This window comes from Balearica regulorum, chromosome 1 (genome assembly GCF_011004875.1).
Source record: "Balearica regulorum gibbericeps isolate bBalReg1 chromosome 1, bBalReg1.pri, whole genome shotgun sequence".
Lineage (NCBI taxonomy): Eukaryota > Metazoa > Chordata > Aves > Gruiformes > Gruidae > Balearica > Balearica regulorum.
In genome coordinates this window covers 39,628,128-39,853,964 of record NC_046184.1, presented here as the reverse complement: position 1 = coordinate 39,853,964, position 225,837 = coordinate 39,628,128, and the positions used below count along the sequence as shown (strand labels likewise).

The 225,837-nt window shown below is 40.7% G+C and overlaps 7 protein-coding genes and 2 long non-coding RNA genes across 17 annotated transcripts; 3 read left to right on the top strand and 6 right to left on the bottom strand.

Moving 5' to 3' along the window:
* The first annotated feature begins 7,295 nt into the window (after positions 1-7,295).
* Positions 7,296-29,683, top strand: BEST3 (bestrophin 3). 2 transcript variants are annotated; one of them, XM_075742855.1, is made up of 10 exons: positions 7,296-7,432; positions 11,214-11,383; positions 13,074-13,168; positions 13,726-13,959; positions 19,293-19,447; positions 20,145-20,222; positions 20,628-20,780; positions 24,333-24,413; positions 25,761-25,912; positions 28,258-29,683. In XM_075742855.1, exons 2-10 carry the CDS (start codon positions 11,232-11,234, stop codon positions 29,162-29,164), a joined length of 2,007 nt encoding a protein of 668 aa, XP_075598970.1. In that variant the 5' UTR covers positions 7,296-7,432; positions 11,214-11,231; the 3' UTR covers positions 29,165-29,683. The 2 variants fall into 2 exon arrangements, with proteins under 2 accessions (XP_075598970.1, XP_075598971.1); XM_075742856.1 differs by having other exon boundaries at positions 24,333-24,445; positions 25,760-25,912.
* A 3,380-nt stretch (positions 29,684-33,063) lies between these two features.
* Positions 33,064-42,979, bottom strand: LOC104636840 (cathepsin E). Its single transcript, XM_010304127.2, has 9 exons — positions 42,917-42,979; positions 42,567-42,744; positions 40,411-40,528; positions 39,787-39,905; positions 39,245-39,444; positions 38,462-38,584; positions 38,010-38,154; positions 35,203-35,301; positions 33,064-35,110 (listed from the first exon to the last, which is right to left on the bottom strand). Exons 1-9 carry the CDS (start codon positions 42,970-42,972, stop codon positions 34,931-34,933), a joined length of 1,218 nt encoding a protein of 405 aa, XP_010302429.2. The 5' UTR covers positions 42,973-42,979; the 3' UTR covers positions 33,064-34,930.
* Positions 42,980-47,655: 4,676 nt separating this feature from the next.
* Positions 47,656-48,492, top strand: LRRC10 (leucine rich repeat containing 10). The gene has a single exon (XM_010304126.2). It carries the CDS (start codon positions 47,656-47,658, stop codon positions 48,490-48,492), a length of 837 nt encoding a protein of 278 aa, XP_010302428.2.
* A 3,084-nt stretch (positions 48,493-51,576) lies between these two features.
* CCT2 (chaperonin containing TCP1 subunit 2) lies at positions 51,577-63,462 on the bottom strand. Of its 2 annotated transcripts, none has more exons than XM_075746419.1 (16): positions 63,353-63,462; positions 62,028-62,102; positions 61,497-61,562; positions 61,289-61,400; positions 60,324-60,400; positions 59,176-59,288; positions 58,426-58,628; positions 58,127-58,227; positions 57,913-58,040; positions 55,897-56,000; positions 54,842-54,961; positions 54,139-54,267; positions 53,948-54,051; positions 52,809-52,908; positions 52,027-52,168; positions 51,577-51,887 (listed from the first exon to the last, which is right to left on the bottom strand). In XM_075746419.1, exons 1-16 carry the CDS (start codon positions 63,353-63,355, stop codon positions 51,857-51,859), a joined length of 1,608 nt encoding a protein of 535 aa, XP_075602534.1. In that variant the 5' UTR covers positions 63,356-63,462; the 3' UTR covers positions 51,577-51,856. The 2 variants fall into 2 exon arrangements, with proteins under 2 accessions (XP_075602534.1, XP_075602527.1); XM_075746412.1 differs by lacking the exon at positions 63,353-63,462 and adding an exon at positions 62,710-63,193.
* A 3,240-nt stretch (positions 63,463-66,702) lies between these two features.
* Positions 66,703-128,917, bottom strand: FRS2 (fibroblast growth factor receptor substrate 2). Of its 3 annotated transcripts, XM_075746505.1 has the most exons (8): positions 128,756-128,917; positions 115,352-115,422; positions 86,082-86,188; positions 83,396-83,487; positions 81,591-81,777; positions 78,246-78,404; positions 77,186-77,349; positions 66,703-74,281 (listed from the first exon to the last, which is right to left on the bottom strand). In XM_075746505.1, the coding sequence occupies exons 4-8, from the start codon at positions 83,459-83,461 to the stop codon at positions 73,331-73,333; spliced, it is 1,527 nt and encodes a 508-aa protein (XP_075602620.1). In that variant the 5' UTR covers positions 83,462-83,487; positions 86,082-86,188; positions 115,352-115,422; positions 128,756-128,917; the 3' UTR covers positions 66,703-73,330. The 3 variants fall into 3 exon arrangements, with proteins under 3 accessions (XP_075602620.1, XP_075602610.1, XP_075602629.1); XM_075746495.1 differs by lacking the exon at positions 115,352-115,422; XM_075746514.1 differs by lacking the exons at positions 115,352-115,422; positions 128,756-128,917 and adding an exon at positions 103,208-103,264.
* A 22,059-nt stretch (positions 128,918-150,976) lies between these two features.
* Positions 150,977-157,459, bottom strand: YEATS4 (YEATS domain containing 4). Its single transcript, XM_010305192.2, has 7 exons — positions 157,264-157,459; positions 156,989-157,108; positions 156,425-156,491; positions 156,229-156,323; positions 153,537-153,629; positions 153,373-153,460; positions 150,977-151,768 (listed from the first exon to the last, which is right to left on the bottom strand). The coding sequence occupies exons 1-7, from the start codon at positions 157,312-157,314 to the stop codon at positions 151,599-151,601; spliced, it is 684 nt and encodes a 227-aa protein (XP_010303494.2). The 5' UTR covers positions 157,315-157,459; the 3' UTR covers positions 150,977-151,598.
* Positions 157,460-163,628: 6,169 nt separating this feature from the next.
* Positions 163,629-167,966, bottom strand: LOC142600607 (uncharacterized). The gene is made up of 2 exons (XR_012834186.1): positions 167,370-167,966; positions 163,629-167,194 (listed from the first exon to the last, which is right to left on the bottom strand). It is a non-coding gene; the product is annotated as an uncharacterized LOC142600607 (long non-coding RNA).
* A 1,682-nt stretch (positions 167,967-169,648) lies between these two features.
* Positions 169,649-201,109, bottom strand: CPSF6 (cleavage and polyadenylation specific factor 6). 4 transcript variants are annotated; one of them, XM_075746445.1, is made up of 11 exons: positions 200,948-201,109; positions 192,526-192,735; positions 189,922-190,025; positions 188,888-189,033; positions 187,969-188,142; positions 186,349-186,853; positions 185,044-185,136; positions 183,923-184,038; positions 183,429-183,582; positions 182,219-182,413; positions 169,649-174,530 (listed from the first exon to the last, which is right to left on the bottom strand). In XM_075746445.1, exons 1-10 carry the CDS (start codon positions 201,005-201,007, stop codon positions 182,224-182,226), a joined length of 1,752 nt encoding a protein of 583 aa, XP_075602560.1. In that variant the 5' UTR covers positions 201,008-201,109; the 3' UTR covers positions 169,649-174,530; positions 182,219-182,223. The 4 variants fall into 4 exon arrangements, with proteins under 4 accessions (XP_075602560.1, XP_075602571.1, XP_075602583.1 ...); XM_075746456.1 differs by having other exon boundaries at positions 182,219-182,410; XM_075746468.1 differs by lacking the exon at positions 185,044-185,136.
* Positions 201,110-201,392: 283 nt separating this feature from the next.
* On the top strand, positions 201,393-208,440 carry LOC142600613 (uncharacterized). Of its 2 annotated transcripts, XR_012834204.1 has the most exons (4): positions 201,393-202,382; positions 202,684-202,796; positions 205,261-205,403; positions 208,036-208,440. It is a non-coding gene; the product is annotated as an uncharacterized LOC142600613 (long non-coding RNA). The 2 variants fall into 2 exon arrangements; XR_012834195.1 differs by lacking the exon at positions 201,393-202,382 and having other exon boundaries at positions 202,392-202,796.
* Positions 208,441-225,837: the final 17,397 nt, after the last annotated feature.

Here is a 225,837-nt window from a genome sequence, read left to right as displayed (position 1 = left end):
CAAGCACCAGTGCAGGTTAGGGGTTGACCTGCTGGGAAGCAGCTCTGCAGAGAAGGACCTGGGAGTCCTGATGGACAACAACCTCTCCATGAACCAGCAATGTGCCCTTGTGGCCAAGGCGGCCAATGGTATCCTGGGGTGCATTAAGAAGACCATGGCCAGCAGATCGAAGGAGGTTATCCTCCCCCACTACTCTGCCCTGGTGAGGCCACATCTGGAGTTCTGTGTCCAGTTCTGGGCCTCCCAGTTGAAGAAAGACAAGGAACTACTGGAGAGAGTCCCGTGGAGGGCTACGAGGATGATGAGGGGACTGGAGCATCTCTCGTATGAGGAAAGGCTGAGAGAGCTGGGTCTGTTTAGCCTGAAGAAGAGAAGACTGAGAAGGGATCTCATCAATGCTTATGAACAAAAGTGGGAGTCAAGAGGATGGGGCCAGACTCTTCTCAATGGTGCTCAGTGACAGGACAAGGGGCAACAGGCACAAACTGGAACACAGAAAGTTCCACCTGAATATGAGGAAAAACTTCTCTACTCTGAGTGTGACCAAGCACTGGAACAGATTGCCCAGAGAGATTGTGGACTCTCCTTCTCTGGAGATATTCAAAACGCACCTGGACGTGATCCTGTGCAACCTGCTCTAGGTGATCCTGCTTTAGCAGAGGGGTTGGACTAGATGATCTCCAGAGGTCCCTTCCAACCCCTACTGTTCTGTGATTCTGTGGTCAGCCATCCTGATGTAATCCTTTTTTATGCACAAATACCAATAATCCTATTCTCGTAAATACAGGAACAACAACCATTCCAAGTCCTTTCCAGACAATATCTAACTCAAAAGAACTTGCCTTTTCTAAACATTTTTCCCTGCGAATGCTTTTCTGTTTGTTCGTAGTCTCCATCTTGTTCTCCGAATCTCTTCTGTCTCATCTTTCCCTTTCTCTCTCATACGGATAATCCCACAAATTCTTCTGTCCAAGACACAACTCAAGAAAATCCTCCATCCTTACAGTCCCAATTGCATTCAGTGGTAACATGGCTCTAGATTTTGATTTGAAGCCCCCTTTAATTTGAATACAGATAATGAAGGGTATAGTTTCTGCTGTCAGCATGGTTTAATCATGCCTCTAACCCCATTGTGTATGGTATTTGCACCAGAGCTTTGCATCAATCATTACTGCACAGTGTTATTCTCTTAAAGTCGTGTACTAATCCGGATCACCATTCTTACAGGTGGTTTTTCATATACACAAATCAAAATACATTTGTAAAGAGAATTTCTTCAAAGAATAGTCAAAGTTGTCCTCGTTAATTATTAAATGGGAGAAACAGAATGGTTCAGTTGTACTGTTATGTGTATTGTCCATTGTTATGTGTTATTGTTATTGTTGTTGATATTGTTATTATTATATTTCTATGCAGGGAACAAGAATTATCATTTGCTACTGTCAGAGATGTAACGCCACTCACTAAAAGTGTAGCCCCTTAAGCCATAAAGCACATGAGTTTATGATGCTTCCAGTGATACCTCAAAAATCTTGACTAGAGCACAAACATGCCTGTGTTACAAAAAGATGCACTGTTAACTCTAATACAAATAAACACTTCCGGTATTCTTACAAAAGAAACATTCAGATGTGAGAAAAGATCTCTCTTTCTCAAATCTAACTCCCTAAGAAGTGCAGGAGACATTACAAATACATTATAAAACACAGACTATTTATCAATCATCAATATTCTTCAATGTCCACAACAATACAAAATTCTGCTAACAGAACTTCTTCATTAAAAAAGAAATTACAGTTTTTCAGCATCCTGCATGTACAAAAGTATGATTATGCAAATGGCTGTGCAATCAGCTATATTTTTAGGCAAGCAAGGAAATAATCTAATATCGAATGCTTGACATTGTGCAAGAAGTTTTGAAACTCTGGTCATCTTGCGAAGCAGAATGACACTGACTTCAGAAGATCCAGTTTATAGAGCAGAACCAAGCACCTCTCCTCCGGCAATTGCCCTGTTCACCATTTAGCTTTCACTTAAGCTGAAGGTACATTAGCATATATTAACTAACCCACCCGGCCTGTTGCAGATGAACGAGATAAGTAGGTAGCACTTTGGAGAGGTAGGTCTTAAGTCAAGAGAAAGCTCTCCCAGTCAATCCAGGCATTGACTTTTGAGCCCAGTTCCTGGACATCCTATTCCTGGTTGTTTTGTTGATCCCATCTTCCATCTGACAAGTCCTGCGCTATGACATTGGTTTGATTTTGTGTGTCTGGGCCTTCCAGTAATAGAAAGATTGTCACAGTGATAATAATATTTCTAATACCAAACTTAGCAGTACCGCATAACAAATTATGTTTATTTCATTACAAGGAAGTTGCAAAGCAACTGTTTCTGAATGCAGTTTTACAGTACTCAGAGAATTAATCTGTCGGGGCAGCAGGCTTTATCCTGCAGACAAATTCATTTGTAATCCTCTGAAGTATTCTGCCATGTGACTTCCAGAGATAAAAGAGCTTCCTTTAAAGTATATTTCCACAACCCACACTGAGTGATGCTAAGTACGATGGTATCTCTCCCACTAGATTAACTTTTAATTATTGCAATTTCTCTCATGAAAGAGACTGTAAGATATCACAGCAGCTCTCTACATGTTCATTCTATGGGCCGAGGACATTTTATGTTAATTTACTCATTTGTTTAAGACAGGAATTCCAGCAGCAAGTGACAGTAAGTAGGAAAATAAAGCAAAGCTCAATATATTCTCGTCTGAGAAAAATCTGTCAGCAGCTTCTTTAATACTGCCCTCTTCTTAACACTTTAATTATTCACTTCTTTTCAATAAGAAAATTCTTTCATGTTGTTCAGACCACATTTTAGCCTAGTTATTATGGCATTTCTTTGGATATCAGCGTTACGCATTGTCGTTACAGATACTGACATGTTTGCTTGAAGCTTCACTAACACACAATATGAATTAGCGTCTCTTCCAAAAATCTTCCAGTATAAATGGGCACAAAAATCAAGAGGAAAGAGGAGCAGGAAGCACAAATAAATGAAATAACTTGTATTTGACGGATTTCTACCATCTGTTGCACTGTGCTGTCTTGTTAAACACTCATGGATGATATTAGCAGAAACCTATCTACTTACATAATGCTAAAATGGTTTTGTCTCTGTGTGATTTATATGTGTCCAAAGCACATCAAGAGAACATGAATGCAAAATGCACCATTAGCAGTGATCATTAGTAGAGCTGCATATACAGAGGAACTTCTGAAAACTATTTTTGTAGATGAGACCTCTCAAATCCTTGTCTACCATTGACACCTGTAGAACAAAAGAACCTCTTTTGCTCCTATTTCATGATGATAAAACAACATTTGCTAAGGATGTCCATCAGGAAAGGTCAGAAAAAGGACAAGATGTGATAAAATGAAACTATTCATTGCAAAAGTGAAATACTATTTTACACACTTCACAAATCCATCCTTTTTTGGTAACCTTTTAGGAACATAGTGTTTCCAAACAGAATTTCTGCATGTTATCTGCAATATGACACCTGTTAAAGATAATTGCATGTGATAGCAAAGGTGTTAATACTTAACAAATACTTAACAAAGTATTACTTATTTATCATGGCTTGAAGAGAGCTTCATTTGGATTAATAGTCCGTAATAAGACTCCATATAGATTTTAAATGATCTCCAAGATCTGCAAAATACAAAGGTGAAAAAAATTAGTGGTTTATAGTATATAGAGCACTGGAATTATAGGAACAGTTTGGAGGTCCTTGCTCATTGTTATGAAATTTTAAGAATTTGCTATAAAACTTCATTTGCTGCGGTGGACTCAGTGGACTAATAAGTGGTCATGAGCACCCATACATCTTATGGTAGAAACAGTCACATAGCAGAGGGGAGACAATAAAAATATGAATCCTTATGGAAGTTTTTTCTTCTTTTTTCCTTCAAAAATATATATATATTTATTTTCTCTATATGTTGTATACTTCAGCTGCCTGTTAGCCAGTTAATCAGTTGGCACCCTGTTTGAATGTGCTTCTTCACTAAATAATGTATTAAAGTGCTAGGAGATCACTCAGATTGCCCAAGTGGCTCTTTGTAGCATAGATGTACTCATTCAACAAATTTGGCAGAAAGACAGGGTTATGAGAAAATAGGAGAGATGAGTTCCAGTTCCTAATAGCAGGTCACAGACTGCAGGGCTTTCTGTCCTTCAGAATCTGTTCCCAAACTCAGTGTTTGATGGAATACTCTTTACCGTACCAGCTTGGCAGAAATCATCAGAATTATTTTTAAAAAATTCTTTCTCTTGAATCTCTGGGAACTAGTCCAGGCTCATTCCTTGATAACTCCAGGCAGAAATGCTCCAGAAAACCCGTGTCCCCTTTCCTGTCAAATTGCCCAAGGCTACCTTGCCCAGCTAATGCCTGCTGGCCCAACTCTATCCCAACCTTGTTGGAAGCCCATCAGTTATGAGCAGCATGCAGCAACGGGGATTTATTGGTAGGCAAGTTGGGGGGAGGCTGCATGAAAGAGCCCTGCTCTGGAGGGTGATTTGCCATAAAGGAACAACCCTGCCCAACCTCAACTGGTCTCTGCTGCTACCCAGGAGGAGGCCAGGACATCAGCAGTGTCCATAAAACTGCTCCCTTTGTCCCTCTGTCTGCCAGTTCCATCTCTTCTCCCCAAAGAGGCCGTTGGGCACCTTGCTTCCACTGCCACTGCAGCCATGTTGTCTCTGGCCACTGGTATATGGTGGCCGATATTTAATGTGAGGAGGCGGGAGAAGGAAGAGAAGATGGGACAGTTCTCTCCATCCCCAGTGCTGTCACACCCCTGTGAGGCTGCAGCCCAATGGCGGAGGGGCAGAAGAACAGATGCCACAGGTCTCCCTTTGCCCCGATGCCGCCCTACAGCTCTGCTTAGCTGTGTGCTCACTGCGGCAATGGCCTGCGCACGGCTTCCTTGCCGTCAGCCCTCTCAAAGCTCCAGCAGGCATTTCTTACACAGCAGGACTGTCACGGCCGTGTCAACATCACCCAGAAGCAAAGGAGCGTGACTGTCATTAACCAATATTTTCTCAGTCCTTAGCCTTAGCTGACACTTTTATCAGAGACTGGGAAAAGCATTCACTGCTGTTTTCTTCCTCCCGAGTCCCCATCTTTATCCTCTGCCTCTAAAGCAGAAGGCAGCTTCTAATGTCTTGGGAAAAAAAAAAAACGGATTTTTGCAGACATCTGTAGCTAGTCCTTACTGAACCACAGACATTATTGTGATGGTTTTCACGGCCCTTCTGTAATAAATGAGCTTTTGGAGCCCACCACCAATGCATTTTTAATGTGGATTCAAAATTTCGATATAAAGCTAAACTGAAGAACTGAATCAAAATGTAAAACTGCCTTAAAATTTACAGCAAAGGTATCCACTCACTCATGCTAACACAGACATTGATGTCAGCTAGAAAAGGCAGTAAATTCATTAACCGGGGACGTTGCAGTAGCAATGACAAGTTACCACTCTCTCCCCCCTCTTCCTCCCACCTTCAGATGGACCAAGGCAACCTATGGGGGTGGACAGCTTAGAATGGGAGGACCATTAGCTGGGAAAGGATGTGCCCAGCCAAGTCAGAGGGCACAGTAAAGCCACGCAGCAGCCTCTCTTAGCGAGGGCTCTACACCAATCAAGTCTGCTTCTCTTGGGGAGGGGGGAATTGGGGAAGGAGAGAGAAAAACATCACCTGTCTTTGGGAAAAATCCAGCAAGGATTTAGGAGCACCTTGGTGATAAAAAGAGGAGTATTTCCTACAGAACCAGTCACAATGGAGCCACATGGCTAGAAACCTGTATTTATTTCCACCTCTGAACACATAGGAGCTCTAAATCTTGTGTCTTCTGCAAAACAGCTCAGAGCCAGTGGAGCAATCTCAGCTGCTCCAATCTGCAGGAAGACCAAAGAGCTGCCAGAAAAACCACCTGATACCCACTGACACACAGAGGTGCTATTATTTACTGCTCAGTGAGACCAGCAAACGATTATACTCAGCAGAGAAAAATGTTTTAGGTCTAAGTAACTATTTTACCAGTGACCTTAAAATATCCCTGTTGTTAGGAGTTTTCCTTGCAGAGGGCAGTCACTGTAATAGGATCAGGCAGTATGTTTCTTCATGCCAAGTCACTGAATGCTAAAATGATTTGTCATCTTTCACCACAGGCCACTGCCTCACACACACATGCCACAGTCTAATGTCTTGCCTGCTTTGACATCAAAGTGTCTTCCTTCTGCCATTGCCAACAAGAAGAAAGACAAACAGTGGCAGCAACTGATTTTCTTTGCAAGAGCGTTTTAATTAAATAAGTGGTCTCAAATAGTCTAATGGGACTAAGGCGGGGGAAAATACCTTTCGTTGTAAAATGTATTAAATCTATAAATCTTGCTTACTTTCTCCCCCTGCAATTTTTTTTTATTTACTTCACAGTTGCATTATTTCATTCTCCATAGAGATTTATGGCAACATTATGTGATATCTCCTGGGCTTTCACAGTCTATCACCTTTTACGACTCCCTCTTAATGCCATGGGTCATAAAAGACAGAGTTCATCTCATTTTACAAAGGGAAATGGGACAAGAAGTCCTGTGCAGATCCTCCAGTCGCAGAAAGGCTTTCACATGCTGCGATGTACCATCTTGAATAGGTTCAATGACTTTGATGGGACTTTTGGTAACAGTGACTCTGCCTGTTTTGAGGGATGGGTGATTTCTACCCCAGGGACCTGATTTCCCAATCGGAATCAGCAGTGCAGCGAGGGAGCAAAGGTATGCTCCAGGGTGAGATCGAGATGCAGCTGGGGCACAGTCCCAAGTTTGGTGGGGTTGTCTCTGCACTTCCCATTTAGATGTAGTCAGTGCTATTCACTGATGTGTCTTCGCAGGGCTGGCTCAGAGAGATCACGCTTTTCAAGAGAAGTCTCAGAGAAAAATGCTCCCTTCTTATCCATCCCCCTTTGGGGACAAGAAATAAAATGTAGAAAATTGGAGGTGCCAGCCAAACTGTCGCAAGATTCTTCATTCAAATGAAAGGGGTCCTTCCGATGGCAAGTGGCGTTATAATTATAGACTAGAAAAGAGCAAGATCAGCAGCTGCTGCTGCTGCTGCTTGCGTTTGTTCCCTCCGTAACTGACAGGACAGAGTACTTGGCAAAAACAGACTTCCAGAAGTGGAAAGACATTTTAACCCCTGTTCTTGTCAGTCCACTCCTCCTGGGGCTCGGCAGCAGCAACCCCTTGCTTCAGGTTAAGGGAAGAGCAAGGTGACTATTGTGGACTTAAAGGGGACTTTGTTTGGGACATCTGAGAAAGAGGAAGGGTCCAGGATTTGCCTTTGGGCTTGGATCGCCGAATCTAAATAGCAGGTCAGTAGATACAGCGTGCGCTTACTGTGCTTTTGTAGTTGTCTTAACTCTAACCTCTCTCACTCACTTTCTCTACTATGCCAGAAACCAAGAAATAAGGTGATACAATGACAAGGGGTAGGTCTGTGCAGAGGCACTATTTATTTATACATTCTGTAACGTGCCTTTCATAGTCAGTTAGGAAACACTGATGGCTGTTATTTTTTACTGTGGTTTCTCTCTGAATCCTAATGCATCCTGAAATTCTCAGCCAGGCAAAAATCACATTTACAATTGGGCTCAATATTAGTAGGGGGAAAAAAGTCTTTTATTTTTAGGTGTTTATGCCTAAAGGCTTCTGATGATCTTAGCAAAAGTAGAATAATATATAACTCACATTTCAGCCTGTGCTTGAGAAAGTTTGTGCTTGAGAAAGAGGGAACAAACACTGAACAAAAGGAAAAGCAGTGTCACAGCTATGAGCCAAAGTCTCTGCAGGCATAAAATGGGTATAACTTGTGTTATGTCCTCAAAACTCGCAAATCCATAGTAGCAGATAGCCTAGCCCTATATCTGCTAATGAAGTTGAGGGCACCACAATTAATAGGAAAATCTTTCATGACACCAGTTCTTGTGGTATCTAATAGTACGCTCTCTGTCCTTCTGTGGCCCGGACCAAAACAGCGCTCAGGCAGGAATGTGCTGGGGGGCATCGTTATGCTTTGCTCTTCCTGTCTGTCTCAGTTTTAGCTTTTTAATTTCCTGTGACCGTAAGCAATGTTGGAAAGACTCTGGGTCAACATGCCGCCCGTGAACCAAAGGCTTGGGACCACTGTGCAAGAACCAGACCCAGTGCAAGGCTTTACACCAAAACTTCCCATTGGTGGGGGGCTATACGCAAGTGGTTCTGGTTGTTTCCGGCGGAAAAAACACAAGGGAGCGTTTAAATCTGTGTTTGCTATGGTGTGAAATCTAATCAGACGCTTAGCTGTCTTTCATAATTTCATGTAGTCTAAAGGGTTCTTAGATCACCTTAATCTGACCTACTGTATATTTTAGGACATTACACTATATTACTCTGAAATCTGTATATGAACCCAATGATAAATGTTCGATAAAGCATTTGCTTAGCAGCAAGCTAAAACACAGTGCCTCGCAGGTAAGGCAAGGCAAGGAAACCAAGGCACCAAAGCCTGAAATTGCTGTAACAGTCCCACTTTTATTTGCCCCATTTCAGAGGCAGAAAGAAAAAGCTGCGGGCGTCCAGTGCCTCCCAAGATAATTCAAAGAGTGTCTATTCAGAGTCAAGGGCATCGAGTAAAGTGCTAAGAGAGATGGCTGGAATCCGATTAGGTGAAATATAGTTGCTCGTATCAATCAGGCAAATTGCACTTCCTGGAGAAAACTCTCCTATCCCAGTCTAATGTTGGGGAAAACATTCTTAATCCTGAATCCTATTATCATTACAGCTCTGCAATTGTGGTCAAACCCCATCCACTAGGCCTTGCAAGACAGGATTTGCTGCAGCTCTATAGAGAAGGTGGACCCATTTTGTCCAGGTCCGCTAGTGGCCAGTTTCTGGCACCATTCAGTCACTGATGCCTGGGAGGATGACTCCTTCCTGAACCTCATGTGCAGAAACTGAGAGCTGTGGATTTGACACTACTCACTGCCTACCTGCAGAGCTGCAGATGCCATGAGGTGCTGCAGGCAATCTTGCTTCCTCTGTAGCCCAGGACAGAAGGGACTGAACAGAAAGTTTCAGAGATGCCCAGATACCTGGGGACACCACCAGAGCCACTCAGCCCCAGCCCTGTATGTCCCAGCTTTGTGAATTCTTCCTGAAGGTCCTCTTTTGTCACACTATATGCTCTCATCTTAAAGATCCTAAACCACAGGGCATCTATCCAGTCCCCTGTTTCCATATGTGGTTGCCCCCACAGATAGCGATTTATGTTTTACTTTGGACTGCATTTGTCTAACTTCATCTTCTAATCGTTGCACCATGTTACGCTGGGGGTCTGGGTTCCTGCCAGGCTATAAGCCCTCACATTATCAGGTATCTTTGCTGGATCTAAGTCCTCACTTAGATCTAAGTCCTCACTCACAGGCAGTCCCACTGGAGGTTGCCATTGCAAATTGGATATTAGTGATAGAGATGATAGAGAGACACTTCTTGATGATATGGCTTGAACACACATACTCCCTAGCATTAATGGGCAAGGACTAAAGCTGTTTACAGTGATCCCAGGAAACTCAGTGTATGGTTAAGAGTATTTTTGTACCCCATTCCTCCTCTATAGCCTAGCCACAGGTTTCTCCCATTGTTTATAAAGCCCCATATCTGCTGGAGAATGGAAATCTCTGCTTCCATCTTCTTAAACATTGCATCCTGACCACAGGCTTTTTAGCAGACAGGACTGCATTTCTGCATGCCAGTCAGCCAGTTTGGCTCCTGAATTGAACTTTCTGGAGTTCAACAACAAGAACAAAAAATTTAAAGGCATGTGCCAAGTCTCAGAAACAGGAAAACTATCATTTGGATGCTAAAGAATAAAACCCATGCATCTTATTTTAAAAAAACAAACACACCAAAAAAATCTTCAAGCCCACGCTGGCAAATCTCGAGCAGCCGTTCTGCAGACGAGAAGAGACAGTCTGTCAGCAATAGAAGGCTTATGGTGTCTTTTCCCTGCTGAGTCCCTTGGTGACTAAAAGAAAAAGTGACACTTTTACAGCTGAATTTTAATGGCTTACTTTATGCTCTGCATCAGAGACACAGCCAAGTTGCATAAAATACTATCAAGCCATCTATTAACTATGAGTTCACTTTTTTTTTCTGAGAGTAAATGACCTACACTGGCATCAAGAAAATACAGGCAAGAATCATATTTGTGATATACAATAACTACCCTGAGGCTTTGTGCTTGCCTTAGTTACTCCCTTTCATGCATGCCGTACAAAACTGCTTTCACCCCCATTTGGAGTTAGGTTTTTTTTAGTGAGCACATAAAAGTTCCTCTAGCATCCCCCTACACTGGGTAAGCAAGTAACAAAACCTGTGTAAAATATTTACTTGTATACTTTTAGTACTGTTTTAATTACACAGTGTGGCACGTTGCCTACCTGAGCAACCCTGGGGCTTTTTGTGCATGGCCATGCAATGCTGAGCTATTGATGAGTACGTCTAGCTGCCAAGACGAGAAATAACAGGGTTCCCCAGCTGATCTCAGCTGCTGTCGTAACTGTTAATGAAAGAGGCAGTCTCCAAACCTCATTTGGGTTTAGATGAATATAATTACCAAAGCCAGCTAAAAATACTGGCTGGGGAGGAAAGTGCATTTGTGAAATTTAGCTTTACTTCTGTTGCTGGAGTGCTGACAAAGTTTTGAAAAAAAATCCAAGTAAATTTACTTCCTTTTCTTTGCTCATGCTGGACTGGAGCAAACTGGGAGTAAGCAGAGGCTTCAGAGGTGTAACGTGTCCCTGCCGCTGCCACCCAGGCAGGTGGCCACATTCAGTGCTAGCTGTTGCTTTTGGGTGGCCTTTGAGGTAAAGCCTGAATACAGCCTTGCATCAATCAATCTGCAGGTCTCAACGGGGCTTGTAACTGCAAGATTTTTTTATTTTTCTCTGTATATGTATATAAACGCACACAGCATGTATTTATGTATACAAATACTAATACATGTGAATATGTGCGTGTATATGTGTATGTATCTATCTATACAAGGGTGCATTCAGGTTAGGATACACTGTCTAAAATGATGTTGGTTTCCTGCTTCTCTTCTACCGTTTCTAGGCGCAGCCTGCCAAGACGATGACAGTCACTTATTCCAGCAAAGTAGCAAATGCCACTTTCTTTGGATTTCACAGATTACTCCTAAAGTGGAAAGGCAGCATCTACAAATTGCTGTACAGAGAATTTATTGTTTTTGCTACTCTTTACACAGCGATAAGTGTATTATACAGGTACACTCTTTCCAATTCACTTCTCATTAAATGTTATACTGAAGTTTCACACTTCATAATGTTAGGCTGATGAATGAGAGTTGGGGTGGGAGGCTACTACACAGTTATTGTCTTTTCCTTGGACCTTTTCTAATGTCCTTTCCCTTCCACATTTACTTTAACGTTCCAGAGAAAGCACATAGGGTATAAATAAAATACTGTCTATTGTATTCAGCTGATTCTACTTTCAGCCCAGCTTTAAGCAACCGTCCTACTGAAGTTAGGCTAAATAAACACCCATAGCTAGCCTATGTTCTATAGATGTTATCGTTCCGATGTCGAGTCAGCGGCGCCGAGCGTGCCTCTCTGCTTTAAATGATAAGTATAGACCTTTTGTTTTACTTGCAGAATTGTGTCTTCAGTTGCTCAGCAGTAATTTCTTTAACAACCCTGAAAGGTAATAATTTGAAAGCCAGGTTATATAGTCAGGAAAAGCAAAGTTTTGCTTAAAGCTAGGATGGCATGGCAAATTTTATTTTTGAGCTTGCAGAGGGCCAAGCTTGCATGGAAATCAGCCGTGGTTATTACCTGTGTGTCACCCAGCACCTGGGATGGTCACATTAGAAGGAGTTGCTTCTTCCACCAAGGTGTGAATTAAATACCTATATGACAGATGCAATGCATCAATTAGTACAGTGAAACTTTTAACTGATGAAGTACACTACACAGAGGTATCAAAATCATGATTCAGCTCTTACCTTGATCTGTAATTAGACCTCAGTGGTTGCTTTTTATGTGCAGCAAGGAGAAAATGAGCTTCAGTTTGTCTGTGATTAATCACTAATTTTCCAAAATGTTCAGTAATCTATATCTGTAAACTCAGAAGGAAGATTATGGCATTAATATGTAGAGAAACATCAGAGTCACACATTTATTTAAATTAATCTAGTTTTACTGAAATATTAGGCAATTAAAGACCATGGTAAATACACCATGGAAAGCTTTCTATATGCACTGCAGTTTTTACTGTACAATTGTAAGCAAAACCCACCAAATATTTGTCATCTATTCCTTTTATATGAAATCAAAGAAAAACTGTAATAGTCACCTATACAAATAAAATAATTGTTTATATTTAACTTGTTGTATTTTATTAGATACCTTTCTCCATGGGCAGAAGCTGCCATGCTCCACTCATTTTCTATCATTTGGTGAATATTTTCCTCACTGTCGTCGTGTTTTTAATCTTGTGGAAAAGAGAAATTTCATAGGAGTAAAACTGCTGCACCAATGTAGCATTTTCAAATAAGAGCAATTAGAGATTGGTAACCTTTTGCAATTCAGGCAGACCTGAGCATTTTTATTATGTAGCCCTCCGAAAGACAAGAGCAAGCTCTACCTACAGACTTACGGCTTACTGTTGTCTTTGGTCTGTAGGAGATAGCAAGCTCATTCTCCAGGTGTATTGATCCTAATTAGTAGTGCCAGTCAAATTAGTCATGAGAAAACTGCGAAGACCAGGGAATAATATTGTCTTCTCCTCCGGCTTCTTTATTACATGCCAAAAGTGTTCAGTGCTTTAAGAATTCACTTGAAGACATTAGACAGGGCTGCTCCCAATTGCACATACCTGATTATTTATACATATTTGCACTTTGTAGTTAGTGCCAGAGTATTATGAAAGGACAGATATATTTTATTTTTGCTGCAGATTTTTTCTTACAGGTAGCCAAAAACGGTTCTTTGAGAAATTATCAATTTACTGTGACAAATATGCTGAACAAATCCCGGTAACTTTTGTGCTTGGTAAGTACCAGTTACATGTGAAATTATTTTCCAGTGCTCTCTCTTTTTAGGCATTTTGTGAATGTCCGTGCATGGAAGCATTTCAGAGCTGAGGGGCATATGGGAGGTTAGAGGCTCACAATAAAATCATCAGCTTCCAACAGGTCTCCTTAAATTCAAGTCTCTTTTGGCATTTATGGTCGTGTTCTTAATATACCAACAAAAGAGTAAAGTTTCCATACATATATGTGTGTGTGTATATATATATAGGGCCCACAAACACTTATACATTGTGCCTGATCTTTGAAAGCACTAAGTCCACTCAAGGTTTACTACAGAAGAGGAAATTTGGAAGTTCATGAGTATGAGATACGCAGCTGTAACGGGCCATTAAGTTGCAGTGTCTATTAAATAATTAGCATTGCGTGCATCCTGGGTTTTGACGTGACTTACTTCATTTATGCTGGGAAACAGAGCAGCTTAGTGGTATGGATAACACTCTGCAAACTAAATCAAAGTAACCTAAACAGAAATCCTGATAGGCTCTAGACTTTTTTTTTTTTCCTTCTAACCCCCAGGTTTCTATGTTACTTTGGTGGTGAATCGCTGGTGGAACCAGTTTGTGAACTTGCCGTGGCCAGATCGTCTGATGTTCCTCATCTCTAGCTGTGTCCAGGGCAGAGATGAATATGGGCGCTTGTTAAGGAGGACTCTCATGCGTTACGTGAATTTGACATCTCTGCTGATCTTTCGATCCGTGAGCACAGCCGTGTACAAAAGGTTCCCCACCATGGACCACGTGGTAGGAGCAGGTACTGGAGTCCTCCCCCCCCAAAATTTCTGTCCTTTCCCTCAGTGGTGGGGGCACAGGAAGGGAAGGAGCCAGGATCATTTTTTCTTTCCTCTTTGGCCCCATGTGTGCCTCATACTAACCCACGTCAAAGCTACCACGTTTTTGTCAGTCGCTTAAATGACGTGCCCTTAAGTATGCATCTTTAACGCTCTTGAAGTCTTCATCTAGAGACACTGTAGAAATCAAATGAGCTTGAGACTCTTGAGTGATCTGCTTTCAGACATCATGGAGGCAATAGGCCTGTCCCAAACACCCAGGTATATGGAGCAGGCACAACGTTCTCCAAAGCGTGAAAAATAATGTAGTTGTGATATAGTATGATGCAGTAGGAATGGTGACTTGTTATATGGCATTACCTTGATGTCTGGGATATAACTTTGTCTCGTGCATCAGAGACTGATCTCTGCAGGCACTTCCCAAGTACAGATTCATCTGAATTTAAGTAGATTGCACATTTTAAGTGTTGTGATAATCTTAAAAAACCCCAACCCCAAGGATTTTTTCTTCAAATTTACAACCTCACCTTAAGCTTAGTTCTTCAGGGATAAATATACTCAGTATTAAGCGTGTCTTTATTTTCTGTTTGTTTTGATAACACAGTGCGTGTGATGATGGGGAAGAGAGTTCAATCATGTAAGACTTTCCCTGTCTATGAAGGACCGACCAATGAGTATTTAAAGGCAAGGTGTGATGACTAGCGTGGTCAGTGTCAGGGGTAGGACACCAGCACAGAGATGTGGGGATCTGTTCCAAACGGGAGAAGTCATACATTCTTTACTGAACGTCTTGCATTTATTAAAATTATTCCCTTGGCAGACATTAGTAAGCAAAGTTGTAGCAAGTTAAAATATGCAGCGTGTATATACATATACGCATTTCAAATATGTGTGAGAAGCTTTGGCTATTAAAAAAAAAAAAAAAAACAGTCAAAATACAGAATGCACTGGTCTTACAGAAAAAAAATCATTTATGTTGGATTCAGTTGGATTTTGAAATTGTCTTCCTTGTGCTGTGCCACAAAACTGTTTACCTGAGCCTGTGAGAGGTCAAGGAAGCTTCTGTCACTCTCCCCAGCAATCTGCTTCTCGTATGCACTGGAAAATTACAACATTTCCAGCAGGCTAATCCAGCTCTGCCTCCCTATTGCTAAAGACAATCTGTTCCAAAAGAGACAAAATGTCGCAGCGTTGTACAAAAATCGTAGACTGGAAAACAAGTTTTGGTCATTTGGGTGTTTTTAACAGTGGAAAATATTCTCCTAGAAACTGTGTAACTAAGTATTGATAGTGTAGTCAGCTCTGTGGATTTCAGTACTTATTCTGTAGGTTTTAATGCATATTGTGCCACAGAATTTTTGTTGATGCAGTACTGAGCATTTGGGGGTATATTTTGCTCCTATTAACATCCAGTGATTAAGATAGTGCTCTGCAATTATCCCCTCCCTAGCTCCCTATGGCATTACATATCGGACTGCATGGGAGTGCAGCATTTAATATGAATGCGAGTGGCTGAATCTGATACTTAAAGCACAGTCATCATTGAAACAACTTGTGCTGATTTTGCATTTCGCTATCAAACGGAGAACTGCCGCAGCGTAACTATTGCTACGCGTTTCTCTTTTCAGCAAATGAACTGCTTAAATTCACAGATTTTAAATCTGAGAGCAGTATCATGATAATCTAGTCTGAGTCATCCATAACACAAGGCATAAAAAGCTTACTCACAACATCCTTTATCATGTTGCAATAACTGAGCTATAATAGCTTCTAGGAATATAAGCAGCCCTGATTTAAATTCAGCTGAGGATAATGGCGACTACACCGCATCCTAGGTGAACTGACATTCACAATGGTGAACTCGCTGTTGAAATGTGAAATTTTATTCTCAGTCTGAACTTGCATAGAGTCATCTTCTAGTCAATGTATTTTGTAATTGGTTTGGGCTGTTCTTTTTCTAATTAGATGAAAACACCATTTTCTCTCAAATAGCAGAGCACGTAACGGCTTGAGTAAACTTAGGAGCTTCACCTTCTGTAGTGTCTCCCTACAAGGGATGGTCTTCAGTGCTGGATCTTCCTCCTAACTGCTTTCTAATCTCTTTCATTTTTTAGCATTCTTTATAGAGTTGTAGGCAGTAGGTGCATGTAGATTCATGACATTACGATGCTGAGTACTGCGGTACTTATGCTGTAAGCATCAAATGCCTAGCAGCAGTCCTGAGTGTACCAATCCTGTTGGCTGCAAGGTGCAAGAGGGAAGTTGGATGCTCAAGAACACGAGTCTCAAAACACATGAGTAATGAGTCAGCAGCTGGGCAGAGAGCAGCCCAAAACAGCTGATAGAAAATGAGGAAGAGAAACTTGAGGTGTCAGCCCAGCTACATGAATACCTAGGAATGGCTGAAGGTTGCAGTCCCAAACCCTCCACTGGAAGGAAGTACCTAAATTTCTTTCCGAAAGACGCAGAAAGTGAAACTTTTATCTGCTTGGCCATAGTTAGCGCACTCTGGAGATAAGATGACCACTGCTCAGTTCCTTCTTTTTCAACCACTAGTCTTCAGAGTATTTAATGTGTGTGCCCTGAACCAGTTTTGTCTCAAACCATTCAGTTTTGATGGGAGAACTGAATACTCCTTGACTCACTTGAGGGAGACCACGAGTGACTTTATCCAGCCAGGCTTGTGTTCTCATCAATAATTTTCCCATAAGATCACTGTGGGTGATACAGTTCACATTAGTGTCCTTTAATTCTTACTGATTGTATCCCATGACAAGCTTTTCATGCTTTCACAAGGATTCAGTGCCCTGTCATTCCTTAGATCATCCTTTTCAAGATCTTGGCACAGTATTTGCAAATATTTTCAGTTTTCTGGAGCTGCTCCAGTCTTCCAGTGCTTGTCAAAACCAGAGTTCTTGTTCAGAGAGTTCCTCAGTTAATGCTTTGAATACTCTTGAATAAAAATAGTATGATCATATTTAGAAACCATTTAATTTTAATAACTGAGATTTGATATCCTCCCCTGTATTTGATGGAATATAAAGTGTTTCTTTACTGCTGCAATAATAGCAGGAGGTTCTGAACTGCATATTGTTTGCACTGCCATAACCTTCACCAGCAGTAAGAGCAATCCAGACTTGTTCAATATTGTCTGTGAGAAAAATACTAGGCATTATTAATATCTATCAAGGAGAATATTTAATTAATAGAAACATAACCACCTTAACTTTATTATTATTTTAAAATAACGGCAATTTGAATGTTATTGTTAAAAGAACAAGGCTTTGTTGTGCTTTTCTGAACGAAAAGGTATCCAGGTTCAATGGAGAGCTGAACTGATCCTTGGGACACCCTCAGATAATGACTTCCCAGAGCCTCTCAAGTGTCTTGCATCCAGTGTTTACTCCAGACTGTCAGTTTTCTGGTATTCTGTCTGCCTGTTTCAGCCTGATAGAAACATCTTTTCCTGTCCCGTAATGAGCAGGCTGGCCAGCCAAAAATCAAAGGCAGCCTGAAAGACTGACTTTAGGAGTCTGGACTCATGACAAGCAGGTCAGTTTGTCTGGTTGCCTGATTATTTCTGTGCAGTAGATGATGAGAGCTGGCTGCAAACTGCCCAGGGACCTTTTAAAAGCTGTATCTTACTCTGTTCTCAGATTCGAGGGTACTGCAGGAGTACTGTGTCTTGCTGCTGAACTTTTCCTCTTCCACAGAATTTTCTGCCCTGTCCTTGTGTTCCTTCTCAGTAGTTACAGTATTTCATACCTCATGTGTTCACTTGTTGCAACTGTACAACAGTGACATTTTCCCCAATGTCGTAATATTTAAGAAGGTCGCCATGTTTAACAAATCTACTTTTACCTTATTCACATTTTTATACAAAACACAACTGAGTTTGTGTATATTTATTCTTTTTCTGCTTCATGTATCATTAGCAATGTTAATAACAATGGCCTAATTCTTAGTTACTAGTTGGAGACTAGAAAAAAATTCCTGTCTATTCTCAGTTCCCTTACTGAATTTTCAGCACTCAAACTTGTAATAAATTGGCTGAGCCCCTTATTTTGGGGCAGCTATGTTATTAACTTTGTCCTGTTTTGGAGCTAATGTCGACACAACAAAAGAAGCTTTATACCCACCCTGGCAGCTGACACACACACCTGAACAAAAATCTAAGATCCCCCTGACCTGAAGATTGCTCCAATCCCAGAAAAATCCAGGATTTGGACTAAGGAAAATGTGAAGTTCCCCCTCATGAATTTTCTGAGGTTGGTCGTCTCAATAGCTGGGTGGAAGGAGGACAGCAGAGCAGAGCTTTGTTACCCACGAAGCCCAAGGGGTTGGAGGTGCTGCTCCAAAAACCAGCTGCTCCCGTGCCAGTCCCAGGCAGCGAGCTGCTCTGCTGCAGGTTTGTCCCGCACAGCCCTGGCTCCCCTGCGATCTAACCTTGGACTTGCTTGCAGCAGGGGGAAGCAGGGCTTCACAAAGCCAGGAGAACTCTGCAGGTAACTCAATACCTTCCCAGCACCCCGGTGAGGCAAATCGGCAAGCAGAGAGCAGCTTCAGCCTGCAGCCCCGCAGCATGTCATCTGGCCCGGCGTCCCGCTAGCAGCGGGATTTCTGTGCACAATTCCTTTTCCATCTCTTTGCACGCCTTCCTAACCCCAAAGAAAACATGAAACGCAATCTGGCAGGGAAGTATTTTGCTGGCAGAAGGCACGCTCTCTGTTTTCATGCGCGCACTTGTATCCTCTGTTGCTTGCTCGCTGCTTTGCAGATTTACCAAAAAATTATCAGAATCAGAAGGTCATGTAACTGCCCTTATAACATATGTTGAGATGCTGCTAAAAGCCATCATTGCTGAAAAGTGATAGTTTCTTAACTGATACCTCCCGTTCCTTGTTTTTCTGAAAGCAGAATATGAAACTAGATGGTAATCTGTACAATTCTTGGTATTATATGTATCTACAATATGTCAGCAGTTAGATACGAGAACACAGTTAATAGCAAATTATTGCATATATTGATCAAGAGGGATTTTGCGAAGGAAGTTATTGCAAAAAGAAGTTGTTTCAAGCAAGATCTATCCTGGCAAAAAGGCTAAAAAAAAAAAACCAAACCCCCAAAAAAAGAAAAGAAGAAGGAGGCAGCTACTAGTTAGAATCATAAAATAGTGTTTTGCATAGTTCTATGCAAATATCACATAAACAGATTCAAACATATTCAAAATTTATAACTCCAGTTGCGATGACTGACTGCACAGAATAAATGAAGTTTTTTTATTTTGTGTAAATAGGTTTTATGACAAGATATGAAAGAAAAATTTTTGATGACCTTAAGTCTCCCCACCTTAAATACTGGGTTCCATTTGTCTGGTTTGGAAATTTGGCATCGAAGGCACGAAAAGAGGGAAGAATTCGAGACAGTGTAGATCTGCAGACACTGATGAACGTAAGTAGAAAAAGTAAATCTACAGAAAACTAATTTGAAATTGCTATGTGGTAGCTTTTTACTTGTATAATTTGATTTAGTGCACAGAACTCTCCACTGTCATCTAAATGATATTACTCAAGATTTATACCACTATTCTCTGTGTACCGATGTACGCTCAAGCACATACAGCAGCAGGTCACTGGGATTGTATTTATATGGCTAAGAAGATATTAACTGAAGCAACAAATTGAGGAGTAAAAAATTACTGTAACATCACTGTAAATTCATACTTCTTCCATTGCTGCAGGGAAAAAAATGAGAATAATTTGACGTTTGGAAGATTTTCATATCAGTTTCAGGGAAGATAATCTCCCTGAATATTTCATTAAATGGTCAAACATCTTTTTGTGATATAATATATTCTCTTTCGTGTATCACTAGACTGTAGATAAGATAGAAACAAAAGATAATTTGTGAATAAATACATACTATACTAAGCATTCCAACTCCATAAACTAAATGATTATTCAAACATGACAATGGGGTGCTGGATATAATTGTGATATCAATTTATATATACTATGCTTTCTTATCTCCCTGTCTTTTTACATGTGCAAAAATGAATTGTAACAAAATGTTTACCATTTAGAATTGAACTTCATGTAATTATACTTTGTTGGGGGTTGTTCTTTTTTTTTTTTTTCCCCCCTTGTAGGAGATGAATAAGTACCGGTCTTGGTGTAGTCTTTTGTTTGGTTATGACTGGGTTGGAATTCCACTGGTCTATACCCAGGTACTGAGACATTACCCTTTACAAAATTTGATAAAAATGTCCATATAAGGGGAATTTGGTGCACAACATCCATAGATTTGACCAGAGTCTCTAAGCTGTTGAGCACTCATTCACCCCTACAGGACTATGGACGCCTGGCTAACTATTTAAGTCATATTTAATGCAGAGATGTTTTGAAGGCCTTGCATAATTTGGGAGAGGGGAGGGAAGCACTGAAATGTTTTTATGTTTCCTGGGTCGTCTTCCTGGCTATAATTATTCCTGTGGCCTCTCTATTTGTAATACCTCCCTACAGATTCATAAATTATATGGCAAAAGGCAGTCAGAGGCCTTTGGGTATGTGTTGCCTTATGCATGAGATGATTGTACGATTGCACAATTTCAAAGAAGTTTTGTTCTTTGCAGGTTGTTACTCTCGCAGTCTATACTTTTTTCTTTGCCTGCCTGATAGGGCGCCAATTTTTGGATACTGACCAAGGGTATCAGGGACATGACTTAGATCTTTACATTCCAATCTTCACACTGTTACAGTTCTTCTTCTACGCAGGATGGCTCAAGGTAAACTAGCTTTCTGGAAAGGTCATGGGGGAACCCTCCCTAGGGGAGCTGGTGAAGGTGTCAGAGCTGATTTGTGGCACACTGTAAAATCACCAAAGATTAATGGAGTTATAGCAAAGCCAAATTGAGCCCAAAGTGTCCTGTGGTCATAAATAAACATAATCCAATAAATTTTTAATTCTACCTGCCAGATCTCACAGTAAGAAATGGTCAGGAACCTGAAAGAGCCCGTCATAGTAAGACCAGTGCAGCCACAACTCCCCAAGGAAGTATTACTCCAGCAAAACTGGGTCCCAGGACTTAGACTGTAAAATGACAGATGAAAGATTAAAAAAAAAAAACCCCTCCACTGTGTGATGGGGAAATATTGCTGCAGACCTGGCATGGGCTTAAAGAGACTGAATCATACTTTCTTCTTATGATCAAAGCCAGCCTTTAGTATCTGCTGTTAACTTAATCAGATGCAGGCAATTAAAGGTCTCCAGTTCCAGAGGGCTATCAAACAGCGACAGCCAATATTGGCTACAACCCCACCGCGTAAAAACATTCATTAAAAAAGAAGACTTATAGAAGGAATTGGATGCTACCCATCAGCCCATTGATGCCTGGTCAGTTAACATAACGCCATCGATCTGATAGTTGAGTAATTAAGCCACATACCTCACGGCGGATCTCTCCTCTGCAGTGAGTATCAAGGTAGACTAACTGAAAGAACGTTTCAAATAAAAAGCAAATTGGTACATTAGGGTCTATGTGCATTAAGAGTTCCTTTTGGGATTATTAATCATGGCTGGAAACTTAGAGCTAAGTTTTCTGTTAGAATATAAATTGCACAAAATTGGGGAAATTTAGAGCCCCCTTCCCACAGCCAACTCCAAACGGCAGAGTAGAGAAGGCAGCACACTGAGCTGGCGGATTGCGGGGGGAAGTAAAGTGCATGCAGGGCAAGCTGCTCTAGCCCTGTGTCCTAGGAAATCAAGGGAAAAGGGGTTTGCAGCGTAGGGACCAGCCTGGAGGGGAGTGGGAGAGAGAAGGAGAGGAGAGGAGAGGAGAGGAGAGGAGAGGAGAGGAGAGGAGAGGAGAGGAGAGGAGAGGAGAGGAGAGGAGAGGAGAGGAGAGGAGAGGAGAGGAGAGGAGAGGAGAGGAGAGGAGAGGAGAGGAGAGGAGAGGAGAGGAGAGGAGAGGAGAGGAGAGGAGAGGAGAGGAGAGGAGAGAGGACGGGAAGCTTGCACGGCAGGGAGAGTGCACTGCTCCTGCAGAAATGTGAGGCTTTATCTCTGGGCAATGTCTTCCAAGCGGCTTGCAAAACTGTAAACTGTTCCTCTTGACCACCCTGCCAGTGCTCCCAAAGCGGGGAATGGTTTCCCTTTCATTGGCACCCAAGGCTGTCAGTAGCACCTCTTCCAGTTACGCTCGGCTTCCAGCCAACTCCTGGCTATGGCAGGTACAAGATGCCATTGTAACTGAAAAACCTTCTGCATAAGGAAATGAAAGGGAGGAGAAGCAGTTTTGAAAAGCAAATTTAATATCGGCAGTGCTCCCTCAGAGCGGAGACTTGCCTGAACCTGCAGTGCCCTCCAGTCAGGATATTTCTGTCTTGAAGGTTACAACCGGTTTCCTGCTGAGTGCATTGTGCTTTGGCTGCCAGGCTGCAGAAAGGCCCCTGAGATATTGACTTCCAGTAATTTGGCAATTCCTCAGAAATGATGGCTAAACTGAGCTCATTCCTTGGCCTCGGGCCTGGTTTGTTATACCTACAATACAGGGGCAAAGTTTCCTACCATGTGAGACACTTCTAAATCCCCATTTTCATTACGGGGATAGATGGACTCTCCAAATACAGGGCTTAGTTGTCCAGCATTACATGCCTTTCTGGAGAATAAAGGCATATCTCACATGCCAGGACCAGGTCAGCCAAGCAAAAGGCCACCGCTGCTGTTCCCTCTGTCCCAGCCCTGCTCACTTTTTTTAGCTCATGTGACAGGTTTTACAATGGATTTTTTGGGCGGTGATCCCTGGGTTTACACTGAGCTGATCCAGTGTCTTCCCTGGAGAGCCACAATGCAGTCTGTGTTCTGGCTCATTCCTATCGCAGCACTTCCATAGCTATGCCCAAAATTTAATGCCACAGGGCAGGCCAACAAGTGTGAGCAGAGGTGTCCCCTGTCTCTTTTTTGTTCCTCCTGCTTTACAGGTGTTTTTGTTGTGTTAGTCTGCTCAGCACTTCATTTGTTGTCTTCCACCACTGGCCTGGGAGAGTCAGCAAGTGCTTACCCACTGGTACAACCTAGAGGCACGTAGGAATAAATAGCCAGAGAGTGACTGCCTTACTTATAATAGTTATTTAGATCATAGCCATCCATAGCAAGGTTCATGAGCAGGACTGTTTAATCATACAGTCGCTTCACCCATATCCACATTAAACCGAGGACCTGGCCACTGCTCCTGTGCGTGGCCCTGGTGACCACCAGGAAGGCTTGGGAGGGTCAGCAAGAACACGATCAGCTTCAAAACTGAGGCTTAAAAAGACAAGCAGAAAGAGAAAAGCATGAAGGGGGGAGGATATTTAACCTCAGTGTACCAAGGAATTGAGAAATAGAGAAGCAGTCTGAATTTCCTAAAACTTTTAAAAAAAAATTTCCTATTTTATCTTTTTTTTTTTTGTTCCCCAGCAGCTATGAGTTTTCTCCCCACAATGTACTTTGCTGATCATGGGGATGGGGGGGCAGTCTCTGGTTGTTTTTCCATTTATTTGTTCCTTTGGTGGAGGCAGGACTGGATAAGGCTGTGGGCAGCTAGAGAGATTTCCTTTCCCAGCCTAGTTCCCTGAGTAAGGTGCCTCACCACGAAGGTGCCTGAGCTCACTGGTCAGTTGTCTCCTCCACAGGACGGGCTTCTCCCCTGCAGTTTTAATCACTTCATGTACAGAAATCCAAACCAGCAGGCTGAATTAAAGAGCAAACTCAGATCCTGTCTCTTGGCTTTGGCTAGCATGATGCATGGCATCCACTCAGGTCAAGTCTTGGTGGGCTGCATTTCCCGCAAAGCTTCAGAGGGATGCCATCAGCATCACCCCCGATAAAGAAGCAGGGGCTGTGGGCTGAGCTAAAGAGATGAGCTGTATTCCCTCTGGCAGACTCCAGCTGCAGGGCTGGGGAATACTGACCCAATAGGCTGGTAGAGTATCGAAGACCATAATGCAATAACAGAGCTTCTGGCTGCTAACCCATTCATTTAAATCAGCCCAAGACAACAGTAAGGAAAGGTAATTGCTATCTTATGTGACAATTACCGTGGCCCAGACATGTCTCAATTCCCAGTAGTCCAGTGCCGACAATCATGATTGACAGCACCAATGAGGCACGGAGGTATGAATCTATAGGGAAAGCAAGCTGTTCCTTCGCTAGGCTGGCAAAACCATCATACGGGAGCTCATGCTATGATTGCAAGTGACAGGCAGGGAGAGAGAGACAAATCAGATCCTATTTTCTCTGCAGCAGCAATCCTGACACGGCATGCCAGCCTCTATTCACTGTCTCATTTTCCTTTTAGGTTGCTGAACAACTTATTAATCCATTTGGAGAAGATGATGATGATTTTGAAACTAACTGGTGCATCGATAGAAATTTACAGGTTGCTGTTGTTATTTCTTCTTGCAGCTTTACCATACCATAGACTATCATTACATTTAATCCTATTTCTTATGTCGAGGTACAAATTAAGGGCAACAAGTGTCATTAAAACAAATTCTTTCCCTGAAGGAGTACCTATGGCTGTGATCCTCAGATTTTATTTTTACAAGCTAATGCATCCTGATTTTGATATTTGGCATTTCTTGATGCCTGACTAAACATGCAAACAGCTGACCTCAAACTATAAGCTCACTTTACGCTTGGAAAAACATGTAATGTAGGTCAATCCTGCAAAATCCAAAAGCCATCTATTCCCACAGAGATAAGAACACATTTTGCTAATTTGAATGTCTACAGATTACAATATCGTATGTGAATCTTCCTTTAAAAAAAAAAAAATTGCAGTGAAGATACCAACAGGACCAAGTAGGTCCCTGAACTAATAAGCAGGGCCCATACCATGATTCATGGTGTGATGCTGTGGTCAGCAGAGAAGCGTCTGTGGGCAGCACAGGATCCAGTGTCCTCAGTGGCAGGAGCTGTGAGATGGCCGGGGTAAGCATTTATCACAGTTACTCCTGATTCCCAAACAGCCCCGGTCTGTCGTGCCATGAAGAAGCCCAAAGGCACGAGGAGGTCCCATGGCACCCGCTGCTCCCCTTGCAGGTAGCGCCAAGCATAGGGCTGGGCTGCTGTCGGACCCCCCGTGTGCTGGGGACCACAGAAGCTGTGAGGCAGAGCCGAGGTGTTAGAGGGAGGGAGAGCAAACCAGCATATTAAGCAAAGCATGCAATGCAGGTAGGTGCAGGAGTGGGAAAGGTCTTCACGCCGCCAAAGATGCTCTCTGGCTTAACACCACTTCGGGGTACTCATGCAACAGAGCTGCAGAGCCCTTTGTATAAAGTATATTGGAAGGGCCTAGAACAGGATGGTCACATATTTGGTTCTGCGTGTGTTAAAATGTGGACAAAACCTATCAGAAAGCTTCTTGGCTTCTGGACATTTTAAGGAGCACAACTAAAACTCTGCATAGACTTCCTATAGCACATGGAGGATCATATGTCCATTTAACCACATCATGGGTGAGGAAAGGACTTCAGTTTGACACAAATACCTTTGCAGCATAGAAGATGCAAGTTGCAATAAAATTTATGCTCTCGTGAGTATAGGAGGGTATAGGGGGTATATTTTATACTGCTGAGTCTCTTCCCAATGCCCAGGCTAGCACATGCAGCTTACTTCAAAGGGTTTCTGAAAGAGATGTTGACCCAGGGAGTACAAAGCAGATTATATTTCATATACTGTACTATATTGAAAGTGACATGATTTGTACAAAAAAAAATCTAAGGTCTCACTTCTGGCGGTGGATGAGATGCACATGAACTTACCAAGGATGGAGAAAGATATTTACTGGAACGATTCCTCTGCCCGGCCACCCTACACAAAAGCAGCTGCTGATTACTGTATTCCTTCGTTCCTTGGATCAACTATTGAAATGGGGTGAGTGACTAAAGGTCCTTAATGCCATCAGAAAGATCGCCACCCGTACAGCCCACGTTGACTGACGGACAGTCAGCGCAGGGATGCGGGCTGTGACAATACTGCGAGCGGGGAAGATGGGGATGGGAAATGATGTTAGGAGGGAGTGGGCAGGCTGGTGTTGGTGGGATGATGTCTCCAGTGGTCCATGTGCTCATACCAATTGTGCACCCATAGCTTAAATAGTATAATTAATAAATAGAGTGTGTTTGCAGGGAGGGTTTGTTGCTAGGCTCTGAGCACAGGATGGCACCTGAAGACAGTGACTTCTCTTAATATTTCTGTATTTACTGCACCTTCTTCACACATCCCCGAGTTCACAAAATAGCTATTCCTTTGCTTGTTTAGTTAGCAGATGCTGGCTAAAATCGGTCCAGGTTTCTGTGAAGATAAACAAGAAATGATCTTAAACATTGTATGACTTCTTTTCATTGACTAATAATCTAGGCATGGAAGTTGGAGTGGTCAGATTTTGTGAAGGTATAAAGAAGAGGAGTTATTTGCAGAGATCAACACAGGAACCGTCGTTATAAAGAAATATATACAGGATATAGGATTGCCCCGTGTTGTCAGGATCTATATGAGAAATCAGTGATAGGCCAGTTAGCTTAGAAGCTGCTGAGTTGCAACACTTGTGACATGCTGTAATACGGAACAGGTTAATAAGTGTAAATACTACCATGCCTGAACAAATACAAGGGCAAGTAGACGTTTTTATCTGAAAATCTTTTTTAAAACTTTATAGTAGCCATTTTTTTAACTTTAAAACTTATCTCAAGAAGTTTTCAATTTCTCAGAAGTTTTCCAGCCTTTATCAACATAAAAACATGCTTAATTTTTTGCTTCATTTGGCCCGGAAATTGGTGTTTTCTCATTTTTATTCCTCTTATTTTTCCATTTTTGCATGCATTCTACTACAAAGAACAATGATTTATATGCATTCCTTTTATCACACACAGCCTTTCTAGAATTTATTTCTTTCCGGAAAAAAACTATAAAATGGCCAAAAAGAAGAAAGTAAAAAAGTAAAGAAGAAAAACTCATAGAATATAATTTATTTTACTGCAATTTGTAGGGGGAAAATGGCAAAGAGAAAACATTATTAAGTCTGCAAACAGTTTTTTAATAAGAAGCATTTCACACAAAAAATGAAGGGGGAAGTGAATGAAAAACAGCTCCACCTTAGCCCCTGTGAAATGCAAACAGCTCTGATGTGTTGACTTTTTTATTAATTATTTTCTCCTCTGAACTGTCTCTCTGTTCATCTCTCAAAAAACTGGGCAGTTCTGATGCAGACTTCAAAAACAAGGTCTAAAGATTCATCCCAGTCCAAAGCAAATACATAAAACTTGAGCCCAAATCCAAAGTCTTCTCCAGTCCCCTCAAGCCAGCATCTGTAACAGGTTGCCCAGAGAGATGGTAGATGCCCCATCCCTGGAAACATTCAAGGCTGGGTTGGACGGGGCTCTGAGCGACCTGCTCTAGTGGAAGATGTCCCTGCTCATTGCAGGGGGGGTTGGACTAGATGACATTTAAAGGCCCCTCTTCCAGCCCAAATTATTCTATGATTCCATGATCTTCACAAATGTTGGATGAAGTTCCTCTGTCCCTCTGGGTTGGCATTGCCTCCCTGTGCTCCTCGCCTCAGATTTGGCCTGAGTCCCTTTGCTGTCCTTGCCCTTAGGACAGGTAACTGGGCCAGTTTGGCTTGTCTTATGGGTCAGTAATGTGTACTGAATTGCCTGGCAGACGCAGCAATAGTTGTTCTCATGAGCCACCAAGGCTGGGCAGGAGAAGAGTACCAGGTACAGGTGGGTCTTTCAGACACACTGTTGTGCCCCAGAAGTAAGTGTGATTTGGCCATTTGAGTAATTCCAGCATTTTTTGAAACCATCACACTCAGCTTCCAGGAGTAGCTTTTCCCTCTTGTTATTTTTGCCTAACAGATTGTCCTGAAAAAGTATCTACAGCACCAAGCAGGGTTTCTATCTCCCCTTTCCTTCACCCTAAGTACAAGCCTAACCATGTGGAGCTGCCACAGAGGGCTGCAGCCCAAATATGAAATGGTGCCAGATGCCTGGCTGATTGCCCTCCCAGCCTGCGTGTGGAGAGCTTTCTGTGTGATCTGGCAGGTCCAAAAGCAGAGGCACTATTTCCTGGCACCCTCACCCCTTTCATGCCCTTCCCTGGGGACACACGAGAACCTTGGTTCCCATGTCTTCCTGCTGAGACAGCAGGACATATGTGCATGCAGACCACACGTTTCCCATATGTAAGTGACACCTATTTGTGTCTTTATTTGGCAGGCTGGCTGATACTGAATTCCTCTACGGGGAAGAGTGGCCCTGGGAAGAGGAGAAACACCGACGACAGCACTCAGTGCTGAGAAGAGTCAAGAGATTTCTCAGCGTCCATGAGGGCCCTTCGTCCCCGGCTCACCGGCGCTACAGTCGGCAGACAAGTGAGAATTCGGTGTTTTTCCCAGCAGATGAAAAGGGCCACATCAGACGGTTGCAGGAAATGCACACAAGAGGGAGACACTCTACCTCCAGCTTCAAGAAGAAACATGAAGGAGTTGACAGAAGTAACAGACTTCATAGTAGCAGAGATCTAGGACCCATAACTGAAACCTCAAGGAATGAGGCACAGTTTGATGACAGTGACACCTCATCTGAGACAAACAAGCCAGTTCCTGAGGTCATTGTCTCTGAAGCCGAGGAGAAAGCACTGCCTGTGCTGGGCAAACCAGATCTGCAAACAGAGCACACTGCAAGCGTGCCAGAAGAAAAGCTCCAAAGGAGACTAACTGAGGCAAATGTGACTCTTCTGGACCATCCTTTTTTCCCCCCAGAAATGACTACATACCTCACAGGCTCTGAGGTGCATCAGTCACTTCCTACTGTGATAGGGGAGCCCAAACATGAACCCCATAGTAGTAACATAGCTGGTTTCATAACAGATCATGAGAGAAACCTTCAGCGATGGAGTTTACCGAGCTTCCATAGTCATGCCACAGTGTCAAATGCCGACGCTGCACCGCCTTTAACAGATTCTGGGACAACTTCACAACAAAGGACCTTTAGTGATGGAAAAAATGTTACTTCTGCTGCTGCTCCAGAGACGTTTGAGATGCAGCACTTATGGGAAAACCTGGATAGTAAAGAAACAGCCATAGTAGAATTTTCTAATGAGAAAAGTGAAAGAAAACTTTGACCGTGCTTCCCTTACATTTGATGGAACTTTTCATCTTCTCTTGAAAATGGTTCTCACACAGATTTGCTGAAAGTGCAGAAGGGCAGACACAATGCTCAGACAAGTCCTGAGCAAGATCCAACAGAGGATTTGGGCACCTAAATAGGTGGCATTGTGGTGACACGCTTTAAATCTGAAATTGGCTTGAAATCTGTGACCCTATCGGGAAAACATTTATGGGAGGAACTGGGAGTCTCAGGAGTGGATGCAAACCAGCCAGCGCACATGGCAGTGAGCTGTGTAGGCTCACCTAGAGGAAACACTAATGTTTTCAGAAGAACGGAGGTGCCTCTGTCCACTTTGGATCCACCCTGAACACTGCTACCTTCAGATTAAGGTCCATGACATTCTTGTAAGACCTACCAACAGTTTTGGTTTCTACCCAAGTGGCTAGAAGGGGAGGTGTGGGCTCAATTCCCTCCTCAGCCTGGAGAGATTCATCCCACCATCTCTCACTGACCAGCAGATCGCTTGAAAAATCAGGCTTCTCATTTGTATGGGGCAAGAGCCTGCCCCACTCCTGCTGAAGCTATGCCACTACAGAGTGGAAAAATAAAAGGATTAAATGCTTAACTTCATGAAGAAAAATGGAAGAGGCAAAACTTCTGATGACCTGGGCATGGGAGGTCTGATCCTTGGTCTCTGCTCCTTGGAGCATGTATGTGGTGTACCTAGTGGCCGTTTATTCTAAAACACCATTTCCAGGTGGCCTCCCTAGTGATGACAGGGCTGTGGCACTCTGTCAAGTGGTGATGGAGCTGTAGGGGCAACTGAGCTTAGGGCTCCGCTCTTGCAGAGATCTTCAGCTGGAAGCACACAAGCTGCAGTCATCCCAGGGAGACAACCAAATGGCTGAGGGCTGCTAGCAAACATTGCTCTCCACTTCCTCCCCCCTCCCTTGTTCCCATGCTGCCCAGATGTACCACACACGTTCTCCATTAACCCAAACCCAAGCCATCATTGAGTGGCTCCTGCTGCTCCAGGGGTGGCCAAGTCATCTCCCTAAATGTCCTGGTAGCAACCTGGCCTTTCAGCTACTGCTCCTGCAAGAAGTCTCAAACCTGAAAGCATCAGCAGCTCTGCATTTTTAGCTCTCAGCCACATCTACACAAACACAGTCCAGAGCGTGATGCCAGCATTCCCCCACAAGTGAGTATCCCAGTAGGTGGTGTCCCTAGACAAGGGAGACACCAGGTAGCTCAGGGGCTGGGAAGAAAAGAGAAAGTGGGAGAAGCAGAACATTATGGGGTCTGCAACAGCCAGCAAGCAGTGTGGACTGTATGGACAGCAAGTCCAGACAGCTCTCTTGCTCAGAAGGTTGTACTTCAGACAACAAACCAGCATGTCTACCAGACTAGCTGGTAGCACCAGTGGCTGCTGGAAGTCTTCAGGACCTCCTGAAGCTGGGAAGGGAATGAATGGACCTGCCTGCTCCTGCTCCTCTGGCCAACAGCTTAGACGAGGAGCCCTTCCAGTAGGCTATCACATACAGCAGGACTCTGCTATCTCATCTGGGTAGGCTTGGGGAAAAAAAAAATCAACTGCCCTCTCCAATTCTACTTCTTCCAGCTTTGTTTCCATCTGGGAAATGGCTCCTGTTGGTGTGCATTAGACATGGTCTGAGCAGTGCCACCCTTTCAAATCCTTCTTCAAAGACACTAGACAAAAGCACATGCATCCTCACCAGTTTAGGAGGCAGAGGACACTTAGCCCAAAGAAGAGCTGTTTAAACTCATATTACAGGAAAAATATGAGTTTAAACAAATTTATGCAGAAAAGCCAAGCACAGATTTCCCAGGCACTTACGGAGGCACTTCTTCACACCATGAGATGAGGTGATGCCGGTGTCTGACAGCAGCTGAGGTTTGATCACAGTTTCAGAGTAAGGCGTTTTGGTGCAACCTCACCCTTGCCACTCCGCAAGAAGTCCTCAGGCAAATCAAGTTGCTATGTTCAGCTTTGACCAACAAAATGAGAACCTCAGTAAAGTGAAATTATACTGAACTAAACAGCACCTTAGCCTAGCAGTCCTATTTTCTGGATGGCCCTTACTAGGCAATATCCAGCTTCTGGCAGCATCCTCCAGCTCTTCAGTCATCAGAGCCCCAGACTGCTGACTCTCCTTGGGGAAGAGGACTCTATTGGTCTGTGACATTGGTGGAAACGCATAGTTTTCCCTTCCCTACATCAGCAGAGAAGAAAAGATTTTCCTCCAGCATTCCCTCTTTCTTCCCTATTCCCTATTTCTTCCTTTAGTTGAAGCCACACTTTTCAATTCAATATTTTCTCAATTTAATTGCATCTGCAACTGTCAAGGAGCTCCATTTACCAACAAGCTTAACATTAACAAATGGTAAATTTTAAGTATAAACAATACATTTTAAGGATACCCAGACAGCTCACACAGTTAGACAGAAAGTTAAAGGAAGTGCTGTTCTCCTTGGGAGCCTGAAACGCTCCTCTATAGCACTTTGTTAGAGTCAGGAGAGCAATACATGTTTCGGGAGAGTTTGGCCATACTCCTCCCAGCCATCCACGTATAGGAAGGGTTTTCAGTGGGTGTGGAGAAAGTCTGGCCTATTATCTAGCTCTCTCCTCACAGTACATAAGCTTGAGGGACTGTGCTTCTCTCTGTATGGGAATTTAAGCCAGAAATTAGATATTCCTGTAAAGTGGCCACCACCAATCTGCACTGAGGGTCCAGTCCCACCACACCTCCTCACTCTCCTCCTTCACACAGCTTTCGCCAGGGCTTAAGGTGTTGGACCAAAGTGCTCATCCTCCTCAACACAGACATCAGCACATTTCATCCCGGCACTGCTAAGCCTGAAGAAGCCTTCCCAGCTTCTCATCAGCCAGCTCTGCTCATCTTCCATCATCTTCTCAGCCTGGCCCCTACCTAGGACGCACACTGCGGCTTTCCACCAGGACATTATGCATCTCATGAGCAGTGATTTTGCTGCCTCTCCTGCTTACTCTGCCAGCACTCCCTGGCCCAGCAACTGTGTTCGTTCTTCGGTGGAGGCTAAGGCTGGCCACGCAGCTTCAGTCAGATAAAAGCTTCAGTTAAGTCCCACAGAGGTGTCTATTAGGCATGGAGACACATGTTAAATTAGGAATGACAGCTCTGAAATCCCACAATGTAATCTGCAATACACAAATAGCATTTCACACAGCGGGCCGGCTCCTGGTTAGCTATAATATTCTGTCCATGGCTTGTAAAGAAGCTAGTGCTGGGATGAGTTACCAGAAAAATTTCCTCCTCTCATTTAGTCTGTTATCTCACTTTTGTAAACATCTGCGGGCTCTGATTTGTATTAAATTATCTTTTGGGATTATGTGCTCTCTTAGGCACTTCTCTCAGTAAACTATTTGCCTTAGCATGGTAAATGGACTATTTTAGCAAACCCAAAAATTTACAATTCGTGTTCACCTGGATAAACAATGTCAAATTATTGCATGAATAAAGGCACTTTGAGATACACAGTTGTCTTGACTGTATTGAACTGTCAAGAAGCACTGCTGGCAAAGGTTTGACCTACCACGCAAGTCAACTTGATGTCTACCAGGAACAGCGAGGCAGACCTACAGAAGTTGGCAAAGCTGGAAAAGACTGAGGAGAGAATAGGGCCAGGATAGACAAATAGGTCAGAGCAGCAGCTTGCTCCCATCAAATGGTGTTAATCTTGAGCAGGATGAGATACGTCAGAACAAAGAGAGGACCGGTCCCTGCACGTGCTGCCTGACTTTCCACCGATTTCTAGGATGTGTTCACACTCTGCGCTGGAATTTATAGAGCTGAGATGTCAGTGCAGGGACCGACCGGCTGCAGGGACATATCCCACCACCCTTAAAATCCTCCGTCATAAATAACAGATCTCTTTACTCTGAGTGGAAGCTCATGTTTGAGGAATATACACATTTTAGAAATAATGGAAATGTACCAGAGTGTTAAGTCTGCTGCAATAGTAGAGAAAACAAAAATACCCTGCTGCTGTTAAATGAGTGATAGGGTTTTATAGATGTTTGTTTGTCTTGGTTTACGACCAAACAAATGACATTTTTTAGACAAATAAGTTAGTTCATGGTCACTCTGTTCTTGAAGACTGATAGGGACAAAGGGGAAACAAGGCAAGATTGGCCTGAAATACACAGTAACTTCATACGGCTCAATTTTGTGTGCAAAAAGAGACAACCGGCAGCACAGTCCCCGTTGCTATAAGTTGATAGCCTGGGTGCCGAATGTGTAAGACAACGTGGCTGCAGATAGAGACCTGTGAAAACATGCACCGAAAAGACAAGTATTTTGTACTGGAAGGCAAGATCAGTGTATCAGAGATACCTACAGGCAAACTGTCTTGCTTTAGTAAAACTTACTGAGTCTTACAACCGGCCGGTCTCCAGCTCCCCCAGCCCTGCCCTGCCTGGGAGGTGCCGGGTGCCTGGGGCTAAGGCTGCAGACATTTTTCGGCTTTAGGGGGAGATGAGCAGCCCCAACACCCCAACACATCCCATCTCTCCCCTCCAGGCCACAGAGTAACCTGGAGTTTCAATCGCTGTTGCACCCTCTCCTCCCCCTCCTCTCTGGCCTCACCGCACAGAAACTGCTGTAAGAAAACATAAAATGAAACTGAAAGAGCACTAAGTCCAAAGTAGATTTTCCTCAGTTAAGTTTTATTCACGTGCGCGGGGGCAGTGTCAGTTTTAGCGATCCAAACAAATACTCCAATGGGTCTAATTTAGGTGACTCTTCTTTTGTCGAATCAGAGCAGCTACCTGTGGCTGTTTCACACCTCTGCCAGCACTGAAGCTGCTGCCGCTGCTGACCGCGAGCGCCTGAGCAAGGGGCAGGAGGTGTTTAGTGCTGGTGTGTTGGTCTCGTAACTCGTCTGAGGTGGAGGGACGCCGCGGTATCCCTTTGCAGCTCCCTTTGCAAAGGTTGCGGTCCGGGTTTTGTAATCTGACTAGATGCTGCTCCCCGCTACCCGCACAGCCAAGGGGCAGAGGTGTCAGGCACCAAAAGCAGCATCTGACCTAAGACACTGACATGAAACACCGAGACCCAAAAGAGGAAAAAAGCGTCAAGCGAGAACGAACCCAAGGGAAAAAGCAGGTTTGAGAGATGGCATAAGGAGCAGGATATTGTGTGCAAGGAACAGTAGTGGAAATTAGTGGTCACACGGGCATCAGTCAAACTCCTCTTTATGTAAGCTGGCTGGAGCAAGCACATATAAAAAGAATTTACGTGGCACTAAGGAAATGAGATTGGACAGAACCCTAACCGTGGAAAATAATGAGGAAAAGGAAAGCAATAGGAGATGAGATGGAAACTACCACACAAGAAGAAAAAAGGATACCCAGACCAGACCAGACTGGGATTAGTTTCCCCCACTTGTAACTGCTATCTTGTCAGCCTGGCACTGTTCAGCATTTTTATCCTTCCTGCTCTTTTGCAAATCTGAGTGCTGGGTTGTTTTCACTTCATCCTGACAGCTGTGATGTCCATCAGTTTTTGAGGAAAATTTGTTTCTCAGTTGTATATATAGAGATTGAACCAAGCTATATAATTTGGGACAAGGATCACCCCCAAATCCCTTAAACCCTGGGGAGGGGGGTGACACACAACTGCATTTAGGTCCAGAGTTTCAGTTAAAGCCCTTCTTCACATATGTGTTGAAGATCCCTACGTTAACATTCGGGTTAAGGCAGAATAAATGCCATTACGACTCAGTAGTAATCCTTCCTATGAACAGCTTTAGCAAATCCCACTCTGTCATTCCCACGGTCAAAAATGCAGTAAAATGCAGACATAAAGACATCTCCTAAAATCCAGAGTGGGCCGGCACGAGTGGTGATGTCAAGAGACTGAAAGCCGCTCATGCAGAAGGTTTGGTCTTCAATAGACTCCTGCAAGAGAAAGCACGTGTCCTTGCGGCCGCCTGCTCCAGCCTCAGCTCGGGGAGCGGGGACAGGGGACAGGGGAGCCCACAGATACACACCTTTATGACGTATTGCTCTGCTGTCAGCTTGTACTCATGGTGTCCGATGGTGAAGCTTATGTGAGGCAAGCTGGACAGTCTTCTGCAGTCTACGAGAAACTGTATGCGATGCATTGACTGAGACGGGATCGGTTTGCCTTTTTTTAAGTAGTGCCCTTTGAATTCAAGATTTTTGCAGCAGGTAATAGTGAATTTACTACAGAGAAACAGCATCAGGCTGACTTACGGCCCAACACTGCCCTCCGGCTTCCCAGCTCCTGCACTGGGTCAAACCAGCCTAGCAGCCCAGACCACTACACCAAAGCCCCTAGGGACCCAGAGCTGAAGAAAATCCTCACCAGCCCCTAAAGGGACAAGGTGAAGGGGGACTCTAATGTCACCTCCGTAGAACTTGGAAGCAAAAGCCCTGGCGAACCCGTATTAGCAAGGTCCGCTGAGTAAAAGTCCCCCAGTGCTCTGATTCGGACTGGGTGGAGGGAGCTGCCTCCAACCCACGCAGGGAGCACCCTATGGCTGCAGCTCACCCCGCTCCCTCCCGTAACATCATTGTTTTAGGAAAAAAAAGCCAGTAAGGAATATGGCACTTTATACTTATACTTTGCCCTGAAGTGGGATCTAAAGAGCAGAAGAAAGACTAAACTTTGGCATGGCCATTAATTTCCATAAATAATACATTCACTTACAGTAACACAGAAGATCATTTCCTGGCCTTTCTAGTCATTTCATGAAACAACTGGCGTGTTAAATGGCACTACAGAATGCTCCAAGCCCCAGAGGGATCTTTGCTGTAAACCATAGTGTTTAAAGTCATTGTTTTAGAGGCTTCCTATAAGGAAGAATCTACAATTTTTGTTGTTGTTAAATCTGCTTTATGAAAACATAGCTCTAAATCTTGTGTATACTTATCAGATGTCATACCATTAGAACAAAATAAACCGTGGGATATGCAGGACAAGGGTAAAAGAAGCCAGTATAATGCTTAGTAGGATACAAGAAGCAAGACATAATTCATTTACATAGCTACTACGTCCAGAACAAATTAATCCTTGCTGGAAAGAGATAAAGGTTCTGGTAAAATCACTTATATTGGAATAAACTTGAGCCAATAGACTCAGGCTGTCTGTGGGTGCTACAAAAACAGTCATAGAAAGTCTTATTTTCAGGATGCTTTTTTGCAGAATCTGAGATGCTGTCTGAGTGCTTTTACACCAGAACTGGAGTACATAAACTTATTCTGCAATGACTTGTTTCTTGTTTATATTACACTAATATAAGGCATTGGAAATATATATTTTTATCTATATCCATTAGTATGTACCATTATAAAACCAATCTGTTATTTAAGCGTACTGTTCGACACGTATGTGAAAATTCGAATAAAAATTAAATTTAAGGTTTAATTGAGATAGAATCAGAAGCCTCATGAGTTACACAGATGCAACTCCAAGTCCTGCTCGTACAAAAGGAGGCAGATTAAAAGTCCACTTTTCTCTTTGATCATTACCCAGTGCACTGGGTAACCATAACATTCTTAATTTTCTTCCAAGTGTAGTTTTGCATCAGGAACAACACAATTAAAAGTTAACAGTAACCATACGTGGCAGCTTTACTTGGGGCACTGGAGCTGTAGCAATGTGGTAATTACCTGTGGGATTCAGCCCAGGGCCAGCAATAAGGCACAGTAAAAAGCATAGAATCACAGAACGGTTTGGGTTGGAAGGGACCTCAAAGATCATCTAGTTCCAACCCCCCTGCCATGGGCAGGGACACCCTCCACTAGACCAGGTTGCCCAAAGTCCCATCCAACCTGGCCTTGAACACTTCCAGGGATGGGGCATCCACAGCTTCTCTGGGCAACCTGTTCCACTGCCTCACCACCCTCACAGCGAAGAAGCTGCTCTCTCCCTGGAGGCAGGTGGGTTTAGCCTTCTCAGGCTTGTTATCTCACTGCTTTAGATATTACAAGGGTTCGGTCATGCCATCTGAAAATTGCCAGTGGGGAGATGCGAAGAGCAGCAGAGAGACATCTCAGCCTGACCCACAGGCAAGGTGGTGGGAATGCCTAACCTACCTTGAGCAGCCTTGGAGGTGGAGGTGCTCCTCAGAGGGCAGGCAGGGATGGGGAGGAGCAATGGGGAGCATCAACAAGGGGGATGCAGGAAAGAGCAGCAGGGAAGAGAAGAAAACCAGCGAGGAGACAGAGGAATAAGGTTCAGGAGGGAGGATAAGACAGTGAGGTCTGTCCTGCACCCTGTGGCTCATCTGCTAGGAATCAGCGTTGTGAGCATCACAGCTGCGCATCCCTCCTGGGAGCCCTGGCATGACACCACCTGCTCTGCTGCAAGCTGACAGTGAGAGGTCCTGTCAGTGGAGCCTTTGTGGGGCTGTAAGTACCCCCATTTGATGCTGACGGGGCTGGCTAACAGCACCGAACCCCTCCTGGCTCCAGCAAACCGATGGCTATAGCCAGGGACTTTGAAAAGAAGTGCTCCTCTGATTTTCCATAAGAAAATTCTCTCTGATGTAGAGTATGGATCAATTCCTCAAACTGACACCCCCATTATTTCCTTACACACTAGTACTGATGAGTACAGGAGAGGACGTGGACATTTGGGAGGAGGGCTGGGGCAGCAAGGCAGATGGGTCAAAACCAGCACGGCTCTGAGTTCAGTGCTCTCCTGGAAACAAGGCTTTCCCTGAGACCTTTCTGAACAACTCTTTTGGTTATTCTCCCACTCTATAAGCTCTTTGCACCAAATACCAGTTTCTCTTCCTCTCTGGTGGTTTTTTGGCCGTATAGTTTTTACCTCTCCAGTATGTGACGGACTTGCCCCAATATACTCCTGTAATCGCCTGATTTGTGAAGAGGGGCCGGTGATAAGAGAAGTGCCTGAGTCAACGATGGCTTCGCAGCCGTGGGAGCAAAATGCCACCCGGCCCTGGATCTTTATGCTGTGAGTGAAAAACAAAGCATCTTTAAGCAAGTGGTATATACACTGTGACATTATTGCTAGCAAAAGTAGCAGAGTACAGTCTGAAGTTAAAACTAGCTGCCGAGTTTTCCTAGTCTTAAAAGACAAGAACGTCTTTAAAAGACAAGAAAGCAGTAACGGGAAACTGCATGAGGATGACTTCTCTTTTGTGGACCCACTTTTCTCTCTCAGGACTCCTACAGCCCTAATCATTTGCCTCCTGCTGATGAATTTGTCCTCACCCGCAGGTGTCTATTTCATGCATACATACATACATACATACATACTTGTTCAGGTGGATTTGCCAGTAGCTTTTCTCGGTGACTGGGACCCAGTGGATTGAACCTTTGTAGAGAGAATGGTCTATCCCCCCCAGAATCAACTCACCACCATTCTCAGTGTCATCTCCTCTGAAAGCAGAAGACAGGTTAACACAGACATGGGAGTGTGCCAGCACACACTGATGAGATTACACTTAAAAAGCAAAAGACAATGCACAGTCCTTTCTAAATTCAGATATAGATGGCTGAAAAGAATAATTTCTAAACTATAGCTGCATACGTCCCAACTCAGAGCTTCCAAACAACTTCTGAGAAAAATTGGTGTAGGCTGACAAGGGCTAAGACAGGCATTGGGAGCAGGGTGAGCCAGTTGCTGCTCTCACCTCAGAATAAACACTAGATAAATTGGTGGAGTTACAGCTGGGTCCAGATAAGGTAACAACATTTCTTTTCTGAAAAGTGGCTACTTGGGTGCAGCACGGCTTTTCTCTTCATCTCCACTGGCCAGAAGGAAACCTCTGGCAACTCAGACATGGTGAGTCTGAGCCGGGAGCTTTTCTTTTGTTTATGACCAGCTCCAACAAGAATAACTGTCCATCCAAAAATTCGAGGTCCTCCCCAGCACATTTTTCCTTTTCACTCCATATTTTTCAGTGTCAAATTGAAAAAAAAAAAGAAAGAAATGAGGAAAATTACTTTCTAGAATTGAAGACTTACACAGATGCATGATTGTGTCAACAATTAAAATAGATTTGCTTCTTTTTTGACAGTGTCACTTTAAAGACTGACCTTTTCAGATAGAAAGAGAAGACTGGCTCCTCTACCAGCTGCTGGTTCATGATGCTGTCAAACACAGGCAGAGCACTGCCCACTGCTAAGGAGGGGTAGCCCAAGCCGAGCACGCCATCAAAGTGGGCAAGGGCAAAGGTTGTTCCTGGCTCAAACACCGACTCGCCAAAGTCCTGTCCCTTGATGGAAATGTTACTGATCTGTTCGGTACAAAAAAAAAAAAAAATCCCAAGAACTGAAAGCAAAGACACCATCTATTACAAGAAATTAGCCACTTTTAATGCTTTAATTCTGTGCCTGTTTCTTCATAAACCCAGGATAAGACCCAAGGAGACAAGCAGAAATGCAAAATAAAATCTTAGGGATTTGTCTGGGCAGCCCAAAGCTGGAGCAGCACCCATACCTCTCAGCACCCAGCTTGGTGGGACCTCACCCTGCCCTTGCTTAAACCAGACAAGGTCTTCCAGAGTAAGGCCGGTATCTGAACTTCCCTGAAAATGGTTGACCTGGAAGCTGACAACCCATTTTAGGTGGAGGCTCACCTGCAGCGTGTCTTTGCCAGCAATGCCCAGAAGCTGTCCTGTGCCATACTGCAAGGAGAAGGCTTCCCCTCCGTGCTCATACGAATCCGACAGAAAGGACTTAAATTTCTGGTGCACCCCTACACAAAACAAATGACACTTCTGCACCGAGGGGAGGTCCCGGCAATGTGCCCGCTCCCCCATGCACAGCCAGCTAAGATGCAGGCGAGGCAGATTTTTGCTTGTCTTACAAGGAAGAAGGCATCAATGGAGGTGCCCACTCCTCCACAAGCACACCAGTTTTTCTGTACCTCTGAGGTTATTTTGGGGTTTAAAGGCAAATCAAAACAAAAATGGGCATTTCCACCACTATTTGTAGCTCTCCCAGATTTATTTCCATGCTTTTTACATCAGGCACCTCGTGGTGCAGAGGGATGTTTGGCAGCTGCAGCTGGTGCCTGCCTTGGCTGTGGGGCGGCACAGAGGGGCAAAGATGGAGGAGGAAGCTGGGGAGAGGAAAGCAGCCCTTGGGGGTGCTCCAAATCCTTCCTCCCAAATCTCTGCTGTAGGCGACCTCCATGGGAAAGAAGAAATGGCCAAGGTACCTGAGATACAAAGAGCGTAAGGCAGGGTAAATTTTCTTACTGCACGCTTCGCTGATGCAATAAGCGGAAGGGACCCAAAAATTGGAGGAGCCAGTGTCAAACACAACGGTGAACCTCTGCGGTGGCGTGCCAACGCTCACAACTCCGTAGTACTGCGCCTGGGGGAGGAACAACCCGGTCAGCCCCAGCCTGCCACCCAGTGAGCTATTCCTGAGGAAAAGGCAGACTTGGGAGCATCACGCAACGCTTGCTCAGGGGGTTCGGTGCAATTTCATCTGAACACAAATGCACGCTACAGGGATGCATGCCTGGCTCCACGAGTGGCTGCAGGCAGCAGATTTCACTCCAGCTGAGTGCATAACAGTGCAGCATTGTTAAAGCCTTTTAAGCAAACGCTCCGTCGGGTTCCCCATGAAGTCAACAAGCCCTCTTGCACCGACTTCAGTGGTGCAAGGTCAGCCCCAAGATGAAGCTCCCGCACAACCATGTGGGCTTTCAGGCAGCTCCCTACTGATGTCAGTAAGAAATCTGTGATGCAAAGACAGCATGACCTGCCTCTGCCTGTGTCAGAGGGCTCTGACCGGCAGCACAATTGCTGTCATAGGTAGCTGGGCTTTTTCCTTTGTAATTAGCAGCTATTAGCAAGTTAAAAAATGAATTCTCTTGCAGAGACTGTATCTGTTGTACTGAACAAAGTTCATCCAGTGGATAAAGAAACCACTGACCGTCCTTGGATACCAATTGAAGCTAGAGATAATCTGTGAACACGTGAATGCTGGAGTGAAGAGCTTATCCACATCCTGAATGCAAGTGTCCAAGTGCCCCTATCTGGAAGAGCACTTCAGCATTAAGAGACCTATTTTTAGGAAGAGGCATTTCTGGAATTCAAACGCAGATAGAAAAGCAATACCCAGTGCCAAGCCTTTTGTAGCAATACAAATATTTGAATAAGTATCTTCAAGTGCATACTTGTTAATTAATACACTGAATATAGTTTCTGACCCTGGAGTTTATGGTCTGAATGAGATAATTATGAAAAGGCAAGCAAGTACACCATTTAACAGAATATCCAGCTATACAGCAGGATTTTATTCCTTACTGTATTAAACAAACCTTTATTGATTAATCTGTAAATTGAGACATGTTGATCCAAAAAAACCCAAACCCAAAAACCTCACAAACACACCACACTGAAACCTCCACAAAACTGTTCCTGGTGCTAGCTGGATATGCTTGCTATGTGAGGTTTGTTTTCTTATTTTGACATTTATCCCTCTTTGTTAAGCTTTAGAGCACGCGGAAATGTTTCAGTCTCCTTTGTTCTTCTTCATACACATCTCTAGCTCATCTTGACATATTCCTTTACGGCCCTCAAGTGTCGGGAAGTTCTTGCTGAATTAATTTGGCTTTCCCTTCCCTGTTCAGATGCAATCTCCACAAAATTTCTGCAACTTAGCTTTCCTTTAGATAAGCGTAACAGAAGAACCGAATACAATAGAAAATGAAGACCAACCAAATGGGCAAAAAGCTAAATGCAGGAAAGACAGTTTACAAAATGGTTGACCTGCTGACTTGCCTGTCTGAGATCCAATGAAACTCATATTTTTCCTGTTTCAGTTTAGATGGTAAATACAGCCAGGTTAGTGTGAGACCCAGGTCAGTCTCAGATATGTAACAGACATGAAGCTCAGGAGATAAAAGAAGAAGAATAAAAACTCTAACTTGGGTCTTTTTTATCACTGAGTTATGACTCCACGTGATCAAATAAATGAGATTTGGGGGATTTTTTATTACATGCAAACATCTGATAATTAGAATATAGCTAACTGAAGTAATCAGATTCTGCTACTAAAAACCCAATCCTGAACCAAGATTGATACAGGCAAACCTCCCACATTTGTTGGAAATCCAACCAAGTCCAATACACACCTATACAAAAATAAAACTTGTCACAGGACTACCACTGCTAGATTACATCAGCTTTCTACCCAAGTCCCATGCTAACCTAGATCTATACTTTATTTTGCAGACTGGTAAACTAATTTTTGATGATCCTAGTATTTATAGCGTAGAGCAACAAGCCATCTCAAGCCCTATAATTTCATTGTGAGACTAGGTTTCAAATGCGCTGGGAAAAAAATCTGCCTTCAAGAGAACAACGAGTCCTTATGATTGCATTACCAAAACTGTACTTACATTCATGTAATCATACAGCCTTTCTGAAGCGGTTCCTACCGATAAAGCAATATCTGCAGGGAAGCAATGCAGGTACCTCCGGGCAAAAATGTCGGGGTGGTGATTCCTCCAAAATTCCTCAAATTCTCCCTTTTCCTTCAGCTGTTTCTTGATTGATTTGAATCTAACGAGGGGAATTCTATGCAAATAAAATAAACACACAAACATTAACTGTTTCTTCTTTCTAGAGTTCTCATATACTCTTTGTTTTTAATTTGTTTCTTTTTTGAGACCTGGGGTAGCAACAAGCACAGGTCACCCCAGGAAGCCAGCTGAGACATGCACCAGTGATGCCAGATGTGTTTTCTTACCGTTCCACGGCCACGGTGAATGGGATGTAAACCACAGCCAACAGTATCACCTTCATGGCTCCAGGTGATTTGGGGTCTAAGGACTTTACTCCGAAGTTCCTTTTTTATACCCCGTTGTCAGCAGAGGGCTGTTCATTCGCCAGGTCAATCAATCACAGGAGGTCAGTGCTTTGGCAGAAAACCAATTAATTTGCTCTCAGAGTAACCACTGGATTGTGCAAATAGTGGTGTCCAGTGAAGCTACTAGGGCACAGATAACCAGGGCACAGCCTAGACCAAATGGACATTTTACTAACAATCCTTAGTGTCTTTTACATAAATATAATAAACAGAGTGAGCTTGGCTGCCATTAGCATGGGAAAGAGGAGGCGATCCAAGGACTTGCCTGGTTCCCTCCGAGCAAACTTGTTTTCAAGCTCGCTTTAGTGACAAGTGGCCCAGAAGTGTCTAAAGCAGAGAAAGAGGATATAATATATAACCGTTCTCCTTTTACATGGAGACATTTCAGCAGGGCTGAGCAGACGGACATTTGATAGGGTTGTGACAAGTGATCCCCTAACCACTGAAGATTAATTTCCTATTTATGGGAGAGCTCTGGTCCAAACATAAATGTGATTGCCATCCCAAAAAAATAGGGTCTTAAAAAGATGACAGCCTGTGACATAGAGTAATAAATAGCTAGTGGTTTTGTACACATTTCAGCAAGACATTTGGAAGCGCTCACGGGGATTTATTTTCCCATGAGTTTCCTGAGGTTAGCAGTTCCCACCCCTGCCTGACACTTGGGTTCAAGTCAAGCTGGCAGAAAAATAATGGTGTCAAAAAGAGACTCTGATCTGACAGAGAGTAGCCCCAAACCCATTAGCTGCCTGGGAGGAAGCTCAGAACTGAGTCTGCAATTTACTTCTGAGACTTTTTGAAGCTTTCCCTTGCACGAGAAAGTGTGGTGAGCAATTACATAGTGTAGCCCAGCATACATTAAGGCTGAATTTGAATAATCAGCCATTTTTGTTCAAAAGACCCAACTAGGATGCAGGGAAAAGAGCAATAATGATTATTCCCCTGCAATATATCACTTATTTGAAATAGACTGCTCACCACGTGAAGGTGAACTGGAACTCAGTAACCCCTCCAAAACAGAGCAGACATGCGTAGCAAAGAATGAATGTCAAGAACATGGAGGAGGAGTCATCATTCGCTCTAGCAACAATGCCCTAGTCAAGAAAAAACAACAGAAAAAACCCCAAACACACAGCATTTGTAAGTGAAGAAGGGGTCTAAACACCTGTCACAGCCTTTAAATAAATGTAAAGCAAATCATTATGAGCACATACTAAAGACATTCTTAAAAACTATTCCTTTAAGCCTCTTTCCTTGTTATGTCAGGCTGATTGAGTAGGGGCACGAGAGGCTTAAAATAATTATTTTAGAGCTCTCTTCATTAGTCACCTGGATTTTGAAATGGTTTGTTTTTTTCAAACTTACCTCCAAAATTGTGAGGGCTACACTAACTGCTCTCAGCAAAGGCTGAGCCTGGTGTCAGCACACAGCTGTCTGCAGAGCTTCGAATCTGAAAAAACACCAGTATGTCTGGTTTTATTTGTTTTACTTAAAAAAAAACCCCTCAAAAAATTCTCAAAAAATCTCAAAATAACGCAGGAATAATAACACACAGCTTTTATATTGATTTCCATTTTATTGTGTTGTGGTTTGTTGGGTTTTTTTTAATTCTCTAGCCCTGAGCAGTGTTCCCCATTCCTTCTGGACTCAGAGGTTTTACACATGTTCTCAGCAAGCAACCACATTTTCTATCCCGCAGCCGTCCCAGCCACTGAGCTGCAGAAGCTGGGTGCTGGAAATGAGAACAGTGAGCAATAGCTGTGGTCCTTTGTGAACTTTGAGAAGGCAAAGACATTTCTCAAGGAGCCTACACGCGCCACCTGACGCGCAGCAGAGCAGATGTCATGGCCTCTGGTAGGGCAGTGTCGCTTTGACGAGAGCAAGACGATGTCTGTGCTGAAGCACCTTTATCGCTTGAACTTTTCCTCAAATGCCACAAATGCTTCTGGGAAGTCATTAATGCTCATGTTGGAAGGCATCAGGATAACTCTGAAGACGTGAAGTGGCTTTCAGAACACCGCCCTGGGTCTAATGAGGGGACTGCTTTTGCCTTAGAGCCTTCACTGAGTCGCTAATTCTCAGAAGGATCAACACTGTTCATTTTATTGCAAATGTAGCCCTTTATTATCCCACCATGTGAAGGTTATTTTTTCCCAAATACTCTGATCTCACAGTGTGTTCCAAGCAGACATTCATTTAGCCAACAGAGGTACAAAATGCAGCAACAAAAGGTCATTGTGACTTTTTTTGATAAGCTGGAATAATGATTAAACTACAATGCAGAGGATCCTAAGAAATAGTTGTCTGCAGCTTAAAAGTTTCATTAAGTAGAAATAATTCAAGTAGAAAAAATATATACGTATCTGTGTCCATAGACATAAGGTATATTGCAAAGTTATTTCTCTCCATATGGATTATTAAAAAAAATATGCCTGAACTATATTATTAATATACTCTTACCTAGGCTTTATGTTGTTCTTATCAGCAGGATATCTGAAGAGATTTGTCTAAGGGACATATCTTTGCCATGGATGTAAATTCATTATTATTTTTTGCAAACGCATTTGGTTTTCCACACCTGTAGCCTACAGTACCTTAATGGGGTGGGGAGCCCTTTAGAAGTCTAAAGAAAAGGAAACAAATATAAAAACCTGCTGAGGGCCATGGCAATATTTTCTTAAAAGTCAGATCACGTTCCAGGGTGACTGCTTGGAAAAGGATGCCCTGTGAAATCCAGGAATGCCATGTTCCCCACAGTGGTCCTCTGACAGGACACGTAGTGTTAAACCAGTAAAGAAGTGGCTACTCTGAGATGCTCATTCAGCGCGAACCGTCTCTTGCTGCTGGGATGCTATGCTCAGCACGTCCCACCTTCCATCATGAGAGAGTATTTTCAGCACCTCTCTTCCACAGCATGGCCACAGATGACTGCGATGTATCTTTGTTCTCTAGGCTTGATACTCTGCCCAGCTTCTCCATCCAAAACCTATTTTATGGCACTCAGGTCACAGCACTCGCTGTTCTCTGTCCTGCTGCAATACTGGTCCCCAGATGCCCTCTCTGTTCTCCTCCCCCAGGAAACCCTCCATACATCCTTTATACCATCACTGCTGCGTGGCACAGCCACTCATCTTGCAGGGAAAAGACCAGTAAACTTCCTATAGCCTATACTCAGTTGATAGCTAAGAGCTGCTTTACATTTGAAGGCAAGTGACAGTAGAGAGCTCTCTGTTACCAGATTTGACCGGAAATCCAGAGGCCACCTTAAATGTTTGATATCGCCTTTTTCTCAATCTTCTATTTGCTCTGCCTTTTGTTTTTCTAAGAATACGTGGCTCCCAGCAATCACGTATTTTGGTTGTGTAGCACCTAATGGCCAGAACCTGACTGCAGATTGTTTGAAGAAAGTATCCTCCCTAAATTACAGTAAGTGTGGAAAAAGACAGCAATGAGCTGCAGATATCAAAGTAGACAGCCAGAAAGGCTCTTTCACCTTAAAACACTCTGCCAGCTTTCAAACCCAAAGATCATGGTAGAACCATGGCCAACACACAGGTGGGACAACCCCCAGGAAAGCTTAAAACAGCAGGAGCTCAAGAAGCCAATGTATGCAGAGGTGCCTACTCAAGGGAAGGCTCCTCCTGGAAATCAGAGGTGCTCCTGACCTGAATAGCAATGGGTCTTGCTGAGAGAACGAGGGGAAGAGTTTACACTGTCACATCTAAACTTTTAACATATTTATCTCATTCGTAACAAGTGAGAATCTTGATGGCATTAAATCCATGGCAGTTTCTTGCCATGTTTTGGTACGGCCACGGGAACTGCAGTAGCACGGTCAGAAGGCAGACGGAGAGCAGCCTTGGCAGGTTGTGATAGTGAGCATATTAAATGTGGATTCACACAAGAAGCAAAACATAATGTAATGAAAAAGGCCCTACACAGTCAAGAGTGCCAGAAGCTATAATAAACACCGTTAAATTAGCAACATAAATAGTAGAACAGCTCAAGATAGCAGTTTGCCAAGTATTTGTGTTAAAGGTTTAAGATAAGTACTGGGTGGCAAGTTACACTCTGAAATTATGTACTTGGCACCTTGAAAAGTAAATCCCTAAAAGTGCCATTCGTCTGGGAAGTCAGTCAAGTCTTGACACGTATTTTAAACAACAATTCAATTACATCCGACATTTTGCTGAAAGTTTCATGAAAGCTAAACGTTAAAAATTTGGTCTTCTGTGGTGTTTACTTTCCTAAGCCAGCACTGGCTGCACAGCCAGAGCAAGAGGTGAGGGGCTGAGGCATCCGGGTGACGGTTTGGGGCAAAATCGGAGAACATTTGCAGTATGCAGGAAGAGGCCAGAAGGAATGTTTTTGGAGGGGGTGGGGCGTGTGGGTGGAAGAAGGAGACCTGTGCTATAAGTCGTCCTGTCTGTAATCCCCGTCACCAAACACTCATTCGGTTATCAGAAACATTTCAGAGCCCTTGAGATTAATGACTGGTGCCGTGTAAACAGAGCCTTATATTGGGAAGACGGAGTTGCCAGCAGGTCAGTGCACAGCAGGAGAAGACCAAGGCGAGCCCCTGTCCCTTGCAGTCCCAGCGATCCCCAAAGAAAGAAAGTATGGGTAACAGTCTGAAAGCCATAGTTGCTTTTGTGCCCTCCAACAAGTGCCAGAAGTACCTCCTGGAAGACCTAGAAGAGATGCCAGTGGATAAAATGGTGGATCTGAGCGGCAGGCAGCTGAGGCGGCTGCCTCTGCACATTTGCTCTTTTAGAGAACTGGTCAAGCTGTACCTGAGCGACAACAACCTGAACCATCTGCCCCCTGAGCTGGAGCAGTTGCAAAACCTGCAGATCTTGGCGCTGGACTTCAACAACTTCAAAGCGCTGCCCCTGGTTGTCTGCACGCTGAAGCAGCTGTGCATCCTCTACCTGGGCAACAACAAGCTCTGCAGCCTGCCCCTTGAGCTCCGGCTCCTGCAGAACCTCAAGACCCTCTGGATCGAGTCCAACTGTCTGCAGTGCCTGCCCGAGGTGGTGTGCGAGCTCAGCCTGCTCAAGACGCTGCACGCCGGCTCCAACGCGCTGCGCACGCTCCCTGCCCAGCTGCGGTGCCTGCAGGAGCTGCGCACCATCTGGCTGTCGGGCAACCTGCTGTCCGAGTTTCCCCCTGTGCTCCTGGATATGCCTTTTCTGGAGGTGATCGACGTGGATCGCAACTCCATCCGGTTCTTCCCCAGCCTGGCTCACCTCCCCGGCCTGAAGCTGGTGATCTATGACCACAACCCCTGCAGGAATGCACCCAAAGTGGCCAAAGGAGTGCGCAGGGTGGGGAGATGGTCGGAGGAGACCCCTGAACCCCGCAAGCGGTCCGGGGCAGTGATAGAAATCACGCTCGATGAGAAACCATCACCACCTCCTGCCACCAAGCCCGAGCCAGAAGCCGAGCCCTGCTGATGCTCAGCTGCCCACTCTGTCTCCAGGGAGCACCATGCCACCTGACTAGTCTTCAGGAGTAGGTGCACCGGCTCAGGGCTAGGTGACAACAAAACTCGCTTGTACAGACACCCCCTTTCGCACAGCACCCAGCACTCTCGCTAGAGCAAAGACTTCCTCCCTTTCCCCCTCCTCCCATGCGGGGACCACTTAGAGCCTGCAGTAGAGATGAAGACACTGTTTAGATGTTTTCCATGGGTGGACTGTACGTACAGAGCATGTACGGACTCGCAGCTCTTCACCCATAGGGCTCGCTCTTCTCACCTCCACCTTGCTGAGGCATCCAAGCCTCAACTCTCCGGTGGGAGTCACAGCTCTGAAGTAACCCATGACATTTGTCTCAGATGAATTACCTGAAACGCAGCAGCAGCAGCAGCTTGAAGGTTTCCCTGCCTGCCACGTGGGAAGCAGTAGTGGAGCCCTGGCTGCACTATCAAGGAAACGGCGCGTATGTACCAGCGAGCTCCCCTCTTCCCGCTGCTGCCTTCTTCCTGGAAAATTAGCGGCCACTCTTACTTTGTTATTGCCAAGCAGCATTTTAAATGATGCTGAGGAAAGCCAGAGGCTTTGCTGTTCGTTTTTATGTTACCGACAACACTGCCCGAAAAGCAGCAACACACCAAGTTTTCATGCAGTAGCAAAGAAGAAAATCAAAGCCTGACTAAAATGGGAAAAACACGAGTGGCAAAGGTGTCCTGGTTTCGGCAGGGATGGAGTTAATTTTCTTCCTAGCCGTGGGTATAGTGCTGCGGTTTGGATTTAGGATGAGAATAACGTTGATAACACACTGATGTTTTAGTTGTTGCCAAGCAGTCAAAGACTGTTCAGCTTCTCATACTGCCCTGCCAACGAGAAAGCAGGGGGTGCACAAGGAGTTGGGAGGGGACACAGCCAGGACAGCTGACCCAAACTGGCCAGAAGGATATTTCATACCATATGATGTCATGCTCAGTATATAACCGGGGGTTGGTCGGGAGGCAGTGTGGCTCAGGAACCAGCTGAGCATCAGCTCCGGGTGGTGAGCAACTGTGCTGTGCATCACTTGTTTTGTATATTCTTTTATCATGGTCATTATTCTCTCCCTTTTCTGTCCTATTAAACTGTCTTTATCTCAATCCACACATTTTATTGTTTTTTTTCAATTCTTTCCCCCATCCCACTGAGCAGGGGGAGTGAGTGAATGGCTGTGTGGTTGGTGTAGCTGCCAGCCAGGTTAAACCACAACAAAAGATAAACTTGCGTGAACAAAACCCAGGGCTGGGAGCCCGCTGCTACAGGCCTGCACAGAATTTGAAGCAGAGGCAAACTTTACTCAGTTGACTTCAGCTGGGTATTTCTCCAGCTTGCAACTCAGGCCAGTTCAGATCTCCTTCAAAATGCAGTGAAGCCTTTTTTTTAAGTATGCTTTCCTTTAATTGTGTAACACACAAAGAAATCTGGCTCAAAATGACATTTTTAGCTTTTGTTTCCATGGGATGGATCATTGAGTTTGGTAAAAGAGGTTTTATTTAAAAAGGGCGGGGAACCCTTGGTGGCACGGATCAGCCTCTTCCCTCTCCGTCTCACTTGTCAAGTGGAACTGTCTCACCAGCACAGCCTGCAGAAGCGATGGTTGACTTCCCAGAAAAGGTTTGATCCAATGCCAGTTCGTGACTGCTTAACGTCATTTACATGCTTGAAAAATTATCTGGAAATATACAGACTGTGCTAGCGCTCGCCGTCTTGTTAAATGAAGCCTGGATGTGGATCTGGCTAGCACCCGTGTAGGGTGCTTACTATTCATTAAATAAAATGTACTAGTGTCTCACAAGAGTTAAACCATCCTTCTGAAGAATTAACTGAATTCTCCTTTTCCAAATTCTTTATCTAACCTTTTCCAACAAACTATCTCTTCCTACAAAAGAAAATTACTCAGCAGGACAAGAGTTTGGGGCTTTTTTAACATCCCCATTCAATGGTTTATTTCCGATGGAAGTGATTTGGTAATTTATTTATCCAAGGGGGTGGGGAAGAAGGTGCTTTCACCTGCTTGCCAACAGTTTGTATTTAACACAGCGCTCTATGCAGTATTGTCACTTTTGGAGAACATGAGTCTTTGGAGGAGAAACCAAAAAACCGTTCAGAAAACCTAAGGGAAAAAACTGTTTACAGATACTTTCTTGATTTCCAGTGAATCTTCCTGCTTTGGCAGACCTCCCCCGGCGTTTGCCAAGGTGCTGCGTTATACTTGCAAGGGCCGGAAAGGTCCCAACACCCAGGCGGCGCCTCTCGTTGGGCTCCCACGCAGACGGGACCCCTCCGCTCTTCTCTGCTGACAGTCATCAAGAATCTGAGAAAGACTGGTGCAGGCATCACAGACTGCCTTACAACCTGAGCGTAACGGAACTGGTCCAACCGAGAAACACGCTGCCTTTGCAGCAACTACTGGAATAGGAAAGAGTGGAAAGGTAGGCCACAGGACATGAAATGGGGAAAAAGAAGAGGAAAAAAGGGAATGCAATGCGGCCTGGCCATTTTCCCACTAACTGCCCTCTCTTGCAATAAATAATAGGTGTTTGTAAAGTCAGCCGGAATCCAGTACCTCACAGTCAAACACACAGACTGTTTGGTATCTCTCTCTCCCAAACTGCATCTTCCTCTCACTCCTCCCTCAGAAGAACTCCTATCTGCATAACATTTGTGGTGTAAAAAGCTGCAAAACCCCTTAAGTTCTAGTTCTGGGTGTTGACCGAGGTTCCTCTTCAAGCTTTTTCTCTTCCTTTCGCCATCAAAGAATGAATATACTCCAGTATCGCTAGAAAAGGGTAACATTTAACTTTAAAGCCTATTTCTAGAACCTAAACTCAAAACCTATACAGCCAGGACAAGAATAAACCGCTCACACTAGATGCACCATGTCAACCCAAACTCTCAAGCCTTTGTAGCTCGCCGGGATATCCTCAGTGCTGACTGCCTAGGCACCACTTCCTGTCTGAGGATGAGCACCGCTGCTTTTCTAATGAAACTGCCCTTCTTGGTTCTACACAAAGAAAAATACAACTTTGATGGATTTGATTTTTTTTTTTATTTCTGTGTATTTTAAGTGGAACCTGGAGAGGAACAGAAGGAATAGGGTTGTATAAAACCCTTGTTTTACTTGCAAGTGAATCTTCCCCACAACATATAAACTGAAATAAGTTAAAACCAACTGAAGGCAGTTATTTCATGCCATTGATGGAGATCTGCTTTGTCTCAAGCTTCTGTTCCATAACCTCACGAAAACTAGATCATTAAAAAAATTACTAGGTGAGATCTGGTCCACATATCCTCAGGTACTGAAGAATATTTAACATGGGCGGTGGTCTGGTACGCGTTTTCTGCGGAGAAAAAGAAAAATCAGAAAATTCCTCCCCAAACTGATGTCCACCAGCCTTCCCACCCACCTTCATATTTAATTTTTAGTTGTTATTTTGTGTTCAGTGCTAGCTTTATCCAGTGTAGATACTCAGATCGTACCTTGGTGCTGCTTTAATAATGTCATCTACACGAAGAATCATTTCTGCTGCTTCAGCTGCGCTCAGCAAAACTTGTCTCTTGACTTGGAAACTTTCCGTTACTCCCAAGACTGCCATGTCTCCAATGATACCCTCTTTCATATCTGGAAGAAGGGACACATTAAGAGGTTGGGGTTTTTTTTAACTTGAGGGGTTTTTTTTAAGGAAATTACAAGCAGCTGACAGTATGGCAACTTACCTGCTCAAATGAACTATACTGATAGTAAGGGAAGTATTAAAGTCTTTCACTTCAAGGCTCCTGATTGAAGCCTAACATGTTGCAATTGCATCAAAAAAATTAATGATGAAAACTTTATACACTGGGAAGAGGAGACAAGATCCCAACAGAGCTCTCAACGCTATTTCCTTAGGTATAGCAACTTCAGAATTCTTCTCCACATTTTTTAAGTTTTGAGGTATTTGGTTGTTTTTTTATTTATTTTTTTAAAAAATCAATGCCTTTCTTTTTAAGCTTCATATAACTAGACTCAATGTAAGTAAGGAAAGTGGTTTTCACAGGTGGAAACCATACCCTTCAAAACCAAGGCTTTTCACTCCATTGTGAAGAGCCCAGTAGAATGATAAAAGAATATAACACTCTCTATGTTCTATGCAAAGCAAACACAAATCAACATACTCAGTTCTTCCAGCTGAACATACCAGTGACAAACAGATGTGACCAAGTTTGATAATTCCCCTCCCCAACAGCAATCCCAAGAGCAGAAGTATTATCAAGCCCCTCACCGAGTCCGTAAGTAGTCTTCCCTTCACTGTGAGCAGCTCTCAGCTGAGCAACCAAATCTGCACTGTCATAGCCAGCATTATCAGCTATTATTGTTGGGATCTAAGGAGAGAAACACAGGTTGGTTTTAGTTAACGCAGGGACTGATCCCTAGTAAACATGAAACATACTGTGATGTTACTAGTTTATTAATCAGTTTCAAGAAGAGGAAGTTTCAAGAACATGGCAGATGATCTGTTACAGTGATCAGAAGATAGGGAAAAAGAAAAAAGTCAAACTACCTCTCAGGATTTTGTTTAAGACCTTGTTAAGACAGTAGCTGAGAGGACAGAAGCATGTTAGCAGATCTGTCAGTTAATTTTACATGGACAGAAAGAAATCTGTCTCTTTCTTACTATTTCAGACTACAACTGCAGAAACGGTTTCATTTTAAGAACATGAGTTCGCTGGTAAGCATTAACCACGAGATCATTCTGTTTGCCGTTTAAATGACAGCAGTGCAAATGGCACCCGCTGACTGAAAGGGTAATGCCAAGCCTTACCATGCTCTTTAATTTTCTTGGCAGAAGTGCTTTCCTATGGTCTTTCATTTCCTAAGAAAGGTTTTCCCTAATTTAAAATATAGGAAGACAACTTTTCCTCAAATTGACAGTCTGTTAGCACAATAATAGTCCATGAACGTTTCTTGCGATACTCTTTTTTTCCTACTAAAATGCAGTCTCCAATGCAAGTCTAGAAGTTTCTGTAGTACTAGAGCATGAATACAAACAAATAGCACTAGAGTATCAATAGAACCGACGGGTTGCTCTTTTCTAAATCAGCTGTCAACTGAATTAGCAGAGATTTTATGTGCTATTTCTGTTGCACTTTCAACCTTGCAGGTATCATATCAACACTGCGGGTATCTTATCAACATTCAGATTTTTATAACATGTAGAATTATTAAAACACCAGTACTCTTTTTCTAAGAGAAAAAACAGTAACTTTTTCCCCTTTGTTCATCCAAGAGATGTTGCTAAATTTTACTTTACTTTTAGAAAATAAAAACTTTGCAAGAGAAGCAACCATCTGATCTCAGAAGTTAGTAAACTTAGTGAAACTTTATGTCTATTAATCCAGCAATCTGATTAAACAAACTTACCATTCGTAAAGCCTTAGCAAAGGACTCCATTGCAACAGACTCTTTGCCAGGTGTTCTGATGGCAAGTTCTGCGACAGCATTCGCCATCAGCATCTCTGAACAACCTATTCATTGAAGGCACACAGATGTTTTATATCAGACTTGAACAATAATACAAAACGTATACCACGTACAAAGAATCTAATATTCACCTCCACCATACACAGTTCTAGTGTCCTTCACGGTCTGGGCAAGAACACAGAGAGCATCATGCAAAGACCTCTCTGCTTCATCTAGAATCTGCTGTGTTGCTCCACGCAAAACTATGGTGCAAGCTTCACCTAAAAAGTGCAAATGTGAAATGATGAAAAAAAAAAAAGACACAGAAAGAGGCTATCACAAAACATTTGTAATGGTTTTGCTATCACTGCAGTCAAGTTTTACATAAATCAATTTTAGGTGGAAAAGCATGACAACAATTCACAGGTAGAATGAAACGATGTAGACTAACCTACTGCTTTCATCAATTAACTGTTCCGTGACATCTTACTGAATTGAATAGAAAATGAATGTTATCTTAAAGCAACCCCTCAGAAACTTACAGTATTGGCATTTACTAGAACAAGCTCTCAAGTTCTTGAGGTATGACAAATTACTACTTTTCTTGTCAATTCAGTCTCCCAAAGCAGAAATTTTGGTTCCCATCCTTACAAATGCTTATGTGTATGTTTAAGGTTAGATGAACAATTTCAAACCTGAACATACATCTTTGCAGGATTTGTATTGAAGAGCAAGGCTTTAATAAAAAAGGTTATGTGAATCATTACAAGATGCCTATGCTGCCCTGGTAACTGAAAAGCGTTAGCAGAGGGTTGACACAAATGTTACAACCTGTCATTAGTGGTAAACGCTCACCCATTGCCACTCCAGAGAAATGAATGAGTTTATCTTCTCCAATCATGACTTCTTCAATAAGCTTGCAGCTTCCTAGTTTTACTAGCTCAGGGTGATCAAAGGTTGATGCAATTTCACCACCTACAAATGTAAGATCATACAAAAGTTAAAGAGCTCACAATGAAAACATCCATTCATGCAAGGTCTAACTAGGGGCAGGGGGGAGGAGAGGAAGAGATCATCTTCATAATTGCCCCAAAATAAATTTAAATTAACAATAATGATAAGCCAAATTTTTCCAGTGTCAGCATATGGCAACAGAAACTTTCTCCTGATGTTGAGAAGTCCTTAAAACACCAGTATTTTGTTTCATATCACAAGAACTACAATAGCTGTAATACTTTTGAGTTCTGTCTGGATTAAAGACGAAATGTTGGTATTTGCCAGTAGTAAAACGTCAATCTGTTTAAAAGGTTTAGTAGTATTTACTGATGAAGTATTTATAAAACACTAAATCGTTTGTTACATTTTTTAAACTTGAGCTTCTGCCAGCATTCATTTTGCCTGCCTGAAAATGGCTGAGAACCACTGGCCACCACCCTCCTGGATCTATTTTTTTTTATTATTTTAAATATGAAAGAAAATTACTAACTGGCACTAACTGGCTAAATTGTATTCCACAGTTAGCATTATGATCCTTTATTCACAGTTGCTAGAGGAAAAAAAAAGTATGTTTAAATTATTACACAGGGAGGATTCAGAATCAAAACAATTTACATGTGAAGTGTAACATACTAAAGACAGAAACTGAGTTACCTGCTTCTGAAAAAACACTGACAGTTATATAGCAGTTGATAAATCAACAAAGTAATTTCAAAGTTACTTATGGCCAATTTTGTAGGGTCCTTCACATACGTTTGTATTTAAGTACTGCAAAATAAAGCTTATTTGGAATACTTTCCACATTCACAAATCCACTTAATGGTAAAAAGTATAAACTAGGCAATAAAGCATTAACATTTACTAAAGATCAAATGATGTGACCCTCCAAGTTTCATACAAGGTACTCCACACACCTGTAACAAGAGCCAGTCGTTCTACACCAGCAAAGTCTGCATGTTCAATAGCCATGACGCCAGCAGCTCCAAAGAGCTGTTCAGGGTAGTTGTAGATCAACTGCCTACAATTAAAACACAGGCACATCTTCCCATTATGCATGGAACAAACCTTTTAAAATACCAGAGTAACAAAGGACACCCGATTCTCAGTAGCATGGATGTGCAAGAGGTTTCTGAAAGCTACAAAAGCAGTCAATACGTGAGGCACCTGCTACACATGGAATATTACACCACACAGAAGCAAATGCAGTGACAGGAAAACATACAAAGCTAAAAGAAGAAAAAAAAAATTCAAACTATTACAAAAGATGACACACATTCACACTAAGCACAGGGACCAATATGCTTTAAATTCTAAGTTTTTTGATCCTAAGTGCCTGCTGGGCACTTAACTGCCTATTCTAGCTGGGCACAGTAGAACAACATGTTAAGTAACGTCTTTAATTCCTTAACCAACACAAAATCCAAACAGTATACAACGCTATGGAACAATAAATGGCCAGTCTTGTAATGTATACAAATAGCAGACCACAGAGAAGAGTATATGCTCTCCTATTAATATGTATCTCACTCTCTCTAGAATGAAGTAGTCATCTAAAGCTGAATGGTCAATGACAGATGCCAAATTACTTTTCCCTTCCAAATTAGAGACTGAGTATTGTAGACATTGAGCAGGAGCTGGGAGATGCCATCTCCATCAAAAAAGACATTTCTAATCTATCTTCAAACAGACAACTGGCGCTGCTGGGTACACCCAGGAAAGTTTCTTCCTACTCTGGATCCATACAGCCTTGACCTTTTGTAAGCATCTCCTCAGCAGTATTTGACTGGCTAACACAGTACCAGATGTGAAGTGGATCTGCAGTATGCCTATAAACAGAAGTCAATTTTATCAGGGAATAAATCTGCAAGTCAAGAATCAAGCTAACTGGAGTATCGCTAGCCTGGCTACAGTGACTAACTGCTACCTGAGCTTCCTTAGGGCAACTACCTGCATTACAAGCATACAGGGTAGTAGCGATGGAGTTAAGGATTAAGGAGTTAAGGATTTTTTTTTGTATACTTGAAAGGATTCTTCCATCAATTTGCCAACAGGACTCCTGACTCTAGGACTCTATATTTGTACCATGTCCACTGGACAGTACTCATTTTGCCTCCACTAGAATGCAGTGTGTATGAAACATGACATATATAGAGGGGCTATGAGATTCATCAGTCTGTCAGTGCTTCTTACAGATGTTTGACACAAATTTTGAAGGTGAGTTATACGATGCACAATGTCCTGAAAGAGTGAATCTTTGCTACTGTGGAAAAGAGTGCTACTCTTACAACTCCTAACCTTTGGTGCAGTACTAGCTAATCAGCTTCCTAGCAGACTACGTGATGTGCTGAACCACCAGGTAGATGTCAAGTTGCTATTAAGTATGGCAGTTCCACTCAAATAAGAATTACTGAAAAGCAAAAGCATTTTTCATCATTAAAAAACTGAATGATTTTTTTGCACTGTGACAGTTTAAGAGAGAAGCACACTGCTAACAAAAATAAGCAACCTGGATTGTGACATTTCTTAAATGAAAATGGTTATCTTTCATACTTTCAAAGATGTCCATAAAAAAAAAAGCTCATGACAGGGAGCAGAGAGGCCTCTCAAACACTGTTGAATTTGGAGCAGTACTCCAGCACCAGCATTTTCATGCAGGAAAAAGCACAGCTGGTCAATCTGAACTAAATGCATTCAGCAGCACAGACTCTTTCAGCACCAATTTCCCCCCAAAGAGAGGCACGTGGATATGGACATTGCTGCTGGTATTCATAACTAAATAAATCTGTTAGTATAAAAGCATAGTGACATTGCTTCAACTGGACTTAAACATGGATCCCTGATTAAATAACATCAGTTCTTCCTCTTTAAAATAAACATTATTAAAATCTTGCTACTTTGTAACTCTCCCCTTTTTCCAAGAAAATACATACCTGTTAATAAAGCAGTTTATTCCATGCTTAAGGATACGGTCTACCTTCTCTTTCATTTTTTCTTTTTCTGCCTGTTCTATTTCTGCTACTTTTGCTGTAGAGTCCACTCTAACACGAGAGCCAAAAATCTACATCAAAGAAAACAGAGATTTCAGTCTAAAAATTAATTCCGTTTACAAAAACATTGTTTCACAACAGTAGTTCAGCCACATACCTTAATCTTGTCTGTATCCATACCAGTATTTGCAATTAGAATCTTTGCATTTTCAATTCTTTTTGGCTGATTTACACCAATTTTCTTGTCAAGTAAAAAGCCTGCGGTAACAGAAAGGTCTTGTAAGACTTCAGATAAAAAAGGAAAACAATTCATTTAAATTATAACAAAATTCCCTCATATTTATTATTCAATTTAGTAGTAACATAGCAATGTTTCCTAAAACAAATTTGTAGACGTGTAACTTTCAACAGCTTCATTTCTCAAGTTCACTTACAGCCAACAATACAAAGACTTACCTTCATCTAAGTAGGAATCAGCCAAACTTCCACCAAGTTTCTTAATGACATGGATAGCCTCCAAATTACCAGAACCTTTCAACCTAAGAACAGCTTCCACAGCTAGCTTGACAAAGTGATCTTTATGATGAGTAAGCAATTTTGACGAAAGAGTTGTTCCTGCAATGTTCATCAAGTCTTCACGGAACTTGACTTCATCGTCACTAAAATAAAAGTCAGTAGAGTTAAAGCAGAAAGTCTAAAAGCCTTAAATATCATTAACCTACCACTGTGAGTCTCTCCCCACTTCTTCTAGCCTATATCTACGTGTACCATGTTCCATTTTGAGGAACACTACAAAGAAACCTTCCAGTGTTCCGGAACACAACCTTCTATTTGAAATAGAAGTTCAATTAGAACCTCTGCATTCAGCTTTAGAAAGTCTGTGTTCTCAAAGTGTCAGGTAAAGAAAACAGTCACATCTGAAGTCTGAACATTGTATGTGAAGTAACAGCTCAGATTTTTCTTCTAGGGAGAAAACTGTTGCTTGTGTTTTGTTTCTGCACATCCTAAGTAATTTCAAATAATTTCATAAAGTTTCCGTACTGCATCTAAAAAAAGCAGTCTTTTTTTTCCTTAACTGTTAAAATTAAAAAATTCAGCCTTTACACTACTTAAAAGAGAGTGAAGAATTTCCCAATGGCATATAATTGTCACTAATGTTTTAATCTTGACTGCTTTATAAAGTTACAGCAAATGTACATAACTAACCCATGATCCACAGCTGCTTTCAAAAGTGCCTCTCTTGAAGCTTTTGTGGCTGCTCTCCAGCCTGCAATGATGGTCTGAGGATGAATCTTCTTTGAAATCAGTAATTCTGCCTCCTATTTAAATGAAATTAAGAATTAGGTTTTTCCCCCCGAGGTATATTTACACTAACTAGGAGAGACACTTCCAAGTAATCAGAAAATTCTGAATAGCAGTAAAAGCCAGAGAGCTGTAACAATGAAATTAAAGTCACAGTCACCCTACCAGCAGGTTTTTTTTACATTCTAGGTAAATATGATCTGCCCTTGGAATATCATCAAGAAATTTTGATGGCGGAAAAAAAAAATGCTAACTCCAATATGAATTGCAACCAGACATATACTTCAAAATAGCAATCTTTCACTTCATGTTCGAGATCAGTTTTCTGTTCACTTACAGGTGCAGCTTGAAGTGTAGTTGGAAAAAAACCCACCCCATATTCAAACTCCCCGTTTGTGAGGAACTTGGCAAGCTGATGGATCATTTCTCAGATGCTCTTCATCAGTTCCTGGTTCTGAGAGGATTAGATTTACTGGCACAGCTCTGCTAACAAGAATTCCTCACTTCTGAAGTCTCTTTCACAGTAATTTCAGATTTGGAGTTTAGCAGTGTAAACTTTTACATAAACATAAAAAACATGCAGAGCTTAAAGGAACAGTATGAATTCAGGTCTTGTGCACACAAGAACAGAATTCAACATGCCTTTTTTTTTCCTCACTAATATGATAGAAAAGGATTTCAGAGGACAGAACCTCACCACTAAGCAGTGCTGCATGCTGCCCAGTGCAACATCCAGGAAGTGACCTGTGAGAGGGATACTTCTCTGTTTTACTCGCATAAGAAAATTAATTTTCTCTTATTTCATAAAATGTACCAAAGTAAAATACTTGTGAATTTATAAATAATAAGGAATATAGTCTACAATAAAACAAATAAAAAGATGAAGTAATACCTAAGGGTTGGGTTTTTTTTCCTATCAATTTCAATGGCAATGGAGCAAGATATTTCTATACTTTGGGAGCTCTCTTCATAAACATCAAATAACACACCTCCTACTGATATCGCAGAACATTGCCAAATAGAAACACATCTGAAAAACTGTAATACGTCACCCTCAGTAATTCAGCTGCCAGCACTGTGACAGATGTAGTTCCATCACCAACTTCATCATCTTGCACCTTTGACATATCTAAAGGAGGAAAACACTGTATTAATGTTTTGATTCAAAATACCATGCTCAGCAGTACCAGGTTCACATAGAATTATTTTTATCTCACATTAGTTTGGAGAAGAAAAAAGATCTTGCTCTTCGATAGTTTAAGGAAGTCACTCTAAGTCACAGGAATTTGATTTGCATCTCAGGTTTTTATCATTCTTCAAATTCCTGCTCTTCATTTGCAACCTAGACACCAGTTCCAGCCTGGCGATGGTCAAGAGCTACTCCCCTCTCTCCCCATTCCTAAAGATGGTCATCAAAAGGAAGTAGGGCTGGACAGAAGCTCTAAGGTATACATACAGGATCAGAGAACATAATAAACAAGGATGCCACATGAGCTGCTGATAAACAAGGACCCAGCAAACAAGAAATCATTAAGAGATATGACACTGAATTGTTCAGGGTCCTGTTTGTCACTAGAACCGGCACACTAGGACAGTTGATCACGAAGGTAAATTCTGTACAACGCTGAGTAAGTGTTAAAAAGAGATTTAGATCAGGGAGAATCAGAGAGAACCTCTGTACCACAGTAGATTTCTGATCTAAATTTTCCCAGTGAAAAAAGAGGGGCACACAGCTGTCTTTTGTTCCTTCTGACTTCTGGGACAAACCAGGGTTGAGGGAAAACAAGGAGACACCAGAACAGTTTTACAAGAGCAACATACACCTCAATTTTACTTTTGCAGAGTTCCACAACTCTTGCAACACCTTGGCCTCCTTACTTCAGGAATTCTGCTCTCCTTCCCTTAGATTTGTCACATTATTTGAATAATACTTTTCTAAGAACAAATAAAAACTACACAACAGAGTTACAAATGAAGAAATGCCAAGTACTGCAATGACAAGCTGTTAAAAACTCACCAACTAAAACCTTGGCAGCTGGGTTGTCAACTCCAATAGCTTTCAGAATGGTTGCACCATCATTGGTCACTGTTACTGTGCTATCTCTCCCAGTACTTAAAAGAATCTTGTCCTACAAGATGCAAGATTTAGAATACTTCTTGAAAACCTACTGTAACTATTAAAACTAAGTTAACAAGTCTGAACCACTAGGAACTTGTTGTCTTACCATGCCTTTAGGCCCCAGAGTGCTCTTGACCAGGTCACCAATAGCAATGGCACCAACGAAGGACGACTGAAATGAAAGCAAAACATACCTTGTAGAGCGATTTATTTCTACTTTAACAGAAGAATTATACACTAGCCCATAACTTCCAAGAGGATATCTTAACCCAACCCTTCCACAGCCACAATTCTTTCAGCAGAGTCTGGGTCCAAGTTTCTTAACTGCTACATTTTGATAACCAGATCAAGTATACTTCTCACAGAAACCATAAAAGCATGTCTCATGACCAAAAGAAATGCCTTCCAATGAACACCAATCTTCTGAGTTAAGGTACATAGTTACTTAGTTTTTGAACAATTATGAGGAGTTGCTCTAATTGTTAGCATAAACACTCCTCTTCCTTCTGTTCACAGACACACAACAAGAAAAAACAGTGAGAGACAGATGAAGTTCCACATCACCATAAACTGAAAGTACATTTAACAGTAGAAAAGACAAAATTTAATCACCAGTTTCTTAGAGAATTAAACTTACCAACCGAGCTGTTTCTGCCTTTTCTTCATCTGCACCTGCCTTGAAAATGTTCACAGGAGCAAGGGAAATGGATGCCTAAAACAGAATTAACATAAGAATATTCCTTTAGCTTTAATAACGCTATGCATTTTAAAAACAAACCCCTGACACTAACAGCCTAAACAAAAGTTTATTAAAATAATTTATTTCTATACCCCATTTGGTTTTGATAAAAGATAGATTTTTTTAAGAAAGAGTCAAGGTGAATTTATCTTGTAATCTCGTAATCACGTGAAGAGATCACTAGACCAATTGCAATCTACTCCGAGAGACCACATACCATATTCTCTGATAAGATATATGAGCCTGAAAGGCCGTTACCAGAACCCTACTCCATGGCAACGCCTGTGCTGCTGTTCTGCGTGGCTAACCATCAGATCCAAACAACCCAACATCAGTACAATTAGCAGAACCCCCCAAAAAAATCTAGTTACTGAGCACATCGGGTCTTTAATATATTGATATTTGTGTCAAACCCCCTCTTTTTTTTTTTGCATTTCCATGCAAATTAACTATAGCAGCAACGAATATATGCCTTTGAAGACTAATATTGCAAAGAACTCAAGGCCTTAAATGAATTAGGATCAAATCCAAGCTCTGTAGCTTTTCACTTTGCTGCGTGATCAGCACATGATTTGTCTACCAGTTTCGTGTCCATTCCATCATTAGTTTGACACGAAAAATCAGAAGGGTGCGGTAGGAGACGCCAGGCAGCGCGAGGACAGCTCTCGGCACGCCATCGCGAGCGGCCTGTCACGCTCGGGGACGCGGTGCCGCCTCTCCAGACCTCGGAGACAAGAGAGGGGAAGACCCGGCCTCCCGCCTGCCTCCATCGCGTCAGCCGTGCCGCGGGCGCGCGGCACGGGCGGGCCGAGACAGCCCCTCCCGAGGGGCGGGGGGGGGGGGGGGGCGCTTACCGCGGGACCGGGAGCCGCCCAGGGTCTCCCCGCTCCGGGCTGGGCTGGGCTCGGCCCGGCCGCGCCCTGACAGACCCTCCCCGCGCGCGCTCTAGAACCTTCCAGGCCCAACACGCCGCCGCCGCCGCCGCCTCCTCCTCCTCCTCCTCCTCCGCGCCCCGGCCGCCCGCCGGGCAGAGCGCGAGGCCACCCCCGCGCTAGCGCTGCAACCGCACCGGACAAAGCGTGGGGGAGGGGCGCGACCGCCAGGCCCTCGCACGCGTGTCTACGGGGAGCGCGGCGGCGGCCGCCGCCACGCCCTGGCGTGCTGTGCCGCTCCGCACCCACCGCCCCCCTCCTCCCGGGAAAAAGCGCCGCCACGCCGCTCACCATGATGCCGGTACCGCCGGGAGCCCACCAACCGCCACCTCCACCAGAGAACCACCGCGCGGCTCCACAGCCCCCCCACGAGCTCCTTCGGAAGTTGCGTCAGAAGAGCCGCCGCTTCCGGCGGCGCGCAGCACTGTGGGAGCCGTAGTTTGTCCCTGAGGAGGTGGCGGCGGCGGCGCTCCGCCCCGGAGCACGGGATGGGGCGCAGCTGTTACCACAGCGGGCTCGGGCGCTGCTTTGCTCCCGGCCCGGCTTCCTCACCGGCTGTGCGCGGCAAGCACAGCCCTGCCGCAGGACTTTCTTTTCTTTTTAATGAGTTACGTGACTTGGAGGCCTCTTGGCTCTTCCCCCGTTCTGTGCAACGTCGGCCTCTTGTACGGCAGCACCTGACTTGGGTTTGCCTGGCAGTGCACCACAGCACACCAACCTTTCTCCAAAGAGCTGCCGTCTAGGTACTTACTTTCCACTGTATTTCTATAGCAAGTTATTCCTGCCTCAGCAAAGGAGTTAGCAGTTTCCCCAGTTTGATTTCATCATATTCCAGAAGCTCAGTTCTCAAACCACTCAAAAGCATTTTAAATTGCTGCTCCAGGCCTCCAGTGCACCTGCCAGACCATTCCAGCTATCTGCTACGTCATCCGCATCACCAATTAAAAGCAGCGAACAGGAGATAACCTGGCACAATCCCACTCAATACACTCTTCATTTCAATATTAAAAATTGGTAACTATTCTTTTGGCAGCTTTTCAGATGTGTGAGATCATATCCAAGCCTTGTTCTGTTGCTGCTTTTCCTCCACACAAAAAACCTGCTAGTTACCTAGTCACATTAAAAAAAGTTAACTAGTTTGTACGACTTATTCCTCAAGATTTAGTTCCAGTTGCTATTCCTCTTCTTCCTGCCAGATACAAATCTCTTGGGATATATATGCAAAGCTGTTCTAGATTCAAACTGGCCAAAGACAGGTATCTATCCCAGTGGAAACAGCAAGAAAGAACATAATTAACTCTGCCAACTTTCACATTTCTGTCTGGATTTTAGTATATCAATACCCGGTTAGTATTTTTCTTGAGTTCACTGGACTTTTTGCTTTGTTTTCTTCAGAGAGTTAGATATGTTATCTCCCCTAACCTTGTTCTGAAAACTAGAGTACTAAATTAACATTTTCAGTTTCCCTCGTGGTTACATAGAAAAGTATCTTAAGTTTTGGCTAGGCTAATAACTAAAACAGCGTTAACTTTTTATCTCAGAATTAGAGTATTCATAAAAATTTGCACTGAACTAATATTTTGTTGTAATTCACAATTGCTGCTACTGTGGTGTGAGCTGGGGGGCAAAAAGATTTTAAAGCGCCACGGACGATTAACTGAGTATGCCTTTGGAAGACCAAATGCCCATAGAAAAACTTAGTACGGCAAATTTGTAAGTTTGGTTTAAGGGGCTTTTGACTATTGCTAAGCTATGATTTATAATGTGTAACAGTAGTGACACCCAAATAGGAAGAGCCCAGCAGCAGCACTAGTTCTGGGTTCCTGCCTCTCGCTTCCAACTGCGCAGTCCCCTCACCTCTGTTGTGCCCATGGTGATTTTTAAGGTCACACTGTGTATAAGTGAAGGAAAAATGAAAAAGTGCCTCATTTTAATATATTTATAAAATAAAACATTTTCATAGTTTGTAAATCACCTCATCTCTTTCAAGTTTAAGAAACGGAGCGTGTTTCAGCCCCAAAGACCATTCAACACATGGGACAGCTCAGCGAAGCACAGACTTGGTTGCTCAGGGATGAGTTCTCTGTCAGACCTCAATGTGCCTCACTATCTACTGATAGCACTTTAATTCAGATCAAGACTTTCTGCTTACAGCCGAGGTATTAATGCTGTAGGAATAACAGAGCAGCAACTGTTCCCTGGTTTCTCCAGGACCACTAATGCAGTCACCCATCACAGCATCTAGTTTGAGGTTTAACTGCAATCAAACCAGTCACTTAAGCCTCTGAGCAGATAGGAATGGAAGGAAGGAACGGAAGGAAACCACAGACTCTTCCAAAAATCCAACTCTTCAGGTGGTCCCAACTGAAAATTAACAGATGTATTATTGTGATTTATGTACAGCAATTTTACCAAAGCCAGTTTATATAATTACTGGAAATCCTAGTACTAGGCACATCTGGCTGGGGGTCAGCTCTCTAATGCTTGGCTGCTTAATACCACCTACTTTGAGCCAGCTTCAAAATTTTATTTCAGAACAAAGCATCATTGGGTCAAGAATGCGAGGCATATGCATATTTTAATTGGAATCAGTTATATCAGTTGGATGTTTTATACTATTGCTAGCACTTAATTCTCTAACTGCATATATTTTACCTACTGTCACATCAGAACTAGTACACTCAAGCATTTTTGAAAACATTACTGGAAAGATGCCTATTTGAAATGAAGGTACAAAGAACCAAAGTTTCCACAGAACTCCGTATCATGTTAGCATGGAAACGTGAAGCATGATGGACTGCCAAGCAGCCATTCCCGTCAGGAGAGCTGCAAAGCTGTTGGCCAGAGATATGAACACATTCCTGAGAACTGAGTGTTCAGACATCCGAGTTACCTGACCAACACGCTGCAAGGACCACTTAATGTTGTTTCTTAAGGGGTTCTGAAGACAAAATATCTGACATTTTTAGGGGTTTGGTTCCTTTGTTGGCTAGAAACATCTTTATTGAAATTATGCCTTACAAACAGTGACTTGGGAGAGAGAAAAGAGGAAACACTGGATCTTGATAAATCATCACCTTATTTTGTAGTCTCCAGAAGAAAGCAAAAAGGCCATCTGGACAGGACTTCCATCTTGTATTTTCTTATTACTTCCTTTCTGAATTTATCAGTACTTGCTAACAAAGTCCATTTGGGCTCTGTGAAATCTCAGCCATTTAATACCTGAGAAAGGAGCACATTCAAACTGCTGCCATGCGATTCACTAGCCAGTAGTCAATAGCAACAGTACTACCACAACAAAAAAAAAAGCAGCTCTGTCTACATACAGGAGAAAGATGTGACGGAACACTAGTAGAAATGAAACAAAAACTTGGGAGAAAAAATTTACAATTTACAGACTCCAGGTCATCATGTTCTGGTTTGGGTTTTGGGTTTTTTTGTGGTTATTTGGAGTTTTTTGGGGGGTTGTTTGTTTCTTTACCATTACTAAAACTATGAGTGGAATACAAGGGCCGGGGGCGGGGGAGGGGAGCTGGGAAGAAGCAGATGGGTACCTAAAGCAATGATTTAAAGAAAAGCAAAGCAATTTTTACTAATGAAATACAAGACAGTGACACTAACACTGTGAAATATTGAAGTAACCCACGGACGATTTTCAATGTAAAATCAATAGTTTATTGCCATGCTACAATTATTTTATTTTTTCCAAATGAAGTTGGCACTGGTAAAGGGGAAAAATGTTGTCATAACACATAATACATTTTTTAAAAATGCACATTTGGTAAGCTTTCCCAATAATGACAGCTTAGAATAAGTGAAATTATTTTTTTTTTTAAGATTAATGTGGAATGGCATAAAAATACACTCTTTCTGCATAGTATAATATCACTTTTTTCATAAAAGAATGTTTGTAAAAAAACCCAGACGGAATGTTTGTAAAAACAAATGCACTGAACAGGGCAAATTAATTGTAATTTTATAAACAATTTGGCAATGGTACTCCCACTGTTTAGACTTTTTTATATAAAAGAAATAAAAATCTAGAAAGCTACCTTTATACAAAGTTGCTATATTTATGCCTTTAAGTAGGAAAAAACATTTTATAATGCAAATTAGGACATACAATAATCTTACAATATCATACAATGTAATGACAAGAAAGGAACATACAACATAAGATTTTGGCCTTTGTAGAAATGTCTATTTCTGCATTTAATAAATGCATTTGTGGCACACTGGTGACTATTGTATTCTTACTACTACCAGTCAGCTTTCATGCTAGCACGGTATTCAGCTGTACTGTCATGGCAGGTCTGCAGTTTAGTTAAAAAAATCACAGACTTTTTCAGGAGACGAAAGGTGATGCTGCAACGAAGCGAGATGTGAAAAAGGCAATGTGCCTGCTGGTGGAGACATCTGTATTGTGGGACATCATACAACACTCTTCCCTTTCATACCAAAGTATTTCTTATACATTCAGTTATTAAGTACCAAAGTCTTACAAGTGAGAACATCTGTGTTTGAGATTTGGCAAAATTTCAGGGAAAATACAAAGTTAGTACCAAATATATAATATATTATATATAAAATGTGGTTGTATGATATACACACATATTCTAATGCAAAAAAAATGCATTAATACGGAGTTAAATTTGCTGACATCCATTCCTAAATAACATAACTGTTAAAAAACAGGTGTAATCCTGATCTTTCACACACTTTAGAATCACTTCCTCTTTCATACATAATAGTTAAAGCAATATATATGCAAGTATGACTAATCAAAATTCACATAGGAATCTGAACTCTGACCACAACAAATAGGATTTTTTTTTCAGTACATGTAATTAAATATATTTATATTTTTACAGTATTTTTAGACCATTCCTGAAGAACTTGACCAACCAGGTCCTCAGGTGTAACAGAGCTGTTACGTCAGCAGAACTCGATCTTGCAGGAACACATCCAGTGACCCTTGAAGTCAACACAAATCATTTGTTTGGCTTCAAAGGACGCTGCGCGAGGCCCGAACAAGCTCTGGAAGGATCGTCCTGCTAACAAGGAAGATTCCTCTGATGACATCAAAGCTCCTACCACAGACTCCCTTTCTTACTGCCAAAGCGAAGGACTGGAGCAAACGAACGCACGGACTCTGGGCTCTCCGGGTTGGTGGCAGGTGGCATTGGGAATGGCCACGCAGAGCACAGCCCCACCACCAGGGAGTGGCAAGGTGAGCTTCACGGCACCTTTTCTACTAAGGCTTCTCGTGGAGAGCAGAGGAGCTGCTCCTCCACGCTCATCACTTGGAAATTTGGACACCATGGGTCTCAGACGTGAGCTGTGGCTGGGCCCCCAAGGCATTAAGTACTTTGCAGACACAGAGGAAGATGGTCCCTGTTCTGAAGGGTTCGAGCCTATTTCTTATTCATATTTTTTACATAATCTCCTTTGTATATACACGTATTTGCTACATAAAATAGAATTACACCAAAGTAATGGATATAGCAGAAAATGTTGTCACAATATATGTATATTACCACACTAAATAATTACTAAAACTGCAAGAAAAATTCAAAATGCCCTTTGTAATATATAAAAATATAGAAATGTCCAACACTTGTTTTATCAACTTTAAAGGTAACTTTATCTCTCATATTCTATCTGTACACCTACATATTTCCAAACAAAATACTGCGTTAATCTGGAGTAAACACTGTGTTAGGATAATATCCTCATAAGACATTTTACAGACTTAGTCACATACCTTACAGCACAGTATCACAAGAAATAATGTATACATGGTCAGAGTTACAGCTGCTAAGTTGTTTGGGTTTTTTCTTATTCACTTATCTTGTCCAAAAGAGGAAGTAATTCCTAAATATTGCAAAAGAACCATACAAACTCCTGTCTCTTTTACGTATGCTCTGAAAGAAGGACATCAGCAACCCTGACTCCATCTTAACGCAGTTTTTTGTGGTGGAATTGCTCCTGAATTTTCTTTTGGAGTGTATATGAATTTAAAATAAAGATATCATAAATGAACTCATGTTTATATTAAGTAAATACTGTCAAATATAAATGCCTGAATTGCTACCTCAAGGAAAAGATGGGAAAGATCTTACAATTAAATTCCAAAAATACCTAATTCTATCTATCAAACCAAAGGACCAAACTTCTTTAGGGGAAATAGGAGAATTTCAGGTTTCAGTCCACTATTAGGTCCTACTAAATCAGTTTCATCATCTTTGCAGCCATTAAATAAATTAGTACAGTGCAGAAATGGAATTTCACCATTGATCCCACCTTACACAAAGAGAATACTGCTTAGAAATAGAGGTCCAAATCAGATACATCATTATATGCTCAAAGTAGTAACTGACATTAATCAGAACTTGCATTTTTACTTCACCGACAGTGAATAAAGACAATCTGCTCTCTCATAACTCTGTCTCATTGAGAAGTGGTTAAATATAAAACAAAACCAAGGATACGCAGATTTGGAGCCAATACATGCTGTTAAAAAACCAGCAAAATCAACTGCTGGTCTGTCACCTGCAAAAGACCAGCCCTGTTTTGACATTGGTTTGGCCTTTGTACAACTTACACCTTTCTGTGGCCCTTTTTACACCCAAGCCCTAGTCAGAGGTGTAAACATACATGCACAACTATCCAAACATCTAGGGGGGAAACGCAACAGTTTATGATATCAAATGTCATTTGAATACTTAAGATTTCTGTAAAAGTTCTGTAGACTTTAATAGGAACAGAAATAGTGCTTCAACACACACCATTACATTCAACCCCTGTCACATGCAAAACATTTACCAGGGGAAACAAAAAATGTTCTCATGAGACTTAAGGTTTTCAGAATAGTCTTTATATTGTTTTATGGAGTCACCAAGAAACACCACAAAATTAAAACAAATGCCCCTCCTCTTGAAATCAATTTGAGAAAAATTATATTTTCCTGATATAACCAATGGATTAAATTCTCACCAACTGTATTTCTAGTACCATCTTCATTATGTACTTTTGGTCGCTGTTTCATCTTTTCTATCAACTCAGTGCCCTTGTTTAAAAGATACACTAATGTATGTCTTTCCCACTGCATTAAGGAATACCTATAGTTAAAGGCTTTCCCTTGTCAAATGTGCTTGAAGGGTAGCAGCCAATTATGTGTTATGCACGAAAGTTAGAAGTGATAGAGATGCTGCGATTTTTGCAGGACCTAGTTTATGTAAACTTCACGTCTCAGTTACTACAGAAAATGGTTAAATATTGGTAGTTTCTCGCTTTATACACTTCTGGGCCCAAAATAAATATGATCTAAATGCTGTGGAGAGATTTCAGCTGAAAACTGAATCCTACATTACAGATGCTAAACCTAACATCCCAGCCTTTAAGGAGACTGAATTAAAAAATATTTACCAAGTCTTAAAGGGTAAAGTGCATTGCAACTACATCTACTTCAAGGGGCAGAAAATAAGGAATGCTAAAAATGAGTAGCACAGGTAACGGGGATTACCCAGTATCTTTGCAGTGTACACAAAACGAGAAAGCATTATCCCACCTGTAAAATGTAAGAGGGTAAAAAAATAAACGTGGAAAATACGTCGTCAGACTTCTTACTATAATTAAGGCTACAGAAAGTTGAAATTTCAGTATGTTCTCAAATCTGGGGACCAGAGCTAAGAAAACACCCCCTATGAAGTACTGTGAAACTTGCAGCAACATAAAAAAAGTATTACTCAGATCATCCCTCATATCTGAAGCTATTAGGACAGTGCCCCAGAACTAAGGAGGGATATGGCTGGTTGGTGTCATTTCGGCAAGTCACTTAAGATCTACCTGAAGCCTCTGTTTCTCTATTTGTCAATTCAGATTATTACTTCCCTGCCTCACAGGTGTGTTTTAAGGGTCCAATTAATTAGTATTTCTGAAACACCCATACTATACAGATGAGGACCAAGTATTTCTAGGCAGCTAGCTAGATCAAACACATTTGCCTCAAAACACATGCTGAAGCATTAGTTTGGCTCACAAACTTAAGTGAGCTATAAGCTAAGAACAAGAACCACACCAGTATCACGAACCTAGTAAGTATTTTTGCAATACCTGGCAATTTCTCTTCAGTACAGACCAAGACTGGTCCATAGCGTAAGGTGAGGCAATGGCAAAGATGTGAAGGAGCACTAACACTGCAGACCTGTAAAATGTCTAGCTCTAGGTAGTCATTACCTTCTTGAGTACCAAGATCTCCCCACAAGTCAATGGGTCCATCACAAGAGTAAACATAGGTTGACCGTGAAATCATTAATAAGGGGTTTTTTTAAATCTAAGTTCCTCATAATGGTCTCAATGACTCCCATCTTTTTCTTTTACTTCTGCAAATTTTGTTCTTTGTGCATCTGGTATTTTAGTACCATACAGTCTGTAAAGAATAATGAAGGTCAGAGCAAAGGTTGCCCGATATCCCTTGATGGTGCGTGGCAAGACACATGTATTTCAGGTGCTACCACTGCTGCCGCTACTAAACTGAGAGAAGACCAAAGAAAAAGATACGAAAGGAACAGGAATACACTCTGATTTAAAAGACTGAAAATAATTGTAGCTTGTTTTTTATAAAACTTCAAATATTGCATGAAGACCCTTAATTCTTTTTCAGATCTCCAAATGGCTTTTCTTGCATGTTTTTCCTAACTCACAGTTCAAGGGTTATTTTACATCACACCAGTTCAGACAAATGTCAGTTCCTTTGCAATCACAGGCTCAAGAGTAACCTCTTCTGCTGCTAGTACCAAGGTGCACCTGCAATACTGCCAGAATTCTAAAATTATTCAGAGTATTAAAAAAAAAAAACAAAACAAACCCAACCAACCAACCCCAAAACTTCTGCTAAGGGTGCATTTGGCATATTCAACAAACAACATTCTACCTGGATGTGGATGTACCTGTAACACTGAGCAGCCATCATTGTAACCAAGTTCACCAACTGCAAAAGGAAAAGAAGTATGCTCGTAGATAATACTACCTTCAGAAAATTTACTACCTATCTTCCTAAATTGAAGTATACTATCAACTATGGATGCACATTGCTAGAATGTACTATTTTCTGTAAAGAACTATCAAGTCCAGTACCCTGCCTCCCGTGTAACCTGTGTCTGATGCTTTAGAGGAAGACAATAACTGCATAATAAACCTTTCCAGTTGTGCAATAATGCATGCTGCTGGAGAGCTGGGATATTTCTGTCAGGCATAAAAAAGTAGAACACTGGACAAAGACAACCATTTGACCTTCCAGAGTCTGTCTTTGTCAAATGCAGAGAGACAAACACATAAATGACCCTGAACAATAATTAAAGCTATGTACAAAATTTTGACTTTTAAACCAAGACATTATGGAACAGATAAAAAACACACAAATGCAAAGAAAGGAAGGCACACTGAACTGAGAAATGACAAGAGAGCCTTAATTCATACAGCTATCCTGTGAATTCCTTCACAAAAAAAAATCCCAAAACTCTAATGAGATTAAAATTCTGTCAGATTTCACAAGGAACTTGATACACCACTCGGAATTCTCTTCTAGCGTAAGGAGCTTAAGGCTGGGTTTAGTTGCGTTTATAGCTCTGGTCAATGAACTTTGATGTGACCTCTCAAATATCACACATGTTAAAAAAAACTATGCAGAATTAGAGGCCTTCTTGCCCGTGTCTTGCCCAGGTCTTAAAAAAAAAAAAAAAAGACAAAAAAGGTGTGGTGTTTATATCCCTTGAGATGAACCAATACATCTTGTGTACATCAAACTGAGTGAATTAATGCATTACATACATTTCATTCTGGAGGAGCCACTTCAATGAGGAATGAACATAAGATAGGTATCTTGAAAGATTAGGTTTACCTGCTAATAATGCACATATCAAGAGGCTTTAAAAAGTGTTATAAATGTCATTAACGAGTATAGGCACCAGATCAGAATATTTATAAATTCAAAACTGGCATGTCACTCAGACTCTAATCAATTTAAAGAGGCACTGTGAAAGGTGGTGATGCTGCTATGCAGTAATTACTACTACTGTAGAATGAAATAGTGTTACTTAAATGAATACTTGCTCTACATTAATTCCCTTTAGTTAGACAAGTACATGAAGTATGCAGAAAAAGTTCTATTAGTCTATAAAAGGCGTTAGTGTTAAGAAATGCAATGTATTTGCATCTTCAATTTTATAAACTTCACAAAAGGTGCAAACGATTTAATGCTTCCCAGGCTCACATAGGCAGGTCAGTACTGTTATGTCTAGTTTTCCTAGAAGTACCATCATCTCGGGGCAGTGCTTTTTGCAAGCTTGACATAGCAGCAGTTCTTTCAATGTCTATCACAGCATACAGCTCTGTGCGCCTGGTTGGAGTTTGCGGAAGTGGAGTGGTGGGGGTTTTTGGAGTCTGAGGGTTGTCGGAGTCACTACCACCTTCCAAGTCAACCTGTATGTAGTTGAGCTGCCTGTGTTCTAAACTTGGACGCCTAATGTCAAAGTTAAAGACTGTTGGGGTACAGTCCCGACGTCGTGTAAATTCTACTTTATGAGCACTTGCTGGTACTGTTACATTCTCTGTATTGACATAATTATGCATTGGATCTAGGTTATTGTGGTAGCCATTCAGAGATGGGGTCTTTGGTCCTAAACTGTCATCTTCATCTCTACTCAGCTTGCGGGCTTCCCAAACAGGAGGCAAGGATGGCAAGTTCTCATAGTTCAACAGCGCAGTTCTCCTCTGAGCAGAGTTGTTAATGTTCTGGGTGTCTGAGGTACTGGTTGATGTCAAACGACCTCTCCTGACCCCTGAGGCACTAGGGATTGATAACCTATTTATATTTTCATACACCAATTTATTACCAGATGGCGTTTCTCTACGTTCATCACTGTCATACCCAGTGTCCCATTCAGTGTTGTTTGTGCTGCTGCCACTAACTTGGTCTCTCCCAAGTTGCTCCAGTTTCTCTCTTTCCATTAACTGCCTTTGAACAGGTGTTGGTCCTAAAACAAACTTGACTCCTTCAGGCTCCAGGAGAACCTGAGCATCCCTGTCATCAGTACACATCTGATCTTCTTTCACTTTAGTTGTTTCAGTGTTTGAAAGCTTTGATTCCAGTGGCGCATGCACACTTGATCGATTTTTTCTTTCTTCTTGTACCCCAGTAGTGTTGACATAAGTGTGCACCTAAAACGGGAAGGAAAAAAAAAAAAAAGGAAATTCAAATGCTATTTGTGCCTTTTTCCCCCCCTCAAAATTTCTTTCCTTCTTAACTCCCCACTTTTCTAATCAAAAAACCTGAAAACCAAATGTCATGATAGCAGCTGTTTAAGAGCAACGGTCATCTCTTTCACATTTTGCTGAGCTGTCCTCAGGTTTTTTCCCCTGAAATTTTGTTGTTGATTTTGTTACTGTGAGTCTAACAAAAGAACAGAATTTACATCCTACATTAATAATTCTTTTGATTTGCTATTTTATCTCAGTTGTGCTCTAGTTACAGCTTTTCAGGTTCTATTCCACCAGGGCTGCTCTAACTTCATCATGTTCACTTGGACAAATCAGTGAAGCTGAGCTCTGCTTTGTTGTCCCTCACCATGACAGTGACCAACAACTCAATAATTCCTTCGGCTAAATTTATCTTTGTAATTCCCACACTGCAAGGGAAATTCACTGCCCATTAAAAAAACCAACCAAACAAAGAAAGACCTAAAACGCCCCAGGATCTCCCCTTGTGTACTACTCAAGCAATGAGAAGAGAGGTTGACTCTACTGGAAGAACAGTCCATTTTTTATTCAAGAGCCAAAAGCCTCCTAATACCAGAAACTGAAGTAGAAAAATATACAATTCCATATGAACTGTTGCAGTCAGAATTAAAAACGAGCAGGAGTTAGCATCAGATGCCACTAGGAAAGGCAGGAATATACCACTAGTTTATCCCTTCAAGTTCCCACAATAGATCAACACAAGGCTGAATGGGTGTTGTGGTTTAACCCAGCAGGCAGCTAAAACAACCATACAGCTGCTCATTCACTACCTCCTCCCCCAAGCAGGATGTAGGAAAGAATTGAAAAGGGGAAAAAAAAAGAAGAAAAAAAAAAAGGGAGGTAAAACTTGTGGGTGGAGATAAAGACAGAAAAGGAAGAGAATAATAATAAATAAATAAATAAATATACAAAACAAGTGATGAACAGCACAATTGCTTACCACCCAAAGCTAATACTCAGCTAGTTCCTGAGCCTCGCTGCTTCCTGGCCAACCTCCAGTTATATATGGAGCATAACCTCAATATGGTATGGAATATCCCTTTGGCCAGTTTGGGTCAGCTGCCCTGACTGTGTCCCCTCCCAGCTTCTTGGGCACCCCTCACCTTCTGGTGTGAGTATGATCAGTATGAGAAGCTGAACAGTCCTTGACCACTTGGCAACAACTAAAATATCAGCGTGTTATCAACATTATTCTCATCCTAAATCCAAACCACAGCACTATACCGGCTGCTAGGAAGAAAACTAACTCCACCTCTGCCGAAACCAGGACAACAGAAAAGTAATGGATTAAAAAAGTAATGGATTCCTCCTCTAAATTTTAATTCTGTCTGGATACCCAAATGGCAAAAGTAGTATTTTACAGCAGCAGGCATCTAACCTTCCCAACTTCTGTCAAGCTCTACAACCTGAAGTGTTATTTACAGCTCACTTGACTCCTACACTGATTCTTTAATTTCATTTACTCTTCAATAACTCCCAAAAATAACACTTGGACTCTTCTGTGAGGGCTCCTAACAAATCCCTTCCCTCAAGACAGTTCACTGCACTTTGTTCTGGTTACCAACGCTTTCTTGTCGCACACGAGTCTTCCAAAACCACATTACATTTTATTAAACTTGACTAACATTTTCATCAGCAACCTGAATGATGAGGTAGAACACACCCTCTGAAAGTTTTCAGTCTATCCCAGACTGGTACGGTTTCCGCTGAGAGAGTTCTCAGCAGCTTGGAGAACTGACATCATAGAAACCTCGTGAAGTTCAACAACAGCAAATGCAAAGTCCAGTGCCTGGTATGGAACACCACCAACAGTAGAGGCTAGGCACCCACTGATTTGAAAAAAGCCTTGCAGAAAAGCACCAGGGGTCCAGGTGGATGGTAAGTTGAATGTGAGCCAGCAGCGTACCCTTGCAGCAATGAAAATCAAATGTGCACTGGATTTTGTTAGCAAAAGCACAGCCAGTAGGTTAAGGAAAGTGGTTATTACTGTCAGTTCAGCACTTGTGAAACTGAAGTACATGACCAGTATCACCATACTGGAGCAAGTCCAGTGGAGGGCCATGATTAGAGGGGCTGCAGCATGTGACATACAAGGAGAAGCTGAGAGCCATCCTTGTTCAGTCTTAAGAGAGGGCCAGGAAACCACCTAATAGCTGTTTTCAACTACCTAATGGATAAAGAAAAAACAGAGCCAGACCCTTTTTGGAGATGTTCAGCGAAAGGCTAAGGGGCAATGGACACCAGCTGTAACAGGAAAAAACCTGATTACATACCAGGGAGAAATGCTTTGACAATGAAGCAAACACTGGAACACGTGGTTCCGAGACACCATGGAATCCCCTTGTTTGGAGTATTCAAAGCATGACAGGACAAGAGACTGTGCATCTTTTACTTTAAAATTTGACCTAGAGGACTATAAAGGTCCTTTCTAACCAAAATTATTCCATGATTTCTATTCGCCAAATAGACAACTTACATGTAAAAAATATTTTTGACCAGGATCTCTCATTATAAAGTATCATTTATGTGTTTAAAAATAATTACTGAAATTTTTGAAAAGAGTATATGCAAATACATACTTTCTATATCTTTATTTGTATATAAATATGAAGAGTAACTTAAAATAGTTATTCTTCCTCAGCAAGCTATCCTACAAAGTATCATTTTAAAGAGGCAAAGCAAACACTTTTCTGACTCAGTTAACATACAGTAGTAATACATTACACCTGATACTGAGAAACACAAATGAAAGCCTACAGAACAAGCATTAGAAAAATTTGAACTAATGTAGAACCTAAATTACATGAGGGAAAAAAAAATACCCACTTGCTCCTCTGCTACAAGTAAAGGATGTGTTGATTCTTCACCGACGGAGGGGAGGCGTGCACTTCCGACAGAAGGATGTCTGCTGGAAGGATGTGATGAAGCATCTCCAAAAGATGGATATCTGGGATAGCCATTAGGTAAACTTTGTGCAATGAACCCAGGAGCTGATTCAATTAGAAAACAAGCAAAACCATATTAAAATAGAACATTTTACTGTATATGAGTAAGATGCTTTATAGCTTCATTTTTGATGAAGAAATTAAAATATGGAAAACAGATTTAAATATTCACAAGACTCAATTTTGCTAGGGGGAAGGAAAGGGAAAGCAAATTGCAGAGTATGGCATCCCAGTACTTACTGGGAAACATGTCTGAAACAATCACTGAAATCTAGGTGTATTGCGCATCACAGCCCTCCCAGTAAACTCCCTATTCAACTTCTCTTTCTACCATTAACAACATGTCTCCCTAACAAACAAGGACTTATTTACTTAGGCTTCTGTTTTTCTGAACTAATCAATAACCTGGAATTCCTAGTTTCAAATATCAAGCCATCTGCCTGGGATTACATTAAAATCCACCAGTATTTTTGAAAGGATTTCACCCTAGCCAGCCATCTACCCACAGCAAAAGAAAGATTCCAAACCCACTTATTGATGTGATATTACTACTACTTTTTTTCCTAATAAAAAGGTTGGAGCATTGCCCAACATTAACATTTCTCAGAAATGCTAAAGGTAAAAAACATGATGATATATTATAAAGCCATTAAATAGGTATATACTGAAGCAGTGTTCTTATGCAACAACTAAGTTCCCAAAGCTTATTTCTTAAAGCAGTGGAACTTGACCATAGCACAGTTTTGCTCCCAAGACTTAAGATTCTCGAAAGAGAATCCTCAGCAAGTACCTCAAGAGAATGCATTACTGGTAATTAGTCTCTTAGCTGAAAATAGCATTTAATTTGCATTAAATCTTTAAGTAATTAAAAAGAAAACTAATTTAAAGCTAAGTACCACATTACATTCAGGTATCTCATCTGACAGTATAACCATACTTACTGGTAGGCGTTCGAGGAGTTCTTGGAGCTTCCAACTCAGTCTGATGATTATTCCTTTCTACTACTGGTTCTTCTACCACATTTATGCTATTATTCTGCATTATCTCTTGCAACATATTAAATAGTTCTTCTGCACGGGCACATTTAAAGGCAAAGATTCCTATAAATGCACAAGAAAAAAATCAAAATCCTTTAACAAAAGCGACATGCCTTACAATGTATATAACTTTCAAACATTAAAACTGGAATCCATGTAATGAATACCTGTTAAATAAGCAAAAGTGTTAAGAAATTTTTATTGCACTAAAACTCACAAAATTATTGTGAGAACCTTTAAAGTGTTTATCTAATAGAAGACTAAGATTCCCATGCACCAAAAGTAAAATTAGAACAGAAAACTGATTCAGTTAAAAACAAAACAAAGTTTTGAGTGCTAAATGAGGGGTTAAAAAAAAACCAACCACAAAACAAGGCAAGATTTTTTTTCTTTTTTTTAAGCTGATAAAAAGAATACCTGTTAAATAAATACAAAAAAAAAACCCCCAAACACTAAATTAAACTACTGTGGTGCTACAAGGTCATATTTTTAAAACCAGATTTCTATTAAATTACCATGAAAATAAGATACCTGCACAAAAGGAAAGAAGGATTTAAACACTGGGTAAAAGCTTTGTTTCTTTAAGATTAAAATGAAAAGCTAGTAAGACAAACTGTGTGAAACAGACAGTAACAAACCAATTGCTTTAGGCTAAAGGATAGACACAGAACACAAAGTTAGCAGCAATACCATGTATTTTGCGTGTGTATTGTGCCACTTTGCCTTTAAACAGCAGGGAGCGCCCCAACTTACCCTCACCAGCAAAGTCGCAGCTTTGGATTATTCTTCCATTGAAAGCATGAAGTTAAAGTTGACACGCTTGTTAAACGTGGGTGCAGGTGCTCATTTTTTTAAACTGAGTATTACAATCTTAAAACACTCTTTACTAAAAACTACCTACCTATATAGCTTGTTCTGTAAGTGCAATTATGTTAATGTGCTGGCAATTACTATCATAATGTATTTATTTAAGGACGCAGAACTGTAACAGATCAGAACCACCAGAAATGCTCCATATGGCAGAAGTTCATAAAAGCCCCACTGGGAATATACCAAATGGGCTAAGAGGAATGATGCTCAACAATTACTATTCAGCTGGTGCAGTGAATAAGCTTCACGCTTGCAACACAGCAGCTGTAGAGCTTCTTCTACTACTACGCTTCCCCAACCCATGGTCCAGCTCAAGTACAATAGTCCATGTTTAATTTTTTGTCTATTTCTGAAAATTCCCACTGGATACTTAAATCTTAATGGACAAAAAAGAAAAAAAAAAATCTAGGTTCACAAGCTTTAAAAAGCTCCCAGTATGTTTCTGAGAAATTCGGCTGCCCTTACTCCTTTGTTTAAAAAAAAAAAAGTGCTTTCAAATTGCTGATTCCTTAAAATATGAGGTGAAACAAATTGGCACTGAAACTGCGAGCAAAAACAACTTGATGAAACCTTTATTTTTATTAAATATATTCACATTAAATACAATGTGATCTGTCACTTACACAATATGGTGACAAACCAGCTCCTCCAAGTAAGTTTTCTATCCTGATTTATCTATTAGCTGTGCTCCCAAAAAATGTCTTCAAGGTTTTTAAAATACCTAGCACAAACTCAATGTTTCACTATCAGTACATTCTGACAACTTATCAATAGATATAATTTGAGATTAAATGGAAAACACAAACAAAAATACTAACTAATGCAATCAGTAAAAGCTGCTGGGCAGTATTCAGGGTATTCTCAAATGAAACTTCCCAGTCATCTCACCAAGTGAAGATGAAGTTTTGCAACTGTGCCCACAAAACCCAGTGTAGGTCTCAGGAACAATGCTCCATTGCAAAATGGCAGAGACAACATTTTCTGCTAGATTTTTTTTTTCCTCAATATTTGCAGTATTTTAACATTACGTAAGGAAGCCAAGAAACAAAAGAGGGAGGAAAGGGTTGCTGCTCACACAGACTGCTTAATCTTCTCTACTTAAAAAAAAAAAAAAAAAAATTAGGAGGGAAGCAGAGAAAGCAATTAGACTTGGTAGAAAATTTTGCAGACATCCTAATAGGCCATAAAAAAGAACCTTCAAAACAGCATTTTCAATTTAATTTTATTTATATCTATTTTATATGTTTAGAAGAAGCAGTAAATTAAATCTCCAGAATCAATTAAAGTGATTTTCTTCAAAACAAACTTTATTACTTTCTTCTTAGAAGTCTGAAAATTTACTTTAGTATGGAGTATACCAAAACATTGGAAAACATCTCTTTCTCATTAGGAGATGAACTGAGAATGCCTTCTACACTTTTATCAAAAAACAACTGTCTGCCCTTACCTCGGCTTGGACAATGAGAAGATTGTCCAGCTTACTATATGACCAAGTCCTTTCATCTTCCTGATTTTTTTTACAGTGAAGTTAAAAAAAAAAAAGCAATTGCTAAATGTTGTTATTGATAAAAACACTAGTAAATGCTAAAAATCTATAATAAAAATAAGAATGCAACTTAATTTCACAACGTATGAATACATAAGAATTCCAGCTACACACAGCTACATCACAGTAGAAAGATGCAAAATAAGGCTGAGACCCCACCCAAAGCAGCTATTCCTTCAGGGACTGCTGCAGTGAAGAGAGAGAGAAAAGCCTAAATCTTCTCACCGGGAGCCAAGGCAGGCATGATCTGGGAATGGGAAAGGTAACCATCTTTTTTCAATTAAAGCCACACAGAAAATAACTGAGCATAGCTGGAGTTTACACACTGTGAGGACGAAAGTGGTATTTGCTTTAGGAAGAGGATGACACGCAAGTGTGTTACTGAAGACAGTAACAGGATAGAGATATCCAGTTCATACCAGTGCTCCAGTCTTTTAAAAATCTAAAAATAGAGAATTCTTTGAATTCTGAGGAGACTTCTCCACAATTCCAGGTTTCACTGCCCCTCCCTGAAAGTCAAGTCAACCTCTGAGGTAGGAGGACTTCCCTGTCAAAACCAACTCCAAAGCTGACCAGAAGTATCCACACACACAAAAACGAAGTGCTCCAGACCTACAATGCCAAAAACTATGTGCAACTCAAATCCTCATTTTACTATAAGACCATTCTTCGTAAGGTAACTTACTTGTTTTCCAGAAACCCCATTCACATATAGAACTATAGCCTTTATAACCCTTGCCAAAGGACAGGCAAACATACTTTTATAAAAACAAAATTGCCTTCCAAAATCAAATAAATCTCCAAGAAGCTTTACATACAAAAATTCCACATACCTTGTCCAGTTTGACACCTTCGGCCACTTTCAAAAGAGAAAAGATTTGAGTCATAGCCATAGCGACGGAGACAGAGGTAGTGCCATTTTACAGAGTCCCTTTTACGGGTGTACAAAATTAATTCTGTGTCTGTAAGTTCCATTATGCCAGAACCCAGTTCATTACCGTCATCATCCACATTAATAACCTATAAAAAGGAAGTTAAATAGCATTAAGTACTCTTTTGAGCACCAATACCACTACTAAAAATGTTTCACTGATGCACTCCATCTACTCAGTCATATAAGTTACGATCCTTAAGGTAAAAGTTTGGCAAAAAACCCTCACCAAACCAGTTGCTTTGCTCCCCCAACCCAGAATTAAAATAATACATATTTAAAAGCAATATGAATGAGACTGCATAACATTATTATAAAATTTGAGGAGAAATTTAAAACAGAATAGATTCTTAAGTTTATTTTTTTTTAACTGGCTTTATGTACGTATTCTAGTATTTCCACACAGATAAGGCATACCTCAGCTAATGGGATCTTTCAGAACCCCGTTTCTACAAAAAAAAAAAAATAAAAATTGCTTTGTCATAACCCCCACTTACAGTAGGGGAAAGGAATGACAAAGGACAAGGGGCTCCAAGATAAAGCTTCTTTCACATACCTGTACAGCCTCGCACTGTGCTGCATCACCAGATTGTTTTAGATTATTTATTTCTGCCTCTTTACAGCCAACAAATAATTCAAATACCCTATGGTTATCTTGTGTGAAAACATGTGTATAAAGCTTAAACTCTTATTCTTTCTTCTTTTAAAGAGTTGGAGGTCATCTGCATCCTTTATGGAATTCAGACAATGTATATTTTCCTCTGCATGTATTTCATCTCACAATACTGCTTTTAGTGGGGTTTTTTCTTACTCGGTTAAAAGGCTACTAAAAATCTTCCCTATGGTATCAATTAATGTTACTCCTTAAAGAGACATCTTCAACTTGAAATCTAGTCAATTAAAAAGAATTAGGAATAGTTTCATCTGCCACTGAGGCTTATGCCAACTTTCTTAATTTTGCAAATTACATTCTTTCATCTTTTCTCCCCTGCTGCTAAATCAGCGACCCACACAAACAATAGAGAAATTCTACAAGGAGAAAAATAGGAACTAGCTACACAAAGTGATGTTAAATGCATAAAAACCAAAAAAACAGAAAAATATTTTATCCTTCAGCTTTTTGTACAGATAATATTAAACATTTCCAGAAATTCCCATGGCTTTAAAGCTCATTTCAGTGTTGCCCTCAGGCAACGCATGAATCATTTTGCACTATGGAAGCATTACATTCCTTTGCCAACTCACGGAGACAGTTTGTAGCACAGAAGCAAATCTGACTTGTGTGACTATGCAAAGGTATGTTTATTTAAAGTCATTGACTTCAGCAGCTTCATGTTAAGCATGTTAAGCACATGAGCAAGTGTTCACAAGCTTATAAATTCCAGGGATATAAGGAACAGAAGCACGTTTATAAATAAAATTTCTTCAAGGACAAAAGTTTTCAAAATGGTATAATGAGTCATGAACTTCAAACATAATCAGCAGTCCTAAAATTTTCCATTGCTGACCCCACATCCAGGTTCATAATCACACTTCTCCAACAGCTCTTCCCTTATGGTACTCCCTTATGGAACTCCCTTCCTAACTTCCATAATGTCCCAGAGGTAACAACGCTTACTGGGGCCCTACCAACTGAAACGGAGATGGACCAAGAGCTCTGCAAGAAAGCAACAAAATAATTCACAGCATACCATATCAGTAGCTTACCTTAAACTTGTTTCGATGGTTATCTGGGACAGTTTCTTTATCTGGACAGCTACAACAGCTACCCATGACTTCTTTAGAAGACCATGTGATCTCTAAAGGGGAAAAAAAAACCAATCCAAAACCCAACCCCAAATGCCAAATGATCATTTAGTTGAAGTAAAAATAGAGTACCAACAACAAAACAACCCAACAGAAATTTCTCTCTGAAATTACAATTTCTCATGATGAATTTTGCAGTCATAAGTAATAAAAAAAAATCAACATAAATATTACAAATATTTTTACAAAGGTAAGTTAGATTGGCATTAAGGAGTAGCAACACCAGGCCGTTAAAGTCCCACCAATAATTCAACTTGAGGTTACTACCAAACAGACCCATTTGATTTATCACCTTGATTGCCATGGTAGCAGCTTGTGGGAAAACAAAAACCAAGAACTTACTGGGGGCGATTCTCATCTCCTAAACCAGTGCCTTCACACAAGGCAACTACCTGGGTTCCAGTTCTGTCTAAACGAGCGCTCCTTGGCTTAGACTGCTGAGCACAGCCCTAGTGACGCCCATACAAGCCCTGGGCTGTAGGAGGTTACCAAGCACAGGCAACACAGAGAGCCCACATGGCAATCCTGAAAGGCTGCTCTGGCTTCTGCAGCTCCAGGGCTGGCTCGCAACAGAAGGTGGAGGCGTTCCAGGCCTGGAGGCAGCAGCCCTGTGCTGGCCACTGTGCAGTGAGGCTCCATGCTTCTACTTCTAAATACTTCCCGTATAGCAATGTACATAAAACTACGTATATCGAAGTCAAGGGAAGGAAAAAACCCCCACATTCAACACAAATATTTTAAAATGTGGTGGTTTTTATTTCTATTAAGTACCGTTTGGATTAAATTGTGTTACACAGTCTACTTCATTTGCTGTAAACCAGTAAAATACTCAACTAACATGGAACAATATGTCTAAATTAAGGAAACCAAAACAAATATTTGATATTTTTGATATTTTCATTGAAAGATTTTTGTATTTATGGTCAAACTTTCATAAAACAGTATGATAAAATGTTCATAGAACCAAGTCTCAAAACTTGCTTCTCCTCCCTCTACCACCTTGCAGAGGTTGGTAAGTCTTGTATTTCTTAAATACAAGAAAGTCAGACTAAAGAAAACTTAACCCATTTACATGACCTTTATATTGGATAAGAACTAAAATTTCCACTACACAAACGAAAAGTGGGGCAAAATCCTGGAAGAGAGCTAGTAAGGCAACAAGAGATATGACATTAGGAATCAAGAACAAAGACAGACAGAACTGGTAGATAACTTTTCCTGACTCAAGGGGAAATAAATCAGCTGCAACCTTAAGAAAACCAGGACTTGCTTTCTAGACAGGCATCTGTATTAGCATGCAGCAGTAGTATCCAAGTAGCACTTCAGTCTGCTGAGAAATAAGGTGCAAGGAATACAATGAAGAGCAGCTAACTCATCCCCTCTTCTTGACCAGAAAAGTCACTCAAAACAGATACTGCTACCCTAGAGACTGGATAAATTTGTATAAATCTGCCACCAAATCCCTGCAGAGGTGAAATGGAGAACTTAACAAAAAGGGTAACAACATGGCTTGGATTAATCCAGTAACAAAGAAGGAGAAGCACCAGACACGGATTCTCAAAATCATGGATTCTCTAATGTCACATTTCTGGCCATAACATGAAGACGTGCATTCATTTGATGAAGCTTTTTTCCCCCAACACAACATGGAACTGGAAAGGTTGGTTGTTTGCTTATACTGTTGCAGAGAGAAACTATGCTATACACAACTGGGGTTTTTTTGCATAGTGAAGTCTTGAATTTTATTAATCAGTCCAATCAGTCTCTCAATTATAGACTACTTTTAATAGTCTTCACACATACATCCCATTGCTATTTTAGCTATTCCATTTTTTTGCCTATGAATCCTATCTGGTTTATTTAGAAAGGAAGATACAGGTAATAACACCTGTATACTAATTACTAATTTCCTACCCTGGCACCCCGCAATGCCTTACTACAGTAACGTTCAGATGTTGATCATCTTAGCCTACTGATGCTACCCTGAGAATTCACTGCTAAAAAGAACAACACGTGACAAAAGCCGCAGTGCAGATCAACAATGAATATATAAATTTGCAGCATAAGTTTTCAAGCTCTGGTCCACACAGCATAGTTGCAGACGCTTCTAGCAGCCTTCAGGCACAGATGCTTGCACTTAATAAAGCTCAGTCTTAAACCTCCTCAAACATTTTGACAAAGTGGAAACAAAACTAGATAGCAGCATGCTGTTATAGTGTCATAACTTTCTTTGCATTCAGCATAAAATAACTGATCAAATCTGTTGGAGGCAGGTGCCAGCAAAATCAAGGGGTTTTTTTAATTGTTTTTTAACTGCAAAGTAGTTTGGGAAAAATCACTAGGGTTACAAGTAGAAAGCTGTAATATATGAAGATGTATGAAGTATAGCCACTATATTTCAAGAATGACAAAGAAAGGGTACATAATCAATAATCATACGAGCTCCTTATTTTGTCTTTGATATATTCTTACATTAATACTTCAGAAAACTAAGAACTGCAATGCTGCTTCAAAGGAGAGATGTGAACCAAGGCTATGAGGAAGAAATGAAACAGCTAGGGAACTGGCAGAATTAAAAATCACTCACCTAGATTTGGCCATTAATATTCCCAGCCTCTGCTGCAGCATCAGGGCTTCTGTCATACTTCAAAGTGTCATGCTGTCTTGTCACAGAACTAATCATTTGACCTAGAACTAGAAGAGTACATAAAAAAAGTAATTTTTCTTGTTCTTAAGATGCCAGTTAGTAAACTAACAAAAATGCATATAGTTTTTTTTGGGGGGGAAAGTATTATGTCAAGTGACATGTTCATGGCTAGGATGCATCTTAAGTGGTATTTTAGACAAGAGACTGATCTCTTAGACCTTCCCCAGCATTTCAGTGCCAAGCTGGGTCTTGGAAAAAAATAATCTGGTGTCCCTTTCAGCAGTGTATCCTATCACACTGGGGACCCCACTCATTCTCCACTCACTCCTTACGCAGTTTAGTGTGTGGAAATGACAGATGTGAAGCTCCTGTTATGCTTAGCACATACCAACCAAACCACAGCAGAAACAGAACATGTACAACTTACTCTGCTTAATTCTCTCTTGCTTATCTTACTGAACATAGCCATACAACTCAGCATTTGTGTAACACGTCACTCTGCTTCCCTCATGAATCTTGTTCCATCACGTTAACCATAAATTGCCTCCTTTCACTTCCCTCTCCCACCCCCCAGATTACTCTCATACTAGCTATCCACTCACATTTAACACCAAAAACTCAGCTGCTGCTTCTATCAGGCTAACAGTTGGCAGCCTCCATTCTGTTTGAAAATTGCCAAACGAGCACTTGATGTTTCCTTTGATGCTGCTTCTTGAACTCAAGAGAAGGCTAAATTCTCAGAAAACTGCTTTATTATTAGCCTTTCTTATCAGCCTTTTACAATATCTATGCAAACTCATTTGAGACCATTGCAGCTCTGCTTATCAATACTGCCGTAGCCACAATTCTTTGTATTCATCTGCTGTCCTCCGCCTTGCACCTGGATTAAAAGCATTCTGGGAACCCAAAGCACTTCTTTATTTTGCATAGCATCAGGAGTAATGATAACAGTTGCAGAACGCTCTTACTGTGGAGGGATTGTGCAAGAGAACAGCAGAAATTCAATACTGGTAAATGCAAAATAACACACCTAGCAAAGGAGCTCTATCTGTTAGGAAAGATCACTCAGGGAGTCATGCAGTTCAATGAAAACACTAGCTCAATAGCTATCATAAAGCAAATGAAACAGAATTGTTTGGAAGGAAGAGCCCCCCCAAAAATACAGTTCTATTGTATGAATCCACAGTGCACCCACAGATGTAGTAATGTATGCAATTGTGTCTCCTCCTGCCAAAAAAGATACAGTAAACCTAGAAATATGCTACTAGGATTGCTCAGCCTGGAAAAAGGGACCATGTGGGACAGAAAAGATAAGTATAGAATTCTAAGTGACACAGAGAAGATACATAACTATTTTCCAAATGCAAGTATTAGGGAGCTGGTTCAAAAAATACACAAAAGTACTTTTTGCACATAGTATGTATGTTAAAACTGTCATCCACAACATCTTGTGGGAATGAGTTCCAAAAATTTAAAGATTCAGAAAGTAATTGGACAAACGCAAAGCTCCATGAAGAGCTTTTAAACTCAAGGATGTCACATCTGGCTCAAAAAGTCTCTAAGCTGCAGATACTTAGAAGGATATTAAGGAACGATCATAAAACGTTCTTTCTTACTATTCCCTTCCCGATGTATTTACTATCGAAATTTACTGTTTACTGTCAGAAACAGAATACTGGACAAACCGATACTTTGTGACCCAATAAAGCCATTCCAGTTAACATAAAAGGATGATCCAGACTCAGCGTACATTTTTGAGTGCACTGTCATAAGACATTAAAAAAAAGAAATAATTAAGCAGTGGCATTTAACTTGAAACTCAAACCTAGATGTCACAAAGGTACAGAAGGATAAACTTATTGAACTGCTTGACAGATTTTTTGCATACACATACTTAAAGATTCTCTGTTGTGCATAAGTGGTATTTAGTATCAGGAACTTGCAGCAAGTCACATACCCTTCATATTGCCCTTTAGCCATAAGCTTTCTTATCTTGGACAAAATTGTACACAGTTGTATTCAAGACCTATCCCTCTGCAACATGCACAGGCTCTGGTTCTGTGATGGCCCTACCCAATCTAGCTGGTATTATCTAACTATATTATTCAATCAGGCTAGACTTTTGTTGGCTTAGCACACCAAACCAGTTCAACAGAGAGCCTAGCAAGTGCCAGAGCCAGCTGGGGACGGAATCACAGCCTTAGCCACCTCTGCCCAGTCTTTAGAAAACCTAGCCCCTTCACTAATTACTTGGGTTTACTTCATTTACCAAATTCCCTGCTAAAACCTTCATGATAGGAGAAAGGAAAGAGGGAGCAAAAGGCCTGATCCACCCACTCTGGTGCAAATCTTACAGGTACTCATTAGAAAAATAATGAAGTAAAATCTCACAGGCAAGCTACACTAATGCAGGTGTGTTTGCACTGGTATTTATCCTGATATTTTTCTAGCAAAGTTTTAAAGCCTTCAGATGGTTTGGCTACCTAAAGTAGACTAGCCTGTTTCAGTCACCTAAGAATAATTCTGAGATGATCTAAACAGATTTTTTAAATGGGTAAAAGAAAGCACACAAATTTACAGCACCTAACTTCTTTTAAATGTAAAGCAATAACAAAATTTTCCAACCATTTGTTTCCAATTACAAGTTGGCTATTTACTCTGTTTGGGATTTTCTTAAACCTTCCCAGATTGCAAAATATTTACCCAAATTTACACATGCAAGAAGAAGTAGACATTTTCACAGTCACAACCCTAAAGTTAATCTTTTCAGTTATGTCTACAATGTCAAATTTAGGAGCTGTAATTTCCCGTTCATGAAGCATCAGTGGTGGTTGGAGTCATGCAGTCATGAAAGGAGGGGAAAGGGGATGGAGAGTATTTTCTGCTTCTCCTTAATACACCCATTACTGCACTGGCAGGGCAGAAATGCCAGGCAAGACAAAGCGGGGACAGCACTTACCTAAACCTTGTTAACAGGAATTAAAGTTAAGAACTGCCATATCTTCAGTAAGACTCATTACTTGGCTTTGTAAAGTAAAACATATCTTCCGCATAGACTAAGCGGTGGCAACAAATTATGCTAATCTCTCAAAAGTCAAGGAAGACAAGGCATCAGTGTAAACACAGCAGATTATGACATTAAAAAAAAAGTCACAATCAAAAGCCTGTAGAAATTCTAACATTTGCAATTCTGCAGTCTCCCCAGGTTGAGAATGGTCTGAACAACACGTGCATTCCCCTTGTATAAGAAAGGCCATATGGGCAAGCTGCAATCATACTCCTCCTTTCACTCACGATAACTGGTCGCCCCATTAAAGTCAGCTCACTGTTGCAAAGCTGATCTAAAAACTGGCATTAACTTAGTTCTTCATGCTCTCATTGCAGCATCAATCATGAACTTTGGGGGATATTTTCTGTATGCATTAATTCCTAGCACACACCTTTTAAAAGCCAGGGAAGGAAAGACTCCAAACCATAGCATGCCGAATAAGAGGTAGGGAGAAGCAAAGGTGCCTCGTCTGGTTTTTGCATGTATTCTTTTCAACTGAAAAAGTGGCCTTTCAAACCACTAGCTGCCACAGCACTAGATCCTCTGTATGTCTTGCTCTCAGAGCTACAAGTAGCAGAAAACATAACTAAAGTACATTAACATGATTTTAAGGCATTTTATACCACAAAATTGTAGTTTAAAAGAAAAAAAACAACACAAACAATAGATGACTAGGGCTTTCTCCTCATTCAGAAATTTTATATCTAGAAACCCCAATGAATACAATGGACTAACTGGAGAAAGGTGCCTGTGTACAGGTTGTTAGCATTCAGGCTGACAAGCATTTGAACCTATTCATTCAGGTATTATCAAGTATGTTATCAAGTACTTGATAATATTTTGATCACAGCTAAGCAATAAAAACACACACTTACACTGTCATTTTTGCCTATGTGTTGGGTTTGCGTGGCAAGGTTTTGGTAGCGGGGGGGCTACAAGGGTGGCTTCTGTGAGAAGCTGCTAGAAGCTTCCCCTGTGTCTGACAGAGCCAATGCCAGCCGGCTCCAGGATGGACCCGCTGCTGGCCAAGGCCAAGCCAATCAGCACCTCTGTGATAACATATTTAAGAAAGAAAAAAAAACAGTTAGAGAGCACTTTTGCAGCCAGAGAGAGGAGTGAGAAGATGTAAGAAACTCTGCAGACACCAAGGTCAGTGAAGAAGGAGGGGGAGGAGGTGCTCCAGGCGCCGGAGCAGAGATCCCCCTGCAGCCCGTGGTGAAGACCATGGTGAGGCAGGCTGTCCCCCTGCAGCCCATGGAGGAAGGATGAGGGGGTGTAGAGATTCCACCTGCAGCCCGTGGAGGACCCCACGCCGGAGCAGGTGGAGGCACCTGGAGGAGGCTGTGGCCCATGGGAAGCCCACGCTGGAGCAAGCTCCTGGCAGGACCTGTGGATCCGTGGAGAGAGGAGCCCACGCCAGAGCAGGTTTGCTGGCAGGACTTGTGACTCCATGGGGGACCCCACGCTGGAGCAGTTTGCTCCTGAAGGTCTGCACCCTGTGGAGGAGACTCACGTTGGAGCAGTTCGTGAAGGACTGTAGCCTGTGGGAGAGACTCATGTTGGAGAAGTTCATGAAGGACTGTCTCCCGTGAGAGGGACCCCGTGCTGGAGCAGGGGAATGATGAGAGGAGTCCTCCCCCTGAGGATGAAGAAGCGGCAGAAACACCGTGTGATGAACTGACCGTAACCCCCATTCCCCGTCCCCCTGTGCCACTGAGGGGGGGCGGAGGTTGAAGCCAGGAGTGAAGTTGAGCCTGGGAAGATGGGATGGGTGGGGGGAGGTGTTTTAAGAGTTGATTTTATTTCTCATTCCTCTACTCTGTTTTGCTTAGTAATAAATTAGATGAATTCCCTCTCTAAGTTCGGTCTGTTTTGCTCGTGACAATAATTAGTGAATGATCTCTCCCTGTCCTTATCTCGACCCATAAGCTTTTGGTTATACTCTTTCTCCCCTGTCTAGTGAAGGAGGGCAGTGATAGAGCGGCTCTGGTGGGCACCTGGCCCTCAGCCAGGGTCAACCCACCTCAGCCTATAACATTCTATATCAGCCAATTTAGAAGACTGCATCTACTTTTAAATTTAAAGCGACAGCATTGACCATTTTCAAAGACTGTTTCTTGTTTGGGCTATGCTATTTAAAAAAAAAAAAAAAGTAAAAGGACATAATCCCAACCACTAGAACACTGAACTCCTCTGCACTTTTATCTCCTACTCTTATTTAAAATATTTGCTTCAAAAGGTAAACAGAAGTATTATCAAACCCTCTACATGTAATGTAAATTTCTGTGGAAATAAGGCAGTTGTAATAAAAAACAAACCAACAGAAATGCTGCAAGTTTTGGAGGTATATTAAAATTGCAGACTCATTGATAGACTGATAATCAAAATCAGGACTATTTCACCTTTGTCATTAATTTCTTTAAACAATTCTATTTAACATAGTGAGTAGAATAATATTTTTTGAATTGCTAATTAGTTTTAAAACTTGAAACTGGCTGGCACTTCATATTTCTTTTGTCTTCAATAATACCACAGGGATGTAACCTTCATAGTTCAAACTCTGCCACTTCCTAAAATATGTTTCTCAAAATGGCTTCCATAACTATTGTAAAGTGTTAGCCATGGTTTACTTAAACTTGACACATTAGCCACCGTGCTTTATACCAACAAATCAATCACTACAATTCACAAAGTTCAAAAATTAAGTCCATTTAAGATTTTTTTCAGCTGCACCAGCACTATAATACTTGAGTATTTCAGAACTACAGAATTGGGTTCTCACAGCTGTTTACTGTCAAAGAACAAACAAAAAGACTATATTCAATTCAAAGTTTTAACAACATACTCTTCAAATGCAAGTTATATGAGTGGTGTCAACATCTGCTTCTTTCTTAACTTCATGATTAATGCTCAGACCAATCAAGTAAACAAAAAAATGGAAATAAGTTGTACTTGACAGCTTCAGGAGAAACCCTGAAGTTTTTTCAAAGGGAAAAGCCCAATACTTGGGAGAAAAGTGGAGGGAACAGACAATGCAGCAGTTGTCATCTGCACCAAGGCTAGGAAGGTTTCAATACCATAGCTGCCCTCTGTGAAATAAATTCAAGTTATTGCCTAGGGGACAGTTAGAATGACAAACATTTATTTATTTTTAAAAGACAAGTTCTCAAATATTTTCAAATTCACTTTTTCAAACTGTTCTTTTAGCTGCAGAGTTTTCTTCTCTAGCTCTTTACAATTTAATGTTACCTGATCATAATAGTGACAAAGCAGGAGACTAACCATTTCTTTTCCTCCCACATTTTGGGTCCTCTTTAAAAGTTACTTGGGAACATGAGATACTGTATGAAGAAGTGACTGTGGATTCTGCTGTAATTAGTGTTTGTGGAAGCAAGAAAATTTAAAAGTTGCTAGCATGTTTTCTTCCAAAGTTCTTAAAACTTTGAAAGAACAGACTCTACAAGCTGTCTCAAACTCAACTCATGCTATGTTTTAATTTACATGTACCATGTAAACGACACTTTACTACAAAAGGAAAAATTTAACTCGCACCCAACCCTCCATCCTAAGGTCATTAATGTTGGGCACTTTTGATCATGAAGCATTCTCATTTCAAGAACAACTGGCAATAGCCACACAACAGAAATACAGACGTTTACTTGAATACCTAACAAAAATGGCATCTTTCACAGAAACCATGACCTTGCAGATATAATAACCTGTGTAAAGTGGAGCACGTTTGGCTGAGAGCCCAATTTTATCCTTCTGTTTGATGGCCATAACAGCAGTAGGGACTAGGCCTCTTGGGAAAATCAGGAGGCTCCTGCAAAGCCTTCACAATTGCCCTGATGTGAACCTAAGCTATATGCCAGATTGGAGCCGTTTTCCTGCAATGTAGTTGAATCTCTCCACATAAATCATAGTGCAAGCAAGCTATGAGTGGGTTTTTTTGCTCCTTGACGCTTGTTGTGTAAACCTGTTTGAAATGGGAGAGCTTAAGGGTGCCCCTCCTTAACCTCCTTTCAGGTAAAAGGATGTAGCCTCAAACTACAGAAGCAAGAGACAACATTTCTTTTTTTCCCTGAAAACCCATAAAGTCTCCACTAAGAGACATACAGGCTGTTGCATTTGCAGCTTAATGGTAGAATTAGCTCTCCACAAAGGATCATCCCAAGCCCAGAAAGGGCTCTTTCTCCTGATGCCTTGGAGTTTAAGAATGATCAGAAGTGATTGCAAATCATTTGTATCTATATAAAAATAAACACAAATTGCTTAGTAGTCAGTAAAAATCCCTCTTCTCCCTTACTCCAAGAACGTTAACATTGTCACCTCTTATCAAACTCCTTAAAAATAAACATTATTCTCCTCAAAACTATTACTTAAAATAACTAACACTTAAAATATTTTGTGCAAGAACAGACCCATCACATTTCTAGACTTTGTCTCTTACAGACCTTTTTTGTTTTCCTCTACCTCACCTGGCATGATTTTTTTTTTTTTTGAAAAAGTAAATTCTTTACTTCAAGTGGAAAGGTGTAAAGGAAAACCTAGGGAGCATGGAGGAAAGGTTTCTGTTATTTAAGTAGAGACCAGATTCATCCTGTATTTTAGGTCACTAACCTAAACGCAGTCAATCAATGCCTTTGCCCCACAGAGACTGACCTCTTTCCATTCAGTGTGTAAGAAATAGAGTCCAAATTTTGGTTGTCTAAATTGCACCTAAACTAGACACTAGGAGTAGACATCACAAATAATTTGCCAGGCAACTGAACATACCAAAATAGAAAAAACTGACTTTGATAATTTCCTCTCAAAGTTCAAAATTCATGGCCCCCAAGCGTTTGGATGTTTAAATTTATACAGGGTTTCAGACAATAAGCATCCCCAATTCAGAGCAGGTATTACAGAGACCATCCGTTCACCTGCCTGGCACGTGCTGCAAGACCAATCTCACGCACAAAATATTGGCAACAGAGGTGACCTATTCAAAACAAGAAATCTAATTTCATTACAGTTGGATGAATGGCTTCTTATAGGAATGTTACAGATGTCTTAACACTGACTTCTTTTAAAACAGAAGTTATTTTTAATTTTTTTAATGGCTTTCAGTATACGGAAACAAAATGACTGTCAATCATTTACTGATACAAACCACTCTGCAACTTTTCATCTCTCTCCCTGTCCCTCATTTTTCCCTTAAGGACCTTTTTTTCCTTATAAACTTTTTACAGAATGATACTAAATATAAATTGATTTATTTCAGATTTGACATCCTTCATGTTTCATCATTTCCACCCTTGCATACCATGTTAAATATTGCTTGAGTTGATTGCAAGTGGTTTATTTAGATTTGTTTAACAGTGAATTTTCACTCTGCAAAAATATAAGCAGCAAGGATGGGATGCAATTTATAAGGCAGTCTCTTTTTCTAGATCCTTCATGTAGAATACTGAGGACATGTGTCAAAGGGAAAACATGTATTAAGAGATACTGCATGAATTGTGGATTAAACTCTCTACTTAAAAATTTGCCCCAAACAATGGCAAAATTTGCATTACCTTTACCAGCCTGAAATCTTACAACAGAACCTGAAGCTTACGTGCTTGATTCCTTCCACTCAACTTTTGTTTTCTGTTTGCCCTACGATGAGCCACACAGCATAGAACGTGCCCCTCCCTGAAGCTCATTCTGGTACATCTTTCTCCTCTTTTAAACTCTCACAATTGAAAATGTTTGAAGAAAGCACAGCCAAATCCCTATGGATACATTATGGTAAGTAATTTTCTCAGCTCAGTTTCAGAGCCCTGTTGATGCTAATGGTTATTCTCCAGCATGGAATAATTTCACCTGGATACTGCCACCTCAGAGATTAAGTACAAACTGAAAGTATAAAACTGAGCATTTCAGGTTATAACACAGACAATTTCTAAGTAACTCATTATATCCTCTGCTCATTAACCAGAGTTGTCACTAGGGCAAAGCAGCTTTAATTTTTTCACACAAAACACATTTTGGATGAAAGTGGACGTCCTACAGGCATTTGAGACAGCAAACAGACTAATAAACAGAGAAACCAACTTACCTCATCAGAGAAGTGTTACTGAGTAAAATAATGATTGTTTTATTGCCATGTTATTCCTTCCAGAAGATAGGTAAAGGCTGAAATGGAACTGCATCAGTCCTTTGAGTTCTGCTGGTAGCCAAAACCTGCCCATTTCATAACTGGCTAATACAATGGATTAAATGGATAACCTATTTATCTGATGTGGCAAATCCTGCATCTTCAGAGTCGTGATGTAATCCATGGTGGCAAATTCTATATGATTTAAGAATCCTGGTATCCTACTTAGGACTTAAAATAGCCCATACTTTGACCTTATATTTATTTTGGCTGGCATATCTTCACTACCATGAAGCCAAGTTCTTTCAATTGGAAAACAAAACTTAGGTTTCTGGAACATGGGACTCCCACGTACCAGACCTCACATGCACATAAGAGATGTGGCACCAAAATAAAGCATTTGCCCTGAACTAGTAATTACTGAATGTGGTCAGCTCCAAGAGCCTCATTCCCCCAGTGGTCACAAAAAGGACCTCTTCACTTTGTAATTACTCGGGGGAGCGGGGGGGGGGGATTTCTATACATCAGCAAAGACTGACTAATTCACTTTAATGTTTGGAGACAGAACAGACGTAAGAGGTGCCAGAGCTGGAATGTTCTCCTGTGGAAACACAGGGGTTCAAAGGGATATGAGCGTTCAGCAGAACAGGAAGAAACCCCTGAGAAATACAGCAAGAAGGGCACAAACCGCTCGCCTTGCCTGCCCACACGTGCCGCCATCCTTCAGATCAACTCCTCTCCTTTCAGGTGTCCTGGAAGGCCCTTGCCTTGCACAGACTGGCAAACAACAACGTAACAATTCACCCCCAAATAGCAAGTCCATTTTGGGGAGATGGCATTTTAATAGTAAAGCAAGCTGAACTAAGGTCAGATATTATCCTTGCCCTTCATCCACTTGGCAACCATTACTAAGAGAATTAATATTGAAGGTGCCTCAGTACTAGAAGGATGAAAAAGCAGCAGTGCTAACAAACCATAACAGAGTTAAAAACGACAATGAAGGAGATCCAAGAAGAAACTAAACATGCTGAGAAAGAGCTTGGTGCCGTTGGCTGCAATTATGGAAAACAAACTATGAATGGTAGAGTTGAAGTTGCAGAATTTAGTTTCTAACTTTGCTTATGCTAACAGGTGGAGTTTTACCTCAAGTTTTTTATTAAATGAGCATGTTGTCAGACTTATGATTAAAATACAGTCATAAGTACATGCTCCTTTTCTCTCTTTAGCCCTTTCCAAAGGGGGGCGGGGGGGGGGGGGAGGAACACAAACCAAAACACAAAACTGGCAAAACCCAAGCTAAACTGTAAAGCCTCCTGGCTCCTATGAAAACAACATTATTGCAACCACACACAAGCTTCAGCACACAAGCTTGCCGTTTCGGCGCGCCACCCTCAGAGCCCTCTTTGAACACGCAGCGAGGAGGCTGATGCAGGATGGCACCAGGAACTCGCCCTCTCAGCAGCATTCCTCCACCGGCACCTCCTGCTGCTGCCAACCGCCTAGCTCCTCCAGCTCACAGGAGCCTTGCTTTTCTTTTCTTTTTCCACCTTTTTAACACCCAGATCCTCACAACTTGATCTGTTTTGCTGTATATGTTTCGGTATACTTGGATTCAAAGTGATCAGCAACTTTTTACTTCTTTCCCCTCACCCTAGCCCATACCTTGGTGCTACAGAAAAATACCCAATACTATTTAAAAAAGAGGAAAGGAAAAAAAACCACAAAGAAAAGCAAATTAGGAGCTTTGTTGGTTTGTTTAAATTCAGGACTGCCAACTGATCTTGGAAGAGTTGTTATATAAAGTTTTGAAATGGCATGTTAGTATTAAATTCTCTACAGTTCTCCTTTAAAAGTGATCATTTTAGCAAAATGCTCAAATTTAGGCAAGTTAGTTAAACATTTGTTGGAACATTGTTCATCAGTAATTCCTTAAAAAAACCCATGCTCATTCAGATAGAAAAGCTCTTCTATTCACATTTACAGTAGAATTGAAGAATAAAGACCAACTCAAACAGCTGAGTTAGAGAGAATTGCAGCAGGCAGCAATGTTATGCTAACACTTAAATATTTCATCATGTTTAAGACTGATTTATGTGACACTGATCCTACACCTCTCCACTTCGCTCTAGCAATGACATTTTCAGACCCGCATTCTCTTATCCTGGGTGTGACACCCCATATATTGGACTATCCTAATGTGATATAAAAGGCAATTGCATGTTTCATCCTGGCACTAGGTTGATACAACTGTTCTATTTGATAAGTGCATACATATATATACACGGCATGAAATGGAGTTTCAAATCTTCACCTAGCACATTTTGAAAATGCTAGGGCTTTAGTGAACATGCATCCTGAACAGGAGCATACAGCTGTTTGCTCCACCATCCCCATTAATCCTTCTGAGGATGTGGGACAACATTCCCTGTTCTATTCTTTAATCGCTCTCCAAAAACCAATCCTCTTACTCTAAACTTCCAGAGAAACAAGACTTATATTTTACTTGGTATCATTTTTAAGACAACTTACACACATGCAAATATTTTTCAATTTCTTACTAAAACGGTTTCTCCAAATCCACACCACCATATTGTTTTCTGTGAATATCTGCCAGATTAACTACATCCTTTAAAAGAAACAGCCAGAACATCAAACTCCAAACTGTGACATTAGGTTAAACAAGCAAGCACTAATAAATTATTTTATTCTTGGAAATTCTGAATCTCTTGAAAAATGTCCTCTGAGGAACAGAAAGCATTGGTGGTTTTGGGGTTGGGTTTGGTTTTTTGTTGTATTTTTTGGGGGGGGGTGGGGTGGGGTGGTGGGTGGTGGTTTGTGGTTTTTTGGTTAGGGTTTTTTTGTTTTGTTTTTTGGTTTTTTACACAACAACAAAGCAGGTTAAAACTTCAGTCCTGTTTCTGCATCACTGCTATGGAAATGCTTTTTGGATATAGGATCAAGGAAAAAGGCAAGGAGATGGGAAAATAAAGTAGAAGGCTACAACAATTAAGTCCAGTAATGGGGCCTAAGAGGAAGACAGAATCTAGTTTAATTCTTGAAAAGGATGCCTGGCTTAAAACTGTGTAAATAGTGAGTCAGCTCTCCAATATTTAACCACAAATGCCTCCTAAAACTTGAGGCCCACAGCTCTTGCCAAGTCTTCAAAGCCAGCAAACTGCCAAATTTTGTAACTAAGTAAATGGCATTGAGTTTATATTTTGTAATATTTTAATCTCTGAAATATTGTTCATTCAAACATTTCAAGAAAGGTTAAGTTTTGCTTTTATGTTTTTGATGTTTTGCACACAGTCTTCTAATACATTAATAGAAAGAACACTGAAAAGCCTGCAAGGTCTTTTTTACCGAAATGTTAAGCAGATTCAGTAAGATGTTATCAAAACTAATACCACACCACTGTGTTTCATACAAATAAATAAATACAGTTGTATTCTCAGTATGCACCCTTCTTCATCCATCCACTGGTTCCTCTTTCTCTATCAGCAAGTTCTTAGCACTTGGATACAAAGAACCTGGCCTTACCTGAACATCTAGCTTTTGTACATGGCTTTTGTTTCTTGCAAAACTGACAATCCCATCCTCCCAAGATATTATTAAATCTGGGTTCTTTTAAAAATAGTTTGTCTTCTGTATTTACCATTTCTCCCTTTTCTGCACAGAACTCTTTTCGTCACATGTGAAAGACTCCTGATTTTCTTAGTTCTGTTTACATGCCTCCTCACGTGCTTCTTGTACATACTTTTTTTTTCTTTCCCCTTCCTAATTTAAGGAGAAATGCGAAGAACCATTTAACTTTACCTCCCCTGCGACCCCAATTCATTGTATAAAAGGGAAGATTAACAACAGCTAGTTGCTCCTCTAAATCAACATTATGTACACTCTTCACTGGTAGCTGATGAAAAGCAAGATTGACTTTTTTTCACCACTGAACTGCATCTGCCAAAACGCAGGTTTAGGTTAAATTTTTTTCTTTGCATTTGTAATGAAAAAGAGCATAAGCACATTTAGTTAATGTGGCTGATTTGTTAAACCATGGTAACCTGACTGTGCAGATGCCTGTCTGTGCTTTGGGCTACACGGACTGATTAAAATTCTGATTATGACAATCTGCCTGGCAGATTTAAGTAAAACCCAACTATAATCATATCTGTGCATCCAAGCAACTATTTTCTTCTTTTCAATGCTGAATCTCTTACAGTCAACTTATATGCAATTAAATAACTTGGCACCAGCCCCCCGACAACATCATCTTTAGTTTTTTGTTAGCTATTTAACACACTCCCCCTTAGTCTCTGATCCATGCCCTAAAAAGTATTTTCCTATATGAAATGGAAGTTACTAAAAATTGTAGTTTAATCTAGCTGTACAGTGGAGAGCAAAGTTCCATTAAACAAAAAAATATTTTTTCTTAGTGCTTTACAACTAACACAGCTAAAAGGTCTATTTCCTTGTACTATATTTTTGTTTTTTAAAAAAGCTCCTTTTTGGGTCTTATAAAACGTCTCCTTGTTGAACACTGCTAAAAATCCAGATCTCTCAATATAGAGCTCTACAAAGCTTTATTCTGTTGGATGACTATTATACCATATTAGACAACTGCTGCCCAATGTTAACATCACACAGCAGTTCCTTTTAGCAAAGAATAAACATACCTTTCTACAGAATCCATAATGAATTGCTCACTTTGTATAAATCTCTTCCTAATCTTGTAAAGATCTGTAAAAGTAGTATTAGAAGGATATTCAACATGAATGGAAACATGGGGGGGGGGGGGGTGTCAGCATCAACACACCAGAACAAGCAGCAGTACAAGGATTAAAGCTTTGCTTGTCTCGGTAAGAAAGAGCACCGTTCCCACAACAGTTGTCCCACCAGTAAGGCTTGCTCTCTGATCAGACCACAGCACAGACAACTTAGCAGTGGAAAATCCCACAGCCTAACACAAGGAGGATAGCGCTGAGGTTGCATCACATTGCATATCTTGTTCCTTTTCCTGTTAGCCCATCCTGAAAACAGACTATTATATGTACTTAGAACATATATTTAAACAAAAAAAAAAAAAAAAAAGGAAAATCAGACAATGAAGAGCTGCCCATCCTCAGACTACCAGTCAAGAGGTACCCCAGACATGTCATGAGGATTTGACAGCTTTTTTCTTGTCCTGTGTCACTCACAAGGGATCCTGGCTAAACCGCTTGGGCACAAGTCTTGCTGCTTGTTGAGCAAGTGGACACAAGAGTGCAAGCAAATGAAATCTGTCAGTCAGAGAACAAGCGTCAAGTAGCTTAAAAGATCAGAGAAGTAAATACCACCTTGCCATTCAGTAGGATCTTGCACTGAATTTTGTTATACTGTTCTTCCTAAAAAGAAAATTAATTCTATCTTTAATTAGTATTGTAAAATAATTAGTCATTCATAGAACCAGTGGTTTCATTACAAAGTTAACTTGAGTAACCATTTGCTCTCTTTTACTTTTCAAAATAGTGGATTGTAACGTAAGAATGCACACCTGGCTTGCAAACCCAGGCACATTTTAAAATTCCTCAATACCATCAGTTGTGGACCTTATGATTTGCTACTATTTACATAATTATTTTTTCCCCCGGGACACCTTTCTAATCTCTACTACCAACTGTATCTTTATTCTCTGGAAAAATATTATCTGGGGTAAGATGAATTGAGATGGTGGGAAATGAAAAAAAAAAATCTGATCTTACTCTTCTTTTTGTAAGACTTAACTCTTCCCAAGACATTACTGAAGGCTCTACTACAGGCTTTTTATTGTCCCAAATGTGTAGTTTGAAATACTGTTTGTACAGTGGAGGTGCCCATTTTGAAGAACAGAAGTTTAGAATAAAATGAAGCTTCCCTCATCAAAAGTCATCTATACTTTCATTTAAACAAGTCCTTCCATAACATTCCTGCCATTAACAAGTTTAACTAAGCATCATTTAGAAAATAATTTCTGTGGAAGGTATTCAGCATTAAACTGTTGACTTTGTGTGTCACATGACATTTATAAGCATTGGCACCTTCCACTACACAGAAAAGTCATATTCACCTTAACGTACTGCAATTAGCACCTATTATCTTAAGTGGCAGATAAGGATAAAAATAACCTTTCTGGATTCTCATCGTGATAGCACATGCATGTTTTCTAATCAACAACTACAAACCTCACACACCTCCACCTCTCCTTGGCTATGGGGAATTGTGAGTACTGTACAGTGTCAAATATTACCTGAAATACTGTAGCCCGCAAAGCCTTCATATAGATTTTTTGTTTGTTTCTCTACCAACTGCACTCAGTGGTAACCTCTACATACAAGCGCACGCTGGCTTTATGATTCTCTGTTATTTTATAAGTGAAAGTTCTGCAACTTCTAGATATTAAGAATGAGGTTGATATAGTTTAAAATACTACGCTAAAATTTCAAACGCTTTGCATATGGAAAACAAGCTGATGTGGTTTATAGTTAGCACGGACAAGCTTGTCCTTGCCCATCCATTTTCTAGCATCTGATGGCTATACTGAACACCCATTTTCTTTCGTAAAAGATTAATTCTAGAGACTGCTGAATATTCCAAGACTTTATTGCCATTACTAGCCATGACTATCTCAAAGTAGCACCCATAGCACCCTATGAAAACGGTATCAATTCCACAATAGGGTCTTGTCTTTACTTGGGACTAAAGACTCCAAAATCTACCCTCCACAGCTACACAATTTTATTTTTTTTCCCCCTGAGGGACTTCCACAGTGGAAAGCAGACTTTGAAGGCGGGGGGGGGGGGAATGACACACCAACAAGTGTGCTCCTAGGGTACACTACATTAATTCTTCATATTTATATTATACTCTTTCATCAATAACAGTACCCAAACAGATCACACACTCACTATTCTGGGCCAGCTGTGCTATTTAACGGATATTGAAGGAGTAGCACTTAGTAGAGTACATTAGCTTAAAAGGCACAAATACGAGCTCTCTGTTACATTTTTTATTCTTAAACTTCAAAAAGGCCTTGCAAACAAGAAACCAAAATAAGCATACTACTGATGCTCTGAAAGCCCTGCAGACGTCTATGGGAGTTGCCAATTCTGAAGCATTCTTGACATTAACTGCTTTATTGGCTAAAGCAGACAAGTTGTCTCCTTTATGAAGAGTCCCTATCTCTAGCCACCGCATCTTCTAAACCAGCATTCCTCAAACTGAGGTCCACAAGCTCAAGGCTCATTTCACCTCCTCATCCCTCCTCCTCTCCTCTCCCCTCCAGTTTGAGCAGCACTTTGCAGGAGGTGATGGAGAATTGCAAGGGTGCCAGGGGAGCAGAGGGGAGAGGCAGTTGCTGAAACCAGGCAGGGGTCATATGCACCGGTAGCGTGGAGGGACAGGCAGGCAGTGCAGAGAGCAGGAGCAAGACAGCAGGGCCGCTTAGAAATACATACAACCACCTTTCAGGAGGTCACAGTCCTGCTGTCCAGAGGCTACAGGTGAGCTCTGGCTCTCATGGGTCTCCATGGTGAGCTGCTTCATGGAGCAAGGCCAGCAGAAAATGTATTTTTGGAAGGCTACTTTTCAGTGAGTGTAGCTTCCTGAGCTGCCTCCCTGCTGGCTTAGTGACATAGCTGGCACAACCAAGAGAAGGAAGGAATGTGTAGAGGGGGAGCAGGACTACAACTAGCTGTGTGCTTAGCTCAGCTGGGACTTCAAGCCATACCCAGATCACAGCTTCGTTAGCACAACTTGACAAGAGATAACTTATGTTCCTCCTCTAGCTAATATGTACATCTCTGCCTAAATGTATGCAAAATATCATTTATTTCTATTGAGAAATAAAATACAAATGAAAAACTAACAAGAAAACCATATACCCACCTGAATTTCACCTATCTCAGGTTTTACTTTCTAGAAATGTTTCTTCAGTTACCCATCACTTCCAAACATCATTATGTCACTCATACCTGATCTGGGTTAAAAATAATCATTATTTTCCTTGCTCAGCTATATTTTAATCTGGACCAGCTTCCTGATCAGGTTCACCACATGAACACCCAAACACAAATAAGGGGGTGGCACTGTTTACACCAACAGCACCACAAAAAGAATGCTCTTTGAAACTACGCCCACAGATACACCTTTGTAGTTGCTCTATTCTGTGCTGCAGTTAAATAATCAATCACACCTTACTGTCACAGAAAACCTGAAAGGAAGGACAGAACACAGAAAAATTCAAACTTAGGCAGTTTTTTTCTGTTTGTTTTAACAGAAACTTTTTTTAAAAGTTACGATTCTGACCCATCCACGGAACTTGCAGCTTAATTTTAAAGCAAGTGCAACAAGCAAAACGGATACTACCTCAATCTAACAATTTTCTAGAAGAGGACAGTTAACTTTATTTACATAGTTTAAACAGCCAATTTGCTGCTTCAGGGTATTAGAAGTCTGCCCGATGATGATACAAAACCCAATCATTTGCAGATTCTACAACTACAGCATTTTGTGGGTAAAAACTCAGTGGTCTCTAGCAAAACAGCACAATTTGTTTAAAAACATGGGATGTATAATGTTTTGGCATAAACCCCATTTAAATAACAAGCCCATAAAGCTTGCTGGCACTTAGACAAGAATGGAAAGAAAACAAAAATCTATTCTAATTTGCTCAATTCTAAGAACTAGATTTGTACTTTACATTTAGTGTTAATTTATATGATTCAACACCTTAAACTAGACTTCAAGTACAGATGAATGCAAGTTATAAAACAGTTCCAACAGATATTTAAGTTCACTTACTCCCTTCTAGATTTACTCTCTAGGTGAAAACTCAAAGCAGTAAAAGATAAAGTACTGACTTCCCTCGTTATGTTTCTCTACTCCAGCTTATTAGCATTTCTGCAGTGAACTATACATTTTAATGAAGTGTTTTGTTTTTTTTTTAAGTAAGGGAAATTGCTTGTTAACATTGTTAATATTCAAACTCCTGTAAAGTAGTTAAGGTATCTTCTCACTCCCTACAACACATTTCAACTGCTCAGGAAAGGTCAGGGAATGATACAGAAAAAGTCTGAACCAGCTAAACTGAACCACCACTGTCCACAGAGAGGATTTGTTTTTACTAGTTATCGTAACAAAATACAGCAATTTAAAAGTAATTTCTGAGGAGCTATTTCATATATATTTTATTGGCTGAACACTGTCACCTGAGATGCCTGTATGGTGTTTTATTCTCTGAAGAAATGCAGTAATGATTTTTGAGTTGCTCTCTTGTGTTTGCAAGATGTGGGATATAGAACAGCTCAGGTATCTGGCAATCTGAAGCAAGTAAGTTCATTACAAATGGATTAAGATGGGACTTATAGGTTTAGAAGTTAGTTTAATAAATATTTACACTCAAAAGTCATTGGTCAAATGGAAAAAAAGTTTACACTGCAAGATGAGATAACTTGTTAGAACCTTTGAGAAGTAAAAAAAAGTTTTAAAATCCACTAAGTACAAAAACCACCAAATAATTAAACATATAATAATTACATGGTAATTAATGTCTGTAATAAGCTGACAAGAAAACTGGTGGAGCTTTGATGTCTTGAGTAGCTCCAAAATCAAGGTCAGTAAACTTTCTGGAATACATTATTTAGGTAGAAAGTTAACTGCTTTCAATTCAAGAGTAAATGGGTGAGATGTAGTGTCTTATCATAACACCATTCTAACCTTAAACAACTTATGACTAAACATTAGCCTTAAAAACAAACAAACAAAACCTGACTCCTTTCTCCAATATTTAAAGATTTTCAAAAGCAGTTTTAGAATAAAAACTACATTTGAACGTGGTGTTGAAATACAGTCCTGCCAAGGACTACGTTTTAGCCTATCACCACATTACATACAAGACTGACATAAATTACAGAAGTGATTACCGAGTATCTTAAAACATGGAACAGTAGAAATAACATCAATGAACACACACAGTTTGAAAGTATGTGCATCTTTGAATAGAAAAATCAAAATGTTTGCTATGTAACAAAGCTACAAAGTCTGAACTATAAACTTTAAGGCTGTATTAACATAACTGGTACTTTTGATCTAGTATCTTTGATAATTAGTTTCACCTATTCAATAAAGAAAAAATCCTCACTATACCATGTAAGAGGAAGTTTTCCATAAACACACAGTTCAGATAACAATTTTATATGACAATTCATAAAGCATGATTACTGAACATAGTGTTCCTTTTCTACCTACCTCATTTTTTTTCCTGTTTTTCCTACAAAGTTCCATCTCCTGGCACAGAGACTTCCACTGGGAAATACCCTGAAAATAACTGGCCTTTTTGTACCAACTTTGGGGTTTAGTGACTCAGTAGGGTGATGAGTATCAATCACCACACTACCAATTATTCTGTCCAGCAGAGATGGCCAGTCAGATGAAGCCAGACAAGTACCCCAGGTAACAGGACCAGAGGTGACTAAGGCCAGGACCTTTGGAAGATTCTCTCTACATCTCGCTGTCTTTCCTACATTGGCTTGATCTTTTCTTTCTGTTACAGTATTCATCTCACTTCCTTGGTTCTTCTCCTCTCACCACATCTCATGTCAGCTATCTGCCTCTCATTCTGCTTTCTTTGTTCAGCTCATCCCTAGTCCATATCCAGGACCTTGCTACCACCATTGCTCTCAATCTACAGTCACTTATGTAATACATGTATTTTTCTTACTTTGCATGCCTGTCTTATCCATTTAAACTATAAACTCTAAAAAACAGTTGGTAATTCCTGCCCTAATGTTTCTACTGCAGCTACCACAAGAGAGATGTAATTTCAGCTGACCATTACACACACTGTAACAGACATGAAAACTGTAAGTCCAGCCACAATTCCTTGGCAGGAACACCTCTACCAGTCTAAACTGGCATCCTTGTTTTATGGCACAGCTACCTTGTTGCTTTTGTCTGTTCCTGTGTAGTGAAAATATTCTCCGTCCAAGAACTGGCAATGAGCAGACTCATTTCAATTATGTTAAAACAGTGTTATGCTTATCATACAATTTAAGTGCCTTGCACTTCACCCTTAATTTTAGTACAAGTTATGAGTTTTTACGTGCAATTCTATACTTACAGAAATATTATTTGATATGGTACTGCTTATAACCCTTCACACAACTGTAAAGGCATCAAACATACAGCTGAAGGGTACAGGCTTGGAAAGGGGAACACGTACGACTTGTCAGCAAACTTGACTTAGACAAAGCTTCCTAAAGAACTCCAGCTATACCTTACTCACAGTCAACACACAGCGCTGACAAATCCACTTTTTTATTTTTATGTTTAAAAACTTTGTCTGCAATAGTACAAGAGACAAGGGAAGAAAAAGTAATGGTGGAAGACCTTGAAATAAAGACATTCGCAAGACATGCTATGTCAAAAGTAGTTTACTTTTCCTACAGGAACTGTGTTCTTAGAGATAATAGAACTAGTGAGTCCAAAGGTCCATATATAGAAGGCTCAATCATGTCAGATTAAAATCTTTTTCATAATCATTTTTAGAGCTTCGCTCATATATACTAAGACAAAAAGGGCACCTTGTTGAAAAGTCTCCCACCATTCCCTTACAATCTGAAGACTATACAAGGGAGAGTCTATGTGGCCAGGATAGAAGATGGACCAAGAGAACATGTACCCATCAAACATTTAAAAAAACCCTGTTACTCCATGGTAAATTAAGTTGAGCATATATCAGTATGGACTACACCGTAAACAACCAGTGAGAACTTCAATGAATAAATAGTCATTAGGATGGTGCAACTTACTTCTACCAAACGCACAAAAATTATCTCAATCTGCCCAAGTGGCCCAACAAGCTTGTAATTTTGGCTATTGGCATGTTTTGAAAACGTATCAGCAAGTATGCTTGACTGGTTCAAAGAACTTTGATCATTAGTTGGATTGAAACAGCCATGAATTACATGGTCCTAAAATACAGAGAATTATCCAAGTTTACAGTCTCTAATGCAAAAAGTTCAATCTTTACCAAAGCTACATAATAAACAGGCAGAAGGACGTGATCATTTGTACCCAATGGCACGGCAGTACAGACACAGCTAGTCCCCGAGCATGCTGTTTCTCCTTTCCAAAGCTTTACTACGCACAAGAAACCCCAGTTACCCAGTATGACTGGTTTAAAGCAGGACAGATTTTACACGTGGCCTCACAACACACAAATACAGTATTTGTCCCACTAACTCTGAAATAGGTTGCTGGTCTTCATTTTGTAAAAAGGAACAGTCTCTTTGCGCTTGCAGACACTTTAAGGCACCAATGGCCTGCCTGTGCCTCCATCTCTTTACTGCTATTGCTGCCTAAATAAATTACGCTACTTGTAAAAATAAATATGGCTTCTCAAAAAGTTGTAACAGATCTGTGAGGACTAACACAAAGATTATCATTTCACATTCAGTTAACAGACAAACATCCCCTTCAAACCACCACCAAAAATGGTCAAATTAACGATAGTACAGGCATGTGTATCATACTCTGTGCGTGTTTTCCCATAGCAATTTACCTATATTCACAACATAGTAATATTTTAAACAATATCAAGATAAATATAAACCATTAAAGGATGCCATTAAGATTTATATGTATTTTCCAAGTCATTCCTTAAAAGCCACATCTTCAATTACCAGAAACTGATCCTTTCAAATTCAAAATATTTAAGTGTTTTTGCTTATTTAGTCTATCCAGAAGAAGACAGCAGTATGAATAGCAAAACCACGTTGTTATTAATATGTCATTAACATCACAAGCTTCCTACTGATTCAGTGCAATCCTAGAAACCTGGGGGTTTCGTTGTCTTCAAGCAACAGGGACAGACAGGATGTTTCTCGGGAGAACAGAGAAAAAAAATTCCTGTGAACAGTTGTGTCTAAGACTACCCCTCACAGTCAATAAAACTACAAGTTAGCATTAAGAATGTAAGTTTCATGTAATAATATTCCATCATTTTGAACCTAACAGTGAGGAGAAATCCCAAATAATTTTGTATCTTAATTTATTCTACACATCAAAGGAGCAGCACTAATCTAGGCAGACAGAACAGAAGGTGGCTGAACATAACCAAAACCACAATTATTTTATAGTCAGGACAAGTATTTGTACTGAAAAGGAAATATTAAAGTTAACCTTAAAGAGAATAGGTGCTTTTCCTACACTGACTTACATGAGCATATTGCTTATAAGGGTCACGTTTTATGTCAAAGATTTTAACGTCCCAGGCAGACAGCTTTCAAAACAGTTGGAATTGTGAAGCTCTTTTAACCATATACTCAAGATTAAAGTTAAACTTTTAAAAGTTTTGAATTTCTCTTAAATATTCTCTTTCACAATTTAAAAAACCACACTACATTAATTGTGTCCCAGTACACATATTTAAGTATGTGTGGTGCAGGAATGACTGGGAGGTGGGGAGAAGAATGTAAAAAAATCCCATTTACAGAAGAAATTCAGTTGGATTCTATTCATATATCATTTCCATTATGAGTTGTACCTACGTACTTTAACCAGAGCATTTGATATTAGTTACATAAAGGGAATAACTAGGATGACTGTATACCTTTAAAAAAAAGCCAAAACAGTGAATATAAATAATCAAAACAGTTGTGTAACACTAAAGGCCACTCAAAATACTGCAGATTAAATATTGAGCTACTCCATAAACTTTTACACTGCCAACCCCTGCTTGATTCCCTGAAAAAAAAATTAAAATAATTTCTTACTACTGTTGTGAAATCACAGAGAAGTCCAAATGACTCAATACTAATATTTACACATCTATGTCCCACTCAACTTGTTCTTCTTTATATGTTGACACCAAAGCCCAGAAAAATGTCAAAAATAAATCATTATTTTAAAAATTTGTAATTCTCTCCTAGAATTATGTGTACTACAACTGACAGAAGGTAAGAGGTAACAAAACCACTGCTTTCAAAACCAAGCCTATGTTTCTGAGATGATACAAATTCAATTTAAGAAGGATGTATTGTTTCCTCCCACGTACAGAAAATAGGTGCACAGCTATCAAGTAGCATGAAGTTTTCCTTTTGTGAATTAAACAATCATTTTGAGATAGGATATTTTAAATTTGATCTTCTTTCTCAGAATGCTATTTTGTGTAACCTTCAGCTGATCTAAAGGTCTTTCCAGCTCTGGCTAATGTTCTATTTAGCCAGAAAAGCTTCAATCCAAACCACTGTGCTAATCTTGCTGGTCACAAGGCCACACTATTACTAGTGCCAACAAAAGGGAGGCTGAACCACGAAGCCTAAAGAGAAATCATACTCATACTCTTCTTTTCTGGCAACAGGTCATACTCTGACCATTTTAAAGTGTTCATGAAAATACAGTTTCATTATAATCTAAAGAGATATTACAAGGATCTGCTAAAATAGATCAACTTGTATACCACTAACAGAAACCTACACAACACCTAACGGAAAAGAAAACGGGCTGTAGCCTCGGAAACTGCTTTCTTTCAACATCTTTTATGCAAAGTTAAGTTCATATAAAGCTACAGTTATGTGTGCAAAGTATAATGTCAAGCAAATACTGAAGTCTGTTTAAAAGTTGGGAAAAGTTAAGATTTCTTTACAGAAAGCATAGTATGTCAGTTGTCACATCGAGAATGGTATTGAAAAGGCTTACTGAATCTAGACTTACACAAGCAGCATGTTCTACAACTAACAGTGCTATTTCTGACTTCCATTTACACTGCAGGAAAAAAGTAAAAAATTCTGCACAAGTACAGCTTCAAAAGTTCCTAAACGTTTAGGAACAGGATTAGTGACCATTTAGCCAGTACAGATTTTTTTTTTTTTTTTTTTTAGAGAGTCCACTGACTTTTGCATTTCCTTTAAAATAAGAACACAAAACTTCACTTAAGGTACAAGTAAAGATTAAGCTCCTGACATTTAAGCTGTTTCATCTGACTGATGGAATTCACTCCCTTTTTTTCAAAAATTCGAAAAATTGTCAAGCATCCTTACAAACTTCAGGTCAAGCATTATACAACTCAGTATTAATCTATACTTAACATAAACACACAGCACGAAACCTTTGGAAGTTTGTGATTTGCTAAACCTGATTATTGAATGTTCAGCAACAAAAGCTGCGAACAGCATGATTTTTGTGTCCCCTAGCAATCCGCAAAAGTCATAGAATCATTTAGGTTGGAAAAGACCTTTAAGATCATCAAGTCCAACTGTAAACCTAACACTACCAAGTCCACCATTAAACCATGTCCCTAAGCACCACATCTACACGTCTTTTAAACACCTCCAGAGATGGTGACTTCCTGGTCACTTCCCTGGGCAGCCTGTTCCAGTGCTTGACAACCCTTTCTGTGAAGAAATTTTTCTTAATAACCAACCTAAACCTCCCCTGGCACAACTTGAGGCCATTTCCTCTTGTCCTATTGGCCGTTCCTTGGGAAAAGAGACCAACCCCCACCTGGCTACAACCTCCTTTCAGGTAGTTGTAGAGAGCAATAAGGTCTCCCCTCAGCCTCCTTTTCGCAGTCACTCCTCATTAAGACTTGTGCTCAAGACCCTTCACCAGCTTCGTTGCCCTTCTTTGGACATGTTCCAGTACCTCAATGTCTTTCTTGTAGTGAGGGGCCCAAAACTGAACACAGTACTCGAGGTGAGGCCTCACCAATGCTGAGTACAGGGGGACGATCACTTCCCTAATCTTGCTGGCCACACTATTTCTGATACAAGCCAGGATGCTGTTGGCCTTCTTGGCCACCTGGGCACACTGCTGGCTCATATTCAGCCAGCTGTCGAGCATCACTCTCAGGTCCTTCTCTGCCAGGCAGCTTTCCAGCCACTCTTCCCCAAGGCTGTAGGGCTGCATGGGGTTGTTGTGACCCAAGTACAGGACCCGGCACTGAGCCTTGTTGAACCTCATCCAGTTGCCCTTGGCCCATTGATCCAGCCTGTCCAGATCCCTCTGTAGAGCCTTCCTGCCCTCAAGCAGATCAACACTCCCGCCCAACTTGGTGGTGTCTGCAAACTGACTCAGAGTGCACTCGGTCCCCTCGTCCACATCATTAATAAAGATATTAAAGTGAACTAGTCCCAATACTGAGCCCTGGGGAACACCACTTGTGAATGGCCACCAACTGGACTTAACGCCATTCACCACAACTCTTTGGGCCCGGCCATCCAGCCAGTTTTTTTGCCCAGCGAAGAGTACGCCCGTCCAAGCCATGAGCAGCCAGTTCCTCCAGGAGAATGCTGTGGGAAACGGTGTCAAAGGCTTTACTAAAGTCTAGGTAGACAACATCCACAACCTTTCCCTTATCCACTAAGCGGGTCACCTTGTCACAGAAGGAGATCAGGTTAGCCAAGCAGGACCTGCCTTTCTTAAACTCAAGCTGACTGGGCCTGATCGCCTGGTTGTCCTGTACGTGCTGCGTGATGGCACACAAGAGGATCCACTCCATACCTTCCCTGGCACCAAGGTCAGACTGACAGGCCTGTAGTTCTCCGGATCCTCCTTTCGGCCCTCCTTGTAGATGGGCGTCACATTTGCTAATTACCAGTCAACTGGGACCTCCCTGGTTAGCCAGGACTGCTGATAAATGATGGAAAGTGGCTTGGTGAGCACTTCCGCCAGCTCCCTCAGTACTCTTGGGTGGATCTTGTCCGGTGCCATAGACTTGTGCATGTCTAAGTGGTGTAGCAGGTCACTAACCATTTTCCCTTGGATTATAGGGGCTTCGTTCTGGTCTCCATCCCTGTCTTCCAGCTCAGGGAGTTACCTGGAGAACAACTGGTCTTACTATTAAAGACTGAGGCAAAGAAGGCATTAAGTACCTCAGCCTTTGTCATGATATTTGCCCCTGCATCCAATAAAGGATGGTGATTCTCCTTAGCCCTCCTTTTGTTGCTAACGTATTTATAGAAACATTTTTCATTGTCTTCTATGGCAGTAGCCAGATTAAGTTCTAGCTGGGCTTTGACCCTTCTCATTTTCACGCTGCATAACCTCACAACATCCTTGTAGTCCTCCTGAGTTGCCTGCCCATTCTTGCAAAGGTCATAAATTCTCCTTTTTTTTTTTTTTTCCCCAGAGTGCCAGTCAAAGCTCTCTGTTCAGCTAGGCTTGTCTTCGGCACATGGGGACAGCCTGCTCCTGCGCCTTGAAGATTTCCTTCCTGAAGAGTCTCCAGCCTTCCTGGACTCCTTTGCGCTTCCGGACTGCCTCCCAAGGGACTCTGCCAGCCAGGCTCCTAAACAGGCCAAAGTCTGCCCTCTGGAAGTCCAAGGTAGCCGTTCTACTGAACCCCCTCCTTACTTCTCTGAGAATGGCAAACACTATCTTTTTGTGATTGCTGTGCCCAAGATGGCCTCCAACCATCACGTCACCCACAAGTTCTTCTTTGTGACCACAGCATAAAAATTAATTTAGAGCAAGAACATAAACTTTAAGCCTTCATATTAAGTAGCACATTTCACATTTCTAATGGCAGTGCAAGATAAATGGCTTGCTTTCACCTTAAAATTAATATTCAGTAAAGTAGGACAGTGGTATGTTTTAAAAACTTATTACATTACTTGAAATTCTAAGTTAAAAGGATACCTTTGAAATGATAACTACATATTGTTTGAAAATATGTTGGCACTGGCACAGAATCTGCAAAGAATAGCCCAAGCTTTAACTTAATTATCCTTTTACAAGGATTGTGGTTTGAGAAAATACAACAACTTCATAAACATAATAATCACTAAGCGTAATAGCCTTTGGCAATAATGTTCCAAAGCAAGTTTGGATAATCCAAGATAAACCATGACTCCTATTCTTTCTCTCTGTACTTTTGCAGTTAATATAAAAAATTCAAAAGCAAATGAAAATGGTGTGTCTTAGACTGTACAAGCAAACAAAACACAAGCTTCTGTCAAAGCAACACACTGCATCCAGCAATAATTGAATTAGTCAACAAGAGTATGTTACAGAAACTGCAATCCAACAACAAAATCTGCAAAAGCTATGTTATTTTCTAGAACAGAAATAGAAAGGAACTGAAGAAAATTTAGACCAAGTTACAGAAGCTGTGTGAAATAATCATCATGCTACTTACGGTGCACTTTAATCCCAGATACTCTATCCATTTATTGCAAGCCCTTCGTCTACACTGGAAGACACCTCAAAACAAAAGCACAGAAGCCACTTATCCCTACCTAACAATATTGCAGATATTTTGTAAGTAATTTAGAACTAAGCAACATGATAATTAGCTACTGTAAGACAGTAAAACACTGTAATTCAAATTCTACATGTAATAGGTGAAGTTAGGATAAATTAAGTCAAGTACCCAAAATTCAAAATATTCCAAAAATCAAGCTTCTTCCTAACTGATTCCTAGTTCCCTTTATCAGTTCCCATTCAATTCCCTATGCTCATCCACTACCTTATCTTATCTTGCCCAGCTCCTACAATTTCTGTTTAACCCCACCAACCTTTAGGCTGCTCACCTATGTGAAACACTCCAGATTTCCACAAGTCCAGTTCTACATGTGAATTGGATGTATTCTCTGTAATAGCCGATCATTACAACACACTAATAATTTGCTTGTTCTGAACATATGTGCTTTGATACTGCTGTACAACTTCAAGTAAATTATTTAACCCTGAATATTTCAAAGATTAACCTAACAGCCCTACGCTCCTTCATAAATGCCAACCCATTTATGTTGACTATTTGAACATGCAGATCAATTTCTGTACATTACCCCCTAAATTACAGTAAGATAAAATTGTTGGTTTTCATGTAGAAGTCAATACTGCTTAACAAGTGTTCTGGAAAATAACTAGAGAAGCAAGAACATTACGCAAAGCACATGTACTGATAATACTTTCTTTGGGAAGGAGAGAGAACTTCTAATTTACATTACTTCAGTCACCCTATATACATCTATAACATCACAAGTGAAAGGGCAGCAAAATGTAGTGCACAACGGAAAACAGTTGGAAAACTTTTTAATAATATATGATGGAACCACAGCCAGATTATATTCATCCCTCGCTTCTGCTGTGCCAGCAACTGAAAGTCTGTGGTATGCTGCAAGGAGGGCTGCTGTCAGATTCTGAAGCCTGCCTAGTGCTGTAGACTGATGCAAATTTTTCTGCAGCAGAGACAGTGACCTTTGCAGGCAGTCCTATTGCACTAGCCTACTTCAAACAGGATCATGAGCATGTTAAACTTTCCCCATTCTAACAGCCCTATGCAGCAGCAACGTAGATCAGTTAGCCCATTACATTATTCAATCTAAAATGCATTAATTCTTGGCTGCTGAGGTGATATATTTTGTCTATTTTATTCACTGAACTAGGGGCAAACTGGATAGAACAAATTTGTATGGGTATGTTAATTTTAGCCATTTTTGTAACTCAGTATGTACTGAAGCGACAGCTGAGTTCTTTAATCTGTAGCACATCTAGGCTTCCTCACTGGCCATCAGAGAGCCTAGGGAACAAGAAGTAATCATAAGATTCTCAGAATTCAGTCTACTACTTGTGTGGTATGGTACACAACTCATTTGAGAGTTTCCCGAGAGAATCATCTATAGTTGACACTTTTGACAAGTTTAATTACATTTGCAAAAGTTTAAAATCTCTGCCAAGTCACTGCTATAGACTTATGTCATGAATAGTGAAATATAACCTTAGATGAAGCACACCTAGTAGCTTAGTTACTAAAAAAAAAAAAAAAAAATTACTAAAATAGATGTATAAATAATGCATAAAACCTGTATGAAAACCCGCAGGGCACCACATAACCCATTGGTACAATTCAGTACATTAGGCACAGGCCTAATGTGTGCCTATGAATGCACACACTTCATAGGGAAGCATTTACAGTTTTCCTGGAAATAAAATGAAGTTCTGGGAAGCAGCAACCACCACCATCAAGGAGCCAGTGGATAAATTCACTATCCTCACAAGATGCCAGCCCCTCAATAAAACCCCTACCTCATTCAGGAGACAAACACTGAACCACTCATGAATCAGCAGCTAAATTGACGCAGTTCACATCATGGCCACTTAAAGCAAGCAAACAGAAAAATATTGTAAGGCATACTGTAAACTGATTTACAAATAGTTTAATCATGCAGGTACAAGATGATTGTGCAAAGCAAACTAGAAAAAAGTGCACTGACTGCCCCAAGCTATGCTGTCACTATTTTTGAGTTAAAATAAAAAAAAACCAAAATCTACCTACATCCAATTCAACTGTTAACACTTCACACAAGTGTAAAGCAGCTGGGCAAAACCGTGCCATTCAAACAACTTAAAAATATTTAGAGGAAGTGGGAAAGATCTACCCACTGTGTATCTGCACCAGCACAAAAATTTCAAGTCTCAGTAACAACGTGTTTCTGTAAAAAAAAATTTTTTAAAAGTCCCTTGTCCCAAATTACACATTATTTAACAACAACAACACAACAAACCACCCACAGGAAAAAAAAAAAAAAAGAGTGGAATTTTCTTCTTCTCCATATCTCAGTTTGGAAAGAAAGTGTGATAGGATTTTAAGCACAGAGCAAAAGAAACTCAGCTTCTAGGTTTCTGAGATTTTTACCAAATTTCCATTCAACAATGTTTTTACTCTCACCAGTAGCATAAAAGCAATATATTCACAAAAAAAACCCCCCAGATTTGAAACCCAAAGAAAGTTCAAATAAAGTTTGTTATTAGGGTTAGCCTATGAGTAACTCAGCAAGTAGCTTTTAACATACAAAATTTAACATCAAACATTTTGGTAACAATTTTAGTTGCATTTCATTCATAACTCTACATTTGCATTTCAAATGAACACCCCCTTATTCTTTCTAGTTTTATGTTCTTTGTACATACACCTATGTAGTTACAAAATTTCCTGTTAACTACCCACCTCAAAATAGTCCATTCATAATGAAAGGTAATCAATGATATGACTTCACTGAAGTTGTGTTTGGTATTGGAATTAATTCATAGAAAGCCTTTACAATGAATGTAAACCAAGACCTCTCAAATCACTAACAGTCAGCCAACAATATCTACTATTCGAAGTAATATGTAAAATACTTCTACTGTTCACCATACACTGCTAGGCTTTATTATTCCATCGTCTCAAGCATTCTTCTGTGACATTTCCTTGTTTGTTCTGAAGACAGGAATATAGAAGGCTTTCTAAAGCTACATTTCCTTGGTATAGCACACTTGAGAAATAACATTTCATACAGAACAAACCTAAAATCTAACTACTTAAAAACCTCATCAACACAGTATTTCACTTACTCCTCCTTAGCTGACAAGGAAGTTTTACATATTTAATTATACAAGAGTTTACATTCTTTTCAGCTCCTGGGTTATGTCCAATTTTTGACAATCTGAATGCTAGCATTTCTACAGACTAATGATGGAGCAGAACATAAAGCTGAAAGCACCCAAGTGACAGAAGAGCGCTGAAGATTTTCTTTCTAGAAAAGAATGAACACTAGCTATCCCTTCCCCATCCTAACCTCACCAATAATTTTAGCTATTAATCAACAATACAAGCTATGTTAACTTGCATAACTCCATTAAAAGAAAAAACAAAACCCACACACATCTCGGTCACACACTTTTATGTGGGACACTGGAAAGCAAGATGAAAAGTATGATCTGCCTATTCTAGACATTTTGACATGGCAGCAGGATTAGAAAACAGGTCTTACTTCAAAAATGTTTATTTTCTTGAAAAAAAATCTAGAACTATATGTAATCAAGCACTACAGTAGTTCACTAAAAACCTGTGTCAGACAATTTCAAAATAATTAGCTACTAAATGCATAGCTTGTTGAAACAAACACTTAACTTTTTTGGTGCAAAAGCCTAAAACTACATATTTCATGTCAAAATCATAGAATCTTTAAGGTTGGAAAAGACCTGTAAGATCATCAAGTCCAACCGTCGACCCAACACCACCATGTCTACTAAACCATGTCCCACCAATAACTATGAAAACTTAACGCTTATGATAGAACACTTCATAAGAATCCAATGCACCACCCTTAATGCACTGCTCACTTTATAAGTCAGCACTAGAGCCAATCAACAGTACCACTGCAATCAGTTATCTTATAACCAATGCAAAAGCAGTTTGACATATCACATAACTGGTTAATATCACTCTACTTATTAGCATAAATTATCTCATGGTAGTCAACATTTAATCATTTTATTAAGAGCTTTCCCTAGAGTACACTACTTATCATTAAGTACTTCAGTCTGTCCTCAAAGCCTCAGCTGCACAGGGTTCCAACTCTTCAGACATCTTCCTCCTCCGAACTCCTAATGGGAGCTTATAACCAGTAAATTACAAACTGACCAGCATATGCTTAGGTTGAACCTTATTCTTCCCACATATCTCGCTAAGTTTTGTCACCTGCAGGTCAATGAGAAGTCAAAACACTAAGCAAAATCTTATATGAATCAGGATCCAAATAAACAAAAAGCCACTGAAAATTGAGCTCCAATTTACTTATCAATAGATAAGAGTATAGGAAGCTATCAGAGGTGAGATGTGAACATAAAACTTCATTTAACTGCTTGCCAATTAATTTTTTACATGCTTGTACCTGTGAACCTTAACACTTCACAAATATTTAAACCTGGACACAAACATTCACAGCTTGCCTTAGGCTGAGCCGCAGGGTAAATCAGAGGTGCGTATGTCCTTGGAGGGGGCAGACAGGATAGGGGACAGGCTTTAGAATAAATAAGTGTTATTCATTTATTTTAACATCAGCAGTGAAGAATTCACAGAAAAATGCTAAACTGGTATGGTATTGGCACAATCAAACCCTCGGAAAGGTAGTTCTCTCTAATTTCACACTACTGACAATGTTAAACTACTTTTTACTTTTATACGAAACTATTTTAAAAATATTCCATTTAAAATTAGCAAGTTACAGCCATTTAACAAATAGAATTCTGTTACAGCTGACATAAGAAATACAAACTCTTCAAGAGAAGTAAATTTAAATGTAGCAGACATACATGAAGTTGTGCTCTACAGGACCAGTTTATAGGGACTTAACAAGGAACCCTGAAGCAGGAAAAAAATAAATATTTATTAAGCAAATGTACTGACACTTATGGACGAAAGCCATATAAAAGAAAGCACATTTGTGAAGGTCAGATGATCTGCATTCACTGTAGGCACAGAAAATCTAAGACAAGTAACTTGAACTTTAGATTCTGAAGGGCACCTTATTGCCCTTTACTAGTAGAAATATTTCAAGTCCCTAAGTGGCCTTAAGTATCTTAAAATAACAGTTATAATATACACTTAAACCCAAAGAGTCTTACAGAAACTAGAAGCTTATCTAAGTTTCTGGTATATGTTGTACCTGAGACAAAAAAGCCACATTGCTCTAGAACTAAAGACCCAGAGGACAAGCTGGAAATGCTCTCCCCACCTCTGTTGTCAGAAAAAGTTCTGGAACTTGGGGAGGGGGGATGTAAGCACTGGATAAGGAAGGTTCACCCATCTACCTGCCTACCAAAAAAAGGAGGAAGAAGAAAGAAAAGAAAAAAAAATAAAAGAAAATAGTTTGTCTGAAGCCTATGTGGCATATTCTCTTTTTCGTTTCCTGTATACATTCTTTTCTCATCCAGCAATTTTTAGGAATGGAGCACTCTGGAGTTGCAGGACTGATCAACTGGCACATATTACTCAGAATTTCTCTCTCTATAGGCACAACAATGTTGTTATAATACTACTAAATAAACACCACAAAGTTCAAGTTTAGAGAACAATTTATTGGATAATATTGTATTTAATATTAGCTTGTTCATTACTTTTTAGGACCTTAAAATGTCTTAGCCAAATGCCTTTTAGTAACAAAGATTAACATAATAGTATCCTTCCCAGCAAAACTGCAAGTGCAGAGGAAGCTTGCTCAGGAACTGAATACCATCGCCTAAAACTTACACGGTAAATGAAGAAAGAGACAGTATCAGAAAGATAAGAAAGCAGGCATTCACACTCACACAGAACATCCAAACATTTGCCAGTTAAATGCTTTTAGGAACCTTAAAGTGGGGGCCAATTATTTGAGAATTTATGACTACCTGCAGTCTAGCTGCACAAATACTGTATAGACCGATACGAAACATCCAGCTTACTTGAGCATTAACATTTCTACACCTGAAAGAATTAACACTAAAGCTACCAATGCCCTAGTCCTTTTACATTTATGGCAATACAGATTGATGAGTGACATGTACACTGCACTCTCAATTTCAAGGCATGAGAGTCTACTCAGTAGATTTTAAGAGAATGAACACAAGGCAGTTGCCATGACCCAGGAGAGATTCACAATTTAACTCTACTATCCTAAAACACTTCTAACATATAGCTTGCTGTATCTGTCTTAAATTTATTATTTTGACTATTATAATTCTTTACTCTTTCTTTGTATTACCAGCCAAAAACATTCAAATACTGAGGAGCCCCAAAAGTTTAACTTTCTCAAAAAAGCCAAATAAAACCCAAAGCACAAGCCACAAAAACCTTGTGACCCAAAGTTTCATGAGACACAAAAAAAAAAATACTTAAGAGTCACGTGGCTTTCCTTATTAAAAAAAAATTAAAATATATTACCTCTGTTAATATTAGCTTTAGTTCTGCAGTAAGTGATGTATAGGACATGGCACTTCATACTACTTTTATTGCCAGTTTAATTCAATTTGTATATCATTTAAATAAAAGCTGCAGATGACATCTGATTTGCCTCACCAAAGAAACGTGCCAAGTACAGAAAAAGATATTTACTAACTGAAATCATATACGATAACGAAAGTCCACAAAAACTGACATTGTACTCACACAACAGTTCAAAGCATGCCACCAGTGCTCTCTGCTTACTCCAAAATTAAAAGTATGGCCATTAGACAAATGAACCAGATTTTGAAGATATAGAGCAACATACATTTAACAGGTCTCTATAAGAAAAGATCCAAAGATAACATGCATCCCTGTCAGCTTTGGTAGATAAAAAACACAGTTCATCTGTATAAGCAGAGAGACAACAGGATACTTTAATACCCATGAAGAAAAGTCAGAGATACAATAATTTTCTATTGTAGTAGTATTAGCATACATAACATACATAACATCCAATTATACTCAAAAGTTTCCTAAATCAAAGTGAAGAATATGCCATGAAACATAAAGACATGGGCAGGGGAGAGAGTAGACCAAGAGTAGCAGGGGAAAAGGGTATAATGCAGAAGTATGAAATGCAGGTCTTGAAATTCAAAGACAACAAGCTTTACCTTGATAAGGAAAACTAGCAGTCAGACTACTAAAAAAAAATCGCTGTATTTTAAAGAGATTGCAGGAGAAGAGGGAGGAGGTACTTGAAGTACTCCAGATGACAGATACAGGCCTAAACTTCATTTGTAAAGACAGAAAAGAAAACATGGTCTTGAAAACATTGTTTGGACAAGGAAGAACATGGATATGAATAAAACATGACTGTGGATTCATGGAGAAGAGGGGGAAAAAAAGAGGGCTACTCCCAAACAACTGCCCTGGGCGAGAAAAGATTATGCTGCTGTCAGCAGCGTCGCAAATGGCGAGCAAACAAGTTGAGAGAGATGATAATAAGCTCTGAGACATTCAAAATGTTTATAAGAAACACTGCAAGGAAATGCAGGACTGAATGAAGACACATAGAGCCACAAAACTCTACAAAGAAATGCAGTAACCTAAATACAGGCGATAGCATGCACGAGTTTATGACCACCATACACCTCAGGATTAGTGGGAAGAGGGTACAAAAGAGGGAAGATGCTTGCAGTAAGCAGTACTACAGAGGGGCAAGGCTGTGACAGCCGGACAAGTTTCCCTACGTCACATCTCCTCTTATTCCCACAAAACTAAAGCAGCTTAGCTATATGCTTTATAAAAAGCACAACTACACTTTGAAAATGTAAATAAATTTTTGGATTGTATTATTGTACCACCTGACGGACATATTATAACAACTATTTTCAATTACAGTTACTGTGATTTAAAAGCAAGAGCATATATTATTTAAAATTTGTAATCTAATTACATGCTTCAATCATTGTTTGAGTTACTGAAAAATACAGACAGCTACAAAGAAAAGAGTATTACACCTTCTACTTCTAATGGTTGGCTGAAAAAGCTAAATTTGAGTGACATCAAGGGGGAAAAAAAGTGTCCGTTTGCTTTCCAGTAAGATTTTTTAAAACAAGAACAACAACTGTGCTTTAAAGGAGTAATTCAAAGAGATTTAAAAAAAATAACAAAAACAAAAACATAAATACAACAAACTCTAAGATGTCGGAAGAATCTTAACATATTTGACTGAAGAAGTAGCCCTCCCTGTGTTTGCTTGGTATCTTAATTTGCCTTTGGTTTCAAAACTCTAGGCTTGCCAAGAGCTATTCCTTTCAAAACCTCAGGAATTCCATTACTAGTTTTAAGCTAAATTAAAGGAAAATAGAAGCATTCAACGCATGGCGAAAGTATGCACAAAGTGTTTGTTGATACTCATAAATAGACTGAAAAATTTAGACATGTCTGAAGGATAACTGCTGCACAGTCAGCTCTGTTTTGCTCTGCTGTGCAGCTAAGCAAAAAGCTACTGCTGTCATTTCAGAAAAGCTCAGCACAAGATACATTGCTACCAAGATCGAACACAGCACTAGATAGTTCATTTTTCACTTTAAGTTTATATATAAACCAAACTCTGCATTTCTGCAGGGAAGAAAAAAAAAAAAAAGTGGGTGTTTCCCCTTTAAAGCTACTACTTCAACATCTCCATTTGGGAAAAAAATTTCACACTGTCCTAAGGCATGGCAAAAACAGTTAACTCTCCACCCTATAAAACATCTTGGAAGTCACAAAATAAAGATATTCCATCTCAGAAATACATCTGATTAATATCTTTCCAACGCTCACATAATGAGTCCCTTCCAATTTTTAATATTCTATGATTCTAAACAAGCAGTATTACTACAATCAGATCTACTGACTAAATTAGAGTAAGAATGAAATGTCCCCACCTGCAGATTGTGCCAGGTGTCATACTAACACACAAGAAGGTAATATCCCTGTACAAAGCATTTAAGAAAATTTGCTTGAAAGACAAATGCTTCATTTGTGTCAAGGTGAGTAATCCCAACAGATAAGTGCTACTAGGCAGTTTAACTTCTTTGGCAGCAGCCACAGGAAAACAGTGGAAATATCAACAGACCAGTTTAAACTGCAGCTCCAGTGAGAGAGAGATCAAAGTTCTGTATCTTCCATTAGAAACACAGGAATCCAGGTACCGGCACACGGGATAGAGAGTCTATTTTACCCTTGAAAAGGCAGGAAATTAAAGCGACTTTTCACCATTGAGTCAGCACACAGTAACGGATCAGTGGTTTACAGTAACTGTCACCACTGTATGAATGACAGCAGTAATATCTCAACCCTGCCAGGTCCAAAATCACTGTGAAGAAAAGCCAAGGGAAAGAAGTCAGTTCTTCAGACCAAAAACACAGTGCCCCAGTCTCTCCTGAGTCTGGAGTACAGTCCATGAAAACCATCACTATCTCAGATATGCCAACTGCCTTATAGTTCTCAGTTTTTATTACACACACAGACAAGTCATACAGAATTTCTGAATCAATTTTCCTCAATGGAAAACTAACAGACACATGTACAAGAAAAAGCTGAATAGCAAGAAATACTTGAGTACCTTTGGCATAAGATACACATTTATCATAAATAAATGAAAAAGAAAATAAATAAAAGAAAAAGGATGAGCTAAAACCTACATTTGGGATCTTTTTTTTTAAATCCTGGATGAAAAACATACCAACGCAGAGGTATGTTACAGCCAATACTGAACTTGAACCTTTACATCAAAAAAAAAAGTGTTCTGTGAGAAGAAATGGCAGGTCTAGTAACTGTGGCTGATTCTGAAAGCTGAAGTAAATAAAGGTGGCCATCCAGCACAGATGGCTATGATAGCAATGACATACAACACAATGATTTTACACTTGCAATAATTCAGAGAAACACACTGCCTAACACAGATATTACTATTAATTTGTTGACTGAGATTCAAGCAAAACATTTAGGAATTATCCTGGACCACCTGAGAAGTCAGTGACAGATTAAGTACAGCTCATGTGACAAGAAGTTTCTCACTACTCCACATATGGATGTGAAAGCATTTTAGAGGAACAAGACATGAAATTAAAGTACTCTGAGACAAGAGAAGGAAACAGTCAGTAATCACAATGCCATTTCCACTAATTAGAAAAGAATGCATATAGTCAGTCCCAAACATGCAATAATCATGACATTTTATTGTATAAACATCAGAAATAAATTATTAGTTCTTTTTATTAAAGCCAAGCAATAATTATTTCTGTTGTCATTTCAAGCTTGAGGGGAAAGACTGACATTCTAGAGAATCACATGGCTCCAGGAAAATGGGCCTCAATAAAGAACTAAAATGACTGTCATGATTGTTGCCACCCTGTCAGAAACAGTGAAGAGGAAACTTTGAAGAGTACATTATACTTGGAGAATACATGACATGTACACACGTGGACATTTATATGCATACATACCTATATGAGAAAACACCACACACCAGCTTATCACTAGTTCAAGTTCAAAAAGAATGTTCACATCTAACACTGGTTACACAGTAGGGCCAACAAGAAAAGATTATGCTTAAGAGCAGAAAATTCAAAGTCTGTTACATTAGAACTGCTGTTCTACAACTTATATGCAACTAGAACATTATCTGCGTATGCTGCGTGAAATTACACATCTCTGGACAGCAGTTTTCGGCCAACAGCTCCTCAAATTGCTTTGATAACAAAATTACGTTATTCAGTAGCAGACAAAAATAAACGCAATTACATTTGTTTCAGAAAACATTACTGAAAAGCTGCAGATAGGTCACCTCTTCTAGCAGTAGCTACTGCCCAGTTACTCATCGCCACCCAGCAAAGAGAGGTTGCCACCCATACAGACTTGCAACAGAGTGAATCCTGTACAAGCACACTAATCCACTTCAGGAAAAACTGATCAAGGTAACTGACCAGTGAAGGTAGATTGAGTTAATACTGTCCATTTAACTGCTGATTATGCCTAAAGCACTCAACACTGCATACAGCTTCTTTGGTGGAAAGGATCATTAAGCATGGTAATCTATAGCAGAGCAGTAGAGACAAATGGCTGGGGGACACAGTATCTACAATTTTCACAGATGTTGGGGAGGGGGGATCAATGCCTATCCATATCCTGAAACATTACGTCCAACTTCTGTGATAGCCTGAAAGCCTTAAGACAGATTTTGAACATCACTAACCATTAAATAGTTACTTAAGAAAAGTCACACACTGCCTCCTAGGAAACTGTCTGTAGTTACATGTCTTAGGTCAGCATCATAATTTTCATAGGTTTGTTCCTTTGGTTTTTTCTACTTATTACTGAAAAATACCTTGCGGTTTTCTTAGTGGACACTGATCACTATCTTTGCTGACTTTAGTCTTTTAAATCTAAAAACTCAATATACATGCTGAACAAATTCATTGTTTCAAGAATTTGATGGGTGAACAGCAGTTATAAACAGGAGCATATTTTTCCCATTAAGTACTGCTAAATGAAACAATAGGTACCAAATAAACATACTAAAAAAAAAAAAATAGTTACTATACAAAAGGCCAGATTCTTCCCTCAAAATCCCTTCAAAGTACATAATGAAATCAGAGACACACTGCCATGGATTAAGGGGTCTTAGATGTAAAATATGGCCATGAACCATAACTGAACAATCCATTCAAACCCTCAATGCTGTAAGAGCTTAACCTCACTGAATTAGGTCAGTATGAAATATACTTTAAACAGGCATAATGTGTCACTGTCACCAAAAGAAACAGACACACCCTGCTCCCCTTACTGCTTGCTTCCACCCCCATCTTTGCGCCAGCACAAATGTTTGTGCAGCAAACTGATCCAGCTTCAACCTAACCCTCCCCTCCCTGCCCCTCCCCCAAGCCAGTTCCAACCTCAACCCAATTCACCACATAACCATACAAGTAGTTGCCTGCACAAAGGAGGAAGCAGCAGAACGGGGTGGAAACAAACAGGACCCATGTTTTTCAATGGTGGAGCTGGTCTATGCCAGCTGTACGCCTGTGCGAAGCAGTAGGTTGCAGGTTGGAGTCCCGTAACATTGCTCTCAGGTGTTCAGGCCCATGCAGCGCTGCTCTTCCCAATTTCTCTCGGATCCCACCACTTTGCTCATACAGCCCTCACGGGTATGCGACTGCAGGGTGAGTAGGCTCAGGGCACTGAGTCAATTAAAAACTAACTCTACCAAAAAAAAAAAAAAAAGTCGATAGTTTTCAGCCAGTTCAGCTTCCTCAATCAGCTCCCGGTGCAATCCTTACAGGCACAAGGAAGAAAGAAGAGGAAGGAGGCTGGGAAGGCAGAAGGTCCAATTTTGATCAGCTTGTGATGCTGTGGAAACACACTCGTACACCACCACATTTTAAATATAAACTTGCCAGAGCAGCTGAACATGATTATAATAATTAATTTGTTCCTAAGATTAAAACTTGTTCCAATTTATTTCAGAAACCTAAGCAGCCGCAGTCTACTTGGGCACAAGCAGCAGGAAGTGAGGCCAGTTCACTACATTAACCAATTTCACTCCATGTTTAATAAAATGAAGATAGAGCATTAGTTACCTTAACTTAATACTTTCACCAGCTATTCTTTTAAATATCACTGATTAAATCACCTCAGATATTTGCAGAGGAAGAACATACACGTAATAAAACCAATACAGTCATGTTAAGTATTATCTTAGCTGTGGTTTAGTATTTACAAGGCATTTAAACAAGGGTTCAGGTGATTAAAGTGCTCTTACAAACCTCTCTCCTCAGGAGTGAATTTCATCCACTATCAAAAAGTTGTTTTGCTTAAACTGCAAGACCCAGTGGTCACAGAAGTGACAAAATTCATGTCAATGAGTTCAGAATCAGACCCCTAATAAACATGGGGGGCTACTTTCAAACTAATTTTTGAACAGTAAAGTATTGTAAGTAGGAGTACAGACAGACTGTTAACAATAATCTTGCTAACTTCCAAACAATAGAATTTATTACTGGATCATTAGATTTAGCAGGGAATTATTTCCATGGGAAGTAAACATATTTGTTTATGTTCATCCAGTTAACAAAGAAAAGAAACATAATCATATCTATTTAAAAAACAAAACATATCAACATCACAGTTCAAGAACTGTATAACTAAAGTGCAGAATCAGATTCAGGTATCCACAAACCAGTCTTCCCAAGCACTGTATATTTTTCCAGTTTATGAAACTCTCTTTTTCTTATAAAGACAGATTCTTCTACAAACTACCACCTGCCCATTGCAACAATTTAAGACAACCTTTCTTCTCTTTTACAGAAATTTCTTGTATGATGAAAAAGTGTTCCAAACTACTCTGCCTGTAAGAATTATACAGAAATGAGAACAGTTTATTTTGACTATAATTCACCACCAACATTTAAGACAAGACACTGAACTGGAAAGTGAGCAAGACCCCAGAAAGCCAGCTACACATACAACTGCTGACGTCTTGTTTCAACAAGCATTATCAAAGCGTTCTTGACACAGAGGCAAATAAACTCAGGGAATCTCAGTCATGGAATAATGTTCTTAACTACTTTCCATTTTGAATGGAGTTAACAGTTTTTGGACTTGAACTGGTGATTTATACTGATACAAGTTTCTTTTTTTTAAGCATGCATAGACAGGTCTGTTTTTCGAATGCACTTGCTATCCTAGGAAAACAGACAACGAACATCACTGGCAGTTCAGCTGACTTTAACAGGAAAATAGGATGGATCTGGATCCGGACCCATGTGTCTTAATAACAAATCACTTTTAACACAGCAGTAAATCTTAAAAAAAATTAAGTTTTCATTCCTCTAAAGACAAATACATTGAAGAGCTAGCAGAGCAAATTTGATGACAGATTCATAATATAAAATCACTGCTAACATGAACACCATTAAACAAAGATTAAAAAAATACTTAATCAGAAAACTTTTTTGTTCATTACACTAAACATTACTTTGTCACTAGCACTTTAAAAAAAAAAGCTAAAAAATTTCAAAGACTATTCAAGAAAGTCACAAATAAAAAATGTTAAAAATACTATTAATATCAAACCACAGTTGGCAACTTTTTCAGCTTACTAAAACCAACCCCAGTTGGTTCTACAGTATATATTCATTGCAATAACACTATTATTTTCAACTCAGAGTCTGACAACATTCCTAGTGATTCTAATCATGATTATCCCTTCTTATGCATTAACATTGAACAAGATGCAGTGACCAGGAAGATGAGAAAACATGCTTTCATCTTCCAGAAAATCAAGTTTAGATGGCGAACAGAGTCAAACGAGTACTGAGACACCTTTTGACCTTTGCGACTCTTCAGATCTATCCTTGCTACATTCACATCTAGGGCTGTGTCAGAGGAAGAGGAATTTAAAATGACGAGCAAGTAAGGTAGGTACCGCTTTCATTCGTACACACAGCACCACTTTGAAAAGCCCGGAGGACCACCTTCCCCGTGGGAGGCTCTGTGTGCTGACCCTAACCCAGTGACCTCACGGAGCTCTGTCTCAGGGCTCGCACCTCGAAAGCCCCGGGACTTGCTCGGCGCCGTGGAGCAGAAAATGCACTTGTCTTGAGAGGCGTGTGACAGAAGCAGCTGACCTAAAGGAAGGTGCAAGCTCTTGACAGGTCACACAAGATGAGACTGAACTATCAGTCAGAGGCGGGCGGGCAGCCGGGATCCGCAGCCGGCGCAGACCTGCCTCCAGCAAACCAACCGCCAGGACAACTTTAACGGCTCGTCTTTTGTTTTTAAACTCACACGCCGCTCATCCACCCCCGCTCTCTCCCTCCGGCCTCAGAGCAAGGCGGTGATCCCCCCTCGGCCTTCCCCACCCACAAACAGCCCCTTCCCCGTGCCCTTGGCGGTCTCCTCCCCGGGGACCCCCAGCTGCCACCCGCCTCCCTCAGCCCCCACAGCGAGCCCCCGCACCCCGGACCCACACCTCGGACGGGGAAGGAGGGCAGGTCGTACCGCAGGGCACGTCCCAGCGCGGCTCCCACGGGAGGAGACGAGACACAGGGCTGCTCCCGCCCACGGGCGAGCCGGGCCCGAGCCCGGCCCCGGGAGCCTCCGCTGCCGCCCCCTCCCAGCGGAGCCGGCCGGGCACCCCCGCGAGAAGGAGCCGGGAGGGCGGGGGGGGGAGAGGAAGGACCAGCACCCACCTCCGCCATGAGCCCCGCGACTGGCCGCCGCGCCGAGCCGGCCGGCCGGGCCGCCTGTGACGGGGGAGACGGCGGCCCCGCGTCGCGCCGCGGGTAACGGCTGCGCCTCCCGATAGCGGCAGCAACAGGGCCTCGCTCTGGGCCGGACTCTGCCCGCGACAACTTCCGGGGCACGAGGCGAACGCCTTCCGGGGGCAATAGCCAGGGGGCGGGGGCAGCGGGTGGTAGGCGGGGGTGCTCGCGCGCCGCGGGGAGCTGTTGGGGGCGCGCGCGGACGGTGCGGGGGCCGTTAGACGGTGCGGGGGCCGTTGGGGGCCGTTGGCGGCCTGTCATCCGGCCTGTCATCCGGCCTGTCATCCGGCCCCGGCTCCTCACCCGGCCCTGGCCGGTCACCCGCCCGGCGGGGGAGCCGGCAGGGCTTCTGCCGGGAAGCGGCACGCAGTGGGGAGCGCGCCTCCGAGCGGTGCAGGGGCCAGCTGTGAGGGAGGCGGCCACCAAGCGGGTCTTACTGGTTTCTCAGGTAAAAAAAAAAAAAATAAATAAAGCTGTAATTGCACGCACAGCTTTGGAAAGGATTGGTTCAGTCGGTTTGGTGTCGCTTGTTTTAAATTTCTTGGGAGGCAGCCTCCGTCAGTTGCGTTGTACACGATGTCACAGTGTTGTTTTAGACACTGCCATGGTAACTCATCGACAGTCATTCAAGTTGCTCTGTTTTCATAAAGTACATTACATGCAACTGAAAGCAAAGGTAGGGAGTGTATATATTAAAAACGAAGATACAGCAAAAACGAAATGTGGGAAGCAAGAAGAATGAGGGAAGGTGCCATACCTGCATGTTGTGCTGTTTCATGGAAACAACGCTCCGCTTAGCCTGTGCAAAAAAACACCTTGCATTTGTTCTTACTGTTGCTATCCATATGTCCTCTTGTCTGCTGCCTGTTTACAGACCAATATGTGTGACAGGTCTTGGGCCAGAAGACCTTGTAATTTACAGTTAATCTTGAATGTGTAATTAATGTCCCAACACACAAATCAAACACATTGCTCACAGAGCAGCCAGCAACCTGCACAAAACTCTCAGCTTTGTCTTGAATCATGCTACTTATGTTTCTCTCTCGTTGTGTGTAGCTTCTTTGGCCTTGCTCTAACTTCTGACCTCTCCACCAGTGTCATACACTGAGTTACTTCACAGGACTGATCTGTCTATCTATCTTACTTTGTGAGAGGTTGTGCAACTCGTGTTTTGACTATGTTTCAGTTACCTAAAGTCTTTGGCAGGGAGAATGGAGGATCTTGCTCTGACAATTGCTCACCTTTCTTCCCTTCCCTTGACGGTTACTGCTTCGTAGCAGAAGCAAATGGATGACAGTATTCCACTAGCCCAATATTCATTTACTCTGTAGGCTATATGAGAGCTGGAGAAGCTGAAGTCCATGCAGAGATTTTCTTCAGATGTGCGTCCTAGAAAGGTGATAATATCTAGAATGAAAGGAGGAGAGATAACACAACTGTGGTTTAGTGTTTGTACCATGGCAGCTGTTGGCTTCTGTGCGTGCGAGTCAGTGCTCAGAGAGCTCGATGGATAAAGTAGAGGGAATCGATTTTCCAATAGCTGACTCATGTAATGTGTGAAGTCACGTAGCAAACTCTGTCATCTAACATACTGTATATGCTCACGTCCCATAAATGTAACATGTCAATGGGCCACAAAGCAATGAGCTGCTCTGGTTTTGCGTGGCAAGGTTTTGGTAGCAGGGGGGCTACAGGGGTGGCTTCTGTGAGAAGCTGCTAGAAGCTTCCCCTGTGTCTGAACAGAGCCAATGCCAGCCGGCTCCAAGACAGACCCGTCGCTGGCCAAGGCCAAGCCAATCAGCGCCTCTGTGATAACATATTTAAGAAAGAGAAAAAAACAGTTAGAGAGCACTTTTGCAGCCAGAGAGAGGAGTGAGAAGATGTAAGAAACTCTGCAGACACCAAGGTCAGTGCAGAAGGAGGGGGAGGAGGTGCTCCAGGTGCCAGAGCAGAGATCCCCCTGCAGCCCGTGGTGAAGACCATGGTGAGGCAGGCTGTCCCCCTGCAGCCCATGGAGGGAGGATGAGGGGGTGCAGAGATTCCACCTGCAGCCCGTGGAGGACCCCATGCTGGAGCAGGTGGAGACACCTGGAGGAGGCTGTGGCCTCTGGGAAGCCCACGCTGGAGCAAGCTCCTGGCAGGACCTGTGGATCTGTGGAGAGAGGAGCCCACGCCAGAGCAGGTTTGCTGGCAGGACTTGTGACCCCGTGGGGGACCCACGCTGGAGCAGTTTGCTCCTGAAGGTTGCACCCTGTGGAGGAGACTCACGTTGGAGAAGGTCGTGAAGGACTGTTTCCCGTGAGAGGGACCCCACGCTGGAGCAGCGGAACGATGAGAGGAGTCCTCCCCCTGAGGATGAAGAAGTGGCAGAAACACCGCGTGATGAACTGACCGTAACCCCCACTCCCCGTCCCCCTGTGCCGCTGAGGGGGGGCGGAGGTTGAAGCCGGGAGTGAAGTTGAGCCCGGGAAGATGGGAGGGGTGGGGGGAGGTGTTTTTAAGATTTGGTTTTATTTCTCATTCCTCTACTCTGTTTTGCTTAGTAATAAATAAGATGAATTCCCTCTCTAAGTTCGGTCTGGTTTGCTCGTGATGATAATTAGAGAATGATCTCTCCCTGTCCTTATCTCGACCCATAAGTTTTTTTTCATTGTACCTTTTCTCCCCTGTCTAATGAAAGAGGGGAGTGGTAGAGCAGCTCTGGTGGGCACCTGGCCCTCAGCCAGGGTCGACCCACTACATGCTCTTAAGACAAAAATCTGCAGGATTCCTTGTTACCTTTGGGTCGTCTGTTATGCAGATTTGCATTAAAGTCTGCTTGGCTTCACTTGTTGATCTCAATCTGTGAGTCCACATCCAACTAAGTATTTGTACATTGCAATTTTTCCATAGCCGCCTCAGCAGTGTCTGGATGAGCAAGGAACAATGTCTCCACAGGTCTCTTGTGCTGGGTCATTTATTTCTTTTTCTACTCCCTCTAGCTCTCACCATGCCTTCACCAGCTCAAGTGAATGGCTGCATTTAAACTGTATGTCAGGATTTGTATTAAATCTGGATAGCATAGTGTCTCTTCAACAGTCGAGTTCAACATCTTCATCAAAGGTGAAACACTGGTTTTATTCACCTGTCAAATTGGTCATTTTCACTGTTTACTTGAGTGTCATTTTACCCAGCTCACCCATCTTTACTGACAGTTCTGTATTTAGATACTGGAACTTTGCTGTGCTCTGTGGCTCTTAAAAATCTTTCTCCAGGTGGTTTTCTGGCTTCTTAAGACCTTGCTGTGTCTCAGTCCTGATGGGAATTTCCAGCTGGTCACATCATTGTTCTTTTTCTCACTTCAAAGATCTTTTGGTTCCATGACATATTGGTTGTTAGTCATATCTACAATCATTTTTGTCATCCCAGACTGAGATTATTGCAGCTCCATCCAGATGCTGTATAGATTACTATTATTTTGAAGACTGCATAGCTGCTTGCAGACTTCTGCAGATTATGAACTTACATTGCTTTAAGTTCTTTGATGGCATCTTCAGTTCTGTTTTAGATCTTCCTAAACTTTCTTTTGATCAACTTTGAAGTCAGAGACCTCCTCTATTGTTTCACTATTCTCTCTTTTTAAAAATTAGATGCTGCTGTCACCTTTAAAGCTTTTCCAGAAGTGGTTAGCCCATAGCTAAAATTTGTAAAATTATTTTAGTAGCTAAGCATTTCAGTTTATTTGCTTGAGCGTTTCTTATATGGTCTTATACAGTGGCTGCTGGGTGTGCTAAATGCATGGCTTTTCTGAGGCAACAAAAGTAATCATACATTTTATCGTTCTCTGATTCATAACTGGTTTACTCAATTAAATGTTCACTTTAAAGGTGTTAAATTTTAGTACCATTTAGAATTAACTCCTTTGTCAATAATGAAACTTTCACCCCAAGTGAAAATTTTCAGTAGCACCTCCTTTTTATTTAAAAATTAGAAGATCATATAAATATTTAGAAAAGATTCTTAGTCTTTGAAGAGGAAATAAGATTGAACTACGTCAGATATACTGTAGCTTATATTTCCAGAAGTTCTCATTTCACTATTCTAATGTATTTCAGTATCGGTTCATAGAACTTTCTTGTTCCAGTTCCTGGATTCTTACAAGATGATACCAACATTGTGTGATGGGTTTTATAATGAAATTTGGACTCTGTGAGTCAAGTGCTTTTGTCTGTGACCTATGTTGATTTAGGCAGTATGCAATTCTGTAAGAAGGAGAGCAGTCCAGTCACATACAACATTTTAACAGCAGATTTATCTGATTAGGAAACTGCTTCCTTATTTATCTTGTATTCTTTCCTAATGCCTGGGTCTGACAAAGAGGGGACTCTTGGGGAATGGAATCCCAGATTCTGCATTGTGTTTCTGCAGTTTCATACATTCTTCAGAGATTCATGGCAACAAACTTCTCAAGGGTTTGAATAGGAGGAGTTATATTTCTTCTTTCCAAGAGCTTTGGAACCTATCCCATTTCATGTATAGTTTGTCTTCTCATCAGGGAAGTCTTCTCTGATTGGTATGAGATGCGTATACCCCAGCATGAAGCCTGGATGCATTTTTGGAAAGGGATACTGATTCAGATCCTTAATGTTTCAACTATAAATTCTGCTCTTTAAGTAAACATAGGAGAGTAAACAGTTTCTCTTAAAAATAAAACCATAGCAACAGCCTCATGACAAATCATAGAACTTTGCAGTCACTTTGTTTTGTATTAAAGAAGTCCTTTGATATTGCTATAGGCACCACCTAACCTAGCTATAGGTGAGGGCTCCATTATAAACACCATCTTTCAGGCTTTATGACTCAGCAGCGAAAGCATGTTTCTGGTTGAAATGTGGTACAGAAGCTTGCTCTCTTTCTCTGCTGTAAGAGGATACCTTGGGTGTAATTTTATTCTGACACCCTTCCTTTCCAAAATACATTTGACGCTGTAACAAAACCTTCTTTTTTTAAAATGCACATTCAGTCTATAACAACATTTCAGGAACTGGAAAACAGATTTACAAAGAGAGAGTTGGACTTGGTGTGCTAGTTGAACAGAGTAACGCCAGTCACGTCACATTCTGCCTCCCCTCGTGTAGCATGCTAAGTAGAATGACCCTTTGTATATCAAATCAACAAGTTTTTGTTTTCACGATCAAACAAAGCCCTTGCGTACAGTAAGGGCTATATAGCAGCCATTTATGGCCTGATCCTGCACTTCTTAAGAAAGAACACCTCCCCAGTAAAGTCTTTTGTTTTTTTCAGGAGGTACAAGATTGAGCCAGTAATTTAAACCAATAGTTCAGTAATTCATTGAGTATTGTTAAGCTAATCGTTAGTTAAGTTGTCATCATTTCAATTAAAAGTGGAAAAAAAAGAAGTTAAAATCCAATAGGAAGTAAAGGTGTCTTGCAGTTGGACATTTTAATTCACATAGTGAAACTTTTCCTGAAATGACTGCTGGAATATGACAGACCTTCTGTTCTTACTGCTGTGGTATCCAGGGAAAAGTGGAGCAGACCTGGTCATTCAGGAATTCCTCAGGTGGCTGTTTGTATTGTAATTTGGTTTTCCTCAGTTGTATGAATTGTCTTGCTCTTGTACAAATACACCACTGACATGGTTAAAGGATCCATGAGCTCAAAGTAATGTACTGTGAAAGACAAGATACTTGTCACTGTGACCGTTGATCTGCAAAAGCATAATTTTAAACTTAGGTATTTTCTCTGACCTCGTTTTAGGCTGAGCTTTTTGTCTGAGATACTATGTATTTTACTCCTTGAGATACTAGATATTTGGTCCCTTACCATTTGAATATCGAAAAACATTGCAAGTGAAGCTGCCTTTTGGTCTTCCCAAGTATATATACAAATTCAGTTCTCCTCACAAATTAATGTTCTGCTTAACCAAACTGAAGTCTTTTCATTCCCCTAACAAAGACTGCCACACGCAGTTTCTGTAACTTCTTGCTGGCTCTTTCCCAGAAGGAGCATCAATGTGTTGACTGTAGAACGTACACGTCTGTTTTCAACTAGCCTGTGATAACCAAGTGGGATGTAAATCTAATTAAATGCAAAAAAGTTACAGTGTGTTGCAATAACATTCCAGATCTGACTTCAGCTGACAAAAGCAAGGAAATTCCAAGTGAAGATTGCTGCTATGTCCTTACTTCACCCCTTTGTATTTCAGAGTTTCAGGGCCTCAGAAATGTGCACACTTGACTACGTACTATATACAAAACAGTGTTCAAAGAGCATTGTCACAATGTCAGACTTTTAAAAATTAGGCAACTTGTGCAACTGTAATTTTGACTCCTTTGTGGACACAACTTATGATAGAATTAAGTAGCCTCTCATACACCATTTTTCTATTTTGCCCCTTCCTCATTCAGGACACAGAATAGATGCCTCTCACAGGAGAAAACAGCTGGTTATTTTAAATCTCTGTGTGCAGCAAGTGCTCTTTGCCTTATTTATTTATTCATTCAGTGAATAACTACTTAGGTATTCTTAGGGCATTTGTCATTGTGTTAGTTAATACTTCATTAGCATTAGAGGAATTATTTCTGTGTTTCCTTTACAAGAGAAGAAATAGTTTCATTTTACTTAGAAGGGAGCGTGGATTGGGTCTACAGAGGGCCTTAGTTCTGCACTGCTCGAATTTGTGGCAGTCAGCATTGAAGAACCTTGCTGGTGGGTGAAATCAATTGCAGCTAGTTCTCTATTCAGGTTTCCTGTGTGGTACGTGGTGGAAGCAAGTGAAGGAACAGGATCACGTGGGATCCACTCTTAACAAGAAACTGGCTAAACTTTTCACTGTGAAAGACCAATGACATTTATGTGACTGAAGTCACAGTGACTGGGGCTTAACACTAAAGGATCTTGTAAGATGTTGGGCTTGAGTCTGTTGTGTCCCATGGGCAGGTATCATGTCTGCTGTTGGAAAATTGGCAGATGGACTATGCGCCTTTGCCTCAGCCACTGCAGTGTTAATGCAGGAATGTTGAGTTAGGTCCACGCTGCAAGTTCATAACCAGGACACTGACAAATAGTCTGTTTTGACAACACAGCTAACATGGGAGGTGTTTCAATGCAGACAGGCAAGTGCAGCTGCAGAACTTAGAAGTGTGTCTCTCAGCGTCCTCAAAACTAACTGAGTTGGAAGGAGACGCTTGTTCTACTTGGAATTCACTTCTGTAAACTCTTTCATGTTAGATGCCTAAGGGGGCCCCTTTATACAGGACATGAACATTTAAAAGGTAGGAGAAACCATCCTGTCCTTTTCCTATACTTCAGTGATAAGAAACCCCAAAACTCTGCTTGCGAGGGACCTGGGTTTGGTTTCATCCTCCATCTGTGAATATATAAATTAATATTTTCCTTCACTCGGGGTATGCTATAACCATCATATGGTTATTACAGCTTCCTTAGTCCTAGACACTGAAATCATTTAGTTGTGACTGTCTGGGCTGGACCTTTAGGAGTAGAATTAGCTTGCAGGGAAGTATATGCTAAAGCAATCAGAGATGTTTTGGGAACCTCATTGAAATAGGAATTTATGGAATGTAAGCACCTCCATAGCTGGAATGCAACTGGATGAGAATTTTGACGACAGTCATTTTGGATTTAAAGATCATAAATGTTCATTTTCAGCATCTGAGTCCTCTTACTGGTGTAGTCACCACGACTTGTCTCAGGTCACACAAGCAAATCAGTGACAGAGAACTGGGGTGAGGCTTCAGCATACAGACAAATACGTCAGACTGTGGAAAAATAAACATGGGTCTTTGTAAATAGAGAAGCTTTGTCATAATCATGAAGTTCTTTGGCAAAATCAGCAAACTGATAAACCAGGGTGATGATACATTCATTGTAGTGATTTCAAAAGAGCTTTTGGCACAGTCCCTCACCAGTGCTGCTAAAGAACATTAGCTGTCATGGGTTAGGAAGGAAGCCTGTCTTACAAATTAGTAACTAGCTGAAAAAGAAGGGTTAATGGGGCAGCAATAAATAGTCATTTTTCACACTGCAGGAGAGTTACGGTTGGACTCCCACAGGGATTCATGCTGGGGCCTGCACTACTTAGCATACTCAGAAATGGTCTTGGAAAGAGAGTGAGTAAGGAAGCAGCACGGTTTGCTGCTGATGCAAAATCCTTTACAGTAGTGCAGTATGAAGCTGAGAGCAGGGAGTTTCAAAAGGATCTCATTCTGCGGAGCAGCATGGGTGTTAAACTAGAAGTTGAAATTCAGTCTCAATAATTGTAAAGTAATGCATACAGGCAAAACCAATCTTAATTGTAAGTTCCTAGTGGCAAGTTCTACATATGCTGTTATCGCTGAAGAAGGAGTTCTTAGTGTCTCTATAGGTAATTCTTTGGAAAGTTAATTTCCAGTTCCAAGTCAAAAACACCAGGAATTATTAGAAAAGGAAGACAGACTGGAGCAGAAAATGTTGTGACATCTTTGTGTATATCAGTGGTATGGCCACATGTAGAGAACAGTTTGAAGCTCTGGTTTCCCAAGTCAGAAAGAAGATAAAGGTAGAAAAGAATAATAAAACACAGAGAATGGTTTCTGTTTAAAACAGGACTACCAACACTTGGACTTTTCAGTTTGAAAAAGACAAAAGTGACAATGCCTGGGCAACTGAGGGAAGATGACTGAATTATATAAAATGGTGGCTTGTGGAGAGAAGGTAGGGAGCTCTCATTCCTTTTTCTAGTAAGTGGGCACACAGGGGAAATAATGGACAGCAGGTTTAAAACAGCCAAAAGGTAGTCTTTTTTTTCAGATGCTGCAGAACTAAAGTATGGAGCTCACTGCTTACAGAAATATGGAAGCTAAAACTATCATTACTTTCAAAAAGGGGCTAAACTCAAAAGGGAAGCAGTGTATTGGCAGCTAGTAAATGGAATGGAATACAGTGGCCTTTGATTCAGGTTTTTCCTAAGCAATGATTTATTGAAAACTCTGAATATATATCAAGAAGTATTCTGCTATACCTGACCTGTTCTCTTCCTGACTGTTTAGTCCTGGTCATTAAGTTCAGAAGCAAGTTAGGCATACCTGCGCAGTCTGATACCGTATGGCTGTTTTGCAGCTAGTACAGGAGAGAGACACCGAGATGGTCAGGGGACTGGAAAAATAGCATATGGTAGAAGACTGAGAGAACCGATACCATTCAGCCTTTAAGGAGGCAGCTAACAGAAGATCTTACTGCTGCTGTCTGCATGGAAGGCCAAGCCAGATTCTTCTCAGAGGTGTTGAAACATGGGAAATTCTGCTTAGATACAGAGATTTATTTATTTATTTATATCATGAAAATGGTCAAATATTGGAACAGATTGACCAGAGAGGTTGTGTGACCTCCTTCCTGGGAGATACTCCAAGCTTGACTAGACATGGTCCTGAACAATCGACTGTAACTGGCCCACTTTGAGCAGTAAGTGGGCCTTGGTGGCCATCTGAGGCCCATCACAACCTACGTGGTTCTGCCTTCTAAAGATAGGTTTTTACCATGTGCTTGTGCCCTAACTGTACATTATTTCATACAGTATATTCATTGACAAAAGTTAAATATATTTGGTCTGGGTTAACTAATATATATTAAAACTCAGTGCCAGAACATACTGGGGACAAGACACTTTGGATTTGCCATAAAGAAAGTGAGAGTCAGCTATCATACTTTCTGCCAAGTGGCTTGACAGTAGTCATTAAAATACTTTGTAAAGATATGTCAAGAAGAGGAGTTGTTTGTCAGGGTGCAGCTATAGCAGGAGTCAGTAAATGGTACTGTTGTCCATGCTTACAGTCTTTGGTTTTTACTCCCAATGTCTTCTTTAAACAAATGATATATAATTAGTTTGTCAGACACTGAATGATGGGGAAGAGCATACCTAACATAGCATGTTGTTGTAGTTTAGCCCCAGCCTGCAGCTGAGCACCATGCAGCTGCTTGCTCACTCCTTGCCCCCCTGGTGTGATAGGGAGGAGAATTGAAAGAAAAAGGTAAAACTCATGGGTTAGCACAGGGATGGTTTACTAGGACAGCAAGGGAAGAGGGAAATAACAACAACAATACTCATAAAAGAATATACAAAATGGGTGATGCACAATGCTATTTGCTCACCCCCCCGGAGCCCGATGCCCATCCCATCCCTGAGCAACCGCACCTCCTTGGCCAGCTCCCTTTATGTATAAGTATATATATGAGCATGGTATGGAATATCCCTTTGGCTAGTTTGGCTCAGCTATCCTGGCTGTGTCCCCTCCCAGCTTCTTGTGAAAATTAACTCTAGTCCAGCTGAAAACCAGGACACGTCCAGCCGTGTCACACAATGTGATTGTGTAAGTGCATATTCTCTGCATCTGGATCAAACCTGCCTCCAACAAGAAAGCTGGTAAAAAGACGTTTTTCACTCCGATTTCTCTAACTCAGGTCAGGGCTTCTCCGTATTTGGGTTAAGATTTTTGAAAGGTAAGATAGTGCTCTTTGTGACTGACTGCTGCTTTTAACAGTTTAACAGCTGGCGTGCATGGCATGAACAAACAATACAGACTACAAAAATACCCAAAACTGCCCATCACTGTTTCTCCCATAGTAACACTATGTGTTCACATAGTAACAACTTTTATTTGTAAGCTGCAGACCCTGTTACAGCTCAGCAACTTAACAACAGTATATTCACCAACAATACTTATGGAATAAGCTGAGTCCTATAGTTTTAAAGAACAAATGCACTTCAACTTAATTACACTCAGGCCTGAATAAAAATTATAGTGTTTGCATGTCTGCTAGTCTATATGTGGGTAGAAAGGCAGTGAGGTTAAGATAATAGGCTCAAAATGTATTCTCAGAAAACATTTAAAACCACAGCAGGGTGTGATTGTATGCAAATAAGTATTTTTGCAATAGCAGATTAAACACCTTAAGGAATTTATATGGAAAACTGCATGCTTGTACATGATGCAAAGTATGATTAAGCACCAGTGTGTGGAGTTTTTGCCTTTGGTAAAAAATTAAGGCTGATTTAAATCAATCAATGGTTTTCTCAGTCTTTTCACAGTATATGTTGTAAGTCATGAATGGTGACTGCTAGAGAGAAAATGTTAGAAGTAACATGTCTTTTTTCCTTGGGCCTGCATCCTTACAAGAGTATGTCCTGCTACAGCGTCCAGTTCAGGAAAAGCATTGCAGTAGCAGAAAGTCTGGCCGTAGTGTAGCAACATACAGAATCTGAGACAGTGAGAAAAGAAAACTGGCAAATTGAGGTAAACTTTTACTAGAACAGCTATTACTGGTATGTATTTTGCCATCAGTTTACAGAATGACTTACAGAATGTTTTTTATAAAACCTTCAAAGTATCTTTTTGATGCTTTTCATTAATGGATGGATTAACCATTCCAGGTTCAAGGACTACACTTAAATGAACTTTTTTTCATGCTCACAGCTTGTTAAAATTACTTTGAGGGGACCCGGTGCCTATAGGGGCAGCAGATACCTTCACAAAAATGTATAGTTAGCAGTGGTGGAAAGACCTGCATTGGCTTAGGCAGATAATCGCTGCTCTACTTAGTCATTTGCATAACTAAGGGACATTGTGGTTGGCAGAATGACTGAATTGTCTTTGGGAAATAGTCTTCAATGTCAAATTCAAATCTACGTTACATACCAGAGTTTGTATCTGCCTTTCTGAAACTCCTTTCTCTAACGTGCAAGTTACTGTGTCCTGTGCAATGAGAGAAGTACCCTGGCTTTTTCAAGAAAATTGCCTTTTGGTGTGCTGAGGAAGAATGTTTAAAGGAACATTTAAAGTTGCAACCTAGATTTTTTTCCCCGAGCAGTGATAGATCTGACTTAGCAAAATCAGACATAATGGTGTTTGTTTTCATCCAGTGTTTTTTCCTATCATCTGGAGTAGAAAAGATAAAATACATTACTTCAAATTAACTTTGATGTAAATAGTGAAGTAAATTGGACCCACAGTGACCTTGTGCAGTTTCTCTGGGGTGGATATATTACTTTATACAAGAAATACAAGCTTCCCTGAAGAAGTCAAACTGTCACATTGAAAAACAGTGAAACACACTCTCTTTCTGTCTTTCAAAACAAGTCTGCCTGCTCAGCAGTAAATCTGCAGAGGGAACCCAAGCTCACACTGGCAGGATTACTCTTCTTTCCTGCCTCTTAATCATAATTTGTTAGTGAAAGCAGCGGTCAAAGAAAGTGCAAGATCAACAGTTCTGAACACTGGTACAGCAGGCTTCGCTCTTCTTTCATTTGCCTTTGTCCCACGTACTCCAAAATCACATCTAGATATGAATGGATAACTGAGCATCGTGATTTATACAGACAGATGAAAATCGGAGGACTGTGAAAGATATCACCTACCCTTCTCTTGAAGGGTCTCACCCCTGCTTGGCTCAGTTTACGAAGCTGCTGCTGAGCTACTGATCATAGCCTGACATTTTAAGAGAAGAAAAACATAAACGCCAGGTTGTTTTTTATTTCTCCCCAGTATATAAGGAGTGGGCTTCTTCAGGAAAGCGAGAAGCTTCTTACCATGTGGGCAGAAACCACTAAGTGAGGGTAGCGGGCCATCCAAGGTGAGGAACCACTCCAGCCCTTGAAAAAATAACTTTTAAAATTAGAGCTGAGACAGTCAACATGGAAGTCTATGAGATAACTTTGGGCATGTTCCCTCAGAAGAGGCATAGAAGAAGAAAAGATCAAGTACGGCAAAGCAGAATTATTGGTAATGGAATATAAAGCTGCCTTTACAGTGCCTCATTTTTAGCCAGCATATTATTTCTCACTTTTAGGACTACTTAAATTTGCACATAAAGCTGGTAGAAGCAAACTACATAATTGCTTGAAACGAGGGAAATAATAAAAGCAGACTTGTTAATTTAATGGTATTTTAAACAATAATTATTTTAAGCAGAAATAATTAGATTTCCCTTCAATTACATATAATAGCATATATTTTAAGCCAAATCAGGGACAGAATCAAAATATATACCAACATTATTCTCTCATGCAGTCTAAAGGATGGAGACCAAGGATGTCCTGCTCATGGAATTTTTCCCAAAGCAGTTTGATTCAGGAGGGACTAGCTAACTCTACTATAAAGAGATGTTTGTCCCAATCGTGTTTGTTATTCCAGAGTGCCTCTTAGCAGGAGGAGAGAAAGATGACAGAATAGTTTTTGCTTTGATGAAGCATTTAAAAAATGGCTTGTGCTTACATTAAAGAACCCAAAGAAATAGATGTTCAAGATGAAGTGAGAAAAGTTGAAGTTTATGAGTCTTTGACTCCTGGAGAAGTTCATTCCACTCCGAAGAAAGCTTCGGTCCCCTCACGGAAGAGACCTTCATTATGACAGAAGAACCAAACTGGTAACTGTGGACCATAGATGATCTTTGATGGATTTTTCTTCTCTGTGTGTCGTACCCTTGGCCTTTCCTGAGATGTTCAAATAGTTGCTCTTTGTGTTAGAGCTCAGGGCAGGCTGTATCCTGGTCTTATTTAAGACCCATTTGTCAGTGCAAACATCTATGAAGCAGGCTGAAGTATTTGGGGTTTTGTTCTACATTCACAATTGGCAGGTATGGGCTTATTTTGTCAAAGTAATGAGGCAAGATGCTTTGAGTTTTTGTTCTTAAGTTTTCTTCCCAAGGCTATTTAGTTCTGTACCAAACAACTGCATGACCACGCCAACCCTCAATCAAAGCCTTTAAGATACAAATGGGAGATTTTGAGAGAATTTTGGGTCAAGTCTCATTTCCATCTCTCCTTTTTTTTAAAACCTGAAGAACAATTTTCATGCAAGTGACTTCCAGGAATATGAATTTTTTAAAAGCAGCCTATTTTGTTTAAGATGGTGAAACCCATAGACAGCAGTCACTTCATTTATCCACTATAGCCTGAGTTGTGTTGCCACGGGATGAGAACTGTACTGAATGCTTCTTCAGTTCAAAGTGGATGAAGGGTATAATTTTAGAGCTGAAAGACATTGCTTACAGTTCAAGTAAAGAACTGCAATTTATTATACCACCCATCCTATATTGCCCATTTAGATTGAAGGCCTTCAGGCCTGGAACTCTGCCTGTGCATTTTACATATACAGTATTCTCAGGATGCGATATAAATAATATATCAGCAGTGGAGGGAATAGCCCAGTGGTGCAATCCACAACTGAGAGAACCTCTCAGATATTATGGAACAAGGCCAGCATTACTTCAAAAACATTTTTTTTTTTAGACAAAGTCAGTCAAATGCCTAAATTAAAATCCCACTCAATTGCTTTGATCTTATCAGATGCAGTATCTGTATGTTCATTTAATAAGCCTCTCATGCATTTTATCTTTATGCTTAATTTAAATATGAGAAGCAAACACATTTTATATAGTTGTTATTCTCCAATTACTACAAAAGCTTCTTAGAATCTTTGATCATGAGAATGTTATTTCAAATCCAGTTCTGCTTCACAATTACAAAGTGTTTTTACTGAAGTTAGTTTGGATGCAATTCTAGTCCAAGTGGAATAAACCACAGTCAGTCCTCAAAAAAACAAGTATGAGTACGGAGCAGTAAAGAGATCAGAAAGCACCCAAGTAACTGAGTTGATTTATTTGGTGGTGGGGTTTTTTTAGGCAGAAATTCCAACCAAAGCTGTAATGATAACAAGTGTCTTTTACACAGTGCATCAATGATTTAGCATTAGATGCAGTTTACAAAATGTTACTATTATTAAAATAGTGTAGATCAGCAAATTTTATTTTTTTGTATCAGGGACACTATCATAGAGGTTCAGCCATAGGGTTTTGGTGTTTTGGGGTATTTTTACACAAGGCCACAGAGAGGTGACACGGATATAATGGTCACTAACCAAGTCCAACATGCTTGTGAACAGCTATTAGATGATTACAAAATGTATTCAGAATTGTCACACAAACTATCTCTAGACTTAGGTAAGACTCTGAAGCTAGCACTCTACAGCATCAGTGTCAGATAAAGCTCTGGAAGTAACAGCAGCAGCAAAAACAAGTTATAGTTTGCTTTTTGTGTTACAGATAATTTCTCTTTAGTACTTGTTGAGTGGTGAAGGAGCTGTAGCATAGAACTGAGGAGAGAGATGGAACTTATAAATGGAAATCTTTGGGCAAATGTACAAAGTACAAGAAAACAATTTTACTGCAAATTCAACACAAGGGCATACAGTAGCAATGGCTAGGTGACAAATTGAAGAAATCGATTGTTTAAATTTATGCGTAGGTATCTATCAGACTTCCAAAAGCCTTAGCTTAATACTCGTAAAGGAACGCTGTGAAGTCTAACTATCATGAAATATAAAACATTACTAAAGTGGCCCTTTTCTCATGTGGCCCTTCTACTATGAAAATGTGGGTTCTTCATTTACTGATTTATTACCGTCATTCACCAGAGGTCTGATTGAAACCCACTGACTTCACAAGGACTGAAGGGCAGGTTTATTTAGTGAAGTACTAAGCATTTCCAGCTCCAAATGCAGAGGCAGGGCACTTGCAAGCATTTAGTACCATACAGGGTCAGTTTAGACTATGAATGAAGTTTAATTAAATTTCACTTTTCAGACAATGAAACCATGAAAAGCTTTACTGCTTTTCCATTTTAAAATACACATATTGTGTCAGTCTGTTCTAAGAAAGTAACACTGAAACTCGTACAAATTAATTGAATCATCTTTACAGTAATGACTTTGTTTCTGCCTTTTGTCCTTGAGGGAGAAAAATTACTAGAAAGAATTCTCAGCCTTAGAAATGTATCTTCTCTATTCTCAGCAAGTGCACAAGGACTAGGACTCATTGCTGGTTTATTAATAAAAAATAACCAAAACTCAAAACACTGTTTATTTTAAATTCAGTTAGACTGCATTAGCTATTTGAAATTGTAGGTTCATGACTGTTAAATGCTGTAGAATGAATCTAGCAGGAAACAGGCAGGACTAGCAGACTGATCAGTGATGAGATGCTCAAAGTGTACAAACTACTACCCAAGAGGAGCAGCCGCGTGCTGACTTGCAGGCTTGGCAGTTGAATGCATACCAGATCAGTTTTGCCCCCTTGACATTGCCCACGACATTCTGTCATAATCCAGGGCGATGCCCGTGTTCATCTAACACTACAGTTCCTGACGGTTGCTGATAAGGACTAAAAAAGGAAGATTCAGAGCAACCACAAAGCTTTGCAAAGCAGCAGATGCTTTGATCAGTTCCAACCACTACGCAGGAGGGTGGTAGAGTCCAGTCTGTCTAGTTTAATGCCTATCCTGTGTCTTGCCTCACCATGCAAATGTGCCTAACCTGTAGCAAGAAGGAAAAAAATCAATTCCAATTTGTCCAAAATACACATTTCTTCCTCAGGAATATTTAGCTAATGGAGTAAATATTTATGAAGGAAATACTTCCATACAGAAACCATGAAATAACACCAAAAGTAAACTGCGCGCCCCTCAAACCTGACTTATCAACATTCTCCATATTACCTACTCAGAGTTCAGGTGGCTTAGGACCTGAATGGAGCGTTAGGTGGCACGTAGTTATCATTCTGTTCAGGATGGTGATTAAACAAAAAATTACCTGGATTAATTAAGTCTTGCTGTAATAAACATAGACAGGAAAAAGGAGCGACATGCTGGCCCTGCTACATTCAACAGACTCAGCACATGGAACAGCAAAGTGCTGCAGCACTATTCATTCTCCAAGTTTTGAGTCCAAAAGTTGTCACCCCTGTTACATGCAGACAGGCATAAACCTTGTTATTTTTGCCAACTCTTAATACCTGTATTTACCCAGCATGCTAGTGCTTAAAGATGCAAGCTTAGAAACTATGATTTAACTGTGAAATGATTTCAAATCTTTTGTTCGGAGTCATTAAAGTGAGGTGCAGTTTTGTCTGATCAATTCAGCAGGTGAAGACGACCTTTCTGAGCCATATGTCTTGTTTCTTGATCCTATGAATAAAGATACCAGAATGTTTCACTGAGAATCTTAGAAGTGTATTTAAATAAAAATGCATAAATAAATAAATGCATAAATAAAATGCATTTTAGTAGCATTCTAGATCAGAGGTTAAATAAAATTTAAAAGGTTATTTGAAATAAAATGTTTAACATAAATATTAACATAAAATATGTTTCAAATGTTATTTGAAATAAAGCTGAATTGCAGAGTCTGAAAAAAATGTAAGATTTGCCAGACATTGCAGAATTAGACATTGAAGAAAAAGCTTTTGATCACTTCAGGTGAAAGTATTCGCAAAGCAAAAGCCAGTAGATCAGATGAAATTTGTTTCTGTCCTAAAGTGCAGAATTCTCCACAACTGTGGGAATAAATGCCAGCCACTCTTTAACACATGAACACCTTAAAAAGTACAGTAATTATCAGGGAGGGAGTAGGACAAATACTACATATTCCAATGCTAATGAGTTCTTTTTATGGCCTAATCAGTATGCATTCAAGAGGATTTTCCTATGAAAATTGAAATGTAAATTTTAATTTTGGATGTGTATTAGCTATTTGCATAGGTAAGATTGCTTCACTAGAAACTTACATGATTTCATGTTCTAGCTTAAAACTTTTTAAAACAGAAATAGTATAAATGTATCAGAAATGAGTGTTAAAATAAATCCCAACTAATTATATCATGATGCATATATAACAAGAATTTCTCATTGTTGCTATTCTTTTTTTTACTATCCTAATTGTCTCTTCTTCCCTTTGCTTAAATTAAACTCTTCTTCGCTACTGTATTCAGGAAAATTAAAAGTTGCAACATACTTGGAAGCCAAAGGTTCATTCATAGTATTCATTAAGCAGTAAGTAGTCAAAGAAGCTTATTAACTCTATCAACATTAAATTTTAAAAAAGTAATTACTTGTGGAAAATCCTGCCATTTTGCACCTGAAATTAAGTGCAAGCAGTTGAGTGCGAGCAAAGCATGCAGTCCAGTAGAGTACCTAAGTTATGTTTTGTTCATTCATATTGTCATACAATCTCAGCCTGAAAAAGCAAAAAAACCCCAAACTCTAAAAACAACCCCAGAGAGATTTGTATTTTGAAAGCTACTTCTCTTGCCAAATGAACAAAAATTGCAAACAAACATTCACACTTTTTTTGCTTCCTGGCACAGCACATTTGATTTGTTCACAAGGCTGCTGAACAGTTTCCTGACATGCAAGAGATAATTTGGTCATCTCTACAGAAGCAAATACAAGTTGTCTCATCAGTTGATCAAGTCTCAAAGCAAACGAGATCAAGCAAAGATATCACAGATCTGCCAAAAATCCCAGTAATTAAAATGCTGCTGAGACTGGATATACCTGCCACCTGCTGTTTGGAAAACAACCTTATGCCTGAACACAAGCTGAAATGCTCTTAAAGCTGTATTCCCATTAAGAAGCAAACACTAATGTATTTAATATGGATTAAATGCGTAATCAGCAAAAGTGTCTTTAGGTTGGTATTATTACCAGCATTTGTCTAGAAAGAAAAGGACCAGGGTGACTTAATGTTCCTTCCAGTCCCATCTCTACTAACCACAGAAATTCTCAAGTAAATCTTTGAATTAAGTGTATTTACTCATCTCCTGTCAGATAATGGCACTTTTGATGGGAAACCTCCTGAGTACAGCCTTATACAACTTCACAGCCTAACTGTAAACTACAGTGTGCCAAACCCAAAGGCAAAGGAAAGAAGTTGTATGAGATGGAGCTAGGTAAGAAAGCAACTAGCAATAAGTAATACTGGGTATGAAGTAAGTAAGCAGTCAGTGTCTGAAATAACTGTGATGACTATTAACATTTCTTAACTATGTAAAACCCCCAAGTCTTTATAGTGGAAGCGGCAATGACAGTAACTACCACTTTTGCATGTTTGATGCCTAAAGTAAACATTCCTCATTGGTAAAATTGATAACAGTAAGCATATAAACTGAGATAAACTGAGTTTTATCTTTATCTACCAAAGGGTTACTTCAAGTGGAGCCTAAAGCTTCAGTGTTGGCAATTGGACAAATTACTGTGCAATTCAGTGATATCAAACTACCTATAGCACAATGAAGGATTTTTTTTCCCCTCCTTTGCATAGAAAATTGAAATACATCTGTGTTTCACAATTATAACTCAGGATGAAACCACAGTCTAAAGTCAGTCTCAGCAATATAAATAGCATTTATGTTAGCACCCCTGGCAAGCACAAACTGTAACTATTTGTCTGGAATTGCATCTTCGTAGGGCTGCCAAAATTAAAGCGGCATGTAGCATTTGGGTTTTGCTTGTTCTTCAAGGCAATGGAGGTCAAATGCAAATGTGTCCTTAGGTGCCCCACTCTATTTCAGTTCTAGTAACACTGAAAATGATACACGCTAGAAGGTCAACACTATATTGTACATTTACTTTGTACACAAGCTCTCTCAGGTGCTTGCATCAGCAACTTTTAACAGCAGAACACGTAGGTCCAAACATAACCTGTTAACTGAAACCCATGCAGTTGCATGTAGAGAAGCTGTAGGTTTATTGTCAAATGCGGGGAGGTGGGTTTTTTCACATTTATTCACGAGCCAAAATCCTAAACCACTTAATTCTCATGAACTTTTTTCCAGAATTTAATTGCTGCCTAATACAGGGCTCAATGGCTTTCTCAACATCTGAAGAAAGTATTTTCTAATGAAAACACAGAACATAGTAAGGAACTGTGTAAAGCAGAAGATATTCTTCCTGTTCCCTATCAACAGTAACTGCTCAGCACAGACAGATGTTAGGACTATTTTCTTGCCTTAGTATTGATGGGGAAACCTAATGACTCTTGTATAATCTTTACAGAGAGCACAAAAAAGAGAAAAAAAAAATGGAAAAAAGTCGAAAGAAAAACTGGGGGGGGGAAAAAACCCTGCTAACCACAAACAAAAATTACATCACTGGTCTAGCATGTTGATGACTACTGACTGTGGAGCCGGGATCATTGCTTCTGTTACACTGAATACTAGGCTGTTTATTGGATGTTATTAAACATGTAAACACAAAGAATACTTTAGGCTCCTACGAAAATGTTGGATTCAAAAGGTATCACTCTGTTCTTTTTTGGTCTGTTCAAGCCTGTTGCATCAGACCTATTCTTGTTAGTCACAGCTCTTGCAGAACCTATTTCATATTCCATCTGAGTTATTCTACCTTAGTTTTATTTTAATTGACCAATATGAAGATAATAATGTTGCATTCAACCTAGTATCACCAAAACTGTTTTCCATTCCCATTTTTGTTTCAGCATGCACAAATGGACCTTAAAAACCTCCTCAGGAAATGGAATAAATCTGCAAGAAGCTAAGAGAATATACTTGGGAGGACTCACTTTGTGCTAACCTTATTGTATTTTTCCTTAAAAAAAATCTGCTACTGATGACTGGTAAAGACAAGGAAGCAGCCAAATAAACACTTTGAACAATAAGGTATCATAAAAGAAAATTATATGAATATTTTTTAACTTTTCACTGAAAAGTGTTATTTCAACCTTAAATGTATAATGTACTATGGCCCATGCAAGTCTTATTTCCAGTGCAAAGCTCTGAGAATGGCACGTTGTACTGTACTGAAATTGCCTAGCACATTCTTCTTCAGCACCTGTTTAAAAGGAAGTTGGCTACTGAATCAATAGACCAAACCAGTTAGGTAGGCAGAAAAATTTGGATAGTCTGCAGTGCTAGGAAGGATCTGTGTGGACACCACTGGTACAAAGCTGTTCCTCAACCTCTGTGTATATATAATACCATAAACTAAATATGCCAAGTTTTAACACTTTATTTCTTAATGAAAAACCTATGTCTATGTATTGAGTATTGAAACTGTTTCAGTTCTAAATCTTTACCACACTGTGGTAAAAGCCAGTCAGTTGTTTCAAACATGAAGAAATGAGTGCTTTGTTCTCAAAGCATTAATAATATTGTTTTCTATAGGAAAGGGAATGTCAGATGTTTGATTCCCTATAGCAGAGTTTACTCCAACACTGTATTTCAAAGCAAAAGAAAATATGTCCAAGCCCTTTCAAAACCTGAGGTAGTACCATCTCTATCAGGCTCTTTTACCTCTAGAAAGGGGGAAGAGAAAAAGAAGGAAAAAAAAAGGATGTTACAGGCAAAAGATGACACTGATTTTTTCAGGGAGAACACTTGCTAGTTACTTCAGAACATGCATTGGGTTTGCATGGCAAGGTTTTGGTAGTGGAAGGGCTACAGAGTTGGCTTCTGTGAGAAGCTGCTGGAAGTTTCCCCCATGTCTGACAGAGCCAGCACCAGCCAGCTTCAAAACAGACCAGCCACTGGCCAAGGCCAAGCCCTTCAGCAACAGTGGTAGCACCTCAGGAATAATGTATTTAAGAAGAGGAAAAAAAAAAAGAGAGCAGCAGTTTTTGCAGCCAGAGGAGTGAGAGGAACAACTCTGCAGATGCCAAGGTCAGTGAAGAAGGAGGGGCAGGAGGTGCTCCAGGTGCCGGAGCAGAGATCCCCCTGCAGCCCCTGGAGAAGACCATGGTGAGGCAGGCTGTCCCCCTGCAGCCCGTGGAGGACCCCACACCAGAGCAGGGGGATGCACCCAAAGGAGGCTGTGACCCTGTGGGAAGCCCACACTGAAGCAGGCTCCTGGCTGTACCTGTGGCCCTGTGGAGAGAGGAGCCCACGCTGGAGCAGGTTTGCTGACAGGACTTGTGACCCCGTGGGGGACCCACACTGGAGCAGGTTGCTCCTGAAGGTCTGCACCCTGTGGGAGAGACCCACGCTGGAGCAGTTGGTGAAGAACTGCAGCCTGTGGGAAGGACTCACATTGGAGAAGTTGGTGGAGGACTGTCTCCCGTGGGAGAAGTTGGTGGAGGACTGTCTCCCGTGGGAGGGACCCCACGCTGGAGCAGGAGCAGAGTATGAGGAGTCCTCCCCCTGAGGAGGAAGGAGCGGCAGAGACAATGTCTGATGAACTGAGTACAGTATAAATATTAAACAAACTTCTACAAAACAGGATCGGAATAATTTCCTGCTTCTAAGCATAACTTACATAATTAATGCATTTATATGTGTTAAAGCAGATGTGGGGCTAGAAACTCTTAGCTGTAGATACACAAGTTATTTAAAATCCTGTTTTCAGAAAGTTTTTTCACTGTGCTGGTAACAGGCAGACATTCAGAAATCACTGTAACCAGACTTAAGCAACTTGCATACCATTCTATTTCAACCTCTGCCTTAAATCAAGGTATGCTATTTACAATTGTTCTTGAAGCCCACAACTGGACAGAGGCAAAAATATTAACATAAAAAAATGCATGTTTTATTTTCAGCTTTAAAGATGCATCTCTGAACAATCAGTAGAAAAAAAAAACAAGTTAAAAAAGTAAACACCAGCATTTGGTAAAATCACATCAAACTAATACAAGACTTAATACAAAGTTTTCATATACCACACAAATACAGTTTAAAAAAAAAAAAAAAAAGAAGCCTGGTCTCCAAGACCCCTTCTACTTGAACTAAATCGTTAAGTACCTACAGATTTTAAGTATAAAACAAGGATACATTCTTTCTTTTTTCCTCCATTTATGAAGTCAATTGCCACATACTTCAATCATTTGCAAGTGAAATTCGCATAGTCTCAGTGACAGAATTGAAGACAACACATAGAATTCCATGACTGAAGTCCTTCTGTTTTCAGTATAAGCTCTTCATCAAGTCAACACTCATCACATATCTTTAGACTGATCATCTTCTTCAAGTTTTCTGATTTCATTCTTTAAACAGTTGATGGTTTCACGACTTGCTTTTAGTCTTTCTTTAAGCTCAGCGATTTCAAAACTAGTTTTCTTTTTGGCAGCTTCCAGCTTTTCCCTGGTTTTCACTTCAAGATCTGCAACTATGGTGGTGATAAAAATTAATATTGTAAGTACCATGAAAAGTTGTATTATTTTTTTTAATAGCAACAATAATTTGGATGGTATGTGTCCTGAAAAATAAAAAAAAGGGGAGGGGGGGAAAGAGCTTGTTTTATGGCCTCATTCAGCCCATCAGTTTTGTGGATGGAGTTATATAATTCACTAAATCATTTGCCAGAGTTTTTTAAAGGTTAAGTGGGGAAAAAAACCTGACGTGGTGACAGCAAATAAATGGGAAATTACAGAGAATTACAAATAATTTGCATGTGGTGCCCAGCGACAGCACATGAGGCCACAGACACAAATTAAAACACAGGAGGTTCCCTCTGAAGATCAAGAAACACTTTTTTTTCTGTGAAGGTGACTGAGCACTGACACAGGCTGCCCCACTTGTGGAGCAGTGGCAAAAAAAAAAAAAAAGTCTTATTTTTTATCTACTTCAGTAGCACGTTTTAAGGAAATATATACAAAAAACTCTACTAAACGTTTCTATCTACTCTCAGGAGAAACATGCAGAACTTTTAAGTGAGAAAAGTTTAAATTTGGACTTTTTTTATCATTCAAATTATTAAGTATTTTCTACACATAAACCGTAACAACATGCAAGGTAACAAAATCCACCTTGAGACTGGCTAAACTGAGGTGGGAAAACAGAAGTAGCTCACATGTCCACACACCTGAACAGACATAAGGCAAACTGGAACCCTAACTTGTAGAGCTTCAAACTCATCACCACTCTTAGCTCCAGGTATTCAGTGTCTAAAAATACTCAACATTTGCTGTTGTCGTGGGAACACGCAGGTAAGCCAAAGGCCAGGTGAGCCAGACTACGATGGCGTTGGAGCTGGTAACTAACAAGGTAGGATTTGGGCTCAATAAATACTAGATTTGCTTTCTCAGAGTAGAAGATAAGGGACGAAATTCACAAGATCAGAACAGAAACCATCACTAAATGCATTATGTTTTATGAATCAATGTATTTTTGTTTCATTTCTTTAATTCCCTTAAAATTCTGTTATATGTTTAAAGACAGATAAGGACACAAAGAACATTAAGCTATAATGAAAAAGTATGTTCTGAAATGACCTACAGTTAAAAAAAATCAGACAGAAAGGAAAAAGACAGGAAGAGCTTTCAGACACTACTCTTTATCCCAAAAGGGTTGCTGCTTTGACTAAAACTGTACTAACTGCTCTGTATTTCAGTACTTGACGTGTGATCTTTGCTTGCAGTTAACATCCCGATCAGCCAAACAGAACTTTATCACAAATACAGTGGCCTTAACTTACTCCCTAACTCATTTCAAAGATGTTAAACTAGGTGTAGCTCATGCCATCACTTTTCATACGGAGTTATTCATAACTTTTTTCCTTTTCAGCAGGCATACAGATCAGAAAATCTTAAAAGTTTTCAAAGAAGTATTAGTATCTTTGCAAAAGCTGAAGCTAATTTAATGCAAAAATATCACTTTTTAGCAGCATCCAATTCCATTGTACTGCTACAGCCCAGGAAAAAAAAAAAACACTAAAAGCAAACCCAACAATTGTTTATTTCTAAAATTACAGTATTTTCATTTCCAACTTACACTCTGTTTCATGCTTATAAGCACCTAGCGTTAGCTGACGAGATGTTGTTAACAGCTGCTGCATCATTGCAGTAGGATCTTGAAATATCTATGAAGGAGAAAAATAAATGATATCACTAATACCCTTCAAAATAAAGTGAGGATTACATTAAAAATGTTCATACCATTTCATCGTAGAATTCAGAAACTACAGTTTTCTTTCCCAGGATGGCATTGGTATCAGACTGAAATAGTTTCAGCAAGTGATACAAGGTTACCTGTACAAAGAGAGAATTTTATTAGCTTGACAATTGTAGGGAAATATAAATCTTGTAGATATCAACAAGCAGTATGTGTTCTTAATAAACAATTCTATAGGATTTAAAAATATTTTAGGAATGCAAAAATAAATGTCATATAACTTCAGCAGAATTACTTAAATTTAATATTCAGTGTTAAACACACTAACTATCCAAAGGCTCCCTGTTACTTTAAAAATGTCTGGGCAAGTGGTTTAGGATTGGTGTATAAAAACTACTAAGAATACCTTCTCGTAGCATTTCCAAATAGATGAATTAGTTCAAGCCGACTTTGCCAATTAATCAGTTAGAAAGTGCTTTCTGTGACCCCGCCATCCCTCTTGTGAAAGAAAAACACTGGGGAAGCTGTGAATAGCTTTTCACTGAAATTTCTCCTTACGGAGTTACTCTGCCATTACTGCACTGCAAACAGCAGGAGCTGGAGAGGAATGGGAGCCCTCTGTCCAGCCCTGAGGAACCACTGACCACTTGGACCACGACCTGGGAAGAGGACACACAGCCCACACTTCTTCCCTTCCACGAACAGGCCCACGAATGGTTGTGGAAGGGAGCGATACCTTACTCTGGTTGGTACTTCCTGGAAAGGAAAAACACGACAAGCACTGAAACAGCCTTCCAAGAACAGCAAAGAGAAAACACCCAACCAACTTTAGGACAGTTTGGTCAAGCTGTGAACAGAATTAGTGTGACAGGTCAGGTTGCTACTGAGCATGCCAGTGCAGGAAGTCCTTTCTAGTCTAGTATCAATTTTCACATAATCAAGAAAAACATAAAATTCAGTTTTCCTCTCTCATTCAGCAAAAAATGGCTAAAGCAGAAGGATCACTGTACTTCGTGCGAGAGAAGGAACCGAGTCTTTCTAGAAATAAACATCCCCTTCCCCTAAAATATGGTAATCAAGTTTCCTACCTAAACCTGTATAAACAAACCTGCAAGATACATCTAAAACATAGGATGGGAAGAACTAAATTAATTCCAGTGCTTTATACAAGTAGAGAAGTGTCTTAACCTGGTTTTCTTAGGAAACAAACTAATGCTAGCATAGTACCATTGCTGCTTTTTGACTGATTTTGACCAGTGGATGTTGTCTACCTCGACTTCAGCAAGGCTTTTGACGCCGTCTCCCATAACAGCCTCATAGGCAAGTTCAGGAAGTGTGGGTTGGATGAGTGGACAGTGAGGGGGGTTGAGAACTGGCTGAATGGCAGAGCCCAGAGGGTTGTGATAAGTGGCACAGAGCCTAGTTGGAGGCCTATAGCTAGCAGTGTGCCCCAGGGGTCAGTACCGGGTCCCATCTTGTTCAACATATTCATCAGTGACCTGGATAAGGGGACAGAGTGTACCCTCAGCAAGTTTGATGATACAAAACTGGAAGGAGTGGCCGATACACCAGAAGGCTGTGCTGCCATTCAGCGAGACCTGGACAGGCTGGAGAGTTGGGCAGAGAGGAACCTAACGAAATTCAACAAGGGCAAGTGTAGGGTCCTGCACCTAAGGAGGAAGAACCCCAAGCACCAGTGCAGGTTAGGGGTTGACCTGCTGGGAAGCAGCTCTGCAGAGAAGGACCTGGGAGTCCTGATGGACAACAACCTCTCCATGAACCAGCAATGTGCCCTCGTGGCCAAGGCGGCCAATGGTATCCTGGGGTGCATTAAGAAGAACGTGGCCCCAGGTCGAGGGAGGTTCTCTTCTCTGCCCTAGTGAGGCCACATCTGGAGTTCTGTGTCCAGTTCTGGGGCCCCCAGTTGAAGAAAGACAAGGAACTACTGGAGAGAGTCCCGTGGAGGGCTACAAGGATGATGAGGGGACTGGAGCATCTCTTGTATGAGGAAAGGCTGAGAGAGCTGGGTCTGTTTAGTCTGGAGAAGACTGAGATGAGATCTGATCAATGCTTACAAATACCTAAAGAGTGCGTGTCAAGAGGATGGGGCCAGACTCTTTTCAGTGGTGCCCAGTGACAGGATAAGGGCCAACAGGCACAAACCGGAACACAGGGAGTTCCATCTCAACATGACGAAAAACTTCACTCTGAGCATAACCAAGCACTGGAAAAGGCTGCCCAGAGAGGTTGTGGAGTCTCCCTTCTCTGGAAATAGTCAAAACCTGCCTGGACACGATCCTGTGCAACCTGCTCTAGGTGATCCTGCTCTAGCAGGGGGTTGGACTAGGTGATCTCCAGAGGTCCCTTCCAACCCTGACTGTTCTGTAAGTTTGTAAATCTGATAGACAAAAAAGGAAGAGATAATTAAAATATGCAAATATCCTAGAACTAGGAAGCTACATGAAAAAGAAATCCTCAGTGTGTGCTCAACCCAGGTAAGGTGCAACATGTGGTCACATATTAGTAAATGTCAGAGAAGCCAAGCACAGGAAAAGCCATCATGTGTGGTAAAGCACAGAAACAGGAAAATGTGGCCAATCGTTAAACACTTTTCCTACAAGAACAGGTTTTATTACGTCAATGGCTGATGAGACTTATTTTGGCCAGCAATATCCTTCAGCACAGCTTTAGGCCACCATAATTAATTAAGTGTTGTTAGACGTTCATTGTACTTACAGGTCTTTCATTTGGATCAATGAAAAATATCTTAATGATTATTTCAAATTCACCCCAGCCTGTTTCGGTGATTTCATACGGTGGTTTGGTAACAACTGCAGCAGGAAACACAGAAACATTAACACGGGTGATAAAGCCTCAGTGGAACTAATCAAGTTCCCAGTTCTAGGAGCAAACGCCCAAATACGCAACCCACCTCTTAACGGATTACCATAGCTTTCATGCAACTTGAACTGAATTTTTTTCACATAGGCAGACATATCCTAAAACAGAAACAGCGTTATTTCTGGTTATTTACACAGCACACCAAACTGCTGTCTATTAATCCAACCTACATGCCTATCATCTCTTCTGATTTTGAACACAGTATGAGAACAAGATGGTAGATCCAAGAACTAGTAGTGGCACGCAGGTCTGTTGGTATTTTGTCCCTCAATGCTCTTCAGTTTTCCCCCCAGCCTGGAAATATCACTCCAAAAAACACAAAAGGAAAAGTGCCTTCCCCCCCTCTTTTTCCTTTTTAGAGCCCCCCCCCCCCCCCCCCCCCCCCCGCCCGTGCATTTCCTCCCCTTCTGATGCCCAAATGCCCTTCCGCCCTCTCCTCAAATCCCGGCTTTTTTAAACCCGGATTCACTGCTCCGGGGTGCTGCTGGCCCGAGAGCGGGAGAGGTGGAGGAGCTGCGCCGTCCCCCCAGGCCCTGCCCCTGCAGCCCCGCAGGCAGGAGCGGCGGTGCCTTCCCACGGCCCGTTAACGCCTCACCTCGTTTCGGTAAGGCTTGACGTAAACCGTCCACTGGTGAGTGTGACCATCTTCTTCTCTTTTCTTCCCAAAATACCGTGCGACGTTTCCATACACGATCGGCTTCACAATGGTAACACCCTTAAAAGAAAACAAAACAAAACAAAAACCCGACACCAAACAAACAGAAACGATACGTTTTGAAAGGCGTTTGCTGAGTTTCGTAGCCCGAGTTAAGCTGGTGTCAGCAGAGGCCCCGCGGAGCAATTCCCGCCCTCCCTCCCGGGGATCCGCACCTTCACCCTGCCCCCGGAGTCAGGCCCGAACTCAGCCATTCTCTTGAACATATTGCCCCGGACGGGGGCGCCGCCCGCAGCCGCGCCGCCCGCGCTCAGCTTCCGCGCCGCGGCCGCCAGGCCCCGCCAGGCCCGGCCCGGCCCTGCCCCCGCCGCCGGCCCGAGACCGCCATCCCCCGCGGCTTCCGGCGGCGTGCTGGCGTCACGGCGGGGCGGGGCGACTAACGGACTGACTGACCGACGGACCCACCCCGCTGGGTGTGAGGCGTGCGGTGAGCGTCACGGTTTGGGCCTCACGCAGGAGTAACGGGGGGAGAAGGAAGCACGCGCAGCCTCCTCAACACCCATGGTGAATCAGCTCTCGCGTAAGATCTCCCGAAATGGTGAAGCATGAGGAGCGCCCTGCGCTACGTATTGCTCGTGTTTTGATAGTGGAATTACTACGGAGAAGTGGGGTTTGCAGCAATTCCGGAGCCCTGAGGTTCAGCTTGTACAGTTGTTTTTTTGGGTTTTTTTCAGTGAGCATAGGGAAACTGACCTACTGCAAGCAGATCTACTTTTTAACGACATTCAAAGCTGCTTACTTTTTACTAGACTTTGAAATTCAGATCTGCTGAATTCATTTCAGAAGGAAGGTGCTGGCAAGAAACAGTATGACTGCATACAATCTTGCTTTGCTTTGTTAGGGCAGGTTTGCACAGGGAATTGCAGGAACTTTGATAGGTGGACTGGAAAATCGTCCCTGTCGTGTTCAGCAGCCTCTTTAAGAGGTCAGCTTTTCGGAGTGTCCCACTTCAAATCGCAGCTCTGTTAGCAGCTTCTAACATTGCCCCTAGACTCCATCTTCCGCACAAAGCCCCGATGATGCTGATCGCATCATGGTATCAGCTAGTTCACTTTAACAGCTGTAAATTGCACTTCTTTTGAGGATTAATGTTGCCTTATAGTTAATCAAGTAGCCTGGGAGACCTGGGTTCTTATCTGACCTTTGCTGAGGGCAATAAGTAACTAGGCAAAGGGATACCTAAATACTATAGCTATCCTGTAAAGGTCTCAATTTCTTCATGATAAACACAGCTAAAACCTTAGTCTTCAAATTTAGATTTTGTATCCTCATTTTATCCTCTTAAGTTGACAAATAACCAGAACTGTGCTGTCACCAACAGGGAAGAAACAGAAATCTTAAGATAACTCCTGTCTTGCAATCCACAATTAGTATTTCTAAATACCAGGTCAGAAACACGTGGCTGGCTGTTGGTCGACCAGAAACATTCACCGTTACTGCCTCATTCCCCTGCCAGTGGTGGTCTGCCAGCTCTGTACCAACCCTGCCTGCTCTGCTTGTTTTACTGCTGAGTGCCAAACGGGGATCTTGAGGCCATGCTTTGAGCTTTAGGGTATCACAGGACAGTTGACATGGGAAGGGTCATGTGCTCCAACCCCTCTGCACAAGCAGGGTCACCTAGAGCCAGTTGTCTGTGTCCAGAAGGCTTCTGAGTATCTCCCAAGTATGGAGACTCCACCATCTCCCTGGGCAGCCTGTGCCAGTGCTCGGTCAACTTCACAGTGAAAAAGTGTTTCTTGATCAGAAGGAACTTCCTGTGTTTCAGTTTGTGCACATGGCCTCTGGTCCTGTCAACCTGCAAATCTGTGTAATCAGAGATTGCCTCACTCCTCACCAGCTGTGGCCACATAGAGGGATGAATGCCTGTAAACCAGCCTGCAGCAGGACTGGGGGAAACACCTTGGCCATTACAAAGGTGAATAAGCCCAGCCCCAGCAAGAATTTGACTCCTGTTTGAACTGATACTGCAAGCTTCCTATACTTCCTATAAAGCCTGCTGAAACACTGACGTGTTACAGGAAGGAATGGCTTTAAACTAAAAGAGGGTAGATATAGATTAGATATTACAGAAAAAAATTTTCACTGTGAGGAAGATGAGGCACCGGAACAGGTTGCCCAGAGAAGCTGTGGATGCCCCCTCCCTGGAAGTGTTCAAGGCCAGGTTGGATGGGGCTTTGGGCAACCTGGTCTAGTGGAAGGTGTCCCTGCCCATGGCAGGGGAGTTGGAACTAGATGATCTTTGAGGTCCCTTCCAACCCAAACTGTTCCATGATTCTATGACCCTGGTATTTATTAATTTCTATTTTTGTAACCACTTCTGAATTCAGTTGTCTTTGCTGTTAGGGAAAATGAAATATCTCTCTGTCATGTTAAAAATTCAGCATCCCATTTATGCCCCTCAGATGTTTCAGGCTGTGGGGAAATTCTGGAAAACAATACTGCATTGATTCACATTTGTATTTATTTTATGATATTCTTATTCCTCAGGAAGCTACAAGTTGTTTGGGGTTTTTTTAGGGGGGGTGGGGGTACAAAGGGAGGTTTTGTCTTTCAATGAAAGCTCACAGAGCTGAAGCAAAATTATTCACCAAAGCATTGACTGAAAATGACAATATTTATGGGCAGAGCTCCCCCAAATTATCTCCAGCTACAGTCATCTGGGAACTAACCGATTTTCTAGGTCTTCTGTATAGTTGTTCCACTTTACCTTTTGAGCTGGAAAACAACCCCAGTGCATCTCAAAGGAGGTGAAACTTGAAAGCGTTAGTTTTACTTCCAGTTCAGGTTGATTTTATAAACTGCAAACATGTTATTCAGAATACACTTTTGTCATGGCTGAGTGCATTCACCACCCACAGACGCTTTGAGACACTCCTGTGACTGGACCTGAAGAGTATTTTCCAGCCTGCCTTAGTATTCATGGTGGATGGAAGGTCCCACTTTCTCCTTCATTTCTTTGTGGCGCAGGAAGGAAAGCAGAAGAGGAGAAACTGCCTTCGTGTATTGTCACTCACCCAGTCAGTCTAACACTCTCCTACCATGAGAATATGAACTAGTTGTATCTTGGCCACCTTTCTTTTTCAAAAGCTGCATTTAAAGAAGCCTAATACTGTATAAACCATCTTTCAGACCCTGAGGCTATGAACTTTTGGGACTGCATCCTTTACTTTGTAGGTGTGACAACTCCCCCTGTGCTGAGAAGAGTGCTCCTCTTTTTCTCTGGTATTGAAAACGGTCCTGAGTGCATGAAAGAGAGAAAACAGCAAAGGCAATTCTACATTCACACACAGAGAAACACTCGCAAGAAGCACAATCATTCAAGGAAGATCTGGCCTCGGAGCTAACGGATAAATTCCCGACTGCATGTTCCCTTCTAGTTTGGCAGTTCTGACTCCAGATCAGAGAGAAATAAAGATGTCATCAACTACAGGTATGCACCTGGGAGGCATCAATCAGACCAGTAGCAAAGGCTCGGCAACGTACAGAAAACAAGCAGCTTTGCTTTAGCTTGGGCATGTTCTTTGGCTGAGATGATGCGCTCCTGACATGTGATGTCAATGAACAGGCAGGACAGTAACCTAACATCACGGCCCGTGCCACCCACCAGCAGAGAGCATCCCTCATTTCAAGTGTGCAGATGCAACTGCAATCACCGCTTAGATGTCAGAGCGCCTAGAGTAACGGGTGCTGCTCTGCCATCTTCATCATTTTGCTGTGGTAAAGCAGCAGGAAACACCACGACAATTCAGCACACAATTCAGAGAGAAGGTTAGCTATGACTGATTTTATAAGCGAAGCACTGTGGAGCAGCTTTGGTAAACTACCTGGGGTGTGCCTACATCAATCCCACAACACTGTTTGCTGCAGCTTTATTATTGCTCAGTTCTATTGAGCTAGACAAACACTTCATCTATCTCTCACATGGTATCAGCCTGCCCCAAAATCCACTGGGTTTCTGTTGATCTCACTTGGTGACTGAAGAGAAGGGAGCAGGAAAGACTGACTTGTGACTGAGAGTGGAACAGTTTGCCAAGATTACAGAGAAGTATGAGACTTTAAACACGCTTTGTGAAGGACAAAGACGCGCTGGAAACTCCAGCAGAGTTTTTTAGAGCATCTATGTGTTATTTCAAAATAACTGCATAGCAGGAGCAATAAAATGCGCAAACTCCGTGACAAGGATGTTCCTCTAGTATTTTAGAGATCGCTCCAAACAATAAGAACCGGCAGGAATAGTGAGTGGCAGAAGGCTTTCAGCCAAACACCTTTCATTGCAAAATTGTGGCCACTCTAGTCCTAGTGGTAGCACCAGAATGGGAAGAAAAGAGATTGAAGAATTAAATGGCTGCTAAAGACAACATAAAAATAGGTTAGTATTTGTTGAAGACACAAACTTAGAAGGAAGAGAAGACAGCAAGGATTTCATATAGGAAAAACTGAATGATGTAGAAAATGGCATAATAGGAACAGAACAGAATTTATGAGCATCAAAGCACCTAGGGCTTTGCTGAGACAAAGTTATCTACTGTAGTATCTGATGAGACAGGATCTACAGGAGGCTGCAGCAGGCAAGGTAATTTCAGTAAATGCACTGCTGAATGCTAATGCCGCCATACAAACCCTGCTAAGGCCCCTCTGGAATAGTGTGCCTGTGTCTGTTAGAGCAATATATATCCTCTCCTGCTATAGGAAAAATGAACCAAAAGGCAAATATGCAAGAATGGGGCAAGTGGGCGTAACATAGTCTGTCCTAAAAAAGGGAAGAGCCTCTTTAAACAAATTTACCAAAAGAAAGGCAGAGGAAGTGTTAACTAGTTGTAAATGCCTTAAGAGGTTAAGTACAATGGGAACAGAAATAACTGTATCGAGAACAACATTAGGACAAGATCAAATTAATATAATCTGGCCAAAAAGAAATTCAGGCAGCAACTTAGAAGGTTTGTAACCACTGGAGCAGGGAACAATGGGGCAGCCTTCCCGTAGGAATGGCAGGAGCAAAACCTCCAGGCAGACCCTATCTGGTCATAAGATGAGTCTCAGAAGGGGTTAAAAGACGTGGTTAGCTGCCCTAGGAGGGGACTGAACTTCATATCCCAGGTGACATTTTCCAGTCCTGTGTTGCTACTTCACTTTCTCCTGCAGCCTTGCAGTAAAGTATGCAAGGCTAAAAGACACCCAGCCCCACTCCCAACCCCTCTCACCTTTAATCTGCCATGTTAGACATGACTTGTCATAGAGAAGACTAATGTGGGAGAATGAACAAGTCTCTTTTCCCTTTTTAAATCTCCTACAAAGATTTGATCACGAAAAGATCAATGGATTCGTTGTCTGAATGTTTACAGGCTTGAATGTTACCAGCATGGAAGCACATTTAAAAAAGGAAGAAAGGTGAAAGAATTGGGGGGAAAGGAAGAAAAGAGGCAGGACTGAAGAAACTGGCACCAGACACATGCTCTGTGCGTACTGAAATAAAGGAAATCACCTCAAATAGGGCGGTCTTCAAAGCAGTCACTTTCAGAGTCACAAGTAGGTTGTGGCATACAGCTACAGGGAAAACCTCCAGGAACAAAAGTGGAATGAAAAAAATCTGCACAAGATGATGTGAAAATTAGGGGGTTGTTTGAACTATACCGTGTTACCCAGGTTCCTGCCTACAGCAAAGGGCTGGGAGCGCCCTGAAGAACGCAGGTGCTGAACCTGTTTCTGCCAACCACTTTTTGGGTGCTCTGCCACCATGACATAACTGTTGAGCCCAGCCTCTATCCAAGCATGCAGTTTAGGTGAAGCTTTATCATACGCAGCTGTCGTGAAAGAAATGAGCCATGTACAGGCAGCTGGCTGCTCCTCACATCACTGAGTCCTTCACCTGCCAGATACTGACATATCCAATAAATAAAGAACAACTTCCAACTCCAGACTCTCAGCAAAATTACCACATGCCTCAGCATCCTTACCCAGGTTAGGTCAATCCAATATTTAATTCCAGAGCTGTGGTTTTAAATTTGCCTTTTTTTTTTTTCTCAAGTTAAAGAGAGGTAGGAACATTTTTATTCTTTGTAAGGGCATTACATACAATTTCACAGGACTTGGCCTTGCACATGTGTCATATAAGACTTTCCTCAAACTTCTTCCAGTCCTGGAAAGGATGAACCTGAGTGGGGGAAGAGGCCGCCTGCTCCAAGGATCAGACACAGCTGGAGATAGCAAAAACTCAGCTGCGGCAATAAACACTGTACTGCTGTCCCTCTTGCTAGCCTCGAGGGTTTTAACAGACTATTAATTTAATTTGGTGGTGATGCTTTTTTGGTTTTGGCAACTTGCCAGTTTTCTAAATAAAGACTTGAATTTTTAGCAACCTCTTCTTCTTCAGTAATGCACCCAAGCCCCTCACAGTTAAAAATCCAAGCTAGTTATTGCTGTAATTATAACCAAAAAAAGCTGAAGGAGGTGATAATGTAGAGGTTAAGAGTTTTATTTCTAAATTCATTTTCAGTAAAAGGCATAAAATTACTTTTTAAAAAAAATATTATAACTAACTGAATGGAACAGTCAGGATAACTTAAAATTATGAGGGCACAGTAGGGATCCCACATGACAGAGTGGGATCACAGAAAAAAGAAGTTATTTTTCTGAAGTATCATACTGTTAGCACTGTGAAAGAAACACCAAGAAAATTTTCCTGGACTCTAGCTGAGATGGAAGCCAGCCAGCAGATAGCTTTAATCATTATGGAGAATTTATACTTACACAGAAAAGCTCAAAATACAGCTTTTCTTGTAGTGAAAAAGGCTAATCACTCTCATCCGTTTTTATAGCTGCTAATAAAACATTGGCTTCTCTGACCCTTTTCATTCAAAGTACTTTATGTATTAAAAAAAAAAAAAAAGAACCCACCACACAATTTAGACATTGTTTCCAACAGTTTCTTCTGCAGGGCTCTGTTGGCCATTCTACACCATTCACCATTTTCGTTACCCTTACACTATGGGTCTTTGAGCAAATGGGGCATGTGGACTTTCATCTTGCAAAGATTCCAGGCTAAATGATTCAGGAAAGTGAGAACTGGTTTTAATTACGTATAGGCTCCAATTAATTTTGTGAGGTGGGAGCCCAAGTCCCTTACAGCTTGACTCATGAATAAGGATTCTGTTTGGGATGAATGGTCTGTTTTCATCCCCTCCCACCAGCGTGGAGTGGTAACACATCCAGGCAGAGCCACGTATTTTTTAAGGGAAGTACAGTCTGCAGACTGTAAAAGGTGGCGAGGGTAGCTGCCTGTCTGTCAAAAAGTAGTAGATGGCTGACAGGGAAAAGGGTACCAGTGAGATTTAGAAATCAGTTTTAAGCATCAATTTAACCATTCTGAATATAAGTAAACTCTGCACAGCTCCTTGCTCCTTCAGAGGCAAATGTTGCCTGTTCCGCAAGGGAACCCACCTACCTTCTACCGGGTTTTGGAGATGCCTTCAACCACAGCCAACATTTTCTCATCCCGTGTGGACAATATCTTCCAGTGTTTTCAGTGTGAAAGGCAGGCTACTGAGCATTAAAGCATTTCTTTCACTCCAAGGGTATTATATAGGAAAACATGCACAGGAGTTTAACAGCAGCGCACTCAAAAGGCAGTCAAAAGAATATGCAGAAAATAAGGCAAGAAACACGGACTTTTTCATGAGATGGCAAGGCAAGGACAAAAAAAAAAAGCAGCTTGTTTATTTTGTGGAAAAAGGGGAAGAAGCGACTGCTATCATTTTCTTGAATTTAAAGCAGTTGAGGATTATCAGATCTAGTTCTGCTGACAAACTCGTAAGGAGTTGGACATGTGGGATAAACGACCGATGTGTGGACCTCGCAGTAATTGGACAAACGGGTCGCAAACAACAATTTATGAGATTATGAATTAAGTGGAGAGGTTTTTTCATGCCACTAGATGGCAGGAGGAGACCCCTTCACACCACTTGTGCACATCTGCACCATCTCCAACCTGTCCTTCCTTGTGTGACAGAACACCTAGAGGCCTAACTTCACCATTAATATACAGGATAAAAAGAGAAAATCTGCTCAGTGAGTGCCAGTGCTAAGTAGATTCAAGTGTTTTGGAAAAAATGTTCAGCAATATGTATATATTTAAAAACCACCTGTTTACACTGGGTCATTTCTGTAAAATTGGGAAATTCTGTTTAAGAAATTAATTCTATTTCCCACTTATACAAAGGGCACAAGGTTTAGAAGACTTACAGCTACTGCAGTCTGACAGGAAGCAGAGCGCCAACATGATTTTCTGCAAATTGTTCAGAAGAGATAGATAAACAGATTCGGGTAATTAGAAGGCATCACAATCTTCTGCCTGTAGCAAAAAGACCTGTATTTCTACAAATAAAAATGGCTTGCAATTGTTTTTCACGCCATCTCTCAAGGAGTAGTAAAAGATCAAAGTAAGAAAGGTAGAAAGTTTTTTATCACTTTTGACTTAACCAGCGAAAGTTGCACCTGTTTGTTTAGCACCAACCCTTCTCCCTCCCAGGGCCAGGGACAGCACCACACCTCCCAGCATGCAACATCCTCCAGAATAAATGTGCTGCCGCTGCATCACGCTGCTTCTGCACCTTTCACAAACCCTCCTTTTGTCCACGGCTGAAGAAAAGCAGTATGTTCCCCCCTCGCTCTGGCCTCGTCCTGTTCCCCCTCCAAAGGCTCTCTCCTCCACACCTCCAAACAAGTTACTTTTCTGGGATGGGGGGCATCTCCCCATCTCCAGCCATTTACTCACATTTTTCAGGAGCAGTCGTTTGCTTTTGGATCTTCTAAGAGGTGAAATAGATAAAAATCCAATGTGACTGATACACTTTCTTCCTCCTGCACTCCCAGTTAACTGCCCATCTCTTACATGGCAAACCGCTGAGCAGCAGCAGCCTTACCTGCTCTCATACGTCAATGAGCATCAACTCTTTAAAATTAAATTCTTCACTATGCTTGGAGTAATCTTGTGGTGTTAGCCAAGATGACTTCAGAAAGTCAGACAGGTGTGTCATACTTTAGGATATGCCAAACCCACTGTTAGAGGCGTTGAACGTGCAGACTACATTCCTTCAATGAATACACTATGCTACCAGAGGGTTCTCTCTGGAAAAAAATGCAGAGGTTAATTTGGAAAACATCTTTCTCACCAACTGAGAGTGTGATGCTGCAGGCCTTCAAGAGGATTCAGGAAATTCCCAATGCAAAACAGAAGTTCTGGACCCAACGTGATTAAATCAGTGTCTGGCAGGTCATGATTTGTTATAGTCCATCATTTCAGGATGTTGGGAATAAAGACATCCAGGCATCTGCATCTGATTTTCCCATTAACAATGTTTGTAAAAAAGGTATCTTTGCGATCACAAGCTACACAGCTGCTATAACCTGTATCTTCCCTTACTCAGCCCACACAAACAAACTTACCTTTCACAGCTTCAGACTTCACTTTGCCGATTTTGGAGTCTGATTTGCTTTCTGGTGCTCTTCTCTTTTGCAACTTACCGTCTCCCCTAGACCAGCTACAATATTATGAAAAGGTTCAAAGGACAAGCCAGGGGAGAATAAAAAGGTAGAGAACAGCACTAACACTCTGAACCCAAGCAGCTCTCCCCTCCTGCAATCCAAAACCGACCCTTCACCTGCAGCCAGAGTTAAGAACCCACCGAAGAACCCACAGCACACACAAATGATTACTTTGGAGTCCCCTGCTAAGCCTCCCACCTCCCTCTCCTCCCAAAAACCTGCCAGTCAGTATTAAGGGCCACAGAGTGATGCCTCTCAGCCCAGACAGCTGTGCTCAGAAACAGGTTTGTCCTGGTGGGGGTCATTTGGGTTTTGGGTTTTTGTTGTTTGTAGCCCTGAGAATAGGGTAGATGGGGTTACCTCTCTTGTCCGAGGCCAATCTGCCTGCAGCAAGAGGCGGCAGAGAGGCTTCTGCACCAGTTTCCACAGTGCTGGGGACTGAGGGGAGAACAAACAAGGACAATAATCTTCTGCTGAAGCCTGGATTCCAGCAGGATCTCTCCATCCTGGCTCACCTCGGGCTCCGGGCCTTCCAATCTGCAGCAGCTACAGAGGGGACACTGAAGAAGGTTGGAGGCAAGGTTCTTGCAAGTAGAATCAAGCAAGAAACAGCTCTCCCAGTAAGTATTATCAAGTTACTTCCTTGTCTCTAGGGATGGTATTTTCCCTAGAGAGCTTATGTGGAGGACAAAACCCAACAAAAACAAACTTGAGTGCTTACCTTCCTCATTCTTCTGAAACCGGTTCAAGTCATGCCTTGATGATCTGGCATCCTGGCTAGCTGACCTATGCTTGGATGCTTCCACAACAAGTTCATCCATGTACTACTGAATCCTCACTGTGTTTATGTTAGAGTACACACCCTGTGTTTTGGGGGACAGGATGCTTTACAGTTCTCTCCCATTCAGTAACGGGAACTGCTGAACACCCTAACCTGGAGGAAAATTGCAACAAGGTACTTTAAAATCAAGTTAGCGCTGATTTTCCCCTGTGCTCTCCCCCCAGAAGGAAGCCTGGAGTCCCCTGAACCCCACAAGCCGCAGCCCAACGCTCCTTCCACCCTGTCCAAACCTTCACTCCATCAATGAAGCCGAGCTACAACCCATGCTCATCTATTTAAAAACCCAGCTCAGCTGTGAAATTCAGACACAGTGCAGTAAAAAATCAGTGGCCAAGTTAACAAGCAACAGGATGGCAAAAGTATTTTGAACAATTAAAATTTGAGCCCCGTAGAGTAAGCGAACAGTATTTTGGTTATTACAGGTTTAGAGCACTAGCCAAAGAAATTCAAGTTCATTTTCTAATGAGCATGTTGTTTCCTCTACACAGACCTGTACAATCGCCCACCTTCATTACATCAAAAATCATGTTTAAATAAAAATCACGAATGTTGTGATTTTCCAAGCCAATCCGATTGCATTTCAGACTTCTTTTTGAACCTATAAAGGTTAGAAAAAATAGTATTTTTCCCAAATGAAAGTCAGCCCTTCTCACATAATCTTCTCACTGCCAATGGTGGATGCTCATCACAGACAGAAGTTGGAGCCGACAACACTGCAAAATGGTACCAGTAATCTAGGTACAACAGACACAGCTCATTTTGTGCTACACTAACTGAACTTCAACAAATATTATGAATTATGGCAACATGAACAACTTCTTGTATGCAACATACAGATGTGTTTTACATACACAACATTCTGATCTAGCAGCAGAGTAAAACATTTGGCCATGAAACCAGAGAGCCAAAAGTCATTTTATATCATTACAGGATGGATACCTCTGTTGTTGGTACCACAGCAACTGTCTGCACGAGATGAGCTGACAACAGTTTGAGCTGCCATACAGCTGTTTGACCTCTGCTGTGTTTAACATGCACTTTGTAACAATTAACATTTGCCAGATCCAGTCAACTCAAGAAATCAGATTAAAATAAAAAGGTTTATCATCACTGGTTTGATGCCTCCTATATAGAGGCACGCAGCTCCAAACATGAGCACACGTTTGATTCTGAAAATCTAAAAGACTGAAATTGCTTTACACAGCTGGCTTTTGTTTTTTCTTCAGTTGATACATTACACATGGGTCCCTGCATTTTACAGAAAAATTACTGACAAAAAAAGAGCTTGACTTAAAAAAAAAGTCTGCACTTCTCACCGATTTTAAACTCTGCAAAAAGTCTTTAAAGAACAGATGAGAAGGACAAGAGCTAGTTTGAACAGAACTATTTCTGGACTCAGAAATAATTTATAGCACAGAATCTAGCTGTAACTATGTTACAATGTCCACGCTTTAAGTATTAATGTCTGAATATTTGAAAAGGCTCTGACATAATGAGCACTGCAAAGATATTAGACAAGCTGAAATGAAGACAGACAAAAGTATTTTTTTAATATAAAAATGGTCTTTATTTCTTCAATACAAGGTAAACTACTATTGCAGTTTAAGACCAACACAAAAGTTGGACAGCAAATTGCTTAACAGTCTCCTAAAGGCTGAAAAAAAGAAACCCATGAAAGCTAAAAGTTATGCAATATTTCAAGTATAACATCTAGAAAAGATGAAACGATCCCTAAACTTAACTAAGTACCTCTGCTGAAAATGTATTAAAATCTGCATTTGCTGGGATACCATCTTACCTTGTTGAGAAATATAGGTCTCCAGAAACTCAAGTATTCAACAGACTCTTTGGCCTGCCAGTATCAGGAAACTGTTTACTTATATATATATATAAAAAATCCTTTGGAGTCAGGCATTCTGACAGGCGACCATTTCCTTACATTTTGCTTTGCAATCCTGCATTCCGACTTAGACAAGCCCTCCTGCTGTATTTCAGAACCATTTCTTGAATAGTTTACTCATACATCCTTATGCAAAATGGGAATCAGGAAATGGAATGGTACAGGAAGACAATACAGCCTTTTGTTTAGAAAGTCAGCAGTGCTGGTAATCGTCATAAAAATGTTAAGGAATGTATTTCACCTTTAAAACACTTGGTGGTTGTTTTTTTTTCCTTTTTCTTATTTTAAAAAAGGACACCTGCAGTACTAAGGAAACTGAATTTGCAATCACTTGTATTTATAAAAGCACACACATTCCTCATTTTCTTACATTTGAAGATCAAGGGAATGTCTGTTTCATAATGTAATAATAATATGCACAGTTTAAAATATTTTCTATTACAAAATACAGTATACAAGAGGGAGAGGCCAAAGTCTATTACTTGACTATACTCCAAAGTGTTAGCACTGAATCATGTCAAATCACATTACATGGTATGAATATATGGGAATTTTTACAACTTAAATGCTCCATTTCATTGGGATCAAAGGTATACTGTTCACTATTTTCAAGAGAGTTCAATAAAACTAGTGTATTTCCAAAGAAACTTTAAAAGATTTAAGCACAGACATAGGTTATACCAGAACCTAAAACCCGCTGCAATAACTGAGGCTATAGAAAAGATTCAAGAACTAACAAGTGTAGAATCACAGAATGGTTTGGGTTGGAAGGGACCTCAAAGATCATCTAGTTCCAACCCCGCCGCCATGGGCAGAGACACCCTCCACTAGACCAGGTTGCCAAAGCCCCATAACATACAAACAGAATGAGATGCTTTAGCATATTTTGTCCAACATGGGCAAAAAAAAAAAAATCCCATGAGAACATCAAATTGAGGAACTTATATGCTCAAAACTACATTCTCTAAAGCTAAAATTAATCGAAAAGTACACAGCATGTCAGATTTTAATGTTGGGGGTGGGGAGGGGAACAACAACAAAACCAAAAAAACCACCTCAACGCCGCCACCCACCCGCAATATTAATTGCAAGGCAGCATAGTAAACAGTTGCAAGAGACAATATTTGTGCATGAACATCATGACTAATTAGCATGCTGCAATCATTATGTTTAAGACTTCAACAATCAATTACCAAAATAATTTAAATCCTAAACAATTCCATGTTGCTTCTTTCCTACATCTAGATACTTTTGGCAATAATTCAACCTTCTTTAAGTATTTGCACACCAACCTGCACCTTCCTTCTCTAAGATCTTGAAGCGTTTATATTTCAATGCAGAAGCAATTTAGTGTCTTGGATCTCTGAAGACGATCAGTCTTAAACATGCACATTTTATATTTGAATCTGCATGACCAACAGTATCTCAAATGAGGATCATCTTAAGAAATTTAAGGCTGTATCTCAGTTTACACAAGAACCAATGATAACTTTAAGAGGCTACGTATAAAATTCTATAAATAAAAATAGGAGCAAAGTCTGCTTAACCTGTACACAGAGAGCAAGTGGATAAGAAAAGGAAATCAGGAATTAAGTATTTCTATAAAGAATGCCATATATTTTTACTAGAAACACAGATGACAAGTATATACAACATTTCAATCTCCAATTATCCACATACAACTAGGAAAACATTTACAAGGGTTTGGGTATGCAACTAAAGAATCAGGTAAAAAAATAGTTAGAAAAACTAAGCCTCACCAATTTCAAGAGGAACAAAAATAGAAAACACTCACTCCTTTAAAACAAAAAAAAAAATCAAGCTAATGCCTAAATTTAATAAGATATCTTGTTTAACACAAAAACAACAGCTATCCAAGCTTATAAGTCACATCGTAATAAAACTTTGAAGAAGTTCTGACAAACGTTTTTCAAAATGCAATCAGAACTCAAATTATTGGCACAGAAAGCAAAAAAGGAATGAGGAAAACAAGACTGTACAGTTTCCAAAATGCTATGTTCTTCTTTTGAAGTATTTTTGACCTGTCAAAACATACAGTCCAGTAGAAATGTCACTTAAAAAACCCCTCTACTTCTAAAAAACAAACCTCTAGTAAAACAACTTCGGTTGCTAAAGCACTGCCACTCCAACCCTCAGTCACTACTTGTTGGTTTTGTCTTTCAAGATAAAGGACAAAGCCTTAAGAAATTATTTTCAACGTTACTTATAAAATCAATACTTGAAAGAAATAAAGTATTTCCTCATAGACCATTTTGTCCTTTCATCAAGCAAAAAGAGATGAAATACAACTGGATGAATATCAAAAAGCACAGCAGTAGCCGTCACAGCATCAGCAGCAGTCAGTAAATTACCAAACTGCTATTTCCTGAGCATGCACAGGAAATTGCCAGTAACGTTTAATAAACCAAAACCTGGTAAAATTCTACTACAGATCCAGATATACATGATGTGCATTAGACATATTCCTTTTTTGGTGTCTATCAGGGTCTTTGGATTTTTTTCTGTACATTTTTTGTTTCATTAAAAAAAATAATCTAACAAATGAAACTCACAACAACAGGAGAGTATTATCTAAATTGCAACACAGTACATCTATCAGTTAAAACTAAGTATCTGAAAAACAGGCAGAAATAAGGGGCTCCACACAGGGACCTCATCTCTCAAGTCACAATGATCACTTAGTTTAACTTACGTTATTTTCCCCCTCCTACTCCCTCCCTGCTATTTCCATTGCCAGCAATGGAAATCTGTATGCGAGTGAGAAATTACACTCTGTGTAAAAAGAGCAACAGTCTCCTTTAAGTCTATTTCAATGTGGAGTAAAATATCAGTTCCTGCATAAAATGCTTGTAAATTTAATTTTTTATTTTAAGATTTAATATATCTATGCAATGGAACATTACTTACCTGCTGCCTCTCCAGTATTAGCTATTCCCCATGTAACAGCTACAGGCAGGTTATTTCTTCCTTAAACTTATTACACACAGCAGTAAACAACGTTTTTAAGTAAAGAAAAAAAAAATTACAACAGTACTGTTTATAACCAACACCTATTCACAAAAAGCAGAAAATGAGTCATGACTTGTTCGATACAACTTTCAGTTTTACAAAATTTTAAAAGGCAGTTTTCATTTTCAAACAGGATTAAACAAACATGTCAAATATCTTCTCAGTAGCAAATAGTTCAATAAATACCAGTGATCCCATGCATGAGGAACTGAGGTACACATTTTAAGATTAAAAAAAAAAAAAAAAGGAGGGGAGAGTCTGAAGCTGTAGCCAAGTCCAACAGCATCAACCTGGCTGCAGGAAACCCGGCTGAGTGGTAGGTGACAAAAATATTAGAGCATTTCAAGCTTATGCAAAACTTTCGTAGTTGCACAGGCTACTGGTCCCAACTCAGTAAAGCATAAAAATCACTCACGTACGCAAATAAGGTACTTAAAGCAGATGTTTACATTCCTTGAAATCTATGAAATGTAAGCACATGCTTTAAATGCTCTGGAAAACCAAATGGATTTAAGTGCTTTCCTGAACAGGGTAACATTTTTAGGTCAGCTGTAAAAATCCTCAAAATTGGTAAAAAAAAAAAAAAAAAAGAAAGAAAGAAAGAAATCAAGAGTTGTCCAAGAGTTGCCTCTTAAAGCCATCTGAGGTCTTGAAACTTAACTTAAAACATTAAGTGCAGCTATTGAAATAAGTGAAAACTCCAAGAATAAATCCATTACATAACGATTTACAATAGACTAAAAGTGAGCCTTTGCGCAAGGCTGCCAACAACTAAGTTTTTGCAACTTATATGAACTTTCTATTCATTTGCATTTCACACTTAATGAAATATAAAACAAATTCTTACAATTTGAAGTCAACTTTCACTGTGAGCTCCAATAATTTGTTTTTAGGTAAATTTACAAAACCTCATCTGACAGATTTAATTAGCGCCACTTTTTGCTAAGACATTTAAATATTGTCCATCACTGAACAAGGACATACAAGTGTACCTTCTCTTTTATATGCATGTGTGAATAAACCCCAAAGTATTAAGAAAATACCAAACCCATAAAGTCTGAGAAATGGGAACATCTGGTTTCTTCTGGCACATTTCTAATATACAACTATGTACAGACTGCTACAGCCTTGGGGGCGGAGGGGGAACACACACAAGCACTATTACTATAAAACTGTAAATAACTGCAGGGTTTTGTTTTGGTTTTTAAAGCTCACCTTTGAACCCCTCATTATGGACAGTTTAAGTTCACATGAACAGTTTCAGTTTATATCAACTGTAGTGTCAATCAGGATCAAGGCAGTACCAGAGAGAAAATTTTCAGCGTGCTAAAAATCACAAACCTGGAACCACCTCTCCTCAAAACAGACCACAAAGAGCTGCAGTTTTTACAGTTTTATATATATCAATGAGCAAATTCACAAGCCACCTAGGTAAACACTGCTAGAAAGCAAAATAGCATTAAAGTTTTTATGTAACCATCTATTTTCAGATCAAAATTGAATGTGAGAGAGCAACATTAGTATGTTTAACTCACTGAATGCAAGATTAGGTTGAGGCATATGCAAGAACTATTGCGATGTTTTTAAAGACAGCATCAATGTTTTCATTGTAACATTATCTTTAAATATTGCTGAACACAAGACTTTCCCTGAGGTGTAAACATAAAATAACTTGAACAGCTTTACACATCAGCCCCATTAAACAGTTTATTACAACACTACATCTACTGTAATCAAAGTGGTGCTGTGTACAGACATTATCATATGAACAGTTTAACATGAACAAACTACTATAAAAACAAGCATTTACTTGACTTTTTCCAATTGCTTGCACATTATAATTGCCAAATGTATATAACCAGTAATAAAGTTGCAAAAGCTATAAGGTTTAAATCACACAGGTTTCCCTCAAATAAAACAGTTAAGCAACATAAAAAAGTAAAAGAGCTACTGGTTACCATGTATGCAGATTTGCTTTATTCAGATCTATTCCTGTTCATTTTATCCATGAATCCTTACAGGCTCAGTTCAATCACATGAAGCAAACTGCTGGACAAGCATCTTTCCTTGAAGAATGTATCTTGTCTTGCACGCTGTTCCTCTTCCTTCAGCTGTAATGTGTCAAAATTTGTGATGTAGATTTTGCTAGTCCCCATAATACACAGAAAATTGTTGGCTTATCTATACATACACAAGTCGTGCATCTACTTCACCATAATGTAAACTAACACAAAATACCCAGAAGCAGTAGCTACTTGTTTGTGCACGAAGTTGTTCTCTAATACAATAGTTAAAAATTAAACTAATGTTGTTGTACAACAAAGTTGAAAAGAATACCAATTTCACAGTTGAAGTATCAAATGATAAAGGAAGAAATAGCTACTGTTCCTGTGACTGATAGAAACATTTATATAGAACATTTCCTAAAGTATGCATTCTGCAAGAGTAAATGAACAAGCACGTAAAGTAATTTTGCCACAACTAGATTTTTACATTTTTACCTGCCCCCTTACAGAAGTTTTAAGCTGGTTTGACATTTAAGTAATGCACCGATTGTATAACGAGATGGATGGCTCACAGCTCAGTAACATTTAAAAGTGCACAGAATCCGATACCAGTACGTCAAAATTTTCAGACTAGCAGCAAGCAGGATAGGCTTCACACATCTAAAAATACACGCTTGCAGTTTAATCACAAGAACCCACTTTTTAAATAATACAATAGAAAGTTGCAGGTTTCCTCACCTACTTGTCCTAGAGAAAAAAAAAACCAAAACCAACCAACCCATACCCTATTTCCTACTCTCCTCTATTTTGGCAAATAAAGAACCACACCCCACACCATTCAGAGTTAATTACTGTAAGAGTTCACAAAATACTTGGGATGGTATAATTCCATACACTGGATTTCAGTTGAATTCCATTACAAAACAATTAGCTGTCTTCATTTCATTAATAATTCACAATTTCAACATTCAATAATTTCAAAATAATTTAAATAAAATTGTTCAAAAAACCAACACATTAAATTGTTCATTTGAAAAACAAGACATTTAGAGGAGCAATTTCATGAACGTGCACCAGTACACAGCTGTCAAATATTCTTCTGCTAGTATAGTAATTTCAAAGCAGTTGGGAAAACAAAGTACTCAATTTTGGCACAAACAGTTGACACATTTCTGCTTCCTTTCCTCAAAGTGACTGTTAATAACTTTTAAAAAACATATAACCAAGTAGGCTCTATACACTACAGTATGCACATAAACTAATTCAAATCCAAAGCAGTGACTGGAATTTTTTTTCTTATTTGCAGACTTTGTTCCCAAGTCATGAAAGTATCTACCAGTAACTACTTTTGGGGAAGTTCCTTCCCTGGAGACCAAAATTTCCATAGGTGTTACGGACTTTTAAAATCAATTAGTAGCACAGTGACCAAGTGCTGCCTCCACAAGAAGATGCATTCAGAGTTGCGAGCTAAGTTAGCACAAACAGACAGGAGAATCTCAGGTTTTTAGTGGAGAAAGTATATGACAGCTGTGAGACTGCATGTCAGAATTTGCTGCTCTCATCATACAATTGCTGCGGCAAGAATTATGGATCTTTATCACTTCTATGGCGACAGTTAACAGATCCAAAGCACCATATATATGATTTATAATACTAGCATAAGAAAGCTTCAGTTCCTGGGAGTAATTTGCTAGATTTGTAGGGCTACTTATGGAACTACAGGAACTTTAAAGAATGCATGATAAACTGGGTTTAGGATTAATACTATTCATTATAGGGCTCTTAAGATGGTCAGCACCACACTGAACCTTCACTTGAAAAACCATGACCAACTAAAATTCAAAGTGGTGCACGTTTCGGTTCCAAATATTCTGCCACTATCTTGGCAAAACCGGAAGACCTTTGGTTTCAAAAGGAAGAAATAAATCCGTATGGATTATACCTTCATGCTCAGCCCTTTTCAGTATTCTACAAGCAAGTAGAATATTGAAGTAAGAAACAACTTTAAAGTAAAAAGAAAAAAAAAATTAAATCTCTAGTCAGTACTTCTCAGCAATGTTGTTTTCCATCTGCCTCAAGCTCATATAAGCTAGCCGTCTCAAGCATGTGTTAGGTTTGTACAATTTAACACCATACAGCAAGCAGGTTTTCAGCATTTCTACTAATAAACCCCAAATTTCAGACTTATCTGTTAAATATTTTGTGGCTTAGAAGTTAGGATTTTATGCTAGAACATTTCACAAATGAAATCCCAGAACTTAAGTGATCAAACATTTCTGTATTTAAGCAAGATGCAACTTAAGCATTTTTTCTCCACATATTCTTACAACAAAATCCAATAGATTTCTTATATATATATAAAGCATCTTGCAGTAGCAACTCTAGGTTTTTTTCCCTTTAATTATCAAAAAAGCATATAAAAGCTTTAAACAGCTTTTAGAAGTATGAAAGTTCTACAGTAGTTTAAAGCTGTATGTGCATACACCATTCAAGTTTAGTTCCAGCAGTGTAGTAATTTCTGATATTTTTCTGAGATTGAATTTCAATCTCCCAACATGATCACATTTCAGTAAAATGCATGATACACATTTGTCATTATATCCTAAGAGCTCCTAAGAATTACTTCATGTAATTCTCCTTTATTTTATTCTATACATAAAGAAAAAAAATACACAAAGCAAAAATCCCACAGAAAGTATCAGCTTGAAAGCCAAAATTTGATTTGATTTAACCTACATTCCAGAACATCAGAAACCTCCAAATACTGTGATGCTTTAGCAATAACACAGTGAGAAAGAAGGAATTTCAAACTTAACTCTGTATTTGTGTTTCTGTGTGTAAGCTGAAATACATATGTGATTCTCTTCACCATACACGTACAGACTATTTTACCACCACTAGCATCTTCTTCCATTTGTGGCATTCCACCCCCCCCCACCCACCCCACCCCCATTATTAGTGTACTTACCTGGTATCTTTTTTCAATTGTAGTGTATAATTTAAGATCAACACCAGAACAACTTCCTGATTTTATAAATAATTTTACATGGGAAGGAAAAGAACGCTTCCAAACTAGTTTCATTCATCATATGTCTTTCTCCTACTATCCCAGCCTGTCTATTCACCAAAAACAACTGATGAACAGAGAGATGTGTTCAGAAAACTCAATCTTTAGTTTGCAAATTAAAAAGATGTGAATTATTGGCAAGTATCTTTCACAATAATGTATGAGGAAGACACAAAAAGGTAGATCAGGCTGCCACAGGAAAACATGAAAATGGAGATCTCTCTTTTATCTCTTTTTTTTTTTTAAAGAAATCTTAGTTCTCAAACCACAATGAGCAAAAGGAAAAAAAACAGAATTTGTTCATTCTTTGGAGAACACTGCACCAAACCAACATTTTCACTTGCAAGTAATCTCTTTACGTTTCAGATGCTATAAAGCCTTGAAGTTTCTTGGGGAACCTTCACACAGCTCAAATGTGTCAAAACTACTGATTTCACAAACAAAAGAAAAAAGCACAGGATGCGGGGAACACAAAAATATAAGCGTGTCTAAAGACACCTCATAAGACAACAAAATTACAGCAACATGTTCATGGAAAAAAATAATAAAAGTTACGCAGTTATGCATTTGAAAATAACCAATAGTGTAAGATTTTCAGTTCGGTTTTCAAATCATCTGATCACCCTCAAGAAAATGAGAGAAATCACTGAACATTAAGAAATAAACTCTATGTTTCTGTAAAGCACCAGAATAGCCATACAACAGACTTTAAGAAGCACATAAAGCAGTGGCACTGCTTGCCTCTCTCACTCTATGGTGGATTTCAAATACTGAATCAGACACACAAAGCACAATTTCTCTGATGAAAGTTAGAAGCAATAGAATAGTGCCAGCCCCACATATGTGCTTCCTCAAAAATACACATTTTTTTAAAAAAAAGAAACTAGGTACATAATGTTCGTAATAGCTTAATACTAAGAAAATCTGAAATAATCCTAGACAGGTATATATACCCAGGTCTTGAACAATGCTACCACATGATTCACTTGGAATTCCGTTATTAACTAGGAGCTTATTATTAAAATAACTTATAAAAATAGGCATTTTCCTATTAATTTACAAGGTTTCTTAAAAGGCTAATTTCATACTTCAGTTGATGTTTAAGTGGCTGCTAAGACGCTGTTACAGGACAGTTCCTACTTATACAAACAAAAATACAATGAATATTACTTCAACTGTCAGTACCATTTCCCCTCCTACCGACACCCAAAAAATTCCAACCATGTTAGTTCTTAGATCACTCCAAAGCTGAAACTATTTCAGAGAGCTGAGAGCAGTTTTTGAAGAAGCATATGAGCCTCAGAAGTACATTAGACTTTAAATTATTTTGCTTACAGTGGTTTGAGAGCAGAAAAATCAGAAAAAAACCCATGAAATATGGAATACAAAGTCTACATACATATCAACTATTACAATGTTAGTGTGTTTTTGTCTTTGCAATTCAGTCCAAATCCAGTTTAAATAGGAAAGAATCAATCAACCCAGTAACAAAAACATAAAATGAAAAATTTAACATTCAGCAATTATAGAAATTCAGACAGATTAAGATTGGGACAACGTATCAGCTAGAAATACATCATTGAGTATCAGTTAAACTAAAAAAAAAAAAAATCTGTCTAAAAAAAGAGTCAGGACTCATGCTGATGAAGTTACATTACTGTTCTGTTTGTACACGTTAATTTTGCTGTTAATGCTTCTAAATATAATTCTATTGGATTCTTAAGTTTTTTGACTAATAGAGGTTAGACATTTGTCTTAAATTCATTGTTCTCTTTTACATCTATAGGCTTTCTATAAGCAAAGGCAAGATGTTTCAAGGAAACATTCAGTTTATAGTAATTCTGTAGAATGGATTATCAATGTACATGAAGCCTTACTCAAGTGAAGGCACAAAAGTCTTGCAAGAATTTAATTTTAAATCATGAAGTGCACAAACAGAAGTGTAAATACCCACTAATGTACATCTAAACTTTTTAATAGTTTTATTATTATAAACACATTTAGTAAGTTATTCCAATTTAACCCATCTCTATAAATGTAATACAGTACAAACTGAATTTCACTGTATACAAAAATGTTCACAATGGACCTTTAAAATCCTTCTAAACTAGATGTGTAACACTTTAAAAAAAAATGCCAGTACAGTATCACAGTTTTGACTATAAGTACACAATAAAAAGAAGTATAGGTGCCATTTATAGTGTCCAGGCACTGAGCCAACTTCATCTTATCTGGCAAAACACAGTAATATGGGGAATAACTCTTTTCAGCACTGCTGATATTTATTAAATGACTGAGACTGTTAAATCAGTTTATGAATATTAATCAATGTAAAGAACGAAACAAAAAAATGTATGGCAACATACATCTTAGTGAAAATGAAACACACAAACCAGGAGATAACTATTTCTTTTATAGGTGTGTGTATATAAATATATAAAACTGTGTGTATATAAATATATAAAACTACAATAACCAAAACTACAATAAAGCCCTTCTTCATTAAGACAGCAACAAGACAAAATATTTACAACTTAACTTTAAAAAAAATACCAAATGCTTTCATTTACATGCAGCATACTAAATTTGCCCTTTAAATCAAGTTCTTAGGACCTATTTTCTTTTTTGCACAAGGGAATCTTACCTACGCAACCCCTCTGAAAGAAAAGAGAAGTCCCAGCACAACAAAGTTGAAGGAAGTTGCATATATAAATCCCACCTGAACTGAGACTGAAACCACAGTCTCGTTTTAAAATTGTGCTTTGGAAATTATAAAATGCACTGTAATGCTATTTGATATGTTTTCTTGGGGACAGGGTAGGGAATCTGTACTTGGCACAGAAACTCCGTATCTACATGCAAGACACCAAATACACAAAAATTAAAGCTAGACTAATAAAGTTTGCCACGGGTAAAATAAAATTATCTTAAATTCCAGGTTATTAACAATTTTTAGTATGGCTTGCTCATCTCCACCAGAAGGAAAACACTGGAAATGCATCCAACAATCAGCTCAATGGTTACCTCCTGTTAATAACAACTATTTGCAAACATCACAAATACTCATTTATTATAAAAAGTAAAAATCCAGTTCAACAAAAGAAACTACATTTACTTTTGTTAAATCTGTATTTTTATGTTCCGATATTTTACAATTAAGAACCACAGTTGCTATTTTTATGCAATTCCAGAAATATTTCTACCAATTCATTTTTTATGACAAGCAGTGGCATTAACAGATATATACTGTCAACTTTATTTCAGCTGCCACATTTCACCTTTTTAAGCCTTTGACTCCCCTTCTCTAGGTAGATCACTGCTTTGTGTGTCCTGTTAGTATATGAACCTGAGACAATACCCAAGCCAACACTCAGACGAGAGCATTTAGTATCAGAATTTGTTCTTTCCCAAAGGAGTCAGTGACACAAAAGCCTGACTGAAAAACTGACATTTAACTAATACAAAACTGTATTTTCACTCAGGAGTATACTACATTTTGTATGATTTCTAAAAAGTTTTGCTCTACTTCTGTAAATGAACTTCCATGAATAAATACCACATGCAAATCTGGAAATGAAATCTGAGGGTAAATGTAAGAACCAGAAGTTGGGCAAACAGGCAAGTCTGCAAGCTTCAATTTTAGCGCAGATGTAGTGGGAAAATCTTCTAAAAAGGGAAAAGACTACTGCAGAGAAACTAATAGGTAGGGTTTTTTCCAGTTGTCAAATATAAGGAATCACGTGTAGCTTGAATTCCCAGTCCTCAAAATGGTACATTATATAACGTGATGAACATTTCTATGCATTTTAAAGTTCTCAGCAGTACACTGAAAAAAGCATGATTTAGCATGCTACTCTGTAGCTATCTAGACATTTGATGCATGCAAGACTGCAGATATGTGAAATAAAAGAACACATTAGTTTGTGAACAACCAGAAAAAGAAACAATCCTTGTGTCATACATTTGTTTACTAGTCTTCAGAAAATCTTTACTATCATAGGGGGGAGGGAATGAAAAATCAGGGTGGTGGGGAACAACTGATCATAAATCTTAGTGAATGCAATACCTGAATTTAGCTAGAAGGCAGAAGATACTGACAGGTCAAATTTCATAAAATAAAGAGCAAAGTCTGGCTATATTTCCTGAATTTGAGTAAAACTCACTGGAAAAAAACCAAAACCAACCAAACCCCAACCAAAATACTGCCGGACTTGTGCACGGACAGCAACTGTATGTACATGTGTTTCCTAAATTGAAATAATGCACACATGACATATGAAGGGCTAAATGCTGCAGTCCTTACACAATTAGATTTTAAAATACAAAATTAGTATTTTAAAATACAAATAAGAAATACAACCATAAAATTAATATAATCTTTGAAGACTACAAAGAGAGCAGACTTATCAGTCTGGCTTACTGCTTTTTTAAGAATTGGTTTAATTGCATTTCGTAAAAACTGCAAACATTAATACCACCTAAAATTAAAAAGGCAGCATGCGAACTGCAGAAGATAATCACACAAATGCTCCCTCCCTCCGAAGACCAGTTACCTGTCATTACTTACCCATGGTCATGTCAGATGCTGCAAGAAGAAAGTGATTCAGTACATACTGCAGGACCACTTAAATGCAGCTATTAATGGTGTAAATAATCCCAAACCTAGAGTAGCTACTTTTAGTAAGTCAGTAACAGTAAAGTTCAAGAACATGAAACAAATGCTCACCTTCTTTAACGATGACGATATTCTCTCTCTCTGTCTCGTTCTCTGTCGCGATCTCTGTCGCGATCACGGTGCCTCTCTCTTTCACGGCTTCTTTCCCGATAATAGTCATCGTGACGATCTCTACTACGTGATTTGTGGCGCCTACTTTTTTCTCGTGACCTACTGTGGTCCCTCTCTCTGGATCGCTCACGTCTTCTAAAAGAAATTACTTCATTAAATTTTTCTTGAAAATACAAGCCACCCGCATGCCAATTTTGTAGTCTGTTTAAGAGTATGAATTTCATCAAAAAAAGGATATGAGAGAAATATCTGTTCATTGTGATGCAGATATGTTTTTGTATATAACATGTAAGATAGCTGGTATAAAAGGTGGTGGCTAAGAAATCAGTTACAGATAGTGAGGTGCATCCACCTTCTAACCTATCAAGAAAAAGTCAAAAGTACCCGCTCAGAATGGAGGACAATATGGCTGAAATCAGCTGGGGGAATGCACCATATCCCAAATGACCACTAAAACATGGCTGCTAATCTGCATACTGAAAGTATGTGCACAAACCAGCTGTCTTTGTGTTTTTAATATTCAAGGCCAACTACACTACTGCTACAGTATCCAAATGAACTAGAAGCTCAGTGTTCGTCCTGACTCTGAAAGGGGCGTTACTGAAGTTTTGAAAGAAATACCAGTCTCTTATTTGTACTAGGCAGAAGACTCCATGGATTTCAAATCTACCTACTCTCGATTTTTAGATTGTATGATAAAGGGCAACAGGCAAAATCATTCTGCCCAACTCTTGTATTTCTACTGTGACAAGCGTGGAGAAAATTACTTTTAAGCAAAATGAAAATTGCCAGCAAATATCATCGATCTTATTTTTCAACAGGAAATTCTAATAAAAATTACGCACTGGACGTCTTAATTGGTTAAGAGGTAATTCTATTTTGAAGTTTACACATTGCAAGAGTACCACGTAGGAAAGGATACTACATAAAACAAAGAGTTAAATTTAAGCTAGTCAGATCAATTTTGAAAAGAAGGTTAATTAAGAGGCAGCTAAGTTGGGGAGACTCCTATTTGGTTCTTTCACATACTTCTTGTGCAACTCAGCAAATCACTAAGCTTCTTACATGACTTAGTTTCTTCTCTGTGAACTAGTCCTGCACTACACCTTCCCTTTTATTAGTAAGGGTGGATGGAAGAGGAAAGTTTTACCTGGATCCAGAACCATAAGACTTGGACTCAATCCCATGAAGGCAGTCCTGAAGAGAGCTAATAAGTACTTTACAGCGATCATCTGCAGATACTTTGGACTGTTTAATTAAGGAAATTGCAGTTACCAAGGTCTCTATAGCACTTCCATAGTCCCCTGAAAAATGACATAAGATCATGATCAGAAAATGATGCAAATTAAAACAAAGATTTTTTTTAATCTGTAACAGTATTACCATTTTGAGTATCTTCTCTTCAACAGCCATCCAGATCATTTACTGTAGAACCAAATATTAAAATACTGTCCAGAACAGTACTCAGAAGGAATTCTCAGAAACTAATTGGAGCACAGTACAAAATCAGTCATAGGTTGTACCTAAATTCAACCTCCTATTAGGAAAATGTGGCTTCAGGACTGCCAGTTTCCTAATAGAAAAAAACTTTAAAAACTTTTCAGCTGGGTAGAATAGCAAACGCATTAACTGAGTTTTACTAACCAGCACTGGCATCTGATACAGCTCTCGAAATGGCACTGCTTGAGATCGCCCTATTTCTATTCATGATTTCTTCAAATTCCGCTTCACTTAGAGGTGTCCTTGCAGCATCCATTTCTCTGCAAGCAATAAAACTAGTATTTAAAAGGTTAAGAAAAACTTAAGAAGATATCATTGCAGTTTTAACAATCCAAGTTTGCAACTTTAAGCAAAGTGACAAACAGAAAAGAAAGCAGGATCTGGGTTTGGTTTTGGTTTTTGTTAGGGACCATGTTACAGTATAAAATCCTGAAAGCTAAAAAAAAAAAAAAAAGAAAAAAGAAAAAAAAGAAAAAAAGGTAAAAAAACAATTAAGACATTGCTGTATAAATAGACTTATTCTTGTTCATCCCATCTATTTTGAAGATTCAGCAGCACTTAATATTGTGCTTTACAAATATTTATAATTTTCATAAAATCCTTGAAGGTATGTAAGTAGATATTATCCCAATTGAATGGATGTGGAAATGCATGTACATAGGCAATGCGACTTTGAGCAAAATTAGAGATCATTTTTATAACAATACTGGAATTAGAACTATATGATCCTGTTTCCCAGATCTTAACTAAGACCAGAATGCTATAACTTATGAAAAGCAAATAGAGTCTATCATCTTTAAAACACTCAATTTTCTGAATGATACTTCAACATTTTACAGCTAATTTTGTTTTTTTATTTCTGGTCACGTTCAAAGTACTCCAATTTGATCTCCAAACCGGTCACAGTAAGGAGGAAGCAATAAAGCAGAATCCTTGTACTCATTACGTTTTTTCACTTTAATTATTAGCTACCTATATAGGGTTTCCAAAGTAACAGAAGTTAACCTATACATAAATTTTCCTAAAAGTTTTGCAGTGTCCTATTAGCCAGTCTCTGTATCATATAGAAAATTTGGAGAAATGTGTTAGAGACAAATGTTGAGACTGTTAAACTGGCCCACTGCTTGATTTGTCTAGAACAGTGTTAGTTCTTCTGGTAGAAAGAAAATGCAGAACAATAAGCAATGCTATCCTCTTAATTGCAAGAAGTGGAACAAGATCCTATAGCCAGTTTAGCATAAGAGGAAATGTCTAAAAATTCATACCTCCCTGAGTTTTGAGTATTATTTTTCGTGTGCCTCCCATAGAATGGAATATGTAATTTTTCTCTTATGGACATGTTATTTCCAGTGAAACGCCTATGATATATAATTAATGACAATTTAAATAGTTATGGATGATAGTTTTAACATTATTAATGAAAATACTGGACAGTAAGTTAAACTGTCCTATTCCCACTCCTTCCCTCCCCAGACATTCTATAAACTGCAGACAACTGATGACTTTGTCCATCAAAAAACAACCAACACCTTATCGTTTTATTATATTTCAGGCAATTAAGCCAAATGCTTGAATTTCTATAGTTTCTGTATGAACATAGTATGTACAGATGCGTGGGGCTTTTTTAAAATTTGTGATAAAAGAAGAATCAAAACAAAGTGTCTTTGCAGAAAACATTTTAAGCAAGAGAAGTGTCTCATGCTAGCAGTAAAATCACAACTGAAAAATCCAAATGTAACTATGTTAAGGATCTTTCTTACAATTAATCCCAAAATTTTCTGCGACCAATACAAATATGGTGAAAATCAAGAAACAGCAGCAAGACAGAGATGCTTGAAAGCAAAGATGAAAAAGATGTTTCAAACAAGATGTGAAAAGCTTGACAAGTCAAGTCAGAGAGACTCAAAAACAGTCCCAGGTAGGATTAACCAGAGGAAAAGCCACTGCTACAAACACAAGATTGCACCAAATGAGCAGAAGCATCTTGACAGAAAAGGAAGATGTAAGTCTTGCAGTAAATTCACGCCTGGCTTTTGAGACAAAGACTAACTTTGAATTGAGTCCTGAAGAAAAAAAAAAGGGACAAGCAGAGCTGCTGAAAGATGAAAATGGAATGAGCTTGGTGTGGCACTGTACTCAACATACACACATATTCAAAAAGGAGAACTCCAGAGCATTCTAAGACAGCTTGCAAAGCACGATGATAAAGGTACAAGTCAGAATTTCAAGTTAAGACAGAAGCACAATCAGAAGCTGCTGCATGAGAAGTGATATGTAAGTTTGCATGTAGAACACATGGAATGATGACACTGCCAAATACAAACAGTGAAGACAAACAGTTCAGAGTGAGATTACTGATGTTGCATTTCAGGATTTTCTCACTGCTACAAACATGTTTCTGAGAGATATTTCACTGAGAGAAGTGAAAAGGGACAAATTAGAAGATTGTTGGGATCCCTTCCAGCTCTACTTTTCATCATTTCTAACACTTGCATTAAAAAGGAAAATAAAATGCTTCCTACAAGAGGAGTAAAATCTGCTACCAAGCACATTACACCAAAAGCACTCACCTTCCAGGTGGCCCATAGTCACCTCTGTCATACGGTGGAGGTCGGCCATATGGATCTGTCGGAGGTGGGCCACGACTGTCTGAAGTAGGTATGCCGCTATTGGCGGGTGGGGGGAAGAAAGCTGGATTCACATGTGGTGCAGGTGGTGGAGCACCTGGAGGTGGCCCAGGGAGATGTGGAGGAGGAGCAAGAGTCAGGGGTGGCCCAAGAGGGCCAGGCGGACGAGGGGGAAATGGACCCGGAGGTGGAGGTGGACCCTGCTGAGGTGGTGGCGGACCTGGTGGTGGCCCGTAGCCTGGTACTGGTGGTGGAGGGCCTGGAGGAAGTGGCCCAAGTGGAGGCTGACCAAAAGGTTGTCCTGGAAACAGAACTGGTGGTGGTGGACGGTCACCACGATTAGGAGGTCCAGCTAATGGAGGTGGGAGGACCTGACCAGGAGGTGGAGGGCCTGGTGGGCCTGGTGGGCCAGGAGGACCTAAAGGTGGACGTGGGGGAGTTTGTCCAGCTAAAATAAAAATAAATAAATAAATAAAACTGAGTTAATAAATATAAAGAAATAAAAGACTTAGCAAAATAATTAAAATTCTTATCTTTAAAAAAAACCCCACACCAAAAAAATCCATCCAAAACACAACAAAAAAAAACCCAAAACAACCTTCACAGAACAAGTTGCAACTTACACAAGACATGCAAGCTCCCACTTTGGGTCTAATAGCTTAGAAAATTTAAACAGTTCCTTGACTATCCATATCTAAAGAGAACAACAACTCGAAAATTGACAACCCACCCTCCACCCCAAATCACTTAATCACCTGTTATTGTTACCAAACCCCCCCAAAAGCTTACAAAAACTAGAAAACATTGCATCCTACTTACACCTGCAGCTAGTCTTTCATGTGGGGCATAAGATACTAGAAATATGGGAAAAGCTATTTTGGAGAAGGTAAGGTAAACGCAGTATCCAAATCTACTTTAAGGTCCTCACTAGTGGTTTTTCCATTTGACCATGACCCTTTGACTGTTAGTGAACAATCTAATAGCGAGTGACATTTATTAAAAATACTTAAGCTGAAATGATAACTTCACTGCAATGCAAGTCTGATTGTTTAACAGAGATTTCTCCCCTATCAGATACCTGAATAAACATGAACACCTGCTCTTCAAATTTGTGGTATTCTAACTGGCAACTAACTGACCTGTTAGCGGGCATGAATCAAACCTGAATCTCTGATGATGTGCAAAATTGTAATGCAATAAGGAACAGTTACTTTATGCTCTGCAACAAAGGCATTCTCATCCCACGTAGCAAACTAGAAAATCTGAACTACACTGCACTAAAGATGTCTACTCGCTAACATGATCTATCTTAATTTTTTCATACTTTAAAAATATATACATTGATGCATTATAAAGAATGTCTCTAAAAATGTTATTATATTGCTATGAAATTTAGGACATACAACTCCCTGTTTGAATATCAACAAAGAAATATTGTCAAATTCTACAATCCAGCTGTGAACACTGATTATAGCACATTACTCAATTGCCTTATCTTTACAATTCCCCAAAATAAGTATGCCACACTAATACAAGAAAACAAATGAAACTGAACTATTTTACCTGGGAAAGGTGGTGGTGGCCCTCCTGGCCCTGCTGGTCCAGGGAATCTGTCTCCACCTGGAATGGCACCTGGAAAACGTCCTCGCCCTCTATTACTAGGTGGAAATGCTGCTCGTGAGCTTCCTCCTGGGGGACCAGCTTTACCTTCCCCAGACATCTGGCCAGACTGTGTGGCTGCAATGGAAAAGCAAAAGTATAATTACATAAATCAAAGTAAGTCAAAGCTTTTCAACTCTTGATCTAAAGTTTTACGCAGCACTAAAGCATGACCTTAGGAGCACCAACTTGTTCCTCGGTACCCAAACCCAAAGCTATTTGGGAAGGAAAAAGTGCTTTGCTAAAATATGGTGGTGTTCCAGCATGCCCATACTAATGGAATAGCATCCAGGGAGACTGTCAATCCTTCCTTTAATGCAGCCCAAGGCCACAAAGAATACATTTACACATTAGGACTGGGAATCAGAAGACAAGGTGCTGGAGGAAAGCACAAGACAGAATCTTTCTTCCCCGTTTTATCATAAGCACAACTTATCCAGACATCAGAATTTAGTCCAATTTGTCTACAAATGTTAAATTTCCAAATGCTGTTGTGCTTTACAAAAACCCAATAAATTAAATCCACAAGAAAATGAGAAAGCTTCTCCAACTCTAAGACAAGTTTCACAAAGCTGCAACCTTCTTTCAGTAAGTGCTCTCTTGCCAAAACAACAGATCTTCAGTATATTAAGTGATTTTTTTTTTTTTTAATTTCTACTTTTATTTTTAAGAGGAACACCTTTAACCAAAGCTGCAACTTACTGGAAGTACTTTATAGCTATTTTAAACCATGTAGAAATTATCAGATGCTGAGAGAAAAGCTGCAGTACTGCTTTTGGAATAAACTTCTATTTCTCTAAGACAGTACATGAGAAAGGCTTACTTTTCCTTGACTGCATTTCAAACTGACTCAGAAATTGTTTATTACATGGAGTCACAACAGGATTCTGCCCATGCAATTCTCTTTTAGGCAATAAATCCATCAACTTTTTGGAGGACGCTTCTGATCCCACACCCACAAGGGCAAACCTGAAAGAGAGAGAGAGAGAGAGAGAGAAAAAGAGAGAGAGAGAGAAAAAGAGAGAGAGAGAGAAAAAGAGAGAGAGAGAGAAAAAGAGAGAGAGAGAGAAAAAGAGAGAGAGAGAGAAAAAGAGAGAAAAAGAGGGAAAAAAAAGTTACATCACAGTTTTTTCCATTTCCTGGATATCCTCATGCCTCATGAAAAAGGTTATAGAAAAGAAAAGCAAAAGAATATTTGAAAACTAAATACAGAAACTGTCTCACAGGTCTTAGTCCAGTTTTCAGAACAGATACAATAACTCATTCTAGGACATCTAAGAACCACCACAAGTGCAAGTACAAGATGCATCAAAAAATATCACAACAAAGGCAGCTTTTTGGCAGAGTATCAATACACTATACATGAATTCATATGATCAAGTTATTATTAAGCACCTAGTGTGTTCTCATTACTACTAAGGAGAAAGAAAGGCACATTCATGCAAGGAAGATTAGGTTCCCAGTGAAAACCTGGCTCAAGTGCTCACTTTCAACAGTTAATAGAAAATAAAGCATGTAAAGAAAGATTTAATAATGGAGGTTGGGGGAACAGTACTTAGCTATGAGGAACAACAAATATCACCATCACACTAACTGAAATCTAGGAATAGAGTCTTAATGAAGATTGCCAACAAGATTTAACTCACAATATAATGAGAAACACAATACCGTCATAAAAATTTATGCCTGAAATTTAAGTCATTAGTATGAAATTATATACCAAATCATTGTTGGATATCGATAAACAAAGGTTATCAGTTCACATACTGACAGTTATGAAAATTGAAAACTTTTTCCCCATTTCTACCCTCCCAAACTTCAGTTCATTTACAGAAAAAACAAATAACAAATTCTTACCCTTTAGACTGGCCATTAGCGCGATTTTCAAAAAATTTTATCTCCAAAATATCATTTACCCCCAATGAATGAACTGCTTCAGTTAAGTCTTCATCTGTTGTCCACTGAAAAATATTTTTAATATTAAAATATGAAAGCTTATCTAAAACACCATGAAAAGGGCAACTAAGCTTTCTGATCCCCCCCCCTTTTTTTTTGTGTGTGAAATTGGTCAAGAGGAATACTTATTCAGACTATCAATATTTTCTAACTTTTGGAGAGCAATCATTTATATTTTACAGTTCTCAGAAAATTAATTTTAAAAATACACACACTTCCCCATATGCTACATTGCATCAACTCCTCCACACAGTATACCAGCTACAGTATGCCAAAAAAAAAAAAAAAGTATTTGAGTAAATTTTGTTTTCTGAGAGTGCAAGGCTTCAACTGAACTATTTCAGTAGCTGTTACTTTTTCCACAATCGATCCACTTTTTTCTCCCACTGATTCTATTCTTTCCACACAAAAGTCAATTTTAAATGCCATATTAACCAGGTGCTCTTTATGAGAACTCTAATGAGTTTATTATTTGCACAAAACCAGCAGGATTTACAGACAAAAAAGTGAAACTAGTACAGAAACTGTGGTTAGAAGCAACTGCTTCCATGTAAACAAACCTACTTGCTGTAACTTCCTATTAATTACTAAGTAACATTTAACAATTTCACTCATATCCGAAGATACACAAATATACCAATACTTATGGTTTTCTTTCTACTTCTGTAACTCCATCACCTCTTTAAATTTCATATGGGAAGTGCAAAGCAGGCTTTCAAGATTCTGAACTACTTATGTGATCTCTCCAAAATCCAGGTTTTTTTCATAAATTCAACAAATTACTTTCCTGAGAGCTAAACACAAAGAAAAACACAATAGCAATGCTAAAGTAAATAAATGCACTTTTTGTGGATAACTTCATTTGTGAAGCCAAATAATGAGCAATATAGGTACAAACTGCTGCACACTGGGCCACCTGTTTTAGAAATTGTGACATTTGACTTGAATGAGTTCAGCTAATTCGTGTGCATTTTACTGACTCCATTCATATATTTTAGAATGATAGAACTGTTAAGTCAATGTTCCTTTACACACCTATTAGCTCCTGAAATTACGATACTGTGATAAGTAACGAAAAAAACACCTAAGCACCCATAAAGCATTCTTTTCCAAGTTTAGCACTAGTAAGAAATTCAGGGGAAAAAACCTTGAATGAGAACTTTTCATGCATGGGGTTGGAAGAACTTTATTTCAGGTAAAGAGATACGAACTCCAGCTAATTCAGCTACTGACCAGCTCTTGCACTTTGTTTGTTTAACTGCAGTTGACTTTAAAATGCTTTAATTCTAACAAAAGTAACTGTCTCGAGGGCAATTGCAGTTCAGTGAGTTATCCCAAGCCCGTTACTCCCAGGACTACAGAAATAAACCTCAAGGCAAATACCTGAAAACCATTTTATCGCAAGAGTCACTGCCCTGGAAAAAGGGAAGTGGAAAAAGGCCTTGGAAAAAGGTGAAAAGTAATTACAAGAAAATCCCACACAATCTTCCAGTTCCTTTTTAAACTAAAAACTTCAGCAAGGGTTTACTATCAGAAATAGTTTTGTATCAGAAACAGGACCAGTGACAGGATCGTCCCCCTGTACTCAGCACTGGTGAGGCCACACCTCAAGTATTCTGTTCAGTTTTGGGCCCCTCACTACAAGAAGGACACTGAGGTGCTGGAGTGTGTCCAAAGAAGGGCAACGAAGCTGGTCAAGGGTCTAGGGCACAAGTCTGATGAGGAGTGGCTGAGGGAACTGGGGTTGTTTGGTCTGGAGAAAAGGAGGCTGAGGGGAGACCTTATTGCTCTCTACAACTACCTGAAAGGAGGTTGTAGCCAGGTGGGGGTTGGTCTCTTTTCCCAAGGAACAGGTGATATGACAAGAGGAAATGGCCTCAAGTTGTGCCAGGGGAGGTTTAGATTGGATATTAGGAAAAATTTCTTCACTGAAAGGGTTGCCAAGCACTGGAACAGGCTGCCCAGGGAAGTGGTTGAGTCACCATCCCTGGAGGTATTTAAGACTTGTAGATGTGGTGCTTTGGGACATGGTTTAGTGGTGGACTTGGCAGTGCTAGGTTTACAGTTGGACTTGATGGTCTTAAAAGTCTTTTCCAACCTAAACCATTCTATGATTCTACTAAAAAAAATAGGTTCATTCAGTAGCCATAAAGTATCTGCAGGCATAATTTGATAGTTTAAGCTTGTTCTCCTCTTTCATTCAGTTCTCTGAAAAATCTTAATAAGGTGGTAGCACAAATATCCCTTCATAACACTTAAAACACAAGACAAAACTTTAAAGTTCATATTTACTGAAGATTTCATCAATTTTTTGGACATCAAGACAGCTCCAGACAGGCTTACTAAATTTCAGGTAAAAGAAAAAAAATCCAACCAAAATCCACTTGCTTTGCTGTACTCTTAATATTTCATATAAAACAAATTTAAAGCCAAAATATTTACAAAGAACTACGTTCATAATTTTAAAACTCCTGGCTACCACCTCAACGGTAATAAGATACTTACCCAAGTAAGATTTCCAATGTACAAGGCAATTCTTTTTCCAGTATACGTATAGACAACATTTGGTGCAGCTCCTTTACCTACATCATCCCCAACAGATGGTGGGAGAGAATCCATGTAATCACGATCTTCTGGGGCATCTCCATTATTTGCAGATGGAGAAATTACATCATCATATAAATCAATCTGATCATGTCCACCATATTCAGCTTCCTAAAATACAAAAGACACCTTGATTATATTTAACATTAAACACTCGTAAAATTTACTTGAAACAAAGCACTGCAACAGCTGCCACGTTCCACAGACATGGTCAGTCTGATCCAACACCTACGCAACGTCCCTGCTGAAAAGCTAACCCCCAGTTTCAGCCACGTTGAAGTATGCAAAGTTCTTATGACTTCTATTATATTCTAAACTGACACTGGGGGGCAAAAATCCACAAAAAGACTTCCAGACACTGTTTTGCAATATTTTTGGATTTCTGTTTATATTACAAGGACAAAAATCCTACAAGCCCTACTCCCAGAACTAGAGAAACAAGCAAATATGAGTAACGTGCAAAGAGGCTAACATCCACTCTCACACAAATCTTTTTTCCATCAAAACATTTAGTAGAGTGAACAGATCAAGCTTCAAGAGCAGCCCTACTGACAAACACAACATTCTAGCTTTCAGATTTGTACTGCATTCCTAACATGATTTTTAATCTCCTCATTCACAGAAGGGCCAGACAGGGACAGAATTCTGGTTTGCTTCATTAAATTTAATAAACCCAAGGGTTTGTATTTATTATACATTTATTTATTCATGGGCTACAGAGGGATTATTCTACAGCGTCACAGCCGCCTCTGGAACATTTTGGTTCAGAAAAGCATCGTGAGGTTTTGGAGTGAATCGCTCCCTTCTCCCTTGGGTTGGTACAGGTTACAGCACAGTTCTGGCCAAGTGAACTAGATTCCTTTCAGAGGGAATGGAAATCAGAGTTTCTTTCCAGCAGCTCTGCTTCATGTGCTCAACAATTGCATTCTACCAGCTAAATGGGAACAGATGGGTCAAGATCAATCAGTGGTCCTTCAGACAGCTTTGCATCCTAAGTGTGGTAGGAATTTTTAGTCCAAAAGGCCAGACTAAGTTTAGTCTGAAGTTGACCATGCAGACAGCGTGTTAGGTAGACGGAGGGGCCTGAGCACCAACTGCCTCGGTCTGCTGATGTGCTACTTTTTATTTCAGAGAGAGCTGTACTGTCATCACAGAAGACAGACAGTTAAGAGAAAGGTAAAACATGTTGACTGTAAATGATAATAATCTCCTTCACAAAAATACGCAAAGCTTAATTCCAAATATGAAGCTGGGTGATTGCCTTAAGAACTATTTTTAAAACAAAGACTTATTCTGATACTTGCCATTTTTCATCTTATATACTGTCACTCATCATATTCAATGGTCATCAATTCCACAATGGGCTGCTGCTATCCTTTTTTACTACCCTAGCAATCACTTATGATAGAACAGCCCAATCCGCGTGAGAGGTGCACCATCTAAATGTCTTCTGACAGGAAGGCAGTAACTTGTCAGTGAACAACAGTGGTCTTGCAAAGGTCAGAAGCCTAGCAGTGTTTAATGTTAACCTTCAGCTTTTATATTGACTTTCACACATTGTTTTGCCACATGCAAAAGTTGGACTTCCAAAGCCTGCGGAGGGTTCCTGGACTCCTCCACCCTGATCCAGAACAGAAACCGCCTCACCAGATTTTGATATCAGATATTTAGGATCCACTATCTTGTGAATTTGTATCTAGAAACGCACACAAGCATCCTAGATAGAATAGTCCAAAGTACCACATACAGCAACTAGAGAGAATCAAGTTGGATTCCACAAAAAACAGGCTGCAAAGCTAGCAATCACAGTTGAAAACCCAATATATCCACAACCATCATCAGATGTCTTGAAAATATGAAAACATTATCAACTGCTACTCATACAAAGAGAGTATCACCAAAAATAAAAAACAAAAAAACCTACCACACCAGATAAGGTAAGCTTTGGCATTGTCAATTAAGTAGATTTGATCATCAGTAAACTGCACTGTCCCCATCCACCCTAAACTTCAACAGAAAATTCATCTCTCTTAAGGTGAGTTTATCATCATTAAATTAAGTAAGGGTTTCGTATTTTCACCTAGTCTGTTCAATTCACCATCTCAGTTTGATTCCTCCTATCATCACAGCTAATGAAAGTAGGTTCAAAGAACTGCCTGGGACAAGCTGAAACATGACATCTTACAGCAAGATTAAGGGTGATATCACAAGGCAATTAAGGAAATCCTCTACTAAACGCGCAGTAATCCTAGTCATCTGTGTGTATGGATGATGACTTGCGGGAAGCAGAATTCAGTCTTGGTAGACAGATCCAAAAAAGCAGCCACCAGTCTTACAGCAGATCTACACTAACCTATCACTCCGAGAAGGCTGAGGTCAGCATTGTCAAAATACCAGGGTAGGAAGCAGACTACAGCTCTGCTGCACTTCTGTGGCAGCAAGAAACTCCTCTGAAACAGATCAAATTTCTATCACATAGGCTTTAGGTTACCAACAAAGGAGGGAGAGAATTATCAGGGCAGCGCAGTCTGCCCGTAATTTTTGAGGGGCCCAAAGTGCCCAATAGCATCAATGCCTTAATTTAAGTCAATAAAGACACAACAGAAAACTTGGTGTTGCTCACCATAATCTCTTCTTACATCGTGCTGGTTTTGCAGCCAGCATGGAATTAATTCAGTTACCAGTCTGTCAACAAGGTGTGTGGTTAAGTGATTAAGAAAGATCTGAGTCAGCAATTGCAAGTGTAGATGGAAGAGAGGTGTCCGATGGCTGTTGCACAAGATCCAACAACTCTTCCTCCTTCATATGGGTACCATGAAAACTTACTTAAACATACCCTTCTTTCCCAGATGCATATGATTAAGAAAAAACATACAGGAAGCATTACTTCTCTAGTCTCAGCTATTTCAACAAATGCGCTGCCTGTGTTAGAAATTGTTTTTCACCTCTTCCTTAACAGAAGACCATCAAGCACAAAGAGAAATTATTTCTGCTCAATTATAGTAATTCACAATCTTACAGATAAACATGCTAAGAAATAAAGTCCGCATCGTTATTCTGGCCCTCCCTACAACAAGCTCAGAGTAGCTATGCATTTCCAAAGCCCATGTTTTAACTAGACCACAGTCTGAAATACTAAATCATTTACTCAGGGAATTCCACATTCTGTGCTATTAAGCGGGACTGGGTGAATAAAAAGGGTACTGAAAAGACATGCTCTCCAAGGTTCATGCCAGACTAGCTGTTACACTTCCAGTTACCTAGCCCTTCCTCAATATTTTGCATTTTGATTACTGTTTGCAGTGTTTTGCAACGTTCAAATATGGAAGCCATAAACACATGGAACATCATGGTCATGTCCAGAAGGGACAAATTAAGTGTATTATTTCTTTTTGGAACTTAGCAGCCAAACTCCTCTGAGTTGCAGAGAACTGGTCACTCCCTTTACAAATGCTGTTTTGCAAACAGCTGTTTGTTTTGGTTTGGCTTTTAAATATAATTTCTTCAAACTGTATATACATCTCTGAGACTTGCTTTTTCTGCACAACTCTTAAATTTAAGAATTGAACACTAAATTACATTTCCCAAAAGATGTAAAAAAAAAAAAAAATCAGTAATGTAACTAAAACATCATGAAAAAATTTTTATTTTTTCTGAAAAAAACATTCAAATAAGAAAAAACACATTATTCAGCTTCTCCCTTTTCACTTGTTTCATTCAAGTTACAACATATGTGGTCAAAACCTCTAAATATATGTTAGCATACTCACTTTAAAACAAGTTTGTAGGTCCTGAAGTTAAAGAGGTAAGCAAAAATCTTTCTGATTTCGATTAGCTGTCTGAACACACAGACTGGAACCTTAACAAAACATCAGGCCTTTGATGTTTCTAAAATAGCACACTGCCTATGGCAGAAACATCCACCACGGTGGACAAGCACGTTTACAGGCCCAAACACTCTCAGCTCTATAACTCTACACCACTGAAATTTATGCAATCTGATCCCTTGTCAAACAGAGTAACTAAAAATTCACAAGTAGTCAAAAGTATAAATTAAATGTAGGTAGTATCGCTGTTTGCATCAGGACAAAGCTAAGAGGCACCAGATGAGATGGTCTCAAGTTTTCTTTGTAGTTTGATATTTGCAAATATACAAAAGTTATCTCTTCCCTAGGCCCCTGTCAGCAGATCAACAGAACTGACGAAATACATATGCAATAAGGTATTGCACATACATTTTATAATACATGCAGGTCTGCCAGCTTATGTTTCTTACAACCAGGACAGCTCTGCCCTTCTGAGCAGAAATTTAGTATAACACAATGTGTCCATCCCCTCCCATAATGAGACAACTGTCTTCCTGATAAAAAGGCAGTTTTTAATAACCTGGTTTATGTGGCCATTAAATGCTAGCTTTTATTATTTATTACACAAAAAATATTCTCCTCTCTCTGTTACAGATAAGATGTCAAGAGAGTACCTAACACATTCCTAAGAATCTGTAGCCACAGAGGTTTTCAGGTAATTAGCCTCTTTGCTGCTTACTCCATCTAAATCACTTTTATTATCCAGTTACAAAATACAAAGTCAAAACTCTTTCATTTCTAATTTGTTATCATTTAAATATCAAACTGGAACACTACACGCATGTTTAGACGTATCCACAATACAACTATGCAAGTGTACTCAGAGTATAAACAAAGCAAGTGCTTTTTCCACAGCATTAAAATAAGAGATCTTTAAATTGTTTTGTATGCTCTGTTTGGTTGGGATTTTTATACATATACATATGTATAACAAGAACAGGTTTTTATTGTTTAATTATATGCATGGGGGGGGGGGGCGGGGAACCTTGGAAAATGCAAAGCTGATCAGAGCATCAGAGAACTCGACAACGCATGGTCACATCTGGATGACTCCCAGAAAGTAACTCAGTTTGCTGGCCAAAGTTGCAGGCAACCCTGAGTCAGACCCAAGCTTGCCTCACGCGCGGGCTCCTCATTATTTCAGTATCATGCACTGATACTCTAGGTTTTTGTATACAAAAACACACCCTAGTATTTGCTAAAGTGCCCCTAATCTTACTGTGGTCTTCTGCCATCAAGAGAATGCCAGCCTCAGCTATTTGTATGCAGGTAATGCAATTCGTGTGTGAGCAATCTCTTTTTCTTGAAGAGCAAGATGTATAACGTGTAGGGAGATGGTCAAAGTAAAATACGCCATGCCATACCTATTTCTTACAGGTCACAGGCAATGTATGCAGGAAGTATTACATTTATGAGACTCTCTCAAAATGAGACTTTAAATATGAAAGACCGCTGGATGGGGAAGCCAGCTTAGAAGAACAAAATGAAAAATGACTCAACCACATTCACAAAAAAAAGGGGCGGACGGGGGGGAAGAAAGCACAATTAAAAAAAAACAAAACAAAACTGGTGGGAGCCAAATTGAGTAAAGCTGTAAGCCCAAGGAAAGAATACGATTATGATGAACACTAAGTTAATGAAAGGGTAAGAGGCAACACAGACAGACATAGTTTTGATGAGCTCCAGATGGAATGGGAAAGATGCATTTTCACTAAGAAGATCTGACTTCAAGTTAGCCAGCTCATCACAACCAAAACTAAACACACCCCCCGAGACAGTTCTCAGTTGTCATCCATCTTAGCCAGCTTGTAAACCCATGGCTCTGTGGTCTTTATTTCACCTTTAAAACCTACGGTTCATTTAGCGCTAATCAAGCAGAACATCCCTACTCCCCTTCTCCTGGAAAAAGGCATTAAAAAAAAAATCCCTGAAGAGCCTCAAGGATGAGTACTTGAGGCCCAAAACAATGAAGGGAAGCTCATCCAGCTACAAGTCCTAAATCACCCATTTGCTACAGATGCAAACAAAAGTTTTGTCCTAGCTTACAGTATAACTGTATTTATACCTACGGAGAAGAATGACAAAGCTACACAGTATATTCTTCAGTCCTTGCCACTGGCAAAACTAGTGGAAAGGGTTCTTACAGTGCAACTGAAACAAATATTGGTAAGTCAAATTAACGTAGCAGAACACAATCCAAAACCAATAGTTTATTGCTTTACACAGAAAGCAAATTTTCCTTACCAATATGGTGTTCCGTAAAATGTCTGCTACATAAACAAATTAATAATGCAAATCACTTTCTCCCTACAGCATTTTCTCAACTGTCATCCTCAACCATCCACAAATATGCAAAACCATGTCCCTTCTTATCAATTTAAGTTGTCAGCTTCAAATCAGAAACAGTATTCATGAATAGAAGCTTCTAGACCTTCTTCACATAATACTGTAGAGAGTAACAACCAGCCTTCTTTTGTACCTGACAGAAGGAAATGGGGAAGTGCAGAGGTGTCAATCTCTCCCAGTAAAACTTTCAATTTTAAAGTAATATAGTTCAACTGAGCAGGTCCTGAGACAAAGTGAAAGTCACCAAAAATGGAACTTGGAAAAGAACGAACAGCAAAATTTTGAAGAAAAAAAAAAAACAAACCCAAACCAAAGCCAAGCTGAGGGAACAGGGGCACAAGCCTCTTCTCACTTTTCTGCCCTACACTTTGCAAGGTTCACAAACTGAGGAAGCAGACTGCAGAAACACAGCCCCAGTAGGAGAGCAACTGGAGTGAATACAGCAAAAAGAGCAAAAGGGTCTCCTGGAATAATCTAAACCAAATTCACAAGACTCTCATCTGTACCACTACCCTTCCTTGCACAATGGCTATTGGGAATATCAATATTAACCATAACCTGAGTAGACCAGGACCGTGTGAGTGAAACTCCATCACTTTTGTTCTGGCAGTACCTGTCTGCACTATACTCACAGCACAAAACTACTCTATGCTGAGGGCTTCTGCACACATGAATCTATACAAGCACTACTGGATTCAAATTAAGTTTTTTCTGAGAACCTTGATTTGTTATCAGTTTTTTACCTGGAACTGATTAAGACAAAACCAAGTTATTAAAGAAACTAAAGAGACATACTCTTATGCTAAATAGTAATTGTGCTAGGCTTCACTCCCATTTAAATTCATGCAACGGGTCTTCAACTGCAAAGGAGAAACCTTCACATGTAGACAAACTAAGAGCACATCAGTCCTCTCCATCATCTGCTATCTGGTATGGCATTCTTTTATAGTCTACCTTTATGAGATTACTAATCTCCTGAATTACTTTATCAACAAATATATAAAGAATTAAAGTTTCCTGGGACAGTTATAAGATGCGATCCAAATAACTGTGACTTCTATAACCTATTACCTATTTCCTAGTCCTCTGTAGGGCAGGCAGGCGTACAATTGGGCATCACTCAGTAAGCCCAGTAAATATGTGAAAGTGCAGTTGTTCTCGGTTATTTATGTTCTGGGGCAGGAACAATGCAATCTGGGGCAACACAACCTGGAAAAGTGCGACTCACGAACAGGCCAGATGGCACACAAAACCGATGTGAACATCAGGTTTCGGTAGGAAAGTAGGCACACGGATTTTTGGGAAAGATGAGGGGTAAAAAAAGAACTAGAGCAGCGGACTACTTGTAATTCAGGGAAGTTCTGTTTATTCCGTTCACACTTCCTCACCAAAAGAGAGCTCCTGCTCTAAAGAACAGCTGTGTGACTTTTTTAACGACAAGAATAACGAATTAAAGAAAAAAAATTAAATAAAAAGGAAGATAGTTTCTCCAGTGCTGCAGAATAAAGCTGCACTAGTTCTGCCTCCCCCGCAAAGAGCGGACGAGAAACTGCTGCCGCTCGGCGGCTTTTTTATTCATCTGCGAACAATGGCACTATTTCCCCTCCGCCGCCACGGCCGGGAAGGAGCTGCTGCTCTCCCCACCGCATCCGGGAGGGTCCCGTCCCCTACGGCCTCCTCCGCGCCGGGGCGGGAGAGGGATCTGGAGCCGCTCCTGCGCGGGCACTTCACAAAACAGAGAGGAAAAGCGCTCAATCCCGGCGCACCGTGGCCTCTCCCGCCAGCAGCCTCCCCTCAAAAACCGCGGCCGAGCGGCGCGGCGCTCCCCGCCAAGCCGGGCCCCGATAGCCCCCCGCGGGCTGGGCCGGGCCCGAGGCGCGGCCTCTCCCCGCCCCATCTCCGTCCCACCGAGCGGAGGGAGCAGATGCGCGCACTCGGCGGCGGCGGGAAAGCCTGGCGGCGGAGCCAGCCGAACAATGGCGGCGGCGGCGGCGCGGCCCGGCCGCCGCGCTGAGGGCCCTGCAGGCGGCGCGGCGGCGAAAGCGGGCGAGGGAAGGGAAAGGAGGGGAGGGGCCGGGCCGCGCCGCGCCGTACCCGTCGGCCGCGCGTACCTGGTTGAATTCCTCGCCCACATCGGCGTAGATGTCGATGTGGTCCACGCCGTCCGCCATGATCACGCCCGGCCGCGCCTCGGGCCGCCGCCAGCCGCGCCCGGCTCTGGAGCCGCCGCCGCCGGGAGGGGGAGGGAGGGAGGGAGCGAGGGGGTGGGGCACGAGCCGTCACTTCCGCGCGAGGGGGGGCGCTTCCGGCAGCTGCAGAAGTGGCGGCTGCCTGGGGGCACTGCTCCGGCCCGCTCCGCGCCAGCCCCGCCCCGCCGGGGCCGGCCCGCGGGCGGTGGGGCCGGGCCGGCCCGCCCCAGGCCGCTTGCCGCTCCCCGTCCGCAAGAGGCCGCTTCCGCCCCAAGGCCTCGCCGCCTGCCTTCCCTTCTCTTACCTTCCCTTCCCGGCCCCATCAGGCCGCGGGCTCGCGGCGCCTCAGCGTGCGAGGGGACGGTGCCGGGCCCGCCTCGTACGGGGTGTGCTGCGGGGCGGCTGTCCCGGGCTCTTCGTCTCCGGGGATGGAGCTCATGCCAGTTGTGCTGGGTGCTTAACTCGTGTTTCTCACCGGCTCAGCTCTGAGGAAGGTGCTCCAGCAGAGGAAAAGCGCATTAATTTATTAATATTAATCGATTGCTTAATACCCAAGGACTTTAATTAACATCTGTAAAATGAAGCGGGGTGCTGCGTCTTCAAACTGGGGACGCACATGCTGGGCTCAGGAGTGCGGTATAGCATGCGGAAAGGACGCGAACAAGCACGCACTGTTCTGTCTGTAGCCGGACTCTGAAGTAATCTGCTGTTACAGAGCTCAGTTTTAACATCACAAAGTGAAGATAATTAGCGTCAAGATGTATTTTTTTTAATGCATTTGGAATTGTTAGGGTTGCAAAGACAGCTTGAAATTATTTTTGAATGAATGTGCCTATTAGCCAGATCTGCGTTTAATCTCCAGGTGATTTTAAAAACAGCATCTCCTGGAACATAATGCACCATGTTCACAATGTTCTACATCATAGGTTATGTTCTGTGTTGTACATTATGTTGCAGATCCAAAAATAAAGCTGCTTTTTTTACCTTATTGTGAGCTGACAATAAGAAGCTTGTGTTTCCCAGGCTGAATTGAAATAATGTAAAAACATCATTGCAAGGAATAAGAATGCTAAGTGTTATTTTTAGCTTGACTCAAAATTTCTTCTTCCATCGCTGGGAGTACTTCCCAGTTCCTGGATCAGTATCTACATCCCAAACTGTCCTGACTTCCTGTTGGGTCCAGGACTTGGGTACAGACCATCCCTGTCTATCTTGCTGCCCCATGTTGTAGTCTCCATTGGAAGGAAAGATGAACAGACCAGAAAAGAGCTGAAAAATCAGAGAACCACAACAAGGGATATGCTGTGGAGCACACCTGCCAACAGGCCAGATATGCCTCAGGCGTGGAGATGCTTAGGTATTATTCCTGGAGTTCTTATCCAGCCTGTGGCACATTAAATTTGTCAGCTGCAGATGTCTTGTGTCGTTCCTGGTGTTAATAATTCTGGAAGACAGAAACCCTGTAATTGAGTTTGTTTTCAACTCTATTGGAGTCTCCTGGTTAGAGGAACTAGCAGATCCCTTACCCTTTGGAAAAGTTCAGAGTAGCACCTGAAAAAACCCCCACATTTTAGAGATGATAGGAACAAACAAAAAGTCTTAATTGAAATTTTAGTGTTGGTTACAATTATGACTGATAATACTACATTTGATTGCAGCTTAAAAGTGCAAGTTCACATCTATGAATGCGCAAGTCATATGTGAGTGAAATGATTCATTGGTTTTGCAAGGAAGATTCACTTTTCTTCTGGATTTCCCACAGCCTGTACAGGTACTGTGAAAGTGTTGAGATTTAATTGGCTTCACGTATTTGCTTAACAATGAACTGATTTAATGACTAGTCTTCTACAGAACAAAATGAAGCACTGTGACAGTTAATACTTCTGGCCATGCTGAACACAGTTACTGAAGTCAAGAAGACTTAACCCTTGCTGACCTAATGATCAGAGAAAAATTCACAGGAGATAGTAGGTTGTGTGCAGTTGAATGTTTTATATGCGTCTGAATATCTAAAGAAGTTATGGACAGACTGTAATGATGTTTAAAAGGGCAAGGAAATTAAATATGAATGAGAAAGTCATTATCGTCACCTCAAAAACCACCTCAGGGATTGCCACTAGCATTTGAAGGACCCCGCCGGGGGTCTTTGAAGAGGCAGGAAAAGACATCGGCCTCTTCTTTGCTCTTTAAGATGATGAAGGGTGATCAATGAGGCCCTTGGACTCCCCCTGTGCTGTGTTTCATGTTCAGGGGGCTTTTCTACTTTGGAGCCTTTCTAAATAGTTTGACTTGCTTGATTTATTGCCCACAGGCATTTACAGAATAAACTATGATAATTTTTGTTCTTGTATACATATCATTAAGCAAATTCTGTAAACAACGTAGGAGACTAAATATTATGCAAGCTGTTCTGGTTATTTTCTGCTGTGTTTTCATTCTTTTCCTGAGTAGAATTACTAAATATGTCTTCATCTTTCTTGTGGTCAGCAATAGCTTCTTTGTGAATCATTATCTCTCCATGGAGCAACTTCAGAGTTGGCACACTCTAGTGAAAATGTTAATGCTTTGTATTTTGTACACATCAAAATTATTTAGATCGTATGTTGCCTTCACCCAGCAAAGTTCAGAAGGCTGAGGTGGAGCGTGGGCTGAAATAGAAATGTGGTCATGAGAGAAAGAGTTATTGGTGGTACAACCTGGCCTGGGAGAAGAATCCTGGTATGTTTTGTTTGGGACAGCAAAAGCCACAGGTTGTGAAGTAATTGCACACCTTCCAAACCCATAGCCCACCATGAGAACAAGTGGCAGCAGATGAACTGGTGTCTTCCATCAGTTCCTCTTTCACACCATGGGATATTCTTTCATCTGACAGCAACAGCTGGAGCTCCCTCGATACCAAAAACAGGAGGAAAAAGGGACACTGGCAGCTCTACATAAGAAAGTGGCGTATACATAAAGTCCCTGTTTCTCATGGATCCGCAAGAGCTTATTTATTTGTATATTGCTCCTTTGGTCCCTTGTGCTGTAATGATGCAAATTCAAGTATAATCCTCATTTTGAACATAAAAGCAGCAGCTGGTGCTCTGAGAACCTTATGACACATGTGGTGGTAGCCCGCAAGACCTCTCCATGCTTTACTCTCCAAGGTCTTTCGGAGCCTTTTCTATTAGGATGTTGCTGCTGCAAGACAAAGGGGAGGAGAGCGCTTTTCCCACTCCTTTGTATCGTATGTGATTACTTCAAAATACATTTAAATGTATTACTATAGGTAAGAGTGGCAGAACCAGTTTCAATATAATAATGTTTTTTAAAAGTAATCTATTTTGCTCGCATCAGCACAGCAAAAATATATCTTTATATTAAAAAAATAAATTTATGTTAGAAGTTTCCCTGAGGAATCGAGACTAAGAATGGTACAGGAATTTTCAAATGTTTATTTTAATATCATAGTAAGCTGTTCATGCAGTAATGTTATAGACAACAACGTGAAAAGATAAGATAGAAGATAAGAAAAAATGCTGTGTTGATCAGGATAGTACTCAAAATTAGAAGAGGCCTCAGCTTCATTGAGATCCACAATGTATGTTTTGCTGTATAAACTTATATCCTAGCTATGTTAGTCAAACTCCATTGAATAAGTTTTGTTTCTTTAGTTGTAGTCCTGAAGCTTTTGATCTTTCCAAAGCTGCCTGGAGCCACTGTGCACGTTCTTTTATTGTTTTTCTCCTGGTAAAATAACTCAAATGGTAAAAGTCTGTACACTCTAAACTGTAAGAACTTGTCTTTTCCACTGCCTCATTTTATAAAACTGCACAGACAACAACTGAGAAAAAATGTTGTATTCCGAAAGAGCTGGCAAATAGGCACAAATCCTTGACTGCGTACTTGCTTTCAAAGGCCAAAAGAGCAAGTTTTAGTAACTCTAACGTAACTGCAGGCTGAGAAGGAAAGGGGCAGTCATGTTCCCATTCCTAAACAAAGGTAGCAACAGCTTGTGCTGGGAAAGGGGGAATATTACCTCCTCTTTTTCTTGCGGCTCACAGTTAGGTTGGATTAAGTGTAACATGAAACTGCATCCGAAGGCCATCTACAAGAACTCCTGCTGGCACAGCTATTGGAGGAAATTAGCTGGTATTAATCATCTCTTGCCCAGAGTTGTTTTTGTAGGTATTCAATTGTTCTGGGTTCATACATGTGAGCAGAGTGTTCCATCTTTTTTTTCCCGCCCGCTACAGCTGCCCATCAGTCTGCTCATGCTCTTGGTTCAGCTCTTCACTCTGTGGTTCAGAGCCAGGTTGAAAATTATGGGGAATTAGGAGATGATTCACAAATGGCGTGGGTTTCCCAACCCTCAAGGCAGGAAGGTGTACTAGATAAGGTAAGTATAGTGCAAGAGGTGATAGTGCGTTCAGTTGCCCTTTTTGAATCCACTTCAATATAAGCTGTTAATCAAAAGGCTCAGTTGCCTCCAGAAGAAGTATGAAAATGGATTTTCAGCTTTAAATCACATGCTATTTTTTTGATAGTTTCACTTTCTCTTTGTTTAAAAACCTCTCTTCTGAAATTCGTTTTTACCCTTAAGATGAACACTAATTTATTTTTTTGCAATACCTTTCTGCAGTTAATCTCCTCTTCTAAATAGACTGAAACCTCCTAAACATGTTAAGTGCATTAAACATATCTTTCTTTATCTGAATGGGCTATATATATATATGCAAACATAGGAATAGAACTATCAAGATCACTTGCAGATGGTTTTGGTTATTTTTGAAGAATTTGAGCTCTAGGATAACTTAATTGCATAGGTTTTTGTTAACTTTCTTTTTTCCTTTTAATTTCTGTTTACTTTTGATATCAGGAATCACTCTGAATTTGAAAAAAATCTTTGCTATTCACTCCCGGTACCTTAGCATATTGAGCACAGGCTGATACAACACAGTTCTCCAGGCTTCCTCTCTTTCAAGTTCAGCTATTTAGAGATACAGTTTCAGACAAGAGAAGCCTCCTGCCTAATGTTCAGGTTTGGTTTTTTTGAAACTTCTACACTTTTCAGGAGTGGCAATATCTGTTGTTACTGTGTTATAAATAAGTAGAATTAGTCTGGAACTGGAAGCAATGTAGCTTTATTCAAACAGCATGCCAACCTGTCTCATACTGGTCCTCAGCCACATCTATGCAGCTCCACTTAATAGCTCCTGAGGGCTGTCCCCGTGAGGATGTTGTCACCTGCAGCACCTTGGCCCCATCCATGCAGGCCATGTGTGTGACTTGGATCATTTTCTGCTACTGTGCTGTAGGAAAAAGAGATGGGGCAAGAAGAGAGGAGGTGCCTGGGTCATACCCATATCCGTAGCTGGGAGGAAAGAGGTTTGGTGCAGTGGGTAGGGCTTGGCTGAAAGCAAGACGGGGAGGAAGGAGGTTGTGCGGATGCAGTGGTACCTGTCCTAAAGAAATGCCGTGCCATCCCCAGGAGCGTGGACTGATCTACACTCAGGGATCAGGCTGCACTAGATACCCATCTGGCTGGGAGCAGGTTGTGTGGAGCGATACCCCGGCTTTCTCCTGCAGCGCACCGGCACTGTGGTGTCCCCCACCACAGGAGTGAGACAGAAAGGGAAGGACAGAGAAGGTGTGAAACCAGGGGGCCAAAGCAGAGTGCGTGAAGGAGGAAGGAGACTTTGCCCTCTGCCTCCCACCCTTTTCATGCATTGTGGGCAGCACTGCTGGCTGCTCAAATATGGTGCCAAAAGCCAACAGGACAGTGTTTGCTGGTTGGGAGGAGAAGGGAGACAGTGGTGAGAGATGCACCCTGTTATGGTTTAACCAGCACCCCCCCAGGTGCACAGAGCTGGCCAGCTGGGTGCACAGTGGGGGTTTGGCAATGTCAGGGCTGGGATGCACGGGTGCTGAGCGGTGTCCGTGTGAGCAGTTAGTGATGGTCAGAGGGGACATGCCCATCGCCCATGCCTGTGTCCTCCAGGAGCTCATCGCTCCTGCTGCTGGGACGGCATTTTCTGTGGCAACAGGGAACAGGGATCGCTCTCATCTGTGGCTCTCTCAGGGGCTGTCCTGCCTGCAGAGACAGACAGCGATTCAGAGGTTTTCCTTCCAACATCCCCTGAGGGGATGAGGCTGTGCAGGCAGCCAGGGGGTTTGGTCTTGAGGATGCTGTAGAATAAATCATTGCTCTGACTCTCATGGCAGCTTCTTGCTGTCCTACAATTCAGGGTGGAGGGGACTCATCCCAGAGGAGGAGCCGTCAACCGCTGCCCATACCATAAACCACAATTATGTGTGCACTGTTTACAGTTCTGACAGGACAAAGGCTTAGATTTAAAGACAGCAAAGGGAAGCAAATGAATATGAATTGATGAAAGCTGTGTGCACCGGTGAACTGACACCATCAGATTTACTGTCAGAATACTTGTAATGCAGCAAAGCTGTGTTTTTCAAGGCTCTTCTCTAGGAATGCTGCAGTGTTGTTTTCATGTGTCTAAATAGAACATGCTTTTGCTTTTAAGAGCTTAGTGGCAAAAAAAGTATTCCTTACTCTTAACAAGGTTATTTTTTAAGGAATTTTAAGGGTATTTTAGGAATAAATAATATTCATGTGTAATAATTAACTTCTGGTGTGTACGGTCTCATTCTGAATCAGTTTTAACCCAACTTTATTTTATGTTACAGAAAATACACAAAGTACTTACAATTATTTTGCATTTTCCCAACACTTTAAATCTGAATTTATTATATAGTTTGCAAATGTTATAATATTTTCATTAACTCTCTCTCTGTAAGTTAGGTAGGTATACCATGATATTTATTTTAATCAAAGGAGACATTTGGGCTCAGATTTCCATCTACTGAATTTGTGAGAATCTGGAATCTAGAGTGCCAGCCACAGCAGTATTAGCTGAAGTTAGTACACGCTGGTGGAATTTAGCACCTTCATGTATTTCAGCTACTCAGAATGAGTGGACATTTTTAGAAACATTAATTTTCCCTTTCTGCAGGTGTGAAGTCATAAGATATCATCACTAAAGCAGTAAAAAAGAAGTAGAAAATTTCAGAAATATTGGAAGAAGACCTCAATGAATGAAAACAATCACAAAAATTATATAATTTGACTAATTTAAAATGCAAGTAAGTAAATACAAACTCCTGTTTTGTGTTTGTAACCCATCTGCGATGACTGAAAATGAACAAACTAAGAGAATAAATGAGAACATATATTAGAGTCATTAGAAGGGAGATATCCTAATGTTAATCTGATACTCACTTTATTGCAACAGAAAAGGAAAAATATCTATAACTGTAATTTTGTTTCATGTGTGTCTTTATTCCTTTTGTTTGGTTGAGTTTTAACTAGAAATAGGTATTTTTATTATGAACTGAGCACGTATATATGAGGAGCAATGGAGAATTTCATAGACAAAAATAATAAATTTATATTTGTGTTTCAGGTAGAAGTTATGTTTCTGTCAGACATTTTGCATTGAAATAAAAATCAGACATGCAAGATCAACAAAAAAAGAAAGAAAAGCCAGAGAAATGAGAAAAGCAGGATCAGAAAACATGGGGGTTGTCAGCCAGATATAAAATGGCTCTAATGGCTGTTTCCTTGGCAACTAAAAATGAATGGCTGTGAAGATAAACTTTTTTTTTTTTTTCAGCAGAGACATTAACGTTGCTGTCTACTGGCACATTCTCCAAATGATACTCTCTGCCCAAACTTGAGCATGTGAAGATTCAGTATGACAGTCATATAATTTCACACAGATGACCTGCAACAACTTTTATGGACAAGGACTGGTCCCCAGTACAGTCTCGGCCGCTCTGCCCTAGGCAGTAAACCAGGGCCCTGATCCATTTCTTTTCTGAACTAAAGTCCACCAGTGCCCACCTTTCTTTTACGTATGCCAAAGCCGACTCAGCAGCTTTTAACTCCTTCGAATTACATTCCCTTTCGTTAAGATCAGTTTATTAAACATCACTGCCATGAGAATCATGATGTCCCTCCAAGACTAGTTGAAGTCCTCCAGACACTTGAAGTGGACACTGCCACCAGAGGAAAGGGAGCTGCCCTTCTGCAACCCTTCCTTCTCCTGCCTCCTCTTTGTGCCTGGGCAGGCTGATGATATAGTTCACTCCAGGATCCCCCTGACTCGGCAGGATGGATGAGCCTTTGCTAATTCCAGGTCCTTGTGTCCTACACAGTCCCCCAAATTTACTGCATCCTCATCAACCCCCCACCCTGCCCACATTATAAGAGAGCGTGCAACACATACCCACTGCTTCATGCAATAAAAAACCTCTCCTGGTAAGCTGCAACACGGCCATCCCATTCTTTCAGACTCTTTGAACTGAAAAAACCCACACAAAAGAGTAATTATGTCTCAGGGCCACAATGGCACTATGTTGACCTGTAGAAGACCGAGGACCAGTTTTTTTCTGGGGAGGAAGAAGCCATTCTCCAGAGGTGACCAGCTGTAAAATGAGTAGCTACAAGCCCCTCTGCACCACTTGACACTCTCTTCATTAGCAATAAAGTCATAACCCATGTAGACCGTGGCGAACTGGGTCAGAGCAGCGGTCTGGCTCGAAATTACCACGATAAAAAGAGTAAAGCTGACATGAGGACGTATGAGCCTTTGCGTGAGCAGGTGGGAGTGGCAGCGGCCATGCACGCAAGGGGAAGGGCAGGGTGATCTCTTTCAGTGGCAATTCTGGATTATGCCAGTTCCAAACAATTGTGAAACGATGGCCTTGCTTAGCACCTTAGCCTGCCTTTTAGTTTGTTAAAGTTTTCTTTGTTTTTTCCCCCCCAGAAGTTCTGGTGTCATACCCAATGAAAAATAGCCATTTTTTTCAGCTATGCGTTCTATAAATGCGTTGAACAAAGGACTGTCAGAGAAGAGTGCCTTCAAGCAGTAACGTGCTTTCACACAGGCTTAATAAAACACCCAGCGTCACACTCAACCTGCTGATGTGGAATTAAATCCTTAGGAAGCCCCATCTGGGACGCAATCAACTCACACTAGCCTTTGCGTGAGATGACCTCTCAGTGAGCTACACTGTCGTGTGTTCCTTTAAGGTTTGTTTTCCGTTGCTCAGTAAAAATTCCAACAGGGAAATCATTCACAATACAAGCAAAAAGGAGAAGGACATACAATGCAGTTCACTGGGAAGAGAGAATTAACCAGCTGTAAATCTCTGCTGTCTTTGCAGTGCAGCCGTCAGCTGCAGAACGGTCAGAGGAATCAGCAGAAAGGGCAGGCTGGTTTCAAGAAGTAGGTAGGAAAAAAAACAGAGCCCCATCAGTCTAAACACAAAGCAGTATAGTCTTGTACTGAATTTGATGTTTGGTAATGCAACCCGGTGCATTTTACATGTGAATCCTCCTGAATTTACTTGGAAGCTGATGCAAAGGTTTTGAGGAAGATACGAAATGTTATTTGGCTACAGGTTCAGTAAATTAGTGGATGTTGTCTGGGGCATGAACAGAAATCATAGACTACAAATGCTCAGTCACTCTTCAGAGTGGAAATTTCTTTCTTTGCGTTTAGAAAACTGCAGCCTGATACAGAAGTAGTGCTAGCACCTCTTTCTTCATTTGCATCGATGTAGAGGGTCTCTAGAACATAATTACTTCTGGTCTAAGGAGCATATAGAAAAATGAGATAATTGTATGTCATTGACTACTCTGCAGGGCTGTCCAGGCTACAGCTGCACTATGAATACATGGGCTGGAAAACTGTGGGCCTTGTGTTAACTGTCCCTGTCCTAAGAGCTGGTTATGTCCCAGTCATGATACCAACGTGCCTGAAGGCTTTCTGGAGGCTACTCTGTATCTTGCTTGAATCAGGGGAACCATCTCTAACTAGCGTCTGTCCCTGCAGCGTGTTGTAGCTGTCTACAAAAAGGCAAGATTTTCAGCCCCAGTTCTGTCTGAGATATCAACGTCAATGTCCTGTAATATTTTACATATGATCATCACAGTGGAGCATTGTGGGAGGATATGTATGGAAATGTACAACTTTGCATCCCTGCAGATGGGCATAAACTTCAACTCTATGACACCTTTTTGGGGAGGGAGGGAATTAAGGTTGGCAGAGAGTGCATTTAATCGAGCAGAGTACAGAAAAAAAATCTGCCTTGCAGTAGCATGGTTCACGTCTCTGGGTATCCTCTTCAGCAGCTGCATTCTCAGAAGCTTCAAAAGAAGGGGTGAAAACTCCAGACCTGGCAGGTATAGGAAAACCCAATAGCAGGAAAATTTCCTTCTAATTTTAGTATTTAAAGACTGGGGTTTTTTTGGCCATCCTGGACTCCAAGTTATACACCCCCAAAAAATCTTCATTGTAGTTTGTACGTCTGTCTGGTTTTCTAGTAGCACGTTCCAACTATGTTGTTGTAACTCTGGATGTCCCTTCTATTTATATTCATATCTGATACTATTTTGAGTGCTTCTAAATTCATAGCTTGATTTGATTATGATTACAGTGGAAAATAATTGAAAAATAAGCTCAGGACAGGGAAATTTTATAATATATCTGGACTATCTACTACAGTAGATGGCACTATAACTTAAGTAAGTCAGCTGAACTGGGATCTTACAAACCTCTAAATAATGGGATTCTTTGTGCAATTTTAAAGAACATTCCAACAAAGTAAGTAAGGATCAGGCCTTTGGCATGCATCTGTGTTGTGGCCAAATTCCAGTTTTAGATTTTTCAGGTCAAATTATTTCCTTAGGAAAACTATGAATCATGCATTTGCATAATAGTTTTTCCATCTGCTTGCATTTCTGCTCTCAGAGACTTATTTTTGTTCCTTTTAATATTTCACCTGAAAACACACACATTGTGTTTTCTTTATTAAGTTCCGTGTAAATCTTTGGATTGCTATAAGCAACATACAACATAATGATCTAATCTTGATATCTTGTTATTGCTAACTGAAACAATCGTGTCTTGCTATAAATCGGGAGGATCACATCTTGGAATGATACTGCACATACTCAGTATTTGCACATTAATTTGATCGATCTGAGTTAGAATGTATATCTGACCCTATGTCCACAATATTGGAGCACCCCAAAATGATTTACTACTTGTGCTCTCATAATAACCCAGGAGCTAAGATAGCAATGTTATTCATATTTCCAAATACAAAATTAAAGAACAGATAGACCAAATAGCTTCATCTCATTCACACAGGGGTTGTATTACAATGGAGACTTGCATTATATTTGGATTATATCTATATCTCAGATATACAGAGAGCACATTTTTGTTCTTCGTATCCTATTTGAAGAAAATAGTTCACATTCCTCTACACTGGTATTTAGGTTGTTCTGTTTTTCTGAAGAACGAAGGCTTGGTCTGAAGCAAATCTTGCTCTTAAGCTCGATATACTTTGGAAAAGGCCCTAAATACTGGTGTCCTGGTTCTGGCAAGGATAGAGTTAATTTCCCAAGGAGCCAGGACAGGTGAGCCAAGCTGGCCGGGGGCTATTCCATACCATGTGACATCATGCTCACCATAAAAGGGGGCCAGTCGGGCAGGGGCGGGTTCGGCGTGTCGGCGTGGCTCCGGGACGGGTCGAGCGTCCGGTCGGTCGGTCGTCGGATCGGTAAAATCGTTCTCTGTTATCACCCATTGTTACTATCTGTTATCAGCACTGTTGTTGATTGTTCTCCCTCTCCCTTGCTGTCCCAGTAAACTGCCCTTATCCCAACCCTCGAGGCTTTGCCCTTGTTTTTCCGTTCTCCTCCCCATCCCGCCGGGGGAGGGGTGAGCGAGCGGCTGGGGCTAAACCACGTCAGTCCTTTTTGGCGCCCAACGTGGGGCTCGAGGGGTTGTGATAACGGCAAGTCTGACCCAAGTGTGTTAAAACAAAGTTGTTAAAAGCATTTACGATGTTATTGAAACAGTCACTGGTTATAATGATGTTCTGTTTGGTCACATGGCTCTGTTTTGTAAACCCATGTTTACTCTATGCAATCCCTGCGGTGCTGTTTATCACCTCTGGGAGAGGGGTTCGTGTTCTCATGTTGTTATATTGTGTGATAATGACATATGATAAGATATCATTGACAGTCATGGGTCTGAGCTGGTATGTGTATGTAGCATTTAGGTCAGGCCCGTACCTCGGTCAATATCTTTCAGAATTGATTAATAATTGGACCCAATCTATGGGGAAGACAGGGGGGGATACCTTCTCCCACTCTTTCACCTCCTCTTTTCCCTTTTGGTTGGTTACAACAATTTTTGAGTATTTTGAATACCCTTGGAATGTTCAGGCCATTATATTCTTATTGCTAGGTCTCCTGAATGCTTTCCCACTCCTGTTCAGGGTTAGCAAAAATCTTTTCAAGAGTACCACCCAGGGATCTTCCCCAAGGCTGAATGGTCAGGGCTGGCATGGCATTTGGGAGAGTATGGGTGGGTATCTAGAGACCTTTTCACCCCCAATGGTTTGGAGCTTCACTCCTGAACAATTGCAAGACCCTGATAAAATGGTAGAATATTTGAAAGGAAAATGCTGTGGGGATTCTAAGGAGACACAACTTACTGCGCTGTGCTGGGCCCTGGCCACAATCTATCAAACACTGCTGGATAGTAGACAGCACCATCCAGAGGGAGAGAGCGGACCCACAGGCACTGCAGCTGCCCAGGCCCCTGCGACAGGCACTGCAGCTGCCCAGGCCCCTGCGACAGGCACTGCAGCTGCCCAGGCCCCTGCGACAGGCACTGCAGCTGCCCAGGCCCCTGCGACAGGCACTGCAGCTGCCCAGGCCCCTGCGACAGGCACTGCAGCTGCCCAAACCCCTGCGACAGGCACTGCAGCTACCCAAACCCCCGCGACAGGCACTGCAGCTACCCAAACCCCCGCAACAGGCACTGTAGTCGAGCCAAAAGATCAACCCACACCAGTATCAGTTGCCCCTATACACAAAAAGAAATACACAAGGAAATCAGTTCGCTTAGTGAAAGATGATGATGAACCGGGGCCATCACGAGAACAAGAAGAAGAGCCAGAACCAGAAGTGATTACTCGATCCCTGTCCCTGAGTGAGCTGCGAGATATGCGGAAAGATTTCAGCCGCCTTCCAGGGGAGCATATTATTACCTGGCTGCTCCGCTGCTGGGATAATGGGGCCAGTAGCCTGGAACTGGAGGGCAGGGAGGCCAAGCAGCTAGGATCCTTGTCTAGGGAAGGGGGCATTGACAAAGCAATTGGGAAGAAGGCACAGGCCCTTAGCCTCTGGAGGCGCCTCCTGTCAAGTGTGAGGGAAAGGTATCCTTTCAGTGAAGATGTCGTATGTCGGCCAGGCAAGTGGACCACTATGGAGAGAGGTATTCAATATCTGAGGGAATTAGCTGTGCGGGAGATGGTTTATTATGATCCGGACAATGCACAGTTGCCCACAGACCCCGATGAAGTCCACTGTACCCGACCCATGTGGCGAAAATTTGTGCGAAGTGCACCATCATCGTACGCCAACTCACTGGCAGTAATCGACTGGAAAAGTGAAGAGGCACCCACGGTGGACGAAGTGGCTGGCCGGCTCCGGCAGTATGAAGAGAGCCTTTCCTCCTCCCTAGTCTCGGCTGTGGAGAAACTGTCCCAGGACGTCCGGCAACTCAAAGAGGATATATCTTACTCCCCACCTGTACAGACCCGCATTTCAGCTGTTAGGAGTAAGCGTTTTTCTGCTCCAGAGAGGGGATATAGAGCATACACACCACAAGGTATCCTGTGGTTTTTCCTGCGTGACCACGGAGAAGACATGAGGAAATGGGATGGGAAGCCCACCTCAACCCTGCGGGCACGCGTACATGAGCTACAAGGCAAGACAGCTGTAAGAAGGGACTCTTCCAGAAAGAATGCTGCTCCAGTTTCCACCGGGCAGCCCCCCAGACCAAGTGAAAGGCCAGATCGCACTTCTGATCCTCTTGAAGGGACCTCTAAGTCCTTTTTGCAAGACGTGAGTAGTGACTATGACGAGCAGGACTAGAGGGGCCCTGCCTCCAGCCAGGTGGAGGAAAGGGACAATAGGGTTTATTGGACTGTGTGGATCCGATGGCCTGGCACATCGAACCCACAAGAGTACAAGGCCCTAGTGGACACGGGTGCACAGTGTACCCTAATGCCATCGAACTATGAAGGGGTGGAACCAATATCTATTTCTGGTGTGACAGGGGGATCCCAACAGTTGACTCTGTTGGAGGCTGAAGTAAGTCTAACTGGGAATGAGTGGCAAAAGCACCCCATTGTGACTGGGCCAGAGGCTCCATGCATCCTGGGCATAGACTACCTCCGGAAAGGGTATTTCAAAGACCCAAAAGGTTACAGGTGGGCTTTTGGAATAGCTGCCTTAGAAGCGGAGGAAATTGAACCATTGTCTAGTTTGCCTGGTCTCTCGGAGGACCCTTCTGTTGTAGGGTTGCTGAAGGTTGAAGAGCAACAGGTGCCGATTGCTACTACAACTGTGCACCGGCGGCAATACCGCACCAACAGAGACTCCCTGGTTCCCATCCACAAACTAATTCATCAACTGGAGGGTCAGGGAGTGATCAGCAGAACCCACTCACCCTTTAACAGTCCCATATGGCCAGTGCGGAAGTCCAATGGCGAGTGGAGGCTGACGGTAGACTATCGTGGCCTGAATGAAGTCACACCGCCCATGAGCGCTGCTGTGCCGGATATGCTGGAACTTCAATATGAACTGGAGTCAAAGGCAGCCAAATGGTATGCCACAATTGATATAGCTAATGCATTTTTCTCGATCCCTTTGGCAGCAGAGTGCAGGCCGCAGTTTGCCTTCACTTGGAGGGGCGTCCAGTACACCTGGAATCGATTGCCCCAGGGGTGGAAACACAGCCCCACAATTTGCCATGGACTGATCCAGACCGCACTGGAAAAGGGTGAAGCCCCAGAGCACCTGCAATACATTGATGATATCATTGTATGGGGTAACTCAGCAGAGGAAGTTTCTGAGAAAGGGAAAAAAATAATCCAAATCCTGCTGCAGGCTGGCTTTGCCATAAAACGAAGTAAGGTGAAGGGGCCTGCGCAGGAAATCCAATTTTTAGGCATAAGGTGGCATGATGGGCGGCGTCAAATCCCTATGGATATTATCAACAAAATAGCAGCCATGTCCCCACCAACCAACAAAAAGGAGACACAGGCCTTCTTAGGTGTTGTGGGTTTCTGGCGAATGCACATTCCGAATTACAGTTTGATAGTAAGCCCTCTCTACCATGTAACCCGGAAGAAGAATGATTTTAAATGGGGCCCTGAGCAACGACAAGCTTTCGAACAGATTAAACAAGAAATAGTTCATGCTGTAGCTCTTGGGCCAGTCCGGGCAGGACCAGATGTAAAAAATGTGCTGTACACCGCAGCCGGGGAGAATGGCCCTACCTGGAGTCTCTGGCAGAAAGCACCAGGGGAGACTCGAGGTCGACCCCTGGGGTTTTGGAGCCGGGGATATAGAGGATCCGAGGCCCGCTACACTCCAACAGAAAAGGAGATATTGGCAGCCTACGAAGGGGTTCGAGCTGCTTCAGAGGTGATTGGCACTGAAGCACAGCTCCTCTTGGCACCCCGACTCCCAGTGCTGGGTTGGATGTTCAAAGAGAGGGCTCCTTCTACACATCATGCAACCGATGCTACGTGGAGTAAGTGGGTTGCACTGATCACACAACGGGCTAGAATAGGAAGCCCCAATCGTCCAGGGATTCTGGAAGTGATCACAGACTGGCCAGAAGGGAAAGATTTCGGAATGTCGCCAGAGGAGGAGGTGACACGTGCTGAAGAAGCCCCACCGTATAATAAACTAACAGAAGATGAGAAGCCATATGCCCTCTTCACTGATGGGTCCTGTCGCATTGTGGGAAAGCATCGAAGGTGGAAGGCCGCTGTATGGAGTCCTACACGGCGAGTTGCAGAAGCTGCTGAAGGAGAAGGTGAATCGAGCCAGTTTGCAGAGGTGAAAGCCATCCAGCTGGCTTTAGATATTGCTGAAAGAGAAAAGTGGCCAACGCTGTACCTCTACACTGACTCATGGATGGTGGCCAATGCCCTGTGGGGGTGGTTACAGCAGTGGAAGCGGAGCAACTGGCAGCGTAGAGGCAAACCCATCTGGGCTGCCCCACTGTGGCAAGATATTGCTGCCCGGCTAGAGAAGCTGGTTGTAAAGGTACGTCATGTAGATGCCCACGTACCCAAGAGTCGGGCCACTGAGGAACATCAGAACAACCAGCAGGTAGATCAGGCTGCCAAGATTGAAGTGGCTCAGGTGGATTTGGACTGGCAGCGTAAGGGTGAATTATTTCTAGCTCGGTGGGCCCATGACACTTCAGGTCATCAAGGAAGAGATGCGACATATAGATGGGCCCGTGATCGAGGGGTGGACTTGAGCATGGACGCCATCTCACAGGTCATCCATCAATGTGAAACGTGTGCCGCAATCAAGCAAGCCAAGCGGGTAAAGCCTCTGTGGTATGGAGGCCGATGGCTGAAATATAAATATGGGGAAGCATGGCAAATCGACTACATCACGCTCCCACAAACCCGCCAAGGCAAGCGTTATGTCCTCACAATGGTGGAAGCAACCACTGGGTGGCTAGAAACATACCCTGTGCCCCATGCCACTGCCCGGAACACTATTCTGGGTCTTGAAAAGCAAGTCCTGTGGCGACATGGCACCCCAGAGAGAATTGAGTCAGACAATGGGACTCATTTTCGGAACAACCTCATAGACACCTGGGCCAAAGAGCATGGTATTGAGTGGGTGTATCACATCCCCTACCACGCACCAGCCTCTGGGAAAGTTGAAAGGTGTAATGGGCTGCTAAAAACCACCCTGAGGGCAATGGGTGGTGGGACTCTCAAACACTGGGATACGCATTTAGCAAAGGCCACCTGGTTAGTTAACACTAGGGGATCTGCCAATCGAGCTGGCCCTGCCCAGTCAAAATTCCCACGCCCAGTAGAAGGAGATAAAGTTCCTGTAGTGCACATGAAAAATATGTTGGGTAAAACAGTTTGGGTTATCCCTGCTTCAGGCAAAGGCAAGCCCATCTGCGGGATTGCTTTTGCTCAGGGACCAGGGTGCACTTGGTGGGTGATGAGAAAAGATGGGGAAGTCCGGTGTGTACCCCAAGGGGATTTGATTTTGGGTGAAAATAGCCAATAAATTAAATTGCATGATATTAATAGTGATATACTGTATCAATGGTATGACCATAAGAATCACCCAAAACTAATGAAGGATGGACTTTGAAACTGAGCAAAGTGCCACGATGATGGAACTAGAACTGCCTTCAACTGGTGCCCAGAAACTTCATCGAAAAATCACATCTTTGGCATCCAGACTGTGAGCATGGACCATACCAGATACACCGGCTGTGAAGACTCCGGATGCAGCGTGCAACAATCCAGCTGCACGCACCATTGCTCCTGCTCTGAGAGACTGTAATGGCAGATGGAACCCAAAACCCTGGACTAAATGAACTCGACAGACATTTTAGAGCAATAGCCCATAGAGTAAGGCAATGAGTTCTGTAAAATAATCTGGGCATGACGTAGATGGTATGGAATAAGGGGTGGATAATGTCCTGGTTCTGGCAAGGATAGAGTTAATTTCCCAAGGAGCCAGGACAGGTGAGCCAAGCTGGCCGGGGGCTATTCCATACCATGTGACATCATGCTCACCATAAAAGGGGGCCAGTCGGGCAGGGGCGGGTTCGGCGTGTCGGCGTGGCTCCGGGACGGGTCGAGCGTCCGGTCGGTCGGTCGTCGGATCGGTAAAATCGTTCTCTGTTATCACCCATTGTTACTATCTGTTATCAGCACTGTTGTTGATTGTTCTCCCTCTCCCTTGCTGTCCCAGTAAACTGCCCTTATCCCAACCCTCGAGGCTTTGCCCTTGTTTTTCCGTTCTCCTCCCCATCCCGCCGGGGGAGGGGTGAGCGAGCGGCTGGGGCTAAACCACGTCAACTGGATATCTGAAATAAAGATGGTTGCTTTAGACAGCACTTACAGCTGTTACTAAACCTCTTTCCTGTTACTAAACCTCTTCCCTGTTACTAAACTTCTTTCCAGTGTATTGAAAAAATCACAGAGCTGTAAATAAATTAATTCTCTGGCTTGGCAATGTTTTTAAAAGACAAGTTGAATCTCTCCAAGAGACAGAGAAAAAATTCCACAAGAAAGCATAAGAGATGTAGACCTTCCCATGATGTATCGTTTTATTGTCCAGTGTATGTTGAAATACAGCTGTGGCGGCTACTGCATTCCATCAGGGTCATCGCTTTCTTCAAGATAATTTTGGATATGTATGGACCTTTGTTTCTTCTGTAATACACAGCCAAAATAAAACCAGATCTTGAGGTGTAAGGTTTTTTGTTAGTGTTCAAGAAGAAGTACAGAAAGGACACTGGTATTTTTTATTATATTTCATTGACGTCTATATGACTGTGTTCATCAGACCAATTATGTTGCTGGTATAATGGAAGGACATGTTTTTCTATTGTAAAAAAGAATTTATAAAGACAACAAGAGCTGAATCTGAAAGTCAGGGAGAACAAGATATTGCTGCCATAGGAATATTATTAGTTTGGTAAAGAGCTCACAAAGCCTTTTCAAAAGCTAAATCTTCTATGATTTAAGTTTGCACTAGGGTACACTAGATTGCCAGAATAAAAGCAGAGAGCACACTTTTATGCAAACAAGGAAAAGCCTCAGAACTGTTATTCATAATGTACATTTTTCATAAGACTGATTTTTTTTCTTACCTTGGCACATAAACAATCACGTAGGAAACCTCAAATGAGCAACTATTCAAGACATAATTTGAAACAGTGAACAACTGTGCCTGGGTAAGACAAATAATTGAGCCAGTAAAAGAGTGAATCTAAACAAATCAGTGCAAACTGCAGGCACATTTTTTACTCCAAAATGAGAAGTTGCCACAAAGTATCTTAAAATAAAAATTTACAAGGTAAATTTTGAAGGAAATTATATCCACCATGAAATACAGTAGAGAAAACTCATCTTTTGTTTCACAGGTGTCTTCTTTCTATGGAACCTGTCTTAAAAATGAACCTAATGAGGATTTTCATATACTTCATGTTTAAGGTCTTTATATAATTATTGCAAATAAGTTTCTAAGTGAGATTCCCTGAGCTAATGTGCAGAGGAGCCTCACTCACTCCATTAACAAGGAGTTCCTGAGCTAGATGCCTTAATTCAAACAGTGTGAGTGTCCTCCTTGGGCTGCTATAATTTTTAATTATAATTTTAACTTTTAATTCACTGAAACATTACACATGTAATATGTAACTTGATTATTGGATGTTACAATTGCATCATTAAACTACAAATATGAAATTAAAGGATCAGAATCCTTAGCTACAGGGTACTGCTTTAAGGAATGTGTCTCTGAAAAGTTTATGGTTTAACCTAAGTGTTTATATATATAAGTGAAAGAATAATCTTGAAAACATGTTCTTATAATAGTGGTTATATTAATTTTATAGGTAGAAGGATTCTTATCATCTGTCCATAACAGAGTTGCAAATTAAAACAAGCTCGCCATGGATGCACTCAACCTACTGTTTGATTCTACTTTGCCAGAATTATCTAAAGTCCTTTATGTCTCCCGCAGGTACTGTGAAGTTATGAAAATTGTTGAAAAAAATGTTTCACTACCAACTCTGTATGAGTAGGCAGTGTAAATGCCCTGCTTTTGACCCCTTGAACAATCTGGAATGACTCAGACTGACAACTTTACTTATGGGAAAGTTAATTTTAAAATGCTTATATCATTTTTTTTTAAATGCATTATTTGCACGTATGCTTTCTAACCCCTCAGAATTTGCTTTGCAGTTTGTTTCCTAAAAAAAGAAACTCATGTAAACAGTGCCTATCCCTGATCTTCACTTGCTTCTTTTCCAGTTCTTCAGTTTTCTTATCATCTGGGGTTGGAAAGATTTATTCTGTACTTCTTTTGCAGGAATGTAACACAAAACTGGTATTAAATTGAGGCCTTATGATTTAAAAAATTTACTAAAATTGGAATGATACTGCTTACTGAGCTGCTATACACTGACTCAGTCTTAATCTGACAATAGGTGACATTTTCCACCTACATGATCAGGGAAATGTAGCCCATAGATCACAATGAATATGGTTATACTGCCTATTACGGAGAGGAAATACATTTTCTCATACAGTCAAAGATGTTTCTTTATCTAGAATTACTTTTTTATAAGTAAAAGAAATTCTGAATGTTTCATATCGTATTTAATGCAGTTAACAGAAACAATAACTCTTTGATGTCACATATTACCTGATACATGACCATATCAACCATGACTGACATGGGAGTTACCAGCATTTTTTGTTCATTTTTCTCTAATTTTTAAGAGAAACTCAACATTTAAGTCCTCAGTAGGTAACTGTTTTCTTGTAGGCATGTTGATATTGCACCTGTTATGATGAATTTAACAACTATGAGCCAATCGAAGCAGATTCACTTAACTGAAAAGCTTAAGAAACGAACAGGAACAGAACAGAAAGAAGACTTCAGTGTGACACTTGCATTTGGAGATGGCAGTAAGGGGCAATCACATGGTTTCTTGCATTTGTAATTCTTGGTGCTGTGCCAAAGTGATCAGAGCTGTCAACTGATTTTTTTCCCAACTTCAAAAGCATCTCCCAAATCCTCAGCAAACTCTTTAGCCTTAATTGAAAACACCTCATTGCCTATGTTTTCTGAAAGGAGGAAAAATGTCAAAATATTTATCTTAGAAACAAATTATTGGACAAATGGTGCCCTGTAGATAATTTGTTGGGACAACAGGATACTTGGTTGGAAAAAGGGGGTGATTATGTCAAAAAGATTTATGACTTACACAGTTCTATGCACTGGAGTCAAATCTCCTAGTAAATGAACTTTTCTTCTGGTTCTGTCTCATGCCGTGTCACGGTGATGGAGGTGGGAAGAACATCAGGGACAAATATTCTGAAGAAACAGCAGACATTTCTGTTTGCTTTCAGATATTTTAGTTAATGCTCTTCCACCTTAGAAAAATAGATGTGAGTTTTTAATTATTAGTTGGATCTCAGAATAAGCTAAGCATGGGGTAAGCAGATAGGAAATCTAAACAAAAGCTAGAAACGAATACAATTGTTCTGGTGATTTAGCAGCAGTGTTTGTAACTCTGTACAAACCTCAGGAAGCAAAAGGGCTTCTTGCTGAGATGACAGACACAAATGGTTGATTAAATCTAACAGAGAAATAAAAGGGCCAGTTTTGCAGGAGGTAGGTGATACCTCCCCCAGTTACAGCAGAGTGCTTGAGTTTCTTAAATGAGCTTTTGTTATGTTCATGCTCACAAGGGGAATGCTTAATGTGGATAATCTCTCTAATCATTGTGCAATCTGTAAGTTTATTTTTTCTGGAAAGGTCACTGCAGAAAGCTCTTGAGAGAGAGGATGAAAAGGGTGTGAACTCTGAGAAGTTGTAAACTGAGAGGGGAGAAAAATCCTGTCCTTGTAGGGCTGTGGAAAGGAACGAAAGAAGGAAGGAAGATGAACCTGAGAACAGTGGGGAATACAGCAAAAATGTTACAAGAGGCATGAAATGTCTTCTGTAAGGGACACAGTGGGAGTTGTATGCTATTGGTGTCTGAAACTGGCAACAGAGACTCTCAGGACAGCAATGAATACTATTTAACTGAGGAAAGATATCACCAGATGTTGTTTCTTCTCTCTTGCATTCATCATTCTTTTGTCTGTTCTGATTTATCTCTGGTTTATATCCTCTGCTTTTACCCTTCTGTGTGTGAACATCTCTACTCTAAAAGCATCCTTAGTCATACATAGTGTGAACTTGCAGTTGTGATAACTGGAAAGAGTGAAATATATTCCCTATGCATTTCAGAGGGGTGGAGGGGAAGATAACCTTAATGTGTTTTTTTCCCAACACATTTTGTAAAAATATTTACACTCTATGCATTGTTAGTTTGAATAGTTAAAATTATCACAAACACTGTAACTTCAAGGAAAACTATGATATTGTATTGATTTCATTGGCTTACACAACCAGGACTTATAATGTAGCAGTGTGAAGATTATTTAATATTTGATAGCAGAAGTCCCCAAACCCACTGAAAAAAAAAAATTCCTTCCTTCCTTCCTTCCTTCCTTCCTTCCTTCCTTCCTTCCTTCCTTCCTTCCTTCCTTCCTTCCTTCCTTCCTTCCTTCCTTCCTTCCTTCCTTCCTTCCTTCCTTCCTGTCTTGAAAAATCTCCAAAGATGGAGACTGCACAGCATCTCTGGAAAACCTGTTCCAGTGTTTGACTCTCCTCAATGTGAAAAACGTGTGTGTATATACTGGTGTACGCCAGTGAGCCAGTATTGTTCTTCAGGAAGATGTACAGGACAGAAGCATACAAGGGCTTCATGTCAATACTTCAAGATATTCATACCAGGATTCCCGAATTATGTTTTTTAACATCACTGTATGAGTGTAAGTACATATTTGTGGAAGGCTGAAGCGAATGATGAGGACTGCTGATTAAATGGAGACCCTCAAAAATGCCCAGCTGGCTAACACCCAAACCAGCTTAACATCTAAAAAAGGCTAGAATTTGTACATTCAGGTGAGTATTTTATGATATGTAGTACAAGAAACATCTGTCGTTCCAGCCAGCTTCTCACGAAAGGAAGTTCTGATTACAAAGCTGTTGTAGCAGTATACACTAATCTATATACTTAATGGAAATTTCGAAGAGAGGAGAACAATGAACAGTTCTCACCCTCTGGAGCTGGGAAGTGATGTGAATCGCAACCCTTCAAAACCCCAGAGACAGAACCTAGTGATTCATGAGATTAGTTTAAAAATAGGGGGGTTAAAAATAGTAAATGTTCTTTTTGTTGGTATGCTGGTTTTAAATCCATATAGTTCACATTTTCTGGCTACACAGACCTGAAATCTATTGAAAAATGCAACTACTTAAAAAGCAAACAAATAGTAACTGAGACCATTTTTATAATCCAATGAGACTATGAGCTTGTATTTATACTGACAAACGGGGCCTTTACACTGCAAAAGGGCCTTGGTAAGTGTCAGGCCCAGGAGTTTTAGTCCAACCGGATCGATACCTTCTACTGCAGGATGATAATTAAACCCACAAAATCTAAGGCATGAGTTTCTGCTTTTTATTAACAGAAATCTCAGCTCAAGAGTGAAGAAAACTGATGCTTTCCTCTGAAACGCTGAACTGCTGATTCTGCTCTATAGATCATCCTTCTTTCCTAAGTAGAGGGGCCAGCATGAGAAGACAAATGGGTCTGACATCAACTATCTTCTGCATGCCACCCTGCTCGCCTCACGTCGGTGCTGTGGGCTACAGCTGTGTTTCTGACATACCCTCCTCTGCTTTGTGCTTGTGATGCCCTTTGCTCTGTTACTTGATGGGGTTACTGGAAGAGAGTCCTACAGCTGTTTTCCTTAGTGCCTGCCCACGGTCCAGAAACCATCTCAGTTACAGAGTGTTTAGGAGTCTTCCAGAATATTTCTCATATTTTAAAGAAGTTTTAGGGTGCTGGTGAAAATCTTGTGACAAACCTAGTCCTAAACATCCTTTCTCTGATATAATTTAAATTTTACTCAGTCAAAACTCCCACTGACTTCACTAAATCTTTTGAGATTTGGCCCGATCACATTAGCACATTGCAATCAGCTATAAAAGCAGCAACAGAACTGAATCCCATAGAGTAACATCAGAGGAACATACATTATTTCCATCCAAGTAAAAAGATCTTTTGGGATTTTCTTTTCTGACCAAATCTAAAGCTAAACACATTACTCATCTGTGCACAAGTCTGTTTGCTTTCCAAGCCAAAACTCACTAGAAAAACAGGAAATAATAAGATTGTGATATATAAAACTAGGTTGCTCTGCTGTGTTGATTTGTCAAAGCCACAAAATGTGTTTTCCATTAGCTTTCAAGTACGGGGTGAAATGTTTAGTGCATCTGTCTACCCATCAATCCATCCATCCATCCATGCACCCATCCATGCATCTTATTTTTTCCAAGCAGAGCAAAAGTTCAGCTATATTTCTTAGAGTTATTTATTTAGAGAAAGTGAGACTATCCCTGTGAAACGGCAGTAAAACAAAGTCAAGAACCCCACGCTTAAAAGTGCAGTTCTGCTGGTGCCAGTCTCAGCAGTTCAGGAGGTGCAGTCCTTCCTAAACTCCTTCCTAAGGGCAGCTAAGAGTGAAGGAAACTCGTTGGAAGATCCCATCGATTTCCAAGTGCTCTGCATTACTCCCTAAAGAGTAGCGTTCACCCTTCATTTCCACACTCTTTGACTTGCATTCTCTCACCAAACCTCTATGCAATAACAAACCCCTATACCTCTTTATTTTCTGACCATTTTTTCAGAACTGAATAAAGCAATTTGGTGACTGGCAATTTTCAAAAGACTCTTAGAGAAATTTTAATAGTTTGTATACTGCATTTAAGCCTTGGAAACTGTGGCAACTTTGGCAGCCTGTGCTGAAAATGGAACTCCAAAAATTTAACATAGTAAGCTGCAAAAATCTCTAGATGTGGGAAATGTTCATCACCGAGTCTCAATACACCCAAACACTCCAATTTTTAACAATTAATTTTACTGGAAATACATGGTATTTTTCACTTACACATCTATATTCATTGTGTTTGTAATGACTATATGTGAGAAATCAGAAAGTCACATTTAATTGTAAATATATTAATCCTACAT

Coding starts and splice junctions, on each gene's coding strand:
- CPSF6 (XM_075746445.1), bottom strand. CDS start 201,007: ATGGCGGACGGCGTGGACCACATCGACATCTACGCCGATGTGGGCGAG. Junction 189,034..189,921: donor GCTAATGGCCAGTCTAAAGG/GTAAGAATTTGT, acceptor TCTCTCTTTCAG/GTTTGCCCTTGTGGGTGTGG. Junction 183,583..183,922: donor TGTATCAGATGCCAGTGCTG/GTTAGTAAAACT, acceptor GTCATTTTTCAG/GGGACTATGGAAGTGCTATA.
- FRS2 (XM_075746505.1), bottom strand. CDS start 83,461: ATGGGTAGCTGTTGTAGCTGTCCAGATAAAGAAACTGTCCCAGATAAC. Junction 81,778..83,395: donor ACCATCGAAACAAGTTTAAG/GTAAGCTACTGA, acceptor TCCTTTTTATAG/GTTATTAATGTGGATGATGA. Junction 77,350..78,245: donor AACTCCTCGAACGCCTACCA/GTAAGTATGGTT, acceptor TAATTGAATCAG/CTCCTGGGTTCATTGCACAA.
- LRRC10 (XM_010304126.2), top strand. CDS start 47,656: ATGGGTAACAGTCTGAAAGCCATAGTTGCTTTTGTGCCCTCCAACAAG.
- CCT2 (XM_075746412.1), bottom strand. Junction 61,563..62,027: donor AGGCAGAAACAGCTCGGTTG/GTAAGTTTAATT, acceptor CTTTCATTTCAG/TCGTCCTTCGTTGGTGCCAT. Junction 54,052..54,138: donor TAGAACTGTGTATGGTGGAG/GTGAATATTAGA, acceptor TTCAATGAATAG/GTTGTTCAGAGATGCTGATG.
- BEST3 (XM_075742856.1), top strand. CDS start 11,232: ATGACAGTCACTTATTCCAGCAAAGTAGCAAATGCCACTTTCTTTGGA. Junction 11,384..13,073: donor GCGATAAGTGTATTATACAG/GTACACTCTTTC, acceptor TTTTTGCTGCAG/ATTTTTTCTTACAGGTAGCC. Junction 20,781..24,332: donor TCTACGCAGGATGGCTCAAG/GTAAACTAGCTT, acceptor TTTTCCTTTTAG/GTTGCTGAACAACTTATTAA.
- YEATS4 (XM_010305192.2), bottom strand. CDS start 157,314: ATGTTCAAGAGAATGGCTGAGTTCGGGCCTGACTCCGGGGGCAGGGTG. Junction 157,109..157,263: donor ACTCCGGGGGCAGGGTGAAG/GTGCGGATCCCC, acceptor TTTTCTTTTAAG/GGTGTTACCATTGTGAAGCC. Junction 156,324..156,424: donor CTATGGTAATCCGTTAAGAG/GTGGGTTGCGTA, acceptor TTCCTGCTGCAG/TTGTTACCAAACCACCGTAT.
- LOC104636840 (XM_010304127.2), bottom strand. CDS start 42,972: ATGAAGGTGATACTGTTGGCTGTGGTTTACATCCCATTCACCGTGGCC. Junction 39,906..40,410: donor TTGCATCAGCGAAGCGTGCA/GTAAGAAAATTT, acceptor TGTTTTGTGTAG/GGGTGCACCAGAAATTTAAG. Junction 39,445..39,786: donor CTGGCAAAGACACGCTGCAG/GTGAGCCTCCAC, acceptor TGTACCGAACAG/ATCAGTAACATTTCCATCAA.